General features: G+C 39.2%; 2 protein-coding genes and 2 pseudogenes across 5 annotated transcripts; 3 read left to right on the plus strand and 1 right to left on the minus strand.

Annotated features, from left to right (window-relative positions):
• The first annotated feature begins 35,216 nt into the window (after positions 1-35,216).
• Positions 35,217-54,777, plus strand: CHST7 (carbohydrate sulfotransferase 7). 2 transcript variants are annotated; one of them, XM_028523074.2, is made up of 2 exons: positions 35,217-36,932; positions 54,360-54,777. In XM_028523074.2, the coding sequence occupies exon 1, from the start codon at positions 35,441-35,443 to the stop codon at positions 36,899-36,901; it is 1,461 nt and encodes a 486-aa protein (XP_028378875.1). In that variant the 5' UTR covers positions 35,217-35,440; the 3' UTR covers positions 36,902-36,932; positions 54,360-54,777. The 2 variants fall into 2 exon arrangements, with proteins under 2 accessions (XP_028378875.1, XP_035872323.1); XM_036016430.1 differs by lacking the exon at positions 54,360-54,777 and adding an exon at positions 43,171-43,512.
• A 1,516-nt stretch (positions 54,778-56,293) lies between these two features.
• SLC9A7 (solute carrier family 9 member A7) lies at positions 56,294-238,274 on the minus strand. 3 transcript variants are annotated; one of them, XM_028522564.2, is made up of 17 exons: positions 237,816-238,260; positions 150,707-150,906; positions 148,698-148,775; positions 138,749-138,825; positions 136,679-136,791; positions 124,482-124,587; positions 124,003-124,144; positions 122,153-122,258; positions 120,828-120,916; positions 120,634-120,747; positions 118,322-118,433; positions 114,937-115,090; positions 96,000-96,059; positions 88,440-88,503; positions 74,112-74,194; positions 64,735-64,840; positions 58,693-61,202 (listed from the first exon to the last, which is right to left on the minus strand). In XM_028522564.2, exons 1-17 carry the CDS (start codon positions 238,138-238,140, stop codon positions 60,951-60,953), a joined length of 2,181 nt encoding a protein of 726 aa, XP_028378365.1. In that variant the 5' UTR covers positions 238,141-238,260; the 3' UTR covers positions 58,693-60,950. The 3 variants fall into 3 exon arrangements, with proteins under 3 accessions (XP_028378367.1, XP_028378365.1, XP_035872510.1); XM_036016617.1 differs by lacking the exon at positions 237,816-238,260 and adding an exon at positions 154,241-154,293; XM_028522566.2 differs by lacking the exon at positions 96,000-96,059 and having other exon boundaries at positions 56,294-61,202; positions 237,816-238,274.
• On the plus strand, positions 198,202-199,118 carry LOC114504837 (annotated as a pseudogene).
• LOC114504723 lies at positions 223,195-224,051 on the plus strand (annotated as a pseudogene).
• Positions 238,275-288,358: the final 50,084 nt, after the last annotated feature.

A 288,358-nucleotide genomic window follows, 5' to 3' on the forward strand; every position in this document is an offset into this window, starting at 1 on the left:
CTCCTCTTTCATTTCTGATTGTGTTTATTTGGGTCCTCTCTCTTTTTTCTTAATGAACCTTGTTAAAGGCTTGTCAATTTTGTTTATCTTTTCAAAGAACAACTCCTGGATTCATTGATCCTTAGAATTGTGCTTTTAGTCTCTATGTCATTTAATTCTGCTCTGATCTTGGTTATTTCCTTCCTCCTACTTGCTTGGGGCTGTCTTTGTTGTTGTTTCTCAAGTTCTTGTAGGCATAGGGTTAAGTTGTTAATTTGATATGATACATTTCTATCTTTTTTAGGTAGGCCTGTATAGCTATGAATTTCCCTCTTAGGACTGCCTTTGCTCTAACCCATAAGGTTTGGGTTGTTGTGAGTTCATTTTCATTTGTTTCCAGGAACTTTTTGATTTCCTCCTTGATCTCCTTCTTGACCCATTCATTCTTTGTTTAATAGCATGCTGTTCAATCTCCATGACTTTGAGTGTTTTTGAGATTTTTCCTTGAGGTTGGTTTCTAGTTTCAGTCCCTTGTGGTCAGAGAAAATACTTTCTATGATTTCACTTTTTTTGAATTTGTTAAGGCTTGTTGTGTGACCTATCATGTGGTCTGTCTTTGAAAATGTTCCATGTGCATTTGAAAAGAATGTGTATTTTGCTTCTTTGGGATGAAAAGCTCTATATACATCAGTTTAGTCTATTTTATCTACGGCATTGTTCAATGCCACAATATCTTGGTTGATATTTTGTTTGGAAGATTTATCCATTTTTGACAGTGGGATATTAAAATTGCCTACTATAATTGTGTTGCCATCAATATCTTTCTTGAATTCCTCCAAGATTTTCTTTATGTATTTGAGTGTTCCTACGTTGGGTGCATATATGTTTACAATATTTATATCTTCTTCATGGATTCTTCTCTTGAGTATTATGAAGTCACTTTCTGGGTCTCTTTCTATGGCTCTTTCTTTGAAGTCTATTTTGTCTGATATGAGTATTGCTACCCCAGCTTTTTTTCACTGTCTGTTTGCTTGGAATATTTGTTTCCAGCCTTTCACTTTCAGATTGTTTAGGTCTTTTGTTCTGAGGTGGGTCTCTTGTAGGAAGCATATGTGTGGGTCATGGTTTCTTACCCATTTGGCTACTCTGTGTCTTTTGATTGGAGCATTTAATCCATTTATGTTTAAGGTTATTATTGATAGGCATTTATTCATTGCCATTTTTTGTACCTGTGTTCCTGTGTCTCTCACTCTCTTCCTTCCTTTTCTTAAAGCAGTCCCTTTAGCATCTCTTGCAGAGCTGGTTTGGTGGAGGTGTATTCTTTTAGACTTCTCTTGTCTGGGAAGCTCCTCCTTTGGCCTTCCATTTTAATTGAGAGCCTTGCTGGATAGAATCATCTTGATTGCAGGCCACTGGCTTTCATTACTTGGAGTATTTCTTGCCATTCTCTTCTGGCTGGGAGCATTTCCATTGAGAAATCAGCTGCTAGCCTTATCAGAACTCCCTTGTATGTTATTTCCTTTTTCTCCCTTGCTGCCTTTAAGATTCTCTCTTTGTCTTGGAATTTTGCCATTCTCATTATGATGTGTCTTGAAGTGGGCCTCTTTGGGTCTCTCTTGATTGGAACTCTCTGTGTTTCCTGGATTTGTGTGGCTTTTTCTCTCATTAAATTGGGGAAGTTTTCCATTACTACTTTTTCAAACACATTTTCTACCCCTTGCCCTTCTCCTTCTCCTTCTCCTTCTCCTTCTGGTATCCCTATTACATGGATATTGTTATGTTTCATGCTGTCTTGCAGTTCCATTACCACCAGTTGGTTCTTTCTGAGTCTCCTTTCTTTTTCTTGCTCTATCTGGGATTTTTTTTCTACCTTGTCCTCCAACTCACTGATTTGATCCTCTGCTTTATCCAGACTGCTTGTAATTTCTTCTAATGTGTTTCTTATTTCTGAGATTTTACTGTTCATTTCTTCTTGGTTTTTGTTTATAGTTTTTATTTCTTTTTTCATGCTGATGTAGTTCTCACTCAGTTCTTTGTAGTTGTTTGTGAGGTCTTTGAGCATCTTTATAACCATTAATTTGAATTCTGTATCTGATAGTTTGGTTACCACCATTTCTTTTATATCCTTAAGTTAGGAGTCTTCCATTCTTTTTGATTGCATGTTATTTTTTTTGTCTCATCATTTTAGATGACTTCTTTTGTTTGTTTCTGTGCTTCCTGATGTTTCACTTTGTTAGCTGTCTTTGTAGGGTGAACTTCTATGATAGGAATTCTATTAGGTTCAGTGGTATGGTCTCTGATCTTGATGGGTGGCTCTAGGTTTTCCCTTTCTTCTGTTTTTGTGGGCTCTCTTGTTGTATTTGGGTTTGTACTTTTTGGTGGTTCCTTTATTCGTGGTTTTTGTTCTCCAGCAGTATACTGATGTTTGCAACATCACCTATTCTTGTATTTCCACCTATTCTTGTATTTTCTCAGCAGCAGTGTAGGAGGGTGCAGCCAGAGGGTCCCCAAAATAAGGATTTGTAATGGGGTTCAGAACTCAAGGTGTCCAGGAAATATTAGAAAGATATATAGGATGTCCTCACCCTCCACCACAGGTGTGAGTTGGGGGAAGGGACACATGGAGCAGGGCCATTCAGAGCTGTTTTGCATAGCAACTAACCTTTGCAGCTAACCTCTGGCATGGTCATTTAACCTATCTATAACCTTTAACTTGTTGCATAGATATGTTAAATAGCTGTGGCCATGCTCTGAGCCAGGGGGATGGAAGGAACTTCCCCCCAAGATGTAACTGGGTGGCAATTCCCCCTAGTTACAGCACCTGCATGAGAGCTTGGAGATGATTGGCTCCACGACATGGGGCCACCCCTGTGTAGACTCATGATGGAGCCCAGTAAAGCTGGAAGGATATTTAAACCCAGACTCGCAGCCATTAAAGACTCATGCAGCTGTGGCTGTGGCAGTGAGGAGAACCAAGTGCTTCGGCCAGAGCTATTTGGCCAAATAGCCGCCCCCCCCCCCCACCGCAGCCATGAGAAGAATCACCATGCGGCTTTAGCAGAGAACCACCACGCAGCTTTAGCAGAGAACCACTACGCAGCTTCAGCAGAGAACCACCACTTGGTTTTAGCTGGAGATCCTGGCAACACAGCCAGACGATGGTGCTGGGAACCAAGGGAGGCCTACCAGCCGAGCATGGATTGCTGGGAAGAACTGGGAGCTGCCTGAGCCATGGACTTCTATTTCTTTCCCTGAGATACAGTACCCAAGACTGGGCAAAGGGGGAAGGTAGGATTGTGTGTGTTTGTGGGTGTTTTAAGGGACTTTGGAATTTTGATGAAGACATTAAGTCATTACTCTTAAGTCTGTATAACTTGAATAAATAATTCCTTTCCTTTTCACCAATCTCTAACATGTAGAGCTATAATTCTCTGGCATAGGGAAAGGTGAACGTAGTACAGGAGGACCTCAGGAGAAACGAGGATCCATTCAGTAGCAATGTGGGACCCTCTTCCCTGGTAGCCAATCAGGGAAAATCATGGGAGACCACATGTGCAGTAGCTTTAAAGTAATTCAACTACTTGTACATGCTCAGTAAAAGCCCATCAAAAGTAACCAGGAAGGACCTGCCCTATAAGAATAGAGTACCTCCAGCCATGAGGTCAATCTCTGCTTGGAGTTGGCCTGCTCTCATGTTCTCTGCTATAAACGCTGGATGTTCGGTTCAATTCTTTGTCCTGATCACTAAGAACCTGGTTACCTGTGCCCACTTGTGATAGCAGGGTTTAGGCAAAATGGATTAAAACAGCAAGAGAGTATTTTATGGGGTTTAAAGTATCAGCAAGTAGAGAAGAGATAGGAAATTCTTTGGATAAGTACAGCATTAACTGTGATATTTCACTCAATTAGTCACTTTTTATAAAAGTTGAAAGAGAAATAAGACTCTTATTAGAGGGGAAGATGGTTGTGAGCTGAATCCAGAAAACAGAGTGCTTGTGCAAGGTTAGATGATGAGATATAGTGAGACTAAAGTATAGAAAGTAGATGTAGTGTGAGAGAGAATAGAGTTAACCACAACAATACTAATGCTCAGCATTAAAGTGAAGTGGGCTAAGATCCTGGAGGGTTGCTGTGTAGTATGTACAAGTGTATGGGACAACAATTATTTACAATAGTACTGGAATAATAATAATATGACAAGAAATAAATGACTTGGATAACCAGAATAGAAAGTACCCAATCAAGTGTTGGGTGTTATTTGAACATGGGTGAAGTGAAAGAAGGAAAATTAAAATACAATACAGAGAGAGAATAGGAAAAACAGCCAAGCAGTGCGATTAAACAGGAAAATAAATCGAAGAAAACTAAACATATGGGAGTAGGGGGGAGAAAACTGTACTTGAACAATGATTAAAATAAAAAAAAATAAAAAAAGAAAGAAAACTAAACATAAGGAAGAGAAATAAAAAATACTAATAAAATAAAAGTAGCAAAAATTATTGCACACTAATAATAAAACACATATACAATAAAATGCCAGCTCTGTGGGATAGCAAAGTGACATTTGTCTTAGTTTCTTGGTTTTTGGGGTTAGCCTTGTGTTCCCCCTTTTGATCTGTCTCTGGACCCTTTGTAACTCGTGTCTTCTCATCTCACTTAGATGAAAAAAAAAAAGGCAAGGACCAGGAAGAGAGAGGATCCAAAAATTTTAAAAAAAAGATAATAATAAGCTTCCTGCTGATTTGTTTCTCTAGTGCCAGCATCCACAGTCCCAGCGAGTGTGTACCACCTCTGTGTGTCTCCCACTGTGTCTCTACTTCCCCCAATGACTTTCGGCATCCAGGTCCATCCTAATGCCATGCCGCCCTCCCTGCTCTAGTAGGGGAGGGAGCTGGTGCTCTAACTCTCTTCCCCATATCCTGTAGCAGGCACCCTTGATCTCAGTGCAGATCCCAGGGACCTTACAATCCCAGTACAATCTCCTCACTGTCTGTTTTTCAATGTCTTCTGCAATGTTTTGCCTCCAAACTTCATGTAAGCTGGGATTCCACTGATTGTTCACTCTGTTCCTCAGAAGATTGGCTGGGTGTTCCAGCTGGGCACAAGGAGGACTGGACTCCACTCCCACTAACTTCACCACCATTTTCCAAAGCCTATTTACTTATTTTTAGAGAGAGGGTAAGGGAGGGAGAAAGAGGAAGAGAAACATTGATGTGAGACAGAAACCCTTTGGTTGCCTCTCCCATGCACCCTGACAAGGGACTGAACCTGCAATCCAGGCATGTGACCTGATGAGAATCAAACTGGCAACCTTTTGCCTCACTGGATGATGCCCAACCAACTGAACCAGCTTGGTCAGGGCTCATCTTTGTCTTTAACATATGACATCATTCTCTTAAAAATGACTTCATTTTCATATATGTATGGAGAGAGCTATCTATATCTATATCTATCATCTCTTATTCATTTTCCATGTGATTGTCTGAGTCTATGGTTTTAAGTATGTACTTTGCATCTTGGGGATAGGTTTCCTATGATTTTAATATGTGAGTGTTACTTACTTGATAAAAATGAAAGCATCTCCATAGTTGCTTTGGTCACATCTCTGTAACCACCAAATCCTGTAACTTAAGTTATCAGTTGACAAATTTTATGGGTGAAGAGAGATGTAGTGAATGGTCTAAAGTACCACAAAGTAGTGAAACAGAACTGACTTCTGACACCAAATAGAAAGCTCATCTCACTGTGATATTTGTGAATGCTTATATTCCCCTCTTCTCCTTGTCCTGTTGTCAGCAGTTGTATCAGGCACACCCTAGTTGACCCCAATAATTTATGTCTTATATAATCCTATCCCTTTGAGTGTGGGCAGAGCTGAGACTTGCTCCTAGCCAAAATGGATTATGGCAAAGGTGATGGGATATGCTTCCAATGACTATGTTACATTCTGTGACTCCATTATATCAGACTGGAGAGAAAATTTCCTTGCTTGTCCTGATGAAGAAATCTTCCATGTTGAAGAAGCCTATGTGGCAAGAAACTGCAGATGGCTTCTAGAACCCAAGGGAACCATGAGCTAAGACAGTGGGACTTGAGTGGAAAGATTGTGGAGACAAGAGAATGGAAGAGAAATAAGCCCAATAGATTGAGCTACTTTTTCCCACAAGGAGCTCACTTATTTATAAAAGGCATGGGATGGATTCAGAGACGCACAACAGCCATGTACTTAAACCACTAAGCAGAGCTTTGAAAAGAATTATGTGTCAAGGAGATCAAAGTTAAAGTTCAGATCTCACCAGTGATGATAGGCCCTGGTAAATACCACAGACTTTCAACTAGAACCTGTGAAGAACTTTACTTAGGAATTGGGGGAAGTAAATCTTTAAAAGAGTGATATCCCATTTTGAATTAGCTCATTAGCTAACTGAGCTAAGGTAATTTCTCCATACTATAATTGCCTGTCAGAAACTAGAAGTCATCTAGAGCCTTAACAATTTCTCATGCACAGTGGTATTCAATCAAAAATTACCAGGCACACCCAAAGTCAAAACTAAGGAAAAAGTGGATGGTAAAAGCAGACCACAGGTAATTCATACATAGAAGTTAAAAGTCAAGGTCTTTAAAATAACTGAATAATATGAACAAGACAACTTATAAAATGAGAAAATTCATAAGGAAGCAAATAATTTCCAATAATTATTTACTTTCTTATTTAGTTTTTTATTTTCCCAAGGTTTTTTGTTTTTTTTTTCTTGTTTGTTTTTCCATGGTCACAAACATACCATCTAATCTATGGATGTAATCTAATACCTCTCTGGTATTAGAATCTAGGATGGGTGGGTGGGCTGTATTGGGAGTAAAGGGCAGAAATCTGTACTTGAACAATGATTAAAATAAAATATAAAAAAAGAATTCAGGATAGCTATTAACTTTGAGGGAGAAGACTCAGAAAAGGCAAAGGGAGGACCCTTAATTAGAGTCAATAACAAGCTAGAAACTCTCTCCAAAGACTAGTTATCTGCAGAAGGTGGTATAGTTATACTCCAAAATCCTCACGGACTATGTACTATGACCCACAGACAGGGACTTTCCAAAGGCTCCATGCATCATTTCTGTCTGCTAAAGAGACTTCAAGCATCATTATACACTATTTCCCTGGGCAAAAACTGATAATTGGCAGTTTTGTTGGCTATTCAGTAATGGTCTGGAGCAGCATGTCAAAATGATGTCTATGGTGCCTAACAGGGTCCTGTAACTCACCAGTAGTGGTTTGTTTTTAAAGTAATATGATTCTGTCTCAGATTCCATGGCCTTATCCTCAAATCTCAGAGACCTGATTCTCATACTGCATCCTTTCCCACCACTGACACTTTGGATGCCATAGATGAGGCAGATCATATGGTCCAAGCAACAAGGCTGCTCACACAATAGCCTGGTATTGCTGCAGAGCCTTTCCTGTCCTAGGCCTCATTCAAAGCTTGTAGCCTTTTCTGTCACCCTGTATATGGGACAGAGAACTATTTCTAGATGTGGAATATGTTACCTCCAGATCCCTAAGAGGTTCACAAGATGCTGTGTTTCTTTCATGTGAAGTTAAATTTTGTGTGGTTTAACTTTTGTGATGTAAACTCATTCTCCAGGAACCAGCTGGTTTCTGCAGGGCCAGAATAATGAATTAAACAGAAATATGATGAGGACCACCACTTCTTATCCCTGCATTTTTTTAAGTCTTTAATGATGCACTAACTCCATCATCCTCTGGGGTACTATTTGACTTTCATAACAGACATCCTAGTGGGTATGAATTGATATTCCATTGGGCTTTATTTCCCTGAGGGATAATAGTGTTGAGCATATTTTCATGTGCTTATTGGATGTTTTTATATCTTCTTTGGATAAACAGCTATTCACATCCTTTATTCATTGCCTTTATTTTTTAGATAGTTTTGCTAAATATAGAATTGTTGTTGACCTATTTTTTTCTTCTGGCACTTTGCATATATTCTTGGCACTCCCTACTCCTATAACACTGTTTTCTGGCCTCCATTGTTTCTGATGAGAAGTCATTGTGATCCCTTTGTATATAATGTGGTTCCCTTATACCTGGTGAGTCATTTTTCTTTTGTGGTTTTTAGTATTTTCTTTGTGGCTTTCAATAGTTTGAATATGATATGTTTAGAGATCTTTGTGTTTATCCTAGAGGGAATTCATTAAAGTTATTGTACATGTAGATTAATGTTTTTCATTAAGTTTGTGATTGTTTTAGCCACTATTTTTAAAATGTTTTCTTTTTCTTTCTCATTTCTCTCTTTCTTCCTGGTCAATATCCAGAGTCCCAAAGTAATTGTTTTCTGCAATTTTGTCGGTTTTACCATTGCTTTTTTGAGGGAGGTATTTCTGGAGCTTCTCACTAAGCCATTTTGGGAGTCCTACCTGTACAGTACCTACTTTTAATACCTAATACTTCCATATCAAGGACTAACTTCAAATAGCTTAAAACAGGGGCAAGTAGTCCTGAGAAGTAGCTGCTTGTTAAAACAATTTAAAGAATAGTTGATCTGAATTGCACATTGGAAAAAGCATACCCTCAGACAAAGCAGAGTGGTGAGTAATATTTGCCTATGATCTGGTAATTCTTCACTGGCTGAACTAGTATGATCAACTTGCTAAAAGAACAATTCTGTAGTTCTAAGTAGTTAATCATGTTGACTAGAAAATATGTTGACTTCACACAAGTTGCATTGTGCATATTGTCTTCCTCCAGCAGGTGGTGACATTTTATACAATATGGGTAAATTGTTCAGATGGACTGGTGAGCTAAGTGACTAAAATAGAAGAGTCTCTAGTTTGTTTTTTATTTACATCCTTTTAAAATATTTTTATTTATCAATTTTAGAGAAAGAAAGGAAGGAAGGGGGAGAGAGAGAGAGAGACAAGAAGAGAAGAGAAAGAGATTGATTTGTTGTTCCACTTATTTATGCATTCCTTGGTTGATTCTTGTTTGTGCCCTGACCAGGGATCAAATCTGAAACCTTGGTGAATCAGGGCGATCTTATAACCAGCTGAGCTACCCAGCCAGGGATCCTCTACATCTTGAATTCATTTACAAAAAGGCATTCATTAAGAAGTTACATTTATAAAAGAAGACTAATAACAAAAAGTCATGACTAATATAGACAATAAAACTTTTCATTTTCTTCAATGCCTGGTTGCACAGTATTTTTACCAGATATTTTCTTATTTAGCATCAAGTGACATCAGCCTGCCTATATACAAAAACAGAACAAAGACAAAATGCTAAGTGGTCAAATCTGTCCTTACATAATGTTCACCTCTGATATATTTTCATTTTTTTCTTCCATGCAGGCTTCTCATTCCTCTCTGTTTCCCAAATTAGTTGTTTAGAATTACTTCTCCCCTCCTTTAAGCTCAACATACTAAAGTTTGCCTCCTGCGTTTCTAACCTAGAATGCAGCATCTAATTAAAATTCATTCTTACGTGTGTATAATCAGTAGTTTCAGTTTAATGTGTGAACTATACTAAGGGCATTAAATTCACTAGTTCTGCCCTTGCTGGTATGGCTCAGTGGATTGAGTGCTGTCCTGTGGACCAATGGGTCGCTGGTTCATTTCCTTCTCTGGACACATGCCTGGATTGTAGGCCAGGTCCCCAGTAGGGGGTGTGCAAGAGGCAACCACACATTGATGTTTCTCTCCCTCTCTTTCTCCCTCCCTTCCCCTCTCTAAAAATAAATAAATAAAATATTAAAAAATTGTTAATAAACATTAAAAAATAAATTCACTCGTTCAAACATAAAACATCTATTATACTTCAAGTTTTCTCATTGAGCTCAGAGTCCATCTGGTAAGGGAAACAAATTCAAACAGTATGTAAACATTATTTTAATACAGGTGTGCACAAGATATCATGGGAAACTAGGAAATGAATCATTACTTCTGTTGAAGAAACTTTATATGTGAGTTTCAAATCTGAGTGGGATTTTAGAGACTGAGATGTGGGCAAAGGGCATTTCAGGCAGAAGGAACAACTTAAGCTCAGATTTAGAAGTATTGAACTATTTGGCATTTTTGCCAGGCCCAGAGCAGTCTGGCTACAACACACAGCATAAAACACACAGTGTGCCAACTGGAGTGGAGGATAGAAAAGGAAGAGGAAGGAAGTGGTGTGAAGTGAGACTGTAGAGATAGGTTGGGGAAAGACTGTGAAGCCCTCAGAAGGCATGTTAAGGAGTAAGGAAAACACTATGAAAAACCTTATGAGGTGTGCTAAGGAGTGTGGCATTGACCTTGTGGGCCACAGAGAGCTGTTTTATAAAGGTATGAACACAGTAAAACATGGAAGCAGAGATACCAATTAAAAGATGATGGATCACACAATGCCGGAGAAGAAAAACAGTGCAGATAGATGAATGGTGACATTTCGCATGGAAAAGGGTTGATAATGGAGGCATATTTAAGAGGCATTCATATGTAGACTTTATGAGCAAGGCAAATGGCTGGATGTGATACCTGAGAAAAGGGGAGGCATGCATGAAGATGACTGTGAGGTTCCCAATTCTGGCATGTTGTTGTATAATAATAGCATCATGCAAAACAAGAAATTCATGAGGAATATGAGATTCATAGTGTTGTAAAAGATTTTGTTCAGAATGAAATGAATTTGAGGTGTCTGGGGGCATCCAGGTGGAGTTGCTGGGACAGAAGTGGAATTATGAAACTAATTGGAATTTAAGAGAAAAATCTGGAAATGATATTTGAGTGAACAATCTAAACTTGTCAGGAAAGGCCATGGTAATTGAGTCTCAGGTAGTTGAGTAAAATGAGAAGAGGGCTCAAAGATGGAACTTTGGGATTTCCAATACTTTAGGTTAGGCAGAGACTATAAAGATTAAGAAGGAGCAGCTTCAAAGGTAGTAAGGGAACCACAGGGAATGGGGTCATGTTTGAAGAGGAAAGATTGTAACTTTTGTCTCACAGTTCAAACTTTACATTCATGGGAGATGGAGTGGAATATGGTGATATTCTAACAATCTTCCTAGAATAATCCCTGCCTCACTTTAGCCAGAGCTTGGAAGCCTCTCCAGTACTCAGCATGCTGGCAAGCCAACCTCTGAAGGATGTGAAGAAGTGGCAGTATTATGAAAGATGCCCTGATCTACAACATGTAATTAATTAATTAACTTTTGCTTTAGGATGGGAAAAAATTAAAATGAACAAACAACTAATTTCCATTATAATTTATACTTTCCTTCTCACAAATAAATTATACATATTGTAACAATGATGGAAAATGTGTAAAATTGGAAAAATTCCCATGAGAAGACCCTCTGCTCAGAAAATATGTTTGCTAATTTATGTTTCTATCAGAAAATACAAGGGACCTGGTAAATGAGTTGTAATTGGATTTTGACAGGAAATCACCATTTGCACCCTTTTGGGAGGTAGTAAAGAGGATTGAAACATCTCTTCCTCTGAAGATGTCAGAGAGTTTGGTGGATACTGTCCAGATTCTCTCAGGAATAAAGGAAATGTTCCCCTCCCTGCAGGAGCAGGGCCTGCAGAAAGCCATCAGCTGTCAGCCTCTTCAATGTTGCCTTGGGTGAAGAGAAAGTCACATCTTTCTATGAGTCACCCTACATCTATTAATTGAATGACATGAGACCTGTTCTCTCAACTTGGAACAATTCAGAATAGCCATCCCATCTTCAAAGGTCACTATTTGGTAGACCAAAAGGCCACCTAGTGCAACCCATCTTCTCCCTTTACCAATCCTGCATCATTCCCTTCCCTTCAACAAATGTTGATCCCAAGGGCTCTCTCTAATAAATCTGCATGCTAATCTCCATTTCACAGTCTGCTTTAACAGAGAATTCAACTGAACAGGGCTGAACCCACAGAGCTTAGACATGGGTTTCAGGCAAAGCCTATATCCACCTTTTCATCCATTTGCGCTCAGGAACTCAGGACAGCTTGGTCATTGGAAGAAAGCAAGGCCAGGAATATCTGGAATTTTTAATTTTTACTTTTTAATTAACCTACAGTAAAACTCACACTTTTTTGTATACAGTTTTATGAGTTTTGACAAATCTACCAAGTCATGTAACTACCACCACAGTCAAGATATAGAATAGTTATAATTACTCCTCCCAACTCCCTCATTCTTTCCTTTGTAGTCCATTCCTCTACTGTATCCTCAATCCCTGGTGATGAGTAATCTGTTTTCTGTCAACATATTTATGCACATTCCAGAGTATCATAGAAGTAGAATGAAATATAATATTGACTTTGGAGCCCGCTTTCTTTCATACAGAATACATGCATTTGAGATTCATCCATGTTGTGTATATCAATAGCGTGTTCCTTTTTATTGCAGAGTAGTATTTCATTTTATTGATCACTAAAGTTGTTTCTCCATCCACCAGTTGAATGACATTTAGGTTGTCTCCAATTTTTAGCAATTATAATAAAGCTGCTACAAACATTCACATATAGGATTTTTAACATAAGTTTTCATTTCTTTTTGATAAATATGTAGGCATGGAATTGATGGGTCATGTGGTAAGTGTATTTTTAAGTTTATAAGAAACTGCCAAACAGTTTTTCCAAAGTGACTGAACTATTTTTACATTCCCACCAGTAATATATTACTGTTTTATTGTGCTACAATCTTGCCAGCAGTTGATATTGTCAGATTTTTTTAAGCCATAGTAATAGGTGTTCAGTGGTATCTCATGGTTTTAATTTGCATTTTACTATTGATGTTGAGCATCTTTTCTATAGGCAGTGAAGTCACATATCTTCTTTGGTGCAGTTTCTGTTCAAATCTTTTGCCAATTTTCACATTGGGTCATGTGTTTCCTTATTGTTGAGTTTTGAGAGTTCTTTGTACTCTTTGAGAGTTCTTTTCTCCAAGTATATAGCATGTGTTTTTATCCTCTTAACAGCATCTTTTGCTGAGCAAAATCATTTACTTTTCATGAACTCCAACTGATCAATGTTTTCTTTTATAGATAGTGTTTTTGGTGTCATGTGTAAGAATCATTTTCCTAACCCCAGCACACAGAGATTTTATTTTGTTTTCTTCCAAAAGTTTTACATCTTACATTTAGGTCCATGATTAATATTGAGGGCATTTTTGTCAAAAGTGTCAAATATTGGTCAAGGGTCATTTTTTTCTACCTGTGGATGCCCAGTTGTTTCAGTACCATTTGTTGAGGAAATTACATTTTCTTCATTAAATTACCTTTGTCTCCTAGTCAAAAATCTGTTGATAATATTTGTGTTGGTCAATTTCTGGACTCTCTATTCTATTCATGCTTATCCTGTTACCAAAACCATACTGTCTTAATTATTTTTAGCATTATAATAAGTTTCGAAATAAAGTTGTGTAAATCTCCCAATTTTGTTCTTTTTGAAAATTGTTTTAAAGATTCCAATTCTTTTTTTTTTTTCAAATAAATTTTAGAATCACCTTGCTGATACCTACAAAGAATCCTGCTGGGACTTGGATTGGGATTAGGATGAGTCTATAAATAAATTTGCAGAACATTTGCATTTTAACAATACTCAGTTATGGATGGACCTAAGTGAAATAAGCCAGTCAAAGAAAGACAAGTAACATATGATTTCACTCATATGTGGAATCAAATTAACAAAATAAACTAATAAAGTGGAAACAGACATGAATACAGAGAACAGAGTGACAGCTGTCAGAGGGAAGGGGGTTGGGGGCTGGGCAATAAAGGTGAAAGGATTAAGCAAAGAAAAAAATAAAGATTCATGGCTCATGGACACAGACAATAATGTGGTGATTACCAGAGAGAAGGGGGATAGGGGGAGGTATATGGGCATAAAGGGGGGATAAATGGTGATGGAAGGAGACTTGACCTGGGGTGGTAAAACACACAATACAATACAATATACAGATGATGCCGTATTGTATATCTGAAACCTATATAATTTTATTGACCAATGTCACCCCAATAAATTCCGTTTTAAAATTAAAAAAATAAAAATAAATAAAATAACATGGTAATTTGGAAAATACTGGGTTAAACAATATCACATACATTTCTTCACTGCACAATTTCTTCGTTTATCTGTCTTTTATACGTTCATATTTGTTTGAATGTCCAAGAAGGGAGTAAATAGGCATTTCCCCTCCCCAAAAAAACAATATTCAGTCTTTCAACCTATGAACACAGGCAATCTCTCCATTCACTCAGATCTTTTGATTTCTTTGTATTTTTCAGCACACAGATCCAGTACATACTTGTTAAATTTACACCTAAGTATTTCATATTTGGTATTATTTTAAATGGTATTTGTGGTAAGCTCCTAAAGATATTCATGTCCTGATCCCTGAAACCTATGAATGTTACTTTATGTGGTACAGTGCTTGCAGGTATAATTAAGTTAAGGATCTTGAGATGAGGAGATTATCCTGGATTATCTGGGTGGTCCCTAAATGATGTCACATGAATCTCTATAGGAACACACACACAGAGGAAGAGGGAGAAATGTAATCACAAGCCAAGGAAGGCCAATAGCCACCCAAAGCTCGAAGAGATGAAGATTCCCCCTAGAGCGGCGTTATCTAACTCATTTTCACTGGGGGCCACATCAGTTTCACAGTTGCCTTCAAAGGGCTGAATGCAGAGCTCCTTGCCCCTAGTTAAGGAGTAGTTACACTTATACACTCCTAAAGTTACATTCAGCCCTTTGAAGGCAACTGTGAGGTTGATGTGGCCCCCAGTGAAAATGAGTTTGACACCCCTGCCCTAGAGCATACAGACACAGTGTGTCTTGCCTTTTGCAGGTGGTAGCTCCACTCAGTTCAGTTTTCAAAGCCTTTGTCATGCTTTTTTGGTGTGTTCCATGTGTGTGCAGCTTGGGGGTAAACCTAGGACTGTATACAGTTTATAAACAGCATTAGGAGATTCCTCTCCCTGGATCTCTTCAAATTGGGAATTTTCCCAAATTCTCTGGCTCTCATGGGCCCCCAAAAGGATGTGCTTATCTCAGAATTTTTTCTCCTTCATTGTCCAGCAGTTCCTCATGCTTGGGATTTTGTTCTCTCTTTGGTGTAAGAAAAAAAGTAAGGGGGGTTCCTTCACCATCTTCAGGCAACAAGATATGTAGGAGGAAAAAAATATCTTCTGTAGACCCAAGCAAGACACAGTGCAAATAGCCAGTCTCTGCTATGGTCTTTGACAATAGTAACCTGATTTGCTTGGGACAACTGCCCCAAGTGTTAAACATTGGCTTGAGAATTTACTTTCTAAAAGTAGTGATATGGGGCCAATGCTATAATAATAATATGCATTAGTAGTCCTTTCAACTCTTCACTGCACATTGTCATCTGGCAGACTTGAAATGGACATTACCTCGCAGGAGTTTTATGAAGTAGCCTTCCAAGACCTGTGGAAGGATTGGGCCACAAGACAGGTGGAGCTATGACACAGTCTCATTGGTGTCTAGGCTGATCCTTCAGGGAGGCATGAAGATGGCATGGGCATTTAGAGCTGTCTAAAGTTGAGATAGGAAGGTTTGAGGTCTTATAATCCTGCATTGATCTGGCATTTTATGTGTGCCACCCCTGGTGGAACCATGGCTTTAGGCAAGGCCAAGTCTGTTCAGTTCAGGCAACCTCAAAGGATGCTAATACCTGAGGGCCGTTTGCCAAAGATATTCCTAGCAGATGAAGTAAAAAGAATCCTGAAGAGGATATAAGTGTGGTTCTTATTATATCCACCATACTCTGTAAAAGGTGAGTAACCACAGTATTCCCCTCTATGAAGCAAAAATTGCAGGACATACAAGGAGAAATCAATATAAACTCACTAATGATAGCAAGCTTTTAACATAGCACTTTCAATACAAGACAGATCAAATGGACAGAAAGTAAATACGAATATAAAAGACCTGAGGTTCAAGATGGCAGCTGAATAGGTAAAAGCTGATTCCACTTGCTCTTGCCCCCAACTCAGATTTTTGGCTGATGTTCTGACAATTAACCCCAATAATCAACAGAATCTTAGCTGATAGTAATTTTTGAAGCCAAGGAGTACAGAAGACACTTCATACTATCTGGTAAGGAGACTCTGTAAGTTAAAGGGGATCACCTGTGTGGTGCCTGCAGCAGAGGAGAGAGCAGACAGAAATCACGGTTTAGGAACTCCCTCCCATCTCAGAGCAGAGGACCCTAATCCCACACAGAGATCCTTTACCCTAACAGGGAGAGACTTGGGAGGATATACGGAGTCTGGGAGACCCAGGCTACATACACATCTATAATACACCAACCTGAAGAATTCCAAATAGGGACTCAATCTCCTAAAAAGATCAGGTTGCTGCACCTGGGTCTGTCAGAGACACCAGCAGGCTGAAGCTGGCCAGGGCTGTGAGAGACATTTTGCATGTTGGGGGCGGGTATGCACAGAGAACCAGACAGCCACTCAGTACTGCAGTATGGGTACCGCATAGTCTTTTTAAAGAGGAGCTGAAAAGTGGCTGGGCAAAGGCCCCACACACAGCTGCTCTTTCAGCAAAGACACCCAATTGAAAGTGCAGTTCATTCCTACTGAATCCAGCTGGGCAGGGAATTCAGAGTTGCACAGCAGAAAGTTTGCTAGACCCTGCCCAGCTCAGAAGGATGGGGGCTTTGCAGAACACAGAGCTCTGCACTGCATCTCCTGTAAAGGCAGTGGGCTAGGAGTTAGAAAGACAAGAGTAGAACATCAGATTTTTTTTTTTTTTGCAGCCAGGCAGACCACCTCCTCTTCCAATGCAGAGTAAAAACATCTAGAATTGGAAAGGTGTATCCATCCCTCCCCTGGGGAACATTCTAGCTAGGCTCAGGAGCCCCCTGCTGGGTGCATATTAGCAGGGGTGGTGGAGAAAAACACCAAGGGAAGCCTTTCTGAATTTTTCTCAGCCACAACACCCTGGTTACTCGGGCCCTATTCCACTGAAACCAGCTGGGCAGAGATTACAGAAATTAGCACAGCAAGGGGAATTCATGGCCCCACCCAGCCTCAGATCTTATACAGAGCTGACATCAGCATCAGGCAGGAAAAAGCTGATCCTTTTCCACACATTGGCCCCTCACATGTAACTGACAGCTAACTCATCAGAAACTATACATTATTGGAAATAATCTGGGACAGACCAAGACGTGTGGCACTAGGGCAGGGAAACATACCCACCATCTTCCCTGAAGTCTGAACAACACCTCCAAGGGGATATCCAGGGGCCCCATCCTCCTGATTGCATAAGAAGCCCTCTCAAAAACAGATAGGTCAGAGCAGTGAGGCTAAGACTAACAGCAGGACGGCAGATAGAGGCAAGTGCAGGTGGTACCTGCAGTGCTTTCAGATGTTGGATAATCCACCCCTGGGCTTTGTACTGATGAAAAGCCAGCAGGACACAGAAGCATGGACCATCCCAGACACAGCCATGCCTGAAGGAGACAGCCACAGACTGTGGATTGCTTGTAGCCTCAAAGAAGCTGCTTAGAGCTAGGCAGGAACAACATCTGACATTACCAGAGTCAGATTTAGAAGGAGAGGCCTGCAGCCAAGCACTGGACTCTACTGAGACAAATCAACCTCATTTTTTTGTTCGCATGGTTTTTTATTTCACATAACTTTTTAACATTTTTCTTCAATTTTGTTCCTATTAGTTCACTTTCTTTATTTCAAAACTCATATTTTACTCTTCCATTTTCTTACTCCAATTTGCCTTCTTTCTTCCCTTTCTTGTGTTATTTTAATTTTAAAATTTATTTTCCCTTTTTTGCTTCATTCCTGTTCTTTATTCTTATTATTTCTTTTTTCTGAGTCTTTTATTTTTTAATATATTTTATTGATTATACTATTATAACTGTCCCATTTCTCCCCTTTATTCCCCTCATCCCTGCACTACCCCTCCCACCCCCATTCCCCTGCCTTAGTAAATGTTCATGGGTTGTACGTATAAGTTCTTTGGCTTCTCCATTTCTGACACTATTCTTAACCTCCCCCTGTTTATTTTGTACCTACTATTTATGTTTCTTATTCCCTGCACCTTTTCCCCTATTCACCCCCCTCTACCTCCCTGCTGATAACCCTCTATGTGATCTCCATTATTCTGGTTCACTTCATATAGTAGTCGTTTGCTTAGTTTGCTTTTGTTTGTTTGTTTGTTTGTTTGTTTTTTAGGTTCAATTGTTGATAGTTGTGATGTTATAATTTTACTGTTCATGTTTTTTATCTTCTTTTTCTTAGAAAAGTCCCTTTAACATTTCATATAATAAAGGCTTGGTGATGAAGAACTCCTTTAACCTGACCGTATCTGGAAAGCATTTTATCTCCCCTTCCATTCTAAATGAAAGCTTTGCTGGATAAAGTACTCTTGGATATAAGTCCTTGCCTTTCATGACTTCAAATACTTCTTTCCAGCCCCTTCTTGCCTGCAAGGTTTCTCTTGAGAAATCAGCTGAGAGTCTTATGGGAACTCCTTTGTAGGTAACTGTCTCCTTTTCTCTTGATGCTTTGAAAATTCTCTGCTTATCTTTCATCTTGGGTAATGTAATTATGATGTGCCTTGGTGTGTGCCTTGGGTCCAACTTCTTTGGGACTCTCTGAGCTTCCTGGACTTCCAGGAAGACTATTTCCTTTGCCATATCGGGGAAGTTTTCCTTCATTATTTGTTCAAATAAGTTTTCAATTTCTTGCTCTTCCTCTTCTCCTTCTGGTACCCCTTGATTCAGATGTCAGAACATTTAAAATTGTCCCGGAGATGTCTCATTTTTTTGAATTCTCATTTCTTTTTCCATTCTGTTCTGGTTGAATGTTTATTTCTTCATTCTGGTCCAAATCATTGATTTAGTCCCAATTGCCTTCCCTTCACTGTTGGTTCCCTGTACATTTTCCTTTCTTTCACTTTGCATAGTCTGCACTTCTTCCTCTATTTTATGACCATACTCAACCATTACTTTGGGCATCCTGATTACCAATGTTTTGAACTCTGCATCTAATAGGCTGGCTATCTCTTCACCACTTAGTTGTATTTTTTTCCTGGAGTTTTAGTCTGTTCTTTCATTTGGGGTATTTTTTGTTTCAGTGCACCTGTTACATAGTAAGGGGCTGAGCCTTAGGTATTTGTCAGGGAGGGGCAACTCACATCATAGCATTGTGGTACTATGTGTGGGGGAGGGGTCTGAGAGGGAACAGTGCTGCTTGCTTGGCTCTCGGTGGGCTTTCAGTCACTTCCTCTGCTACCCACAACCAAATCGGGCCCTTCTGGTGCTGATTCCCTGCTGGGTGGGTTTGTGTACATTCTAGGACCCTGTTAGTCTTTCCAATGAACTCTCCTGTGAGCCTATGAGGTCCTCTCATTGCCATAACCCCCGCAGGGATTTTCAGTCAGAGGTTTTGAGACTTTATTTCCCTGTGCAGGAACCATGGGTTAAGTGCTCTCACTCCCCAGTTTTTCCTCCCAGTTTATCCATACACACATGGGGCCACCCCATCCTCCAGCCACCTCCTTGCCACATGTCCTCTGTACCCCAGCTGCCCATCTCTGTCCCTCCTACCAGTCTGAATGAATGTTTCTTTAACTCCTTGGTTGTGGGACTTATGTACAGTTCAATTTTCTGTGAGTTCTGGTTGTTTTTTATTTTTAAATTTGTTGTCCTTCTTTTGGTTGTGCGAGGAGGCACAGTGTATCTACGTAGGCCTCCATCTTGGCCAGAAGTTTCCACTCTTATTATTTCTATCCCTCTATCTTCTCAACATCATTTTTCCTTCCTTTAGTCATCTCATATTCTTTTTCTCTTTCTTATAATAATCATATTCTCTCTTCTCCTTTATTAATCTTTCATCATTTGTCAGCGATATTGCTGTTGTAGTTAATTGTCCTTTATATTATTTCCTGTTTGATCAGTATTTCTTTTTTATCAAATCTTATATTTTACTCTTCTCTTGTCTTACTCCATTTGACCTTCTATCTTCCCTTTCTTACTTTTGCTTTAAATTTTATTTTTTCCCTTTCTTTGCCTTGTTTCTATTCCTTTATTCCTTGTTTCTATTTCTTCTATTCCTTGTTTCTTTTCACTTTATCCTCTCAAAATCATTTTCCTTGCCTTTGGTCACCTCATATTCTTTTTTCTGTCTTATAATATTCCTATGCTCTTTCCACCTTTATGGATATTTGTTTGTTTGTCGTTGCTTTGTTGTGACTGTTGTTTTTCCTCAATTTTGTTCCTATTTTTCATGATTTTCTTTATTTTTTATTATCACTTCAAACCTCATATTTCACTCTTTCTTTTTCTTGCTCCATTTTGCTTTCTATCTTCCTTTTCTGTACATTTCAGATTTTATTTTCCCTTTCTTCACCTTGTTTCTATTCCCTATTCTTATTATTGCTCCTCCTTCTACCCTTTCAAAATCATTTTTCTTTCTTTTAGTCACCTCATATTCTTTTTTACTTTTCTTATAATATTCTTATTCACTTTCCACATTTATTAATCTCTGCTTATTTTTCATCAACATTGATGTTCTTTCAGGAGGTGGTATTTCAACTGGTATGTGTTTTGACTTCTGTGTTGCTTTGTTTTGTTCTATCAGCACCTGTAAAAAAGCATAAGAGATCAAGGAGACTGCACCACTGAGTCCCACAGGTCTTCTACCACAGAAGGCCACCCCATGAAGACAAGAAGTCAAAGAAGATCAATCTAATAGGTAGAAATAAACAGAAACAATCTGATAGGTAGAAACAAACCTAAAATGGGGAGACAAAGAACCAACCCCCAATCAAAAGCAAAGGAGGGATCCCCAGAAAAAAAACAGCTAAATGAAATTGAGGCAAGCAATTTATCATGTATAGAATTCAAAGTAATGGTTATAAGGATGCTCAAGGAACTTGGAACTATATCAGCTTGAAAAGGACATAGAAACTATGAATAAGAAACAGGTGGAAATGGATAATATAATGTCTAAAATGAATACATTACAAGGAATTAAAAGTAGTCTAGATGAAGCAGAGGATTGAATCAGTGAATTTGAACACAAGGTAGGAAAAAAAGTACCCAACAGAGCAACAAAACAAAAAAAGACTCACAAAGAACAAAAGTAGTTTAAGGGAGCTACAGGACAATATGAAATGTAACAATGCTCACATCATAGGGATGTGAGATCAGGAGAAGAAAATGAGCAAGGGATAGAAAATCTGTTTGAGCCCTGGCTGCTGTGGGTCAGTGGATTGAGTGCTGACATGAGAACTAAAGGGTCAATGGTTCAACTTCCAGTTGTGGCACATGCCTGGGTTGTAGGCCAGTGCAGGGGGCATGTGAGAGGCAAGTACACATTGACATTTCTCTCCCTCTTTTTCTCCTTCCTTTTCCCTCTCTCTAAAAGTAAGGGAATAAAATCTTTGTAAAGATCTGTTTGAAAAAATAATCACAGAAAACTTCCATAACTCATTGAGGGAAATTGTCACACAACTTCAGGAAGCACAGAGGACCCCATTCAAGATGAACCTAAAGAGGCCAGTAAAAATGCAAAATTTAAAGACATCACAGTAAAAATGCAAAATTTAAAGAAAAAGGGAGAATCTTAAAGGCAGCAAGGGAGAAACAGCTAGTAACATACAAGGGAGCTCTGATATGACTATTAGCTGATTTGACAACAGAAACGCTAAAAGCCAGGAAGGACTAGCACAAAATAATCCAAGTAATGAAAAGCAAGAATCTGCAATGAAGACTACTCTACCCAGCAAGGTTTGTATTCAAAATGGAAGAAGAAATAAAGAGCTCTCCAGACCAACAAAAATAAAAGGCCTAAAGAGTACATCTCCACCAAACCAGCATTGCAAGAGATGCTAAAGGGACTGCCTTAAGAAAATGAAGAAAAAAGTGGGGGGAACACAGGCACAAAGGGTAAAAAATGACAATGGACAAACACCTATCAATAATAACCTTAAATGTAAATGAATTAAATGTTCCAGTCAAAAGACATAGGGTAGCTGAACAGATAAGAAAACATAACTCACATATACACTGTCTACAAGAGATCCACCTCAGAACAAAAGATTCACACAGGCTAAAAGTGAAGGAATGGAGAAAAATATTCTGTGCAAATGGAAATGATAAAAGAGCTGAGGAAACACTTATATCAGACAAAATAGACATCAAAATGAAGGTCATAACAAGAGATAAAGAAGGTCTCTATATAATACTTAAGGGAGTAGTCCAACGGGAGGACATAACCCTTGTAAACATTTATGTATCCAATATAGGATCACCAAAATATATAAAGAAAACTCTGGATGATTTTAATAAAGGGATTGACAGCACTGCATTTATTGTAGGGGATTTTAACACTCTACTGTCAACAATGGATAGCTCTTCCAAACAAACAAACAAAAATCAACAAGGATATTGCGGCAATTAATGACATTGTAGATCAAATAGACCTAATTGATATTTACAAAACATTTCATCCCCAAAAAGCAAAATATACATTTCTTTCAAATGCACATGGATCATTTTCAAAGATAGACTACATGGCCAGACACAAAACAAAACTTTAAAAAATCAAGAAAATTGAAATCATATCAAGCATCTTCTAGGATCACAATAACTTGAAACTAGAAACCAACCTCAAGGAAAAAACTCAAAAACATTCAAATTCATGGAGACTAAATAACATGTTATTAAACAATGAATGGGTTAACAATGAGATCAAGGAAGAAATCAAAAAGTTTCTGTAAACAAATGAAAATGAACACATAACAACCCAAATCCTATGTGACAGAGCAAAGGCAGTCCTGAGAGGGTAGTTCATAGCAATACAGTCCTACCTAAAGATAGAAAAATCTCAAATAAACAATCTAAGTCTGCATCTAAAAGACCTAGAGGGACAACAACAAACAAAGCCCAGCAGTTTACTCTGCTTTGATCTTGAGAGGAAATACTCAAGATCAGAGCAGAGTAAAATGGCATAGAGACCAAGAAAAACAATATAAAGGATCAATGTATCCAGGAGCTGGTTCTTTGAAAAGATAAACAAAATTGACCAGCCTTTAAGAAGGTTCATTGAGAGAGAGAGAGAGAGAGAGAGAGAGAGAGAGAGAGAATCCAAATAAATAAAATCAGAAATGAAAGAGAAGTGACAACTGATACCACAGAAATACAAAGGGTTATAAGAAATTACTACGAACAATTAATTATATACCAAGAAATTGGACAACCTGGGTGAAATGGATAAATTTCTAGAAACATACAATCTTCCAAAACTGGATCAAGAAGAAGAAGGAAACCTGAATAGACTGAAAACAACCAGTGAAATTGAAGCAACCATCAAAAAACTCCCAACACACAAAAGCCCTGGACCAGATGGCATCACAGGTGAATTTTACCAATCATTCAAAGAAGAACTAACACCTTTCCTTCTCAAAATGTTCCAAGAAATTCAAAAAGAGGAAAGACTCCCAAACTCTTTTTATAGGCCAGTATTAAGCCAAATTCCAAAACCAGGTAAAGACACATCAAAGAAAGAAAATTATAGGCCAATATTTCTGATTAACATAGATGCTAAAATCTTCAACAAAATATTGACAAACTGGATCCAGCAATACTGTAAAAAGATCATACACGATAATCAAGTGAGTTTTTCCAGGATGCAAGGATGGAACAATATGGGTGGGATGGAATGGGAGTAAAGGACAGAAAACTGTACTTGAACAATGATTAAAATTAAATTTTAAAAAAGGATGGAAAAATATTTGCAAATCAATACACATAATACATCGCATAAACAAAATGAAGGACAAAAATCAAACTATCATATCAATAGATACTGAAAAAACATTTGATAAAGTGTAGCACCCATTTATGATAAAAAAAATACTCAACAAAGTGGGAATAGAAAGAGCACACCTCAACATAAAAAAGGCCATACACAAAAATCCTTCTGCCAACATCATACCCAATGGGAAAAAAACTCAAAGTGTGTACATTAAGATCAGGAAGAAGAAAAGGGGGTACACTTTTGCCACTGTTTTCAACATAGTACTGAAACTTCCAACCACAGCAATTGGACAAAAAGAAGAAATAAAAGGCATTCAAATCAGAAAGGAGAAAATAAAACTGTCATTAGTTGCAGACATGATAGTGTACATAGAAAACCCTATAACTCCACCAAAAAACTACTCAACCTAATAAATGAATTCAGCAAAGGAGCAGGCTATGAAGCAAATATTCAGAATTTGATGGCATTTTTGTACACCAACAATGAACTATCAGAAAAAGAAACCCAGAAAAAATCCCATTTACCACAGCAACAACAACAACAACAAAAATTAAGTATCAAGAATAAATTTAATCAATGAGGTAAAAGACCTGTACTTGGAAAACTACACAACACTGAAGAAAGAAATAAGGAAGACACAAACAAATGGAAGCATACACCATGTTCATGGATTGAAAGAATTAATATTATTCATCATTAAAATGTCCATACTACTCAAAACTATGTATACATTCAATGCAATTCCTATTAAAATACCAATGGCATATATCACAGATCTAGAACAAATACTCTGAAAATTTATACGGAACAACAACAACAACAACAAAATTGAATAGCCTCAGCAATCATGAGAAAGAAGAACAAAATTGGAGGGATCACATTACCTGATATCAAACTATACTACAAGGCCACTGTAATCAAAACGGTCTGGTACTGGCATAAGAACAAACACAGAGATCAATGGAAGAGAATAGAGAGCCCAGAAATAAACCCATGTCTCTGTGGTCAATTAATATTTGACAAAGGCAGCATAAGCATACAATGGAGTAAAAATAGTCTCTTCAATAAATGCTGTTAGGAGAACTGGACTGGTACATGTAAAAAAAAATGTGAGACTGTCAACTCACATCATATACCAATAAACTCAAAATGGATAAGAGACTTAAATATACATCATTATACCACAAAAATTCTAGTAGAAAACATAGGCTGTAAAATCTCAGATATCTCATGTAGCAATATTTTTGCCAAGATATCTCTCAGAGCAAGGGGAATAAAGAAAAGAATAAATAAATGGGAATACATCAAATTAAAAAGCTCTGCATGACTAAAGAAACCATCATCAAAATAAAAAGGGAACAGACTGTATGGGAGAACATATTTGCCAAAGGTCATCAGACAACGGCTTAATCTCCAAAATACATAAAAAACTCATATTACTCAACACCAGGAAGTCAAACAATCCAATTAAAAATGGTCAAAGGATCTGAATAGACAGTTCTCCAAGTAGGACATACTGATGACCCATACGCACATGAAAAGATGCTCAATATTACTAGCCATCAGAGAGATGCAAATTAAAACCACAATGAGAAACCACTACACATTGGCCAAAATGTCTATTATTAATAAATCAATATACCCTGGCTGGTGTAGCTGAGTGGACTGAGTGCCAGCTTGTGAATTAACAGGTTTCTGGTTTGATTCCCAGTCAGGGCACATGCCTGGGTTGTGGGCCAGGTATCCAGTAGGGGGTGTGCAAGAGGCAATGACACATTGATACTTCTCTCCTTCTCTTTCTCCTTCCTTTCCACGCTCTCTAAAAATAAATAAATAAAATTTTTAAGAAAATAAATCAACAAACAAGTAGTGCTGGAGAGGCTGTGGGGAAAAGGGAACCCTAGTGCACTGTTGGTGGGAATGCAGACTGGTGCAGCCACTGTGGAAAACAGTATGGAATTTCCTCAAAAATTGAAAATAGAACTACCTTTTGACTCAGTGATTCCACTCTTGGGAATATACACTAAGAATCCGGAAACATCAATTCAAAAAAACTTATGCACTGCTATGTTCATAGCAGTGTTATTTATAATAGCCAAGAGTTGGAAACAGCCTAAGTGCCCATCAATAGATGAGTGGGTTAAAAAACTGTGGGACATTTACACAATGGAATACTACACAGCAGAAAGAAAGAAGGAATTTCTGCCTTTTGTGACAGCATGGATGGAACTGAAGAGCATTATGCTAAGTGAAATATACTATATGATCTCACTTATTAGAGGAATCTGATAAACAAAACAAACTAATCAGCAAAATAGAACCAGATGCTTAGAATCCAGAATAGACTCACAGGGGTAAGGGTGGAGACAGGGGGCGGGGGGACTGTTTGAAAGAGGCGAAGTCAATTAACATACATGAAGGGTGCATGGACATTGATAATGGGGTAGGGAATGACTGTGGGAATGAGGGCAGGCTGGGTGGTGGGACAAAGGAGGAAATCATTTGAACAAGTATAAAATATAAAAATAAAAAATTTCAAAAAGGAATATAGAAGACCTAAATGACAAATTAATAAGGTAGATAATTATGGATATATCAAGCTTTATACCATGATAATTGAGAATACACTTTCTTCTCAAGTGCACATGACACGTACTCATAGACATTGTCCATAATACTCAAAGCTATCTGTAGATTCAATGCAATTCCTATTAAAATACCAATGGCATATATCACAGATCTAGAACAAGTACTCTGAAAATGTATATGGAACAGCAACAAAAAAACCCCAATGATACTACATCAGTAAGTGCCATAAAATAGAACTATTATAAACAACATTCTCTAATCACAATGCAATAAAACCAGAAATTCTACTTGGATATTTAAAAATCTTGTATTAAATAATTCTTGGAGAAAGGGAAAAAATGAAATTATAGAATTTTTAAAAAATATTGCTAATGAAAACACTGCATGTCAGAAATTATTGGATATAATTAAATAAGTGATCAAAGGAAACTTCATACCCTTAATGTCAACAAATGAATATCATTAATATCAATAAATGAAAAGTAAAAATGTGTGAATTAAATTCCCTATTCAGAAAATTTTAAAAAGAATAAAGAAAATAAAAGCACAAGGAGGAAAGTGTACAGATAAATGCAGAAATTAATGAGATAAAAAATAGAAAAACAGTGTATTTTTACACCTAATCAAATTAAAATCCTATCATCTTGAAAAATTAATAAAATATACAAACCACTATTTACTGATTAATACAACAAGTATAAAGTTAAACACTTGTGGAAATAATGGGTTTCTTTACCTTGTTCCTGATCTTAGCAGAAATTCCTGTAGTGTTTTAAGAAAAAAAGGAGTGGCAGACATATACAAAATTCAAAATGACATGAGGGAAATAACTGTTGAAGCAAGAATTTTTTTTTTAAATTATGAGACCTTTTGTAGACCACTATGCATGTAAATTTAAAAACATACATGTAATGAATAATTTCCTAGGAAAATAGATTTGCTAAAATTGACCCCTGTAGAGAGACAAAGCTTAAATAAATCAATTTCTCTAAAGCTTTAAAATTATTATCCCAGAAAAACAGTTAGCTCAGATGGTTTCACAGGAAAAACTTGTCAAACATTTACAGAAAACATTGTCTAAATGCTACAAAATTATCCCATAACATAGAAACTGAAGGAAAATATTTACTTTGTATTTATAAATTAAGTATAATCTTGATACCCAAACTTTATAAAGACAGCACAAAAGTTGAAATTACAAATTAAATCACTTATGAATATTGATGTCAAAATAGTAAATGAAAAGCAGCCCTGGCTGGTGTGACTCAGTGGATTGAATGCCAGCCTGCAAACCAGAGGGTCACCAGTTCAATTCCCAATCGGGGCATACACCTGAGTAGCGGGCCAGATCTCTAGTGAGGGGCGTGTGAGAAGAAACCACACATTGATGTTTCTCTCCCTCTCTCCATCCCTCCCCTCTGTCTAAAAATAAAATAAAATCTTTTTTTAAAAAAAGCAAAGAGTATCTAACATGACATTAGGTAAATCATGGTCCATATCTAATTGGGATTTAATCCTAACATGGAAGATTCATTCAATATTATAAAGTTAATATAATTAGTTATATTAAAACACCTGAGGAGAAGAATCATATGATGATTTCAACTGATGCCAAAAAAGCCTTTAACAAAATTTAACTTCCTTTCCTAATTTTAAAAACACTCAAGAAAATATAAATTGATGGATACTTGCTTTACATGATAACACATGGGTAGCTACATTTATGAGTGTTCACACCTTAATCTTCAACCAAGCATCTTACTTAATGGGAAACTTGGCAGAATTCATCTAAGATCAAGAACAAAATAAGGACAATCATTATCTCCACAAGTATTTAACATTATACTGGAGGTATTAGCCAATAGAATTAGATAAGAAAAATTAATTCAGCCCTGGCTGGCGTAGCTCAGTGGATTGAGTGCAGGCTGCGAACCAAAGTGTCGCAGGTTCGATTCCCAGTCAGGGCATATGCCTGGGTTGCAGGCCACGGCCCCCAGCAACCGCACATTGATGTTTCTCTCTCTCTCTCTTTCTCCCTCCCTTCCCTCTCTAAAAATAAATAAATAAATCTTTTAAAAAAAGGAAAGAAAAATTAATTAGAGGTATAAGAGTTTGAAAAACAGAAGTAAAACTATTTCTCCTTGCAGATGACATGATAATAAATCTGGAGGCTCCTACAGAATCAATAATAAAAACTAACTTAAACAACCAAAGAATTCATTAAGTTATTAAGATATAAAATTAACATACAGGAATCAACCGCTTTGAGTACACAGTAACCAGTTAGCACATATAATCTTAGAGAAAAATCCACTTACAATAGCAACAAAGAATATGAAATACTTAAGAACAAATTGAAGAAATATGCTACTTTATGCAATGAAATATTTAAAACCCTCTTAAAAGACATAGGAGTTTCGGACAAACAGAAAGACATTTCTTTATCTTGGATAGGACAAGACAATATCATAAGGAAAATTCTCCTTCCTAAGTTATATTTAAAATGTACTACACTTCTCAATAAAAATACCAATGAGTTTTTATTCTAGGCCTAGATAAATTGATACTAAAGTTTATATGGAAAAATTAATTTGCAAGAAAAGCTAAACAGCTTCTCTAAGTTTCTTGAAGTGGCCATGTTTTCTTCTGTTATTCTATTGCCATATCATTTAATTGGGTTCTTCTCCACCTTCAGATCTCAGCTCAAGTGTCCCTTCTAGGAAGTCTTTGCCACTCCCCACAACACACACACAGAGGCTAAGATAGGCCTTTTATTATACTCTCTCAGAGAACTGTGTTCCTCTCCACAGCATTTGGCTCAGTTTGGGGTTCGTCGCACACTGTGGGGGCTTTATTTGGTTAATGTTGATCTTTCCTCTTAGCCTGGAAAAGGCATAAGAGGAGGGACAGGGACTGTTTTTCTCACCATGTACCCCCTCAGCTTAGTATAATCCCAGGCACACAATGGCACTTGAGAAATATTTTTTATTAAATATTTTATATTTGTTCTACTACAGTTGTCCCAAAATTTCCCCCTTTTCTCTCCTCCACCCAGCCCACCACCCACTCCCACAGTCAATCCCCACCTTGTTGTTCATGTCTAGTAAATGAGTGGATGAAAAAACTGTGGTGCATTTGAGAAATATTTTACAGTAAATATAAAGATATGAAAATATTACAAAGGGAAACACTACCAGCTATTTTTGAGGAAGTTTGGTCTCCAGATCCAAGGTTTTTAAAGTATCAAAGATGTGATTTTAGTACCCTTGTTTATTATGTTTTAAACCTCATGAAAAAGAGAAGGTACAAGAACAGATTAATAAAAAGCAATATTTTTTCTATTTCCAAGCCCAAACCCTTGGTCTCATTTTTCCATACACCAAGCCTGCAGATTCTGTTCTCCCAGTCTCTACCCATCCCTTCCATTCCTATAGCCATCTACTTCAAATTGTCCTCTCCTCCTTTCACAGTAGATCTTTCTGCTTCAATCTCAATCCACTGGATCTTAGCAAGACTATTCTTTAAAAGTTATTACTTACTCCCTCAATAAAAATGGTAGTTTACTTTCAAAAACTAAATGTAAAAGTGCTTCCCCCCATTAGTCAATCAGGCAATAGAGACTTATTGAGCATCTACTATGTGCTTGATACCATGATAAGCTCTGGCATTCAAGACCCTGTTAAAAAATTCAACTGAGTAAATTTGAAAATCCAATTTGCTTAATTAGGCCATTTATTAATTGGGCGGCATCCTGTGTAGCAACTAGAAGGCACCCAGAGGAATTGTACAAAATGAAAGCTTTTCACAGGAAAAAGGGCAGAGCAAGGGTGCTATTAACAAAAGAAGAAATTATTTCTAGACCAGAACATCTTTTGGGGGGAACTCATGGCAAACAGTTTTATCATACAGACTGCCTGTTTTCTCTATGGGGAATGGAGAGGGCCCACATGACAAATTACCTCATTAGTGCTGACTAGAAACTTACAGACTTGTTGATTAAGACTATATTTCTTGGAAAGATCAAAAGAGCACTTGGGTCAGATGTTAAATCTAGGTTTGGTATCATAGGCTTTAGCACAAGCGACACTATTTTGGATCTGTAGTTATCTCTTTAACAACCCCTAACAACACAATTTACAAGCCTTAATGAGTTGAGTCATTATCCAAAGACCAGTTGAGAGCCATGATGAATTACAAGCAGAGGAATGGCATGACTGGAATAAACCACTGATTCAAAATCAGAGGAAGGTAGGCAAACAGTAGGCAAAGCAGTTTTTACAGTGTTCCAGGAGACAAAGGGTAGTCACCTCAGCTAGTGTGGTAGTAGTGGCAATGAAGAGAATGGATGGATTAAAAGGATATGAGAAGGTAAAACCAATCTGACTTGGCAATGGGCTGGATTGAGGAAGGGGTGGGGCTGAAGAAGAGAGAGGTGCCAAGACTAATTCCTTAATTTCTAATTGCATAATAGACTACAGGGTTTTCCCAATAATATTAAAATTAAGATGACCTTGAGGCAACCAAGATGAGTGTCAAGTAGGCAACTGGATTTCTAGATCTGGAGCACCAAGGAGAAATCTGGGCTGGAAATGTGAACCTGGGGTTATTGAAGAAACCTTAGAGTGAGAAGAAAAAGAGCCTATGGCTGAGCCTGAAGGAATTCTAACATTCCACCATCGAATGACCATGTAGAGGAAGATAAGCCTCCCAGAGCAATGACAGTAATTCATAATACTTGAAGCTTATTCGATATCATATATTGTTGCTCTATCTATCTCCCTATATCTATCTATCTATCTATCTATCTATCTATTCATCTTACAAAATTTAATTCTTACAATGACACTGCAAGGTAGATACCATTAGGATTACTGTTTTACAGAGTCCAGTCTCTGAAATATTGTGCTCTTGAAGGTGCAGCTCTGAAATGGAAGGAGAACTGGTGAGTGTGATGTCATAAATGTTTAAGGAAGGGTTTGAAGTCAGAAGCTGTCAACAGTGTTAAATGTTATTGAAAGGTCAAATAAGGCAAGACATTAAATGTCTTCCAGAAACCATTGATAAGCTTAGAAAGAACTGCTTACGTAGCAACATGAGGGTGGGATCCACATGGAGTTTGCTAAGGAATAAGTAGGAGATGAGATCAGAGAGAGAACAAGTATAGACAACTCCACCAAGAAGCTCAGCTGTGAGGAGTGGGCAGAGAAACCAGTGGCAGTAGGACAAGGGAGTGGCAAGGGTTCCTGGCAGAAGGATTCAAACACAAGTTGGAATCTAGCCAAGCTGTGCACTCAAGCTGTAAACTAGCCTGGAGCTGTGGCCTAAAGGAAGGAGTACTGTTTTCATTGTGGTCAGTCCACTTTCTGCAATTTATCTGTCTAGTGGTGGCACTTTCTTATTTCTATGAAAGTTCTGTATGTGTAAGCACAAGCTGTGCCAGAGGAGGATGTGAATCAATGGGGCTTTTTGATAGAAAGAGAGAAAAACTATGTTCAATTCTCACACTGGTGAAAATAATCTGGTTAAGAGGGTGTGGTTGGATTCACATGAGGGAGAAGTAGGGAACAGTAGAAAGAACTGGTCTACTCTACTGTACCAGAAAGAAAAAGCGGGGGATAGCAGGTCCACTAACTTTTAAGTGGATAAAAATCACTTTTATAGAAAACAACTTATATCTGATTAAGCTCTCTTTCTGCTGGGGTGACAATTTACCCTAAAGATTCCTTGGGTGTCTGTACTCCCAGGGCTATGCAGTTGATCTAAAGTCTTCAGATCACTGGGTTTTAGTCCATATAGTTGCCCCTGAAATGACACCACCTCTGTCTCTTTGACCCTTCTGCTGCCTCCAAGCTGTGCCTGGGGCCCAGGAAGTTTTGGGACAGTGTCTCTGCTTTGATCACCTCTGTTAAGATGAATCATATTGCCACTCCCCCTTGAGTCCTACTCTTCCCTGATGCATTGCAAGGAAGAAGAGCTTAGCTGGTCTGTGTTGTGGAGCCCATAGAATTTTTTTCTCTTCTTCCCCCAACCACCACCACTTAGGGGAGGGGCCAACAGAAAGCTGCTCTTCCCCTGCTTTTCTGAGACATTTCCCCTAAGCCCTCACACCTTGCCTCTACCTGCTAGCTTTTGCTGCATAACACCCCTCCACTCAGTATCTCACAACCCGCATTTTTTATTTTTCATAATCCTGTGGGTCAGCTAGGTGGTTCTTTTGGTTTGGGTCAACTTGATTGGGGTGGAGCAAGTAGCATCTTTCTATTCAAAGTGTGGTCCTCAGACCAGCAGCACCCAGAAACTTATTAGAAATGTAGACTCTCTGGCCCCACCCCAGGCCTAATGAGCCAACTTCTCCATTTTGACAAGATCCCCAGCAGGCGTATGTATACATTAAAGTTTGAGACACACTGGTCTAGGATATCTCTTCTCACCTGTCTGGTGGTTGTGAGGCTAGTTGGGCTGAGAAGCCTCAGCTGGAAAGGCTTATTCTCTGATTCATGTGGCTAGCCCAGGTTTCCTCACACAGTGACTTCAGGGTTCCCAAGAGCAGTAAGGGGGCAAACCCCACAGTGGAAGACTGCTTTCAAGCCTCTGCCTTTGTCATATTTGCTACTGTCCCATTAGTTGATGCAAGTCACAAGGCCATTTCAATATCACTGTGGGTAGGTATTGCCAAAGGGCATGAAGAGAAGAGGAAAAAACTTGAGGTTATTTTTCCTTTTTATTGGATTTTTTTCCATTATTATTTATCCTCCTTATACACTCCTCCCCCCTGCAATCACCACACTGTTATCCATGTCCATGAGTCCTTTTTTCTTTTTGCTCAATCCCTCCACCTCCTAACCACCCCACCAGAGCTGTCAGCCTGCTCTCCATCTATGAATCTGTCTATATTTTTCTTGTTAGTTTAGTTTATTCATTAGATTCCACATATGAGTGGAATCATATGGTATTTGTTTTTCTCTGACTGGCTTGTTTCACTTAGTGTAATGTTCTCCAGGTGCAAGATGTGGTTATTTTTTAAAACCTACCATACTCTACTGGAGTTTAGGCTTTTAGAATAAAACACTAATGACATTTTGCATTCTACCCAGCCATAATCCTCCACTTCGGGTGAGCACAGTCACCTACCTGCCTAAAAAAGGAGGGTGGGGTGAAAGTAAAAACATAGGGAAACAAGTTATAGATTAATATTGGAAAATAATATTCTTGCCACAAAGGAGAAGATAGGTACAGATATAAGTGGATATATGGGCCTGGTAGTGGAAACGTGAGACATTGTCTAACATAGTTTCATTTTCTCTATGAAATAAAAGGTAAGGTCAACTGTTGAGATGGGGAGGGTTAGTGAAGGGCAAAGAAGGGTATCAAAGGTCTAAATAGAGTAGACCTTTCCTCATAGAAGGTTTGAAATACCATAAATGAATTTGAGCCTGGAAGCTGACTTAGAAAGTATAAGACCTTAGGGAGCACTTGAGGTTGATGATTATGACTTTATCTTGATGCCAATCTGTCCTGTGGGGAAACTTTTTGCTACTGTGTTTTCAGGCACAGAGAAAGCCAAAGGCAGGGCTTGAGAGATTTAGCTAAATAAGTAATGAAAAGGCAGAGGGCCAGCAGAGTTTAGGTTATTGGTAGAAGTGTTACTAAAATATGAAAATGAGAAGAAAGTGGTGGTAGTGGTCACTGAGGCTGGGGAGCAGAGAGAATTTGAGCAAGTGATTGAAATGAGAGAAGCTTGTGGATGGAAAGTGAATGTTTGAGCTAGTGATTTCATAGGTGGAGTAGTTTCTATGATGAAAAAGACCAGAGACAATCTTTGGAGACATTCTGACATTTCCAATTTGAATACCATCCCCTGGTGATGAGATTTGCTTTATATCTTCCATTAACCTTACAACAACTTTTCCAAAGGGGTGTTCATATTTCTTGTTCATTATCCTGCTAAAACAGAGCAAAAAATATTCTTTTTAGTTTTCTTTTGGATTTCAGGAACTCTGAGCTTAATTTGCGTCTTGGACTTCCTGTCACTTTTTCATCCATCCTTGAGTACATGTCCCTCCTCATGGGTTCCTTGTAAACACTGAGCTCCTGAGAAACTCCACCATCTTCCCACTCTGATTATATAAATGATTTTGTTCACGTGTGTATGAACAGACTAGGTTATGCTGTAGTAACAAATGACCCCCAAATCTCACAACACCAGGAAGTACAGGGGCCCTATGAAAATCATGGCATTTTAAAAATGAGTAAACAGATCCTCAGGATATCTGTAAATGTGCATGCCCCTCAGGGGCAAAACCCTAAGGAACACAACACTTGAAATTTCACGAAGGCTACACCTTAATCACTAAATGCACCACATAAATGCAGTAGTGCCTCTGATTCTTCTGGGCCACCATGCAATGTGCAATTGTGTTTATCTCAGTGAAGAAGTCTCCATCCAGAACTCATTAACACTCATCCTGGGACTGATGGGGGCACTGGATGTAGGTACTGACCAGGACCCCAATCTAAATAGTGTGGAGGCAAGTCTGTCTATGATAGAGATGGCCAGGCTGGGGACACGTAACAAGAGAGGCAGTGAAAATCTCCGGGTGGAGTCCACATCTCGTCACTGGGTACATTCTGTACACACGAGCCCCTTGCCTGAAGTTAATTCATGAAGACTTGACTTCATTACGGAGTGGCTGGTAAAAGGTGGGGTCTAGCTTGGCGCGCCCCAGCCGGCGTCACCACCCCGCTGCAACTCCGCCCATATCTGGCGGATTTGTGGGCGAACCCCGCGGGTAGGGAGGCGGGAAGAAACCGAGGTTGAAGGCGGGGCAGGCGGCCTTTTAGGCAGCCAATGAGCGACTCTCCAGCCGTAGAGTCGAGAGGGCAGGGGCGCCGCCTCTAGCACCACCGCCTCCCAAGTCCGTGTAGATGCACTGCCCTAACGGCTCTGCCCCTCCCGGCGCAGAGGGGCCCACAGGGGCCCGAGGGGCAGACTCGGGAGGGGATTTCTAAGGAAGGGGAGAAGACTGGAGCCGCACCCTCTCTAAGGGGCTTGGTAAACGATGAAGGGCCGGCGGCGGCGGCGCCGGGAGTACTGCAAATTCGCGCTACTCTTGGTGCTGTACACGCTGGTGCTGCTGCTCGTCCCTTCCATACTGGACAGCAGCCACGAGAGGGACAAGGGCGCTGGGCACTGCCCGGGCCTGCAGCGCAGCCTAGGAGTATGGAGCCTGGAGGCGGCGGCAGCGGGAGAGCGGGAGCAGGGCGCGGAGACGCGGCCCGCTGCTGAGGGGCACGCAAGCCAATCCCCTGGACCCCCGGGCAACCTTAGCAGCGCCATCCGAGAGAAGGTGTCTGGTGAGAAGCAGCATATATATGTGCACGCCACCTGGCGCACCGGTTCGTCGTTCCTTGGCGAGCTCTTTAACCAGCACCCAGACGTGTTCTACTTGTACGAGCCCATGTGGCATCTCTGGCAGGCGCTGTATCCAGGAGATGCTGAGAGCCTGCAAGGCGCGCTGCGTGACATGCTGCGCTCGCTTTTCCGCTGTGACTTTTCCGTGCTGCGGCTGTACACGCCTCCAGGAGACCCCGCCGCGCGCACCACAGACTCAGCCAATCTCACCACGGCCACTCTCTTTCGCTGGCGGACCAACAAGGTCATCTGCTCGCCGCCTTTGTGCCCTGGCGCGTCCCAGGCCCGGGCAGAGGTTGGCCTCGTCGAGGACGCGGCTTGCGAGCGCACCTGCCCACCGGTAGCTCTGCGCGCCCTGGAAGCCGAGTGCCGCAAGTATCCGGTGGTGGTCATCAAGGACGTGCGCCTCCTCGATCTGGGAGTCTTGGTGCCTCTGCTGCGTGATCCGGGCCTCAACCTGAAGGTGGTGCAGCTTTTCCGAGACCCGCGGGCCGTTCACAACTCTCGTCTTAAATCCAGGCAGGGGCTGCTGCGCGAAAGCATCCAGGTGCTGCGCACCCGCCAAAGAGGAGACCGTTTTCACCGTGTGCTGCTGGCGCACGGCGTGGGTGCTCGCCCTGGGGGCCAGTCCCATGCGCTGCCCGCAGCACCACGCACTGACTTCTTCCTGACCGGTGCGCTGGAGGTGATCTGTGAAGCCTGGCTGCGCGACCTGCTCTTCGCGCGTGGGGCGCCTGCCTGGCTGCGGCGCCGCTACCTGAGGCTTCGCTATGAGGACCTGGTGAGGCAGCCGCGGGCCCAGCTGCGCCGCCTGCTGCGCTTCGCCGGGCTGCGCGCAGTGGCCGCGCTGGATACCTTCGCGCTCAACATGACGCGCGGCACAGCATATGGCGCTGACAGGCCCTTCCACCTGTCGGCGCGCGACGCCCGCGAGGCAGTGCACGCCTGGCGCGAGCGCCTGAGCCAAGAGCAGGTGCGCCAGGTGGAGGCCGCCTGTGCTCCAGCCATGCGTCTGCTGGCTTACCCTCGCAGCGGAGAAGAGGGTGACGCAGAGCTGACCCTGGAGGAGGAGACACCGCTGGAAATGGATGCCGATGGCGCCACGTAGCCATCCACTTGCGTCCTGGGGACAGATCTGGGTAAGGTGACCTGGGGCAGGGAGAGGCAAGGAAGGGTCTTTGGGGATCTTGGACCAGCCTACAGGGAGAGCGGTGGGAAAGCGTTGCCGGCAGAATTTGGGAGAGTCATTGGGATTGCCAGCTTAGCCACCTGCCTCCTCAGGTCAGGATCCTGAGATGAGAGAGGTTAAGTATGGCTGAACCCAGATCTCTATACCCCCAGTCTCCTCTATGAAGTAGGAAGTAAGGTCATCTGTTGAGAATTGGTAGAGGGGAGGGAAGAGGGATATCAGGTCTGGGGAGAGTAGAGAAGATTTGAAAGTCGTAATGGAACTTGAAACTAGGAATTGACATGAAAAACATAGGATTTCGGGGGCCATTTGAGTTTGAGGATTATGACTTTATCTTGGTGCCAGTCTGTCTTGTGAGGAAAAACTCTTTGCAACAGTGTCTGCATGAACAGAGAAAGCCCAAAGCGGACTTTGGTGGAAAGTTATTGACTCTTACCTCACTTCCCCCTAATCTGTTTCATTTCTTCTATGTTTCTCTCTCTGATGTGCAAACTCCAGGACTTTCCTTATGAGTTCCCAAGCTCACAGGCATAGTCAAGCCTTTCTTGCAACAGTTTAGCATGCGTGTGTCTCAGGCTCTGCTACAATGGTGTAGAATGGCCTTAGCTGTCCTCCTGGCTCATGTGGAGCCTCCCCCACCCCCATGACTGATGTTTGTAGGGTATTTGACCATATCCCATTTACATCAGTTCCTGAAAGCTGCCTGGTCAGCTTCCTCTAGTATCGACCAGACCTCAGGGCTGGGCTTCTCCCCACTTTGCCCCACCTGTTTGAGAGATGGAACCTTAAGATTGGCAATAGCAGCTTTGGCTGTAACTACAGAAGAAGCGCTTTGAAAGGATCAGCCCCCATACTTTTTGTTCTTCCTCTGTAAAGCATGTATCCTGAGATGCTAAAATGGGGCTTAAATGATCTCAAAATGTGTTCAGTGTCTAGATCAGTGTACGGCTTGTATGTTGGCTGAGGGGAAGAGTTTGCTCTGCATGACACTGACCGTAACAGTCTAGTTAGTAGCATGGGGGTAGGTTTACCCAAACTCTATGTAAGTTGGAAGGGTGCAAGCTTTCTGCACTGTGCAGTCCAGCAGAAGAGGAAAAGCAGTGTCCAGTGAGCGGAAGTGACTTAAGTTTCCATTCATTATTTTATAGTGTAACTCATTATTCCCCTGGGATGAAGCTCTGAGGACAAAGTTGAAGATGTTCATGAAGTGGATTTTGTTGTTAATAGAGCCAGGGTTTCAGAGAGATTTTGGAAGTTGGCTGATTTTTCTCCCAGTGATCAAGTGGTTTTCTTGGTCAGTTTCTGTAATTGCTAGGAAGTCTGCATTCTCTCCTAATTTCCAGAGTAAAGGAAGACAAGGCATATGATGATTTGTCACATTCAACAAAAACATCCTCTCATCTGTTAACTTTGTATTTACAGATATAAGTTAACGTAACCTAACTCTCCTTCACAGGCCAGAGGGAACACCTCTCTAGGGAAATGCTACAGCATTTTATGGCTTTAAGAACAGCCTCCCAGAAACTTCCACATTTTTCTCATTTTTATTGATGTTTACTGAGTACTGACTGGGGTGGGGTAAGAGGAAGAATAGAGAGGAGGGTTAGAAGACAAGGCTTTGTCCTCTAGGAAGTTAGAGTCTGTGAGGGTGATTATGGGGGAAGACACTAGTGCTGCTGTTTGGAAGGCCAATAGGGTTTTTTCTGAAGGACTTCAGGAACATCTGGCAGGCACTTTTAGGCTCTTCCATACTTTGTTGACTAATCCCTCCCTTCCATATTTCTGTTGGAATTATTGGGGCACTTACCATGTCACCACCAACCAGTGGGTTTATTAAAAGGTTGTATTCATGATTCCTAGAAAGAAAACATTGACTCACTGATGACTTTCTAAAAGTCTATCACATTCTTCTCTAGGAAAGGGAAGAGATCCTTATGTGCCATGTGTTGAGTTGAGTTAAGCATTGTACATGTATCATTATTTTGACATACTATCAATTTTACAAATGAGGAATCTGAGACTTAGAGAAGTCACATAATTTGCCCAAATTTACACCTGGGCTGGTGACGGTGGAACAGCTATGGTGTTTGACCCCAGAACTCAGAATCTCTCCAATATGACACACCCTTACATGGCCCCCTTACCCACTTAGCATGCCCTGGAACCACCTTTGGCACTCCACCCAGGTTTACAGACTACTCTGGGGTGGGAAATACATACAACTTTATTAACTAATATGCTCTAACCACTGAACAAATCAATAAAATATCCCTGAACTGCCAACAACATCCTACATAGGAAAGCTGGTAACTCTACAGCCATCCTCTCCATGGCTGTCTTCCTCACGGGGCATCTGAGCATGGCCTGAGCTCATCAGTAAAGAAGGGCTACACCCAAATTGACCTGAGTAACTTCTGGATGGTCCATACCTGACAACCAGGATCTGCCAGGGAATCAGTATGATTTTTTTAAGGCTGTGTGGGGACCTCAGCACCCTGAACCAAGTCACCAAGGACCCAGGTACTTCCATCTTTTACATCTTTTTGGATTCCACTCACTGTCACAAGATGGTAGCCTCAGCAACAAGCATCACTTTCTCACACAACTACTCAGGGTTGTTAAAATGCAGAAAAGAAGGAAACTGGTTAGCAAATAAGGAGTGAAGGATTTTTCCCTTATGTGTTTCTCTTTCCTTCAATCTCACTATAGAAATCTTTCCCAAAACTCCCTGACCCAGCCTACTTCTTTTATGTTTCCCTGGGTCACATGGCCTGCCCTACCCCAAAAATTGGTGAAAGGGACTACGATTGTCATGCTTGGCTCAGACATTATATTCAGCTGAGGAGCTTTTATTTTTAATGTCAGTGCCTGAGCTGCACCCCTACAAATACTGATGTAATTGGTCTGGGGCGGGGTCCAGGCACTGGGATGTTTTAAAAGGTTTCCCAGGTGACTGTACTATACAGATAAGTTGAGAACCACTGACTTGGACCAGTCATGATTCATCCCCTGACCTAGGTTGTTGCCACTGGAACAAGATCAGGATGGGGGCTGTTAATGAGCAGTGAACTGTCTGCTACAGTAATTTATGTGAAAGAACTTGGAACTGTGAAATTCCAAGGAGCTGTAGGGTGTAAGGTGTTAATATGGAAAGGGAAAATGTCTTAAATTATTCATGGATCCAATTATCACCCTCTTACATTTCTTCAAATGCTTTGTTGTCTGTACTCCTTATCTAATAATCCACTATTGTACACTATCTACTGCAGTTCTGAGCACACTGATATGCTGTCCTGTCCTTTTCAGCATGCCTCCCTTTGACCTCTATCCTTGGTAGGACCGACCCAGGGTTTCATTCCCATAGGCATGTAAGACACCTTGGCCTTTTTTTCTGACAAGACAAATGTACTCTTTGAATAAAATTAGGAAAGGAGTTACGTGAACTATAACCTAAACCCCAACAGTCAGAAAGCTTTCTTTTTAAGGAAATCATGCAAACAGAAAAATAAAGACCAGCCACCACCAAGTCCCTAACAAAGCATTTTGAAGGTCATTCCACTTTAATCTGGTTATTACACTCCAAATGGCTTACGTATAAATAGCAATGGAAGGAGAAACTCTTGTTTAAACACAGACTGCCTATGAATAGACATGTGTTATATGTTTTTACATAGAAATTCTATGTAGTTTCCCCATTTTATGGATGGTGAAACAAACTCAGAGAGGTTGGGTAATTGCCAAGGATAACACAGCCAGAGGATGAAAATCAGGTGCTATTTTGAAACTAGTGTTTTACACATTTTTTAAAATTATACATGCATGTGGTGAAAAAAAAGTTCAACAGAATGTTAAGATATAAAATACCTGCCAATCTCACATCCTAGAAGGATCCACTACATTTCTTGTAATAAATGTCTAGAAATGTTTTATGCAAATTGAAACAGAAAAGTATAGCCTTTTAGGTAATTAAATCTTTTTGTTTTTAATTCCTTAAACTTTTAAAGTTGAGATATAAGTAGGGTCACCTTATGGAGAAAGGCTGTATGCTTTGTACATTTTGAAGAAGTAAAGTTCTTCGAAGGTACACAAACTTTCACTCCTACAAGCTGTTTTTTGGAGTGTCTGTTTGCTACACTTTCAGCAACATGAATTTTATCTAATTTTTTTGTGTGTTGGCTAATCTGATGGGTGGAAATGTTTGTGGGAACCAGGGTGCAGAGATGTCATCAACTTCTTAGTCCTTCTGCTGTCCACGTGTACTCAGAAAGTGTCATTTCTGTGATTCTTTTGAAGGACTGAATACAGTTTGAAATAAAAACAATCATCCCTTTTTAAAGCCACACTTATATATGCCATTAGGTTTTAGCAAGGCTCTTGTTAAATATCCTTCTGGTACTGTTGCACTGGATTCTACCTATTCACTTGAACTTCAACAATTTCAGGACACTATCACTAGGAAAATTAGGCTGATTTTAAATAAGGTTTAACTCTTCATACATTTTCTCTATTCTCCTGAGAGCTCTCCTTGTAGTCTGGGGGAGGGCAGAAGTGCCCATTTACAGTTGCTGAGGCAAGATTCACAGAGTTTTCAAAGAGTTTTTTTTTTTTTGTCTGAGCAGAGATTTTCTTCCCCTGAATACAAACATAATATAAATAGTTGGGCAAGATGCTCTTAAAAACACTTATAAGCAGCTGGCTTAAAATTCTGCAGTATGCCTTTCCTCAGCCTTCTCTCAGCATGAGCAACACAGAAAAGAATGAAACTTAAAACTGCTAAACTGGTCTTGCTTTTTTGTGTCTGACATTCTAGTCAACAAGGTGAGCTAATAAATGAACCTCTCTCTGTTGTGAGTGCTTCCTGGCTCCTCATTCCATTGCTTCATAGTGGAACTGAAGGAACTTGACCTACTGAAAGAAACATTTCTACTTAAGTGCACTATAGAGGAAAAACAGTAAAGACTAAGAAACAACCCTGGCCCAAGTTCAAGAACACAAGGAAGTGAACTGTTTTGGAACTGAATAGGAAGCAGTTTCAACTGAAGAAAAATTGCAGAGCTCAGTGATGTCTTCGTGAGAATTGGAGTTCTTCAGTTTTGCTCCCTGCCCCCTTGGCCCACAGGTTTGGCAGGCTGGCTTGACATTTCTGCAGCTGGCCTTGTTCACATTAAAGACCATCATACTGGATACTGAGAAGAAATTGGAGCATCAGCTGATAGTGAATATTTTGAAATAGGGAATTAAGAGGCAGTGAAAAACAACCATTGTGTTTAACTTCCATGTTTGGAATGAAAAGATTATTCTCCTCTGAAGAGTCACATGCCAAAAATAACCACTGAATAAGACTTGTTTTTACTTATGGAATGGAAGCCCTTTCTGTTAACACTCCTGTCACGGGAGTGTTAAAATGAGCCCTAGAAGGCACAGGGAGAGATGTGAGGGCCCAAGGCAGTCTCTGGGCCCTGCCATCAGGAAGTTTCATATCTGGCCTGATATCCAAATGCTCACAGGGATGGTTTAGAGACATTAATATTCAGCATACTGAAAGCAGAGAAGGCAGACTAAGTGAGGGTGACACCAAACATTACAGAAACTTGCAAGGGATGGGAGTCGGTAGGGGTGGGAGACTGTGAGTTCTTTTGTAAAGATGATGATCTGAAGAGACTTTTTGAAAGCCCCAATGTAAACTGGGAAGCCAACTAAAGCAGTCTCTATATACATACAAATAAGGTGACCATTAGGGAAAAATGTCCCAGAGCTTAAAAGTTACTTTCCCCATGATTAAGACCAGACTTTACCAAAAAAGATATATTACTGCCTAAGAGAAATTATGGGAACAGTAAGCCAAAAATACTAAGATGAAGATAATGTTTTAAAAATAGGACATCCTTTCAAACAGCATGGAGTTTGGCATATGTTAAATAGACAGATTTTAGAAGCAATGAAAGCAGATTCTGTTTCTTGCTCTAATAAAAGAGATCACCAACACAGATGTAATAAAGGAAAACAATCCATTTTTCAGGTTCTGCAAACTACAAAAAAGTTACATGTTCTTGCCTAAGGATAGCAGAGGGGGCTATTTTGCAAAAACCAGATGGTTAGCTGAAAATACCCCCCCCCCAAAAAAAAAACAACAAAACTCTTAACATGATTGAATGCCTTTTAAAATTAATTCTATTTTTATTTTTCAGTAGTCAAAGGGTAACAGAAGTACTTTTAACCTCAGGAAAGATCCATATCCTGCTCCTAAGAATGGCAGTCTCTGGCAATCCTACAGGCCTTGAGGAGGACTGGTTTACATGCTTCACTGTCCTGTGCCAACATAAACCTTCTCTCAGCCATGGGACCATTTTATCCACACCATCCTGTGGGCAGGTCTAGGAAAGGGTGGAACAGACACAGCATCTCACTCTGCAGGGAGAGCTACCTGAAGTGACTTGCCTAGACTTGGGCTGATGGACAGACTCTGTCTAGGAGTGTCCAACCTTTTGGCATGTCTGGGCCACACTGGAAGAAGAAGAAGAGTTGTCTTGGGCCACACATTAAATACATGATTGCAACATGTAATCACAAAAAAATCTCATGATGTTTTAAGTAAATTAATGATTTTGTGTTGGGCCGCATTCACAGGCATTTTGGGCTACATGCACCCTGCAGGCCACAGGTTGGACACCTCTGCTAGGGTATGCTGGCTGACCAACCATCCTGAACTGTGTATCCTAAAGCTGATGAGGGCAGCAGCCACAGTGCCCCCACCCCACCTTCAGCCATTCCATTGGCTGGTAGCTTCAGTGGAGGCCAAAGGACTGCTTGAGTGGCAGGTGCAAACTCTGGTCACTTCCCAGTCCCACACTCTTGTCACACAGGATAAGTAGTAAACTAAGGCAGGGAAGCGGAGGGACACGTGTCTGACCCATTGACTCAGCAGTCCTGAGCCTGGTCCGATAAGATTGCCAGGTGTTCTGAATATCACAAGCAGGGATAGTGCAGAAGGAGACTCTGTGCTGGGAAAGGAGCCTCTGTAGTAATTCCACTAAGACGAAGAACCTTTACTAGCTGAGAAAGAAAGCTTTTGTAGCTGTCTATTGTTCCCAAGGTTTAGAAGGGGAAGAAGGAGGGGGGAAGCTAGAAGCTGTCTAAGGTATATAACCCCTGAACCTCAATAGTCAGGATACACACATTAATTGAGTACCTACTTTTAGCCTCAGCTCAAGTGTAGAGAACAAACTTACTAACAACTTTATTTCCTCTATAGGTGGGGCATTCAGACTAGCTGGGAGCCTGCTTGCAGCTTTGTGCTTGTACACATTTCACAAATAAACTTGCTATCTCATTTCCATGATAGGTGTTTGCCTCTCACTTGAATTTGTCTTGCCAGCAAGGCAAGAACCAAAAAACAAGCTGGCAGGGGGAGGGCCCTAATTCAGGCGTCTCCCCAATAACACCCTTCCTAACCCCTGCCACTCCCACTTGATAGATGACAAACGTGTAGGTGGGTGATGAAATATATATGACAAAATACTGACTCAGTTCCTTTATTTGACTTGGGAATGACCTTACTCACAAAAGCAATTATGTATGCCAATTAAAATTATATTTCAGAGCAGTTCAATGAAAGGAAAAACCAAAAGTCAACTAGGCAAACTCTGATATTTGCAAGTTTATTAATACTGGTTTGGAGCATTTTCATTTAATTTATTCTCAAGTAAACTCAAGAACTTGGGAAATTTTTAGTTAGAGATGGGTATGATAAAATTGAAAACATTAGCCCTGGCTGGTGTGGCTCAGTGGACTGAGTGCTAGCCTACAAACCAAAGGGTTGCTGGTTCTATTCCCAGTCAGGGCACACACCTGGGTTGCAGGCTGGGTCTCCAGTAGGAGGCGTGCAATAGGTAACCACACATTGATGTTTCTCTCCCTTGGTTTCTCTCTCCCTTCTCCTCTGTTTAAAAATAAATAAAATTTTTTAATAAGTGGAAAACATTATTTAATTCTATTGGGGAAATATAATGGCCATTTAATTTTTGCATTGGCCAGTCCAAGGGCTTGACTAATGATTTCCATGGATTGAGGTTTTACTCTGATTTCTGGAGCAGAAAAAGGTATTTTCTTCCCACTGTGGGCAGGGAAGAGGATAGAGAGGCAGCTCAGCTCTTAACATGGGCTGCCTAGGTCCAATCAAGTGATTTCTCCCCGAAGTCCTCAGGCAATAAGTTTTGTTTGTTTGTGTCTTTTTGTGTATGTTTTACTCAACCCTATTTTCAACTGAAGCAAGGGTTGTTTCAGGTATTAAATACAACTGAAACTATTATAGACTAGTGTGATTATCCTAGCACCCTCTGCCACTTAATTTTTCAGATTGAAAGACTAAAAATGATTTATCACATTTATGCTGTTTAAAGTGCATTTCTAGGCTATTGGGGGAGGGAATGCAGTTAGATTAGCAAACTAAATATTTCCTATTATATTTTGCTTTAGAGTCACAATAAAGTATTGCTTACACTTTGATATTTCTGGTATTTCAAGTATTATTTTACCATCATTTCTAAGCAGCTCCCATTTTAAAAAATCAATAATTAAATGGCTCTATTGTTGTAAACATTGTCAGTCATTTCCGTTTTCCTTGGCACTGGGTTCCACTGATTGGAGATGGAAACAGGAAGGTTAAGGAAGCTTAACTCAGGTTAACAGATAAGCTTAGAAGGTAACATATCCACAGAGGGTGGTTCCAGGGTCAGATGCTTATAGAAGACACTACAAGAACACTTTGCCATTGAAAAGGAGGCCAACAACGTCCTCAGCCCGTTTGTTCTGGAGTGGGTCCAGGAGGAAGGCTACTACAATGGGCTGGAAAATAATTCACCAGTGATAATGGGATCTGCTGAATACCCGGAAGTCTCAGATCCCTCAGCCCAAGTGCCAAGTCCTAGCACCAACTTTTAGCATCTGTCAAGTCACTTTTGGTGATAAACCCAGGACGCTGTACCTGGCACAAGTGAGTGGGCAAGGACAGGTGACTACTTTCTTAGGCAAAACCTCGAAAAACTTGAAGTGTGGGTAAAATCCATAAGTGTGGTTTAATGAGGGAAGTGAGTTGCCCATGCAAATTCCCAGATCCAATTGGGAGGCCTAGGGCTCAGTTCCTGACTTGAAAGGGGACAGGAAGGCCACAGAGAGAGAGGTAGAGCTATGCTTGAATCTTCTGTTCTCAAACTTTAAAGCAAGCAGGAAGTTGATTCTTCCTCCTCCCCCATCCCAGCTGAAAAAGTATGATTAAAATGCTAAGAGTGTGTCTGTCTTTCCTGAGTTGCTCTACTGTAGTCCCCAGGAGGTCCAGCACAGCCAACTGCTTGCAATTGCAGTCCAGGCTCCTTAACCCAGAAAGAAGTTTCCCTTTGACTGCAGTGAGGCTATTAGTAAGTCAACCAGCTGCATTTAGGGCCTCACTGGTCATTTAAATACTCAGGGGAACTGTAGCAAAGGTGACAAAATGCACCCAACTCACTGGAGTATGACCATGAATCTTCAAGTAAACAATCCATTTTTTAAAAAGTGCAAGTGAATTTGTGAATTTAGTATTAAGGAATGACTTCACATTTCAATGCCACATATTTAAAAACCCTTTTATACATGCTTCACAAAACAATGATATACGGAAATTGTTACAGATCTCAGGGTGTTCACAGCTTGGGGTACTCTGTTAAAAAAATGAGACAGATTGTTGCAAGGTGGTTTTATTTACTTCCAGCAAGTAAAGGAGACAGGAGATTCATATACAAAGCCCAGCCTTGCTGAAGCAAGGTTTAGCCATTGCTTATGTATACTGTTTGGTCAATTACATGTTTATTTCTCTGCAGTTGGCTACTTTCATAGTGAGTTCCTGTCAGCTCATCCTGTTTACAGCTGTAGCTGCAAAATACTGTGCTATGTTGTAACATTTAGTAAGAAATAACATTTTGAGCCACCTGGACCTTCAGATCCTTCCTTGTTTTAACAAAATTTCTATAAATCTGGAAATTAATTGTATTAAGACAATTTTTGAGTTATCTATTTTTATTATCATACAAGATAGGTTCTTAAATACTTTTAACTTATGAATGACCAGAAGTTTCTACACTTGGTTCAGGTGGTTCAGGTAGTAACAAACATTTTCATTCTCCCCAAACTCTATGTAAGTGGAAATAGTTTGAACCAAGTTCAGTAGTCTAACAGTTAATTTTTCATTGTCAAACATCTAGTAGTTAGAAGAAAGGGCAAGGCTAGCTCCTCCGTCACTGCAGCTGGCTGATAAACTGAGTATTTGGTTTTTAAATATGTACCCTAAGTTGAATATTTAATAGCTCCAACTTAATAGGGCCCCATAGTGTTAAGAAGAGTGATGTCTGGAATGAATTTCATTCTTAATCCTATGTCTAAAGCCCCGAGGGCTTAAGAATTTGGGGGATCATCACACTAAGAATTCATGGGCATGTTTATATTTTACTTATTCTTAAAATGTATTTTTATTGATTATGCTATTACAGTTGTCCCATGTTTTTCTCCTCTTAATTCCCCTCCGCACTGTACTCCCACTACTATCATTCCCCCACCTTAGTTCATGTCCATGGATCATTCGTATAAGTTACTTGGCTTCTCCATTTCCTATGATATCCTTAACCTCCCTTTGTCTATTTTGTACCTACCAAATTATGTTCCTTATTCACTGTACCTTTCTCCTCCATTCTCCCCCCTCCACCTCCCCACCGATAAACCTCCATGTGATTTCCATTTCTGTGAGTCTGTTCCTGTTCTGTTTAGTTTGTTTTTGATTTTTTTTTTTAGGTGTGGTTGTTAATAACTGAGTTTGTTGTCATTTTATTGTTCATAGTTTTTATCTTCTTTTTCTTAGATAAGTCCCTTTAACATTTCATGTAATAAGGGTTTGGTGATGATGAACTCCTTTAACTTGACCCTATCTGGGAAGCACTTTATCTGCCCTTCCATTCTAAATGATAGCTTGGATGGATAGAGTAATATTGGATGGAGGTCCTTGCCTTTCATGGCTTTGAATACTTCTTTCTAGCCCCCTTTTGCCTGCAAGGTTTCTTTTAAGAAATCAACTGCTAGTCTTATGGGCACTCCTTTGTAGGTAACTGTCTCCTTTTCTCTTGCTGCTTTTAAGATTCTCTGCTTAATCTTGGGTAATGTAATTATGATGTGTCTTGGTGTGTGCTTCCTTGGGTCCAACTTATTGGGACTCTTTTGGGCTTCCTGGACCTCCTGGATATCTATTTCTTTTGCTAGATTGGGGAAGTTCTCCTTCATTAGTTTCTCAAATAAGTTTTCAATCGCTTGCTCTTCCTTCTCTCCTTCTGGCATCTCTATGATTCGGATGTTGGAAAGTTTAACGTTGTCCCAGAGGTTCCTAAGCCTCTTCTAATTTTTTTGAATTCTTGTTTCTTCATTCTGTTCTGATCAAATATTTATTTCTTTGTTCTGTTCCAAATCATTCATTTGAACCCCAGTTTCCTCGCCTTCACTGTAGGTTCCCTGTATATTTTTCTTTATTTCACTTTGCATAGCCTTCACTTTTTCCTCTATTTTGCAACCATACTCAACAAGTTCTATGAGCATCCTGATTACCAGTGTTTTGAACTCTGTATCTGATAGGTTGGCTATCTCTTCATCGCTTAGTCGTATTTTTTATGGAGCTTTGATCTTTTCTTTCATTTGGGTCATTTTTTTTTGTCTCAGCATGCCTGTTACATAGTAAGGGGAGGAGCCTTAGGTATTCACCAAGGCAGGGCAACTGACTTCAGGGTGTTGTGGTGCTGTCTGTGGGGCATGGGCCCCAGAGGGAACAATGCCACTTGCTTGGTTCTCCGCTTGCTTTCAGTCACTTCCTCTGCTATGCACAAGCAAATTGGACCCTTCTGGTGCTTATTCCCAGGTGGGTGGGTTTGTGTGCATTCTAGGACCCTGTGAGTCTCTCCAGTGAACTCTCCTGTGAGGCTGGAAGTTTCTGCTGTGCCTCAGCCCCCAAAGGTTAGTCAACCAGAGGTTCTAAGGTTTTATTTCCCTGCACTGGAGCCCTGGATTGTTCAGTCTCTCTCCCCAGTTGTTCTTCCTGGTTTATCTGCATGCTAATGTGGGAATGCCCACTCTGCCAGGTGCTGTCTTGCCTGCCCCAGTCCTCCAGCTGCCACCTTACTGTGAGTCCTCTCCACCCTGGTCGCCCATCTCTGCCTCCCCTACTGGTCTGGATGAATGTTTTTTCTTTTACTTGATTGTCAGACTTCCATATGGTTCAATTTTCTGTCAGTTCTGGTTGTTTTTTTTTGTATTGTTATTGTTCTTTTGGTTGTGCGAGGAGACAAAGTGTATCTTCCTATGCTTACATCTTGTCCAGAAGTCTCTCTCTTTTTCTTGATGAACATGGTTAAAAGCTTGTGGATTTTGTTTATCTTTTTAGAGAACCAGCTTCCGGATTTATTGATCCTTTGAATTGCTCTTTTAGTCTCTATGTCATTTAATTCTGCTCTGATCTTGGTTATTCCCTTCCTTCTGTTTGCTCTGAGCTTTGTTTGTTATTGTTCCTCCAGTTCTTGCAGATATAGGGTTAGGTTGTTTATTTGAAATGTTTCTGTTTTTTTAAGGTAGGTTTGTATAGCTATGAATTTCCCTCTCAAGATTGCCTTTGCTGTGTACCATAAGTTTTGGATTGTTGTGAGTTCTTTTCATTTGTTTCTGGAAACTTTTTGATTTCTCTTTGATCTCATTCTTAACCCATTCATTGTTTAATAGCATGCTATTTAATCTTCATGAATTTGAATAATTTATAGTTTTTTCCTTGAGGGTGGTTCCTAGTTTCAGGCCCCTGTGGTCTGAGAAAATGCTTCATATGATTTCAATGTTCTTGCATTTGTTGAGACTGGTTTGTGTCTTATCATGTGGTGTACCTTTAAAAATGTGCCATGTGCATTTGAAAAAAATGTGTACTTTCCTTCTTTGGGATGAGAAATTTTATATATATATATATATATATATATATATATATATATATATATATATATATATCAATTAAGTCAGTTTGATCTAGTGTGTCACTCAGTGCCACAATATACTTGTTGATATTTTGTTTGGAAGATCTATCCATTGTGGAGAGTGGCAAGTTAAAATCCCCTACTATAAGTGTGTTGCTGACTGTGTCTTCCTTGAAGTCTTCAAAGGTTTCTTTTATATATTTGGGTGCTCCTATTTTGGGTGCATATATGTTTCTAATGTTTATGTCTTCTTGATGGATTCTTTCTTTGAGTATTATGAAGTGTCCTTCTGCACCTCTTTTTATGGCCGTTGTTTTGTAATCTATTTTGTCTGATATAAGTATTGCTACCTAAGCTTTTATTTTCCTATCCATTGGCTTGGAATATTTTTTCCAACCATTCACTTAGTTCTGTGTAGGTCTTTTGTTCTGAGGTGGGTTTCTTGAAGGCATCATATGTGCAGGTCATGTTTTCTTATCCATTGAGCTACCCTATGTCTTTTGATTGGAGCATTCAATCAATTCACATTAAGGTTATTAGTAATAGCTACTCATTCATTGCCATTTTACCCCCTTTGTACCTGTGTCCCTCTCTCTCTCACACACACTCTTTTTCTTCCTCTTGTTAAAGCAGTCCCTTTAGCATATCTTGCAATGCTGATTTGGTGGAGGTATATTCTGTCAGTCTTCTTTTGTCTGGGAAACTCCTTATTTCTCTTTCCTTTTTCGATTGAGAGCCTTGCTGGGTAGAGTAGTCTTGGTTGCATGCCCTTGCTTTTCATTACTTGGTATATTTCTTTCCATTACCTTCTGGCTTGTAATGTTTCCATTGAGAAATCAGCTGCTAGCCTTATGGGGCTCCCTGGTATGTTACTTCCTGTTTCTCCCTTGCTGCTTTTAAGATTCTCATTTGTCTTGGAATTTCGCTGTTTTCATTATGATGAGTCTTGGAGCAGGCTTCTTTGTGGTCCTCTTGATTGGGATCCTCTGTGCTTCCTGTATTTGTGTGGCTTTTTCTCTCATGAAATTAGGGAAGTTTTCCATCATTACTTTTTCAAACAGATTTTCTATCTCTTGCTCTTCTTCTTCTTCTGGTTACCCTATTATACAGATATTATTCTGTTTCATGTTGTCATGCAGTTCCCTTTATCCCTCTTTGTTCTCTTTGAGGATTTTTTCTCTTTCTTTTTTGGAGGTTTTTCTACCTCGTCCTCCAGCTCGCTGATTTGATCCTCTGCTTCATCTAGCCTGCTTTTGATTTCTTCTACTGTGTTCTTCAATTCAGAAATTGTATTCTTCATTTCCTCTTGGCTCTTGTTGATAGTCTCTATTTCGTTTTTCATGTTGATTTACTTTGCCGGAAGCTCCTTGTAGTTTCCCTGTAGTTTTTGGTAATTCTCAGTGAGCTCATCGAGCTTCCTTATAACCATTGTTTTGAACTCACTATCTGATAGTTGACTTGCCTCTATTTCATTTAGCATTCTTTCTGAGGCTTCCTCCTTTCCTTTTGCTTGGGGTTTGTTTCTTTGTCTTCCCATTGTTTGTGAGACTCTTCTTGTTAGCCTCTGTTTCTTAAATTGATCTGTTCCGACTCCCTGAGTTTGTGGTGTGAACTTCTATGGTAAGAGACTTGTGAGAATCAGTGGTGCAGTCTCCTTGATCTCCTGAACTTGATGCTCCTAGGATGCCCTTTATGCTATTTATGTTGGCTCTCTGGATGTCTTTGGGGTTTGATTGTTGTTGGGTCTTTCTTTGGTGGTTCCTTCCTTCCAGCTGGTTGACTGAGGGCCACTCCACCATCCACATCTTGTATGCTGTTGTGCAGGTGCTGCCAGAACAAAACCACAAAGTCCAGGGAACAAACCCACATCTGCAATAATATCTCCCCTCCGCAATCCCACTATCAGCAGCTAATTAACCAGTATTAATGAGGGTGTAAAGAAATTAAGACTATTATAAGAAAGGAGAGAAATAAACTATAGTAGAAATTCTAGTGAGTTAATATGCACACACTTGCTGGAAAAGCAATGAATATTAAAAAGCTATGCAGGAGAGAAAATATTGCTAATCATGGAGAAGACCAGAGTGGTTTTTGTCTCGGTATCCTCTAGTATTTACCACTGTTTTTTCTTTCTGGATCTGCCTCTGGTGACGTCACACATTGACCCCATCTGACACTACGCAGCCTGCTCTGAGATTGCCAGAGATAAACTGTGGCTGTCTCCTTCAGTTGTCAATCTAGTCACTCTACACTCAGCAGTGAGGCTTAAACCCCATAGGGTGGGGCAGAATCCCTCCTGGGATTGGAGGTGTTGTTTCTCCTCAAGCTGCTGCAGCTTGAAGGGGAGTGGTCTGCCTGAGCAGGATGGCTGCTGCTAATGGAGTATGACTCAGCACGGGGATCCCAGAGTCTGTTCTCTTAGCTCTCTCCCTAAAGTGTCCATCTCCAGTCTCTCCTCAGGGGTCTTTAGCTACTCTGCTCCCACTTTTACCAGAGATCTGGGTAAGTGGTAGCAAATGAAAATTTGTGTGTTGGCCCTGTAAAACAGCTCTTTGTGTGGCCAGCCGCTCGTCTTGGCAGAGAGCAGCCCTGCTGCTTTTCATCACTGGTTGTTATCTGTGTACTTTTTTGGCTCTGGTGGTCTAGGCTGGGGATCCCAGCTTAGGGTTTAGATCCCACTCTTCTCAGGGGGATCCTACCAGCCACTTAATTATCCCTCAGGTGCTGCCACCTGTGAGCACCCAGACAGCACTTTTGAGGCTCCACTGTACTACTCCTTACCAGTCAGTTAGTGGTGAAGATGATTCTTCTGTTTGTCCGAGGTCATAAGCCTTCTCTCACTATTGTTTAGTTGTTTGTTCCTGGTGATTTCTCCACAATTTAGTTGTAATTCCAGATTGGCCCTGGGAGGAAGTTAATGTGGCTTACACTCACTCTACCATCTTGCCAACTGACAGGTAATTTTTTTCATTGTATCCTAAACATTTGACCATATGAATCTCTGAATTGTAAGTTACATGTTCAAATTAGGAGGCCTCCACCTACACTTAACTGGAGGAGGAAGGGGTGCATCATCTGATTACTGCCAGGTGGGAATGCTAATCCAGAAGTCCTGGCTTCCCACTAAGCCTCTGCTGACAGGAGGAGGGATAATTTTTGTGGTGCTTGGTTTCTGTCTTTCTAGACTAGTCCTTTCCCTGCCTTTTGGCTATCGATATAGATAATTTGGCTATAGAGGCTTTTTGATCTTTTAGCATTGGCATTTGTGGTCTGCTGGCTTCTTTAGCACCCATTCCAGGATATAGAAGAGGCAAAAGGAAAGCTCAGGGAACTCACAACTATGTTTTTCCTCATTACCCAATACCTCTAGTCAGTCCACCTTCCTTTCCTCACCCTTCAGAGTCTTATGTTGTGTTACATACTGTATTTGGTGATTTCAGTTACTTTGTGGGAAGAATTAGCAGAAATGTATTTTATTAAACTAAATTATACTGAAATTTAGCATGGTGGCTCTTTTATGCAAATAACCTGTACTCAGAATATTAAAGTTTCATAGAAGGGGTTTGATGAAATAACCTTTTCCTTAATGTTTAATTTGAATCTTTATTGTACCTTTTTAATCATGTTGAAAGTGCTTCCTTCCCCCACTCTGCTTCAGTAGTTATACTGAAGGGATGAACAGTTTCAACACATGAGAAAATAATGTCAAAGTTGGTACACATCCAGGATCGGAGGAAGGATCACAAGAAACTGATAGCAGAATTTATACAAACATATCCAGAGGCAGCCCACTCTGCTGCTCCCATACAGTCACACAAGCAATGTGTTTTAACGAAAGAAGAAAAAAGTTCAGAGGAAGCTGGATTCATTGCTTATATACAGCCTTGGTTCTATATAACAGCCAATTATTGTTAGTATTTATTTTGCACATGTGATCCAGTATACAACTGAAGGATGGATAGTTACATGGTTGGTGCCTAAAGGTACAGCTTCAATCCCAGCTCTTTCTCCCACTCTAACCAGCTGGTCTCAGAAAATTCTGTTCTCAACAGGTGTCCCACAGTAGTAGCTGCAGAAAGCACAGTCATATTGACAGAGGTGCCCCCATCTTTTTCCTGCCTTCATTTCTCACCAAACACCTCTTGGGTCACATTTATGTCTGGCCTGTCTTCACAACGTACAAATGATAAGATACTGGTTCAGTGATGGATTTCCAGCATTGGATAGTGCAGTTTAAATAAGGAAGATGTAAGAAGTTCCACATTTAAGAGGCCTTACATCACCTGGGTTCAGCAGGCATTCTGTTTGTGGATTTCTATATTCTAAAGTTCAAATGCACTTTGTTCCTTTCCTTCCAGGTCAGTCATCAAGAACTGGAACACTTAGCATGTTGCCCCAGCACTGGAGAAGCCACACTATGGAGGCAATCTATCATGCTGACAGAGACTGGGACTTGATTTGGTACCAACTGCTGTGCAATTCTGCAGAGCAGGAATATCATGAGCTTATTAAATAACAACCAACACATTGGTTGAAACAACATTTCCAGTGGGGAAGTGACAGTGCAATGTGGATAATTATGGCAATAAAATAAGAAGAGCCTTAGTTCCCAGCTTGAACCTGCCTTAGCTGGAGTCATTTCAACAAAGCATGCTCACAACAAAGAAGAGACGTGACTTGGTACCATTTCTCATCAGCAGATGTCTGGACAAAACATTAATGTAAATAAGAGCCACGTGCAGTCCCGTGTATCTTGATTAAATTACTTGATATTAAGTGAAAGGACTGGGTGGTATGTTTTAAACCTGACTCATCCGGCTCTTCTGATTTAAATTTTTTTTATTGTTGTACATTTATAGTTGTCTCCATTTTCCCCCTACTGCTCTACCCATCCCCGCCTCCCACCCTCAAACCCACCCCCTTTGGCTTTCTCCATGTGTCCTTTATATATGTTCCTTGATGCCCTTCCTCTATTTTCCCCTATTATCCCTCTCCCCCCTCCTCTCTGGTTACCGTCAGTTTGTTCTTTATTTCAATGTCTCTGGTTATATTTCACTTGCTTCTTTTGTTGATTAGGTTCCACTTATAAATGAGATCATATGGTATTTGTCTTTCACTGCCTGGCTTATTTCGCTTAGCATAATGCTTTCCAGCTCCATCCATGCTGTTGCAAAGGGTAGGAGCTCCTTCTTTCTTTCTGCTGTATAGTATCCCATTGTGTAAATGTACGATAGGTTTCTTATCTACTCATTTACTGCTGGGCACTTAGGTTGCTTCCAGCACTTGGCTATTGTAAATTGCTTTTTAAAAAGCAGTTTCTCTCTGTAGGGCAGGGGTGTCAAACTCACTTTCACTGGGGGCCACATCAGCCTTGTGGTTCCCTGCAAAGGGTCGAATGTAGAGCTCCTTGCTCCTAGTTAAGGAGTAGTTACATTTGTACAGTCCTAAAATTACATTTGGCCCTTTGAAGACAACCACGAGGTTGATGGGACCCCTGGTGAAAATGAGTTTGACACCCCTGCTGTAGGGTGAGAAAATTTTAATGAGCTGGGGAAAAAATTTACTTTTAAATTGTTCTATCTGATGTTTTTCTAATTATACTATTAAATGACTGGAGTCATGCTAATGACAGAACTTGTTTTGCTAGGAAGCTTCAGATTTTACAATGTAGTTCAATTGCATTGTTCTGGGAAGCACTAGTCTACATACAAAGAAATATAAAGACTATAAAGAAAACTGTATGATGGTTTCAATATTCTTAGCATTATCCCACACTCAAAGCCTGTTAAAGGCTGTTGCAGGCCAGGAGAATCACAGACAGAGATCAAGTTTAAAGTGGCTCTTTTAACCCTACAGCACATAAAAAAAAAAAAAAACCTGTTGCTATGATTTTTAGACCCTATTTTGAAACTAAAGTTTTTCCAGCATCTAAATCATGGATCAGCAAAAACATTTTCTGTAAAGAGCCAGAGAGTAAATAGTTCAGGCTTGATAAGCAAATAGTTGCTCACTTCTGTCACAACTCCTCAGTTCTTCATGAAAACAGTCACAGAGAATATGCAAATGATGAACACAGTGTATGCCAATAAAAATTTTATTTACAAAACTGGCAGCGGCCCAGATTTGATCCAAAAGCCAGCTGTAATTTGTCAACTCCTGGCCTTACTGAAGCCAGAGAGGAATAGCTTCCACCCAAAAAACAACCTCTAAGTGAGGGAGAGAGACAAAGAACAGGATCATATTGTTCCCTTCTACTAACAGACAATACTTTTAAAATACAAAACAAGATTAGTTCAGCCAGTTAATCTTTTTATTTTAAGTTTTATAAAAAATACAGAAAAAGCTTTGAGAAAAATGTGTTAGATATCAGCAAAGGCAGGAAAACGTGGCTAGCTTTACAATATCAATCTAAACATATATACAAAGGCAAACATTAAGTAGGATGCTAGGGAAAGATAGCACTTTGGGGTCTAACTTCAGTTTTCCTTATTGCACATAAAAGTTGCTGATAATTCCAAGTCTTCACTTTTTCACAGTTAAACATATTTTAATGTTATTTTGTATAACATACTATAATGTTAATTTTATAAAACCACCAGTTTGCCACTGCTGAATGGAAGTAGAAGACAAAATTCTCCTCAATTATGGTATGTAATCTGTACAAAAAGAGGTCACATCATCTATGTTAAATTCATTTTATTCTATTTTAAAAATTGCTTTTCAGCTATTAAATGAATATCAGTGGCCTTCCCATTTAATAATTTTAACAAATGTAAGACTTGTAAGTAAGAAGTACCAGATGTATTTTATGTAAAAAAGAAAAAGACAACCTAGAAGGAAGTGACCCTACTATGAAGTCACACTTTGAACGACTGATTTCAGTGATGAATTCTAAATCCATAAACTTAACACCCACACAGCTGAAAAATTATTCATCTCTTTCTCCAAAGCCTACAACTGGAATAATCACAACAAAACTCAGTCCCTAAATGTCCATGTAATTAGACAGTCATCCAGTAGCAGTGGGATGTTAACTTTTTTTAAGTGCTTCAGACAGAGATGCAGCGTTCTTCATGCTATTTACATGTCCTTTTCTATTGAGTTCCCCTAACATACAGGCCCAGATCATTTTCCACTGGCCAAGATTCTAGCTGATCATGATATCTGGCAATTCTCTTAACCCTTTTTAAAAGGCAGACATCAGAATGACAAGGTGGCCTCTCCCAAGCTCTCGCGTCTGTTTCAGACCTTTTCAAAAGGCAGCAGAACAGGCAGACCTTCTCATCTCCAAGGCTCAAGTAGCAGAAAACTGGCTGCCTATGTGTTTGTTGCATGTAGGCCATGGTTATAGTATACCCTGCTTACAAAAAGAAAACCTACATCAAAAACTTTGGTTTTACTCTTTACAATTTCTGCTAGCACTGGGTAACAATACAAGATGTGTTTGTTAGTTTTTAAAAAAATTCTACTTATGAAAATTGAAACTGGAAAATACGGTTTACTTCTAAATCTTATTTTGAAAAGATTGTCAAAGATCCTACTTGATTTTTCTGGTTAGACACATTGGTTTCTAGAGTATTTCTCTGTATATTGTATTTACCAGCTTTTAGAAAGGGGTACGGTCTTTTCAGGTATCAAGGTATCAGTGTAAAAGCAGCATTCAAATGGGTTGTTTCTAAATTCTAACTCTTGACCACTGGATTCCTTCAACTTACTGTGTCAGAACGTAGCAAATTACACTGGCAAGTCAGATTCCCACTTTATAAACAACAGAAGAGATCAGAACTCAATTGATATCCGTCTAAAACTTCTGACAGACTAGCTCCTACACTAACTCATCTACAGAATCAACACCAAAGGCAGGCACAAAGCTTGTCGAGTTCCCCATTTCTGAAGTGGAATAAAAAGTCCCTTTATTGAATCAGCAAGGTAAGTTTACAGCAACACTCATTCCAGATTACGTTTGACAGCATGGTAAAATCAGCTTTCTGATTCACCTCTTAGAACTCACAATGGGTACCAAGGTAAATTCCCAAGCAGATGATTTCCTCTCTGAGTTGCTCAGCTGCCCTGTCACCAATGTCTAAGTGTATCAGTAGTGTTTCTACATTCAGAAATGATTGTTCACATTAAATATCTGACATGATTACAGTAACTTCAACTATGGGCAGAGAAAGGAAGTGATATGATGGAAGTAGGGGAAGGACATGAAACAGACTGAAATGTTCATAGATAGCTAAGATAGCATTTTTGTTTTTTTCTAAAATTTCATTTGTCAACCAAACCACAGAGTACATTTTCAGGTGTAGAGATCACAGCCTAAAGACCTCCTTGCTGTTTATTTGGTGAAACATGTGATGTCACAGTGTGATTTTTGGCTGCACGGCATCAATGCTTATTTGTCCAGTCACCCCACTCAGTTAAGCTCAGTTAAGACAAAACTCCCCTTTTCCCACAAACGGAAGGAAAGATGACAGGTTTTTAATCCTCTCCTTATACATACACTGAAGTCATCCTTCTCTCCCTCTCATGCTCTAAGGTTTTCAAATGGGAGCTTTATTTCAGCTGTGCTTTATGGAGTACATTCTTGGGTTCTGCAAATATTAGCACGAAACTCCCTCACAGCTACCCAGTCTGTATTACTGATGAACACTCAGTTTGTTCCACATAACTAATGATTTTTTAACTTAATTTGCTAGGCCATTCTTTAACATTTCAAGTAGGGTCCACTGCAAGTTCTAGACTAAAAGTTCTTAACCCTAGCTCCAGATTAGAATCCCTGAGGATACAAAACAGCATGGAAGCCAGGCCCCACTCTAAACCTACTGAATCTGGATCTCTGAGGGTAGGCTCTTATACTGATATTTTTTTAAATGGGCCAAAAAATCCTAATGTGCAGCCAACATTGAGAACAGCTCTACAACATTTGACTCTGCTGAACTGTAACCACCCCACCCCAACCCAACACAAATATGTTCACAAGATGACTTGGGATTACCCTCTGAGAGGAACTTTGTTTACTTGGATATACCATTACTCAGCAGTGTCAATCTTGTTTATGCCAGATTGACAGCAGATAGTCTTCAGTTAGATAGTTTCTGGGCCTGGTGGCACCCTACTTTTCACCACCCAGAATAGGCATAATGCTTCTATAGGGGGAAACATAGCATTAGGCATGTTTAGATTTTTTTATCCAAACTTACAAAGCCCATGGATGACCATCAAATAAAAGTGGATGTTAGTGTAGATAGAAAGGGGAATAAAAATTATTCAGTTCTATTATATTGAACCACATTAAGTCATTTCTCTTAAAATGAATAACAGAAATTTCATATGACTAATAAATTTTTCTTGGCTTACACAAACTATCAACTGAAAAACAGTGTGAAACACTGTCTTATTTAAAATTAACCATTAGAAATATGAGTTAAAAGGTTAAATGGCTGATTCATGATGGGAGCATTAAGACCTGGCCACTATTTTGTCTGCTGTAGTAAGAGAAATGCCTACATTTAGTGAAAGCACTTTTTAGAAACTGGGTTTTCAAATGTAATAGCACTGAAGCACAAAGACAAAGGGGAGAATCTCCAACTTGGTTTCCAAGAGTTCTCTCAGTATTTTCACTTACTACAGGTGTGGGCAGGTAGAATATCTCACCCACAAGAGAACTCAAACTGAAATCCTAAATTTGGAACCACACTCACACATGAAGTTGGTGCAAGCCTCCCCAAATACCAAGAAAATTACCTTTCTCTACATGGCACTCAGTGTCAAGACATCTATATTCTTAATCTTAAGAGTAGACAGAACCTTCTACTGGACTGAAGAAAGCTTAACTTTCCACTGGTTCACCTCTGATTCTTCAGGTGGCCACTGAAATCTCATGCATTTATTAGCCTGAAGTTTGGAATTCTATCCAGTCTTTAGAACACTACCTTGTATTTTCTTTATATTTATTTATTTTTCACAGTGAGTTCTTCCCTCTGAATACTAACCTATTGCTTTTAGAGTTCTTACTGCCTTTTCTTCCCCAGATCAAAGCACTCCACAAATTTTGCTGTCTTCCAAACCCACAGTAGATATCTCAGTCCCATTCATCATGTTCCAAGCAGTCAGCTCATATAGCATCCCTGAAGAATTGACTGATTTTTGTAGTGATATCATCATCAGTTTCTAAACGTTTTCTCCTGCCTTCAGGTTAATTACAAAACAACAGTATAACACTATTTTGCCTTTGGTTTCAAACATTTCAGTAACTTCTTCTTTATGGAAATTTCCAAAGAAGGAATTACAATTCTTTCCCCCATGTTGAAATGTTGGTGGATATATTTTCCAATCTTCAGTCTAGAGGAAACACAGGTAGCAAAAGAAGTCAAAAATCCTGAGATGAGGTTGGTATCACACAGCCCTCGTGGCCACAGCCTGCACTCAAATTGCCTTCTCATGTTTTCTGCCCCATTCAACACCAGCTTCCCCTAAATCCTTGGAGGTCCAATCTCACTTGCCTTCCTTCGAGATCTTTCTTCTAGCCTGTTCTCCCCTCTCTTGATATTTCTACATCCAGCTGGATTTTCACTGCTATGTGTAGATATGAAGCCTCTCCTGGGAGGGATTCCCAGCACCTACCACACCTTGTTCAGGTACCGCAGGTGAATGAATTAAGAGACCAGTAAAGCATGCGATTGTTTTTTGTTTGTTTAACTCAGAACAGCACACTACTATGTGAAGAAGTGGGAATAGGTCTGCATTTGTGTTGATTTAAGATACACTTGAGCCCCACCATCTGTATCTTGGTTAAATTTTAAATGTTAAGATATCTTCAGACCTCAATAAAAACAGAAGCATTAGTTCCACTCAGTCACTGCCCCACCTCAAACAACACTGGAGCATGCAGCCAGCCCCACACCACTGAAGGGTCTACCCCATTGCTTCAGGGTTTGGGGGGAAAGTCATGCATTATCCTCCAGGGGAAAAACTAGGCGGGTGCCCCAGCTTGAGACCTTCTGGTCTCCCATTCCTAGGTCTCGTTCCAACACCTCCTCAGAGCTGCTCTTTGTTCTTCGACTGCCCTCTAGGCTCATGGAGGCTGTGTGGGAGCCTGAGGAACCATTGGCAGTCACTGTGCTGTCCCCATAAGTCAAGGTGAGGTCACCCTCAGTCAGGATGAAATCAGAGTCTTCCTCTCTCAGTGGCTCTTGGTTCTGAAAAGTGCAACAAACAACAATAACAACAAATTTAAGACTGGAATCTTCCAGAGCTCCAGCCAACTCCAACCTCAACTCCAAATCTGAAACTGAGGATCTTGAAACTTGTCTGCCTTGAGCCTCTGGCATGATAACTGAATGTAAACTATAGAGTGCTATTCAATGTATAGCACTGTTGCCTGAACTAGGACTTGAAAAATCAGAAAGCAGCTATGATTTTAAATGCCTGACAGTTTGTGACAAAAAAGGAAGAAAGGGAAACCAGCCTGGAGTTTTAGCTTCCCAGCCCACAAAGAAAGGAAGGACTAAGTTCACTGGGCAAACTTGAAAATAGGTTTCAGTTCCTCTCTTCTCTGAGAAGGTCTTCTGGGCGGGGTTCCTGCTCCACACAAACCATCCTAAACCCATCTGGTTTACATTTGAAATACTATTTGCCCTCATCAGCAATGGAAGAAAGAGGACAAACCATTATTAGGATTTCTTTCCTATCCCCACAGAAAAACCCTGATGGGAAATTCTCAAGTAGATGAAGCAAGTGACACAGAGGGAGGGTACATTTTCTTGAGCATCTATTATATGCCTGCCAGGAATGTCACATAAGCTCTCATTTGGTCCTTACCCCTCTTCTGTGAAGGGTGCAAACACTTGTGTCACAAAGCAGAAAATCTGAGCTAAGAGAACCTATGAAACTTGCTCAAGGTTGTCTAGCTGGTAGGAAGCAGGGTTTGGGTTTATGCTGCCTCCAGACTGCTTATAACCACATAAAGGATATGAAAAGTCACCCAATTAGCAAGAGTACTGGCATGGTATCTCATACTAAACAGCAGTTGTAGCAAAACAGACCAAGCTGAGCAAGGCAGGTGTGAGCCAAGTGGCAGCCACTTGAAACAAAGATGGCAGGGAGAGTGTCAGGAAGCAGCGTGAGGCCAAACACAACTTTTCACTCCCCAATGTGTTCAACAAGCCAAAAAACAAGGGGTGGTGTGCTCCCCTACCCCCACTGCACAGCTGCCAAAGACTGTAGACTTCCTTCTTAAATGGCAAACAGTTTTAAAAACTGCCCTTTTCTCTCCTATTTCCTATCTACCCTTCAAAGCATATCTGAAGTCCTGCATCCTGTCCTCTACACAAAATGGTCTCCTTGGTGTAGGACCTGAACTTGCCTCTCTGGCAGCCTCATGGCCCTCACTCAGTCATGCTGCCCAAGTCCACAGGCAGATTCTTCTATGTCCATGCCTGGATTCCCCATCTAGATAAGGAATCACCAAAGGGCAGTGACCTCCTTCTCCTTCTCTCAGCACCCTTCCTTGGGGTGCTTAACTTGTAGTAGTTGCTAGATGAATGTCTGTTAAAGGCAGTGACCTAGGGAGGACTCCTGGGTTCTCATTACCTCACTTCTCCTGTCCTAGCCCATCTCTGTGCACTTACTGGTGACAAGCACATTTCTGTTCTCTGCTGTGTTTCTCAGTGATGTTGATTTCTCCAAACTCCACAGTCTGACTCCACTTAACCAATGCTCCATCTTTTTTAACAGGCAAGCATGCAAACTCCTCTTGCTTGCTGCCTCAGTTCCTTACTGGATTGAGGCAGGATGCAAATGTGTAATTAACTAAGAGTCTTCTAGTCAAGCAAAGGGAAATTGTAAAACTCGCTCCAAACTCCCCCAATTTCCTCCTGTCTGTTACTGTTTAAAATGTTCTGAAACTCATGTCTTCCCTGATAGTTTTCTTAACAACAAATGACATCATGTTCCCTATTTTAGCACGTTCCATTTCTCCAATTCATACTTGTGCTAAATATTTTTGTTCATCTCTGTCAAAACACCTCTCCCAGGACTCTTAGCACCCAAATTTCAGGAGGAGACTCTTCAGCACATATTTCATGCTAAGTTTGAAGCCTCACAGGGAAAGAGGAATCTGAGAAAACTGCATTTGAGGGTAATTCTGCACAGAGGAAACACAGTTGGAGCCCTGTATGGCCTCCTTTGACCCCTTGCAGTGGGAAGCAGGGGAGAAATTCACCAAAAGGACAAAAGAGAAGGTTGATCCATTCCATTATGAAATTCACAAGCCCATACAAATGGTACCCAAGGAAAGGTCATTCAGAAACAAGGACATAGTAAAACCCAGGGGAGAGGGATCTTCAAGAGCTTAATGAAAGTTGTATGCAGATGATGAAGTCAGTCTACTCCCTTGAATTCTAGATAACAGGATCAACAAAAGTTTGATTAAGCTGTAGGTCTGTATAATTATATAACTAGCTGTCCACTGCAGGGTGCTATGAAAATGCAGCCTACAAACAAGTGTATTGTGGGAACATAAACATTTTAAATAACCAGAGTTTGTTTTTGTAAGTGGATTACATTTTCTATGCAGATAATAAATTTAAGCAGTTTGGAATTAGTGGAAATGGTGAATAATGAACATTTTAGATATCTCCCAAATAAACGTGATGTACAAACACCATATAGATAAGTGAGGACCACACAACAGCATGTCAAATAGCCATGACAGTGGCCCAGTCCAAGACCATCACCCATCTGTGGGTAGGCCCTCCAGTATCTCCCATTTGGGTTCCTCAGTTAAGTTTTCAAAGACTCTTTGTTCCCACTCTCTCTCTCTCTGGAGCTCACTGAGTCTCTGGAGCTCACTGAGACTCTGGTCAGGACTCCAGTCACAAAACAGCAGCAGAAGGATAGAGGGTAATTCTTCCTTGTAGCGTAAGTCACCCCATCTTGGGCTGATTGTGGGGAGTCATAGCCCAAACATTACCCAAGAAAGCAAACCTTGAGTAGGCTGTCAAATTGGTAACGGAAGTACTACAGTTTAAGTTTCTGAAAGCTTACCGAGCTTATGCTGAATTCAAACTAGGTCAGATGCCCATAATCAATGAGCAAGGAAATAGCTGGTAAGCATCAAATTAGATAAGGTTTTCATAAAGTTTTAATAGTGGGTTAGTTCTCATACTATTACATAGACATGAAAAGTGACCATTATAAAACCTAATTAAGATGAAAGGCTTTAGAAACTGTTTAAAAGAGACTAGAGCCTGGAGACAAAGAAACCTGCAAAGCCAACGAAACATAAGATTGAAGGGTGTAATCAGTTGGAGCTTCAATAGTGTGATATATGGTGATTCCAGGCAGTGCCTGCCCTGTTTCTGAAGATTAAAAAAATTCAAATGACCCACACTGTCACTTTAGACACAGGTCCAAACTGAGCAAACTATTCATATTCAGGGGGAAAAAAGCAGCGTTATTAAATAAGCTATCAGCAGGATTAGAAATAATAATACTAACTTTTCAACCTACTGATCTAGTTGTTCAATCAGATCAACCAAATCCAGTGTTCTTTCTACCACATAATAGCTGCTGATGTTCAGGAGTCCCATAACCCTGGTAAAAGTTTTCTCTGTTGCTGTGCAAAATGTATTAAGCATATGTAAGCTGGCCATTTGTAATTATCTTATTGGAGAAGCAAAATCTGTGAATTTGGAGGCTGAAAAGGAATGCAGCCCTAAATGTACTTACATCATACACCTGGGGACTGGTCAGACATCGAGCCAGCAAGCCACACCAGGCTGGGAGAGTGTTGGTTAATGGGGGGCCACTGTGTGTGAGGATGGGCTTCAAGTAACTTTAAAAAGAGAGTTAAGGAAAAATGTCTGCAAAGAAAATACACACCCAACAAAATGTGTTTGGAATTCCCAACAACTAAATCATCTGACATTCTACCCACAAAAAGCCTCTTTCCCCCATTGTACCAGTACAATACAGAAAATACAGGCATACCTTGATCTACTGTGCTTCTCTTTATTGCACTTCACAGATGTTGCAACTTTTTACAAGCTGAAGGCAAGATCCTCCACCAGCAAAAATATTATGACTCCTTTCTTGTGGTGGTCTAGAACTGAACCTGTAATATCTCTGAAGTATGACAATACTTGTAGTACACAACAATTTGAATCAATTATCATTTTATTTATTAGTTTTTTTAGAGAGAAAGAAACAGAGGAACAGTAACATGAATGTGAGAAAGAAACATTGATCAGCTGCCTCTTGTACATGCCCCAGGAACAAACCTGCAACCTAAGCATGTGCCCTGACCTGGAATTGAACCCACAACCTTTCGCTTTCCTGGCCGACACCCAACCAACTGAGCCACATGGGTCTCAACCTGAATCACAGATTAAATTATGCTCCATCAGCCTTTAGAGTTAACTTAATTCTCTCAGGTTGGTGGTTACCAATTTTAAGTTAAAAAGATTATTTGGTTAATTAGAATACCCTTCTCCCTTCTTTTATGTTCAATGAGAATTTTGTTTTCAATCAGCATTCCAGCTTTTGACATACAACCAGCTCACATCTTAGAAACAGGAGATAGTTCACCTGGAATGAAGGAAGATGTTACAGCCCCTGTGTCCCTCTGCCCAGGGTTCTCTGTAAGGACTCTTGTTAAACCACTCTGCTCCGAGGTCACATGATGGAAATGGTCAAGGTGGAAAGGACCTTAGATGTAACCTGGAGCTATACTACAAAGGAGGAAACTCAGACTTAGCAAAGTGAAATGATTTCACTAAGGTTGCTCAGATTTAAATCTCCCAACTTCCCATATAGGACTATTCACCATCGACATTTTGGGCCAGATCATTCTTTGTTATCAGGGGCTGTTCTGCATTGTAGGATGTCTGGCAGCATCCCTGGTCTCTACCCACAAGATGCCAGTACCACCACCACCACCACCCCAGGTGTGACAATAAAAATGACCCCAGACATTCCCAAATGTCCCCTGAGAAGCACACTCACCCTTGGTTGAGACTACTATTCTAACATAAAGGTTAGCTATTATGTAGAGAGATCAGGGTTTGTCAGTGTGTAGATATTTGTGCTGCCAAATGTATGACACTGTGTTGGAAGCATGATGAAGCACATGTTATATTAATGATAGACCCATGACCTGATACCCACAGCCTAAGCACTATACAGAAAAGGTGAAGACTCAACATGGCTACTTCAAAAGCAGAAATAGCCAAAAGGGACTTTAAAGGAAGGTGAGAATGTGTCACAACCACCTGTACCCAAATGAATGACTACTTCAAGCATCATCAATTCCTGTCTTCATTTAGCACAGCACAAGAAAGAAAAGGCTTCTTTATAGGAGAAGGCACAAGGGAGACCCAGAGGCACACTTCTAGTTGGAAATTATTCAACAAAGAAGAATGTGTGGGCTCTGGTGAAATTCTTTTTTTTTTAATCCTCACCTGAGGATATGTTTATTGATTTTGGAGAGAGAAGGTTAGGAGGGAGGAGGAGAGAGGTAAAGGGGGAGGGAGGGAGAAAGGGGAGAGAGAGAGACAGAGAGAAAGATATTAGTTGCCTTCCATACGTGCCCTGACTGGAGATTGAACCCGCAACCTTTTGGTGTACAGGAAGATGCTCCAACGAACTGAACCACCCAGCCAGACTGCTGAAATTCTTTACAAACTGAACAAACTCCCTTTGACACCTATCCTCTAACTGCATTCCTAGGAACAGCCTCTACAGGCCTATCAGTTCTCCTGTACCTTTAATTCAGAAGCTGAAAGCAATTGGATTTCCAGAATGACTAATATAAGAGTCACAGGGGAACTCAGAGGCTACCTCTCCGTTTCCTGCCTCAGGCAGTTAAAGACAACTGCCCCTCTTCCCCAAATACAGAAAAGCCTCTAATAACATCTTTAAAAGAGAAAAAATCACATAGAAAATTTTAAAAATTCAGATTGTTGGAAGGGAAAAAATGAAATATCAAGTCTCTCCCACTCTGTGGTTTAGTTAATTACCATTACAACTGTATAGAATACATTTTTCTCCTATTTCTTGATTTATAAACTTTAGTCAGGTGCTTTTAACTGCTTCCTATGAAGGGTGGCAAATTTAATTCATTTACACTCCTGCCTCAACTTTTTTCCTTTCTAATTTTTATTATAATTAATTTTATAATGCAGATATATAAAATTTGCATTTTATTTTATAATTAATAAGTAAATCTCCTATGCTTTGTCTATGGATTGAATCTAAATGTTAAAAAACAATGAGCAGCATTTGTAATAAGGTGGTTAGAACACTATTAAAGGAAGGGTAATACAATGTCATTTAAACTTTGTTAGAGTAGAATATTTGAGTGTCTTACTAAATAAAGGATCTTCTTTAAATTTCTTTTTGATCTTGCTCACTTCTTCTGGGTTATAACAAATCACTGCTTCTTCAACATTGTCCCATTAGTTGGATTTTGTTTTGTTTGATCCTTATGTTGTTTTTTACCCCTTCTTACACTGTCTGCATGGTGCTGAACTTTATGAATTCTTCCGTGCCAAAAAACCACACTCACTTTTTTTTGCTCAATTTTGATTAGTTTGGGTATAGAATTCCAGACTCAGACTTTCTCTTTTCATCCTAGAACTCTGATAATGCACAACAGTATGCTAACATTCAATTTTGTTATCCCAAATGGCCGAATTTCCTTCATTTTTAAACCTGAATAATACCCCATTGTATTCATACACATTTTCTTTATTCATTCATGCATTGACTGACACTTAAGTTGTTTCCCTATTTTGACTACTGTGAATAATGTTGCTATGAACATACAAGTACAGGTAACAAAAGCGATTATCCATTTTTTCTAGGTTGTCAGATTTTTGGTGTATAATTATTTATAGCAGTCTCTTTTGACCCCTTGTATTTCTGTGGTATTAGTTGTAATGCCTACTTTTTCATTTATTATTTGTTTAAAATATTTTATTGATTATGTTAGTATGGTTGTTCCAATTTTCCCCCTTTGCCCCTCTCCACTTGGTATCCCCCATTACCTCCAGCAGTCCCCACCTTAGTTCATGTCCATGGGTTGTACATATAAGTTCTTTGGCTTCTCCATTTCCTATGTTATTCTTAGCACCCTCCTGTCTATTCTGTACGTACTAATTTGTACTTCTTAATCCCTGCACCTTTCCCCCCATTTTCCCTTTCACCCTCTCAACTTACAATCTTCCAAATGATCTCCATATCTACAAGTCTGTTTTTGTTATGCTGGGTTTTCTCGGCTTGTTTTTTAGATTCAATTGTTGGTAGTTAAGAATTTACTGCCATTTTAATGTTCATAGTTTTGATCTTCTTTTCCTTAAATCCTTTTAACATTTAATGTAATAAGGGCTTGGTAATGATGAACTCCTTTAGCTTTACCTTCTCTGGGGATCACTTTATATGCCCTCCCATTCTAAATGAAAGCTTTGCTGGATAGAGTCATCTTGGATGTAGGTCCTTGCCTTTCATGACTTCAAATACTTCTTGCCAGCCCTTTCTTGCCTACAAGGTTTCTTTTGAGAAATCAGCTGAGAGTCTTATGGGTACTCCTTTATAGATAACTGTCTCCTTTTCTCTTGCTGCTTTTAAGATTCTCTGCTTATCTTTCATCTTGGGTAACGTAATTATGATGTGCCTTGGTGTGCATGTTTTGTTATGTAGTATCTTCATTTGTCTCAAGATATTGTTTTGATTTCCCTTCTGATTTCTTCATTCTTCCATTGGTTATTGAAGAGTGTATTGCTTAGTGTCCACCCACTGATTGTTCTGTTCAGGAATGTGTTATTTAATGTATATATATATATATATATATATATATATATATATTTGTAAAGTTTCCAATTTTCCTCCTGTTAATCAATTTGAGCTTCATACCATTGTGGTCAGAAAAGATACTTGATATGATTTCACTCTTCTTAAATTTTCTAAGACTTGTTTTGTGATTTTGTTTTACTTTTTTTAAAATTTTAATCATGGCTGAAGTACAGTTTTCTCCCTTTTACTCCCAATTCAGCCCACTGTTTTGTGATCTGATATATAGATCTATCCTGGAGAATATTCCATGAACACTTGAGAAGAATATACATTTTGTTGCTATTAGATGGAATGTTATGTGCATGTCTATTAGGTTAATTTGATCTAAAATGTACTTCAAGTCCAATGTTTCCTTATTGATTTTCTATCTGGATATTCTCTCACTGTTGAAAGTAGAGTATTAAATGCTGACAAGAATCAACTTCTTAGCCCTGGCTGGCGTAGCTCAGTGGATTGAGCGCGGGCTGGGAACCAAAGTGTCCCAGGTTTGATTCCCAGCCAGGGTACATTCCTGGGTTGCAGGCCATAACCCCCAGCAACCGCACATTGATGTTTCTCTCTCTCTCTCTCCCTCTCTCCCTCTCTCTCTCTCTCTCTCCCCCCTCCCTTCCCTCCCTAAAAATAAATAAATAAAATCTTAAAAAGAAAAAACACAGCAAGTTTAAAAAAAAAAGAATCAACTTCTTATCACTTTAGCATTTTGTCACCCTCCTGTGAACTCTCTCCAATTTTCTCTATATCCTTTCTAAGCCCAGTGAGTAACATGCATTATGGACTACAATGTAGATGAAGTTCTTATGGCTTTGAGATTCCCTGGGGGGGTCTATTTCAGTTAACAGCAAACAATAGCAAACAGTACTTTAAACCATCTTTTTAACTGAGAACAAATAGAAAAGCTGGGCAAAATAACACAAGAAAGGACACAATAAAATCTTCTGCTTAATGGCATCAGAAAGCTACCATGGCAATGAAGAGAGACAGAATCTGGGAGAAGAAACCCAAGAGGTGAGCCTGGAACTTGTTAAGCCACATTTTCCCTACAGGCACCTCAGCAACTGAACAGAGCATCTGGATGACTCAAAAAGATAGTACATCTAACAAAAACTGTTGTCCAAGGCCTTCTGAGGACAACTACATAAACACCCTAGGCTCTAGGGCAGAACTCTAGAAAAAAGGCTAAACAGAAAACAGACTAACCCTTCCCAGTAACTGAAGCCCAGCTTCAAATCACCTTCATTCCTGATTGGACTAAAGTGATCCGCAATTGCTAATGCAGCAAACCTACTCACTGATGTCAGTAAGTTAAATTATCTCTGAAAAATGATAATCCCATCTAGAGCATCTCAAATTATATCTATACTTTTTCATTGCCCATGTCTGTCACTAAAAAAAAGATGCAAAAAAGAAAAAATAACACAGGAAAAAGATAACACAGGAAATTGGCTTCATGACTTTGGGGTAGACAAAGGCTTCTCAAACAGGACACAAAAAGTACTAACCAGAATAGAAAAGATCAATAAATTGGATGAAGACCTTTTGTACATCAAGATTCTGTTTAAAAGTGAAAATCAAGTCACAAGTAGAAAAGTTATTTTTATCACATATAATTAGCAAAATACTAAGCCCAGCAAGTGATATGATTATATATATATATATATATTCTCCAGAATATATGAGGAACGCTTACAAATTAGTGAGAGAAAGGCAGACAACCCAAAAGAAAAATTTTTGGGAGACTGGAATAGATGCTTCATAAAGGAACATACCAAGTACTCAGTAAATCTATCCAAAAGTGCTCAAACTTATTAGTCATCAGACAAATGCAAATTAAAACCATCATGAAATGCCACTATAAACCCACTGGAATGGCTAAAATTAACAACGCTGACAAACCCAATTGTCAGTAAGGATATGAAGCAACTAGAACTCTCATACACTACAGGTACTTGTGTACAGAGGTACCATCATCTTGTAAAACTGTTTAGCACTTTTCTCTAAAATTGAACCAGTTCATGTCCTATGATCCAGCAATTTCATTCCTGGGTATATTCCCAACAAAAATGCATGTAAACATGAACCAAAAATCATGTATAGGAATGTTCATAGCACTATTCTTCAGCAGCTCCAAACCAGAAGCAATCTACATGTTCATCAACAGTAGATAAATAAATTATGACATATTCATACAATGAAATACCATATAACAATGAAAGTAGATGAACTAGAGGTACATGTGGCAACACGGATGAATCATACAAATGATGTCAAGTCAAATAAACCAGACACTAACATACATTATACACACATACATACATTCTATAATCCCATTTATGCAAAACTAAAAAACAGGTAAAACTATTAAGTATTGCTAGAAGTCAGGAGAGTAGGTACATTTAGGGAAGAGAAAGGGATAGTAACTGGGTTATGGCATGAGGAGACCTGGTAATTGCATGTTTCTTAACCTGTTTGGGTTAAATAAGTGTGTATATTTTGTGATAATTTACTGACTTATGACTTGTGTACTTTTCTACATGTATCTTATACTTCAATAAAAAATATGAAACATTTTTCAACTCTCCAAAGACCATATATAAGCTAGCTACATGCCTATTTGATCGCTATGTCAACTTAAGAAACCATAAAAGTTTAACTTTTTTGGTTGTTAATTCTCACTTGGGATCAAGTAAATCTACTATAACATAGTCTATTCTGCATGTCGCCCAGTTAAGGCCTGTATCAGATTTGGCTAGAGTTGATTCAGTTTTTAGAAATTAGCCTTCCAACTTCTGACCAAGATGGAGGCATAGGTAGATACATTTTGCCTTCTTGCACAACCAAAAGAAGGAAAACAACAAATTTAAAAACAATAAACAACCAGATCTGCCAGAAAATCGAACAGTATGGAAGTTCAAAAATCAAGGAGTTAAAGAAGAAACACTCATTCAGACTGGTAGAAGGGGTGGAGACCTGCAGCTGAAGTGCAGAGGATGCACAGCAAGGTGGTGGCTGGCAGACCAGTTGGCCCCACATTTGCATGTGGATAAACCGGGAGGAACAACCAGGAAGCAAGACAGACCATGCAACCCAGGGTTTCAGCATGGGAAAAGAAAGCCTCAGAACCTCTGGCTGTAAAATCCTGTAGGGGTTCTGGTGGTGGAAAAGACTGCCAGCCTCACAGGAGACCTCATTGAAGAGAACCACAGGATCCTGGAACATACACAAAACCACTCACCTGGGAATCAGCACCAGGAGGGTCCAATTTGCTTGTGGGTAGTGGGGGAAGTGACTGAGAGGCTGTCAAGAGCCAAGTGAGCACTGTTCCCTCTCTGACCCCTCCCCACATAGAGGGCACAATCCAGTGAAGTGAGTTACCCAGCCCTGACAAATACTTAACGATCTGCCTCTTAGTATGTAACAGGTGCACCAAGACAGAGAAATACAGCCCAAATGAAAGAACAGATCAAAGCTCCAAAAATAGAACTAAGTGATAAAGAGATAGCCAACCTATCAGATGCAGATTCAAAACATTAATAATCAGGATGCTCACAGAATTGGTTGAGCATGGTCGCAAAATAGAGGAAGAAGTGCAGACTATGCAAAGTGAAATAAATGAAAATGTACAGGGAACCAACAGGGAAGGGAAGGAAACCAGGACTCAGATCAATGGTTAAGACCAGAAGGAAGAAATAAACATTCAATCAGAACAGAATGAAGAAACAATTCAAAAAACTGAGGAGAGTCTTAGGAACCTCCAGAAGAACTTTAAACATTCCAACATCTGAATCATAGTGGTGCCTGAAGGAGAAGAGGAAGAGCAAGAAATTGAAAACTTATTTGAAAACACAACGAAGGAAAACTTCCCCAATCTGGCAAAGGAAATAGACTTCCAGGAAGTCCAGGAAGCTCAGAGAGCCCCAAAGAAGTTGGACCCAAGGAAGAACACACCAAGGCACATCATAATTACATTACCCAAGATGGAAGATAAGCAGAGAATCTTTTTTTTTTAACATGTAAAATTTTTTAAAGATTTTATTTATTTACTTTTAGAGAGGGAAGAGAGGGAGAGAGAGAGAGAGAGAGAGAGAGAGGGACAGAAACATCAATGTGCGGTTGCTGGGGGTTCTGGCCTGCAACCCAGGAATGCACCCTGGCTGGGAATCGAACCTGGGACACTTTGGTTCCCAGCCTGCACTCAATCCACTGAGCTATGCCAGCCAGGGCTGATAAGCAGAGAATCTTAAAAGCAGCAAGAGAAAAGGAGACAGTTACCTACAAAGGAGTTCCCTTAGGCTATCAGCTGATTTCTCAAAAGAAATCTTGCAGGCAAGAAGGGGCTGGAAAGAAGTATTCCAAGTCCTGAAAAGCAAGGACCTACATCCAAGATTACTCTCTCCAACAAAGCTCTCATTTAGAATGGAAGGGCAGATAAAGTGCTTCCCAGATAAGGTGAAGTTAAAGGAGTTCATCATCACCAAGCTGTTATTATATGAAATGTTAAAGGGACTTTTCTAAGAAATAGAAGAAGATCAAAGCTATGAAGAGTAAAATGACAACAAACTCAACTTTCAACAACTGAACCTAAAAACAAAAACAAGCTAAGCAAACAACTAGAACAGAAACAGAATCACAGAAATGGAGTTCACATGGAGGGTTATCTGTGGGGAGGGGCCAGGGGGAGAATAGGGGAAAAGGTACAGGGAATAAGAATAATTGGTATGTACAGAATAGACAGGGGGAAGTTAAGGACAGTATAGGAAATGAAGAAGCCAAAGAACTTATATATGTGACCCATGGACATGAACTAAGGGGGGGAATGCTGGTAGGATGCAGGTACAGGGTGGAGGGGAATAAAGGGGAGAAAAAAATGGGACAACTGTAATAGCATAATCAATAAAATATACTTATAAAAAAGAAAGGAAATTAGCCTCCCCACACTCCCCAAGCTCCACTTTCCTTCTTGACTACACCAATTCACCTACAAACATATACTTCCCTTGTACACAAACCTCTAAAGAACCACATGAGTCTACCAGGCTATGAGTGGACTAACATAATGATGTACAGATGTTCCTCTTGGCCAGAGAGATGCTCACCAGGACTACCTGTGGTTGAATGGTCACTGCCAGAGTCCCAAGAGAGGACTGATTACATTGTAGCAAGCACACATCTTGCCTTACTTATCAGAAGTCATTCACTGGCAACTCAACAAGAGGATTTCATCATCAATGTTTCAGGGAAACCAGGTAAAAGGATACTTGTGGTCAAAGCTGTACCACAGCCTGAATAGCCATGCACTCTCCTGCTTTGTCTGGTTTCCTCCAGTGGAATCTGGACCATCCTAGGAACAAATAAAACATGCTTAGTTGTAAAACAGGATTGAAATAAAGGGGAAAAGCTTTTTTAACCATAGTTTTAAATTATTTTGATATATATGAATCTAACATCCTGTACCACCAGAGTATCAAAGTTACGAGGACCAAAAAACCAGAATTTATTTATAAAGAAATATGTATTTGTTCTTACATATTTAAACTTAAGTCACCTTCAAAGTACTCTCCATTTGATACAATGCACTGATTGCAATGTTTTTCCCACTGCTCAAAATCATTTTTGAAGTTGTCAATTTTGATACCTTTTAGTGCTTCTGCTATTTTATGTTTCACTTCTTTTACATCTGTAAACGTTTCTGTTTTAGAGCTTTTTTCATCCGGGGAAACAAAAAAAAAAGTCATTTGGGGCAAGATGGGGTGTGTAGGGAGGGTGGGGCATGGGGGTCATGCAATTTTTGGCCAAAAACCACTGAACACTCAGCATGTGTGGGCAGGTATGCTCATAAATCACCCATCATGAAATGAGCAAACACATTGAGTCTTCAAAAAAATTCACTGAAGCCATGAGTTTCAACCAAGATGGAGGCATAGGTGGAAATGCTTCACTTCCTCTCACAATTAAAAGAAGGATAACAACCAATCTAAAGCAAATAAACAACCAGAAGTGCCAGAAAACCAAACTGCATGGAACTCTGACAACCAAAGTGTTCAAGAAACATTCACCCAGACCAGTAGGAGTGGCAGAGTCAGGCAGCCCAGCAGAGAGGACAGGTAACAAGGCAGTGGACCATGTGGGTGAGGCAGGGCTAGCTGAATGGGAAACTAAAGACTCAAAGCTAGCTGTAAACTACTGCAGGGGTTGCCATGGCAGGAGAAACTCCCAGTCCCACAGGAGAGTTCATTGGAAAGTGGGGCTAGAATGGAGAAGTGAGCTAGCAGCATTGTTCCCTCTCTGACCACTCCCCCACAGACAGCACCAGCTTGCAGCAACTAGGGTTGTCATGCCCTGGTGAACACCTAAGGCCCTGCCCCCTTACAACATAACAGGTGTGCTGAGAGAAAGAAATATGGCCCAAATGAAAGAACAGATCAAAGCTCCAGAAAAAGAGCTAAGCAACAAGGAGATAGCCAACCTATCTGATGCAGAGTTCAAAACACTGGTAATCAGGATGCTCACCAAGATGATTGAGCTCAGTCACAAAATGAAGGCTATACAAAGCGAAATAAAGGAAAATATATAGGGAACCAACAGTGAACAGAAAGAATCTGAGGTTCAAATGAACAGTTTGGAACAGAGCAAAGAAATAAATATTCAACCAGAATACAATGAAGAAACAAGAATTCAAAAAAATGAGGAGAGGCTTAGGAACCTATGGGACAACTTTAAGTGCTCTAACATCTGAATTATAGGGGTACTAGAAGGAAAAGAACAAGAAGTTGAAAACTTATTTGAACAAATAACGAAGGAAAACTTCCCCAATCTGGGAAAGGAAATAGACTTCCAGGAAGTCCAGGAAGCCCACAGAGTACCAAAGAAATCGGACCCAAAGAGGAACACACCGAGACACATCATCAAGTTACCCAAGATTAAAAATAAACAGAGAATATTAAAAGCCACAAGAGAAAAGGAGAGAGTGACCTACAAAGGAGTTCCCATAAGATTCTCAACAGAAACCTTACAGGCAAGAAGGGGCTGGAAAGAAGTATTCCAAGTCCTGAAAGGCAAGGAACTCCATCTAGGATTACTCTATCCAGCAAAGCTATCATTTAGAATGGAAGGGCAGATTCAATGCTTCCCAGATAAGGTCAAGTTAAAGGAGTTCATCATCACCTAGCCCTTATTGCATGAAATGTTAAAGGGACTTATCTAAGAAACAGAAGATCAAAACTATGAACAGTAAAATGACAACAAACTCACAACTATCAACAACTGAACCTAAAAACAAAAACAGACTAAGCAAACAACTAGAACAGGAGCAGAATCACAGAAATAGAGATCACATGGAGGGTTATCAGTAGGGAGGGTCCATGGGGAGAATGGTGAGAGAAGGGTACAGGGAATAAAAAACATAATTGGTAGGCATGAAATAGATGGGGAGAGGTTAAGAATGGTGCAGAAAACAGAGAAGTCAAAGAACTTATATGTATAACCCACAGACATGAAGTAAGGTAGGGAAGGCTGGAGGGCTGGGGGGTACAGGGTGGAGGAAGGATAAAGGGGGAAAAAAACTGGGAAAACTGTAATAGCATAATAAATAAAATATACTTAAAAATTTACTGAAGCCAATTGCAGCCTCTCAGAGCAATGCCAGCCAGTGCACCGATACAGATGGGTTCCTATAACACTCACATAGAAGAGGGAGCCCGTACTACAAGGGATCTGCCCTCCAGAAGATAATTCTGTTTTGGGGGGTCCCTCTTTGTATATTGGGAGGATATATATATATATATATATATATATATATATATATATATTAAAAGATTTTATTTATTTATTTTTAGAGAGGGAAGGGAGGGAGAAAGAGAGAGAGAGAGAGACAGACAGACAGACAGACAGACATCAATGTGCGGTTGCTGGGGGTCATGGCCTGCAACCCAGGCATGTACCCTGACTGGGAATCGAACCCGTGACACTTTGGTTCACAGCCTGCACTCAATCCACTGAGCTATGCCAGCCAGGGCGGGAGGTAATATTTTTAAAGGAAATTGAATAAATCCAAAAGGCAGGCACATCAATCCCCAAAGTGAAACAACTTGGTTATACCTGTAGGTAGATCAACTCAAAGTAATACAAAATTTCTTTTGGCATTCTTATTGTAATTTTCCCTGAAGTGCCTTTCAGCAGATTATTTATTGTAAGGTATTCTAGACCCTAACAGGCCAAAATTGATTTACAGAGAATATTAAAGAAAGATTCTGTAAAACCAACTTTCTAGGTCCCCCAAAACTGGTCTGGGTAATCTGCAGTTTGTTGAATTTCCTGACAAACCAGCCAAAGACTCTTGCTGGTCCTGACCCAGGCACCTGCATTATGTTCCAGATCGTGCAGTAACTTTCCCTACCCAAGGTACATTAGGAAGATGGGGGTGTTGGGCAGGGGAAATGGAGCCAGAACTACAATTTCTGTTCTTTTATCTATCCTCACATGGTAAGTTCCTTTACTATTCCTCTCATGCCTCTTCAATTCAAACATCCCCATCGCTTAATTTTGAAAATAACTGGCAAAATCAAACATTCATTTGAGATTTAAGAAATCTGTTCTGTGCAAGTATTATGAGCAGGACAATTAATTTAAAAAGTGGATTGATTGCAGCAATTTCAGGGCGCAGCTAGGGTTCTATGTTGCTGGATGACAAGCTGAGAGGACAGACTGCTTGGGAAGCTCAGCCATTTTATCATAATTCTCTTGAATGTTATATGGAGAGGCAACTCTGCAAATGAGAGATAATCAGCAATCATCAAATAAAAGTTTAGCTACAATTACAAGTAGTTCTAAATCATAGTGGGTATAAATTCTACCCGTAATAGAAATACAGGTTCTAGGACTACTTTGAGACCTCTGAGAAGCTAAGCATATAGGCAAGTAGAGGGAGGTACATCAGCACGCATTATTTAATTTCCTAATATTTCCAATGGTGAAGATTATTTTTTAAAATGAAGTCCTCATGGTATTTAAGGAATGTTTAGTGACAAATACAGGATGAGGCAAAATAGGTTTAAAGTTGTTCATATGAAACATACTACAATAAATAATAATACAAGAATAAACTCTGTGTTTCACATACTCACAACTATAAACCTACTTTTGCTCCACCCTGTGTGGAAATGGCTTAGTTAAATGGGCCCTCCTATGGATGAGGAAATAAAAATGACATATTCTAGGAACTAACTTTATTTTACATTTTTATAACTCATGTGAAAGAAAGAGGGCACAGAAATATCTCCATTTGCAGACAACAATCATTCCGTTCAGGTAATTAACTGCTAGCCTAATGACAGCACTAGGGAAAGTGATAGGTTCTAAGCCCTCAGTTCTAAGTGTCTGCAGAATCTTACTGAAGAAAAATGAAAAAGGTAGTAAACATCATCAGGGAGGATACTCTAAACCATCAGGCACAAAACAAGTCCCCCAAAGCCAGTTTCATCTGCTCCTCTAAAACAACAATAAAAGTGATGAACCCCTACTCTGTCATCCTCACCTCTGCAAACCAAAATTCATTGTCATCAACTGGAACACTTAAGTTCTTGCCATCTCATGTCAAGGAAGTGACAGAACACTTACATAAGCCCCAAGAGGGACAATTAAAATAAGTAAAGCAAAGTAAATGCTGCTTTTTTAAAACAAACTAACAAAAGTTCTCAGCTGCAAAGAGATATGCCTGCAGTCCACAAATAAGATTAAGTAACTTCAGAAATGTAAGAAACCAAGAGATAGCCCTGAACAGGTTACATGAGGTAAATTCGGGGCAAATAAAAAGTGCAACATTATAAAAGGGGTGTTAAACAATTTCTTATTCCAAGAGATGGTGCCAGAAGCATGATTAAGTACAGGAGCAGCTTATATAAATCTATATAGGGTGGGGTTTGGGGAAATCAGGGAGGGTCTGTGGAACAGGGGTGATTTTGTAAGCTGACCCAGAAGATAACCAACTGCTTCACAACTTGATTTAGGCTGTTATTTATCACAAACAAGCCAGTGGAATCCTTCCTGTGGGATCTGAGCAGCACAGGACTGAGCAGGTGTCAGTGTGGGTGCAGGCTGACCATACAATGGTCAGGGCCCCCCTTCCCTGCTCCATTTGCAGATTCTTAGATTTCCATTCAAGTGCTACACCCATAGAAAAAGCAGGAACTTGCTCTGTCACCACACCCCTTCTCAAAACCTGCATTCCCACCAGGAGGGTTCACACCCCCATATCTTTAGCTCAGGCTGCTTGTAGCACCTGGAACACCCTGTTTACCCCTCACCTTCTGCTGCCCATGACACCTACCTGGCTAATTCCTATTCCCTTTTCAAGGCTGTGCACAAGGTTGTCTTTTCAGAGAAATGTTTCAAAGGCAAAAGAGCACTCCAAGAGGTCTAAGTGTAAACATCACAGTCTTTCTTAATAGACTGCCTGGTTCTAAATGCTAGCTCTATCCATGACTGTGTCATTGCCTTGCTGTGTGACTCTGGACAAGTTTAAACTGAAATATAATTGAAAGGCAAATACTATATAGTTTCACTTATAAGAGGAATCTAGTGAACAAAATAAACTAATGAGCAAAATAGAACCAGAGGCATAGAATCATGGAACAGACTGACAGCTGTAAGAAGGGAGGTGGGAAGGGAAACTGATTAAAAGAAGCTGAAGAGATCAGTTATAGAACATACATGTGTGACCCATGGACATGGATAATGGTGAGTGGACTTATTATGGAAGTTGGGGGCAGGCTGGGTGGAGGGAGGCAAAGGGGGAAAATTGAGACAATAGTAATAGCATAAACAATAAAATATTTTTAAGTAAATTAAATCAAAATAAAGAAAGAAATATAATTGATATATATCACCAGGCAAATTTAAGGTATACAATGAATTGATTTCACACATTTGTATAATGCAGTATAATTACCACAGTAGTGTTAACACCTCTATCAACTTAGTATTAACATTTATTTTTTGTGGTGAAAACAATTAATACCTAGGCTCTTAGCAACTGTGTATTTTATAATACAGCATTGTTGATATTTACTATGCTGCACATTAGATCTCCAAATGTTACTCATATTTTAGTTACAAGTTTAAACCCTTACACATCTCCCCAACTCCTCCAGACCCTGGTAACCACCATTCTATTCTCTGTTCTTGTGAGTTACATAAGGGATTTGTTTTTACTTTTTATTGACAATACCCCATCCTGAATTGGAACTCAGTTGCATTAATTCTGTCAAATCAATGATAGCTTAATTAGAAGATCTCTTAATATACATCCAGACTGATTGTTACTATTTTTCCATTTACTGAAATCTCACCAAACTCTTTCCAGGATCTGTTACCCACAAAGATGAAGTCAAAAGCCCCTTCTGAAAAAATACCACCAACTCTGCTTATTACCATTTTGTGGAGCATATAACAGTATCTATTTCTTCTACATTGACTAAGCACTGACTGTGTCTGCCAGGCACCATGCTGGGTTCTAGAAACACAAAGAGGAGTGAGACCCAGCACCTGCCCCTTGAGCACATTTCCAGAGGGAGAGACAGAGAGATACATATATGATGATATATGTGATGAAGAAAAACAAAGCAGATTAAAGAACTGAGTGATGGCAAAAGGTTCTATTTTGAAAATAATTTTTCTAGAAGTAGTAAATTTCTGAATAGAACTGAATCTTATTCTATTCTTATTGTTGAAAGTTTTTTTTAAGTTAAGGTCATTGCATTACTGAGAATGGCTTATGTGTTTTTCAGAGATGGAGCAAATAGCAGTTCCCCAAAGATTTCTATATCCTAATCACCGGAGCCTGTGAATATGTTACATTACATGGCAAAAAGGGCTTTGTAGATGGACTGAAGATTTTACAGATGGGTCCAATGTAATCACATGGACCCTTAAAAGTGGACAAGGTGGGCAAAAGAGTCAGAGATGCAATGGAAGAAGATGCAGGAGAGATCCAAAGCATGACAGGGACTTGCTTCACTATTGCTGGCTTTGAACATGGAGGAGACTATGAGCCAGAAAATGCAGGTGCTTCTAGGAGCTGACCTTGACGCCCCAGCCAACAGCCAGGGAGGAAACAGGGCCTCAGTCCTACAAGGGCATAAAACTGAATTCTACCAATGACCTGAATGACCCTGCCCAGAAGATAACTTGATTTCAGCTTTGAAAGACCTGAAACAGAGAAATCAGTGGAGTCCACTAGACATGTGACCTACAGGACTATAAGATAGTGTTGCTTTAAGCTGCTAAGTTTATGCTAATTTGTTACAGCAGGAATACAAAACTAATGCAAAACAAAAGAGTAAATAAATGATGCAACCAGATCTGGGCCTTTTTCATGTCCTTGGGATGATGGGGCCAAGATTTCTCAAAAGTGAGATAAAAGGGCATGAAATAGGGAACAGAGAGCTCCCCAGTACTTACTGTAGAGTGTACACAACCCTCCTGGGAGCCTTGTTAAAATGAAGATTCTGATTCAGTGGGTCAAAGTGCGGCCTGAGAGTCTGCATTTCTAACAATCTTTGGTCATGCCCAGGTTGCTGGTCTGTGGGGGCAATTGGAGCAGCAGAAAGACAGGTCTATGGTCCCTAGAAGAAAAGCAGATGAGGCCCTCCAGAAGCTCACCTCTGCCACTCTCTACCCTTACCCTTCCATCATCACACTGTCCCCAAATTCTGAAGGACAAAGATTCTTCTAGCTTGTTTGCAGATGTATTCACAGAGCCTGAAAGAATGTCTGAAATATATAACAGATGCTCAGTAACAGGACAAAAGCTACTTTCTGAGGCCCTTTTTCCCAGAGTTGGCTAGACCCCCAAACATGACTGACCTTAATTGTTTTATGAGCCCTTATCCTCAGGATTAGAAAATTACTGGAAGCTCCCTGAAGGCACTGAGGCTCCTGGAACTTATAGAACAGGACATACCAGACCACTAGACCCTGCACCCAAAGATAACATTGAAACAATTTGCAGCCCAACTGAAACATCCTGCTCTACAACTGCTCCATTACCTGGAAAAATCTCAAAGCCCTCACCTCTCAAGGCTGGTGCTGGTGCTTGTGCTGGTACCTATCTCTATCAGTACCTAGACTTTTCCTTCCCTTGGGAAAGTAAAATAACTTTCTTCTGCACTTTCTTCTCTTTGTGAATTCTTTCACAGCCTGCACTCAATAAGTATTTGTCAAATGAAATAAATTAATGTTAATTTTGAACTTTAAGGGGGGAAAAGAATAGTAGAAAGGAGAAACAGGGGGCCCAAGGGAAGGAATCAGAAGAACAAAAAGAAAAGCGTGGTGGGAGGGGAGTGAGAAAGCTTTTGAGGAAAGGCACTTCAGCAAGTGAAGTTAAAGATATGTGACTGGGTATCAGATTTCAGCCTGGAGGAACACTGGAGGAAAACCCAGAAACAAACAAATCTAATTTGCCCAGAAAGTTATATGCCAATTCAACTATGAACAGCTGATTTTCTGCAGTTTTCACACTTGTGTACACACACACACATACAAACACACAGGTACTGTAAGCACAGTGGTTTCCTTTCCTCCACTTTTCACTAATATCCTGCTTGTGACCTTGTCCTGCTGAGATGATAAAGCCAGGATAAATTCAGATTCGGGTTCCTAGCTAAGGCTCATCAATGAGTGCTCTTCTGTAAACTTGCGGAAGGAAGTGAATGATATGTCTGCATGTCCAGCCAACACAAATCTCAGCTGGGTTTGGCATGAAACATCCCCACTTGAATGGGGTGTGAGGCCACCTCCAGGCCTGGGCAGTTTGCCTCCAGCTGTGCTTGTTTTTGTTTTGGTTGCAAAGTCACCAAGACCTCTGAGAAACAAAGCAACCAAGGTTTTTGTTTTGTTTTGTTCTAATGAGTCAAACCTGCCAGGAACATGAAGCTAAAGTCTACCCACAATATTCTTATGCTTCTGTCAAAGAATATTGAAGGAAATATAAGAAAGTTCAAGCCAATAGTTCCTTTCCTTTGCCCACATAAGCTAATATTCTATAGCCCTGTAGCCATGACTATGTTTATAACCTTGATCTTCTAAAAACCTGTGAGGAAAATTGTGCTCTCTATAAAAAATGCTTTCCCATCAAATATCACTTATTTGTTTTTAGAAAGATGATTTAGAAAATGAGGTAAAGAGAACTGCCCTTTCTTTTCTAATGGAGAACAAACATCTGGACTTTTTCCACCTCTGATTTCACTTTTATGACAACACTGTGTGTAATTTGGATCCATTTCAGGGGAAACTGCAAGAACCCAGGGTTTCACCCAAAAATGAGGAGCCCATTTATTTCTGTTTTACTGTTTCTCATGACCATTCAGTACTCACAGCACTGCTGTTAGTGGCTCACTGTACCAAAAAGGTCAGGCCAAGTAGATTTAGAGAAATAAGAAATTTTCTAGAAGGTGTCCTGGGGAACCAAACTTAAAGTTCTTTTTTTCCCCAGTCTGACAGCAATCTTGAAATGCCAATGGAACTGACTTTGGGGGCCCTTTGCATGACTGTGTGTGAGACTTGGAAGAAGTGAAGTTAAAGGGAAGCTGTGACACAATTCCTAGCTAGGCCTGGCCAATTGGTAGTGCAGCAAAAGTGACTGTGCCCTTTTATACTTGGCCCAAAGGGTCCTCCAGGGAGCTGCCAGGAACACTGAATCACTGAGCTGACCCATTCAGAAAGGTCTACCCACCTAGAGCAGGAGGCACTATCTTAGCTGTTACTACATGAACTAAATGCACTGCCAGAACCCTCAGCACTTAGGACCCACTACTGTCTAAAATATTTCCATGGAAAAGTGACAGCAAGTATATTACTGAGATTGGTTACAAGCCAACTGTCTCCACACACAGTTCCTATGAAATGTATAATAACTTCAGCTGCATAAAACCTACCAAACCATTTCCCTATTCCCTGTTATAGATGCTTGGGACCAAAGGCAAGAGCAATGGCAAACAGCAAAAGGGCTGGGAGGTGTGTGACTGGTATGAACTGTCAAAATGAAATCTCTCTAAACCCTGGCTATCTAGCTGGAATTGGCCTGTTTTTCTTATAAAATTAATATTGACTAGCCATAGGTCTGTGGAAAATACATTGGAATAGGGCAGTCATATCCTACCAGAACCATTGTTTTCCTTTCAGTGAAACAAAGACATCCATCACACTTTTTACCCAGGTTTTCTTGGGGATGAGTCTCAGGATCTCCCAAACTGTTAAACTCTAAATTAGTTCCCTAGTGCACAATTCCTGAATCCTATTTACTAAGGTCCTTAATCAAAGCTAGAATCAAAGAGCAACTTTTCAAAAAAGAGTTCATTGATACCATGTGTTCCCGACTGACATAATAGCTAATTCTATTATAATCACAAAAGTCTTCTGAAGCAACACTGAAGTGGGTACCAAATCTCCAATGTAACTCATTGAAAGCTCTTCCCAAAATGCCCAGAACTTTCAGAGGTCATGGCTTTATGTCCCCTAAGGGGCCTCCACACCAAGAATGCCTTATCAGGCTGTGACCAGCCTCAAAGGCAAGGAAACCAGAAAAGTACCCCCTGAGTCCCATACAATACCATATTTTGCAATATTTGTTACACATAATTTGGTAGAGGGACTCATTTAGAAGATCCTATGGAATGTGAAATATGTAAACTGGATTTAGGATGAAGTGCAATGACAAGTGTAATTCAAAGCTGGCTGGAAGATGATAGTGTACATAGAGAATCCTATAGACTCCACCAAAACAACTATTCAACCTAATAAATGAATTTGGCAAAACAGCAGGATACAAAGTCAATATTCAGAAATCAAAGGCATTTTTATACACCAACAATGAAGTATCAGAAACAGAAACCAGGAAAAAAATCCCATTTGATATAGCAACAAGAAAAATAAAGTACCTAGGAATAAACCTAACCAAGGAGGTAAAAGACCTGTACTCAGAAAACTACACAACACTGAATAAATTGAGGAAGACACAAACAAATGGAAACATGCACCATGTTCATGGATTGGAAGAATTAACATCATCAAAATGTCTATATTACCCAAAGCAATTCATAGACTCAATGCAATCCCTATTAAAGTACCAATGGCATATTTCATAGATATAGAACAAACACTTCAAATATGTATACGGAACCATAAACGACCCTGAATAGCTGCAGCAATTTTGAGAAAGAAGAACAAAGCAGAAGGGATCACAATACCTGATATCAAACTGTATTACAAGGCCACTGTAATCAAAACAGCCTGGTACTGGCATAAGAACAGACACATGGACCAGTGAAACAAAATAGAGAGCCCAGAAATAAACCCAAATCTCTATGGTCAATTAATATTTGACAAAGGGGGCAGCAACATAAAATGGAGTAAAAAGAGCCTCTTCATCAAACGGTGATGGAAGAACTGGACAGCTATGTGCAAAAAAATGAAACTCGAGCACCGACTTACACCATACACAAGAATAAATTCAAGGAGGATAAAAGACTTAAATATAAGTCGTGACACCATAAAAGTCCCAGACAAAATCACAGGAAGAGAAATCTCAGACATTCCACGCAGCAATGTTTTCACCTTAGAGCAAGGGACATAAAGGAAAGAATAAACAAATGGGACCTCATCAAATTAAAAAGTTTCTGCATGGCAGAAACTTTTAATGCTGCAAAACAGCATTAAAATGAAAAGAGAACCAACTATATGGGAAAGCATATTTGCCAATGATGCCTCAGACAAGGGTTTGATCTCCAAAATTAACTCACATGACTCCAGTCTAAGAAGACGAGCAACCCAATAAAAATGGGCAAAGGATTTGAACAGATACTTCTCCAAAGAGGACATACAGAGGGTCCAGAGACATATGAAAGATATTCAGCATTGCTAGCCATAAGAGAGAGGCAAAATAAAACCACAATGAGATACCACTTCACACCGGCCAGAATGGCCATCATAAACATAGCAACAAACAAGTGTTGGAGAGGGTGTGGAGAAAAGGCAACCCTAGTGCACTGTTGGTGGGAATGCAGACTGGTGCAGCCGCTGTAGAAAACAGCATGGAATTTCCTCAGAAAACTAAAAATGGAAATGTCTTTTGACCCAGCAATTCCACTGCTAGGATTATATCCTAAGAACTCTGAAACACCAATCCAAAAGAACCAATGCACCCCAATGTCCATAGCAGCACAATTTATAGCAGCCAAGTGCCGGAAGCAATTTAAGTGCCCATCAGCAAATAAATGAATGGATCAAAAAACTGTGGTACATGCACACAATGGAATTCTACACAGCAGAAGGAAAGAAGGTGCTCCTACCCTTTGCAACAGCATGGATAGAACTGGAGAGCATTATGCTAATGAAAGAAGCCAGGCGGTGAGGGACAAATACCATATGATCTCACCTTTAACTGGAATCTAATCAACAAGACAAACAAGCAAGCAAAATATAACCAGAGACATAGAAATTAAGAACAATTTGACAGTAATCAGAAAAGAGGTGGGAGGGGATAATGGGGCAAAGGGGAGAAGAGTTTTCAGGAACAACTGTAAAGGACACATGGACAAAACCAAGAAGGTGTGAAAGCAGGGGAGGCAGATGGGGATGGCTGGGGTGAGGAGGGAGTGGTGGGGGGTAAATGTGGACAACTGTAATTGAACAACAATAAAATAATTAAAAAAAAAAACAAAGCTGGCTGGAAGAAAAAGAAACAATCGACATGGTTTCACAGGTAACATATGTATGTGGTCAGTGAAGCTTCCTACTGCATTGGTCCGTCATGTTTGCATCTGCCTATCAAACACCTATCGAGCTCCCCAGGTGCCAAGCTCAGCACTGTGCTCAGCACTGGGTTTTTGATGCTGATCAGAATTGTTCTTGACTCCCAAGGGCAAATAATAATATTTTGGAAAAAAATTTCTGCTCTCATCATAACTCTCATTTCTACCACTTGGCCTGCCCAGGAAATGCCAGCCTGGGAAAGGAGCAAAACCTAGAGACAAAATCATCCTGCCAGCCCTACAACAGGGATGATACCACAGCATAAAAACGCATCTATCACTTTGTTGACACTCTTGCCACTCAGAGGTTATGGTCTCTATCCCTTCCTCTTGAATCTGGGCTAGCCCTAGCAACTCGTTGTAACCAACAGAAAGTCACAAAAGTGATGCTGTGAGACTTGCAAGGTTAGGTCAGAAAAGGCTATGTAGCTTCCCCCTTGCTTGCTGGGACACTGGCTTTTGGAACCGTAAGTCATCATATAAGGGGTCCAGTTCCCTGAGGTCACCTGGAGAAGCCACAATTCAGTATTCTAGTTGGCTGTCCTCATGTGCATCCTCCCAGCCCAGGAGCCAGGTATGGGAGCAAATCAACCTTGGGATGATTCCAGCCCCAGCTTCACCCAGGTAACCCCTGGCCTCCTTCATGGAGCAAAGGCAAGCCATCTGTACTAGGCCCTTTCCAAATACCTGACCTAGAGAATCCATGAGTAGGAGAAATTGTTCATTCTCCTACACTTGGGGCAGTTTATTAAGCAGCAATAGTAAGTGTTGCAGATGGCCAAGCCAAGGGCCATCAACATTCTCTGCTGCAACAGCCACTCTTCCCTGTGGTCACACTAAATGCTGCCATAAGGGCTCTTCCATTCACTGTCTCTACAGCTTCCCTCCCCCATGCTCTGTTCCATGCTGTCACTGCTGCTACTGCCCTGTGCAAGCCTTAACTGTTAGTCTTGCTGTGACCTTCAGCCCACATAGGGGTGAGGGCTGCTGCTCTGCCATTGGTGGGTTGAAGGGAAACTCGGAGAGCTTGGAGGATCCCAGGCACTAGAAGACCAGGACAGCCTGCAATCACATCCCTTTCCTTCCTTTGCCTGGGTACCACTGAGAGACTCAGAATAAGTTGCAGTGAACCAATCACCAATCTACCCAATATATCCATTTGTGGAAGATAGGGAGTTGGGGACTTAGCTTAAACACTCTTTCTGGCCAGCCCACCCCCTTAATATGTTGCTTAAGAACACTGTCTCAGCCCTGGCTGGCGTAGCTCAGTGGATTGAGCACGGGCTGGGAACCAAAGTGTCCCAGGTTCGATTCCCAGCCAGGGTACATTCCTGGGTTGCAGGCCATAACCACCAGCAACCGCACATTGATGTTTCTCCCTCTCTCTCTCTCCCTCTCTCTCTCCCTCTCTCTCTCTCTCTCTCTCTCTCTCTCTCTCTCTCTCTCTCTCTCTCTCTCTCTCTCTCTCTCCCTCCCTCCCTCCCTTCCCTATCTAGAAATAAATAAATAAAATCTTTAAAAAAAAAAAAAAAGAACACTGTCTCTGGGATCAAATCCTGGCTCCACCACTTTCTAATTCTCTGGCCTTATATAATTCACTGACACTCCCAAACTTCAGTTTCTAATCCATAAAATGGGATAATAGTACATACCTCATGAAGTTCTTATCAAGATCACAATGAGGGAATTCATGTAAAGTGCCTGGTGTGTAGTAAATGCTAAATAAATTTTAGCTATTTTTAATAATGTCTTCCCTGGGAAAAAGCATGTCTTGTGACTTACCCCTTGTAAGACTTGAAAGCTGTCATTGTTGGGTGGTGGGTCTTGATCTGGGTCAACACCAACTCTATCAGTCACCAGGGAGAAAGACAAGGAGAAAAATGGAGAGTATTAGCTTGGACCAGGGCAAGCTTTCTGGCTGAAAGTTGGCAAGAGGCTGACCATCTTCCTGAAGCAGAGGAAAGGGTATCTAAAAGAAGAGAGAGGCTATCATTCAAACAATGAGAAAGATTATATATCACATCAGATCTCAGAGGGTAGGAGAAGCAATAAATCCTGTGTGCTTACACCCTAAGCAAGGCCTCTAGGGAACAGCACCAGCTGGCAACTGTCAATCTGTTTTCCTGCACCAGACTGTCCATTATAAAAATGTGGGTCCCACTGCACCAGGCCTTTTCCTCTCTACTGCTTCTTACTGTTGTCCTGACCTCCTTTTATTTCCCTGACCTTTTGTTATGAAACTTTTCACATATCCAAGGAAGTGCTGAAAGAATTTATAGTGAACACCTACATACCCACCACCTAGATTCTACCATTAAAATTTTGCTGTATTTTATTATATGTCTATGCATCTCTCCCCCCTTCTTATTTTTTTGGATGAATTAAAATAAAGTTGCAGGAATCAGTATACTTCCTCTAAATAATCCAGCATGTGTGTATCTCAAAATTTTTATCCTGGTGCCCCCACATCCTCCTATAGCAGAGATGACCTGAGGAGTCACATATGTGAGATGAACAACTAAACACAAAAGCAAAAAGCAAAGTGGCAAAATCAGCTTATAACTAATTCCATAAAAGTGTGTTCTTGGCTCAGTAACATACCAACTGTTGCCCTATGCATATGCTAATTCTTTATTCCTGTGCCTTCCTAATTCTGACATAGATGACATAGATAATATGGGGAAATGCGGGGAAAAACAAAAATGCCAGGAGAATTCTCTTTTTCCCTCACTCCTTCCAGTATCACAAAGAACATATGGTATTACACAAGGTAAACTGAGAACAATGTTTAGCAGGCTTGATTTGAACTTGAAGAGAGGTGCTGAATGGCCTTCTCTTCAAGCTCAAGTGTCCTTCACCAGGGTATTATCTGCAGTCAGTACCAGGGTTCTTACTCCAATGAGCAGAGCTGCAGGAGCACAAAGCTCTGTGTGTGTATGCCTTACTTTTCCTCCTCTCCTTTCCTCTTCCCCATCTGTGATGCCCAGCATATTTTTTGAGAGAAGATAGTAATGTAAAAGGGGAATAGAAGACAACATAGATGTACCCCCACCTCCAAAGCCAACCTCTCCCCTCTCATTCCAGGCTTGTCAAGCACTAACCAAAGGTGCATGCCCTTGGACAGGGTAGGGTTATAGAAGGAAAGGGAAGAGTTACCCCATATTTTTCACACTGTTATGAGCACTTAGTTAAAACCCATAGTGTGCCCAGTGCCTGATTTCTTCCCCATGGGCCTAAGGTTTAATGGGACCTTTCATGGTAAATTAGGTAGACTGTGCTATGTGTCTATAAGCTGCTTCTAGGCAGGAACTTCTCAGGGCTGGAGGCTTGTCCTCACAACTGGACATTATCCAGGGACTTTTAAGCAACAAATCTCACAGATATTTTTTGACACGAAATCCATCTACTTCAGGGGTCCCAGGACTGCCCACAAAAGTCATACCAGAGCATCAGTGCGCCCAAAGTGTCTAATGTACCAAAGTGGTAGAGGAGAGGTCACAACTTAAATTCCTAGCTGTTGATTCTGAACACTCACATACTTTGAGTCTCTTAATGTGTATTACACAGAGAAAAGTCTTCTATAGGGCAGTTTTGTCAGCATTTATAAAACCAACAGCTAGGAATCCAATAATGGGCCTTGTTCTGTGGATTCTGTAAGCCACTTCATGATGGACTAAGTGACTCAGATGTGCTCCCACTGCACATTTAGAGGGATATGGTGCCAGTTACCCCAGGGTCTCCCAGATAGCTTACCAGAATGTCAGGTGACCCAACAGCCCTTAGCCTAACCACAGAGAGGCTATTGTAGGGAAGCAGCAACAAGTTTATGAGATCTGAATGGCCTGAAGTATATTATGCCCAAGAGTATGGCCATTCAGATCTGGCACTAATAATCTCTCTTTTTTGTACCATGAATTTTGAAACAGGTGTATTAGCCTTCATATAGGGCTTTCATGTCAATACAGATAAAACCAATTGACTTTATCAGCCGAGGTGAAATAGCAAGCCTATGGGTAGGAAAAAAGGCTGAAGAGTACCCTGTACTACAATGAAGAAAATAAAGTAAAATACAATAAAACCTGCCAAAGGAAATTTATCCCCTCTATTCTTTTAACTGATCTCTACCAGGAGGGAAAAATATTGTTGAGCAGAAAATTAAAATAAATTCCATTCAACAAGAACTGCTTATAAAGACTAGGTTTTGACTATTTTCATTCAAGCCCTGGAAACATCAGTGGAACTCCTGTTCACCCTGGGCCCATGTGACCAGGATAGAATTAAAACAACAAAACAGAAAACAATGAAATAATTGGATAAACTCACAAAATTAGAGCCACCCAAATCTCATCCCAAACTCAGGAAGTTCAACATTTTGTTTGGAAGAACTTAAGAGTGATTCTAGATCCACCCTGTCCAATAGAACTTGTCTGCAATGATGGTAGTATTCTAGATCTGCGCTGTCCAGCATGGTAGCCACTAGCCACATATGGCTGCTCAGCACTAGAAATGTCGTTAATATGACTAAGGAACTGCATTGTGTATGTATGTGTGTGCGTGTGTGTGTGTGAATGAGTAAAATAAAATCCTTTTTATTTGCAGAAAGTCAATTCTATTGGCCACGTTACCAAATTTATACATATCCCTACATCAAGGACTACAGGGGTTTTTTTTAAGTACTTTTTATTGATTATGCTATTATAGTTTCCCCAATTTTCCCCCTTTATTCCCCCTCCACCCTGCACCCTCCAACCCTCCAGCATTCCCCCCACCCCTTAGTTCATGTTCATGGGTTGGACATATAAGTTCTGACTTCTCTGTTTCCTATACCATTTTTATCTCTTCCCATCCATTTTATGCCTACTAATTATGCTTCTTCCCTGTACCTTTCCTCCCATTCCTCCCTTCCCCCTCCCCACTTAAATCCCTCCATGTGATGTCCATTTCTCTGATTCTGAGGAACTGCATTTTAAATTTTATTTAGTTTTAATAAATTAAAAATCAAATTTAAATAGCTACATGTGGCTAGTGGCTACAAAATTGGACAGTGAGGTTTCTAGACAGTACTAATTCCAGCCACATCTCTCTAGCATCATTCTTTTCTAGACTAAAAAAGTGACAACTGTCTCCTACCTTTTACATTCTCAGTGATAACACCCAAGATGCTTGCTGAGATCCTGCAGAGACACAATCCCTAGTGCCAGAAATATGAAGTAAAACTTTGCTCAAACTGATTAGACAATGGGGAGACTCCTCATTTCATCAGTATATAAAATAAACTTGAAAACTCTCCAAAAGCTCTTCTTTGTAGATAAATGTAATTTTATAAACATTAAAGGAATGACAGAATTAGAAAATCACTATTTTCCACGCCCTAGTATAATAACTATTTCAATCAAGGGTCATCAATGGATGATGTACAACAGGTAAAGGGTTGTTTGGAGTCTGGCTATTCATATGATATCAAAGGATCACTCTACAGATTGCTTTTTGAAAAACTGCTGTTCTATGTGAAATAAGCCAGGATGTGAAAGACAAATACCATGTGATCTCATCTATAAGAGGAACCTAATGAACAAAACAAACAAACAAGCAAAATAGAACCAGAGACATGGAAACAAGGAACAGACTGACAGCAACCAGAGGGGAGCGGGGTAAGGGGAGAAAGAAGGGGAAGAGTTTAGTCAAGGGACAGGTATACAGATTACTTCTTAGTTACATAGGAAAAATGACACCTTTACACGGGAGAAATCTAGGGTGGAAAGTGATCAAGTTTAGCATCACTAATAAAGATCAGACTGGCAATATGCACCACATGATAACATGCAACAAGAAATGTATAACATCAGCCCTGGCTAGTGTGGCTCAGTGGACTAAGTGCCGGTCTGTGAACCAAAGGGTCACTGGTTTGATTCCCAGTCAGCATGCATGCCTGGGTTGTGGGCCAGGTGCCCAGTAGGGGACAAGTGAGGGGGAACCACACATTGGTATTTCTCTCCCTCTCTTTTTCCCTCTCTTCTCCCTTTCTAAAAGTAAATGCATAACATCTTTTAAAAAAGAAATGCAAGCCCTGGCTGGCGTAGCTCAGTGGATTGAGCACGGGCTGCGAACCAAAGTGTCGCAGGTTCGATTCCCAGTCAGGGTACATGCCTGGGTTGCAGGCCATGACCCCCAGCAACCACACATTGATGTTTCTCTCTCTCTCTCTCTCTTTATCTCCTTCCCTTCCCTCTCTAAAAATAAATGAATAGAATCTTTAAAAAAAAGAAATGCATAATATCACCTTTACAGTTTGTTTTTTTGTTTTTGCAAAAATGATTATCTCTAGTCATTAGGAAACAAATAATAAAAATCCAGATTGTGGGAATTCTGTGGAGACAATTGTCCTGAATAGTTAAAAAACACAATGTTCTAAGACACACAAAAATGGGGTTGAGTATTGTTGCAGACTAAAGGAGATTAAAAAGACATGACAATGAAAGTAAACTTTGATTGGATCCTGTATCCAGTGTGTGTGTAAAATTCATATTACTTTTTCTCAGGTATGATAAAGGTATTGTAATCATGTAGGGAGACTGGATTCCTAGGAGATACATGCTGAAGTATTTAGGGTTAGAAAGTCATGATATCTGCTATGTACTATGAAGTACTCTGAAATGGTTGAGAGAGAGCAAGAGCGTGAAAATGACCAAAAATATGATAAAATGTTAAGAATTCACACATTCAGGTTAGAACTTGGGTATTCGTCATTCCATTCTTTCAATTTTTTTTACAGATTTAAATTGTTTCACAACTAAAAAAGAAGGCTGTTTAATTATATCCTTGGTGAAAATAAAAGAGGAATATTTAATTATATCCTTCTTGAAAATGTTTCAAAAACACATCAGTATTTTTCTTGGCTCTCCAATCTACTAATATTGATGATTAAGGATCTTGTATTATTTTGGGGTGTGAAAACCACAAACTGTGAGGATTCATGGGTGCTATAATAGATAAATACAGGCAATAGATAAATAGGTAGATATAGATTCTAGTAATTATGTAGTTTTCCTCTACAGATAAATCCTGGAATATTTTGCTAAGATTCTCCTAACATGAAAAGGCAAGGAGAAAAATTATAGTTAATTGAAACATAGTTAATCAAATTCCAACAAATTAAGCCATCTTCTGATCTTGTTGAACCCATCCCCAGGCAGTCCTCAGTTCTAAGGACACTGCTACCCAGCATCCACTTTTCTTGCTTTTACCTACCTCTGCCATGGAAGTTCTGACCCTTGCTGTTACCACTTGCCATCAACTATTGTTTGAGATGCAGTTCAAGCTCCTGACAGCATGGAGCTGAAAAGGAGCCTAAGAGGACCTCCTGGGCCTTCCCACAGGCAGAGAAACATGGGAGGCCTCTGCTCCTGGTAAAAATGCTGATAGATTTCTGAGGAAGGAAACAAAGACCTACTTCTCAGACTGCTATTGCCTTTTTAAATAACGGGAAAAAAAAAACAGACAAGGGGCCATGAGACTCAAATGGTGCTGTGTGATTTCTTTCTCCATTGAAGGCTGTTTACTTTATAACAATTTAATAATTACTTTTCTGACAGGGTTGAGGACCCCTCAGACTAATCTCCAAGAATGACAGTGGACCACCACAAGGAGCCTTGCCCTTGGGGCAGAGCTCAAAATTAACCTGGTCTCTGGAGACAGGAGATTAAACAATGGGCCAGGGTGTTTAAGACCAACGGGGGTGCTCTGGGCAGCAAGAAAGTCCAGGCACAGTATTTTGGTATAATGCCACAGAAGACTTGGGGGTTCTCTGACTTTCTGAAATTCCTAGTTTCAGGCAACTGTCCACAATATACACTTCTCTTCTGACCCACTGTAATGCTTTGAACTTTGTGTGCTGTTTTACTATATCATATTTTAGCATTCCCCTGATACATCAGGGTTGAGCTCATCAGAGCACATATGACACTCTTTTCTTTTAGACTAAACTGAATTATCCTTATTTTCATTAAGAATGAAACAAATGTGAAAATCCCATACCAAATGAGGAAGTAAAGCAATCAAACAGATGTGCTCATTCTAGAATAATTAAATACAAAAAATAAATAATTTCCCTTCTGGTATAATATGTACGTTCTCATTAACTGCTGTATAAAAAGCCATTAAACTGAAGAAATTTTAGAACTTCTGAAATTTATAAATTTAGAACTATCTACTTTAATTGATAGTTTTTTTTTATTTGAATGGCAGAGATCCTAAATAATTTGAGGATTATTAGACACATAACTTCATACAAAACCTTGAACGACAGATCAGAATCTGAATCCTCTCATGTCCCAAGTGTAATACTTGGCACTTTGCCTGAAGAAACTTCCTTCTTAAAGGTGGAATATTTCAAAGGAGAGGGTTTCCTCTGCAACTTAATCAATATCTAAAGTCAGATTTCCAAAAATGAATGTGTATGTGTGTGTTTTAAACAGTAGAAAAAAGTTAAAACCCAGAAAGTTTAAATGCTTCAATTAATTTTCTATATGTCATTATGGAATACATCCAGGACCTAGATCCATGTATAGCTGCTTTCATCACTGTGCTTAAAGCGTGAAACACTTTCACAATGCCAAGAACAAAGTTCAAGCCTACTTTGCACTTGAATTATTGACCAGGACACAAAACCAGATCAGGAAGAAAGCATGCAAGTTAGAGATACAGAAGGGAAAGAATATTAAAGTTTTTATTCTGATTGCCCAACATCACCACCATTAAGCATAATCAAATCAAAAACTTGGATGCACACTGAGAAACAAATTGCATTAGAAGATCCTTTAATTATCTTCTGGCTTAAAAATGCCTGTTTTTCATATCTTCTGATTCACTGTGATAATGTACAAATACACAAAAACACATTTTAAAAACTAAAATAGTACTTAATTAAGATGGTGTAAGCCATATCCCAACCATGGCTGAGATATAAAATTCTAGTTCTCTTCATGAGTTAGAAGCCTTGTTTACTAGGAAATTAGCAGAATTTTGTGGGGAAAGTATTTGTGGCTCTGCATATGTGGTGCTCTTAACATTAAGCTCAGTTGTACAAAGAGACACATGCCAGCATTGTCCAAAATGCAGGGTATTGGGACATAATCTCAGAAACATTGATACATCAAGCAGCCCAGAGAAAGAGTGGAAGAGTTATTAGAGTTGACCTGACCTCTTTCCCCTTTGCTAAAGGGGGCAAGGGGTTGGTACACACAGGAAGAAAGAGACAAACAGCATAAAGAGAAACATCTCAGATTAGAAAGACGAGAAAAGCCAGGCCCGGTTAATTTGTTTCAGAGGATGCCCTTGTGTCACCTGAAGTACTGCCAGCGGTGTTCATTCTGGTCCTCCTCGAAGGGCTCCTCGACGCCAACTCTGGGCAGCAGAAGAAGGGAATGTGAGTGTGACAGGGACAATAGGGGAGCCAGGGGCTCTGGAAATATGACCTGGACCACGTCCATCAAAGAACAAACTGTCATTTTAAACATAAATCCATATTCTCTCTTAAACTATTCGTACTCTCTAAAATTCAGGCAGAGAGGCCACTAAATTCACATTTAAAGCAACAATGTCATATGCCAGATCAAAATTAGGACCAATTAGGAATGAAGATAAGCCTTTCAAATATATAATAAAATGAAATCTGAGGAATAAATGCAACTCACAGGAAATGAAGTTATACAATTTTTTCAAGAATACATGTGCTTCATAAAGCAAGACACAGGCATACAAAAATAGAAAACAAAGTTGTTACTGAACACATATTTGAAGTGTTCACACATATTTTTTACACATATTTGACAGAAAGAGTAAAAAGCACTACATTATTAAAAACAGCAACAATAGTTAAAAAGCAAAGATGGCCTTTTTTTCTAAACAAGTATATCACATTGTCCATGTGTTCAACCTGAAAGTCAGGAGCCTAACTTCTGCTACTGTCTTTACCTTGTGACCTTAGAGTTCACATAGTCCATTTTTTATCTTCCTTAATAATTGCAGAGGCAAACTTAACATTTTGAGTGCTGACCTCTATCCACATGATACCAGTAAGCACCCACCAACCCCAGTGCAATCACAAATGTCTTCAGACATTGTCAAATGCCCACTGGGAGGCAAAATTGCCCTCAGTTGGGAACTACTGGATTAAATCATGTATTCTCAATGTGGGGGGGGTGTGTGATATTGCCCCCAGAGGTGTGAAAATTGGTTTTTGTAGGACAAAATAATGTGTTCAGGCATTACAATAGTTTGTAGCTTTTAAAACACCATAGTACATAAATAGATACATAGTAGATCTGTGATGGAATTTCTTAAAAAGAAAAATAATTGTGGTATTAAAATTTTACTGTGGTATTAAAAATGGGGAAAACATTTTTGAAGGCTCTTTAGGGGGACAATAATAAAAAAAATGGTTGAGAAACACTGTGGTAGACATGCCAAAATTCTCATGCTACTAATATCCTCTGAAATATGCAAGTGAGAAGGTAATGCTTCTTAAAGTGGTACTTATAATTAGTCACACATTCAGACTGTGACTTATTCAGACTCTATATTACCATAGTATTAAAAAATTATAACAAATTCCAAAAAAGCAAGCTACATTCCATTAATGTAAGATTCACTAGTAATAATAACAGTAGTTGTAGTAGTAGTGATACTATGATTAGTAATGATAATATCATAGCTAAAATATAATAAATGTTTACAATGTGCCAGATGATACATTTAATGTAAGAAAATTCTTTATCATATTTATTAATTGTCACATTTTGTTCTCACACTATTGTCATCCCCATTTAACCAGTGAGGAAACTGGGAGTTACAGAGGTTAAATAAGTTGCCCAAGATCACAAAGTTAGAAAATGGTGGAACCAAGATTGTAACTGAGTCTGTTAGACACCAGAGCCCCAGCTCTTCACATTCTAGGACAGTGCCTTTGATTACAAGTTGTCATTTTGAACTTCTTTAAAAATATTGGTTACAAATGAAATTACCTAAAGTGCTCAGAACTTCTCCCAGCCCTTATTCCTTATGTTATCTTACAAAGATCTTTATCATAAATTCTCAGTCTAATGGGATTATATAGCACAGAGTATCATAAATTTTCAGTCTAATAGGATTATACAGCACAGAGTATCCTAACTTGTCCTTGCATGATCGTATTACTGCACTCCAGGATAGGAAGGTTATCTGTTCATTAGCTGCCTGGGTGTGAGCCATTCCACCCTCCAACACACCCACCACATCATCTGTGTGTCACTTAATCTGGGGACTCCAAGAGGACAGCTACCATGCCATCAGTTGCACTCAGGACATACATAAGGTTTATCTTCTGAAATACTCCTGTGATCATATCTTCAAGTTGCCAAAATTTGTCCTTTGTGAATAACAACACTTGCCCAAGAGACTAAGGAAGATAGTATATAGTTTGTGCATTAGCAGAAAACAATACAGCCATTTTGCAATCCTGTCTTAAAATATCAATCAGAAAATATCAAATTAAAAAAGTTAAATTGGATTTCTGGAAAGCAGTGACCTGGCTTTGGATTTGTGGTTATATATATTTTTATTTTATACACAGACCAGAAATCAACCATGGTTAAAAATTGCAGATTTATTTATGGTGGAATTACTCCCAATTATTTATGGTGGAACTGTGAGTCCTACTTTGGGCTTCTGACTTCTGAGTAGGGCCTCTGTCAACAGCCTGGAGAAGTAAACACTAAGTAGGTATTGATCTTACTAAGGTCACAGAAGTCAAAATACTATGCTGAATTTTAGGGGATTTCTGAATCAATTTAGAATAAAAACCTGATTTATATAAATGATTTGTGGTCCTTAAGTAACACAACAAGCCACAAGCCAGAAAAGCCAGTCAGTTTCATTACCTTATGTAGGAAGGAACTTCTTTTGATGTAATCTCTGTAAATGTCAGTTTCTACACTGAATACATACAATGTATAATATAATTAATAATATATATTTATATTGTAATAATGAATGTTTTATATACATGCAGTGAACTGACACCATATATATTTTTCACCAATGGCAACTTTGCTTCATTATATTATCTGGATAGAGTTGCACAGAGAGAAGAAAATAATAAAGATAGGAGCAGAAATCAATGCAGTTGAGAATAAAAATAACACAGAAAATCAATGAAATGAAAAGCTAGTTCTTTGAAAAGATCAATAAAATTGACAAACCTCTAGCATGACAAAGAATCAGAGAGAAGATACAAATTAACAATATCAGAAATTACCAATTACCAATTACCAAATTACCTCTATCAGTGGTATCACTATAGCTCTCATAGACATCAAAAGGATAATAAGGTAATGCTATGAACAACAGCATTGTAACATGTAACAGACATGTTACAACTTAAATGAAACAGACCAATCTCACAAAGTACCATAACTTACCCAATATGAATAATCTTAATAGCCATATTAAAGATATTGGGTTCATAATTTTAAAATCCCTGTCAAAGAAGTCTCTAGGACCAGATGGTTTTACTGAAGAATTCCATAAAACTTTCAAAAAGAATTAACACCACTTCTATACAATCTCTTCCAGAAAGCAAAAGAGTAGGAAACATGCCCCAGCCCATTTTGTGATGCCAGATATCCTGATTCCGAAAAAAGATACAGGCAGTATGACAAAAGAAAACTACAGACCAATATCCCTCATGAACACAGACAGAAAAAATCCCTAAGAAAATATTAGCTAATACAGTTCAGCAATATGTATAAAATTTATACACAACAAAAAAATGGGGTTTGTTTTGGACAAGTGAGGCTGGTTTGATATTTGAAAAGTAATCAGTGTAACCCACCATATTAACATAGTAAATGAGAAAAATATTATATGATCATATAAATTTACACAGAAAAAGCATTTGATAAAATTCAACATGTTTGTGCCCAGGCTGGCGTAGCTCAGTGGATTGAGCGTGGGCTGGGAACCAAAGTGTCCCAGGTTCGATTCCCAGCAAGGGTACATTCCTGGGTTGCAGGCCATAACCCCCAGCAACCCCACATTGATGTTTCTCTCTCTCTCTCTCTCTCCCTCTCTCTCTCCCTCTCTCTCTCTCTCCCTCCCTCCCTTCCCTCCCTCTCTAAAAATAAATAAATAAATTCAACATGTTTGTTATTTTAAAAAATAACAGAAACCTACTAATATAAACTTCCTCAATTTGATGATGAACATCTACAAAAACCCTACAGATAATATCATACTTTTTTTTTTATTTCAATCATTGTTCAAGTACAGTTTTCTCCCCCCTACTACCATTCCAGCCCCTCCACCCAACCCTCCCCCCTTCCCCCATTACCCCCCACCCCTAGTTTTTGTCCATGTGTCCTCCAAATTTGTTCCTGTAATCCCTACCCATTCCCCCCTGAAATTCCCTCTTCTCTCCCCTCTGGCCACTGTCAGACTATCCCCTATTTCAGTGTCTTTGGTTATATTTTGCTAGTTTATTGTTTTGTTTTGTTTTGTTGTTTAGATTCCTGTTAAAGGTGATATCATGTGGTATTTGTCTTTCACTGCCTGGCTTGTTTCACTTAGCATAATGCTTTCCAGCTCCATCCATGCTGTTGCAAAGGGTAGGAGCTCCTTCTTTCTTTCTGCTGCATAGAATTCCATTGTGTAAATGTACCATAGTTTTTTGATCCATTCATTTACTGATGGGCATCTAGGTTGCTTCCAGCACCTAGCTATTGTAAATTGTGCTGCTATGACATCGGGGTGCAAAGGTTCTTTTGTATTGGTGTTTTAGTGTTCTTAGGATAGAGTCCCAGCAATGGAATTGCTGGGTCAAAAGGCAGATCCATTTTTAGTTTTCTGAGGAAGTTCCAAACTGCTTTCCATAATGGTTGTACCAGTCTGCAGTCCCACCAACAGTGCACTAGGGACCCCGTTTCTCCACATCCTCTCCAACACTTGTTGTTTGTTGCTTTGTTTATGATGGCCATTCTCACTGGTGTGAAGTGGTATCTCATTGTGGTTTTAATCTGCATCTCTCTGATGGCTAGCGATATTGAGCATCGCTTCATGTGTCTTTGGATTTTCTGTATGTCCTCCTTGGAGAAGTGTCTGTTCAAGTCCTTTGCCCATTTTTTAATTGGGTTACTTGTCTTCTTAGAGTGGAGTCGTGTAAATTCTTTATATATTTTGGAGATTAAACCCTTGTCTGAGGTATCATTAGCAAATATGTTTTCCCATACAGTTGGTTCTCTTTTTATTTTGATACTGTTTTCCTTAGCTGTGCAAAAGCTTTTAATTTTGATGAGGTCCCATTTGTTTATTCTTTCCTTTATGTCCCTTGCTCTAGGAGACAAGTCAGTAAAAAAGTTTCTGCGTGAAATATCTGAGATTTTCCTACCTACGTTCTCTTCTAGGACTTTAATGGTGTCACGCTTTATATTTAAGTCTTTTATCCACCTTGAATCTATTTTTGTATAAGGTGTAAGTTGGTGCTCGAGTTTCATTTTTTTGCACGTAGCTGTCCAGTTCTCCCAACACCATTTGTTGAAGAGGCTATTTTTATTCCATTTTATGTTGCTGCTTCCTTTCTCAAATATTAATTGACTATAGAGGCTTGGGTTTATTTCTGGGCTCTCTGTTCTGTTCCATTGGTCTATGTGCCTGTTTTTATGCCAGTACCAGGCTGTTTTGATTACAGTGGCCTTGTAGTATAGTTTAGTGTCAGGTATTGTGATTCCTCCTACTTTACTCTTCTTTCTCAAAATTGCAGCAGCTATTCGGGGTCGTTTATGGTTCCATATAAATTGTTGAAGTGTTTGTTCTATGTCTGTGAAATATGCCATTGGTACTTTAATAGGTATTGCATTGAATGTGTAAATTGCTTTTGGTAGTATGGACATTTTAATGATATTAATTCTTCCAATCCATGAACACGGTATATGTTTCCATTTGTTTGTGTCTTCCTTGATTTCTCTCCTCAGTGTTATGTAGTTTTCTGAATACAGGTCTTTTACCTCTTTGGTTAGGTTTATTCCTAGGTATTTTATTTTCCTTTTTACTATTTCAAATGGGATTTTTTTCTTCATTTCTGCTTCTGCTGTTTCATTGTTGGTGTACAGAAATGCCTTTGATTTCTGGATATTGACTTTGTATCCCGCTGTTTTACCAAATTCATTTATTAGGTCAAGCAGTTTTTTGGTGGAGTCTATAGGATTTTCTATGTACACTATCATGTCATCTGCAAACAGTGACAGTTTTGTTTCCTCCTTTCCGATTTGGATTCCTTTTATTTCTTTTTCTTGTCTGATTGCTGTGGCTAGAACTTCCAGTACTATATTGAATAGAAGTGGTGAAAGTGGACATCCTTGTCTTGTTCCTGTTCTTACTGGAAAAGATTTTAATTTTTGCCCATTGAGTATAATGTTGGCTGTAGGTTTCTCATATATGGTCTTTATTATGTTGAGGAATGCTCCCTCTATTCCCACTTTACTGAGTGTTTTTATCATAAATGGGTGCTGTACCTTATCAAATGCTTTTTCTTCATCTATTGATATGATCATGTGGTTTTTGTCTTTGCTTTTGTTTATGTGATGTATTACATTTACTGATTTGCGTATATTGTACCATCCTTGCATACCTGGAATGAATCCAACTTGGTCATGGTGTATGATCTTCTTAATGTACTGTTGGATGCGGTTTGCCAGTATCTTGTTGAGGATTTTAGCGTCAATGTTCATCAGCGATATTGGCCTGTAGTTTTCTTTCTTTGTTGTGTCTTTATCTGGTATTGGGATTAAGATGATGTTGTCCTCATAAGAAGAGTTTGGTAGTCTTCCATCTTTTTGGATTTTTTGAAATAGTCTGTGAAGGATAGGTGTTAGTTCTTCCTTAAATGCTTTGTAGAATTCTCCTGTGAAACCATCTGGTCCAGGGCTTTTGTGTGTTGGGAGTTTTTGGATTACTGCTTCAATTTCTTTTGCTGTTATTGGTTTGTTGAGGCTTTCTGCTTCCATTTTATTGAGTTTTGGAAGGTTATATTTTTCTAGAAATTTGTCCATTTCATCTAGGTTTTCAAATTTCTTAGCATACAGCTCTTTGTAGTAATTTGTTACAATCCTTTGTATTTCTGTGGTATCTGTTGTAATCTCTCCTCTTTCATTTTTGATTGTGTTTATTTGGGTTTTCTCTCTTTTTTTCTTGATGAGTCTGCTTAAAGGCTTGTCGATTTTGTTTATCTTTTCAAAGAACCAACTCTTGGATTCATTGATCTTTAGAATTGTACTTTTAGTCTCTATGTCATTTAATTCTGCTCTGATCTTGGTTATTTCCTTCCTTCTGCTTGCTCTGGGCTGTCTTTGTTGTTGTTCCTCGAGTTCTTGTAGACGTAGGGTTAGGTTGTTTGTTTGAAATGTTTCTAACTTTTTTAGGTGGGCCTGTATCGCTATGATCTTCCCTCTCAGGACTGCCTTGGCTGTGTCCCATAAGTTTTGGGTTGTTGTGAGTTCGTTTTCATTTGTTTCCAAAAACCGTTTGATTTCTTCCCTAATATCATTCTTGACCCATTCATTGTTTAATAGCATGCTGTTTAATCTCCATGAATTTGAGTGTTTTGGGTTTTTTTCCTTGTGGTTGGTTTCTAGTTTCAGTCCCTTGTGATCCGAGAAATTGCTTGGTATGATTTCAATTTTTTTGAAATTGTTGAGGCTTGTTTTGTGTCCTATCATGTGGTCAGTCTTTGAAAATGTTCCATGTACATTTGAAAAAAATGTGTATTTAGCTTCTTTGGGATGGAGGGTTCTGTAAATATCAGTAAAGCCCAGGTCGTCTAGGGTATTGTTCAATGCCACAATGTCTTTGTTGATGTTTTGTTTGGAAGATCTGTCCATTTTTGATAGAGGGGTGTTAAAATCCCCCACAATAATTGTGTTGCTGTCCATATCTTTCTTGAAGTCCTCTAAGATTTTCTTTATGTATTTAGGTGCTCCTATGTTGGGTGCATATATATTTACTATGTTTATGTCTTCTTGGTGAATTCTTCCCTTGAGTATTATGAAATGACCTTCTGGGTCTCTCTTTATGGATCTTCTTTGGAAGTCTATTTTCTCAGATATGAGTATTGCTACCCCGGCTTTTTTCTCCTGTCCATTTGCTTGGAAAATTTGTTTCCAGCCCTTCACTTTCAACCTGTGCAGATCTTTTATCCTGAGGTGGGTCTCTTGTAGACAGCATATGTGTGGGTCATGTTTTCTTATCCAATCAGCTATTCTATGTCTTTTGATTGGAGCGTTTAATCCATTTACGTTTAAGGTTATTATTGATAGGTACTTATTCATTGCCTTTTATGTACGTGTGATCCTCTCTCACTCTCTCTTTTCCTTTCTTTCCTTAAAGCAGTCCCTTCAGCATCTCTTGCAGAGCTGGTTTAGTGGAGGTGTATTCTTTTAGACTTCTTTTGTCTGAGAAGCTTCTTATTTGGCCTTCTATCTTAATTGAGAGCCTTGGTGGGTCAAGTAGTCGTGGTTGCAGGCCTCTGGTTCTCATTACTTGGATTATTTCTTGCCATTCTCTTCTGGCTTGGAGTGTTTCCATTGAGAAGCCAGCTGTTAGCCTTATTGGGGCCCCCTTGTATGTTACTTCCTTCTTCTCCCTTGCTGCCTTTAAGATTCTCTCTTTGTCTTGAAATTTTGCCACTTTAATTATGATGTGTCTTGAGGTGGGCCTCCTTGGGTTCCTCTTGATTGGGACTCTCTGTGTTTCCTGGATTTGTGTGACTTTTTGTCTCATCAAATTAGGGAAGTTTTCCATCATCACTTGTTCAACTAGGTTTTCTATCCCTTGTTCTTCTTCTTCTCCTTCTGGTATCCCTATTATACGGATATTATTACGTTTCATATTGTCTTGCATTTCTCTTAATCCCTCTTCAGTCTTTCTGAGCCTCTTTTCCCTTTCTTGCTCTTTCTGGGTGTTTTCTTCTATTTTGTCCTCTAGCTTGCTGATCCGATCTTCTGCTTCATCGATCCTGCTTTTCATTCCTTCTACTGTGTTCTTCATTTCAGAGATTGTATTCTTCATTTCCTCTTGGCCCTTGTTGAGAGTTTCTATTTCCTTTTTTATGCTGATGTAGTTTTCATTGAGTTCATTGTAGCTTCCCTGTAGTTTCTCGTAGCTCATTGTGAGCTCATTGAGCTTCCTGACAATCACTGCTTTGAATTCAATATCTGATAGTTGAATTGCCTCTGTTTCATTTAGCATTCTTTTTGAGGCTTCCTCCTTTCCTTTCATTTGGGGAGTATTTCTTTGTCTTCCCATTGTTTGTGAGACTCTTCTTGTTCACCTCAGCTTCTTATATTGATCTGTTCTGGCTCCCTCGGTTTATGATGTGAACTTCTTTAGTAGGGTAGCAGTGAGTTTCAGTGGTGCTGTTTCCTTGACCCCCCAAGCTCGCTGGTCTTGGGCTGTTGTTTAAGTTGGCTTTGTGTTTGTCTTTGGGTTTTGATTGTTGTTGAGTCTTTCTTTGGTGGTTCTTTTCCGCCAGCTGGTTAAATGTGGGTCACTCTGTCCACCACCTTCTGTATTTTGTTGTGCTGGTGAGGGCAGGTTGTGTTGAGGCTGGTTCTTCTGTGTGTACAAGGTTTAAAGAAATCTTGTTCAGTTGTTTGTATTGGGTACTGTCTCTACTGTTTAGTTGTATTTCCAGATAAGCCCTGGATTGAGGTTTGTGTGGTTACTACTCCCTCCTTCACCTTCTTCTGCTGTTATCTGTTAGTGGTTCCTTAGTTGTTGGGTTTCCTCTTCCAGTGGGTATCCTGGTGTTCACCTCCTCCACCTATTCTTTTTTGTCATCAGATGGAGGGGAAGGCAAAATGGTTTAGGACAGCAACCGAGAATTCTATTCTATTTACAGTAGTAGCAAGTAGGGAAGATATAGGAGATCCTTTCACTATGTATAGTGTTAACTGTGGTCTTCCACCCAGCTAGCTGATTTTTAGAAAGGATGGAAAGAAGATAATACTCTTGTTGGGGGAGGAAGGATTGTGAGTTGGATCTATAAAGCAGAGAGGTTGTGGGCGGTCAGATTCTAGGGTAAGGTGAGAGTAAAGGATAGTAAATAGGTGTAGTGTGTGAGAGAATATAGTTAACCACTACAGTAATAGAGTTCAGGAAACTTTGAAATGGGCTAAGATCTGGGGGAGGGTGTTGTGAAGTAATTACAATTGCATGGAACAGCAGTTATTTACAATAATATTATGGCAACATTCATATGGCAGAGTCTATGAAATCTAGGTAATAAGGATATGGAGTACAGAACATTGAGTAGTATGCTGATAGGACACAGGTGAGTTAATGGACAGTAGATTAGTAATACGGTATAGAAAGAGATATCAGGGGAAAGCTGTCAGGTCATACAATAAAACCAGCCTAGCAAAGCAGGCTATACAAAAATAAGAGGGATATAAAAATATTGTTAAAAAAAACAAGATGTAGGAACACTGGAAAAATAATAATAATACAAATATGCAATAACTTGCAGGTTCTCTGTAATAGCAGAGTGACATTTATCTCACTGTCCCAGCTGTTGTGATGCCCCTTCTTTGGGTTCAACTTTGGTCTTTTCACCGATCCAGGATTTTGTCTCACTTGTAGGTATTTAGGAAAAATGTTAAAAAAGAAAAAAATAGAAAAGGCAGACGAAGGCAGGAAGAAGAGATAAAATTGGAGGACAGGAAGGAGGAAGGAATAAAACAAGAAATCAGTAAGAGAGGAAAAAGAAATCAAAAGAGAATAAAAACAATAAAACTTAAAAAATTAAAAATTGTTAAAAAAAAATAGAATCAAATTAAAAAGTCTCTTGATTTCAAAGTGGCCAAACCGGTTTTTCTGCTCTTGCTGGCTGAGGCAGGCTGAAGGATGACTTGTTTGGCTTTTCTTCCTAGGCCCGTGGGGTTCGCACTGGCTCCGCGGCCCGTCCGCCGCCCCGCGCGACCCGAGCTCCCGTGAGTGGCCGTCTGCTGCTTGCACGGCCGTCTGCCACACCCGGTGCCCCCGCGGGCGGGCGCGGCCCGTCCGCAGCCTGCGTGCTCACAGCTGGGGAGCAGACAGGCCAGAGCCACTGATCACTTCAGGAGAATTCCCCAAACAGTGTCTGTGTCCATTCACTCCTTCCTCTTGGGAAATTCCTTCCGATCCAGCCCGCCGCTCTCCACAGTGGCCCGGCTTCTCTCACCGCCAAAGCTCCAGCCAGAACGGTGACCCTGGGAGTCCGGGTCCGCAGCGCGACTCGGCTTTGGCGTTCACCGCCTCCAAAGCTGCTCGCCACCCGGTGTGCCCGCCAGCACCTGGACTCCTCCCAGAGCCGCCCAGACCTCGCTCGGCTGGGGAGGGAGCAGCCGACCTGGCTCTCTCCCACTAACCCTACGGCAAACCCAGCCGCGGCCCCGGGCCTGGGGCTGCAGCCCCGGGACCACATGCCTGTCCCGGGAGCCTACCTTGATGCAGCACTCCGCCTAGGATCCGTTCTTTGTTCTTTTGGTTTTGCCACAATCTTTGGTCCTCCGTTCTCAAAAATGCTGAAATATGTTGGTTGCTTGCCTTTCCACTCCAAAGATCGGTCAGGACTCTCTCCCCTGAGCAGAGGAAAGCCAAATCTGCTCCTTCCTACTCCGACACCATCTTAGATCTCATAAAAATCAATATCATACTTTTTAGTGAAAGACAGAATGCTTTACCCTTAAGATCAGGAACAAGGCAAGTATGTCCACTCACATCACTCTTATTCAACATAGTACTGAAAGTCCTAGCCAGAGCAATAAATCAACAAAAGAAAATAAAAGGCACACTGGTTAGAAAAAAAATGAAAGTGTCTCTATTTGCAAATGAAATGATGGTCTACATAGAAAATCCCAAAGAATCTATAAAAAATAAAAATAAAAACCCAAGAAAAAAACAAACCCTCCTAGAACTAATACGTAAATTTGGCAAGGTCACAGGATATCATATCAACACACAAAAACCAATTGTATTTCTATATCTTAGCAATGAGCACATGGAAACTGAAATTAAAAATAGGATAACCTTTACAGTTACTCAGAAAGGAGAAAAAATACTTAAACATAAATCTAACAAAACATGTACAGGCTGAAATTTTGTATACTGAAAACTATAAAATACAAATGAAAGAAATAAACGAAGATCTAAATAGAGAAAAATGCCATGTTCATAGATTTGAAGACTCAACAGAGTAAAGATGTCCGTTCTTCTAAAATTGATATACAGGTTTAATACAATTCCTATGAAAATCCCAACAAGTTTCTTAAAAAGATGCATACAAACTTAGTCTAAAATGGAAATGGAAAGGAACTAGAAGAACTATAACAGTTTAAAAATAAATAAATAAAGTGGAAGGACTCACTCTACCTGATACTAAGGGTTATTATGTAATGATAGTTATCAGGATGAGGTGGATGGATAGACACAGGATTCAATGAACCAGAATAGAAGCAGACTCACATGCATATAGCCAACTGATTTTTGGCAAAGGAGTAATAGTAATTCTTCAGAGTAAGGACAGTTTTTTTAACAAATTGTGCTGACAACTAGATAGCTGTAGTAACATAGAATAAAATAAAATATGCCTTAGTTCTTATATAAAAATTAAGTAAAAATGGATCATAAACTTGAATGTAAAGCTTAAAACTAAAACACTTTTAGAAGATAACACAAAAAGAAATCTTGGAGACCTAGAGCTTGATGAAGAGTCCTTAGACATGACATAAAAAGTACAACACATGTAAGAACTTAAATGATAAATTGCACTTCATCAAAATTAACTTCTGCTCTACGCCAACACTTTTAAAAGGATAAAAAGACAAGTTACAGACTAGGTGAAAACATTTACAAACCACATACCTGACAAGAGACTAGTATCTAGAACAAATAAAAAACTCTCAAATCTCAATTAAAAAACCTCAATAATTAATAAAAAATCCAATTAGAAAATGGATAAAAGATCCAGAGACAAGATGGTGGAGGAGTGAATGGAAGCCACATCAACCTCCTCCCAGAGCCAACCTGGAATTACAACTACATTGTGGAGAAATCACTGAGGTCAAACAATTGAACAATAGTAAGAGATAACCCTAAAAGCCTTGGGCAGACAGAAGAATCAGTTTTGGCACTAACTGACTGGTAAGGAGTGCACTGCTCCAGATGGCTGGCTGGGTGCCCACAGGCAGCAGCACCTGAGGGATAATTAAGCAACTGGTTGGGTCCCCTTGAGAATTGTGGGGTCTAAACCCTAAGCTGCAATCCTCAGCCTAGAACACCAGAGCCCAAAAAGTATACATAACAACCAATGGCAAAAAGCAGAAGGGTTTCTCTCTGCCAGAGATAGTTGTCTAGAGACACAAAAAGCCATTTAAAGGGTCAACACACAAATTTTCATTTGCATCCACTTACCCATGGCTCTGGCAAAGATGGGGGCAGAGTGGACTAGAGACGCCTGAGGAGAGACTAGAGACAAAAGCTCTAGAGAGAGCTGAGAGAGCTGAGAGAGTAGTCCCAGGGATCCTAGTGCTGAGTCATCCCCCATACATCAGCAGCCATTGTGCTCAGGCAGATGACTCCCCTCTGAGCAGCAGCAGCCTGAGGGGAAACAATGGCCCCAACCCCAGGAGGGACTCTGCCCTGGCCCTGTGGTGCTTAACCATGACTGCTGAGTGCAGAATGATGAAACTAACAACTGAAGGAGTCAGCCAGTGATAGTAGATCCCTAGCAAAGGGTGGGGGCACAGAGTGGACTTGACATGCTTAAGGACAGACTGGGGACAGAGGCTTCAGGGAAGAACTGAGAGAGTGGCCACTGGAATCCCAGTGCTGAGTCACCCCCTATTAGTATCACCCATCTTCCTCAGGCAGACCACTCCCCTCCAAGCTGCAGCAGCCTGAGGGGAAACAATAGCCCCAATCCCAGGAGGGATTCTGCCCCACCCTATGGGGTTTAAGCCTCACTGCTGAGTGTACAGTGACTAGATTGACAACTGAGGGAAATAGCCACAGACAGTAGACCTCTGGCACTCTCAGAGCAGGCTGCCTAGTGTCAGATGGGGTCAATGCGTGACATCACCAGAGGCAGATCCAGAAAGAAAAAACAGTGGTAAATACTAGAGGATACCGAGACAAAAACCACTCTGGTCTTCTCCATGATTAGCAATATTTTCTCTCCTGCATAGCTTTTTAATATTCATTGCTTTTCCAGCAAGTGTGTGCATATTAACTCACTAGAATTTCTACTATAGTTTATTTCTCTCCTTTCTTATAATAGTCTTAATTTCTTTACACCCTCATTAATACTGGTTAATTAGCTGCTGATAGTGGGATTGTGGAGGGGAGATATTATTGCAGATGTGGGTTTGTTCCCTGGACTTTGTGGTTTTGTTCTGGCAGCACCTGCACAACAGCATACAAGATGTGGATGGTGGAGTGGCCCTCAGTCAACCAGCTGGAAGGAAGGAACCACCAAAGAAAGACCCAACAACAATCAAACCCCAAAGACATCCAGAGAGCCAACATAAATAGCATAAAGGGCATCCTAGGAGCATCAAGTTCAGGAGATCAAGGAGACTGCACCACTGATTCTCACAAGTCTCTTACCATAGAAGTTCACACCACAAACTCAGGGAGTCGGAACAGATCAATTTAAGAAACAGAGGCTAACAAGAAGAGTCTCACAAACAATGGGAAGACAAAGAAACAAACCCCAAGCAAAAGGAAAGGAGGAAGCCTCAGAAAGAATGCTAAATGAAATAGAGGCAAGTCAACTATCAGATAGTGAGTTCAAAACAATGGTTATAAGGAAGCTCGATGAGCTCACTGAGAATTACCAAAAACTACAGGGAAACTACAAGGAGCTTCCGGCAAAGTAAATCAACATGAAAAACGAAATAGAGACTATCAACAAGAGCCAAGAGGAAATGAAGAATACAATTTCTGAATTGAAGAACACAGTAGAAGAAATCAAAAGCAGGCTAGATGAAGCAGAGGATCAAATCAGCGAGCTGGAGGACGAGGTAGAAAAACCTCCAAAAAAGAAAGAGAAAAAATCCTCAAAGAGAACAAAGAGGGATAAAGGGAACTGCATGACAACATGAAACAGAATAATATCTGTATAATAGGGTAACCAGAAGAAGAAGAAGAGCAAGAGATAGAAAATCTGTTTGAAAAAGTAATGATGGAAAACTTCCCTAATTTCATGAGAGAAAAAGCCACACAAATACAGGAAGCACAGAGGATCCCAATCAAGAGGACCACAAAGAAGCCTGCTCCAAGACTCATCATAATGAAAACAGCGAAATTCCAAGACAAATGAGAATCTTAAAAGCAGCAAGGGAGAAACAGGAAGTAACATACCAGGGAGCCCCATAAGGCTAGCAGCTGATTTCTCAATGGAAACATTACAAGCCAGAAGGTAATGGAAAGAAATATACCAAGTAATGAAAAGCAAGGGCATGCAACCAAGACTACTCTACCCAGCAAGGCTCTCAATCGAAAAAGGAAAGAGAAATAAGGAGTTTCCCAGACAAAAGAAGACTGACAGAATATACCTCCACCAAATCAGCATTGCAAGATATGCTAAAGGGACTGCTTTAACAAGAGGAAGAAAAAGAGTGTGTGAGAGAGAGAGAGGAACACAGGTACAAAGGGGGTAAAATGGCAATGAATGAGTACCTATTACTAATAACCTTAATGTGAACTGATTGAATGCTCCAATCAAAAGACATAGGGTAGCTCAATGGATAAGAAAACATGACCCGCACATATGCTGCCTACAGGAGACCCACCTCAGAATAAAAGACCTACACAGACTGAAAGTGAAGTGTTGGAAAAAAACATTCCAAGAAAATGGACAGTAAAACAAACAAACAAACAAACAAACAAACAAACAAACAAAAACTGGGGTAGCAATACTTATATCAAACGAAATAGTCTTCAAAACAAAGGCTATAAAAAGGGACACAGAAGGACACTTCATAATACCAAGGGAAGAATCTTTCAAGAAGACATAAACATTATAAACATATATGCACCCAACATAAGAGCACCCAAATATATAAGGAAAACCTTAGAAGACTTCAAGAAAGATATAGACAACAACGCACTTATATAGAGGATTTTAATACCCACCTATCAAAATGGATAGATCTTCCAAACAAAATGTCAACAAGAATATTGCAGCACTGAACAATGCCCTAGATGAAATTGACTTAACTGACATATATAGAACCTTTCATCCCAAAGAAACAAAGTACATATTGTTTCCAAATGCACATGGAACATTTTAAAAGATAGACCACATGACAGGACACAAAACAAGCCTCAACAAATTCAAGAACAATGAAATCATATCAAGCATTTTCTTGGACCACAAGGGCCTAAAACTTGAAACCAACCTGAAGAAAAAAAAGTCAGAAACACTCAAATTCATGGAGATTGAATAGCATGCTATTAAGCAATGAAAGGGCTAAGAATGAGATCAAGGGAGAAATCAAAAAGTTTCTGGAAACAAATGAAAATGAACTCACAACAGTCCAAAACTTATGGGACACAGCAAAGGCAGTCTTGAGAAGGAAGTTTGTACTGATACAAGCCTACCTAAAAAAGATAGAAACATTTCAAATAAACAACGTAACCCTACACCAAAAGAACTGGAGGAACAACAAAGACAGCCCAGAGGTAGTAGAATGAAAGAAATAATGAAGATCAGAGCAGAATTAAATGACATAGAGACTAAAAGAACTATTCCAAGGATCAATAAATCCAGGAGGTGGGAGGGGATTATGAGTGGAAAAGGAGGAAGTGTCATCAAGGAACATGTATAAAGGACACTTGAACAAAACCAAAGGTGGGTAGGATAGAGGTGGGAGGTGGGGTTGGCTGGGGAGAGAGGGAGTGATAAAGGAAAATTGGAGGCAACTGTACTTGAACATCAGTAAAAATGATTAAAAAAGAAAATGGATAAAAGACTGAAACAGATATTTTAGCATAAAAGATGTATCAGTAGAAAATAAACACACAAAGAGATGTTCAATATTATTGTCCCTGAGAGAAATGCATATTAGGACCACAATTGAGGTATGCTACAGACCTATTAAAACCGCTGAACTGAAAAAATTTGATAACACTAAATGCTGGCAAGGATGTAGAGAAACTGAGTCTCTCATACACAGTCATGCACATAGTCATTTCTAACCCCTCACTGTGTGGTAGCTGCTATGTTCTAAATGCTATCTATACATTACATTAATATTTCACAGACATTCAATTATTATATTATATTCATACACATACAGCTTGTGTGTCTCAGAGTAAGCTGCCCATGCTCTCAGCTCTGGGTAGCTCTGTTTTAGTGGCCCACTTCTTGAAAAGGGTTATGAGAAATGCAAAATGTCATAAGTCTACTGTCTATTCCCAGTGAGAAATCATTTGATCCTGTGTATGTTGAGGGGGGCAATAAAGGACCTATAAAATAGCATTCAACACAAACATGAGTTAATCAGCTTCTGAGCATCCAGGGTACCTACTGAGTGACCAAATAGAAGCAGGAAGTAATCTCAGAGGTCACTGAATGCAGACTCTCAACTGTGCAGTTCTTATTCTGCTATACAAAACAAAGATAGTACATCTTATGTCTCAAGTTTCAAGCCAAAAATCTGTAAATTTTCTTCTTCAGGTTTATATTGCCACACATGAATAGTTTTCCTTAGCATAACTCTCAAGATTCATGCCAAGAAATTGAAATTCAAATCATCCCACATTTTACAACATAAAAAAGACCCTACCACAGCAAGCCTTCTTACAGACAGTATAGCACAGTAGTTATTAAATGAGTGTGGACTCTGTGGCAAGACTGTCTGGATTCATATACCAACCTGTCCACTTAAGGCTTTGTGACCTTGGGCAAGTTCTTTCTCTGTGTGTCAGCTTTCCCAACTCTAAAATAAAGACAATAGTGGTAGCTCCCTTATAGGAATGTTATGAGAATTAGCTTAATATACATGTGGCATCTTAAATACCACCTGCAGCATAAGTGTTAGCTATTATATGACCATCACTGATAAGCCCCACATAGATTCTGCAGACCCACCCACCCTGAGGCTGAGTCATGTCAGCCCAGAAATGGGAGAGCTGGCAGTGGCCAAACCCAGGAATCCCTGCTTGCTATCAATATAAAAGTTTTGAGACTATTCTCTCCAACTCTAGTTTTATCTCTGACTCCAAGGATGACTGTGAGATCCCTGTTCATTTTTCTCTCCTCTAAGCTAGGTATGCTTTGCAGCTGTTATTCCCATGTATCCTACATTCTAGAGAAGAAAATACAAACTAAAAGCCAACAGAGAATGAAAAAAAAAAACATTGCCACCCTGTGGCTTTTCAGAGAATTCTTCACACCTCTTGCACTATTGAATTATCTTCTCCTGATCACTTTCACCCTCTGCAGACCCAAAACTGATGCAGGTGGTGAGAGCACCTCCAAGATTCAGGGTACTCACTCAGAACTGAAGGTTACCTGGAGAAAATCTGACAATGTGCTTTTATTTATTAATAAGAGAAAATGAGGCCCAAAGACATGAGGGGCTTGCATTAAACCAGGGCCAGAGTTGGGCTGTGGGTCTTGACTCCTGTTCCAAAGTCCTTTTTGCCATAGGATGTGGGAGCTCACAAGCCCAGTTCAGAATTTAAGTGCTCTTTAAAACACGAAAATTAGGTCAGTGCCCCTTCAGACACAACTGCAAAACCACAGGCAGGGGACATCCATGAGGCTGCAACAAATGAGGGTTATGCAGGAAATGTCACCTCTTTTGTGCACTCAAGCAAGAAAAGACACAGCAGTTTCCTCCTAAAACAAAACTGTAATTGTGAAAAACAAAACTTGATTGTGAAATAGCAGACATTGCAAACAGCTATGTTTACCCTCTCTCCTTCGGCTTTAAGACTTTTTGGATTCTTGCCCTAATGTCACTGTGCCAGCAAGGTGCAGGTGTTTCTAATCCCTTGTGATTTTGTAGCAACAAAAACTTTAATGGCAACAGTTTTTTTCTCCTGGAAATTTCAACACTCTGAATTTTTATTGTTTTTTAGTTTTGATCTCTCCCCAGAACAACAACAACAACAAACAGTAAAAACCTTCCATGCACTAAGCTATAGCACACCCAGCATGGGTATAGTGGTATAGACACAAAACTAGCCTCAGTTTCAAACCGACCTTATATTAAGCCATGACAACATGGGTGTTGTGCCTCCACCAACAATCCAGACAGTGAAGAAGACAATGAGGAGCGTGGTCGTGAACATCATCTGGCGAGCATAGGATGCTGTGTCTCGGATGGCGAGTGCAAATGCCATTGCTCCCCTGAGGCCTGCAAGGACCAAAGAGGAAGTTGTCCTGGTTATAATGACAAATGGCAATGTGTCCTCAAATGCACTGCTACCTCTGGGGGCTCATAAACCATATCCACTTATGCTTCTGGAGTCAAGTTGTTTTATTCAGAAAGAAGAACTATAAAGGAATATAATTTTTTCCTGTTTGAAGTTTTCTTTTGCAAAGTGTCCAAATACAATGCTAAAAACACTGTATAACTTTGTAAAGGATATTTTTATTAATATTAATAACTCTTTTATTGCTGAAATAATTATCCTGCTAGTAATATGAAACAAAAAGAAATATAAATAAGGAATAATTTTAGCTCTCCAAGTCTGTGATCCAAGCACAGCCCATTCCCTACATAGTCACTATAAACTTAAGAAACAGGTTATGTATGAATATATCAAATTTATATTTGTGGTTCATATATTATAAACCACAAAATAGTTCAACATTTCCTTAGCAAGGCCACACAGAGAAGTAACAATATAACCTGATCTACATCAGGGGTTGGCAACATTTTCTGTAAAAGATGACAAATAGTTTATGCTTTGTGGACCATGAGGAAAAATCAAGGCTATCATGTAGGTACTTATATTAAAAAAACAAATTTTCACAAAATTTCATTAACAAAAACAAGAATATAATAATAATGAGTACAATTATTGTAACACAGGCCTACTATTGAAAAGAAAGGAATTCTTTGAGTGTGGCAATGCTTATCTGGCTTGCAAAGTTAATGTTCCTGATTATCGAATAGATTATAAATATTCATCTGTAAAAGCCATTTTGAGCCCTCAGGGTATATGAACACAGGCAGCACCCAGATTTGGCTCAGGCACCACAGTTTGCTGGCCCTGATAATCTACAATAACATGTGTTAAGATTAAGCATGAACATTTTAATATTTATGTTTCTAAGCTTTTTTGTTCCTTCCCATGCCATGCTCATAATTTATTGCATACTGAAGACTGAATCCATGGTCTTTAATACATATGTAGTTTAAATTCCTATTCACCATGAGCAAGATTGTGTGTATAAGAATTAAAGTTATGCCCACTATATCTGTTTATATTTTTCCCACCTTTCCCAATAATTTCACAATTAATCTAAGAACTTCATTATGATTTACTAAAGAAGAATTATTCAACAAAAGTCACATTAAAAAACAGAGTGAAGTTAATGTTTTCTATTAATCTGTCCTAGGAAAATATTTATACATATCTAGATTACCCTATAGGCCAGTTATGTCATTGACCAATCAATCAATATTTAAGCCTCTAAAGAGATGTTATCTCAAATAGGATAACTTGGGGGTCAGAAAAAGACAATGCTTGCTATATATTTCTTCATTTTATTAGGTAAACATTGTAAACAATATGAAAGTAAAACCTCAGATAGTTCATGGCCTTCAAGAATGAGTTCTCCCAGCAGAAAATAATTTTTATAAGAGATATCTTTAAACAGCACTATGTACTTCTCAGTCTTTTAGTACAAAAGATAATAAACATATTTTAAGTTTATCTAGGTGACTGAGTTATGTCCAATTCATCTCTTTTTTCTGCTATCACTTTCCTAATACATGAGGAGGATCTTACCATTGTCCTCACAAATCCCTAATGCTTCCAAACTGCTTCTAAGTAAAACCCAAACTGGTACAGCACTGGAGCTTCTCTGTGGTCTAGACTCCAGCAGTAGTCCTCAAAGTGTAATCCTCAAATCAGTAACAGCACAGAACATGTTAGAAATTCATATTCTCGAGGCTTCCCTGTACCCACTGCTTTAACCAGACCAACAGGTGATTCCAGTGCAATCTGAAGGTTCACACCACTTTACATGTAATTTTCCATTCCAACCTTACCATCTTTCACCATTACCCCATGTGTCTTACATGTGAACCAGACTGCTTACCTTTTCTTGCAAAAGGCACATGAGGCAATCCTTCCCAGACTTTCTAACCTGCTGCCTCCTGAAATCCATTTCTTCCAAGCTCAGTTCAAAAGTTACCCCTTTGCAAAGATGGCCCTGGCTCCTCCTCTCCTCTGCATTTATTCTATACTTCTTTTGTGCAATTCACCCCACTCTCTTCAGAGAAAGCACTTTGTACACCTGTCTCCCACCAGTATACTGTGAACTCCTTGAAGGAGGCTGGTTTCTGTGTCCTCTACAACCTAGAACTGTGGCTTATAAAAGAGAATGCTCAATAAATGTTTGTAAGAGTGAAAGGCAATCATTATGGCAAGTTGTACATTTAAGGACAGATGCAAGTAAGACAATGACTACTCTGCTGAATAGTACCAGTTGGTGTGGTTTCAGTATGACTCTCTAAGGCCCCCAAGAATTACTGCATGGCAGTAAAGAGCAGTTACTCACTTTGCCTCTTGTATAGCCCCTCCCCATCCCCCAAACAGGACAGAAGTAACTTTAAGAATTACAGTAGCCTTTTGTGCCACCATTTATTTCCTCCCTCTTCTCTGCAGAGATGCTGTAACTTGGGTCTTATTTATCAAATCTGATGCTTACCACCTTTTACTGCACTATCTATTCACGCAGATTGTTCTCTCCCTTCTTTATCTGCACATATTTCCTTATTTTCCTTTATTTTCTCAGTGGCTTCTACACACTTTCTAGCTTTATAGTGGAGAGGGGGCATCTGGGAGACAGTGTAAATCAAGTGTAAATCAGCAGAACTATGACAGCTGTTGTTTTCCAGTTTGGGGTCATCTTCCTTAGGAGTGTATTTTATTTCTTTTGCTCCATACCAAGTTAGAGCTAGGAGAGACCTCAACTAATTAGCTCAATGTCACTATTTTACAAGAAGATACTGCAGCTGGGGGAGGGGTGTTGAGTGACACGGCCTATGTTCTTTCTCATTGAAGACCAATTATTTTACTTAATTTAGTTCTGGAGCCCTTCTTGAAAATTAAGAGTTATGAACAATCTAGAGAAAAATTAGGCACTTTCATATACCTCCAGGCCCCTTGAGTGGTAGGAATGAAATAAAGATGCAAATATTTTAGGTGAGAATGTTCACATTTGGTAGTAGAGTTTGCAAAATCAATATAAAGTAAGTTTACCATGTACATCTGTCTACTCAGCACTGCAGCGGATAAAACAGAACCAGAAAGCTGAATTTTTCTCTTTTTATGAATGTTATCAATACTTTAATCATATTAACACTGCCTGCTGAAAAACACTCATTTTGTATACATTTATACTGTTTTACCTGAAAACATCATCATATGTTGAAAATTCCAGCCAATCTTATGCCTTCTGCCCAAGTTGAGGAAGAAGGAGAGCGGGTAGATATGTGCAGCTCTGCCCAGGAAGATGGCAACCTGAGCACCAAATGGAGGTTAAGGGCCCAAAGTTTTCCAGAATGCCACTGTCACACAACCTCTGGTTAAACAGAGAATTTTAGGAATGCCACAACATCTCATATGATCAGGAGAGCTGCACCAAAAAAGCAATGCTGTCTAGTTTCCCTCTAAACAAGTCTCAACAACAAGTACTATTCAATTGACCAACTTTCCCAACCTGCTGGCCCACAGAGGTCACATCTAGCTCATTATGTGCACCATTATAGCTTCATGATTTAATTAAACTGGTATGACCCATCCAACATATCTTAAAATAAGTCTGGAAATAAGGTAAGGTACCATATCAGGAGAGGGGAGCTGAGAGAAGCAAACTGTGTGTTGGGGTCTTTTGGAAGAAAAAACACAAGAAGAAAAGATTACTAACCTCTGAGACAAACTACGAGGAGAAAATTTGCTGGGTCAGAAGCTAGTAAGCTTTGATTGAAAGTAAACACCAGGGGCTTGAATGACCAGCAAGAGTCTACAAATAAGAGGTAGGGAAACTTAAAGTACTCATAATACTAAAACACATTTATGTTCCTCACAAGAATCAATCTGGAAAGATTTCTCTACCTAAGTGGCTAAAATGTCTTTCAGAGATATAAGAAATGGAAAATTAAAAGTGTGGAAGAGGAACTCTACTGTGGAAACCAAAGAATTCAGGGAAACCAGTCATTCGTCACCTGCTGAATTTAGAACAGAGCCCAACAGAGAGCCACACATGCCCTGCTTACAGGAGGAAAGCCCAGTGGGAACCAGAGGAACAGGGAGCTTCCGTTCCAGCAAAGCACCAGCTGCCAGAGCTGCAGCTGTTTCGGATACAAGTGAGGGCAAAAGTATCTTCTGTCTTCTCCAGGGCAAAGCTCTGGCTAAAATTTTCTTTTTTTATCTTCGTTTTTTGTTTTGTGTTTAGCAAAAGGAAACAGGTAGTGTGTATAAAGCCCATTCTACCCCAGTAGCCATGCAGAGATCCTCCATGTAAGCAGCCTTCAGGATTCTCAGAGGATCTGACTGGCCCCACTCCAGGGTCCTCATTTGTAAACAAGGGCTGCGTTCTCACTCTCACAGGATACCATGCCAGGAATACAAATCAAAATGACATGCAAGGTCTTTCCTAATCAAGAATAAAAACACTGATCCTGCAGACTTTCAGCTATTAGTTTGTCAATCCAAGAAATGAACCCCAGTTGAAGCAGATAAGTGGAAGGATTGTGACATGGCATTAGACCATTGTCACTATCTAGCTGTTTGGTGAATATCATTTATTCCTGCACAAGACATGAAAACACCAGAAGAGAAAAATGCTCCTTTCTTTTTGCCAGCATCCCAAGACCTAAGGATATCCATGAGCCTTGGAAAAGGCAAAAGTGAATGCCCGGCAATATAGAACTCCTGCTTGGGATTTTGAAATCCAGGCTGAGCTGTAGAACTACAGTTCCAAGCCTCAGAAAAATTCACTTAAATGAAAACAATAGGATCTGAGGCCAAGTGAGCAAAACCCTCAGCTGTTGATCCACTGCTAGGTATTCACATCCCTCCTCACTTGAAAGAATCCAACCCTTAAAATTGTGTCTCTCTTCCAGAAACTACGCTCCCAGTGGGACTAAATCAAGAAACCAACTGTTTTTCCATTCGATATTTTCTATGTTTCCTTCTTCATTTCTAGGGGGAAAAAAAAGAGTCTTTTCCACCTCAATATGTTAAGCTTGGGTGAAAGCATGCTTATTACCTGCAAGCTTCCCTGGGAGGTCAGGGAGGGCTGCCCATATCAGTATGCAGTCAAGAACAGGAGTAATAGAACCTTCTAGTCTTTCAAATGGGGAACCTCCTTGATCGAATTCATGTAACAATGAAATAAGAATAGTTCCAGGAACTGACATGGTTGCTCACTCTTAGATATGCTAAGAAGGGCTCTTTAGAAAACAAACAGCCACCTGCCAGCACTGGCATAACAGAAAGGCCATCTTACACAGGAAATGCAGAAAGGACAACCTCAGAATCAATGGCAGTCCTTTAAATCAAATACATTTAAATGAACCACTTAAGCCTTCTTTTTCTCATAAAAATACCATGAACTCATGCTGGCTCAGTCATGCACCCAAAACAAAAATTATTACTATAGCTTCCTTGGCAACAGTCACCTCTCCATGTAGAAAATAATGGAACCAAAAAAGGATACAAAAGCTCCAATGATGAAAATTGGGCTGAAAACGTGCTTCTGGAAGGTAAACAGAGCCAGGCCCATGTAGGAGAAGATGAAGTTCTCTGCCAGGAAATGTAACACCTCAAAGAGCTGCAGGGAAAGGAAAAAAGGAAGCATGAAGCCCAGCGTCAGTCACAGGTAACTCATGAGGATGGAGGGCTCTTGCTCACCTGCTTCGTTCGACCTCTTGACTCTACCGACAGATTGTTGTAGGTATAATGAGCTTGTGTGATTCCACAGAAAAGTACAGCTACAACACCTGGCAATGAGAGGTTGTTTTTTATAATCAATGGAATAAAAAACAGCAGGAAAAATCCCTGTGAGACAAAAACTTAAGGTAGGCAAGCCCAGCATATCCAAGTTCCTGAATATCTTTGAGTTTCCTATTGCTGAAAGTTCTCCCTGCCCCCATCACTCATATTAACCTCTCTTTGTTCCAACCCTGCTTTCCTTCAAACCCAAGGTCCCGGACCTCGTCTCTTACTCCAGAATTAAGAGTATCCTCTCTCAACCTCTAAACTCCTACTGTATTACCATCTGTATATTGCATTTAGCATTCAGAGAGACTGTGAAGGCCTATCATACACTTTTATCATATTCCTCTCTGTTCTTAGAACAAAGGAGTTTAATTTCAAACCAAGGCTTTATATTTTTGCATGGTCTAGAGATTCAGACAAAATGGATCCAGAATACTATTCCATTTATTCAAGTCTTGATGATCTAGACTTCTGGTTAATGATAACCAGTTTGTTATGTAAGACATTTGATGCACTTGGGACTTTGCCTATAAATTTACAGATAATGGTTGAGTTTTAAGGAAGTGGGGCATTTTATAATGCTGCATATTAAGACAAGTTGCAATTTTGAAAAGGTTATAAAAGAACTTCCTCACTACCTGTGTTATGTGTGGTATTTAAGTTTTTTAATGGAAAAATCAGTGATTTGGTTTTTTGTTTGGTTTTGTAATGAGAGAATGTGAGGAACTAAAACTACACGATCACTCACAATAATAACATGAAACTGGCACCATAAAAATATGGTATTGAAAAACAATGATTAAACAGACCTGAGGAAAAGACAAGGAATACCTGTGTTCCCACTTATCTGAGTAGATACAAAATTACCTTTAAAAGTTTACATATTTTGCTTATTATTCCTGCTGTTCGTAAACTAACATAGCAATCTAAGGGAGGATACAAATAAGATGTTAATATGTTCAGTAACCCTTGCAACTAAACATACAGTTAGAATGAATACTCAAAGATATAACTGAGTTTGAAACAATAAACTTTATCCTTTAAATTTATGCAGCTTTGGGAAATAATTATTCATAAGTTAGAACATCAGCCTTGCTCAGTAATCCACCACATGGACTTTCAATGAGCTGTTAATCAACTCCATGCAGCTGCTATTTAAGAATTCTTCCCTCCCCTCAATCTCCCACAGCCCCCTATACAGTGAGGGAAAGAGTGGGCCAAGGGTAGAGAAAACCCACCTGTAAACCCACAGGCTTCTGCCAAGAGGAACGTGCTCCAGGACATCAGGAAGAAGAGTGCTGTCTCCAGCAGTGGGAAGCAGTGCAGCTTTGTAAACTTGGTCACGTCAGCCCCTGTCAAGGAACTCATCTCCAGGAACTACCAGAGTCACTAAGAACCACATTTTATTAGCCCAGGATTCCCTCCCTAAGGACCATCCCTTCCCCTCAACTCTTCCTTTGGGGTCCCAAAGGTGCTGCTTGCTTTTTAAAGTAATAAAAAATTAAGCTTTCCAGTAGAATAGAGATTATCAAGGGCTGGGAAAGGGGGATATTGTTTAATGAGTACACAGTTCTGTTTGAAATGATGAAAAAGTTCTGGAAACAGATAGTAGGGAGTTATACAACACTGTGGTTGTACTGAATGCCACTGAAATGTACACTTAAAATGGTTATAAGGGAAAATTTTATATACATTTTACTATAATTCTAAAAAATGAATGTCAAATACCAAAACCATCAAATTGTACACTTCAAAAGGTTGAATTGTACAGTGTGAATTTTATCTCAATAAAACTGAGATAAAATTTACCTGCTCATTGCACTGGAAATGGGTTTTCTGTGCTCCTTGCAATGCCCATGGGTCTGAAAGGCACAGTCTTGGCATGTGGTGTGACTGTCAGGTTAGTCCTGACAGTGCTAGGAATGCTTAGAGCTGGCCTGGGAAGATGATGCTGTGAGACCGTGTCCTCTGCAGGCCACTGAGGCCTGAGCCCATAGTAGGTGTCTAATGAAGGCATGAAGAAGAAAGAAATGTGCCACACCAGGGGCAAATACAAGGTGCGGGTATCACCTTTTGGGACCAGAGATTTTTCTTCTAACACTGTCATTCCATGGAAGACCAGCATGGAAACATCTCATGGGTGGTTTTACTGAACAATATAAATCTCTGGTGCATCAAAAGGGGCTTTGTGAAGAAAGCAATATAAATCTGTGCTGTCTAGTATAGTAGTCCCTAGCCACATGTGCTTACTGAACACTGAAAATGTGCCTAGTCTGAATTGAGATGTACTATATGAACAAAATCTGCACCATATTCCAAAGATTGCATATAAAAATTGAATGCACAAAAATCTCATTAATAATGTGTGTGTATTGTTAATTTGTATATTGATTACAGGCTGAAATCTGGCTCACATATGTGGCTCCCATTACATTTGTATTTATTGGGCAGCAGTGATCTAAATGCCACTGAAAGAAGATATGATGAAGGACTCAGCACACCTGTGGAGGGGCTACCTGCTCATTGCACACTTTTATGTGTGTTTGTGGGGTGGTTGGCTGGTTAGTTGGTTTTAAACTAAATATTGTGCAGCCTACTTAAGGAAGACTACCTCACAGTAATTCCCACTAATGGCCCCCAGCTAGTTATGGCCATGTTAGCCCTATATGGCACAGAATGCTAACAGAAGCAACAAGCTTGGGGCTAAAGCACTTCCCAGCCTACTTCTTCCTGGCCTTCTGTGAGGTGATCTCTGATTCCCAGCCTCCTCCTGGTTCTTCAGCTCTTTTCATCCCCCTAAAACTAACCTCCTTATTTCCCATCTCCAACTGGTTCATAGGAGGGAAAGAAAAATGCAAAGGTGAGGAGAGAGCTAAACCCAGAGTTACACCCCAAACATTTTCTCAGACTCTTAGCTAGGCACTCAACTGTCATGTTATACCAAAGGGGCATGTCAGAAGACCCCAAACCCCAGTGGAACAATAAATTTAAGCTTCACTTTGAAAAGAAAAAAATATAACTTTCTTTTTGCATTTATAATGTCATATAATCATACCCATGCAGGGCCAGAAAACTACAAAAAGGATATTAGAGCAGTCACAACACCAGTCACAGCTCCCATGGTAAAAGAACCACTAAATATACCTAGAAAAATGCCAACTGACTTAAAAAACGCAGCAGCATCAAACGCATGAGTGTTCAGCCCTGCTGGCTGGTAGGCAACAATAGACCTGGAATTTAAAAAGAAGAGAAAATTAAAAAGACTGTGCTGGTTTTTACACCATGGTACCAAAAACTATCCAACAAACATATGTATCTGTAATTCACCAGGCACTTCCCATGGTGTATTCACTTAACTTAGTCTCCAGTCACCATGTTATGCTAGTATAGCATTCTGATTGCTGCTGACTGGACAAAGCAATATAACATAATCAATAAAGTTGAGAAACCTCATTTAGAAAAACACCCAATTTAATATTTAACACTGTAAGATGGATCTCTGAATTTAGCCCAGAGCATTTAGGAAGCCAGAGTCTCTCTTCCCTGGGCAGAAATATTGTTACTTACGAGGATAGCACAATGGCAACAGCATCATTTAGGACACTTTCTCCAAATAGAAGTGCATAAAGGTCCACATCTGCATGTAACTCATTAAATATTGCCAGTACAGTCACTAAAAAGTAAGTAAAAAGCACATAAATTAGTTTGTTTCTGGCCTTAAGCCATGGATGACAAGTTTATAGAAGCAATTCTTATCTTCAGTGGGACTGGGTAGTTTGGGAGACAGGGAGTCAAAGGTGGATTGTCTGTCTGTGGCAGAAACAAAAATGGCAGTCTTCTTAATCAGAATGAGTTGTGAGATGATGCTTGATTCTAATAACACTGCACCAAAACACTGCCCTTCCCTCTGTAATCCCATCACAATTTCTAAAAAAACTCTTTTAAAAGATTTAACTAATTAGCTTTGGCTGGTGTGGCTCGGTGGATTGAGCACTGGCCTTCGAACCAAAGGGTCACTGGTTCGATTTCCAGACAGGACACATGCATGGGTTGTGGGCCAGGTCCCCAGAAGGGAGCACGCAAGAGGCAACCACACATTGATATTACTCTTCCTTTCTTTCTCCCTCCTTTTCCCTCTGTCTAAAAATAAATAAATAGATAGATAGATAGATAGATAGATAGATACAATCTTTTAAAAAGATATAATTAATTTATTTATTTTTATAGAGAGGGGAAGGAAGGGAGAAAGACAGGGAGAGAAACATCGATTGGTTGTCTCTTACGCACCCCAACTAGGGATTGAATTCACAATCTCAGTATGTGCCCTAACTGGGAATTGAATCCACAACCTCTTGGTGTATGGGAGGACACCCAACCAACTGAGCCACACTGGCCAGGGCTATTATGAAACTTTAAAAAATAATACTAATTAATGTGATTCAGCTCTACTATTGGGCAGAAACCCTATTCTATTGACCACTGTGTTCCCAGAACACAGCAAAACCACAGGGCACAGAAAAGGCTTTAATAACGCTTCATGAAATAAGTCTTTGTTAAGACTATACATAATTACACTTCACATAGTCTCCATATTTCTTAAGCATTTAAAAATCTGCTAGTCTCCAGACCAGTGCTTCTCAAATTTTTGTCTTCAGGACTCCTTTTATACTCTAAAAAATTATTGAGGCCCCAAAAGAGCTTTAGTTTTGTGGGCTATAGCTATCTATATTTACTGGATTGAGAAAAACAGGAAAAAATAAATATTTGATTTTAAATTGCTAATAAACCCATTTATATGATAACATATTTTAATGGAAAATAGTATTTTCTAACAAAAAATAGTGAGGAGAGAGACATTCTTATACATTTTCTCAAATCTTTTAAAATCTTGATTAATGTAAGACATGTTTCATATTTCTGTTTCATTTGATCAACAGTCAATATCACACATTATGCAGGCAGTGGAAAAGCCCACTCCACTGTATACTTGTTAAAGAATGAAAGTAAAAATGACAAATAATGTATTATTATTGTTATTGAATCAGTTTTGGCCTTATGGACCCCCTGAAACATTTTTGGAGTTTCCCAACTTTGGCTCCATTGCAATTTGGGACCAGGAAATTCTTTGATGTGAGGGACTATCCTGTGCATGGTAGGATATTTAACAGCATCCCTGGTCTCTCCCCACAGGATACCAGTAGCACTGCACACTGAGCATCTGGATGCCTGATTGTAGCAGGAGCTGTGGCATCAGCTAAGGACTGCTAGCCAGGATAAACAGCTATTTGTTTAAGCTGGTATTGCCAGATTTTTCTGTTATTTGCAGCCAAATGCATTATAAACTGATACAATTAGAAAAAATAAACCAAACAAATGTTTAGCTTAGTGAGTTATAAGCCAACCACTCTTGTAATCATCATTCAGTTCAACAAATCAGACTTGGCTAGCCTACACAGAACTCCTTCCATATGTTCCATCCTAATCTCAAACCCCTTCCTTCACTCAAAAATAATCACTAATCTGATTTTATAATAATTGCTTCCTTTCATTCTCTTGTAGTTTGACCACCCAATATATATTCCCTGACACTATCATTTGGTTTTGCATATATTAACATTTATTTTTAAATGCTTTTTTACATCTCTTTTACTTCACAATTACCCTTTCCACTCCTGTCAGTTCCCTGTTCATAAGCCCTATTGTTTAGTCCTCTCATTTCTCAATTTTCTAATACTGATATATATAGTTCTTTTATAATTTCTATCATTTAAAAATTTCCTTTAGGTTCTGATGCAATATTAATAAAGTTTGATCTGACTTTGGGACCCTATTTTTTGTATGACTTCATTATTTGTAACTTTATTATTCAGAAGGATTAACTTCATTTTTCTTACAAAATGTTTGCAAGTTCAATATCAATCCATTTCTGCTCCTCATACTAAATCAGGGGTAGAAGGCCTAGAATACACTTCCTATTTTCATGGCTCTAGGGCTCCCTCTTCTGGTTTTACATTGAAGTATTAAAAATGTGGCCTCTGGGTGTACCCACCTCCCCAGCACTCTGAGATCTATATTCTCTGGTCTCTTCCTCCACAATATCTGAGGTTTCTTTCTCCTTTAAAAAAAGATTTGATGTATTTATTTTTAGAGAGAGGTGAAGGGAGGGAGAACGAGAGGGAAAGAAGCATCAATGTGTGGTTGCCTCTCGAGCGACCCCTACTGGGGACCTGGTCTACAACCCAGGCATGTGTCCTGACTTGGAATCGAACCTATGACCCTTTGGTTCACAGGCTGGCACTCAATCCACTGAGCCACACCAGCCAGGGCTATTTTCTGGATTATTTATTATATAAACAATATCTGTGGCGCCTTACATAAAACCTATAATGGTTAATTTTATGTGTCAACTTGATTGGGCCATAAGGTACCCAGATATTTGATTAAACATTATTGCAGATGTGTCTGTGAGGTTCTGGATAAGATTGACATTTGAATCAGGAGACTGGATAAAGCTGATGGCCCTTCCCAATGTGGGTGGGACTCATCCAGTCTGTTTAAGGTTTGACTTAGAACAAAGACAGAGTAGAGGAGAACTATCTCTGCCTGGCTGTCTTTGAACTGGGTTGTCAGTCTCCTCCTACCTTTGGACTTGGACTGAAACCACACCATTGGCTTTCCTGGTTCTTAGGATTTTGGACTGCCAATCTTGGGACTTCTCAGCTTCCATAACTGCATGAGTTAATGCCTTATAATACCTCTCTCTCTCTCTCTCTCTCTCTCTCTCTCTCTCTCTCTCTCTCTCCCTCTCCCCCTCTCTCTCTCCCCCCCTTCTCCCTTTCTCCCTCCCTCCTCTCTGTCTCTACACACATACACACATACACATGCATCTCCTATTCTGTTTCTCTGAAGAACCCCAACTAATACAAAACCTTTACTCTAGTAGTTTATCATTATGGTTGACCTTAAATGACATGAAAGTTAGGGGTGCTGACTGCCTTGCACATTTGAAAATCCACATATAATTTTTGTCTCCCCTAAACTTCATTGCTCCTCTGCATCCACAGGGGATTGGTTCAAGGATCCCCCTGCAGATACCAGAATCTGCAGATGCTCAAGCCCCCTCTATGAAGTGGAGTAAATCAATGCATACATTTGACCCTCCACATCCACAGACTCCCAACTATGGACTGAAAACTGTACAAGTATTTATTGAAAAAAAAATCCGCATATAAGTGGACCCCTGCAGTTCAAACCCTTGCTCAAGGGTCAACTGTATATGACAAGAATTATCTTGTTTTTAACCCAATGTTGATGAAAAATTAACATTCATAACAACTGTGCTAAACATTTTACAATCTCATCTAGTCCTCATAAAAGCCTATGGGTAGCACTATCATTTCTCCCAATTTAGAGAAAAGAAATCAGGTCCTTTATGATGGGCTACTTTCTACTGCAGTATTGAAATTCCTAAAATCTTGGTGGTTGAACCCAAGAATAGTTTTATCTGTTACTCATATAATATGTCCACTGGGGGTTGGCACCAGAGGCCTCTGTTCACATCACTCACTCAGGGACTCAAGACTGATGGAGATTAATCTCCACAAACATAGCACAAGGCTGGCAGCCCAGGGTGTCTGGGTCTCAGGACTTTATCAGTCAGGGTCCCAGGAGGAAACAGATGACATCCTCAAATTAAGCAATGGGAGGAGTGTTTAAGAAGGGATTATTTATAGAAGTGTGGTGAGAGTACAGGAAAGCCACAAGGGAGAGGGCAGTACTTGAGGCTGAAACAGGGTGCTTTATACCATCCCTAGGCTCAAAGGGACCAGTGAAGGAGTGATAGTCGGAACCAGGAACTATATAGAGAGGGTCACCTGACAAGAGCTGTAACTTTTGATCAAGGGACACAACCAGCCCTCAGGGGCCCTGCATCCCCACCTTCCTTCTTTTGATTCCACTCAAACAAATCCAATGGGAAACTAGAAGGCAAAGGAACCTCTGAAATCTTCCATACAAATCAGCCTCTTGGCATGGAGAGAGTGGAGAAGGGTGACAAGTAAGTCTGGAGGGGCACATAGAAGTATACAACATAGCCACCAACTATGAGAACTTAGTACACAGCAAAGATAAAGATTTCAGTAAAGCATTTGAGCTACCTGATTTTTAAAGTTCTTCTGAGTTTTAAATACTGTTTTCCTAAAATGTTACAATTATCAGTGGTAAAAAAAAATGTACAGTTAACTCATATATCCACAACAATGAAGGATAGGTTACATAATTAATCATAATAATTAGCATTTCTTCTACTTTAATATAAATAAAAATTTATTTTCTACTGTTTATACTGATGTTCCTGCTAAGGGCCCTGGAGATTTCTAAGCAGGGAGACAGTGTAAACTGATCAACATTTTATTTTATTTATTTTTATTTATTTATTTTAAAGATTTTATGTATTTATTTTATTTAATATATTTAATTTTTAATATATTTTATTCATTATGCTATTACAGTTGTCCTATTTTTCTCCTCTCATTTATTCCCCTCTGCCCTGCACCACCCCTCCCACTAGCACTCCCCCCACCTTAGTTCATGTCCATGAGTCATACATATAAGACCTTTGGCTTCTCCATTTCCTATCCTATTCTTAACCTCACCCTGTGTATTTCCTACCTACCATTTATGCTTCTTATTTCCTATACCTTTCCCCCACATTCTCTCCAATCCCCCTCCCCCTCCCTGCTGATAACCCTACCTGTGATCTCTATTTCTGTGAATCTGTTCCTGTTCTAGCTGTTTGCTTAGTTCATTTTTGCTTCTTTTTCTTTAGGGTCAGTTGTTGATAGTTGTGACTTTGTTGTCATTTTACTATTCATATTTTTCATTTTCTTTTTCTTAGCTAAGTCCCTTTAATATTTCATATAATAAGGGCTCGGTGATGATGAACTCCTTTAACTTGTCTTTATTTGGGAAACACTTTCTCTGCCTTTCCATTCTAAATGATAGCTTTGCTGGATAGAGTCATCTTGGATATAGGTCCTTGCCTTTCATAACTTTGAATACTTCTTTCCAGCCCCTTCTTTTTTTATTTTATTTTAATTGTTGTTAAAATACAGTTTTCTGCCTTTACCCCCATCCCAGCCCACCCAACCCTAGCCCTCCTTACCTCCTTCCTGTTTCCACCCCACCTTGTTATTGTCCGTGTTTCCTTTATACTTCTTCCTTCAAACCCTTCCCCTTTTCCCCTGAAATTCCCTCTTCTCTCCCCTCTGGTCACTGTCAGCCTGTTCTCAATTTCAGTGTCTTTGGTTATATTTTGCTTGTTTGTTTGTTTTGTTGATTAGGGTTCTTGTTAAAGGCGAGATCATAGGTATTCGTCTTTCACTGCCTGGCTTATTTTGCTTAGCATAGTGCTTTCCAGTTCCATCCATGCTGTGGCAAAGGATAGGAGCTCCTTCTTTCTTTCTGCTGCATAGAATTCCATTGTGTAAATGTACCACAGTTTTTTGATCCATTCATTTACTGATGGGCACTTGGGTTGCTTCCAGCATTTGACTATTGTAAATTGTGCTTCTATGAACATTGGGATGCATAGGTTCTTTTGGATTGGTGTTTCAGGGTTCTTAGGATATAATTCTAGTAGTGGAATTGCTGAGTCAAAAGGTGGATCCATTTTTAGTTGAACTCCTTCAGTTAGTTGCTCCCATAGTTCTTGAGTCATTTATTTTGTGCATGATATTTACTGCTTTGTACTGAGTGTTCACAAGTGCTAAGTGCTCTTTAATACACTGATGAAATATTCAGGAAAAGTTAGTTGAATTAACAAATTAAGGTTCTTTGTCTTTCTTTCTTCTCCTATCTGCTATTCTTTTATTTTTTTCCACTGCTTTTTAGAAACCTATACCAGCACTCCTCAGTCAGTTCACTGCAATTTCTCTGTTCATAAATACAGTTGGAAACAGCTGTTGTGACCCTGTTCTCTTTGATTCAAAGGTTCTGCTGTGGGTGGGACAATTTGTTTACTCCCAACTTTTAGAAGCCACTCAACTAGTCTGTCATCCCCCATCATCTCCCTGGTGTCAGCACCTGTATTCCTCATCATGGATCGGCACAGCCTTCCTCAGGAGGGGAATGGCAGAGCTCCTGCCTTGCTTTATAAGATGATAGACAGGAAGAATGAGAAACTAAAACTCAGAGCAGTCAAATTCAGACCACTGCTGTATAAATGCTACTTGTGGACTTCTGGCCAAGATGGAGGTATAGGTAGATACACTTTGCCTCCTCACACAACCAAAGAAGGACAACAACAAATTTAAAATTAAAAAAATAACCAGAACTGCCAGAAAATCAAATTATATGGAAGTCTGACAACCAAGGAGTTCAAGAAGAAACATTCATCCAGACTGGCAGGAGGGACAGAGATAGGTAGCCAGGCAAGGAAGTGGCTGGAGGACCAGGGTGGTCCCACATTTGCATGTGGATAAACTGGGCAGAAGAACTGTGGAGCAAGACAGACTGTGCAACCCAGGGTTTCAGTGCGAGAAAATAAAGCCTCAAAACCTCTGTCTCTAAAAACCTGTGGGGGTTAAGGTGGCAGGAGAAACTCCCAGCCTCACAGGAGAGTTTGTTGGAGAGACTCACAGGGTCCTAGAACATACACAAACCCACCCACCTGGGAATCAGCACCAGAAGAGCCCAGTGTGCTTGTGGTTAACAGGAGGAGTGACTGAAAGCCAGCTGAGAGCTGAGAAAGCAACATTGTTCCCTCTCAGCCACCTTCCCTACAGACAGTGCCTTGGGGTACCCTGCCTTGGTGAATACCTAAAGCTTTGTTCCTCAACAAGCACACCAAGACAAAAAATATGTCCCAAGTGAAAAAACCACATCAAAACTCCAAAAATAGAACTAAGCAATAAAGAGATAGCCAACCTATCAGATGCAGAGTTTAAAACACTGGTATTCAGGATGCTCACAGAAACGACTGAGTATGGTTACAAAATAGAGGAAAAAATGAAGGCTAAGCAAAGTGAAATAAAGGAAAATTTACAGAGAACCAACAGTGACAGGAAGGAAACCAGGACTCAAATCAACGGTTTGGACCAAAAGGAAGTAATAAACGTTCAAGCAGAACAGATTGAAGCAAAAATTCAAAAAAATGAGGAGAGGCTTAGGACCCTCTGGGAAAACTTTAAACATTCCAACATCTGAATCATAGGGGTGCCAGAAGGAGAAGAGGAAGAGCAAGAAATTGAAAACTTATTTGAAAACACAGTGAAGGAAAACTTCCCTAATCTGGCAAAGGAAATAGACTTCCAGGAAGTCCAGGAAGCTCACAGTCCCAAAGGAGTTGGACCCAAAGAAGCTCACACCAAGGCATTACATTACCCAAGATGAAAGATAAGGAGAGAATCTTAAAAGCATCAGGAGAAAAGGAGACACTTACCTACAAAGGAGTTCCCATAAGACTAGCAGCTGATTTCTTAAAAGAAACCTTTCAGGCAAGAAGGGGCTGGAAAGAAGTATTCCAAGTCATGAAAGGCAAGGACCTACATCCAAGATTACTCTAATGATAGCAAAGATATCATTTAGAATGGGAGGGCAGATAAAGTACTTCCCAGACAAGGTGACGTTAAAGGAATTCATCATCACCAAGCCCTTATTATATGAACTGTTAAAGGAACTTATCCAAGAAAAAGAAGAAGATCAAAAGTAAGAACTGTAAAATGACAACAAACTCACAACTATCAACAACTCAACCTAAAAAAAATAAAAAGAAACTAAGCAAACAACTAGAACAGTAACAGAATCACAGAAATGGAGATCACATGGAGGGTTATCAGTGGGGAGGGGGAGGGGAGAGAATGGGGGAAAAGATTCAGGGAATAAGGATAATTGGTAGGTACAAAATAGACAGGGGGAGGTTAATACTAGTATGGGAAATAAAGAAACCAAAGAACTTATATGTATGACCCATGGATATGAACTAAGGTGGGGGAATGATGGTGGGTGGGGTGTTACAAGGCAGAAGGGAATAAAGGGAAGAAAAATAAGGGACAACTATAATAATCAATAAAATATATTTTAAAAATAAAAGAAGAAAAACCATGCTGGGGTTATGTGATTACCTGTTATTTATTTTTAAAAATACTAGGAAAACAGAGAAATCTATGCCTGTGTCAGATGCTATGTTCAATGCTTGACATGTGTTATTTCATTTAATCTTCATAATAGTCCTAGAAAATAGGTACCATTATTCCTACTTCATAATTGAGTAAACTGACACCAGCTCAGTGACTAGCAAGGCTCAAATGAAAACCTTTGCCTGCAACTAACTCCATATTCCACAGTCTTTTCACAAAGCAGGGTGCTTTAACCAACCAAGTCTTCAATATCAACTAACTTAGGGCATTTGGAGTAAATTAGGGGATTCAAAAGGTCAATGATATGGGTGCCACTGAGATTTTTTTGTATTACATAACTGTCTGGAGTGGTGCTATTCACATGTGGCCACTTAAATTTAAATTACTTAACATAAAATAAAATTTAAAATTGTTATTCAGTTGCACTATCCCACATTTGAAAAATCCACATGTGACTATTGGCTACCATAATGGACTGGGAAGGTTACAGAACATTTCTAGCATCACACAAAGGTTTATGGGATATCTCTGATCTAGAGGATCCCCAAGAGGTATGGTGAAGTTGTAGGGAATCTTATTATCTTTAAGATCATTACTGTCCAAAGATGAAGGAATAGGTGGACGCACCGTACCTCCTCACACAACCAAGAATAGAACAACAATAATTTACAGACATAATATCACTCAGAACTGACAGAGGATTTATCTGAATGGAAGTCAGACAGCCAAGAAGTTGAAGTAGACCCGTACATCCAGACTGGTAGGGGACGACGAGCCGGGCGGGCGCGGGGCTGAAGCGGGTCGGCGTCATGCGGAGGTCGGGGAAAATTTGGCACAAAATCAGCACGACAGCCATCTGGGGCACAAGAACACAGCAGTGATCCCTGAATATGCAAGCTGCGGCTGGGGGACCCAGTGAGGCAGCAATTGTGGACCAGGGCAGAGCTCGCAGCCCAGGATCCCAAAGAAGTGTCTGGGCTCAGGAGAATGGAACTACCGCCATTGTTCCCTCCCGTCCCCGCTCCCGCCCCTGCCCCCACATATAACGTCACAATCTAGCAACTGGGGTGCCCAGCCCCAGTGAACACCTAAGGCTCCGCCCCCCACCATAACAAGAGCGACCAGACCGAAAAAAAAAAAATAAGGAGAGACAGGGAAAGACATAAGACATGTTTCCAGCAGAACAGATCAGTCCCCCAGGACTCATCCTTTTGAGCGACCAAGAAATAGCCAATCTATCAGATGCACAGTTCAAAACACTGGTGATCAGAAAGCTCATGGGAATTGATTGACTTTGGGCGCAATTTAGATGAAAGGATGCAGGTTACCATAAAAGAGATACAGGAAGATATACGGAGGAGAGCCAATAGTGAAAGGAAGGAATCTGAGTCTCAAAACAATACAGTGGACCAGAAGGAAGACAGAGTCAACCAAACAGAAAAGCATGATGAAATAAGAATTCAAAAAAATGAGGAAAAGCTTAAGAGCATCCAGGACACCTTTAAACGTTCCAACATCTGAATTATAGGGGTACCAGAAGGGGAGGAGCAACAAGTGGAAAAGTTATTTGAACAAATAATAAAGGAGAACTTCCCCAATCTGGCAAAGGGAACAGTCTTCCAAGAAATCCAAGAAGCTCAGAGAGCCCCAAAGAAGTTGGACCCAAGAAGAAACACACCAAGGCACATCATAATTACATTAGCCAAGGTAAAAACGAAGGAGAGAATCCTAGAAGCAGCAAGGGATAAGGGGACAGTAACCTACAAAGGAGTTCCCATCAGACTGTCAGCTGATTTCTCAAAAGGGACCTTACAGGCAAGAAGGGGCTGGAAAGAAATATTCCAAGTCATGAAAGACAAGGACCTACATCCCAGATTGCTCTATCCAGCAAAGCTCTCATTTAGAATGGAAGGGAAGATAAAGTGCTTTTCAGATAAGGTCAAGTTAAAGGAGTTCATCATCACCAAGCCCTTATTTTAGGAAATGCTAAAGGGACTTATCTAAGAAAAGAAGATAAAGAAAAGACATGTATAGTAAAAGGACAGCAAACTCACAATTATTAACAACCACACCTAAAGCAAAACCAAAAGAAACTAAGTAAACAACTAGAACAGGAACAGAACCACAGAAATGGAGGGCACAAGGAGGGTTAGCAGCAGGGGGGTGGGAGGAGGAGAGAGGGGGAAAAGGTATAGAGAATAAGTAGCATAGAATGTAGGTTGAAAATAGATAGGGGGAGGGCAAGAATAGTATGGGAAATGTAGAAGCTAAAGAACTCACAAGTATGACACATGGACATGAACTAAAGGGGGGGAACGGGGGTGGGAGAGGGGGTACAGGGTGGAGGGGAGAGAAGGGGGAAATGGGACAACTGTAATAGCATAATCAATAAAATATATTTTTAAAAATCAATCAACAAATAAAAAATTATAAGCAAGAAAAAAAAAAGATCATTACTGTCCAGGATGTTAAAGGACACTGTAGACCTTTCTATCTCCACTATTAAGACAGGATCAGATTTTTCTCTGTAAACTCTTTTCCTAAGGTGTACCCTCAATAGATGACATTAGAGGAAGGAATAGCTGTAGCTACTTCACACAAACTTTTTAAATTATGGGTTCCAACTTGGAGAAGAGAGATTTTTGTTTTGTTTTGCTTGTTTGCTTTTGAACTGTAGGGGAGGAAAGACATATAATAAGAATTGGTTTAAATTTTAAGAATTGGTTCAACTAACACTTGAAAAATATAAGGTAAGAAATTTATGTTTAAGAACCGCATCATAATGTGCAGTCATGTAGAAACACTGAAGAAAAGGAGTCTACAAATTAAATTATACTCACTACAAGTACCAGTGTGCACTTCCACTAAGATAAAGTATTATTTATACCAAATGGTATGTTTCATGAAAGAAGTCAAAAGCACAACACTGAAAAATAAGACAGTCTATGTGTAAAAATTATGAACAAATTAGACATTCTCAAATGAAAGACAAAAAGAAAATATAGGTGGGAACAACCCAAGTGTCCACTGGTAGATGGAAGGATAAACAGAAATACAGTATCTACATATAATGGAATATTAGGCTTAAAATGGAAGGAAATTTTGACACATGCTATAACATGGATGAACCTTCAGGATATTATATGAAGTGAAATAAGCCCATCACAAAAAGACATATACTATATTCTTGATTCTACTTATATGAGGTATCTAGAATAGTAAAACTCAGATACAGAAAATAGAACAGTGGTTGCTAGGGGCAGGGAGAAGAGGATATGGGGGTTGTTTAATGGGTACAGAGTTTCAGTTTTGCAAAATGAGAAACTTCTGGGGGTTGGTTTAACAACAATATGAATATACTTAACACTACTGAACTGTACACTTAAAAGTGGTTAAAATGGTAAATTTTGTTATGTGTTTTGCCACAGCTAATAATAATAATAGGGAAATGAATGCATAATTTTCTTAGAAAAGCCATCTAAGTCTATTAGACTTACTGGTCTCTTCCTCTACCATTCCATGTTAATCCTACATTCTCTCTAATGCAACAAAAGTTCATGATTGCTCTGAAATTTTTAAGATTTAAATAATGAAATATCATCATGATAGTGCAAAATATACAAATACCTGGGTCAGTGGCAGAGATAATTGCTCCAAAAAAGAGACAATCTGTGTAGTAAAATTTATCTGTGAGCTGTCCCACCATCTTCATGAGCTTCACCACACCATACATGAGATTTCTATAAGGAGGGAAGATAAACTATGTCAGAAGAGAAAAAAAATAAAAGAAAACTCTCCTAACTGAGTAAACTAGCAAATGTGCAAGCAGAGTAGTACTAGAATACTGTACTTCAAGACAGAGTCATGAAAGCATCAGGTAGATGCTGTGGTTGAACACTTACCAGGAACATGTGCAATAAGACTTTGGCATCAAGTAATAGTTTGCAATTAATGTAACTTGCTGAAACCTCTGAATATTCCATTTTTTATAGTTGTGCTTACTTGTAACTATAAAGAATGGTCCTCAATTAGCAATAAAGATATCTTAAGCAGCTGGGTAATAGAAAAGAAAGAAAGAGAAGGAACCCTGCATAATGTATAACAGATTTCTATAACACCCACAGGATTCTAAGAAAGTATGTTTAAAGTCATGGACATGAGTGAACTGGATGAAGTTGGGGAGGAAAACAAATGGGTTAGCCACAAAGTTCAAGTGAGCAACATTTCCTGCCAAGAGTTATTTGAAAAAAGGGAAAAGGCAAAATTCTCTAAACATCCAATTAAAAATTAGTGTACTCATCAACATATCTGGCTTCTTCTTCTTTGCATGGATTTGACAGGCCAGCAGCCATCCTCCTTATGCTATGCAGAGTATGATGTGGTACAAGAGGGATCATGAAGTTTAATATTTGAACTTCATCTGGAGCACATTTCCTCAACTAACAAATTGGGAGGAGTGAGGGGTGTTAAAAGACCTAGTGACTTTTACTAAGGTTACTGTTACTAAGGTTGTATGTGTGTATATGTGCATGTGTGTGTATGTCTGTGTGTGTACTGGCAGTAACTCCAGGGGTTAAGGGAATAAAAATAACCACAAAATAGACTCTTTGCACCCTAAAGTCAATCCCCTGATAGTAACATTCTTGATAGTCAGAACAATGTCTTGCACACCTTTATATCCTGGGTGCCTAGAACAAGTAGACTGACTAAGATAGGAGCTCAAGAACTATTTGCAGAATTTAATCCTTTTGAGAATAAATAACTGTAGGTTAATGCTTGTTTACTGTGTGCCAGACACTGTTCCAGGCACCTGAGAAGTTCTATTTCAATTTATAGTAACCCCATGATACAGATTTGATTTGCCCTTTGTTGCTTATTTCATCTACCTTTTAAATATTTTCTAAAAGCACACCTTCCTCTTCATTTCCTTCTACCACAAACTTAGACATGGTTACCAGACTTCTTTCTGGCAGCTTTTCCCCCACCTTGCTTCCATTATCACCAATGTTTGTTTTCTGAGCACTTCCTTACTTTTTGGCATTTTAAGGTTCTCCATTCTCATCTTGTATATATGCTGCCCCAGCCCTAGAATCAGTCACACATGCAAAGGGACATGATTCTTTTTATTGGATAATGATATTAGAAACCAAGGCCTGGGGACCAGGTATAATTTTATTTCATTTTAATTAATATTAATTTAATTTAAATAACCACAAATGGCTAATTGCTACCACACTGGACAATGTAGCTATAGATATTACCTGCTGTTACCATAAATACTTGACTCTGGTGATTGCCAGGGGGTAGGGGGTGGGGAAATGGGGAACCATTGCTCAGAGAGTACAACTTCCAGTAATAAGATTAACAAGTTTTTGAGACCTATAGCATGGTGATTATAGCTAATAATGCTATGTCATATTCTTGAAATTTGATGAGAGTAGGTCTCAGATGTTCTCACCACAAAAAAAGAAATAGTAACTATGTGACACAATGGAGGTGTTAGCTAAGCTATGGTGGAAATCATTTTGCAATTTATAAATGTATCAAATCAATACAGTGTACATCTTAAACTTACACAATGTTATGTGTCAATTATATCTCAATAAAGCTGGGGAAATACTATACTCTGTGGACCCATGTGGATCTCATCTCTTTGGAAAATGTGTTAATTAAGTTATATGATAAAGATTCCCTTACCCGATAATGAAGCAGGAAACGGCAGTCCCCAAAAAGGCATAGGCCAGAATAGACCCAAGATTTCTGAAAAAGTGTCTCTGAATTTAAAAAAAAGCAAGAATCACATTGTGATTTTTGAGTGAGCATTAGAAACACATTAAAAGTCTCTAAAAAGTAAAACTACTTACTGCTTCTATGATATCAAGTCATAACTGAAGTTACTCCTGAATAATGCTATTTAGCCTTAAACATCATGTTTTTAAAATGTCCTTTGTCTTACCAATCACTGAGGAAGCAAGCAAGGGCTCAGTAAATTTCAGGCAAAACTACTGCAGCTACTTTTATTAAATTAAGTGTTTGTGTTTGTGTGCACGCATGCACATGTGTAAATACAGCAATCATTTCCATAGATTGAACCCAGAACATTTTACTCTAGTGATTCAGCTCGTCAATTCCAGTTCTGGTGGAACCTTAGAAGATCATTAGAGATATAAGTTTCAAACTAATAAAATATAAAAATGCTATCTAAGGAAACTTCTGCTTAATTTAGTTTCAGAAAACAGAATGTTCTAAGTATCTGCTCATGGCATCTATGGTGTCTCCTGATATTCATCTGGATTAATCTTCAGATCCTGGGAAATATAGATGAGAAGAAATGGGAAACAACTAGTTCCACTTAAGATGGGCATTTTTTAAGTATCTATATGTATATAAGTATGTAAATTCATATACTTACACCGATACAAGATGTAGTAATTATTCAGAAAGAGGTGGCAAAACTGTAATCCTCTAAATGCCTCTGTACATTTATTGGCTACCTTAAAATGCACACACACAAATATACACACATGCACGGATTTACTTCTCATAAATCATTGTGCTGGTGGGATATTCTGATGGGGGAAAATCCCTGTTCTTGGGATTCTGAGCCATGGTTCTTACTCCTCAAGGCATTAGCTGTCCAATTTTCATTGGACAATCAGAACTATTTACCAAAAACAAACCAGCAAAATCCCCCAAGCATCCTAATTAAACAGGGGCCAGGAAAACTTTATCTTAAAATTTAAAAAGGCAGGAGAGCCCTAGCATGCCAGCTGAGCAACATCAGGGACACACAAAGCACAAGAAGAACTCAGCCTGGAGCGAGTAGCCACCATGAAGTATGACCAGACAAAGGACTGTGGGTGTCTTCTGGCCTGCATTCCAGACAGAGGATCTGAGTAGTTTCTTTTGTCTTTCCCCAATGTTTGCCTCTCTCTGAGGCTGAAGAAGGTATCAAGGAATGCCTGCTGTCTCTAAGCCACCTGCTCAGAAGAGAAGCCTTCAAGGGCTTGCTACATCACAGTCACCAAAGGAGGGTGCTGCTTGTATATATTATGGACTCACTATGTTTGCCTCTTAAACCAGTCATTTTTTAAGCTAATGCATGTTATACACCAATGTTTTGAAAAAATTAGATTTCAAAAAAAATCAACAACTATGATCTTGTTTCCTCTAAAAGCCCCATGAAGGGCTTAAATCAGGGAGGGCTTGGAGTGCACCAAGGATGAAACATGAGACCAATGAAACTTATGGGAAGTATTCAGGAACATATGCTTTCCCTTGCCACTCAGCTTTCTTTTGGATAACTATTCATATGGTTACTTTGAATGTATTAAGTAAATTCATATTAAATATATTAGTCAAAGCCAAAATTAGGAGTGTGAATCTGCCACCAAAATACATTTATAATATATTCTAAAACCACATATACACATAATTGGGAATCCCCATTTATATCTGCTGATATAAACTGAAATTTTATTATACCTGGAAAAGGTATAACACGCCTCTTATTTATGTATTATTACACTAGTATTTAACTGTGTATTCCGTGGTTTACAAAAGTACAGTTGTTCCTTAAACAATTTAGACATTAGGAGCACCCACCTACCCATTAAAAATCCACATATAATTTTTTACTCCCCCAAAACGTAACTACTAATAGCCTACTGTTGACCAGCCTTACTGACAACATAAACAGTCAATTAACATATTTTGTATGTCGTATGCATTATATACTATATTCTTACAATAAAGTAAGCTATAGAAAATAAAATGTTATTAAGAAAATCATAAGGAAGAGAAATACATTTACAATATTTACTGAAAAAAAAATCCACATATTAAGTGGGCACATGCAGTTCAAACCTGTGTTGTTCAACAGTCAACTGTAAAGTGTACTTTCACATATATTAGCCCTTCCGGTTCTCACAACAACCCCATCAGAAAGGTGTTATTCAAACCATTTATATAAAAGACATCTAGGCTCAAGGGTTCATGTGATGAGAGCTGCCTGAAGTCATACAGAAGTCAAACTGAAGCACCAAAACTGGGAAGCAGGTACTCTGACTTCAGGGTACTGCATTCTCACCACATAAGCTACCCTTCTCAATTCCCACCACATCATTTTAGGGAAGAAAAGCAGATGTCTACTGGAATCTTATATCTTTTGTCTTCTTCTTTGGCCATGACAGTACATACAGTCAGGTGCAGTTTAAATGGCCATGACTGGTTCAGAGTGTCCCCTGCTTTAGCCTCTCCTTTATAGAATGGAACAAAGAGACAAAAGGAAATGACATACCTTGGTACAGCCTTCAAGAATATAAGCCTAAGACAGATCAGTGCAAAAAAGTTTGCTTACCATGAAAACACACCTGACCTACCAATTCCTACCATTCTAAGCCTTATATTCCTACTCCTTGGGAAACCTCATCTGCCACTGACAAATTTTAATGTGTATGTGTGTGTGTGTGTGTTTTCATTCATAAGCATTGATTTGGTTTTATATGAAAGCAACTTTGACCATGGTTATTATACATTAAGATTGGTTATTTAAAATATCGAGTTATTCATGACACAATTTGATCTTTTTATGAAAATAAAATTTATTTATTTATTATTTTTCTTTTTTATTGTTGTTCAAGTACAATTGTCTCCATTTTCACCTCATCATGCCCCACCACCCACCCCCTCCACCTCTCACCCTCAAACTCACCCCCTTCGGCTTTGTCCATGTGTCCTTCATACACGTTCCTTGATGTCCTTTCCCCTATTATCCCTCTCCCTCTTCCTCTCTGGTTACTGTCAGATTGTTCTTTATTTCAATGTCTCTGGTTGTATTTTGCTTGCTTGTTTGTTTTGTTGATTAGGTTCCACTTATAGGTGAGATGATATGGTATTTCTCTTTCACCTCCTGGGCTTACTTCACTTAGCATAATGCCCTCCAGTTCCATCCATGCTGTCTCGAAGGGTAGGAGCTCCTTATTTCTTTGTGCTATGTAGTATTCCACTGTGTAAATGTACCATTGATTTTTATTTTTATTAAATATATTTTATTGATTATGTAATCATGGTACATTTTCCCAATTTTTCCCTTTGTCACCCTCAACCTGGTACCCCATATTTCCTCCAGCAATCCCCCCTTAGTTCATGTCTATGAGTTATGAGTATAAGTTCTTTGGCTTCTTCATTTCCTATACTGTTCTTAACATCCCCCTGTCTATCCTATAACTACTAATTTGTACATTTTAATCCCTGTACCTTTTCCCCTATTCTCTCCCTTCCCCCTCCCAGCTGATAACCCTCCAAATGATCTCCATATCTATGATTCTGTTTCTGTTCTGCTGTTTGCTTAGTTTAAGATTCAATTGTTGATGGTTGTGAATTTATTGCTATTTTAATGTTCATCATTTTGATCTTCTTTTAGGGCAAGGGATATAAAAGAAAGAATAAATAAATGGGACTAAATCAAATTTAGAAAGTTTCTGTGCAGCTAAAGAAAACAGCAACAAAATGAAAAGGAAACCAACTGTATGAGAAAATATATTTGCAAATGATACCTTGGACAAGGGTTTGATCTCCAAAATATATAAAGAACACACACAACTCCACACCAGGAAGACAAACAATCCAATCAGAAAATGGGCAAAGGACCTGAACAGACACTTCTCTAAGGAGGACATACTAGAGCCCAAAGACAAATGAAAGGATGCTCAACATCATTATCCATCAGAGAGATGCACATGAAAACCACAAGGAGATACCACTTCACACTGGTCAGAATGGCCATCATCATTGAATCAATAAACAAGTGCTGGTGAGGATGTGGGGAAAAGGGAACCCTTGGTGCACCTTTGGTGAGAATGCAGACTGGTGTAGCCACTGTGGAAAACAGTATGGAATTTCCTTTGAAAAGTAAAAACGGAACTGCCTTTAGACCCAGTGATTCCACTGCTGGGATTATACCCTAAGAAGTCTAAAACACCAATTCAAAAAAACCTATGCACCCCAAATTGGTTCATAGCAGCGTTATTTACAATAGCCAAGTGTTGAAAACAGCCTAAGTGCCCATCAGTAAATGAGTGCATCAAAAAAACTGTGGTACATTTACACAATAGAATGCTACACAGCAGAAAGAAAGAACTTCTACCACAGCATGGCCGGAACTGGAGAGTATTGTGCTTCACCACAGCATGGGCAGAACTGGAGAATATTGTGCCAAGTGAAATAAGCCAGGAAGTGAAAGACAATACCATATGATCTCACCTATAAGAAGAACTTAATCAACAAGACAAACAAATAAGCAAAATAGAACCAGAGGCATAGCAATAAAGAATAAACTGACAGTGACTAGAGAGTGGGGGGAGAGGAGAAAGAAGGGGAAAGACCTAGTCAAGGAACATGTATAAAGGATCCATGGTAATGGACAACAGGGTGGGGATTGACTGTGGGAGCAGTGGGTGGGCAGGGCAGGGGAGGGCAATGGGAAAATTGGGACAATTCTAATAGAAAAACAATAAAAAATGAGAAAAATACCATTTAACATTTTATATAATAATAGCTTGGTGATGATGAATTCCTTTAGCTTTATCTTGTCTGGGAAGCACTTTATCTGCCCTTCCATTCTAAATGATAGCTTTGCTGGACAGAGTAGCCTAGTTGTAGGTCTTTGCCTTTCATCACCTTGAATATTTCTTGCTTATCTCTTCTAGACTGCAAAATTTCTTTTGAGAAATCACTGACAGTCTTATGGAAACTCCTTTGTAGGTCACTCTCTACTTTTCTCTTGCTGCTTGTAAGATTTTCTCTTTATCTTTAACCTTTGGCATTTTAATTATGATGTGTCTGGCTGTGGTCCTCTATGAGTCCATCCTGTTTGGGACTCTCTGTGCTTCCTGGACTTGTATGCCTTTTTCCTTCATTAAATTAGGGAAGGTTTTTTTTTTTCATTATTTTTTTCAAATAAGTTTTCAACTTCTTGCTCTTCCTCTTCTCCTTCTGGCACCCCTATGATTTGGATATTGGTACATTTAGAGATGACCCAAAAGCTCCTTAGCCTATCCTCTTTTTTTACATCCTTTTTTCTTCTTGCTGTTCTGATAGAATGCTTTTTCCTTCCTTATGTTTCAAATCATTGATTTGATTCTTGGCTTCGCCTCCTCCACTGTTGGTTCCCTGTAAAGTTTTCTGTATTTCATTTAGTGTAAACTTCATTTCTGCCTGGGTCTTTTTTATGCTGTTGAAGAACCTAGTGAGTTACTTGAACATCCTAATAACCAGTATTTTAAACTCTGCATCTGATAGATTGCTTATCTCCATTTTGTTTAGTTCTTTTCCTGGAGTTCTGTTCTTTCATTTGGGCCATATTTTTTGTCTCCTCATTTTGGCATCCTCCCTGTATTTGTTTCTATATATTAGGTAGAGCTGCTTTGAGTCCCTGTCTTAGTAGTTGTAGCCTATTGTGGAAAAGAGCACCTGTAAGTTGGATGGGGTAGAACACTAGGTAATCACCAGGGTAGAGCAACCTGTGTGACCTAAATTGATGGAATCTCAGATATGGTGTCATTGCTCTGTGGCTGTGTGTAGGGGAGAGCTCAGCAAAGTTACAATGGCCAGTGCCTGGCCTCTGGAGTTTTTTTCCTGGGAGGGTACTGTTCCCCAGCACATGCCTTGATACCAGACACTTAAGTTACTCCCTGTATGCTACTAGTGCCCTTCAAGCTGCTGTGCTGGTGTTGAAGCCAATAGGGGGTGAGTTTATATAAGTCATAAGTCTGTTGTGGGCTCTTTAAGAGGAGTCTCTTGAGAATCCCACAGTTTCTTCTGCTGCCCCAACGCCCACTGGTTTTTACAGCCAGAAGTCACAGGGACTTATCTTCCTGGAGGTGGTACCCTGGGCTGGGTGGTCTGGTGTGGAGCTGGGATCCCTCAGTCTTGAGATATCCCTCTCAATTTTTATCCATTACATGTGGGTGTGGGTCCACCTATTCTTTGTCTCCTCACCTCCCCACCTTTCTGTGCATCTCCATGTCTTTGCCCATCCTACCCATCTAAATGAATGTGGCTTCTTTAATTCCTTGGTTGTCGGACTTCCATACAGCTCAATTTTCTGATGATTTTGGGTGATATTTGTTTTGTAGTCTACTTGTAATATTTGCTGTGGTTGTGTGTGGAGGCAAGCCATGTTTACCTACGCCTCCATCTTGACCAGAAGTCCACCCATTTGATCTTAAGAGGAGTTCCCAAATTCTTCATTTAGATAAAGAATAACATTATTCATATCTATAAAATCATCTCTTATCTGTTATCTGTCAATAGACATAGATTCAGATGACTTTGGCAACTCAATGGATTAGTCAGAGAAAATAATTTTTTATATATAAAACATAAATCCAGAGGGAGTGTAGCAAAGATGAATACCCTTTGCTCTGGCATCAGACAAAGAGACTATAATCTTGTCTCAGTCATGCTATGTAACCTCATAGATGTCACTTAATAATTCTGAGTTTAGGTTGATTTTCAGTAAAATGCAAGCCACTCTCTACATGTCTGGAAAACAAAATGTATGTGGGGCTTGTGTGCAGAAATGCAGCCTCCTGATCCTCAAGCATCCATCATGCAGAAGGGACTTATGTTTCATTGCCCCTCCCCCAAAGGTGATACAGTAAGGAAGAGTCATTTGATCTCTGAAGGGGGAGACTGGCTTGACCCTGACTTGCAGTCTTGAACATCTTGTGCAAGGTGGAAAATTGTTCTTGCCATTCTAGTCTCCATTCTGTGAGCAAAAGAGACTGCCTTTAGTGGGTCCCGCAGTTTCTAGGATCTCTCAATTTCAGCCTCCATATCTGTGACTGTGACTGACCTGGAAGCTAAAAGGCATCTGTCTTCAATTCATGATGTGTAGCAAGGAGCCCCAAAACTAAGGGCTAAACTACATCATCCAACATGTGTTACCAGGGACTTTGGGTCATAAATGGACCATTCAATTGCCAGTTAGCTTCCTGTGTCTGTTTATCAATGAGTTGGAAACCTGAGGGAGAAGGGGCGGAAGCTAATCTATTACCTTCACATTCTTAATAGAGTTTGTGTCAGGTGGTCCATAAAGAATAACTGTATTTATGTTGGTTGGAAATAGTTTAAAAGCCTCTGACAACCGCAGAGTTGTTTTGACAAAAGAACCAGCCTCATAGGCAGGCATCCTCTCATAAAATGAGTTGGAAATGTTCCCTCCTCTACCTCTGAAACAGTTTGTATAAAACTAGTATTATTTCTTCCTTAATTGCTAGAAAAAAATCACCAGTGAAGCCATCTGGGTGTGTGGAAGGGTTTTAGATCATGACCTCAATTTCTTTAATTAATATAGGACTATTCAGGTTTTCCATTTCTTCAGTCAGTTTTGGTAATTTGTATCACTCAAGGAATTTGTCCATTTCACCTGTGTTGTCACATTTAATTATACAAAGTTGTTTGTAGTATTCCACTACTGTCCTTTTAATGTCTAAAGGGCCTGTAGTGATGTCCCACCTTTCATTCCTCATATAGGTAGTTTGTTTCTTTTTTTCTGGATTGATGTATCTAGAGGTTTATCAATTTAAAAGGCATACTCTAGTTCCTCAGGATGTTACTGAGTTTTACTGGCAGCGAAAATTTCCCTTCTCTAGGTTCACCAAAAAAGTTTCCTTTAGTCCCTATTTAGAAAGACAGCTGAAACAAGTTCCTCCCTTGAGGGAGGAAGGCCTTTTAGGAGGCTATATTTTCACAGAATACCTCCACAATGGGGGAGGAAGGGAGCCACTAACACTATTTGTAAAGGTATTCAGTATTTTAAATAATTAGGGGCTTAGGCCCCCACCTTGCTGCTAAGCACAATGATTCTCAATAATCAGGATGAATTTCTTTAAACTTTTTATTTTGGAGTAATTATAGATTCACAGAAGTTGCAAAGCTAGTACAGAGAGGTCCCGTGTACCTTTACCCAGTTTTCTCCCCTGGTTATCTCTGTAGTACAACATCAAAACCAGGAAAATGACATTGGTACAATGCACATGTGTAGTTCTATGTCCTTTTTTTGCATGTGTAGATTCATGTAAGCTCCACTACAATCAAGATATAGAAGAGTTTGCCTTGGCCAGTGTGAATCAGTTGGTTGCAGCATTGTCCCATAAACCAAAAAGTCACTGGTTCAACTCCCATTAGGGCACATGCCTGGGTTATGGGCTCAGTCCCCAGTCAGGGTACATGTGAGAGACAGGTGACTGATGTTTCTCTCGTACATCGATGTTTTTCTCCCATTCTCTCTTCCCCCTCCCCATCTCTCTAGAATTAGTGAACATCCTTGGGTGAGAATAAAAAAAAAGATACAGAAAAGTTCTAACGACACAAAAACTCCTTCACGCTACCCCTTTGTGGTCATACTCATCCCCCTCTCACTCCTGAATTCTTTTTTTTTTAGACATTTTATTTATTTATTTTTAGAGAGAGGGAAAGGGAAGGAGAAAGAGAGGGAGAGAAACATCAATATGTGGTTGCCTCTCGCTCATCCCCCACTGGGGACCTGGGCTGCAACCCAGGCATGTGCCCTGACTGGGAATCAAACCAGTGACCCTTTGGTTCACAGGCCAGCACTCAATCCATTGAGCCACAACAGCCAGGGTTCACTCCTGCAGTCTTAATCCCTGGAAACCACCAATCTATTCTCCATTCCTATAATTTTGTAATTTCTAGAATGCTATATAAATGATATAATATAGTATGTGACCTTTTGTGATTAGATTTTTTCACTCAGCATAATGTCTTTGCGATTCATCCGGACTGTTGTGTGTATCAATAGTTCATTGCATTTTATTGGTGAGTAGTATTCCATGGTATGGATATTCATTTAGTCATTCACCTATTGTAGAACATTTTAGTTGTTTCCAGTTTTGGGCTATTATAAATAAAGTTACCATGAACAATCATGTACAAGTTTTTGTGTGAACCTAAGTTTTCATTTCTCTGGATAAATGCTCAGGAATAAAACTGCTGGGGCATATGGGAATTCAACTTTAGTTTTATAAGAAACTGCAAAACTTTTTTGGAGTGGCTGTGCTATTTTATATTCCCAATGGCAATGTATGAGAGTCCCAGATTTTAAAACAGAAATGAATCACTGATGATAAGTCAACTATAGTGTCTGAGTGGGTACATAACACAGTAATAAGCAATCTTGGAGATGGAAAAAATAGACAATTATGCAGGTAAATTAACACAGAGCTTCCCATGCTTTAAGAAATATTGGTCAAAAATATCATACTGCTTACATAATTTAAAGCCTTTCTACCTCTCAAGAGAAAATAAAACTTTAAACCAAGCAATAACACTATTAAAAGGTCAACCAGCAGGAAATCTGTTTGCCATGGGAATTCCTTCCATAGTTTCCATGAAGTTATTGGTAAAGGTAGACCCACTTATGGCATTAGCTGTATACACCACACACACATACTATCATGAACACTATTTTGGAATGTGTTTATATTTCTTTTTTCAACTATACAAAGTTTTTGTTTTATGATAATTCACCCCAGGAATGTCATTATGTTGTTATTATCTGTGGATAAATTTTTTATTATTTTAAGCTTGAAGAAAAGGAAATACTTGCAAATTTTCTTACCTTCTTTAAACTATATCCAGCATGGAAAATAATTGGAGGCAGCAGAATGTTGAAAAAGACCTCTGGATCGAATGTTACCTAAAAGTTTAAAGAGAAAAAAAAGCCCATTATTAGTTTAATACCAATTGGTGCTATAATATTTGCTTAATATTTGAAGCCATTGGCTAAAGTTTGAATATTAAAGCATGTAATATAAATATGAAAAATCATGAGCGCATCACAAAAGAGAAGTCACAGCTCCCCTGTGGAATGACAAATTTCCACATAGCACTTATGAGTTCTGCTCTTGGGGTACCATTTAATACATATTAAGACACAACAGTGCAATGCAATTTTGAGACCTCACAGGAAGTTTCTGGTCAATGTTTTTAAACAAGAAATCAAAACATCTTGATCTTTATCACAGCTTTATGAAAACTCAACTGCAATAAAGATGCAGTCATAATTCTTTATTAATTGTCTAGATCTTCCCACAGAATCATTTATAGACATAATTCTACTAAATTTAAGTCTCTTTTGAGTGGTCAGCCTTTTGTGATACATGATGTGACCTAGATCAAAGTCTCCAGTGACGGTAATGGCATCACTTCCTCAACACCAAAATAAATTCAGCAGCTCTAATGGGACTTAAATCACCTGTAGTTTTAATACAGGGAAATCACTGTGAAACTATTAGACAGCAAAAGTCGTATCACATCCAGAAAACACAACCATTCTATAAACCTCCTAGAATTTGAGGTTTAAAAGAATTTGTTCATGTTAGTAGATTAGTTGGCTCTTATTTCAATTAATTATTTTAAATTTTCACTCTAATTATTAATAGTGTAGTTAGCATTTCTCTTTAGAAACTAGAAATGTTAACTAGTCTATTTAAAAGTCGAATGGTTCTTGCCAAATTATCCGTTATCCTATCTTCTTGCTGAAGGTAAGAGTGGTCTGAAAAGCAGGGACTGTCAGAATGAGAAGGGAAATTGGACAATACCTACATAGATGAGGACACTGGGGCCAAAGAGAGTGCGACTTGCTGGAAGTCACCAAACCCAGTAATGTATGAAGCAGCACAAGAGTTTCCTAATACCCACTTCATCCCATGCATGCTTATGAAGTATTTGAAAGCAAAGAGCTCAGTAGAACTGCCATTCAGGACATGGAGAAAATGGGCATGTTGAATGCTCCAGATTGAGAATAATTTTCTTTAAGAATTAGGATAGATCTTGAGATTAATAATAATTTAATTTTTGGAGTAAGGACTACATTGTATCTTTGACTACAAACCTTCACACACATTAATCTTGTTCCATATTAAAAGGGTCTTCTACAACTTGGATCGCTCAGACTTTATCCAGAAGCCTTCCTGCTGATAACACCAGGTCTATAAGGTAATAGAATATATGAGGATAAATACAAATCTCTTGCTTATGCTGGAAATTACCCAAGTAAGGGGACATAATCCTTTTTCCTGTGGAGTATTTTAGCTACTTCCAACATCAAATGAAAACCAATAGTTGGACTCAAATTCTAAGACAAGAATACATCTTTCCTCTGAAGAATAAGCCTTTGTTATCAATCACCAACGAGAGGGTACACTCAACAAGTATTTATAGAATATGGCAAAAGAACTATGAAGAACCAAGAATTAGTTCTGAATATTGAATAAACAACCTGAAAGTGAAACCAATGTTAAGAAAGAAACAACCTCATCCCTAAATTAGAACAAAAGACACAGTAAAGAAAAGACAGGGGTTAGAGATATGAGCTGAATGGGGATGTACAAACCTACTGCACCATCAGTGGCCCAAGTCAGCTACTGATCCCAGCAAAACTGAAAGGCTGAAATTGAAATCTTGTTCCTTCTTTTCCACATCATAGCCCAAAAGTCTCCTAGCAAAACTGAGAAGCAAAAATGCTATCTATGCTCCAGGAGTTTGAAATAATTTCTCTCCATAAGGTTGAGACCAAATAGGAAATCAAATACCACATCAGGACAACCACTCAGTGTCCCAGCTCACCTTCCTCAGCATGTCATTCTGCTCTACACTGTTGATCTTGCCAGGGCTGATTTCTCCTTTCAAGGTGTATTCAAAGAACTTTCCACTGACATTGACTAATAATGTGCTGAAGGCCCTGTCTTCCTGAGTGCAGCTGAGTGACTTGTCATGGCCACTGGTAGCAGGGGTGCCATACCTCAGGATCACCCCGACGATGAGCCCTGAAACAAAGTAGAAAAAAAAAAACATCAGGCCTGTGGAAGGACAGAGAAAGCATGGGCATAAAGGCATGGGTGATTTGCAACAGTAAGAAACTCAGAAGTTATCTTAGAGCCCAGGTACAGGGTGTGTACTTTAGGAGCAACTCCACAGTCTCTCAAAAGGGTTATGCATCCATCTACTTGTAAGTCCCTCAGCCATTAGGAGGACAAGAAAGGACAGTATATTTCATGGTTATTATGGCATTGAGTACTTTCAACAACTGATTACATCTTGTTTTTCATGCTTTTGGTGAAAGAAAATGGGATGATAAGAAACAATTTTGTTCCTGCCAAGGACAGAACCTTTGAGCTCTTTGATTTGCACCAGCAGCAGCCCTGAGGCCAGTCCTGCTGCTATCTGCCAACAAGGACCTGGGCTGCATAAATTTCTAGCTGCAACAAACACAATTTGCTTTGCCATATACCAGAGGAAGAAGATAAAAACAAATGCTATTGTTTAGTTCATTTCAAGGACTGGGTCTCATGGAGAAAGTACCTGCATCCCTTGGGGAGCTAAACACCACAGTGCACATTTTTGCAGTCATGATTTAAGGACTGTAGAGCCAACTTCTTGTGCCTGTGGCTATGATATGACTAAAATAATTATCTGCCAGTCTTTAAGTCTCATTTCTTCTTAGTAGGCTTTTCCCATTAACGACCACCTCCCCCCCCCACCAAAAAAAAAGTTGTGTATAAGCTTTCAATTCCATGAGTGAGGAAGGAGTCCTAGATGAGTCACACATGCTCAAAGAAAAGTGAGTGAAATATGAAAAATACATAAATCACTACCACTTTCTATACTCCCTTAGGAGGGAAAATTCAGATGTCTCTCTACATTCAGTTCTTTGCTAACAATAGCAAAAGATGGAAGGGTAAAATGTTCCCCCATGTCATTTTGCCATTGAAGAAGAAATTTGCATGAGAAGAAGAATGAACAGTACTTAGTATATTCTATGTCTATGTTCTATAATGTCTCTTATCACCAAGACATATGAGAACTCACAAGACATTGTCAAAAGACAAATAATATATAAAATCTAAGGAAAAGCTGGAATTCTTTAAGCCAAACTCTGTTTCTGTTTTGCTGTATTATTATTATTATTAGACTTGTAATATTAGATACTTGCAGTTTGCTGCCTTTTGTGGAAAAAATCAAGCTATAAAATTTTATTACAAATTAAAAATCAGGCTCTTAATAACATCAAATTGACCAGATATGAAACAATTTTCAAACCTTTAAAGGTATATGAAAAACACCAGACTTTAAAAAAAACATGTTGGTCATTACCAAAAAGAGGTATCTTTAGAGAAAAATAATAAAAACCCCATAATGCAGATAGTTCTACTTGTCTGATTAATGGATACGAAGCAAACACTTAAGGTCTTCAGCACCAATCGTCTGTTCAGGTCTTATTGCTGAAATTTCATATTCATTTTCTTTTTTGGGCATCTAACCCAGATGATAATACAGATTGAAAGTCCTCACTTACCCTCCTCCTGCTCAGCCTCAGAGCTGAGTTTCCAACTGTGGTCTCTTGCCATCTTGCAGTTTAGGTTTTTTTGGGTGTCTCTGTTGGTAACTGAAGTTTTGGGGGCACCTATGTTGAGGTGTCTGCTGATCTTGGGTCTCTTATTGATTTTCCTGCTCCTCTTCAATTGTTGTTCTAAGAGAGGAGGGGCTCTGAGCCATGGTCTATATTCCCAATAGGTGATCTCTCTCCCCGGTCTACTTTGTTCTCCTTCACCCTAATTATTAGCACCCCCATCATTCCTCCTTATAGGATTGGAATACTCTCAACAACACCCATAGTGGGGAAAGGTGTGCATGCAGTTGGGCCTGGCATTTAGGGCACTCTCTACAATCTCTCCTTTTCTCCACTCTCTTTATCCAAGTAATTTTACTGGTAAACACACAGAGGACCCCCATAATGTTTATAATGTTTATAATGGTTACATTTTGCTGTTTGTTTACTGCCTGGCACTGGAAATCCACCATGGCCTACAACATTTGCTGCCTCTGCACCCTTTTCTCCATCAAATTCTATAGTTTCTCTACCTCCTATACTGGGGTGGTGCTTCCTGGAGGTAACTCTTCTTTATGGCAGGCTGGTATACAAATGCATATTGTTTGGTGTCATTCCTGTGGATGAAACCATTCCTGTTTCTGACACTGAACAATTTTACTTTTCCCCAAACCTTCATTGTAATGACCAGTGGGCTGCCACTGCCTCCACCTCTGTCCATGGAATCACACTGATTGGTGGCAGGGCTGAGGAAGTGTATCAGATAGCTGCTGGGTCTCAGCCCCACTGCTCATGGTTATAATAATGAGGGTGGTGACTAGAGCTGACTGTGGCAGCCATGGTTCCTTCCCAGTTGTGATAGTAATGGATGCTGGTGGCAGGAGGGCTGCTAAGGGGTCTCTGGGTTCACTCTCCACTCTAGATCAAACTTAATATTATTTTTTATTCTTATTTCACTCTGTAGTTAGGCATGTGGATGAAAAATGAGTTCTACAGAAAGCAACCTCATGGGGGATATAATCACAAATTCCTAATGGGTCGAGTCATGATAGGTAGTCAGACCTCAGGCATATAACTTCTTTAGTAAAAGCTTTATCTTGCCTTAAGCAAACACAGATACTTCCAATCTGGTGAACAAGTAGAGGTGCTATTCTGGGAGAGCAGTACACTCAGAGACCATAGAAACTCAGTATCCTCATGTACCTTGCCCTATGCTTCTCTTCTATATGGTTGTTCCTGAGTTACATCTTTTTATAATAAGTTAGTAAACTGTTTTTCTGAGGTCTTTGAGATACTCTGGCAAGTGATCAAACCCAAGAAGGGGATTTTGGGAAATCTCTGATTTATACCTATTGGTCAGAAGCACAGGTGACAACCTGGACTTGCGACTTGCCACTGAAATGGGAGGGGCAGCAGTCTTGTAGGACTCAGCCCTTAACTATAGGATCTGATACTATTTCTAGGTAGATAGTGTTAGAAATGAGTAAAATTGTGGAACACTCAGTCAGTATCCAGCACAGAGTTTGAGAATTGCTTGGTGTGGGAAAACTCCCACACATTGTATCACAAAAGTGTCCACTGTGAGTACTGAGAGCAAAGGAGAAACAGGAGGTTTTTTTCCTTATAGGAGGTTCATATTTGCAGACAAATTTCTCAATTACAGAAAATGCCTTCACACTCTCCCCTATTAACCATCACCATCATATCTGTAAGCATTATTAAGTGATAGATATTGTTTTTATATAGTACTTTTAAAACCTTTCCCTCCTTACCTGGGCCCAATGCATCCATGTTAAAGATTAAATGGACACAATGAAGGTGATGATGCTGCCCCTTGTGACAAAACATGGCAAAAAAAAAAAAAAAAAAAAAAAAAAAAAAAAAAAAACCAGCCCTGGCTGGCATAGCTCAGTGGATTGAGAGCGGGCTGTGAACCAAAGTGTCGCAGGTTCGATTCCCAGTCAGGGTACATGCCTGGGTTGCAGGCCATGACCCCCAGCAACCACACATTGATGCCTCTCTCTCTCTCTCTCTCTCTCTCTCTCTCTCTCTCTCTCTCTCTCTCTCTCTCTCTCTCTCTCTCTCTCCCTCTCTCTCTCTCCCTCCCTCCCTCCCTCCGTTCCCTCTCTAAAAATAAATAAATAAATAAAATTTTTTTAAAAATCTCAACAAACATAACAAAGTTAACACTGGTCCTGATAGTTTTGACCAAAAATATATTCTGCTGCTCCTATACCAACCAACAGGATATATACTGCTAATTCAAGGTAGAGTTTAAGTACCACCTCAAACATTTTAGATTCTTATTTATTACCACTGTAGTCCATAGAGCAAATGAACAATCATTGCTATGATTAAGTTCATGTTTAGCATCTTCCAGTTCTACAAAGAATAAGATATTAGGACAAAGGCATGGAGCAAACATGAATGGCATATTTTCATCTGCCAAACTGTAAAGAGATCATTACTACCAGGAATTAAAGCATGACACTAGATTTTTTTCAAAGCTCAGAATGCTCAGTATTCAGAGGAAAAAAAAAAACAATGGAAAACAACAGAGGCACGAATGATTTTCCTGGATCAACATCATAGAGTTCCAGATAACAAAGAGATATAATCTACTATGTATGTAAGCCAGAAAAATAGCACATAGGTATCAGCTAATAAATAGAGGATCACTGATTTCACAGGTGTGTGACTAATGTCAGGGGAGAATTTAGTTTTGACCATTTACAAAAAGCAAATATGGATGAAATTACTTTGACATTTGATGTGGCTTAAAACAAGATGGTGACATTTGATATAGCTTAAAACAAAGCTTCAAAAATTCAAGAATTTTTCAGTTTAAAATTGAAGACTTTCAACTTGTGGGTACAAAAAAACTCACTTTATAACTGTATTGGCATAATGTGCTGATGATATACAATATCAACTTTTCTAATTTTTAAGAGACATAACAAAAATCCCTTCATACAGTTTATGTATATGCCCATCTAAAAATTGGTGGTATAAGGAAGGAATTTAATTATGGACAAAGTGTGGCTCAGAAATCCCATGAAGTCATTAAAGAAGCCAGCCCCCATTACTCCAGTGCCAATTTCCACTTTTGTGACTGAAGTTGTTGCAAGAACAGCTGAACAAGTGGATTCTCTGTTACCTGTTATCTTACAAAAAACATCTACCAGGGGCAATATATAGATGTCTCTATTAATAAGCCTTTGTTAAGGAATTGGGGAACAGGTGCATGAAGGCACTGTTCCCCTCTACTAAGACCTCACCTTCCCTTAGAGGAGCTACTGGGAGTTGATAATCATCACTTTGGTTTGGCCACTACTGGAGGTTTATTTACAGCACCGTTGGGGTTGCTCTGAGTTCTAAAGCTTCATCTGAAAGCATCCCATTCCAGATCCAGTTATATACTGTTTGAAGATAGTGATAGTGATTTCTAATTCAGTGAATAAAGAGAATGCAATAGATCCATACCAGCAGTGACAATGACTTTTAAGGTCTGGGGGTGATTTAAGTGACTCTGTTTTTGAGAATGAGTGTTATAGTCTTTTCAGTATTTTTTACTTGTTCTGCTATTTATTATGCATCTGAGCTATTCATGGATATATTAGTTTCAAGGAGAATTTATTCAAATATTTTTGTTACTTGTTTAAATATGCAGTAAAATATTTTTTTTAAAATTATTGAAGTACAATTTGCATACTATAAAATTCATGAAGTTTAAGTGTGCAATTTAATGATTTTTAGTATATTCACAGAATTGTACAACTATCACTACCATCTAATTTTGGAAAATTTCCATTTGTAATCACTCCCTGTTTCCTACTCCCAGCCCCAGGCAACTACTGACCGACTTTCTGTCTATACAGATTTATCTTTTCTGGACTTTTCATATAAAAATGGAATCATACAATACAAGTAGTATTTTGTGTCTGGAAGATTCGCCAAGCATAATGTTTTCAAGGTTCATCCATGTGGAAGGAAGGTATCAGTACTTCATTATTCTGTTGCCAAATAGTATTCTATTTTATGGATATACTATATTTTGTTTATACATTCACCAGTTGATAAGCATTTAGATTGTTTCCAGTTTTTGCTATTATGAATAATGCTGTTACAAACATTGATATACAAGTATACACTGACCTATGTTTTCATTTCTCTAGGATAGACACCCAGGAGTGGAACTGCTGTGTCATATGTAAATCTATGTTTACTACTTTTTCCTTTTTATTGAATTTATTGATGTGACTGAACTGTTTTCCATTTGGGAAAGAGTACCATTTTATATCCCCACCAGCAATGTATGAGACTTATAGTTTATACACATGCTCGACAACACTTGTTATTTTTTTATTATACCTATTTTAGAGAGTGTTAAGTGGTATGTCAGTGTGGTTTTAATTTGCATTTCCCCAGTCCCTAATGATGTTGAGCATCTTTTTATGTGCTTAAGAGCCATTTGTATATTTTATTTGATGAAATGCCCATTGATTCAAATCTCTTGCCCTGCTTAAACTGGGTCATCTTATTGAATTTTAAGATATCTTTATATGTTCTTATACAAGTTCTTTATTGAATATATGATTATAGGTGGAACCTAATCAACAAAATAAACAAGCAAGTAAAATATAACCAGAGACACTGAAATAAAGAACAAACTGACAGTAACCAGGGGGGATGAGGGAGGGGGGTAATGGGGAAAAGAAGGGGAAGGGTTGTCAATGAACATGCATAAAGGACCCATGGACAAAGCCAAAGGGAGGAAGGATCAAGGGTGGGAGTTGGGGGTGGGAGGGAGTGGTGGTGGGAAAATGGAGACAACAGTACTTGAACAACAATAAAAAATGCAAAACAAATATTTCCTCCTGGTCTGTGGCTTATTTTTTTCTTTCTTTTTTTAAACTTCCTTGATACTGTCTTTTTATTTTTTACTTTTTAAATTATCTTACAATAAAATTGATTATTTTCTTTTGTTGTACAGTTCTATGAATTTTAACTACTTATAGATTCATGTAAGCACTACCACAATCACAATACTGAACAGTTCTATAACTCCCAAGAAAATTCCCTCATACTATGCCTTAACATTTACACCTTCACCTTATCTAACCCCAGAAACCACTGATTTGTTTCCAATTACTAGAGTTTTGTATTTTCAAAGTTAAATAAATGGAGCCATGCAGTATATATATGACCCTTTCAGACTGGTTTCTCTCACTTAGCATAATGTCTTTGAGATTCACTCAAGTAATATGTGAGTTAACAATCCATTACTTTTTACTATTGAGTAGTACTTTATTGTATGACTGACTGTACCAAAGGTGGTTTATTCATTTACCTGTTGATGGACATTTGGCTTGTTTCCAGATTTTAGCTATCACAAATAAAGCTGCTATGAACACTCATTAACAAGTTTGTATGTGAAGAACATGTTTCCATTTCTCTAGGGTAAATACCCAGACTATAACATGACAAATGCATGTTTAACTTTGTAAGAATCCACCAAACCATTTCTTAGAGTTACTACACCATTTTGAGTCAACCACCCCAACCACAAGCAATGTATGAAAGTTCAAGTTGCTCCAAACCTGATAACTCTCAATAATAAAACAGAAACATGTGAATCACCAGAAAGCCAGCCCTGATAAATGGTGACTTTAATTAAAGAAATAAACTGATTTCCTAGCTCTTCAAGACAAAAGTTCTATCATGTATGAGAAATGAAAATAATGAAAATCAAGCCCATTAGCCAAGAGTTCAACCTCCAACCCAATGCTCTTCTTCTTCAACAGTTGAAATTCCAAGGATGTTATTAAAACCAATATGGAATAAGTTTATGTGAATCAAAAACACCACAAATTCTAAGTAGTTTCCCCAAATACAGAATGTAACAGGAATAAGAGAAATAAAATTATTCTAGGTCTTAGATAACTATTTGGGAAAACCAGACATGGAAAAATCATTTTACTATCCCATGAAACTTTTGGATGAGACACCAGGATAAACTTCCCATCACTGCTGTGCTGTACTGCATTTCTCTGTGGGTAACTACAAACCACATACCATCTGATAGTCTTTACAAGATCAAGATGTCCATTCTAGTGTATTATAGAATGAAAAAGCAGAAATCTTTCATTGAAAACTAGAACCAAGGAGGCAGACATGGGCTCAATGACTAAACTTTTTACTAGAGGTGTCCTGTGATACCAAAGTGTAGATTGATTACACTTGCCTTATTCTAAGTGTGGGCCTGTCCTGGTTCAACATCTCCAGGGCTTAGAGGGATTATTTCTACCTCATCTAGGGCTACAGTCTCAAAAAGCCCACTATTGCCACACACATAAACCACACTCTCCAAGCCCTGCCACTGATAAAAAAAAAAAAGACTTTTTGATCTCTATCTACCAGGCTCCTTTATCTGCCAACTGGTTCCAAATTTTACTAGGGAACAGAAGAATATCACTAATTTAACTCCTTGAAACTAAAAAAAAAAAAAATGAAAGCCTAACCACCCATGTTCTTAAACATATTTTCTTTTAAATGTTTTAAAACTAAAATTCACAGATACACTTAATCAGAAGATAATGGGAAGCCAGTAGATTCCCAGACTAGTCTAAGGGCCCTTAAAAATATAGCACTGGTTTTCTATTTTAGATCAGGTATATGACTTATTTGTTTCTGCCTCACATTCTGACATCTCCCAGAATCAATGACAGTGTACCTGTGGCTGAGTCATCATTTACAACATTTTAATTGTTGTTTTATGTATTTCCCCTTTAATTAAACACAATCAAATTCAAGTCAATTGCCAAAGGACTAGATTACAAAGTTACTACAGAAGACTGTCCCACACTTTCTTAACCTGTTTCCCACTATTTAAAGGCACAGGCAAAGACTTTCCACTAAACACCAGTTACTCTTTGGAATAAATTAATCAGTCTTTCCTCTGAGCCTCTTCCTGAAACTCTCTTCCCACTCTCTCCTCCTTAACCACCTTCACTGGATTAACACCTACTCATCCATTAAATCACAAAATACATATTATTTCTTATAGGCAGGGAAGTCCTTCCTAATCCCTCAGGATTGGATTGGATTCTCCATAATCAGGGTGGTCCTCACCGACTTCAACATGAAAGATGCTCCCTGGAATTGTTCTAGGCACAACCTATACAACCTTATGTGGCAGCCCTGCTCATCATTCATCTCCAGAACATAGTCTCTAATAGTGACTATGTTTATCAGAACAACAATTGCACTGCACTATGACTGCCTTTTAACTGCCTATTCCTCACCACCAAGGCTAATATTCCTGAGGGCAATGCTCAAGGTACCTGCCAGCCAGTCCTGCATCTGACCCACCATAGTCACTCCATAAACAACAGTAAACTATAAAGAAATTAGCCAGTAGTCATCTGTTACAAGGAATTATCTCATTTGAGTTCTGGGAAAAGAGCCTTAGTTCTGACCCATAAGGGAGCAATTATATATTTTTAAACTTTTATCTGCTATAAAAATCCAAGGATACTTGCATTTATCAGCCTTTAGAATTTGGCCCAAATTAATGAATAAAATTCAAATACTCTTAGAGATTAAAAACCTTCCAATGGTTTTATGAGGTATACTACAGAATCTACCTTCCTAGAAGCTCTGAAGTTAAATGGCAAATAAACAAATACACCAATCACAGTTATCTTAGAGCACTATGAAACTGGAACATACAACAGCAACTACATTTGCTGCTCTATTAACTTGAATTACTAAGGGATGGTTAAGTCTTAAACTGAAATAAATGCAAATATATAGATACACACAAGTGAAAAGGAAGGGACTTGAGAACATGTAAGAAAATAAATGAGTAAAGCAGCTTATAGTACTTTAACTTTAATTTATGGGTATATTTTTTCAAAAATAAAATAAAATAAAATGTATTTTAACTCACCAGAATTTAAAGATTATCAGCCAAAATAGACCATCTACTATATACTGAATTGTGTTCTCTCAATCTTTATATGTTGAAATCCTAACTCCCACTATGACTGCATTTGGAGACAGGGCTCTTAGGAGGCAATCAATGTTAAATGAGGTCATAAGGGTGGGCTCTAATCCAATAAAAATGGTGGCCTTAAAAGAAGAGGAAGAGAGATTTTTCTCTTTTTCTCCATGCACACTCATGCACAGAAATGTCATGTGAGTACATAGTGAGAAGGCAGCCATCTACAAACCAGTAAGATAGAACTCACCAGAACTCAACCCTGCTGGCACCCTGATCTCAGATTTCCATCCTCCAGAACTATGAGGAGATAAATTTATGTCCATAACACACCCAGTCTGTGGTATTTTCTTATGATAGCTCCAACTGACTAATATACTATCTTTTTGAGAAACTGTAGGTGGCTTCTCTAGACTATCAACAATATCTCTACAGCTAACTCACATCCCACCTCCCAACTATGAAATATTTCTTTCACAAATGAGAAGTTGTAAAGGGTCCCACCACTCTAACACAGGGTCCCACTCTAACTCCAGAGATGTTCCCGTTTATTTGTTTTCCTTTCTCGTACCACCATATTCCAAAAGAGACTTTCACCATATTGACCTTGTAGCATGAACTCCTACTTCGGAGAAAGTATGGCACTAACCAAGAAACTATCATAACTCTCTTCTCCCTGATCAAACATAATGAGGCCAGATCAAAGAATAACTTTCATTAATGCGTTTAAAACATCACATACTTAGGAAGATGTCAAAAACGTGTTGTGTTTAGAAAATTAGCCATAGGCACACAATACATATTTTTTTTACTTAGATGACCAATGCAACAAATCTTAAAAAGGGGGACAAAGATTTAAATTCAAATTGATTATTATATATACTAGGAAGACAATTATAAGAAGGCTATAAAGCATCCCTTTTAAAAATTTAATTATGAAATATGCCAGATACCTAAAAGTACAGGCATAGTACAGATAAGGGACAAAGAAAAACATAATTGAGAAGGAATATACAGGGGATTTCAAAGGTACTGGTAATTTTTTGTTTCTTAAGCTGGACAGTGAATACAGAGGTGTTTATTCCATTTTTATCTGTACATAAATTACATATACTATTTTATATACAGACATAATTTATTTTATTGTGCTTCATTTTATTGTGCTTAACAGGTGTTGCAATTTTTTATAAATTGAAGGCAAGACCCTCCACCAGCAAAAGATTATGACTCACTTCATTGCAATACTCATTTTATGGTGGTCTGGAACTGAACCTGCAATATCTCCAAGGTATGCCTGTGGTATTTAATATATTTTGCAAGAATTAATCAAGATAAGAATGGTTTACCAGACATCTATGTGGCTATCACTCAAGTTAATCAACAGCATCTTCCCAAGAAAGCTAAGCATGCTTTGTATCATTCCCAATCAAGGCCCCCACTGTCCCCCACTCTACCCCTGGAATCCACTAGCCTGAATTTGGTGTTTATTATTCCCTTAGAGCTTAATTGCAGATATATGGCAGGGCCTGTCCAGAAAGTATCCAGCCATCTCATATGAAAAATAGAGACATTTACTGAAGAAGGTACAAGGTACAAGAAACATTGTACATAGGACAATGACATCTCAGTCTCCTTCAAAGTAGGCACCTTGGAAACTCACACTGTTCTCCCAGCGTCATTAGCAACTGCAGCACTATGTTCCTTCTGCTCTAGTAGCAGAAGCCACAGAACAAATTTTGCCGCAACACGTTTCATGCCAAGATCCTGCATAAAAATCCTGGACACAATAGTTTTTGGAATCCCCAGATCAGCTTCTAGTTCTCACACTGTCAGTTGCCAATCTTTGTAGATTGCAGCCCATACACATTCAACGTTCTCAGATGTTCTGCTTGTTTCAGGCCTTCCAGAATGTGGATCACTTTCAACAGATTTTGGACCATTTTTAAGCATTTGTGCCACACTTTTATTTGTGCTATTGCATCACCCCTGAAAGCCTTCTGAATCATCCAAATAGTTTCCACAGAGGAATGTTCAAGCTTAATGCAAAATTTTATGCAGATTCATTGCTCTACTTGCTCAGGCATATTGAATGTGACAGCCACACAGTATGCATGCTCACTCAATGGCATCTACTGCTCCCACCGACTAGTACAGTGAAGTCGTCATTGTTCACACATGTGCATTCCAGTCCACTCTCCTTGGCTGCCAGGTCACATCGATGTTGTACAAACTGTTCTCATTGTATTAACAATTGCTGGACTTTTTCTGGAGAGACCTTGTACATTAATTTTGTATGACTTTGGATTATATATGCTGTGAATTACTCTGTAACTTGCTTTTTTTCACTCTACAATATGCTTGGGAGGATCATTCATATTGACATGTGGATCTGGTTCCTGCTGTCTCAATGCTGCATTGCACTTCAGCATGTAGATATACTTTCCTTCTGCTTCTCTGTGCCACTTCCTGAATAATTGCTTCATATTCATCATTTGGTTTGCCAATTCTCTCTTCAGTCCTTTACCCTATCCATTGAGTTTGTAATTTCAGTGACTATTTTTAATTTCTTGAAATTCTATTTGGTTATTTTCTAAATGTTTGACTTTTTGTTTGTTAACAGAACCTGAAGTAAGGGTTGAATATATTTACAACCCTCAGCTCTGCTCTCTATGGCTGCAGCTCACTTATCCCCATGTACTTCATGGGATGGATAACAATGCATTATTATAAAAGGCCTAAATGTCTCTTCCAAAGGGTGCTGGCTAAAAAAAAAATTATGGTCTCCTCACATAACAGAATCTGTAGCCATTATACTAAAAGAGATGCAGCAATACTACCTGCCCAATGCTTTATGTTGAAAAAGAAAGCAAGGTGCAGAATAAGTCATATAGTGTGTTACCTTTTGCATGGAGATAAAAAGAAAATCTATCTGAGGTTTATAAATTCAGCAAAACTCTGTGGAGAGTTTTTACACAAGAAAGTGTAACAATGGCTGTCTCTAAGGAGGGGACTTTCATGACTTAGGGTTGAGAGGAAAGATAGAACTTAATTTTCATTGTTGAGCCACTTAGATTTTACAACATGTGTAATATATATTTATTAAAAATTAAAACTATAGCTAAAAGCCCATTTCCTACCTCTCTGCTCTTGGCACTGTCTTTGCTCTGAGGTTTGTCACCTAGTCCCTCATGGCCCTCCCAGCCCCCCTGCCTCTATCCCCTACAATCTACCTGGTCAGTTCGTATTCACCTGCAGTATGCCACTGAAGCAACACCACCTTTGTCACAAAGTTAACCACTCCTTCCTCTGCACTATCAGTGCCCACATAACTATTATTTTGTATCTGTCCCCCCCATGAGAGAGCAAGCTCCACTGAACCCAGCACAACGTCTGGAACATGTTATCACTCAATTAATGGTTGCTGAAAGAATGAAAATAAAAAACTATAACTTGACTACAAATCATATTAACAGATTACACACAGATGGAAGCGTCAGTTCCCTATTATGAACATAATGCCTTCCCCTCCCAATTTATGTCTGGGTTTTGGCAGGCAACAAAGCAGTATTTGGAAAGATTAGAGTTTTGTGCTTTTGTTGCAATGCTGGGGGTCATGAAACTGGTGTCTGGGAAATATCCCAAGTCAACAATCAGAGTCAACATTAATGACATAAAAAGAAATCCTTTACACCATATACCCAGCAAAATCTTTTATGTATTTATGAGGGCAGAATAAAACAATTACTCACTGGTTTTAACTCAGCTCAGCTTAAAACTAAATTATATTTAACAGCTTACTTGATACAACATACAGTGGAGAAGCTATAATAGCCAGTCAGTGAAAGACAAATACCATATGATCTCATTTACAAAAAGAATGTGATTAACAAAAGAAACTAATGAGAAAAATGGAACCAGAGATATGGAAACATGGAACAGACTGACAGCAGCCAGAGGAAAGGGGGATAAAGGCAGAAAGAAGGGGAAGGGATTAGTCAAAGAACATGTATGAATGACCCATGGACATGGGATCAAATACATGACTATAAAATTAAAAACAGAAAATCTGTTGTTCATCCTTCTAAGAGTTGGTACCAAACATATATACTCTGCATTCCAGGAGGGAGGGCTTTGAGCTGGGTGCTAAGGAGACACAGTACTGGCCAGGCCACAGCACTTGTCCTCCTGAGCTTCCACACACACACCCTTGCCCACCCAGAGAACATATAACAAAAAAGCCAGTCAAATTGTGACAAGCACCACAAAACAGAGGCATACAAAGGTGGCACAATGAAGAACAGACTGAGTAAATCTTTACGGTGAAAGGTAGCTGAGGAACACTTCACAGAAAAGGTGACTCCTCAGTTGTGCCTTTCTTTCAAGATGAGTCAGACTTTTATGGATAAAAGAAGAGGGGGTGTGAACTATATACAGATAAAGCTGTCAGCATGAGGTGGGAAAGGGAACATTAACCACAGCAGCATGGCTGAAGCATAGCCCATTTTGGGAGAAAGAGGGAGGGTGTCAAGGAGTGAGGCTGGTACAAGGATGACGAGCTGCTTCTTTAAGCCACACTTAAAGCAGGCATTTCCCATAGGAATGGAGGCCACAGAGACTTCTGGGCTAAGAAGGCACATAATCAGGCCTGACATTTAGAAGATACTACAGCAGCAGTACAGAGAATTAACTGCAGGAGAGAGAGGCTACAAGAATGTTATCAAGCTTTCCTAAAAGCATCATGCCTCTCAGGAGAAAAAGAAATCACAATTATTCCTCCAGTTAACAGGATCCCTACATTATCCTACTGTGGATGAAAAAAGGGTTCTAGCAAGTAACCTCACAGAGTGATCTGATCATAAAGTCCTATCTGGGCAGATCATGGTGGCTAGCCACACCCTAGGCATATAATTTTTTTAGTAAAATGTTTATCTTTGCCATAAGCAAGGCCTGTCCATAGTTTCTGTGCATCAAGGTTAACACACCTTTGAAATTCCACTTTTTAGAAGCTAAACACCCTCCAGAGAAGTATAATTTTGTTAACTATCCTGTAATCCAATTCCCACCTTGCTTTCTCCTACTTCTCTCTATATAATCTTCCTTATGTTCTCTCCTTAACTTTAATGCCTAAAAGAAATTGCAAAACTGTCATTCTTGGGAGCATTGGAGATCTTGCTTCCTGGCAGTGTTGTAAGTTTGACTCAAATAAATTCTTCTAAAAATTCTCTACAGGTTTGTATGTTTCTTACATCAACACTATCTTCCTCCACCTAGTTCTTTTGTTCAAGTACTGGTTATCATTCAGGTTCACACAAATAAGACCCAGAATGCTCTGAAAAGTTACCCATCCAAACCTACAGATTAAGAGAGATTTATAAGATATAGAGACATATCAACCAAATGCAGTTGTAGGGACCTTATTCATATCTTAAAGCAAACAAAAAAGTCAGCTGGAGAAATGTGAACTCACTGGATATTTGACAAATGTTACAAAATTATTGTTATTTTCAAGGAGTTATCATGTATTGTGGCTATGTTTTTTAAAGATTCCTGATCTTCTGCAGACGAATACTGAAATATTTACAAATAAAATTTGGGATTTTTTGTCATGGAATGGGGTAGCTTTGAAAAGTATAGATAAAACAAGATTGACATTAAGCTGGCAATTAACAAAGCTGGGTAATGGGTACATGAAATTTGGTTTATTACACTTGTGTGTGTTTATGTGTGTGTGTGTGTGTGTGTGTCACACTGCAAAGTAATTCCCTACAACACCAGCTAGGTGTCCTATAATTCAACTCAATTCTCACACTATCTACCTGGAGATGGTATCAGATTCCACAGGTTAAAGGCTTAGTCCCAACCTCACCTGTAACTTCATATGCTAGTCATAAATCCAGAATTGTCACCTGTGTTTCTGACCAACCAGCTATAGATCAGAGGTCCCTACAACCCCCTCCTTGGTTCAATTAATTTGCTAGAGCAGCTCACCCAACTTAGAAACATTTTACTTACTAGATCACCAGTTTATTATAAAAGGATAAAACTCAGGAACAGCCAGATGGAAGAGACGCTTAGGGCAAGGTAAGGAGAAGGGTGTGAAGCTTCCATGTACTTTCTGAGCATGACACTCCCCCAGCACCTCCATGTGTTCACCAACTTGGCAACTTTACCACATCATTTTGAGTTTTTATGGAGGCTTTATTACATAGGCACAATTGATTAAATCATTGGCCATTGGTGACTTTACTAAATTTCCAGCCTCTCTTTTCTCTCCCCATCCTTGGGGTGCTTTCCCAAAGTCACCTCATTAACATGAACTCAGGTGTGGTTTAAAGGGGATTATTATAAATATTAATATACATTTACTGTTCTTATCACTTAGGAAATGCCCAGCCTTTTAGGAGCTCTGTGACCAAATACATATTTCTTAGATAAATCACAATATCATAATACTATTGCCTTGACACTTGTCTCTGAAATTTTCCATAATAAAAATTTTTCTTTCCAGCAGTGAATGAGGGTTTCCTTTTTTCTACAACATCTGGGCAGGGGGTGCAGGCAGGTGTGGAGGTGGCCTAATGTATGGTAACAGAAGATGGTTTGACTTTGAGTGATGGGTACACAATGCAATACACAGATCATGTATCATAGAAACATACACTTGAAGCCTGTATGATCCTATTGACCAATGTCACCCTAATAAATCTAATACAATTATTTTTTAATTTCTTAAAAATCACCCACCAAACATGAAGCTTTAAAGCAGTGATTCCAGCACAGTCTTCTTCCCCATGATCCAGAAACCCACATCCAAATTTCCACTTGACACCTCCCTTACACTTCTAAGTCAACAGGTCCAAGAGGTAGGTAACTCTCAGTGCCCCCTATGAACATTGTTTCTCTTCCCCATTTCCTGTCCCTTTGAGAATAACACACTTGTGAAGGCAGTCATCTAGTTCTGCACAGGGGAAACAATTTTTCTCACATGAACTTCTTAACAGCCTCTTAGCTTCACTACACATATCTCACCTCCTCAGCAGTATATCTCAATGCCACTGAAAGGGTAGTAATTCTAAAATAAACATTTCTGCCTAGCTTAAAATCTTCCAGTGACTCTTCACAATAGGACAAGAGCCTCCACCCCTTAGCAAAGCAAAATCTGTTGATCTCTTCATGTTTATAAGGTCCTGAGGATTTCCTAACACCATTTTAGTGAATGGAGCTCTCATAAAGGACATGAAACCCATTTAGAGTTGGTTATCTGACTAGTGAGCAGTGTGCCCAGCTCACATCTGTTGTCCACAATCACAGAAGGGAATCACCTCCTGAGGCAGCATGGCTAGGTAGCCCTTACTGGAAAGTGCAGGTCACTGGTCAGCCAGCACCCTCTCAATTCCAGATAAACACCAAGGCCTACCTGACTGCACCCACAGGAGAAGAGACCCAAGGCTCATATATTCACAGCTGCTAGCTGAATGGATGGGCAAAATGTGGCCACAAACAGAATTTGTGTCTGTGAGACTAAATGATCTATTTAAGACTCAAACTCAAAACCAATCAATGGTTGCCTCCTTAAAAACACAATGACAGCACCTAAGCAAAGGAGTCCAAAGAGATATTAACCATGAAAGGAGAAGAAATTAAGACATGAGAAAGGACATACTTTCTGTTAAGAATAACAAAGAGGAACATATCACCTTTATTAAAGGTATTCAACATAGGTTAGCAAAATACAAGGGCAGTGTTTGAAGAATATGCCAGCCACTGGAAAGCACAACCCAAGATGTCTTTTGCCAGCACCATCAACTAGGTTGTCTGTTTCTTCCTTCCACATTTCTCTCAGTCACTCAGTCTCAAACTATAGCTTTTGTTTTCAGGGAGATGAAAAATGTGTCCCTGACCTCGAAGCACTGATACTAAGTAGCAATGAACGGAACAAATAGCGTAGTATCCTAAGATTGGTAAGAGTAATCAATTTAATGACAACACACACAATTTGTACCTCACCAGGTTGTGACACAGAGAGATCTGATAAGATCACTGGGGAGGAGTAAGAAGGGGCTGTAGGAGGAGGTTACCCAAGGCAATGGTAAACAGCCTAGGACAAGATTGGCTGAGAAGCTGAATGCTCCTGAGTGCATGCAATTATGGAGGAGAAAATTTGAAATAAAAGAAGCAATCTTGGGTTCTCAGAGTGTGTTGGCTGGCACTGGTGCTGTCTCTAGCTCTCAGGCTCTCTTCTTCCTCAAGGATGCCTGGGTGATTGTGCTGCAGCTGCCTGCATTTCCCAACAGAGAAATGTATTTTGGATTGGAAGAAACTCCAAGCACAGCTTAGGATCTAGCTGGCCTACACAGAGTCCCAGGTTTATTCTTTTGGTGTTCTGGAGGGGACAACCTCTGAGGCAGAAGCCTGCCATTCTTCCAAAATTGTGTAGCTTCTATATCTTATGTTGTTTTAGTTTGTAAACTAACCCTATAGAAATAAGATAATTAAAACTAACAGGGAATGATAGGAGGACTCAAGTGTTAGAGTTTAGCCTTAATTGATAGGCTTAAGTGACCAATGCATGTGAAAAGCTGTTATTCCAAAATTGTGAACTTTTTGCATAAAGACTCCTTTATCACCAAACATTTGCCTCTGGAATTTTGCCTAGAGGGCAGCAGCAGGCAGCAGGACCCCAATTGCTGTTCGGTAACAATTATACATTCAACAAATATTTATTGAGCAGTTTAACACATTCCAGGCACTGGGAATACAGTGGTCAACAGAATGACAAAAATCCTAATCTTATACAGCTTATTTGCTAGTAGGAGAAATAACATTTTAAAAAAAAGATACATAAAGTACATAGTAGTTTATAAATACTAAGGAGGAAAAAAAAGAAGGGAAGGAGCACAGGTAGCATGTGGAATGTCCTAGAGTATAATATTACAGAGCAAGAAAAGAGAAGGTTTTGACGAAAAGAAACTGGTAAACCATCATAAATATAGCAACTTATCTGCTCATCTTCTTGCAGTTATATTCTCTGCCAGTTATTTTGTCCATATTTTTAAAAGCAAAATGTCCACATTTTGATTGCTTAAAACAGCGGTACCCAATGTTTTTGGCACCGCTGGACAGTTTTAATGAAGACAATTTTTCCAAGGTTGGGGTTGAGGGGAGGGAGAGGGTATGGTTTTGGGATGATTCAAGCACATTACATGCAAACTCACCTTCTGCTGTGCAGTCCAGTTCCCTAATAGGCCCTGACCAGTACAAGTCTATGGCCTGAGGTTGGGGACCCCTGATTTAAACTAACAAAAAAACAAAAACAAAAAACACTGTTCATCTCATCATGTGACAAATACATTGAGAACCCACTCTATGTATAAAGACTATGTAAACCACTAAAGGGCATATACCACATAATAGTGCACAGTGATTTCTGTGCCCTGAGAGTCCATAATCCAATTGAAGGTTAATTGTAGAAAAGAAAACAAAAACGTTGGATACAGAATTCATCAACCATCCTCCTAGTTATATTACAGCACTGGGGGGGCGGTTATAGATATCAGTGAGTAATCAGGCAGTTGAATGCTGTGAGGGCAGAAAGGTCACCTCACCATCTAGCTGGGTGCTGACAGCAATCTAGTGTAACAGGAAGGAAAGTACACCATGAATAAATTCATGGAATATGGCAAATAAGATATGAACGAGGAAAAAAACAAAGAGAAGTAAAAGAAAACACCAAGGCTTTGAGGTTAGGTGGCTAGTAACATATGGATGCCATTTACGGAAGTGAGAATGTCCAGTAGCAAAAGCTGGCATTAAAAACGGAAGATGCTATGTCATCACATACACTCATTCCACAGCATAAGACCTTCAAGGGGAAATGGTCCAAATGATGACACCATTTGCTTCCAAGGAAGAGAATAGGACACATTTCTGTCCAGGGATGAAGGGAGGCCTCTTTTTCAGTTGTCTTCTCCTGGAACTTTTAAATTTTGTATTATGGTGTACCATCTTATTAAAAAATAATTTTCAAAAGTAGTGAGTTTCAAAACTGTGTTGTAGAAATTACATATAGGACTTAAAATAAAAACCTGTAAGCCAGCTATGTAAAAATGATATCTGAAACCATAGACAAGAGAGTAAAAGAAAGTTATCAGGACAAGGATTGGCCCTTTGGTAACTCCATGTTTAAGCAAATTGAGTGAAAGAAGGGATGACAAATGGGCAGACAGAAAACCCTTGTATGTGATGGGAAGAGCCTCATTCAAAAATACTACTAAAAGTATCATGGAATGTACCTGGAATAAGGGAGCAGTAGTGAGGATCTCCATAGATTTAGAGGTAATAGAATGAAGGTTTTCTTCAGAGTTGGCCAGAAAATTTGCCATATGTAGATGTGATTGTCAAATTGTGGGAGTAAACCAGAGGATTAGCTATTTGTGTGCCCAGAAGAGCCTGGGAATCCCCAAACTGCAAGTGATCCACCTGGAATGCACCTGAGATTCATTTAGGGGAAATCTAGTCCATTCTATGGTACCAGCCCAGAAAAAATCCTGTGAAAAAAGAAGAAGAAAAGCAAATCTCCAAAAGTCAGATGGTGAAACCATCCATGCGACCACTAGCTGACTGAAAGGATATAGTGCCTTACCTGGGCCAACAGTGGAGAAGGGACAAGCCTATCCCTGCCAAGGAGATGGACCCATCAGCTTTTTCCAGTCTACATGTGAGCATATCATAACCAATTGCCTCTGTTTGTATTGTCCTCTCTAAGCAACCTTCTGATAACAACCCAGGGTTCCCTGCTCCTTGTCTACACAGAGAAAATGCTCTGCTCTGCCTAAATATACATTCTACTATGTTCAACAATAAACTCTCTTATCCTACACTAATAAACTGGCATTCAGGTTTAGGTTTGGGTTCTCTGAGCCTCATTAACATGAGCATAGCCCTGAGAGAGTCCCTCAGGCTGCTGACAATTTCAGCTAAGGGGCCAGCAATGTCATTGCTAGAGTCTGGGCCAAAGTACATGCTAACTGTGTGGGTCTTGCAGCCTGCAAGCCTTCTCTGGCAACATCTGTGCCACAGGTCTTAACATCAAACTACAAAAGCATCTGTTTTCCCCATTCTATTTCCCAGTTCTGTGACCCCATCTGGTCACATGGTCATATCTGGCTGCAAGAAAGGAAGAAAGTCTTCTTTGTAGCAAAACATTTCTCCTAAAATTTCATTAATGTGGAAAAAATACAAAGCAGATACTGGGGGGCAAGTAGCATTGTCTGCCATGTTTACTGAATGGATTTTGCTTCATCTCCCTTTTTTCAATATTATGTTTTTGAGAATTACTCATGTTCAAAACATAGAAGTTCATGCATTTTCATTGCTGTTCACTTGTGTGTTGTACATCTTATAAGAGCTCATGTGACAGGTATGGTTTAGAATTCAGAATCTAAATTCTTAATGTGGTATATGTAAAAATAGTATATATTTACAAAATGTTGGGAAATGTGAAATTAGTTACATGCTAAAACTGTATAGATCAGCCTCAGGTACAGTCTGGTTGTTTTATAAAACCTTTACAGTACCCTACAGCAAGCAAGCCAATTAAAGTAGAAACCAACAATGCTAAACTATAAATAGGAGGAATTAAATGGGTCTCCTCAAATTTTTCTTATTGTCTTTAAGCATGAAATGGTGTTCTCAGTTTCCTGACAACTGAAACGGAAAGAAAACATTGTGTGCCATTTGATTTGCATCATTTTGATAAAAGGAAATAAACCAGTTAAGAGAAATAAATGTTTGCTTAATCCTAATTCTAAAACAAATCTGTCACATGAGCCCTTACCAAGGTTCAATTAGCAAGAAAGGATAATATCTTTAACAACCAGTTATACAGAAAATGTGCAAGGCTTCCCCAGGAGAATGTTTCCTTGGTTGATCCTTAACAAGTAGGGAATTTAATATTAAAAATTTATTTGCATTCCTGGCTGGTGTGGCTCAATGGATTGAGCGTCGGCCTGCAAACTGAAAGGTTGCAGGTTCGATTCCCAGTCAGAGCACATGCCTGGGTTGCGGGTTTGATCCCCAGTCAGGGCACATACAAGAGGCAACTGCTCAATGTTTCTCTCATACATCAATGTTTCCCTCCTCTTTTTCTCCCTCCCTTACCCTCTCTCTAAAAATAAATAAAATCTTTTTAAAAATTATGTTTAGAGGGTCATGTTAGTGTTCCATGTTCATGTCAACATGGGATTCCTCCCCAGAAGGGAACATCAATGAGGACCTGACCACTCAGGAAAGGCCAATTCTCCCCCAGACCCCAGTGGCTTCCCTTTGGTGTGGTACTTTTGGAAGCCCTATTATTACTGACACTGTCATAATAAGGGAATTTTTCTCTTTCCTGTAATTAACTCAAGTTTTTAAACCATTTTGAAGAAGTGAAAACTTACTGGTTATTTCTGTGGGTATTTTTCATGACTGTGAAACATCCAAATATAGTATCTTCCTTTTCATTTTTACTCATATTCAGTAGCTATTTTTTCTAAAACACAGCTTAAATACATTAACCCAATGTTCTTTGCTTCTTCCTATTATTCTAAGTAATTTTCCCCAAACAGAAAAAGTGCATTTTAGTATGTTTATTTGCTTCTTCCTATTATTCTAAGTAATTTTCCCCAAACAGAAAAAGTGCATTTTAGTATGTTTAGAGATAATAGTTTCAAATCAATCAGTGCAGGATAAGAAATACTTATTGACTATCAACTTTGTACCAAGGATTTTACTTACAACAGTATCTCTTCAACATTATGAGGCAGGGATTATTAACACCACCCTACAGTTAAGAACACTAGATCTTCTAATAACTTGCCCAAGGTCACAAAACTGGTCTGGTCACATAAACTGAGAACTAGGATTCAAACTAATATACTGTATTTTTCAGACCATAAAGACGCATCTAGGTTTTAGAGGAGGAAAATAAAAAAAAAAAAATTGAAGCAGAAAAATGTGGTAAAATATTTAATAACATAAATAACATAATATTTCACCAATGTAAATGTAAACAGAACTCAACAGCAGCATTAACAACCATTATTCCTCCCAAATGAGGGGAGGGGCATCTTATAGTCTGAAAAAATATGGACTTCAATTCCAAAACCAGAGTTCTTTCTGCTATTTCCTAATGCCTCCCAGATGACAAATGAATTGTAGGTAAAATTTTTCTCATCTTTATAAATAGTGTATGTTCCAATTGTGTAGAACCCCTAAAACTCACCTCAACATAGTCTACTCTCTATAATCTGGCCATAATGGATGCCCTCCAATCTTATTTCATATTATGCTCTACAAGGTCCTCCCTCCTGAATCTGATCTGGCAGGTTTCATCATTGCCTCTACCCTTATGGACCACATACTCATTCAACAAATATTTTTTGAGCTCCTACTATATCCCAGGCACTGTTCTAATCTTTGGAGATACAGATCAGTGAATAAAACAAATGGAAATTCCTACTTTCATGGAACTCTTTTACATTCTTGTAGGAGGATAAAAGCAAGAAAGAAAATAAATAAATAACATATATAAAGAATGTGGTAAGTATTATGGCAAAAAATAAAGCACAGCCTTGGCCAGTGTAGCTCAATGGGTTGAGCCTGGGCTATGAACCAAAGCATCACAGGTTCAATTCCCAGTCAGGGCACATGCCTGGGTTGCAGGCCAGTTCCCTAGTGGGGGCCACATGAGAGGCAACCACACATTGCTGTTTAAAAAAAAATAAAGCACAGAAGAGGGTTAAGGAGAGTATTGCAGGGGTATAAGACTGTAATTTTAAAAAGAATTAAAAGAAACACTTGAACAGAAAAACATTATCTAAGATGGAGGTGTAGGTAGATACACTTTCCTTCTTTTCACAACCCAAAGAAGGATAACAACAAATTTAAAAACAAAAACCAATCAGAACTGCCAGAAAAATCGAACTATATGCAAGTCTGACAACCAAGGAGTTAAAGAAGAAACATTTATCCAGACTGGTAGGAGGACTAGAGATGAGCAGCCGGGGTGCAGAGATGTTTGACAAGGTGGCAGACTAGGTGGGTGAGGCAGTGGCTGATGTACCAGGCAGACCCACATTTGCCTGTGGATAAGCTGGGAGGAGCAAATGGGGAGTGAGACAGACCATGCAAAGCAGGGTTCCAGCGCAAGAAAAGAAAGCCTCAAAACCTTTGGCAGTAAAGACCTGTAGGGGTTGCAGCAGCAGGAGAGACGCCAAGCTCCACAGGAGAGTTTGCTGGAGAGACCCACAGGGTCCTAGAATGCACGCACACCCACCCACCCATGAATCAGCCTAACAAGAGCACAATTTACTTGGGGGCAGTGGGACAAGTGACTAAAAGCCAGCTGAGAGATGAGAAAGTGGCACTGTACTCTCTCTGACCCCTCCCCTACAGCCAGTGCCACAATGCAGAAATGTGCTGGTGAATAGCTAAGGCTCTACCCCTTACAGTGTAAAAGGTGCGCCAAGACAAAGAAACATTGCCCAAATGAAAAAACAGATCAAAGCTCCAAAAACAGAACTAAGCAATGAAGAGATTACCAATCTATCAGATGCACAGTTCAAAACACTGGTAATCAGGATGCTCACAGACATGGTTGCGTATGGTTGCAAAACAGAGGAAGAAGTGAAGACTATGAAAAGTGAAATAAAGGAAAATGTACAAGGAACCAATAGTGAAAGGAAGAAAATCAACGATTTGGACCAGAAAGAAGAAATAAACATTCAACCAGAATAGAATGAAGAAATAAGAATTCAGAAAAATGAGGACAGGCTTAGGAACCTATGGGACAACCTTAAATGTTCCAACATCCGAATCATAGGGGTGCCAGAAGGAGAAAACAAAGAGCAAGAAATTGAAAACTTATTTGAACAAATAATGAAGGAATATTTCTCCAATCTGGTAAAGGAAATAGACTTCCAGGAAGTCCAGGAAACCCAGTGAGTGCCAAAGATACTGGACCCAAAGAGGAACTCACCAAGGCACATCATCATTAAGTTACCTAAGATAAAGATAAAAAGAGAATCTTAAAAGCAGCAAGAGGCCCTGGCTGGCGTAGCTCAGTGGATTGAGCTCGGGCTGCGAACCAAGGCATCGCAGGTTCGATTCCCAGTCGGGGCACATGCCTGGGTTGTAGGCCACAGCCCCCAGCAACCGCACATTGATGTTTCTCTCTCTCTCTCTTTCTCCCTCCCTTCCCTTTCTGAAAATAAATAAATAAAATCTTTAAAAAAAGCAGCAAGAGGAAAGGAGACAGTTATCTATAAAGGAGTGTTCATAAGACTAGCAGCTGATTTCAAAAAAAAAAACCTTATAGGCAAGAATGGGTTGGGAAGAAGTATTTGAAGTCATGAAAGGCAAGGACCTCTATCCAAGACGATTCTATTCAGCAAAACTACCATTTAGAATGGAAGGGCATAGAAAGTGCTTCCCAGATAAGATCAAGTTAAAGGAGTTCATCCTCACCAAGCCCTTATTATATGAAATGTTAAAGGGATTTTTCTAAGAAATAGAAGAAGATCAAGGCTATGAACAGTAAAATGACAACAAACTGACAACTATCAACAACTGAACCTAAAAAAAGAGACCAAAAACAAACTAAGCAAACAACTAGAACAGGAACAGAATCACAGAAATGGAGATCACATGGATAGTTATCAGTGGGGACAGGTGGAGGGAGAATAAGGAAAAGGTAAAAGAATAAGAATCATAAATGGTAGGTAGAAAATAGACAGGGGGAAGTTAAGAATAGTATAGGAAAGGGAGAGAAGCCAAGGAACTTATATGTACAATCCATGGATATGAACTAAGTGGGGGAATGCTGGTGGGAGGATGGGATGCAGGGTGGAGGGGAATACAGGGGAGAAAAAAATAGGACAACTGTAATAGCATAATCAATAAAACATACTTTAAAAATAAAATAAAATGGATCTAAGATGGCGTCGGAGTAGGAAGGAGCAGATTTGGCTTTCCTCTGCTCAGGGGAGAGAGTCCTGACCGATCTTTGGAGTGGAAAGGCAAGCAACCAACATATTTCAGCATTTTTGAGAACGGAGGACCAAGGATTGTGGCAGAACTGAAAGAACAAAGAACAGATCGCTGCATCAAGAAGAACCAGCCTCAACACAACCTGCCCTCACCAGCACAACAAAATATAGAAGGTGGTGGACAGAGTGACCCACATTTAACCAGCTGGCGGGAAGGAACCACCAAAGAAAGACTCAACAACAATCAGAACCCAAAGGCAAACACAAAGCCAACTTAAACAACAGCCCAAGACCAGCGAGCTTGGGGGGTCAAGGAAACAGTACCACTGAAACTCACTGCTACTCTACTAAAGAAGTTCACATCATAAACCGAGGGAGCCAGAACAGATCAATATAAGAAGCTGAGGTGAACAAGAAGAGTCTCACAAACAATGGGAAGACAAAGAAATACTCCCCAAATGAAAGGAAAGGAGGAAGCCTCAAAAAGAATGCTAAATGAAACAGAGGCAATTCAACTATCAGATATTGAATTCAAAGCAGTGATTGTCAGGAAGCTCAATGAGCTCACAATGAGCTACGAGAAACTACAGGGAAGCTACAATGAACTCAATGAAAACTACATCAGCATAAAAAAGGAAATAGAAACTCTCAACAAGGGCCAAGAGGAAATGAAGAATACAATCTCTGAAATGAAGAACACAGTAGAAGGAATGAAAAGCAGGATCAATGAAGCAGAAGATCGGATCAGCAAGCTAGAGGACAAAATAGAAGAAAACACCCAGAAAGAGCAAGAAAGGGAAAAGAGGCTCAGAAAGAATGAAGAGGGATTAAGAGAAATGCAAGACAATATGAAACGTAATAATATCCGTATAATAGGGATACCAGAAGGAGAAGAAGAAGAACAAGGGATAGAAAACCTAGTTGAACAAGTGATGATGGAAAACTTCCCTAATTTGATGAGACAAAAAGTCACACAAATACAGGAAACACAGAGAGTCCCAATCAAGAGGAACCCAAGGAGGCCCACCTCAAGACACATCATAATTAAAATGGCAAAATTTCAAGACAAAGAGAGAATCTTAAAGGCAGCAAGGGAGAAGAAGGAAGTAACATACAAGGGGGCCCCAATAAGGCTAACAGCTGACTTCTCAATGGAAACACTCCAAGCCAGAAGAGAATGGAAAGAAATAATCCAAGTAATGAGAACCAGAGGCCTGCAACCACGACTACTTGACCCAGCAAGGCTCTCAATTAAGATAGAAGGCCAAATAAGAAGCTTCTCAGACAAAAGAAGTCTAAAAGAATACACCTCCACTAAACCAGCTCTGCAAGAGATGCTGAAGGGACTGCTTTAAGGAAAGAAAGGAAAAGAGAGAGTGAGAGAGGATCACACGTACATAAAAGGCAATGAATAAGTACTTATCAATAATAACCTTAAACGTAAATGGACTAAACGCTCCAATCAAAAGACATAGAATAGCTGATTGGATAAGAAAACACGACCCACACATATGCTGTCTACAAGAGACCCACCTCAGGATAAAAGATCTGCACAGGTTGAAAGTGAAGGGCTGGAAACAAATTTTCCAAGCAAATGGACAGGAGAAAAAAGCCGGGGTAGCAATACTCATATCTGAGAAAATAGACTTCCAAAGAAGATCCATAAAGAGAGACCCAGAAGGTCATTTCATAATACTCAAGGGAAGAATTCACCAAGAAGACATAAACATAGTAAATATATATGCACCCAACATAGGAGCACCTAAATACATAAAGAAAATCTTAGAGGACTTCAAGAAAGATATGGACAGCAACACAATTATTGTGGGGGATTTTAACACCCCTCTATCAAAAATGGACAGATCTTCCAAACAAAACATCAACAAAGATATTGTGGCATTGAACAATACCCTAGACGAGCTGGGCTTTACTGATATTTACAGAACCCTCCATCCCAAAGAAGCTAAATACACATTTTTTTCAAATGTACATGGAACATTTTCAAAGATTGACCACATGATAGGACACAAAACAAGCCTCAACAATTTCAAAAAAATTGAAATCATACCAAGCAATTTCTCGGATCACAAGGGACTGAAACTAGAAACCAACCACAAGGAAAAAAACCCAAAACACTCAAATTCATGGAGATTAAACAGCATGCTATTAAACAATGAATGGGTCAAGAATGATATTAGGGAAGAAATCAAACGGTTTTTGGAAACAAATGAAAACGAACTCACAACAACCCAAAACTTATGGGACACAGCCAAGGCAGTCCTGAGAGGGAAGATCATAGCGATACAGGCCCACCTAAAAAAGTTAGAAACATTTCAAACAAACAACCTAACCCTACGTCTACAAGAACTCGAGGAACAACAACAAAGACAGCCCAGAGCAAGCAGAAGGAAGGAAATAACCAAGATCAGAGCAGAATTAAATGACATAGAGACTAAAAGCACAATTCTAAAGATCAATGAATCCAAGAGTTGGTTCTTTGAAAAGATAAACAAAATCGACAAGCCTTTAAGCAGACTCATCAAGAAAAAAAGAGAGAAAACCCAAATAAACACAATCAGAAATGAAAGAGGAGAGATTACAACAGATACCACAGAAATACAAAGGATTGTAACAAATTACTACAAAGAACTGTATGCCAAGAAATTTGAAAACCTAGATGAAATGGACAAATTTCTAGAAAAATATAACCTTCCAAAACTCAATAAAATGGAAGCAGAAAGCCTCAACAAACCAATAACAGCAAAAGAAATCAAAGCAGTAATCCAAAAACTCCCAATACACAAAAGCCCTGGACCAGATGGTTTCACAGGAGAATTCTACAAAGCATTTAAGGAAGAACTAACACCTATCCTTCACAGACTATTTCAAAAAATCCAAAAAGATGGAAGACTACCAAACTCTTTTTATGAGGCCAACATCATCTTAATCCCAAAACCAGATAAAGACACAACAAAGAAAGAAAACTACAGGCCAATATCACTGATGAACATTGACGCTAAAATCCTCAACAAGATACTGGCAAACCGCATCCAACAGTACATTAAGAAGATCATACACCATGACCAAGTTGGATTCATTCCAGGTATGCAAGGATGGTACAATATACGCAAATCAGTAAATGTAATACATCACATAAACAAAAGCAAAGACAAAAACCACATGATCATATCGATAGATGCAGAAAAAGCATTTGATAAGGTACAGCACCCATTTATGATAAAAACACTCAGTAAAGTGGGAATAGAGGGAGCATTCCTCAACATAATAAAGGCCATATATGAGAAACCTACAGCCAACATTATACTCAATGGGCAAAAATTAAAATCTTTTCCAGTAAGAACAGGAACAAGACAAGGATGTCCACTTTCACCACTTCTATTCAATATAGTACTGGAGGTTCTAGCCACAGCAATCAGACAAGAAAAAGAAATAAAAGGAATCCAAGTCGGAAAGGAGGAAACAAAACTGTCACTGTTTGCAGATGACATGATAGTGTACATAGAAAATCCTATAGACTCCACCAAAAAACTGCTTGACCTAATAAATGAATTTGGTAAAACAGCGGGATACAAAGTCAATATCCAGAAATCAAAGGCATTTCTGTACACCAACAATGAAACAGCAGAAGCAGAAATCAAGAAAAAAATCCCATTTGAAATAGCAAAAAGGAAAATAAAATACCTAGGAATAAACCTAACCAAAGAGGTAAAAGACGTGTATTCAGAAAACTACATAACACTGAGGAGAGAAATCAAGGAAGACACAAACAAATGGAAACATATACCATGTTCATGGATTGGAAGAATTAATATCATTAAAATGTCCATACTACCAAAAGCAATCTACACATTCAATGCAATACCTATTAAAGTACCAATGGCATATTTCACAGACATAGAACAAACACTTCAACAATTTATATGGAACCATAAACGACCCCGAATAGCTGCTGCAATTTTGAGAAAGAAGAGTAAAGTAGGAGGAATCACAATACCTGACACTAAACTATACTACAAGGCCACTGTAATCAAAACAGCCTGGTACTGGCATAAAAACAGGCACATGGACCAATGGAACAGAACAGAGAGCCCAGAAATAAACCCAAGCCTCTACGGTCAATTAATATTTGACAAAGGAAGCAGCAACATAAAATGGAATAAAAATAGCCTCTTCAACAAATGGTGTTGGGAGAACTGGACAGCTACGTGCAAAAAAATGAAACTCGAGCACCAACTTACACCTTATACAAAAATAGATTCAAGGTGGATAAAAGACTTAAATATAAAGCGTGACACCATTAAAGTCCTAGAAGAGAACGTAGGTAGGAAAATCTCAGATATTTCACGCAGAAACTTTTTTACTGACTTGTCTCCCAGAGCAAGGGACATAAAGGAAAGAATAAACAAATGGGACCTCATCAAAATTAAAAGCTTTTGCACAGCTAAGGAAAACAGTATCAAAATAAAAAGAGAACCAACTGTATGGGAAAACATATTTGCTAATGATACCTCAGACAAGGGTTTAATCTCCAAAATATATAAAGAACTTACACGACTCCACTCTAAGAAGACAAGTAACCCAATTAAAAAATGGGCAAAGGACTTGAACAGACAATTCTCCAAGGAGGACATACAGAAAATCCAAAGACACATGAAGCGATGTTCAATATCGCTAGCTATCAGAGAGATGCAGATTAAAACCACAATGAGATACCACTTCACACCAGTCAGAATGGCCATCATAAACAAAGCAACAAACAACAAGTGTTGGAGAGGATGTGGAGAAACGGGGTCCCTAGTGCACTGTTGGTGGGACTGCAGACTGGTACAACCATTATGGAAAGCAGTTTGGAACTTCCTCAGAAAACTAAAAATGGATCTGCCTTTTGACCCAGCAATTCCATTGCTGGGACTCTATCCTAAGAACACTAAAACACCAATACAAAAGAACCTTTGCACCCCGATGTTCATAGCAGCACAATTTACAATAGCTAGGTGCTGGAAGCAACCTAGATGCCCATCAGTAAATGAATGGATCAAAAAACTATGGTACATTTACACAATGGAATTCTATGCAGCAGAAAGAAAGAAGGAGCTCATACCCTTTGCAACAGCATGGATAGAGCTGGAAAGCATTATGCTAAGTGAAACAAGCCAGGCAGTGAAAGACAAATACCACATGATATCACCTTTAACAGGAATCTAAACAACAAAACAAAACAAAACAAAAAACTAGCAAAATATAACCAAAGACACTGAAATAGGGGATAGTCTGACAGTGGCCAGAGGGGAGAGAAGAGGGAATTTCAGGGGGGAATGGGTAGGGATTACAGGAACAAATTTGGAGGACACATGGACAAAAACTAGGGGTGGGGGGTAATGGGGGGAAGGGTGGAGGGTTGGGTGGAGGGGCTGGAATGGGAGTAGGGGGGAGAAAACTGTACTTGAACAATGATTGAAATAAAAAAAATAAAGTAATGGCGTTTTTCTTTTAAAAAAAATAAATAAAATAAAATAAAATAAAATAAAATAAAATAAAATAAAATAATGTAAAATATAAAGTTCTTGGCAAATAAACAAAAAGGATGACAAATGTGTCCTGACTAGTGTGGCTCAGTTGGTTGGCCATCGCCTGCAAAGTAAATGGTCACCAGTTTGATTTCCAGTCAGAGTACATGTCTGGGTTATAAGTTTGGTCCCTGGACAGGGTACGCAGGAGAGGTAACTGATCAATGTTTTTCACATTGATGTTTCTCTCCCCTCTTTCTCACTCCCTTCCCCTCTCTCTAACAATAAATAAGTAAAACCTTTTAAAAATAAAACTTAAAAGAAAGAATGACTAATGTCACATATACTGTATTTTTCAGCCTTGAGAAGTCTTTTTTTTTTTTTTTAGAGAGAGAAGGAAGGGAGAAGGGAGAGAAAGAGAGAGAGAGACATCAATGTGCAGTTGATGGGGGTCATGGCCTGCAACCCAGGCATGTACCCTGACTGGGAATTGAACCTGCAACACTTTGGTTCAAAGCCTGATCTCAATCCACTGAGCTACGCCAGCCAGGGAGAAGTTTTTATACACACTACTTAATTTTATTCCTGGCGAAAACCCTCTATGGTAGGCAATGCACATATGAATCTTCTTTTATACATCAGGATGCTGGAATCTACAGATAGTAAATGATCTGCTTACATACAAATAGGTACTGAAAGAATCAAGCAGTGACTCAGACCTGAGACTTCGGACTCCTAAAAGAGTGTTCATATGTATAGAACCGAATGTGCAACACATCTATAAGTGGCTAACTGGCAAAGTGAATGTTTGCAGAACCTTAGAGGGCTCTCTGCCTTTCAATAATATCTGGTGAAGATATGCTTAGGTTTAGAGTCCCTAAGCTTATAACAAATGAAAATCAACCAAGAAAGGACTCCCTGTTGCCTGCATTACTTGATCACTAGATTCTGAGATGATTAAGACAGGATCCTACCCTGTAAGATAAGCAGCTCTGGCAGAGCACAAGTGCTGCACTAGAGGCAAGTGCTAAGGAAGCACAGAGAAGTAATTACCTTGCCCAAATATGCTTTCAAACTCCCCACTGACTCATTCAAAAAACACTTGAAATATACAACTGTGAGGAATTTAAGCCTATATATCATGAAGGTATTCACTCTTCTGGTTCAAAATATCCAGAAGCAAATTGTTGGTCTTACTGACTGACACCCAAACTGGAAGAGGTGATTCAGATAATCAACAGGCAAATAATTCCCAAGTGTCTTTACAGACTATTTGGAGCTACTTTGATAATAATTTCTTTTTTCTTCATTTCCTTTTCTTTTTTTTTTTCTGTGTAATTCCAGTTCCTTGCTGTTTTACAAAGGGGAAACTACTCTGTCCTAAAGTCAGTTGGATTCCAGATAAAGGCAGAAGTCTGACCAAAAGGATAAGGGCTTCCCAGGACAAATCAAAACAAAAATACTAGGCCTGGTCCTCCATCCTGTTCACCTAGTCACATGAGTTACACCAACATGCAGTCACCAGAATAATCTAATTGCATTTCCCCAAAGAAATAATAAAATAATTGGGTAGGGGGAGTGTCATATTCTTGAACTTTGCAGACAGGACCTATGTCATAAAAAGCAAAGCTGCAAGTTCAGTCTATACTCCGGGAAAATACTCAAATGGTACTCCAACTCCTATAAATGGACATACATGTTATAGACTTTAATTATATAAGAGGCCAAGTGAATAGAAATCCCACTTAGTACTACAAAAATTGCCCTAAAGAGACAGAAGATGGCAGCAAGATAGGTAGGAGCAGAGTCCACTTCCCCCTGTGCATCTGCAGAACACCTAGCTGATCTTCTGAGGAACAGAGTGAACAGCCAATGGTATCTCGGCATATATAAAGATTGGAGGCCAAAACTGTAGAGGACATTGAAAGTTCAGATGGAAATGAGACTGCTTTGGGACAATAAGGTCCCTGGGACCAGTGCAGGGACTAGGGCAGCTGCAGCCCCAGGCCCATTGCCCGAGGGGTCTGCTGCAAGATTACTGGGAGAGAGCCAGGTCAACAGCTCCCTCCCCTGCCAAACAAGGTCTGAACATCACCAGGAGGGACCTGTATGCTTGAAGTCACGGGAGAGAATAAGGATGAAGTGGCAAACACACACGGGCAGTGTGCACGCTGAGACTGTGGATGCAGGCTGAAAAGAGTTGGGCCGTGACGGGCCCTGACCGGGACCTGGTTGGGCCTGGTTGGAGAGTTGGGCTATGTGAAAGGCCAGGCCCTTGTATGGAATGGCAGGCTTGAGCAGGAGGAATTTTTCAAAAAGAAAAAAAAAAGAGGCATTCAGCAGCTGTTTGGGTAATTCTTCTGAGGCAACCACCCCTGCCTCCCCCGGCTGCTCCCGAGCAGCCTCCACAGCCTCAACCACAGGCCCACCTCTGCTGTCAGGACCGCAACTGTGCCCCTAACCCTGGCCCCAGCAGTGAAGGGTGCCCAGCTGCACCCGCTACCCCAGAGGTGCACCACAGACCCAGCTGCCCCCCAACTGGTTCCTGTTGCTGCCCCTGCAGCTGTGCGCTTACACCAAAACCCCAGGGACATTGGCAACCAAACCCATGGCCCAGTACCAGTCCCACTCCAGCAGCAGATGCCGAATGCCCATGCCTGCAGCCCTGAGGGTGGAGCATTGCTGACTCCGCTGCCCCAGTGGCAGAGACCACATGGTCACATCTGAGGCCTGGAGGAAAGTGCACACCCAAACCCCCGGTCCAGAGGCTGCCAGTCCCACCTCAGCAGCAGAGACCAAGAGCTCCTATGCGCAGCCACCAGGGCCCGGGAAGAGCGCGCCTGACCCCACCACCCAGATGCACCTCACATGCAACCCCACCAATCCCCCCTTAGCTGGCTGTAGGCAGGCAGATGACCAGAACTGGTTTGGCTTGTTCAAAGCCAGCAGGAGGCTTCCTTTTTTTCTTTTTTTCTTTAAATTCCTTCTTCCTTTCTTTCCTACTTTCCTTTTTTATCCCTTCTTCCTTCCTCCCTTCCTTTCTTTTTTTAATTCCTTCTTCCTTCCTTCCCTTTTTTTTTAAATTCCCACAAGTGGAATGATAAAACCTGGAACTGTGAAAGGACCACAGTAAGACCCAAAGAGGGGTCATCCCAACAACTGAGACAGTGAGACAAATTTGACTTTGCTACTCCAGAGAACTTGCAAGTTATTGTATATTTGTACTATCATTATTTTTTCATTATTTTTACATCTTCTATTTTATTAGTATTTTTTGTATTTCTCTTCTTTCTGTTTAGTCTTCTTTGCTTGGTTTGTTCAATTGCATTGTTTGACTGGTTTCCCTTGTTCTCTCTTACATGGTGTAATTTTAATTTTCCGCCTTTCACTTCACTTGTGGTCCAATAGCACACTACTCTAGGTTCTGTACTTCCTATTCTTGTTATTCAGACCACATAGACTCTATCATATAATTGTTGCTCCATTACTATTGTAAATAATTGCAGTTCCATACTATTGTAAATACTACACAGCACCCCTCTCAGACCTCATTCCACTTCACAGCTTCTGGAACTTCAATACTGCTGTGGTTAAATCTATTCTCTACCACATGACACCTATTTTTTATCCTTTACTCACACTTTATCTCATAATCTGACCTCCCACAAGCTCACTGCTTTCAGGATCCAACTCACAATCCCTCCCACTCCCCAACAAGAGGCTTATCTATTTTCCACCCTTTTTAAAAAGTGGCTACTGGGGTGAAATATCATGGTTATCACTATACATACCCAAAGGATTTCCTAACTCTTCTCTATGGGTTGGTACTTTAAATACCATAGAATACATTCCCACTGTATTAAACCATTTTGCCTTCCACCTCCAACTGAACACAAACAAACAATGGGAAGACAAAGAAACAATCCCCAAATGAAAGGGAAGGAGGAAGCCTCAGAAAGAATGCTAAATGAAATAGAGGCAAGTCAACTATTACATATGGAGTTCAAAGCAATGGTTATCAGGAAGCTCAATGAGCTCACAGAGAATTACTAAAAATTACAGGGAAACTATAATGAACTCACTGCAAACTATATCAACATGAGAAAGGAAATAGAAACTATCAACAAGGGCCAAGACAAAATAAAGAATACAATTTTTGAACTGAAGAACACAGTAGAAGAAATCAAAAGCAGGCTCGATTAAGCAGAGGATTGGATCAGCAAGCTGGAGAACAAGGTAGAAACACCCAGAAAAAGAAAAAAAAAAAGGGAAGGGACTCAGAAAGAATGAGGAGGGGTTAAGAGAAATGCAGTATAACATGAAACATAGTAGTATCTGTATAATAGGATACAAGAAGGAGAAGAAAAAGAGCAAGGGATAGAAAACCTGTTTGAAAAAGTAATGATAGAAAACTTCCCTAATTTGATGAGAGAAAGTCACACAAATCCAGGAAATACAGAGTCCCAATCAAGAGGAAAACAAAGAGGTTCACATTAAGACACATCATAATTAAAATGGCAAAATTCTAAGACAAAGAGAGAATCCTAAAGGCAGCAAGGAAAAAACAGGAAGTAACATACAAGGGAGTCCTGATAAGGCTAGCAGCTGACTTCTCAATGGAAACACTCCGAGCCAGAAGAGAATGGCAAGAAATATTCCAAGTAATGAAAACCAGAGGCCTGCAACCAAGACTACTTTATCCAGCAAGGCTCTCAATTAAAATAGAAGGCCAAATAAGCAGCTTCCTGGACAAAAGAAGCCCCAAAGAATATATCTCCTCCAAACCACTTCAGCAAGACATGCTAAAGGATCTGCTTTAAGAACAGGAGGAAAAACAGTGAGAGAGACAGGAACACAGGTATGAAAAATGGCAATGAATAAGTACCTATCAATAATAACATTGAATGTAAATGGATTAAATGCCCCAATCAAAAGATGTAGAATAGCAGAAATGATAAGAAACCATGACCAACACATATGCTGCCTACAAGAGACGCACCTCAGAACAAAAGACTTAACACAGACCTAAAGTGAAGGACTGGAAACAAATATTCCAGGCAAATGGACAACCAAAAAAAAAAAAAGCTGGACTATCAATACTCATATCATAAAAAAAGACTTCAATTAAAAAAGAACCATAAAAAGGGACCCAGAAGGTAATTTCATAATACGCAAGGGAAGAATGCATCAAGAAGACATCAACATTGTAAATATATATGCACCCACAATAGGAGCACCTAAATACATAAAGAAAATCTTGGAGGACTTCAAAAAAGATACTGACAGCAACACAATAATATTAGGTGACTTTAACACCCAGTTGTCAAAAATGGATAGATCTTCCAAACAAACTATCAACAAAGATATTGTGGCATTGAACAATGCCCTAGATCAAATGGACTTAACTGATTGTGTGTGTGTGTGTGTGTGTGCATGTGTGTGTGTGTGTGTAGAGAGAGAGAGAGAGCACCTTTCATTCCAAAGAAGCAAAATACAAATTCTTTTCAACTGCACACAGAACATTTTCAAAGACAGACCACATGACAGGACACAAAACAAGCCTCAACAAATTCAAGAAAATTGAAATCATATCAAGCATTTTCTCTGACCACAAGGGACTGAAACTAGAAACCAACCTCAGGAAAAAAAACCAAAAAACATTCAAACTCATGAAGATTGAATAGCATGTTATTAAAAAATGAATGGGAGACTTCTGGCCAATATGGAGGCGTAGGCAGACACACTGTGCCTCCTCGTACAACCAAAATAAGCACAAAAACAATCTAGAAACAAAATAGCAACCAGAACTGACAGAAAATTGAACTGTATGGAAGTCCGACAACCAAGTTAAAATAGGCACATTCATCCAGACAGGAAGGAGGGGCAGAGTCGGCTGCCAGGCAAAGCAGGATCACGGCAAAAAAAAGCAGTGGCACCAAGCACACAAGGCAGCACCTGAAAAACCCCGGGCGTGCAAGACCTCAGCAGTTGGACCCTGAGTGTGGGGTGGCAACGGGCAGACCCAGTGAGGTGGTGATTATGAAGCAGGGCACGGCATACAAGGCGGCTGGCTGACCAGGTGGTACCACATTTGCACGCACAGATAAGTCAGGTGAAACTGGGGAGCAAGAAAGACCACGCAACGCAGGGTCCCAGAATGGGAAGATAGAGCCTCAAAACACCTATTGAAAACACCTGTGGGGGCTGACGTGCTGGAGAGACTCTCAGTCTCACCAGAGAGTTTGTTGCAGAGACCAACAGGGTTCTAGATTGTAAACAAGCCCACCCACACAGGAATCAGCACCAGAAGGGCCCAGTTTCCTTGGGAAAAACAGTGGAAGGGACTGAAATCTGACAGAGTGGAGCAAGTGTCATTGTTCCCTCTTGGACCCCACCAGCAAATAAAATGTCACAACCCAGTGACTGGGTTGCCCACCCTGGTGAATACTTAAGGCTCCACCACTCATACGTAATACCGCAAAATAAATAAATAAATAAATAAATAAATAAATGGCCCAAACAGAAGAAAAGATCAAAGCTCCAGAGCAGATAAAACTAAGTGACAAAAAGACAGCCAACCTATCAGATGCACAGTTCAAAGCAGTGGTGATCCGGATGCTCACAGAATTGGTTGAATTTGGTCACAAATTAGATGAAAAATGAAGGCTACACTAAGTGAAATGAAAGAAAATGCACAGGGAACCAATAGTGATGGGAAGGAAACTGGGACTCAAATCAATGGAGTGCACCAGAAGGAAGAAAGAAACAACCAATCAGAAAAGAATGAAGAAACAAGAATTCAAAAAATGAGGAGAGGCTTAGGAACCTCCAGGACATCTTTAAACATTCCAACATCCGAATTATAGGGGTACCATAAGGGGAAGAGGAAGAGCAACAAGTGCAAAAATTATTTGAACAAATAATAAAGGAGAATTTCCCCAATCTGACAAAGGAAATAGACTTCCAGGAAATCCAGGAAGCTCACAGAGTCCCAAAGAAGCTAGACCCAAGCAGGAACACACCAAGGCACATCATAATTACATTACCAAAGATTAAAATGAAGGAGAGCATCCTAGAAGTAGCAAGAGATAAGGAGACAGCTACAAAGCAGTTCCCATCAGACTGTCAGCTGATTCCTCAAAAGAGATCTTGCAGGCAAAAAGGGGCTGCAAAGAAGTATTTGAAGTCATGAAAGGCAAGGACCTACATCCAAGATTACTCTATCCAGAAAAGCCTTCATTTAGAATGGAAGGGCAGATAAAGAGCTTCCCAGATAAGGTAAAGTTGAAGAAGTTCACCATCAGTAAGCCCTTATTATATGAAATGTTAAAGGGACTTATCTAAGAAAAAGAAGATAAAAAACATGTATAGTAAAATAGCAAACTCACAATTACTAACAACCACACCTAAAACAAAAACAAAAACAAACTAAGCAATCAACTAGAACAGGGACAGAATCACACAAATGGAGATCACAGGGAGGGTTAGCAACAGAGGTGTGGGAGAAGGAGAGAGGGGGAAAAGGTACAGAGAATAAGTGGCATAGATGGTAGGTAGAAAATAGACAGGGGGAAGGCAAGAATAGTATGGGAAATGTAGAGGCTAAAGAACTTATGACACATGGACATGAACTAAAAGGGGAGAATGTGGGTGGGAGAGGTGTGCAGAGTGGAGGGGAATGAAGGGAGGGAAATGAGAAAACTGTAATAACATAATCAATAAAATATATTAAAAAAAGAAAAAATACATGGAACAAGAATGAAATTAGGGAAGAAATTTAAAAGTTTCTGGAACCAAACGAAAATGAATTCACAACAACCCAAAACTTGTGGCACACAAAAAAAGCAGTCCTAAGACGGAAGTTCACAGCAATACAGGCCTACCTAAATAAGACAGAAACATTTCAAACAACCTAACCCTATGCCTACAAGAACTCAAGGAACAACAAAGACAGCCAAGAGCAAGTAGAAGGAATGAAATAACCAAGATCAGAGCAGAAATAAATGACATAGAGACTAAAAGCACAATTCTAAATATCAATGAATCCAGGAGCTGGTTCTTTGAAAAGATAAACAAAATCCACAAGCCTTTAAGCAGGCTCATCAAGAAAAAAAGAGAGATGACCCAAATAATCACAATCAGAAATGAAAGAGGAAAGATTATAACGGATACCACAGAAATACAAAGGATTGTAACTACAAAGAACTGTATGGCAAGGAATTTGAAAACCTAGGTGAAATAGACAAATTTCTAGAAAAATATAATCTTCCAAAACTCAATGAAGAAGAAGCAGACAGCCTGAACAGACCAATAACAGCAGATGAAATGGAAGCAGTAATCAAAAAACTCCTGGCACACAAAACCCTGGACTGTATGGTTTCACAGGAGAATTCTACAAAGCATTTAAGGAAGAGCAAACTCCTATCCTTCACAGACAATTCCAAAATATCAAAAATGATGTAAGATTCTCAAACTCTTTTTATGAAGCTAGCATCATCCTAAACCCAAAACCTGATAAAGACACAACAAAGGAAGAAAACTTCAGGCCAATATCGCTGATGAACATAGATGCTAAAACCCTCAACAAGACATTGGCAAACTGCATCCTACAATACATTAAAAACATCATATACCATCACCAAGTGGTATTCATCCCAGAAATGCAAGGACAGTTCAATATTTGCAAATCAATAAATGTAATACATCACATAAATGAAACAAAAGACAAAAATTGCACGATCATATCAATTGATACAGAAAAAGCATTTGATAAGGTACAGCACCCATTTATGATAAAAACACTCAGCAAAGTGGGCATAGAGGGAGCTTTCCTCAAAATAATAAAGGCCATATATGAGAGACCTACAGCCAACATCATACTCAATGGGAAAAAACTAAAATCTTTTCCACTAAGATCAGGAATAAGACAATGTTGTCCACTTTCACCACTTCTATTCAACATAGTATTGGAAGTTTTAGCCACAGTGATGAGATAAGAAAAGGAAATAAAAGGCATCCAAGTTGGAGAGGCAACAAAACTGTTATTGTTTGCAAATGACATGACAGTGTACATAGAAAATCCTATAGACTCCACAAAAAAACTGTTTGGCCTAATAAATGAATTTGGCAAAACAGTGGGATACAAAGTCAATATCCAAAAATCAAAGGCATTTTTGTATACCAACAATGAAACAGCAGAAGCAGAAATTAAGAAAAAAATCTCATTGGATATAGCAAAAAGAAAAATAAAATACCTAGGAATAAACATAACCAAGGAGGTAAAAGACCTGTACTCAGAAAACTACACAACACTGAAGAAAGAAATCAAGGAAGACACAAACAAATGGAAACATACACTGTGTTCATGGATCAGAAGAACTAACATCATGAAAATGTCCATACTACACAAAGCAATTTACAGATTCAATGTAATCACTATTAAAGTACCCGTGGCATAATTCACAGACATAGAACAAACACTTCAAAAAATGTATATGGAACCATAAACGACCCTGAATAGCTGCTGCAATTTGGACAAAGAAGAGCAAAGAAGGAGGGATCACAATACCTGATACCAAACTGTATGAAAAGGCCACTGTAATCAAAAGAGCCTGGTACTGCTACAAAAGCAGGCATATAGACCAATGGAACAGAACAGAGAGCCCAGAAATAAACCCATGTCTCTATGGTCAATTAATATTCAACAAAGGGAGCAGCAACATAAAATGGAGTAAAAATAGCCTCTTCAACAAATGGTGTTGGGGGAACTGGACAGCTACATGCAAAAAAATGAAACTCGAGCACCAACTTACACCATACACAAAAATAAATTCAAGGTGTATAAAATAATTAAATACAAGTCGTGACACCATTAAAGTCCTAGAGGAGAACATAGGCAGGAAAATCTCAGATATTACATGCAGCAACATTTTCACTAATATGTCCCCTAGAGCAAGGGACATAAAGAAAAGAATAAACAAATGGGATCTCATCAAAATAAAAAGCTTCTGCAATGGCTAAACAAAATAGTATTAAAATAAAAAGAGGTGGGAGGGCGGACTGGATTGGGAGTAAAAAGGAGAAAACTGTATTTGAACAATGATTAAAATAAAAAAAAATAAATAAATAAAAATAAAAAGAGAACCAACCGTATGGGAAAACATATTTGTCAATAATACCTCAGACAAGGGTTTCATCTCCAAAATATATTAAAAAACTCACACAACTCCACTCTAAGAAAACAAGGAACCCAATTAAAAAATGTGCAAAGGGCCCTGGCTGGCATAGCTCAGTGGACTGAGCGCGGGCTGTGAACCAAAGTGTCGCAGGTTCGATTCCAGTCACAGTACATGCCTGGGTTGCAGGCCATGACCCCCAGCAACCGCACATTGATGTTTCTCTCTCTCCCTCTCTCTCTCTCTCTCTCTCTCTCTCTCTCTCTCTCTCTTTCTACCTCCCTTCCCTCTCTAAAAATAAATAAATAAATAAATAATCTTTTTTTAAAAATGGGCAAAGGACTGGGACACTTCTCAAAGGAGGACATACAGAGTTTGTTGATTTGTTTACATCATAAAGAAATGATGTAAACAAAATCTCATCATAAAGAAATCATGTAAACAAATCAACAAACAACGAACGTTAGAGAGGATGTGGAGAAAAGGGAACCCTAGTGCACTGTTGGTGGGTGCAGAAAATACAGACTGTTGCCGCCACTGTGGAAAACAGTATGGAATTTCCTCCGAAAACTAAAAATGGAACTGCCTTTTGACCTGGCAATTCCACTGCTAGGATTATATCCTAAGAACCCTGAAACAGTAATCCAAAAGAACCTGTGCACCCCAATGTTCATAGCAGCACAATTTACAATAGCCAAGTGTTGGAAGCAGCCTAAATGCCCATCAGCAAATGAGTGTATCAAAAAACTATGGTACATTTACACAATGGAATTGTATGCAGCAGAGAGAAAGAAGGGGCTCCTACCCTTTTTGACAGCATGGATGAAACTGGAGAACACTATGCTAAGTGAAATAAGCCAGGCAGTGAGGGACAAATACCATATGACCTCAACTTTAACTGGAACATAATCAACAAAAGAAAATAGCACAGAAAATATAACCAGAGACATAGAAATTAAGAACAATTTGACAGTAACCAGAGGGGAGGTGGGAGGGGATAATGAGGGGAAGTGTTTTCAGAAAGTACTATGAGGGACACATAGACAAAACTGGGGGGAGAATGGAAGCAAGGGGGGAAGGTGGGTTTGTCTGGGGTGGGGGAGGGAGTGGTTGTGGGGAAATGCAGACAACTGTAATTGAACAACAATAAAATAATTATTAAAAATAATAATAATTTTTAAAAATTGCCCTAATATTTCTTTTGGCAATTTCTATTCTGTTTGGGTAATAAAGTATTAAAGTCATTAAGGAAAAAATACTGTTCAAGGAGGTCTAAGCAGTCCTTCTCTTAAATATCCTAACAAACAGTGAAGTAGGGTCATCCAAAATCTTCATTCTCCTTAGAAACATACTTTATTTATCCAACTGATTAAAATGACTTAAAGTAAAAATATAAATCCAGGTAGAACATCAGTGAACACAGTAATAAAAAGGACAGAAAAAAAAGCCATAATCAACCAAAGAAATTACCTGAAGAAAACCACACAAAATTAACTTAAAATTGTGCACTTTTGAAGCACAAAACAAGAGCAAAAATGAGAAACATGAGACTAAACATGAGTTTCCTATTCTAGCTTAAGGCTTGATAAATTAAAAACCTATTTTTTATGTGCTCTAAGAATCAGTGGCAGGGTTTTATGGAAATTAGGAGGGGAACCACTCAGATCAACAATAACCCTAACATTTTCTACAAAATACCAAGGCATTCCACATATAAGTAGCCCTCAGAGAATACTATAAACATAATGTTAGTTTGATTCTATAAGGACAATTCTGGGGGTGGAATATTGGAGGGCAAAATAATATGGTCCATTTACCATTACCAGATTTTTCTGACTGAAATTACTTTCTTTTTACTTTTTCGAGTATATTTTATTGATTATGCTATAACAGTCATCCCATTTTCTTTCTCCCATTTATTCCCCTCTTCCCTGCAACACCCTACCCACCAGCATTTGCCCACCTTAGTTCATGCCCATGGATCGTACATATAAGTTATTTGACCTCTCCATTTCCTATACTGTTCTTAACCTCCCCCTATCTATTTTGTACACACCAATCATTCTTATTCCCTGTACCTTTTCCCCCATTTTCCACCCACCACCTCCCCGCTGACAACCCTCCATGGGGTCTCCATTTCTCCATGGGATCTCCATTTCTTCGATACTGTTCCAGTTCTCATTGTTTGCTTAGTTTTTGCTTTTGTTTTTTAGGTTCAGAGGTTGATAGTTGTCAATTTGTTGTCATTTTACTGTTCATAGCTTTGATCTTCTTCTATTTCTTAGAAAAGTCCCTTTAACATTTCATATAATAAGGGCTTGTGGAGGATGAACTCCTTTAACTTGATCTTATCTGGGAAGCACTTTCTCTGCCCTTCCATTCTAAATGATAGCCTTGCTGGATAGAGTAATCTTGGATGGAGGTCTTTGCCTTTCATGACTTCGAATACTTCTTGCCAGCCCCTTCTTGCTTGTAAAGTTTCTTTTGAGAAATCAGCTGATAGTCTTATGGGAACTCCTTTGTAGGTAACTGTCTCCTTTTCCCTTGCTGATTTCAAGATTCTCTCCTTATCTTTAATCTTGGCCACTGTAATTATGATGCACCTTGTGTGCTTCCTTGGGACTTTTGGAGCTTCCTGGATTCCCTGGAAGTCTACTGCCTTTGCCAGATTGGGTAAGTTCTCCTTCACTATTTTTTTCAAATAAGTTTTCAATTTCTTGCTCTTTGTCTTCTTCTGGCACCACTATGATTCAGATGTTGTAATGTGTAAAGTTGTCCTGGAGGTTCCTAAGCCTCTCCTTATTCTTCTGAATTCTTGTTTCTTCATTCTATTCTGGTTGAATGTTTATTTCTTCCTTCTGGTCTAAATCATTGATTTGAGTCCCGGTTTCCTTCCCTTCCCTGTTGGTTCCCTATACGTTTTCCTTTATTTCACTTTGCATAGCCTTCACTTTTTCCTCTATTTTGCAACCATACGCAACCATTTCTGTGAGCACCCTGATTACCAGTGTTTTGAACTCTGCATCTGATAGGTTGGCTCTTTGTCACTTAATTGTTTCTCTGGAGTTTTGATCTGTTCTTTCATTTGGGCCATATTTCTTTGTCTCAGCATGCCTGTTATGTTGTAAGAGATGGAGCCTTAGGTATTAGCCAGAGTGGAGCACACCACATTGCTGTTCTGTGGCACTGTCTGTAGAGGAGGAGGGTCAGAGGGGAACAATGCCACTTGCTCAGCAATCATCCCACTTTCAGTCATTTACCCCACTACCAACAAGGAAATTGAGCCTTTCTGGTGCTGATTCCCAGGTCAATGGGTTTGTGTATGTTCTAGGACCCAGTGGGTCTCTCCAATTAACTCTCCTGTGAGGCTGGGAGTTTCTTCCACTGCTGCAACCCCCACAGGTTTTTACCACCAGAGGTTTTGAGGCTTTCTTTTCCTGTGCTGGAACCCTGGGTTGCATGCTCTGTCTTGCTCCCCAGTTATTCTTCCCAATTTATCTGCACACAAATGTGGGACTATCAGCTTCTGTCTCCCCAGCCCAGTTTGTACACTGCCACCTTGTTGCAAATCCTCTCTGCCCAGGCTGCCCGTCTCTGCCCCTTCTGCCAGTCTGGGTGATTGTTTCTTTAACTCCTTGATTTTCAAACTTCCATCCAATTCAATTTTCTGAAAGTTCTGGTTGCTTTTGTTTTTAAATTTGTTGTTGTCCTTCTTTTAGTTGTGCAAGGAGGCAAAGTGTATCTACCTACACCTATATCTTGGCTGGAAGCCTGACTGAAATTATATTTGAAGAATTAATAATATATTCTTTAAGAACATTTCTCAAATACCAAAAATTTTAGCCAGGTTTCTAACAGGAACCAGATAAATGACCAATGTGACTAAGGTCATTAACGAGGACCTCAGTGAGCTGGCAATTTAATAACTCTGTAAACTACAGCTCCAGGTGTGTTCATTACAAAGATATTTGTTATAAACAATCAAAGATTCTGATATGTAAATTCTTGCCTTCCAAAGAGAAGTTCTAAAATCACAAACAAGTGTTTTCTCAGAAAGCACATGAGAAATTACTTGATTCAAGCACAAAAATGTGGTACCACTAAGTGGGCATCTCATCACCCTCATATCTTGTCTTTTCCCAGTGCTACCAACTGTGTTGATTATCTTAGTGATCCAATTTGAAGATAAAATTTAACTTTGAGTTGACTGTACAAAATTCTAGGAAATAATTTTTGTCCCTACTAGAATTTAATATAATAGCCTGCTTAGATTCAACAGCTCTAATAGATAAGGTTTTTTCTACTTCTAAAATTGAGTCATTAATGAGATTTGCCAGAAACTTTATTAACAGTTTCTTTCTTTATTTGAGATGTGTCTCTCAAATGGTAGAAGACACATCTTGTGTGTTCTACCAGCTAATCATCCAGGAGAAGAGTGTAATTTTCAAAGATGCAATAGTTCCTTTTGGTCATGCTAACCTATATAGAAATAAAAACTTCAAGAGAATAAGAGCCGAGGGAAATGGCACACCCCTCAGCCTCTAGTTTTTCTAGCTTCCAAAGCTAGGAGCAAATGGTTCTCTTTTTAAAAATTCATCCAGCCCTGGATGGTGTAGTACAGTGGATTCAGCACAAGCCTGTGAACCAAAGGGTTGCTGGTTAGATTCCCAGTTAGGGCATATGCCTGGGTTGTGAGCCAAGTCCCCAGTAGGAGGTGCACAAGAGGCAACCACACATTGATGTTTCTCTCCCTCTCTTTCTCCCTCCCTTTCCCTCTGTCTAAAAATAAATAAATAAAATCTTTAAAAACATTCATCCATTAAGTTTCCAAGACATAAATAAATTTGCTTTGAAATTCAGTTTCCATAGAGACATCTTCAGATGCTGCACAGTTTTAAATTAGTATAATTATCACGACACAGCCTAGCTTCTGAAGTTAAGGCCAAGAACTGAGAAATGACCTTCCCTCCATGCTTCCCCACCAGCACACCAAAGACTATGGAAACTCTCATGCAACCTATCTTTGAGCAATCATGACCCAAGCAATCAAAGATCATGCCTTTATGGATATTACAGTCCAGTGCAGGTAGGGAAGAGTAGCTATAAATAAGTAAACAAAAAGAAGAGATGATTATACTCATATATTGTTGTAAATGCAGTTAATGAAAGCAGTTGGTAACATTCATCAGCAAGAAGCAATTTTTTACACCTGCTTCCCACATCCTCAATCAACATATAACTTCATAGTCTGAACTATTCATCAAATAAACACTAGAATAAATATGGGTTTCCTATTGTAGTCTAAGTGTTAATAAACCAAAAATCTATTTTGATGATCCTGTGCTTTAAAAAAAACTTGTCTTTATTTTTTTGTTGTTCATGGTGGTGTGGACTAGATACCAGTGACAACAATAGCTTTAATTTTACTTTGCCTCAAAATGCAAAAGCGTTCCACACATAAGTAGCCTATGAATATGGGTTTGAAAATAAACATAAAGCCTTCACTTAGAGTTTCATTATGTTTTAGAATTGTCACTGCCTTAATTTCTAACCATTTGTCCTCCTAATAAGGGGAAAATACCTATTTGTTCATAGCTTTTATAAATATAAATGCAGTGATATATGGCTTTTTGAAAAAACACTTTGTCTCTGTGACAATGTTTGTTAACCTAACTAATAGTTATTTGCAGAAAAATGGAGCACAATGGAGTTTTTCCTGTACAAGAACTATTTCCTCCCCAAACCATACTTACTTGAATTATTCTAAGATTTATAAAAACTAAACTTCAAGCCCTGGCTGGCATAGTTCAGTGGATTGAGCGTGGGCTGCGAACCAAAGTGTCGCAGGTTCGATTCCCAGTCAGGGTACATGCCTGGGTTGCAGGCCATGACCCCCAGCAACCGCACATTGATGTTTCTCTCTCTCTCTATCTCCCTCCCTTCCCTCTCTGCAAATAAATAAATAAAATCTTAAAAAAAAAAAAAAACTAAACTTCAGTGAAGCAAGAAAAGAGTTTTATCAACCCCATTTATGATGTTTAATTTAAGTAATACACATAAAGAATTGCACTATTAAGGAAAGTAATCAAATAAGATATGAATGATGGTGAGAGGGTTCAGGTGCTGTGGCTCCCAATGTGCCCACAGCTGAACCTGCTCCAGAGAGTCCTAAAGGCATGCCGGCCATGCTGCTGGGGCTGCCCAAGGGTACCCAGGCACCCAAATTGGCCAAACACTTATACATGCCATCTGGCTATTGGGGAAACCCTGAGGGCCATGGTGGCTTCTGGCTCAGAGCTGTGGAAAAAAGCTGACAACAATTATGGATACCAGAAAACTGGTGAGCAATGAAGTGGTAGTGGAACTTATGGAGAAAAATTTGGACAGCCCTTCATGCAAAGATGTTTTTCTTCTAGATAGCTTCCCTTAGACTGTGAGCCAGGCAGAAATGCTTGACAACTTCATGGAGAAGAAGATAGAGAGGCTTGATCCTGTGATTAAATTCTGCATCCCAGACTCTGCTAAACCAGAGAATCACAGGAAGGCTTATTCACCACCTAAGGGCTGTTCCTACCATGAGAAGTTCAACCCCTCAAAGGAATCCATCAAAGATGACATCACTGGGGAACTCTTGGGCCACCTATCAGATGATAATGAGAAGGCCTTGAAAATCTGCCTGGAGACTTACCATACTCAGACTACCCTGCTGGTAGAGTACTACAGGAAAAAGAAGATTCATTCTGCCACTGACGCATCCCAGACCACTGATGTTGTGTTTGCAAGCATCCTACCAATATTCTACAAAGTGAAATCCTAGAAACAGAAGGTCAGATAAGACTATGCCACTGTTCATGACCCCATGGTATGACCCCTGCTCTTAGGTGCTGGGTAGAGGGGAGGGGTAGTCAAGGTAACGATAGAGAGTGAAGGGTGTTGAGAGGCTCAAGAAAAATATTGGAATAACCCTGGCTGGCGTAGCTCAGTGGATTGAGCATGGGCTGCGAACCAAAATGTCGCAGGTTCGATTCCCAGTCAGGGTACATGCCTGGGTTGCAGGCCATGACCCCCAGCAACCGCACATTGATGTTTCTCTCTCTCCCTCTTTCTCCGTCCCTTCCCTCTCTAAAAATAAATAAATAAAATCTTTTTTAAAATATTGGGATAACAATAGTGTTGTAATGAAGCAATTTCTTTTACATACAGGAATGTTAAAAAAGTATGAATAATTAATTTTTTAAAAACTGATTGAAGGGTATACGTAGAAATATGGAGGTGCAGTACTATTTCTAAGAAATCAAGTTTTCATTTACTCTGGATTAGTAATCATAATTTTTTAATTTTTTAATGTTGTTCAATGACAGTTGTTCCTCCCTCTCCCATATTTAACCCTCCCCCTGCTATTTTCCTTGTCCATGGTCTTTTATACATGTTCCTTGACTTCATCTTTCACCCTTTCCCCTCCATTATCCCCTCCCATCTCCCCTCTGGTTACTGTCACCTTGTTCTTAATTTCAGTGTTTCTGGTTATATGTTGCTTGCTTGTTTGTTTGTTGAGTAGGTTCCACTTATAGGTGAGATCATATATTTGTCTTTCACCACCTGGCTTATTTCACTTAGCATAATACTCTCCAGTTCCATCCATGCTGTTGCCAAGGGTAGGAGCTCCTTCTTTTTTTCTGCTACATAGTTAAAGCCAGCTCCCTGAATCCTCAGCTTTATCTCAGAACCTCATAGGTTGCCAGGCCAGGAATGCAGGGAATCAAACTATTGTGCTATAGTTTGGGACTGTGAGAGTTTTGATTACTGACCCATACCATGAAATACATAAATCAACTCCACATTTGAAAGAGATACAGTGTATGCTCATGGGGGCAGTGGCTCAGCACATCAAGTTTACAGGAGTCATAGGGAGGATGAGGCAGGCTGGTCTCACTCCCTTCCTGACTTACTACTGATTTACTACTCCACCTGTTCTCATGGGTAAGCACTTAGCAACCACCCAGTGTGTGCCACAGTCCTATGCTCATGCCTTCTTTCATCAATGATGTGTGAAGGGACCCTTTAAATAAATGAGCAGGTGGCCTAAGCAACATCATCCAAAGATTGTCCTTCCTGTCATCAAATCAAGTGACTGGTATCACTTGACAGCACTGTGATGCATTTTCAATGAGGTGCTTTCAACTGACCAAATGCTACTTTGTTTGGCCCTTAAAGCAACAAAGTATGTAAAAGCTTGGAGAGAGAGAGGGGAGGACAGGGGAGGGAGGGGAGCAGAGGAGAAGATAGATATGAATACTGATTCACAACTATGTATACCAATGAAACCATTAAAAATGATGTTAAGTAGGTGGTTTGAGAGCTCCAAAACTTTGGCAAAATTATTCCTTCTTTGTGCATACAGGTCATCATAACAATGAGGATGCAATTTACTAGATGCCATACAAGGATTCTGCTGTGAGCTCAAAGCAGAGTTGTAGGGGAAAGCTCCAGAAGATTCTTCCTTCATAAGCAGGTATTCTTCTGTTGTGTTAGGCCACTGCATGGAAACAACTGTCACTGACAGCTTCAGTCACAGAATGCTTCATTCAGTACAAAATATGGCAATGAAAATACCAACAACTTGATTGATATATTTCAGCAACCTCTGCTCAGCCAGCAGTGTGAGGAAGCTGGAGTACTGTTATAAAATGTCAGACTGCTTGCTGACAGTGTCAACCTAGAAACCAAGTCACTGCTTTCTGGCAAAGACTAAAAATCATAATGAAAAAGCTACCTTTTCTCTATGCACCAAGCAAAAACAAAGCAGAATAAATATATAAATCACCACCACACATAACTGGTGGACTTGATGATGTAAGAAGTAATGTAATAATTCATTTTTTATAATACAATTTGCTTTCTTTGTTATGATTAAAAGGCCAGGGTAGGAAGCCCATGTTTTAACAATGAGTTTTTTACAAGAGAAGGCAAAAGAAAAAAACTACAACAAAAGCAATGTCCAAATCCCTAAGCAAGCATCAAGTGCACACCTATTGCTCAGGCCTTGCTTGGGTTTTCTCCCAAAGTAAACTCATTCCCTCCCTTATGAAGAGGCAAAGCAGGAGACTGCTGGAGTATCAAAGCTGCAAACCCTGCAATGGATGCTAAGAGGAAGGGAAGATACACCTTCTGATCCTAGGAATTTTGAGGAAGAGGCTGTCTCAGTATAAAAGGGGTCAAATAGATGTTCAGTGAGGTCCTACAACTGTAGCACAGGCCTTTCCTGGTAGTAGGACATGGGTACAAGCCATCCTCACTTACATACTGTGTAAGGAGTCTGTGCTCTCTAGAAATTGCTCAATGACATAACCCTGTGCAGGTCTAACCTGCATAAGCATTCTGACTCAGTTATCAACAATGGCATTTCAAAAAACTATTAATTCCACTCATTTCCTATGAGGAAGAATGTGGAAAAGAAGCTAGAGGAATTGGAAGGGTTCATGGCAGGGATTCTGGAGTCAGATTGCCTAGGTTCAAGCTAGATGACCTCAAACAAGTTATTTTACTTTTTTGTGCCACTATTTTCTTATCAATAAAGTATAAAAGGCATTCAGTTATTAGGAATTAAATGAATTAATATGTATAAAGTGTCCAGAATAGTGTTTGGCAAATATCACATTCTGTTTATTAAATTATTTTTAAATTAAAAAAATAAAAATGTTTACACCCTAGAAAGAGCCCATGACACCATTCAGACCTCTGACAAGAGCTATAGTTAGAGTGTTATTCTCCCTCCTGCCCCAGACCATTTGCCTGAACTTCTAACAGAAGTCTCAGCTCTTGTCATGGGTGTAGATGTTCACCATTCTCACCTTCTCATTGCTGCAACCCCAATTCAGGTCCCCATCATCTTCCATATGACTGCTCTAAAGATATCTCCCCACCTCTTACTGCTAACCTTTTTTTAAAAAGATTTTATTTATTTGCTTTTAGAGAGAGGAGAAGGGAGGGAGGGAGAAAGAGGAGAGAAGCACCAGTGTGTAGGAGATATCAGTTGCCTCACGAGGCCCTGTACTGGGGACCTGGCCGGCAACCCCGGCATATGCCCTGACTGGAAATTGAACTAGCAGCCTTTCAGTTCACAGGCCAGTGCTCAATCCACTGAGCCACACCAGCCAGGGCTCATACTGCTAACCTTTCATTCAAGGCATCAGTGCGGCAGCACAGCTGCAGTGATGGATTCAAGCCAACAAACAGATTTCCAGGATCTAAACAGGTTTTCAGTTAGTAGATTTGCTTAGCTTTAGAGAATAATATAGGACAGGAAATACATAAGGGATAGGAGCTCCATGTCCATGGGAGACCCAGTAGCCACCCAAGTACACAGCTTCTTCTGTCTCCTCACCCACACAAATTCTGTATGACTGCTACAGTGAGAGCCAAGATGTTTGTGGGTCTTACTGATACAGAGAATCCACAGTTCCTTTTGCCACCAACCTTTTATGCCACCCTCATGCAGGCCAATGGTCCACATGCCAAGCTAGGTGCAGCTCCACACTACAACTGAAGCAGACACTATATACTCCAATTATCTTTACTGCTTTCAAAGATACAGAATATAGGGGACAAACATCATTCTTAGGCAGCCCTAAATCAACCCAAGCCTTTAGTCACAAATGCCAACACATACTTTAATAGAATGGAGCCTCAAAGCACCAAAAGAGCAATTGAGGCCCACAATTTGTTCCCTGAATATGTTTCCTGTATTACATCTACAATCGATCCCATGTGCCCTAACCCCAGCCACACAGCCTGACTTGGTTTTTGGTTCAGTGTACACAGTTGTGCTCTACTCAGAGTGTCAACTCATTGGAGGCAGAAACCTTTTCTTTGTTTCCTTTTTCCACCACCTGACACCCCAGCATAGTTCCTTAAACACTAAAAACTCAGCAAAACATTAACTACATTTAAGAAACTAAGAAAGGTAGGTCGACAATTAATCTGAAAGTTATGTAATTTTAAAGGTCGAAATGTCTGGATGACAATGAGGACGCTCTTGAAATGTTAAAGACCACAAGCCTCATCCATACCTGAAGAGAAAAAGAAGCCCCAGAGGAATCATAAAGCTCATCTATTAACAACCCCTTCTATATAGTGTTCCCATAGAAGTCCTTGTGAGTGGGGTCTGTGTCTCTGTACGATAGTCACAAATGCTTGGGTATTCAACACATGACTTTGCTTTGTGAAAACCATGATTGGGCTTACTAGGGTCTCTTTATACAAAGATTGAAATCTGTAATTAATAGACAATACCAAAATAAATACAAGAAATCAACCTATATAAATTAGGAATATCCTAAAGTTTGACTTAGGAAAAATCAAATTCAGTCTTCAAAAGTAACGGAATGTCTCATGCAGTGTCATTTTTGGTATTCCTTAACTGTTTGTGAGCGATAACCATGTGATGGTAGAGTTTGTTATCACATGTGACCAGCATACCAACATGATAACATAAACAAAGCATGCCATTTGTATTTGTTATTAAGTCTATTTGTAACTTGGAAAACAAATAGCCTTATGTGTTTTATATGTAGAAATTAGTCTGTTCAGCAATATATTCACCTTTATTATCTTAAGAGTCAAGTGCTGACTAATGACTGTAAGAGCTGTTAAGTTTATACACAAAACAGTTAACCTACTAAGGATGTATTAAGATGGAAACAAAAAGTGCAAACCATGAAGGAAAAAACTGATAAATTGGACTTTATCAACATCTAAAAGTTCTACCCTTCAAAAGACACCATTAAGGAAATGAAAAGACAAGCCACAGACAGGGAGAAAATATTTCAAACTACTTATCTGATAAAGGATTTATACTCAAAAAATATTAAAATACAACTCAAGAACACACAAAAAAAAGATTAAAATAGGCCAAAACTATGAACAGTGCCAAAGAATATATGTAGATGGCATAAGAAAAGATGCTTTACAACATTAGCCATTAGGAAAATGTAAATTAAAACAAGATACACCCTGGCTGGTATGGCTCAGTAGATTGACTAACAGCCTGTGAACCAAAGGGTCACCAATTCAATTCCTATTCAGGGCACATGCCTGGGTTGTGGGCTAGGTCCCCAGTAGGAGGTGCACAAGAGGCAACCACATATTGATGTTTCTCTCCCTCTCTTTCTCCCTCCCTTCCCTCTCTCTAAAAATAAATAAATAAAATCTTAAACAAAAAATAAGATGCTACTTCACACTAGAATGTCTAAAATTTAAAATTCTTAAATAACAAAAGTTACTAGAAATCTTACACACTGCTACTGAGAATACAACTGTTCAGTCCTTTTGAAAAATGTTGCCAGGTTTTCATAAAATTAAAATACACTTACCACACAACTCAGAAAGCTCACTCTTGGTATTTATCCAACAGAAATGAAAACACATGCCCACACAAAGACATATAGGCAAATGTTCACAGTAGCTTTATTTATAATACCCAAAAACTGAAAACAACTAAAATGTTCAAGAATGGTGAATGTGTAAGTAAACTGTGATACAGTCATACAATGGACTACTGCTCAGCAGTAAAAAGGAAAAAACTATTGACACACACAACATGGGGTGAATTGCAAAAGTAATGTACTAAGTGAGAGAAACTACATACCAAAGGTTACTTAATATGTGATTTAATTCACATGAAGTTCTAGAAAAGACAAATGTGTAAGGAGAGAAAACTGATTAGTAGTTTCCAGGTAGGATGAGGAGATGATCTGCAAAGGTACATGAGGACTTTGCGGGGCAGGGGCAGGGAGACCAGCAATGTTCTATATCTTGATTTTGGTGGTTGTCACACAAGTATATACTTAAAAGAAATGAATTTTATTATCTGTAAATTATACCTCAATAAACCCGACACTTAAAAAGAAATATATTAAGAAATTAAAAGGTAAACAGACAATGAATATTTATTGGTTGAATTAATGAATGAAGAGTACTATCACTAACAAGAAAAAACAACATATCTGGTTAAGTCAAGAAATAACTAAAATTTTAAGTAATGCTACAAGATAGAATAATAGATATTAAATTATAACATAATTCTGATCTTTATAGACTTGTTTGGTGTAAAATCATTCGTAGCATTACAAAACAATGTTTTAAAGTTGTATTTAATTTCTAATTATCTCTTTGGTATCACACACATACAATGTAATGAATTCCCATGCAACCTAGCAGCTGTCAGTGTTGGGAAATTACAATTTGCAATGTCAAACTTTGAAAAATACGACTTCCAACATTTTTTAAAATTTTTATTTATTTATTTTTTAGAGAGGGAAGGGAGGGAGAAAGAGAGAGAGAGAGAGAAACACCAATGTGCAGTTGCTGGGAGCCGTGGCCTACAACCCAGGCATGTGCCCTGACTGGGAATCAAACCTGCGATGCTTTGGTTCACAGCCCACGCTCAATCCACTGAGCTATACCAGCCAGGGCTGACTAATAACATTTTTAATAAAATTGCAATAATTATCTATTCCTGGATAAAATTTCAGATTTATTTAACTCAGAGGTTAATTCTAAGTTAGTCATATTGTGGTTTAGTCTTCACCTAACATTGATTTTTAACATTTGCCATTCAGCAGTCAGCCAAAATAGTTATTCAGTGTATCCTTAATACATGTGACCAATCTGTTAACTTTCAGGATTTCAAGTTGTGGTTCATGATTAGCCAAGCCTCCACTAAACCAATACCCTCTGTATTCTGCCTTCTCTGCCTTCAAGCATTTATGATGAATCCAGCATTACCAACATTTACACTAGAAACTCTAATCCATTGTCATTACTTTGATTTTTTTTACATTAATTTTCAAGATACTTCATTACAAGACAAAAATATAGTAAAAAGCATTTCATAATTTCCAGGAAGTATTCTTGGCTATTAAAATGAGAGTAAAAAATGAAAAATAATGTGGCTAAGCCAATTTAAAAGAAAGGAAATCCAGAACAACAATACAGTTTAAAGATATACTATACAAGATGTCATATATAATGGTAACAAAAATATAAAATGTGTAGGAATAAGGTTAAGAAGAAACATGCTAAACACAAAAGTCTTGAAATGACAAGGTCATTGTATAGGAAGAATCAACATAGTAAAAATGATTCTTCCCACAAGGATTCATAAATTTGATGCTATCCCAACAACAATACCAGTAGGCATTTGGACAGGAACTAGGCAAACTGATTCTAGAGTCATATGCAAAACTAAACAAATAAGAAGAACCATGAAAACTCAGGGGGAAAATAGGCCAATGAGGGGACAGTAGTCCACCAGATTTTAAAATACTCTAAGGGCTTCAAGCATTGGTACTAATTAATACTGGCACAATATTAACATTGGTGGCATGAATTTATTAATGGAGACATACCAATGTATCAGAAGAGAAAGTTCAGAAATACACACAGGTATTCAGTATGTGAGAGAATTGGCATAAAAAATCAGCAAGGTCAATATGGACTTTATTGCAATGGTGTTGGGACAACTGGGTAAACATTTAGGGAACACCATTCTAATGATGAAGTCCATACATCTTTAAAAAAGTGAAAACTTCAACTACTTGATAGAAACAGTAACAAAATTCTAAGAGGGGAAACACATAATCGAAGTTTATAAAAGACAAACAGAAAATTAATTTGCAACTTATCACAGATAAAGGGATAATCTCCCTAATGTATAAAAAGCTCCTAGAATTAAGATAAAGACAAGTCTATAGAAAAACAGGCAAAGAATATAAATAGACAATTCACAGAAAAGATACAAATGGTTCTGAAGTTTTTAAATATTTTTAATGATTTTGAGAGGGAAGGAGAAGGACAGGGAGACAGAGAGGGAGAGAGGAAGGGAGGAAGAGAGAGACATTAATTTGATGTTCCACTTTTTTCTGTTGCTTCTTGTATGTGCCCTTACTAGGGATCAAACCTGCAACCTTGGTGCAATGGGAAGATGCCCTAATTAACTGAACTCCAGGAAAGGGTGGCTCTGAAGACTTTAAAAAGATATTCATCATTATTTATGAAATAAATATAAATTTAAATGACACTGAGACACCACTCTTATCTCTCACATTGATGAAAATCCAAGTCTGTTGGCAAGACTAAAGGAAAACAGGCATTTTTATACATTGCTGGTAAGAGTGAAAATTTCTAACAAGAATAATCTGACAATATCATCCAAAATTGCAAATGTATTTATCTTTTCTTAATTAATTTTGGGGCTGACACTGGTTTATAAAATCAAACAGGTTGCAACTGTACAATTCAACAAAATATCAAATGCATACTGCCCCAAGCAGTCTCTTTTTGTCCCATTCCTCCTCTACTTTGCTCCCCTCAACCTACCACCCACCCAATTTCCATCTGGCTTTCACCACACTGTTGTCTGTGTCTATATGTTATATATTTTTTTTCACTTAATTCCTTCACCTGTTTTCATCCAGTCCCTCAGACCCCCTCTCCTCTGATAGCTGTCAGTCTATTCCATGTATCCATACCTCTGTTTCTATTCTGTATGTCATTTTATTTTGTTCACTAGATTCCACATATAAGTGATATACTATGATATTTGTCTTTCTCTGTCTTATTTCACTTAGTATAATAATCTCCAGGTCCATCCATGCTATTGCTAAAGGTAAGATTTCCTTTCTTATGGCCATTGTGTAAATGTACCACAGTTTTTTAATCAACTCATCTACTGATGGGCACTTGGGCTGTTTCCAGATCTTGGCTATTGTAAACAATGCTGCAGTGAACATGGGGTGTACATATACTTTCGAATTAGTGTTTCAGTTTTCTTCAGATATATTTCTAGAAGTGAAATTGCTAGGTCAAAAGGCAGTTCCACTTTTAATTCTTTCAGTAAACTCCATATTGTTTTCCACAGGGGCTGTACCAATCTTTATTCCCACCAACAGTGCAAAAGGATTCTTCTCCACATCCTCACCAACACTTGTTGTTTGTTGATTTATTGATGATACCCATTTTGACAGGTGTGAGATGATATCTCATTCTGGTTTTAATTTGCATTTTTCTGATGCAAATCAGTGACATTGAGCATTTTTTCATTTATCTATTGGCCATATGTATGTCCTCTTTGGAGAAGTGTTTATTCATGTCTTTGCCCAATTTTAATTGGCTTATCTTCTTGGTATTGAGTAGAATAAGTTCTTTTTTTAAAAGTATATTTTACTGATTGTGCTATTACAGTTGTTCACAAATTTTTTCTGCCTTTTATGCCTCTCCTCAATGCATCCCCACCACCCTACAGCATTCTCCTGGCCTTACTTCATGGGTGGTACATATAAGTTCTTGGGCTTCTCCATTTCCTATGCTATTCTTAACCTCCCTCTGTCTATTTTGTGCCTACCAATTATGTTACTTATTCCCCGTACCTTTTCCCGCATCTTCCCCCCTCCCCCTCCCCACTGATAACCCTCTGTGGGATCTCTGTTTCTTTGATACTGTTTCAGTTCTCATTGTTTGCTTAGTTTTTGTTTTTGTTTTTTAGGTTCAGGTGTTGATAGTTGTGAGTCGGTTGTCATTTTACTGTCATAGTTTTGATCATCTTCTTTTTCTTAGATATGTCCCTTTAACATTTCATATAATAAGGGCTTGGTGATGATGAACTCCTTTAACTTGACCTTATCTGAGAAGCACTTTATCTGCCCTTCCATTCTAAATGAGAGCTTTGCTGGATAGAGTAATCTTGGGTGGAGGTCCTTGCCTTTCATGACTTCAAATACTTCTTTTCAGCCCCTTCTTGCCTGCAAGGTTTCTTTTCAGAAATCAGCTGATAGCTTTATAGGAACTCCTTTGTAGGTGACTGTCTCCTTTCCTCTTGCTGGTTTTAAGATTCTCTCCTTATCTTTAACCTTGGGTAACTTGTGTCTTGGTGTGTTCTTCCTTGGGTTCAATTTCTTTAGGACTCTCCAGGCTTCCTGGACTTCCTGGAAGTCCATTTCCTTCACCAGATTAGGGGATTTTTCCTTCATTATTTGTTCAAATAAGTTTTCAATTTCTTGCACTTCCTCTTCTTCTGGCACACCTATGATTCAGATGTTAGGGTGTTTGAAGTTTTCCCACAGGTTCCTAAGCCTCTCCTCATTTTTTTTTAAATCCTTGTTTCTTCATTATGTTCCAGTTGGACTTTCATTTGTTCCTTTTGTTCCAAATCATTGATCTGAGTCCTGGTCTCCTTCCCTTCACTGTTGGTTCCCTGTACATTTTCCTTTATTTCACTTTGTGTAGCCTTCATTTCTTCCTTCATTTGGCAACTGAGCTCAATCAATTCTGTGAGCATACTGAATACCAGTGTTTTGAACTCTGCATCAGATAGGTTTTCTCTCTCCTCGTCACTTAGTTGTTTTTCTAGAGTTTTGATCTGTTCTTTCATTTGGGCCATACTTATTTGTCTTGGTGCACCTGTTACATTGTAAGGGGCAGAGCCTTAGGTGTTCACCAGGGTGTGACAGGCCTCTGCTGCATTGTGGTGCTGTGTTGTGGTTCAATGGGGGAGAGGTCAGAGAGGGAGCAATGAGGCTTGCTCAGCTCTCATCCCACATTCTGTCACTTCTCTCGCTTTCTATAAATGGATTGTACCCTTTCAGGTGCTGATTTACAGGTGGGTGCGTTTGTGTACATTTTAGGACCCTGTGGGCCTCTCCAATGAACCCTCTTGTAAGACTAGGAGTTTCCCTGCCCCATCACAGCCCCCATATTTTTTACAGCCAGGGGATTTGACTCTTTAGTTTTTGGTGCTGAACCCTGGGTTTCATGATCTGTTTTGCTCCCTCATTGTTCCTCCTGGTTTATTTGCCTACATTTGTGGGATTGCCCTCGTGGTCCACTACCTTGCCTTGCTGCATGTCCTCTCCATCCCAGCTGCCGGTCTCCACCCATCCTACCAGTCTGGATGAATGTTTCTTTAACTCCTTGGTTGTTGGACTGCCATGCAAATGATTTTCTGGCAGTTCTGGTTGTTCTCTGTTATCTTTCTTTTGGTTGTGCCAGGAAGAGAAGCATTTCTGCCTATGCCTCCATCATCACCAGAACATCTAACACTGAGTAGTATAAATTCTTTATGTATTTTAGAAATTAACCCCTTATGAGATATATCATTGGCAAATATCTTCTTCCATTCAGTGGATTCCCTTTTCATGTTGTTGATGGTTTCTTTTGCTGTGCAAAAGCTTTTTAGTTTGATGTAGTCTGTTTATCTTTTCCTTTGTTTCCCTTGTCCAAGGAGATATGCCTGATTGTTGATAGATGTGTATTTTTTGCCATTTTATTGTTCACAGTTTTGATCTTTTTCTTAAATAAGTCCCTTTAACATTTCATATAATAATGGCTTAGTCATGATGAACTCCTTTCATTTTTTCTTATCCATGAAGCTCTTTGTCTGCCCCTTGATTTTAAATGATAGCTTTGTTAGGTAGAGCAATCTTGGCTGTGGGTCTCTGCATTTCATGACTTTAAATATTTACTTATTATCTCTTTTTTAATTTACTACTGTTCAGTTACAATTGTCCTGCTTTTTTCCCCATTGCTTACCCCTACCCCACCTCTCCCCACTCCCACTGTCAATTGCCCCCATTGTCAATGTCCATGAGCCCTCTATTCATGTTCCTTTGCTTGCCCCTTCCCCATATTTCCCCCATTATGCCCCTTCCCACTCCCCTCTGATCACCTTCAATCTGTTCTTTCTTTCCTAGTCTCTGGTTCTTTTTTGCTCATTTGTTTGTTTTGTTGCTTAGGCTCCACTTATAGGTGAGATCATAAGATATTTGTCTTTCACTGCCTGGCTTATTTCACTTAGCATGCTCTCCAGTTCCATCCATGCTATTGCAAAGGGTAGGAGCTCCTTCTTTCTTTCTGCTGCGTAGTATTCCATTGTGTAAATGTACCAGAGTTTTTGATCCACTCATATACTGATGGGCACTTAGGCTGTTTCCAGCACTTGCCTATTGTAAATAACACTGCTATGAACATTGGGGTACATAGGTTCTTCTGAATTGTTATTTGGGGATGCTTAGGGTATAATACTATCAGTGGAATCAAAAGCCAGTCCCATTTTTGTTTTTTTGAGGAAATTGCATACTGTTTTCCACAGTGGCTGCACCAATCTGCATTCCCACCAACAGTGTACTGGGGTTCCCTTTTCTCCACACCCTCTCCAACATTTGTTGTTTGTTAATTTGTTTATGATGGCCATCCTGACCAGTGTAAACTGGTATCTCGTTGTGGTTTTAATTTTCATCTCTCTGATAGTTAGTGATACTGAGCATCCTTTCATAGGACTCTGGGACTTCTGTACGTCCTCCTTGGAGAAGTGTCTGTTCAGATCCCTTGCCCATTTTTTAATTGGATTGTTTGTTTTCCTGGTGTAGGGTCGTGTGAGTTCTTTATATATTTTGGAGATCAAACCCTTGTCCAAGGAATCATTGGCAAATACATTTTCCTATACTTTGTTGCCTTTCCAGTTTGTTGATATTTTTAGCCATGCAGAAGATTTTTAGTTTGATGTAGTCCCATTTGTTTATTCTTTCATTTACATCCCTTGCCCTAGGGGATGTATCAGTGAAAATATTGCTAAGTGGGACATCGGATATTTTCCTGCCTCTGTTTTTCTCTAGGTCTTTTATGGTGTCATACCTTATATTTAAGTCTTTTATCCATCCTCAGTTTATTTTTGTGTACGGTGTAAATTGGTGGTCTTTCCTATCCCTTCTAGCTTGCAGAGTTTCTTTTGAGAAATCGGCTGACAGTCTGATGGGGATGCCCCTGTAAGTAACTAACTGCATTTCTCTTGTTGCATTTAAGATTTTTTTCTTTATCTGTAACTGCTGGCATTTTAATTATTATGTGTCTTGGAGTGGGCTTATTTGCATACATCTTGTTCAGGACTCTCTGTGCTTCTTGCACTTGCACTTGCATTTCCTTTACCAAATTAGGAAAGTTTTCTTTCATTATTCTTTAAAATGCATTTCCAACTTCTTGCTCTTTCTCTTCCCCTTCTGGCACCCCTTTTATGCAAATGTTGGCATGCTTGAAGTTGTCCTACAGGCTGCTTATAGTATCCTCATCTCTCCTCTCCTCCTCCTCCTCCTCCTCCTTCTTCTGGATTCTTTTTTCTTCTTGCTGTTCTGATGGATTGTTTTTGCTTCCTTATATTCCAAATTATTGATTTGATTCTTGGCTCCACTCTACTGTTGTTTCCCTGTAAGTTGTTCTTTATTTCAATTAGGTGTATACTTTGTTTCTGACTGGATCTTTTTTATGCTGTTGAGGTCCTCATTAGTTCCTAGAGCATCCTTATAACCTGTGTTTTGAACTCTGTATTTGATAGATTGCTTATCTCCATGTTGTTTAGCTCTCTTTCCAGAGTTTTGATCTGTTCTTTCATTTGGGCCATGTTTCTTTGTCTCCTCATTTTGGCAGCCTCACTGATGTGTTTCTATGTATTAGGTAGAGCTGCTATGACTCCCTGTTTTGCTAGTGTGGCCTAGTGTAGTAGGTGTCCTGTAGGATCCAATGGCACAGCCTCCCCTATCACCCAAGCTGGGTACTCCAGGTGCACCCTTTGTGTGGCCTGAATACCTCCTCTTCTTGCCTTGATTGCCATTGGCAGGTCAATGGGAGGGATTTACCCAGGCCGGTCAGCTGCAAAAACTGGCTGTGACCACTAACCACCAACCTCCACCATCCATGGAGGATCAGCTGTTCAGGGGCAGGGTGGTAGTACTTCAACATGGTCTGTAGTTGTACTGGGTGTGAAGGCTCTAGGATTTCTCAAGTGGTGCAGGCCCCCACCATGTCAGTTCCCACCTGTGTTCTGCTCTGGCCACCCTGCATGAGCTATAAAGCAGTCTGAGAAATATGCTACTTGTGCTGGGCTTAGAGATTCCCAGGAGAAGCCAAACTGAATCTAGGCTGGCTGCTGTTAGTGCTGTGCTTGGAGCCACTTAACAAGAGGTATGGTGGCTGGGGAATCACTGAGACAGGTTGTTGCTTGTTTGATAGGATTTAGGAAACTGTGAAGCATGAGCCAAGACCAGACATTCATATGGAAAAATCACAGTTAACAGTTTGGGTGAACCTGTAAGTTGGGTGGGGTGGAGTCTCAGGTGATCTCCAGGGTGGGGCAAACAGTGTTAGCCAGGTTGATGAAGTCTCAGACATGGCACTGCCCTCCTGCCTCTGTGGTTCTGGTGTGGGGGCAGGCCCAGAAGGAGTCAATAGCCTCTATCCATCCTTCTGAGTGAAAACTGTCCTCCAGCTCTAGCCTTCATGCTATACACCTCAGTTTCTCCCTTTATGCCACTGGTGCCTTTCAAGCTGCTACCACAGTGCTGGAGCTCAGAGAAAGTGAATCTGGGTAAGTCTATGTGTGTGTTCTTTACAGGGAACTGCTTGGGACTCCAGAAGTTTCTTCCACCAAATAAATCCCCACTGGTTTTTGCAGTCAGAAGTTATGGGGACTTATCTTCCTGGCACTGGAACTCTGGGCTGGGAACCTGGTATGGAGCTGGGCTTCCTCGCTCCCAAGATATACCTCCTGAATTTTTATCCAACACACATGGATGTGGGACAAGCCCATTCTGTGCTTTTGTCCCTTCTACCACTCTGGATGTACGTGGTTTCTAATTCTGTAGTTGTCAGACTTCTATTCAGCTCGATTTCTGATGGTCTGAGTGATGGCTGTCCTACATTTTAGTTGTAATTTGTGGTTGTGCAAGGAGACAAGCAGTGTTTACCTATGCTGTCATCCTGACCAGAAGTTCATTTTTCTTTCCCCATATATATTTTTGGATTGGCGGGACCACTTCACAAATTACATAAATGTCTAACCACTATGGTTTACTCCTGAAACTAATATAAAATAACATTGAATGTCAACTGCACTTGAAAAATTAAATATGTCTAAATAAACAAATAAACATATCTCTTTTTTGTTTGTTCAGTTTAGTTTAGTTTGTTCCTATCACCATTTATCCCCCCATACCCTCTTCTTAGCATACAGTTGAATCTCAGGATTTTCTTGTTAGTGTGATAATTTCTGCCTTTTGATTGCAGTTTTAGTCCAGTCACATTTGTGGGCCTGGCTCTTATGTGCTGCCTCACACCTGTCAGTTTTCTGAACCAGGGCTGAGCTATATTTACCACTGCCATGCAGACTGGTTCCTATATTTATGATTGCTATATTTGCTATTTATTTACCATGTTCCATGTCATTTTGGCTCTTTGTTACTTTTCCACTGTTTTCTTGTGTGTATATGCATACCTATGCACTCACACACTCTGTATGTGTGTGTGTGTGTAATTTTAATTATTTCATTTTCCTCACTATAATTTTTTAGTTTTTTTAAAAGTTTCATAGTGGTTACTATAGTCATCAGTCATCTTCATCACAATCTACTTCAGTGTGGTGCTAATTTAATTCCAGTAAAATATTGAAACTTTCTTTGATTCTAGCTCCATATCCACATATCTCCTTCATACTAGTACCTTAAAATATATGTCATCTGTATATGGTACAAACCCAACAATACAGCATTATTATTTAATTCAATTTTGTGTTTTTAAAAGTTTAGCAAGCAAAAGAGGAAAATGTATATATTTAAATGGTTTTTTCATAGTTGCTTATATTTACATTTTCATTAGTCTTTATTTCCTTGTGTGGATTTGTGTTATTGTTCAGTGTCATTTCCTATTAGCCTAAAAGACTTCCTTTAGTATTTTTGTAAGATTCACCTGATAGAAACAAATTCTTTTAGCCTTTATTCATCTGAGAATATCATTATTTAATCTTCATTTTTTAAAGATTTTATTTGCTTGTTTGTTTGTTTGTTTATTTGTTTGTTTGTTTTAGAGAGGGGAAAAGAGGGAGAAAGAAAGGGAGAGAAACATCAATGTGTGGTTGCCTCTTGCACACTACCCACTGGGGACCTGGCCTGCAACCCAGGCATGTGCACTGACTTGGAATTGAACCTATGACCCTTTGGTTCACAGGCTGGCACTCAATCCACTGAGCCACACGAGCCAAGGGCTCACCTTCATTTTTAAGAAAAAGACAACTTCATTGAGATATAATATACATTCCATAAAATCCACCTAATTTAAGTGTATAATTAAATAGTTTTTTGTAAATTTACCAAGTTATGCAACTATTATTGCCATCCTCTTAATAAGATCCCTGGTACCTGTTTACATTAATACCTGTTTCCACCCCCAGCTCCAGGCAACCACTAATATAATTTTTATTACATTTGCCTTTTCTAAACATTTCCTATAAATGGAATCCCATAGGAGGTGGGATTTTTTTTCATTTAGCATGTTTTTTTTTTCATTTAGCATAGTGTTTTAGAGGTTTGTCTAAAGAGGCCAAAGAATCCTACACCAAAACACATGATAATTAAAATGACAAGGCTTAAAGACAAGGAGAGAATCCTAAAAACTGCAAGAGAAAAGCAGGTAGTTATGAAAAGTGGAGCTCCAATTAGACTTTTATCTCATTTCTCAACAGAAACATTTCAGGCAGAAGAGAGTGACATGAAATATTTAAGGTGATGAAAACCAAGGACCTACTACCCAGGGTAATTTACCCGGCAAGGCTATCATTTAAAATTCAAGGGACTTAAAGGCTTTTTCCATTAAAGAATAAAACAATATTTTGGACAATGCCAACAAATGTATGAAATTAGTGTACATATCATAAATTCTAAGTGTGATGTTTAGCCAGTAAATCAATATGAATGTCAAAAAAAAAAAAATCCAAGGGAAGTAAGGAGCTTCCCATAAGAGAAAAAGCTAAAGGAGTTTGTTAACACCAAACCAGTACTGCAACAAATGTTAAAGGGCTTGCTTTAAGAAGAAGAAAAAGTGGGAAAAAAACAGAGGAAAATAATCTAACAATAAAATGGCACTAAATACATATCTATCAATAATCACCTTAAATGTAAATGGCTTAAATGCTTCAACCAAAAGATACTGGGTAGCTAAATGGGTAAGAGAACAAGACCTGTATATATGCTGCCTCCAAGAGACCCATATCAGATCGAAACATACATACACTAAAAGTGAAGAGATGAGGAAAGATATCTCATGCAAATGGAAAGGAAAAAAAGATGGGGTGTCAATACTTACATCCAACAAAATTCTTTAAAACAGAAGCTTAATATATAATTAAAAATAACAAAGGCTAAGAGAGAAAGGAGGACACTATCTAATGATAAATGGAACCATCCAACAACTGGATATGGCCCTAGTGAACATTTACACACCCAACTTAGGAACACCTAACTATGTAAAGGAAATCTTGATGCACATAAAGGGAGAGACCGACAGAAATACAATCATGGTTAGGGATTTTAACACCCCACTGACTTCAATGGATAGATCTTCCAGACAGAAAATCAATAAGGAGACAGCAGCCTTAAATGACACACCAGATCAAATGGATTTAACTGATATTTTCAGAGCATTTCACCCCAAAGCAATAGAATATACATACTTTTCAAGTGAATGTGGAATGTTTTCTAGGATACACCACATGCTAGGACACAAAACAAGTCTCGATAAATTTAAGAAGATCATATCAAGCATCTTCTCTGACCACAAGGCTATGAAACTAGAAATCAATCACAAGAATAACACTGAAAACCATGCAAAGAATAGAAGCTAAATAACATGTTATTAAACAATGAATGTGACAACGAGATCAAGGAAGAAATCAAAAGATACATTGAAACAAATGAAAATGAGGATACAACAATCCAAAATCTGTGGGACACTGTGAAAGCAATCCTAAAAGGGAAATTGACAGCATTACAGGCCTATCTCAAGAAACAACAGAAATCTCAAATAAACAATCTCACTTAACTCTTAAAGGAACTTGAAAAAGAGCAACAAACAAAGCCCAAAAGGAGTACGATGAACGAAATAATAAAGATCAGAGCAGAAATAAATGAAATAGAGTCTAAAAAAGGTATAAAACATCAATGATCCAAGAGCTGGTTCTAGGAAAAACATAAACAAGATGGATAAATCATTACCCAGACTCATCAAGAAAAAAAGAGAGATGACCCAAATAAATAAAATAAAAAATGAAAGAGGAGAAATAACAAATGACACCAAAGAAGTACAAAGGATTATAAGAAAATATTATGACCTACTATATGCCAACAAACTGGACAACCTCAACGAAATGGATGAATTCCTAGAACATACAACCTTCCAAAACAAAATAAGGAAGAATCAGAGAATCTGAATAGACAGATTACACTTAGTGAAGTTTAAGCAGAAATAAAAAGACTCCCAATAAACAGAAGCCCAGCACCATATGGCCTCACAGGTGAATTTTACCAAACATTCTGAGAAGAACTAACACCTCTCCTTCTCAAACTACTTCATAAAATTCAAGAGGAGCGAAGGCTCCCAAACTCATTTTACAAGACCAGCATTATCCTAAATCCAAAACCAGATAAAGACACAGCAATGAAAAGTATAGGTCAACACACCAGATGAACATAGATGGTAAAACCCTCAACAAAATATTAGCAAATTGAATACAATAATTCATCAAACCATCATACACCATGATCAAGTGGGATTTATTCCAAGAATGCAAGGTTGGTACAACATTCACAAATCAATAAATGTAATACAACACATAATCAAAATGAAGGATAAAAACTAAATGATCATATCAATAAATGCTGAAAAAGCATTTGATAAAATCCAGCACCCATTTATGATAAAAACTCTCAGCAACATGGGATTAGAGAAACATACCTAAACATAATAAAGGTCATATATGACAAACTCATTGCCAGTGTCATAGTCAATGGGCAAAAACTACAAGCATTCCACTTAAGATCAGGAACAAGACAGGGATGTCCACTTTCACCTATCTTATTCAACATAGTACTGGAAGTCCTAGCCGCAGCAATCAGACAAGAAGAAGAAATAAAAGGCACCCAAATTGGAAAGGAAGAAGTAAAACTGTCATTATTTCCAGAAACAAGATATGGTACACATAAAACACCAAAGAATCCACCAAGAAACTACTAGAACTGACAAATGAATTCAGCCAAGTAGCAGGCTACAAAATTAATACCCAGAAATCAGTTGCATTTTTACATGCCAATAATGAACTAACAGAAAGGGAAATTAAAAAAAAAAAAAACCCAATTCACAATTGCTACAAAAAGGATAAAATACCTAGGAATAAACCTAACCAAGGATGTAAAAGACCTATACTCATAAAATAAGACATTGAAGAAAGAAATTGAAGAAGATATAAATAAGTAGAAGCATGTACCATGTTCATGGATAGGAAGAATTAACATCATTAAAATGTCCATACTACACAAAGCAATCTACAGATTTGATGCAATTCCTATTAAGATTCCAAATATGTATTTCACAGAACTAGAACAAATATTGTAAATATTGGTATGGAACCAGCCTTCCCTGGCATGACTCAGTGGATTGAGTGCCCCTGAGAACCAAAGTTAGATTCCCAGGCTAAGGCACATGCCTGGGTTGCAGGCCAGGTACTCAGTAGGGAGCACACAAGAGGCAACCACATACTGATGTTTCTCTCCCTCTCTTTCCCTCCCTTCCCCTCTCTAAAATAAATAAATAAAATATTTTTATTTTTTTAATTGGTATGGAACCACGAAGGCCCCACATAGGAACAGCGATCCTGAGAAAGAAGAACAAAGTTGGAGGAATCACGCTACCTGATATCAAACTATACAATAAGGCCATAGTAATAAAAAAGTATGGTACTGGCATGAAAACAGACACACAGATCAATGAAACAGAATACAGGGCCCAGAAATAAACCCACACCTTTATTGTCAATTAATATTCGACAAAAGAAGCAAGCCCATTCAATGGACTAATGATATTTCATTAAGTAAATGGTGTTGGGAAATTGGAAAGATAAATGCAGAAAAATGAAACTAGACCATTTTCTTATACCACATACAAGAATAAATTCAAAATGGATCAAATGTTAAATGTTAAACCTGAAACCATAAAAATCATAGAAAAGTAACAAGCAGCAAAATCTCGGACATTGCTCATAGCAACATTTTATCAGATATAACTCTCCAAGCAAGGGAAACAAAAGAAAAAAGTAACAAATGGGACTTCATCAAAACTAAAATGTTTTTGCACAGCAAAGGAAATCATGAAAACATAAAAAGACAACTCACTGAATGAAAGAATATATTCTCCAATAGATCTGATAAGGGGTTAATATCCAAAATTTATAAAGAACTTACAACACTCAACACCAAAAAACAAACAACCCAATTAAAAAATGGGCAAAGGACCTGAACAGACAGTTCTCCAATGAGGACATACAGATGGCCAATAGAGATGTGAAAAGATGCTCAATGTTACTAATCATTAGAGAAATGCAAATTAAAACCACAATGAGATATCACCTCACACCAGTCAGAATGGTATCATCAATAAATCAACCAAAATCAAGTGCTGGCGAGAATGTAGAGAAAGGGGAGCACTTTTGCACTTTCAGTGTGAATGCAGATTGGTGCAGCCACTATGGAAGCAGTATGGAGATACCTCAAAAAATTAAAAATAGATCTGCCTTTCAACCCAGCCATCCCACTTCTGGGAATATATCACAAGGAACCCAAACACTAATTTGAAAAAACATAAGCACCCCCTACATTCATTGCAGCATTATTTACAATTACCAAGATATGGAAGAAGCCCAAGTGTCCACCAGTAGATGAGCAGATAAAACAACTATATGACATTTACACAATGGAATACTACTCAGCTGTAAAAAAGAAGAAATTTTTACCCTTTGCGACAGTATGTATGGACCTTGAGAACATTATACTAAGTGAAATGGGCCAGTCAGAGAAAGACAAATACCATATGATTTCACTCATATGTGGAATCTAATGAACACACTGAATTATCAAGGAAACTGGGGATAGACTCATAGATGCAGAGCAGGATGATAGCTGGGGGTGGGGGAGGTTCAGAGATGGTGGGATTGAGCAAAAAGGAAAAAGGACTCAGGGACATGGACAACAGTGTGGTGATTGCTGTAGGGAGGAGGGTGTAAGGGGATGAAATGGTAATGGAAAAAATACAATAAAGATTAAATAAAAATAATATTTAAAAATTTTAGTAAAAAAACTTACCAAGTTGGTGAATTTTTGTGTAGCCATTTTAACATAGAAGATGGAAAAATATGCAAAGTTTTTGGCATATTATGCTTTATTATTTCAAGAAAGGTAGAAACCAACTGAAGTGCATTGTATGGAGAAGGTGCTGTGACTGATCTAATGTGTCAAAAGTGGTTTGCAAAGTTTTGTACTGGAGATTTCTCACTGGACAATGCTCCATGGTAGGGCAGACAACTCGAAGTTAACAGCAATTAAATCAAGACATTAATTGAGAACACTCAATGTTATACCACACGGGAGATAGCCAACATACTCAAAATATCCAAATCAATAAAGTTATTAGTGAAAATGAAAAATTTATTTTATAGAAAACACTAAAAGGACTGTTGGCCAACCCAATATATATGTCTTTACCTTTAAAGTCAGTTTCTCATTAACATTATGCAGTTGTGTTTTCTATTTTTATCCAATCCAACTATCTGTCTTTTAGACCATTTATATTTCACATTTAAAGTGATAACTGATATGGTGGGATTAAAATCTACTCTCTTGTTAGCTGTTTTTTAATTGTTCCATTTGTTCTTTGTTTCTTTTTTTCTCTTATGCTTTCTCTAGGCTTTATTGAGCATTTTTATTATTTCATTTTATCACTTCTATTTCTATTTTTATTTGATGCTTGTTAGCTTGGTAGTGGGGAGGTGGGAGATGGAGGTATTCTTTGTGTTCCAATTAGTACCCAATATTAGGTAGTCACTGTGACCCTTGATCCTGTGATTGTGGTCTTCATAAGCATTCCTGATTCTCCTCCCACATAATTCTGGGCCTAGCAGGTATTCATGACCTCCCCCAAAAGTAGAGCTTCTTTGTTTTCCTGTTTCCCTTCCCCAGCTGCAATGGGTTTTGACCAGTGCCCTCAATTGTTAACCTTTTTCTTGAAGATTAAGACTTTTCTTCCTTAGGGAGATGGGGAGAAATTTCTGGGTAGATTTTTGGGAGTGGCTATTATTCACATAGCCCAGCCAGCACATGGTAGAAACTTTCTTAGAACTCTTCCTGATCTTCCCTGTGAGTACCTGGTGCGGTCCTGAAGGAAAAATCTACAAGAGGGTGAGAACCTCCTGTATCCTTGGTCCCCAACCTTTAGCAATTCTTTAAAAATTTCTAGTTTAATCTTATGGGCTTATATGACATTCAGTAGTGTTCGTTCCAGGCAAGCATAAGGTCAGGTCTGTTTTTCCCTGCAGTGGCACCTGTATCTCTCCTGATTTTGGGTTAGCGATTTGCCCTTAATCTCAGTTTTCTGTTGGGTTGATGAAAAGTCATTAATTTGCAATTTGTCCAGCTTTTTTCTTGTTGTAAGGACAAGAGTTCTACAGTGTACATCTCTGAGCTAAAATCAGAAGGCAATTTTTCAGTTTTTCAAGTGTACTGAGAAATCAGTGAAAAAAACAAGATGAAGTCAGTATAGCTAAGCAGACTTAAAATGGAGTCCATATAGTCAAGCTGACAAAACTAATTTGGACTAAAGGGGATAATGCATAAGGAATATATTTTATTTTACTTTAGCCTAATGACTTAAACTTTTGAACTTTTTGGTTGTGCATCAATGCCTGGAGACATACATAAATTACACAGATAACCCTCTGAAGAACTTAAGAAATAATGTTCACATGTGCAGACCACCTTATATCCATTATCCAGACCACCAGACATCTGGAAGATTACCATCTCGGACCAATCCAGAGGCTAAGAATGCAGGACTCGTTTTTCTTAAGATTGTGTTTTTTACTGTAAGAACACTCAGCTTTTCTTTCTTCTTTTGAACACTCTTGGGTATTGCCTAGTTGTATTTTTGATTTGCAAATCCTAAAACCCTCAAATAAATCTTTATCATGTATTCCTAGACAAAGCCTCCTAATTCATTTATACTCAGTCAATAATACGTGTATATTATATGCAGCCTTTTTCCACAAAGAAGAGATATTTGAAATATTAAAAGACTGTCGCCCTGGCCAGGTCCTCTGTTGGTTAGAGTACTGTCCCAATACCCCAAGGTTGCAGGTTCGATTCCCAGTCAGGGCACATGCCTGGGTTGCCAGCCAGGTCCCCAGTTGGGGGAGTGCAAGAGGCAACCAATTTATGTTTCTCACACATCGATGTTTCTTTCCCTCTTTCTACTCCCTTACCCACTCTCTAAAAATAAATAAATAAAATCTTTTAAAAAAGAAAAGAACAACCAATAAATGTATAATTAGGTGGAACAAGAAATTGATGTTTCTTCCTTCCCCCCCTCCCCCCCGCTTCCTCTCTGTGTCTAAAATCAATTTAAAAAATTTTAAAACACTGTGCCAATCAAATTACAATTTACTAAGTAACAGTTCATTGAACATTTTGTTAGAAAAAGATGGAAAGATAGGAAATTCCTATACTTTAGTACCTAATCAAAGTTTCTGATCGGTTTGAAATAACTAATATTCTTATCTGAGTAGCTATAATTCCAATTAAATAAAGAACTTGTTTTCACTAACTTTTTGTTCTTATAACACATAAATGCTTGATATCCATTTGGCCTTTTGAGTTGAACAAACTGTTCAAATCTGTGTCATACCTTTGACCTGATATCATTGGCCCAACCAGGTCCTCCACCCCGGTGCAGGAGATGGAGAACACAGCAAGTGCTTAACTGACATACACCCCTGCAGATGTCCTCTTTTATAGATTCCCCAACTCTAATTAGGAATTTTCCAAACAATAGCTGAATTGTAGAAATTGAATAAATATTGCCATAAAACTAAGTAACATGGATTCAGAGAGATTGGTATCCTCTACAGGCAGAGTTTCCCTGACTGAACTCATCAAAAAAGCCCTAGAGATGTTAGGGTATCATTGCTATGGTGGGACTATAAAAACAAAAGACATCGTTATGGAAATTTGTACCATTTTTCTGGTAAAGTAATTATTGTGCACATCAAATTATGTTAGTTACACTATATAAAAGAGTCCTTCCCTTTCAGCTTTTAGCTAGCAGTGGGTGAAGGTGCAACTTTCTTTGGTCACCCCGAATCCAGATTCATCTGACATCAGCTGCCTCCACCATGCTGCCAAAGTTCAACCCCACTGAAATCAAAGTCATATACCTGAGGTGAACTGGTGTGGAAGTTTGGTGCCAGGTCTGCCCTGGCCTCCAAGATCAGCCCCCTTGGCCTGTCTCCAAAAAAGATTGGTGATGACATCACCAAAGCAACCAGTGATTGGAAGGGTCTGAGGATTACAGTGAAACTAACCATTCAGAACAAGACAGGCTCAGATGGAAGTAGTGCCTTCTGCCTCTGCCCTGATCATCAAAGCCCTCAAAGAACCACAAGATAGAAAGAAGCAAAAAAATTACACACAGTGGAAATACCACTTTTGATGGCATTGTCAACATTGCCCAACAGATGCAGCACTGATCTTTAGCTAGAGAACTCTCGAAAACCATTAAAGGGATCCTGCAGACTTCCCAGTCTGTGGGCTGCAATGTCAATGGCCACCACCCACATGACATCATGGATGACATCAACAGTGGTGCAGCAGAATGCCCAGCTAGTTAAGAACTACAGAGGAAAATATTTCAATTGAAGATCATTTGACAACCCCTCAAAACAAGAGTCCTTCCTTCTCTCCTCATATCTACCACCACTTCCTCTGCCTTAATAATATATAATAAAAAACAGCATTGATACAATCTTACAAAATAGTTGGTGTGGGGTTTTCATGTATATACTTAACATTTCAAATGTGAACAACTGTTCATCATAGATACCTCAGCTCATCTTTTAGGCATACATTACCACAGTAAATCCAGCTTTTGCCTCAACACCTAGCTTCCTTTCTCTCAGAGTCTGCTGATAGAGATACTCGTTCTTTTTTTTTTTATTTTTTTTAAAGATTTTATTTATTTATTTTTAGAGAGGGAAGGGAGAGAGGGGGAGAGAGAGAGAGAGAGAGAGAGAGAGAGAAACAACAATGTCCGGTTGCTGGGGGTTATGGCCTGCAACCCAGGAATGTACCCTGGCTGGGAATCGAACCTGGGACACTTTGGTTCCCAGCCCGCGCTCAATCCACTGAGCTACGCCAGCCAGGGCTGAGATACTCGTTCTTTTTATCCTAACCACACAGCTTTTTTCCTCACTTCCGGGCCATATATAGGTATTGGGAACACTGCACACCAAAATAGGTATTCAATTTGAGGAAAGGTCCTCATGCCATTCCTAAGCTAATGTGCCTTCAGATCCATTTTCTGTCTTGTATGGCTCTGCTACATGTTGTGGGGAGGCAGGGAATGAAGAGGAGAGGTGTGACTCCTGTAAAATACATTTCCAGGCCTCCTTCCAAGTGACTTCCAGTTAGATATATCAGTGGGTGGCACTGGTGAGAAACTAGAGGGTAAGAAGAAAGAAGCAGCCAGGGTCTCTCTACTTCTCAGCTGTGTGTGCACACACTCATACTCTCTCCCTTTTTCCCCTTCTTCTGTCCCTCTCTTTCTCTCAGGCAATGGCTCTGTGATCTATATGACTGAAGCTCCCACCAGATATCCCTCCTTCTAGCTCCTACATCTCACTAGGCAGCCCCACAGTGGTTCCAGTTCCTTCCAGGAGACCTCATTCTTGGTCTCTGGCAATGCCACCTTCTCCCATGTCATCCCTAGAGGTGACAGTGGCTTCCTACCGTTGCTTATCACTAAGTTGCTTCAGTGCACACTGTTTGGCTTCTCAGCTTTTCCAATGCCTTGTTTCACAGTTGCCTCCTATTGAACTATTTGCCTCTTTTTTCCTGAGTGGACTGGGAGGACTTCATCTGACATTTCAGAGTTTTACCCTTTACTACATTTCCCCACAATAGATAAAAATCACTACAGTATTACCATCTTGTCTGTATCTCTCTTCAGTGCCATCATAAACACTCTGCACAACACTGCCATTGAAAATAGACAATTCCCTCATTCATACAACTGAAGAGAATCACTCTGGCTCATTCATAGCCTACTCCATTAATGAACACAACTTTCCCCAGTTCCCTCAGCAGCAAAAATGTACAGTAGCCAACAGATTCCTAGACTAGAATAAGATAGTCCATGATAGGCTTGTTTTAAACGTGTGTCTGTGTGTATGTAAACATGTATAACTGCATAAACATACACCTAAAGTCAACAGCTCAAGAAAAATAAATACCAAAAAACAATGTGTGTGTATGGGGGTTACAATGACAAGAAAAGAAGACCAAAACTCCTTTATGGAATTAAGGCTTCCAATTCCAGACAAGACAGATAAACAGGGACTGGACTTATCCTCATGACTGAAACAAAAACAAAATAATACATGAGATAATGAATTTCAAGATCTTGGACATCAGGCAATGAAGAACAGTAATCCTTGTGAGATGGGGGGTAGGGTAGGGAAAATGAGGTGAGCCTTATGATTGCTCCAGCTTACTGCCTTAAGAGAGTCTCCAAGCTACAAAACTTGGAGGAGAAACTCTAGCAGACTCTTTAAATTGACAAAGCTTAGAGTCTGGATATAAAAGCAGCTGAAGTCAGCCCTGGCTAATGTGGCTCAGTGGACTGCCAACCTGCAAACCGAAGGGTCACTGGTTCAATTCTCAGTCAGAGCACATGCCTGGGTTGCAGGCCAAGTCCCCAGCAGGGGGCACTCGAGAAGCAACCATATATTGATGTTTCTCTCTTTTTCTCCTTGCCCTCCCTCTCTGAAAATAAATAAATAAAATGTTTTTTAAAAATAAATAAAAGCAGCTGAAGTCATAGGACAGAATACTAGAGAGGAGACATGCACAGAAAGAGAATCCTGATGATCCACAGGGGGTCTCTTCCTTGGGTATTCAACAGAGATCAGCATACACACATAAGGGAAAGAATAATCTGAAAATATGGGGGAGAACAGTACCTGGCTATTGGAATAGTACCTGTCCCCATGAGCCAGAGTGGAAAACCTCACAATTTATAGGGCATTGGGTAAAACAGTCAGGATTGTCTTGCCTCAATAGTGGGAATAACTAGACCTAGAATGAGTACTGCTCCAGTCATACCTAACAAATCATAAAAGCAGAACCCCTAAGGATAAAACTATTTCCAAGTAAATTAGCAGTATCTAGGAACAAACCTCAAGAAGATTAATAGTAAAATATACAAAAACATCTAGTACCTAAGAAGGCAAAATTCACAATGTCTGCCATCCAACTAAAGATTAGCAGGCATACAAAAAGGTAGGAAAATGAAGCCAATAAGGAGGATAATCAATCAAGTAAAACAGACTCAAAATTTTTAAGTACCAGAGAAAGGTTTTAAAACAATTGTAACATATATATGTTCATAAAGTTAAGAAGAGACATGGAAAATATTTTTAAAAGACCCAAATGCAACTTCTGAGTATAAAAACTATAATGTCTGAGATGAAAAATACACTAGATAGAATTAATGACAGATTAGATATTATGGAAGAAAAGGTGGGTTAAGAAGGGCACAGGAAAAAAATTCCAAGATAAGGCACAAAGAAAAAACATGAAAATGCTGTAGAGCTGTAGAACAGTAAGCTGCAGAACAACTTGAAATGGTCTAATGTACAGGAAACTGGTGCCCATAAATATGGAAAAGATAGAAATAATATATGAAGAAATAATTGCCCAAATTTTTCCAAACTTAATAAAAACTATAAAACCACAGACCCGGGAAACCAAATGAATCCAAAGGAAAGAAATATGAAGAAAAATACACCAAGGTAAGCTACGTTTAAATTGCTCAAAACCAGTAATAAACAAAAAAATCTTAAAAGCAGCTGGAGGAGAAAGACATGTTATATACAGAGGAACAAAGACAAGGATGAGAAACAATATAAGCAAAAAGATGATGGAGCAAGAAATAGAGAAAGGGGAAAAAACAGCCTAGAATTCTAAACCCCACAAAAACATCTTTCAAAATGAAGGTGAAAATAAAGATATATTCACACACACAAAAACTGAAAGAATTGATCATCAGCTATCCACACTACAAGAAATGTTAAAGCATATCCTCCTAGCAGAAGGAAACTCGCACCAGATGGAAATAAGAAACAATGGACCAAAGAGCACTGGAAATAGAATATAGATATCAATAATATATTACCCTTTAACATTTACTTCTTATTATTTAAATGCCTTTTATTGTTTAAATTTTATTTTAATTGTTGTTGCAGTACAATTTTCTATCTTTTACTCCCATCCCAACCCACCCACCCAGACCTCCCCTCCTCCCTCCCATTTCCACCTGCCCCTAGTTTTTATCCATGTGTCCTTTATACTTGTTCCTGTAAACCCTTCTCCTTTTCCCCTGAAATTCCCCTGAAATTCCCTCTCTTCTCCCCTCCCCTCTGAGCACTGTCAGTCTGTTCTCTATTTCAGTGTCTTTGGTTATAATTTGCTTGTTTCTTTTTGTTGTTGTTTAGGTTCCTGTTAAAAGTGAAATCATATGGTATTTGTCTTTCACTGCCTGGCTTATTTTGCTTAGCATAATGCTTTCCAGTTGCACCCATGCTGTTGCAAAGAGTAGGAGCTCCTTCTTTCTTTCTGCTGCATAGAATTCCATTGTGTAAATGTACCATAGTTTTTTGATCCATTCATTTACTGATGGGCATCTAGGTTGCTTCCAACACTTGGCTATTGTAAATTGTGCTAAAAATGGATCTGCTTTGTGACCCAGCAATTCCACTGCTAGGATTATATCCTAAGAACCCTGAAACACCAATCCAAAAGAACTTATGTACCCCAATATTTAAATGTCTTTTAAAATAACTGTTTAAACAAAAGTAATAACAATGGATTATGGGGTTTGTACCCTGTGAAAGTAAAATGCACAGAAAAATATCAAAGTTTTAGAGGGAAAAAATGGAAGCATGTTATTGTAACATCCTTATACTAAATCTGAAGTTGCATAATATCACTTCAAGGTAGACTGTGACAAGTTAAACATGTATACTATAAATCTTGAAGTAACAACTAAAATAACAAAACAATGAGTTATGGTTAATAAGCTATAAGGAAATAAAGTGGAATTTTAAAATACTTGAGTAATTAAAAAGAAGGCAGTAAAGTAAGAAAAGAGAAAAAACAAATGGAACAAATTGAAAATGAATAGCAAGATCACAAATTCAAAATAACCATAGCAATACTCACATCAAAGTAAATGGACAAAACATCCCAATAAAAGGCAGAGATTATCACATCAGTTTTTTTTTAAAAAAGCAAGACCCACCTACATGCTATCTACAAGAAACTCACTTTAAATATAAAGACATAAATGTGTCAAACATAAAAATATGCCCAACAATTCTACTTGTAAGTGTATACCCATGAGAAATGGCCACACAAAAACTTGTTCACAAATGTTTGTAGAAACATTATTCATAATGACCAAGAAGTGAAAATAACCCAAATTTTCATCAACTCAAGGGATAAATAAAATATAGTATATTCATACAGTAGAAGAGTAGTCACCTATAAAGTAAAATGAAGTAATGGCATGTGCTACAACATGAATAAACCTTGAAAACAGTACGCTAAGTGAAAGAAACCAGTCACAAAGGACCACATATTGTATAATTCCATTTATATAAAATGTTCAAAATAAGCAACTCCATGGAAACAGAAAGTAAAATGATAGTCGTCTAGGGCTGGAGGTATTGGGAAAAAACAAGATGTGACTACTAACGGGTACAGGGTGTCTTGTGGGGGTGATGAAAATGTTCTAAAATTGATTGTGGTGAAAAATTGATAGAACTTCATAGGAAATCATTAAGAATATAGAATCTTTGGCCTATCTAGTGTGGCTTGGTGAGTTGAGCACTGGCCTGGGAGCCAGGGGGTCACCAGTTTGATTACCAGTCAGGGCACATGCCTGGGTTGCAGACAGAGTCCCCAGTTGGTGGCATGTGGGAAGCAGCCAATCAATGTTTCTCTCCCTCCCTGCCTCTCTCTCTAGAACTTAATAAATTAAATCTTTAAAAGAAAATTAATATACAATATTCAAGCTAGAATAATTTTCACAAAGAATTAAGTTGAAGGGACTCAATTTTAAGATCCACTTGAAAGCTGCAGTAAGCAAGATGGTGTGGTATTGGCAAAAAGCTAGATACAGAGATAAGTGGAACATAATACAAAGTCCATAAATATATCCATATAAATATCAGCAATTGATTTTGGACAAAGTGCAAGAGTAATTTAATAAAGGAAAGATCATCTTTTTAACAAAAATGTTGGAAAAATTAAACACTGATATATTAAGAAATGAACCTCAACCTATACCTTTTACAAAAACTAACTCAAAATAAATCACATATCTAAATGTGATTTATACTTGTTCCTGTAAACCCTTTTAGAAGGGTTTACTGTAACTTTTAGAAGAAAACATATGAGAAAATCTTTTTTTAATTTTTAAAATAATTGTATTTATTGATTTTTAGAGAGAGGAAGGGAGGGATAAAGAGAGTGAGAGAAACACCAGATTCTCACATGCCCCAGCTGGGGGCCTTGGCCTGCAACCCAGGCATGTGCCCTGACTGGAAATCGAACCTGTGACCTTTCAGTTCACAGGCTGGCACTCAATCCACTGAGCCACACCAGGCAGGGCAAGAGAAAACCTTGAGCAATGAGTTTTTAGACATGACAACCCAAAGTATAATCGATAAAAAAGGAGAAGTTAATAAATTGGACTGCATTGAAATTTAAAATGTTTGCTCTGCAAATGACACTGTTAAGATAATGAAAACACAAGCTACAAAATGGGAAAGAATATTTGCAAATTACATATCTAACAAAAGAGTTGCATCCAGAATATATAAAGATCTCTCAAAATTCAAAGAAAATAAATAATACAATTAGAAAATAGGCAAAATACTTGAACAGTCACTTGAAAAAGGATATGTGAATGGCAAATAAGCACATGAAAACATGTTCAACATTAGGGAAACAAAAATTAAAACTGCAATGAGATACCACTACACATCTATTAGAATGACTAAAATAAAAAATACTAACAATACTAAGTGCTGGAGAGAGCATGGAGCAACTGGAACTCTTACACATTGCTAGTTGGAATGTATAGCCACTACAGAAAACAGTTTGGAAGTTTCCTTATAAAGTTAAACTTACACTTACCCTATTACCCAGCATTCCTATTCCTGGTTATTTACCATAGAAAAGTGAAAACATACATTCACACAAAACCCATAAACTAATATTTACAGCAGCTCTATTCATAATCACAAAAACCTGGAAACAACCCAACTGCCCTTCAACTGACAAACAAATAAACAAACTGTTATATCCATAAAATGAAATCTAACTCAGCAATAAAAATGAGCTAACTATAAATACATGCAACAACATGGATAAATCTCAAAGGCATTATGCTGAGTGAAAAAGCTAATCCCAAAAGTTTACATATTGAAAGTTTCCATTTATACACCATATTTGAAAACACAAAACTATAGTGATGGAGAATAGATCAGTGGTTCTCAGAGTGGGGAGGTAGCATGAGAGAGTTTCTTAAAAATACATTTTAAAGAAACCAAATGAAAATTGAAATTAAAAAGGAGTTACTGATTCTCAAGTCATGTAAGCCTAACATCATCACATGTAAACTAATGTCAAATAACATTACTCAGTGTCAGAAAGAGTTTAATAAGAGTAACAAACAGGATGTATACAACCTCACCTGTATAATTTTTCAGGCAGGAAGTTTAACAGGTTACCAGCTAACAGGTTAATAGGGAGGTTAATGTCTTCCCCAATCTTCTACTTTAATGAAAATTTCAAAACATACTAAATAGTTGAAAGAAGCGTATAAAGCACACCTCTTCACTCATCACCTAGATTTAACAATTGCTAGTATTGTGCCATATTTTCCTCTATATTATATGTGGCATGTTTATTTTTAGTGAAATTTTTTAAAGTAAGTTGCATACATTAGGACTCATTCTAATACACTTCACCCCTAAATACTTCAGCCTATGTCTCCAAAGACTTAAGTACATTCTCCTATATAACCTTGATTATCACACCTAAGAAAAATAACAGTAGTTCCCTACTATCATCTAACACCAAGTCCACATTCAAATATTCCTGACTGTCCCCAAAACATTTTTACACCTTTTTCATGAACCAGAAGCCAGTCAAATTTTCTGTGTTACATTTGGTTATGTCTCCTTGTGTCTATTAACTTAGAACACTGTCTTAGTCTTCTTAAACTACTAAAAAAAATACTAGGCTGGATGGCTTAAACAACAAACATTTATTTCTGCTCTGGCTGGATGGGTCAGTTGGTTGGAGCGTGGAACCATGCACCAAAAGTTGCAGTCTGGGTTCCTGGTCAGGGCACATGCTTAAGTTACCAGTTTGATTCCCAGTCAAGACATATATGGAAGACAATCGATCAATGTTTCTCTCTCTCCTTCCCTTTCTAAAATCAATGAATATATTCTCAAGTGAGGACTTAAAAGAAAACATTTATTTCTCACAGTTCTGGACACTGGGAAGTCCAAGATCGAGATGCCAGCAGATTTAGTGTCTGGTTAGAGCACTCTTTTTGGCTTGTAAATGGCTGCCTTCTTGCTGTTATCCTCACACAGCAGAGAAAGGGAAAGCTCTGGTTTCTTCCTCTTCTTATAAAGGCACTAATCTCATCATGGAGACTCACCTTCATGACCTCATCTAACCCAAATCATCTCCCAAAGGCCCCACTTGCAAGTACCATCACACTAGGGATTGTACTTCATTGTACGGATTTGCAGGGGAGGTACAGTTCAGTCCATAACAAACACTTATCTGCCTTTTTGTTTCCCTCGACAAAGACTTTTTGAAGAAACCAGGGTAACTGTCTTAGCTGTCTTGTAAATTGTCCCATATCTCGGATATGTTTGTTTATGCATGGTATTTTATAATTTGTGTCTGTCTCCTATATTTCCTATAAACTGGAAGATATGCCTAAAACCTCAATTAGATTCAGAAGAAACATTTGGAGGGTGAATACTACACAGATAAAGCTGTATGCTTCCTATTACATTACATCAGGAGACACATAATACTAGAGAGTTCCACAAGGAGTTAGAATAAATTTGATAAGTCGGTTTTAAGATTGCCATACATTTCCACCCTTCCTTTGATAGTCAAGTAATCTGTGGGGTGATACTCAACACTATGCAACTACCATGTTCTCCAACAGCATCTCACCTAAAACTCTTGAATTGACTGAAAATCCCTAAATCAATTATCATTGAGGGTTGTAAAATGGTGATTTTTCTAATTATATCATTCTAAAATGGTTAACTTCTGAAAGTTCCAAGAAACACTTTCAAGAAATATTGTTTTTTCTTCTTTAACACACATTTTAGTTCTATTTATAACTTTTAAATAATTAATGCTCCCTTACCACATAACAATAATCAATCTCTAATGTATTTTTACTACATAAAAGTCATTTGCTTTATTTTAGAACAATGTTTCAATTGCAAAAGTATTGTGTCAGTGTTACAGGAATTTCAGACCATTCAGAAGACTATCAAGCAACATCTCCCTCCTTCTCTCCCAACAACTGAACCCACTGCCAAAACATAACCACTGTTAAGTTTGTGTATCTTTCCAGGGAATCATATTATGTCATATATAAATGTCTACACATCATGTTTACATACATATATTACATAATTTTTAAGGAATAAATGAGATAATACTACACATAACTGAATGTGCCTTGTTTTTACCACAACAGTACATGTAGACAGCAGCCTTAAAAGAAGATCCCAAAATACCTCTTTTATCAGCTGCATAGTATTCCTTAGCAGGAATGTGCTATACATTTAAACCAGTCCCTTCTTGATGAGCACTGCAACTTGTTTCTGCTGCAACAAATGCTGCAGTGAAAGTAATGTAACATACTAATGCAAGCATTTCTGAAGAATAAAGTCTAATAGTTGAGATTGCTGGATAAAAGAGTAGAGTAGATCCACTGTACCTTTTTTTCCCAGGTATTAACAAATAGCCCACAAAAAATTGCAGCTCTCCTCACTCCTACTAACTTCATCCTAATGCATTGTCGAATTATATTAGGTCTCTACTGAACCAGCCTCAAGTAGCAAAGAATCACAAAGTCTAGAGTGAGAATGAAAACTAATATTTACCAAGTGTTTTAAGTGCCAGAAACTGCACTTGCTTGACCTTTAGAGTATCTCATTCATGCAATAATCCTGTGAGGTAAGTGACACTGTTTGCATTTTTTAAAAGAGGAAGCTAAGGCTCAGAGAGCTTACCCAATGTTATATACAGCTTTATAAGTAACCTGGCCAGCATTTGAACCCAGGCAATCTGTACCAAAGTGAGACCCTATGGAGTTGCCCAAACTAGGGCCAAAGTACAAGTTCTTTAAAAAATTAGGGCTTTTGATTAACCAGGAAGAAGGTGGTCCCGAAATGTTTGTTCACGGGCTCAAATGTTAATTTCATGCTACTGCAAAAGATCACATTTTCCCCTTTCAAATTTTGCCTGTGAACCCACTCTCAGTCTGTACTTAAGTAATCCAGCTCCAACAAAGCAACAGTGAGCCCACAAGCCACAGAACCTGGAGGGGCTTGGAAAAGTTAATAGGCAGGAAGCAGGAGGGAAACAAGAAGCAGGTGGTAGACTAGCATGGCCAAGTTAGGTATTTTGGACCCATATCAGTTGTCACAAAAATATCATGGGGGAAGTGGAACTACTGTACACATGAGAGAGAACCACAATTAACTGACGCAGTCTGTTTATACCAGCTTTCCCTGCCTCAAACACTTGCTATTTCTGCTGCACAGACATGCTGTGCCCAGTAACTTTAGGATGGCACATAATCACTACAGAACTAGGCAGCTGGGAGCTCCCTTTCCTGACAAAACATGTTTGACTAATGGCCTTGCCTGTTGCCATGAAGCTCCCATCACAGGGTCTGGGGTACTGCTTTCAACTTCCCTGGAGTCTGGTCTGTGGTTACCTTCTCTTGTAGCTGTCTGGGGCTGTTGTCAGGGAGAAGTGCTTATAAATCTCTCTTGGTGGAAGGGGGAGTTACTTTCCATTTAAATGGTAAGGATTCACATTGTATCTGTCTTTTACTGTCTTTGGGTCCTTTGCATCAAAATAAGTGCAGTTGTTGGATCTATTTGTGCACACCACTCCTAATTTAACATCAACTATTTATTGGGAATAATGGGATAAAAAGAAGAAGAGAAAGAGGAAAGAAAATAGCTTCCCCTTTCCCCCTATTGTCTCAATCCCAGCAGCTCCATAAGTACAGACAACAACTGAAAGTTGACAACAGAAATTGACAACATAATGTGATTTAAATAAGGAGAAATGGACATCGAATTGAATGATCTGAGAAGCATCTTCAAATACCATCACAAATGCCACAGAATGAAGGCATGGGCATGCTTTCAAAGGTCAAAATCAAATAGCACAAAAGTGTATAGAGTGATGTCTCCCTCCAGTCCCTATGTCATGGCCACCTAGTTCCTATCCTTCACCTCTACAAGGAAACCAATACATATAATACATATACTAGCAAATATATGTATTATCACAATTTTATTTATTCATTCATTCATTCATTCATTCATTTTTTAGAAGGAGGGAAAGGGAAAGAGAAAGAGAGGGAGAGAAACATCAATGTGTGGTTGCCTATCGAGGGCCCACACTGGGGACCTGGTCCACCACCCAGGCATGTGCCCCGCCTGGGAATCAAACTGGTGGCCCTTTGGTTCCCAGGCCTGTGCTCAATCCACTGAGCTACACCAGCCAGGGACAATTTAATATATTTGTATATAAAAGTCTTCCCTCTCAGATTAAAGTACCATTTAAATATGGCAGAAATCAGATTTTTTTAATTTCAAAGACTTTTAAAATTCACAGTTGGACTCTTTCACTCATAACAATTTGCTCATATTTAAAAGTTAAATTGTTTACCTCCAGAAATGAAGTGGAGCCCCCAGCATGCAGCAGATACTTAAGTATTTCTTGTGTCATTTGTCCTTTATTACTCAGAGGCAACAGGACAATTACTCACTTCCTCTATTGATCTCAACAAATGCAACCTGATTTCTTACTACTAAAAAAGAGAAGTCCTGAAAACCTGCACTGCATTCACTTAAGTGTTCAAAGATTTTCATACTGCATTTTTTATCAGAATTTCGATAGTCTCCAGTATATAATGAATAATTAGCTAATCAAATGACATTAGAATTCAGATTGGGAGGGGGTTCTTGAAATAAAAGAGACTATCTCAGAGAGAAATATTTTCTCACAATTATAAGCAACTCACATCAAAATATTAATATTTGGCATAACCTAGGACATTACATATTGACAAACTAAAATTTTTAATACATTTTAAAGTAATACTAAAACCCAAAGACATAGTACAAAAATTACACAGAATGCTATGAAATGATGCTGCCATTTCTGAACAATCACCAATTAAACCAGATTTCAGTAACACAAAATGAAACACTGTAGTACAACTCCAGTGACTAAAAGCTTGTAATGAATCTAAAAAGTACATATCAGCAAAGGAAAATTCCACTGCTGTTTTTAAGCCTTAAAATAAAGGTGATTGAGAGCCTAAGAACATGGAGTACTCCTCAGAAAATGTATTTTTAAATCCCCCATTAGGTTTCCATGCACTTGAGCATGTATTTATGAGCCTGTCAAAGATACCTTCTAAAATATTTTACATTGTACTTTAATGAAATCAGGTACAAGGGCTATAAAATAAAAATATTTTCAAGGCTATCTATATAATATAAAGGCAATCTTCATTTGCATTATGGCCTAGAATCAATCACCAGAAATGATAACGTGCTTTAACTCCCCACTTTGCTCTCTGCTGAGGAAACCTCCTAACTTACATGCAGCCCTGGCATCAAACATTTGTCACCAACTGACACAACCCACAGAATTCAAGAATGACCAGGTATCAAGGCCAAAGTTTGTATTTACACCTGCAATTTTCAGTAACCATACTCAGTTTTGGACCTGGTCCTGTTTCAATTCAAGATCTGTGGCTACCCTGAAAACCGAGGGCTCCTGACAGCACTTTGTAACATTTGTGGCCATTAGCCTGGGCTGTCAACCACCAATCAAGAACCAAGAGAAGCAAGCCCCAGGGCCAAGGGTAATTTTCACATTAAAGATTCAGGTGTCTTCTTTCCATTCTCTATCAGGGAACCCTGAATGGAAATTGAATGGAGAAATCCCTCCAGTATAAGTGATAAAGTAAAATGCTGCCTCTTGGGACAGGTCATGAGATGGGCTCCTCTATTTCAAATCAGCGTGCCAATGTGGGCCCTAACTCTACAAAAAGAGAACGCTTGGTTCCTGTTTGGAGTGACAGGGTGGGGTTTAGGGGCATAGTGGGAAAGAAAGGATGATTCATATTGTGGCTAAGTGACACATACAATGACAGAAGATTTGTACTGACCACTGTGCATGTGACACACCATGTGCCATTAAATCCAGAAAAGGATGGTGGCAACAGCCCACCCCTCACAACAAAAGAAGGCTGACTCCAGAATTAAAACCATTACTCTTCCTCTTCATACATTCACAAATGTATCTTCAAAGTCACGTCCATGTTACAATCTGAAGAATATAAAAACTCCTCTCCTCTTGGAGTAAGGCAAGTAACTGGGCACAACTTCCCCCCTAGACATAAAGGTGGAAGACGTGCCCATCTCCGGGACTAGTTCCAACATGGCTGTGTACCTCTCTGGGTCCTGAACTACAATCACCTTTCACAGTGCTTCATGCTCTCACATTATTAACTAGAGACCAAGGAACACATCTCTGAAGTGGACCCCCAGACAGGCTGCCCGTGGATGTAGCATCCACCAGTCCACCCCAGCCCATACCAAAGCCAAGAAGCCCTCAGCCCTCGCCCTGACCCTCACCGTGGCCTGCCTCCCAGGATAGCGCAGTCCCCTGTGAAGTCATCCACCTCCCGCCAGGGCACACACATTCTATTGAACTGAACTGGGGCAGGGGTACGGGGGCGAGATGGGGCAAGGGTAAGTCAGAACCCGGTGGACAGAACCAGGCCACCTTTGTGCCTGTCATTTTCCTGGTTCCCCGTTAAGAAACGTCTAAATGGGGTTGAATTCTTTTCAACAGTAATAGAAAACCAGAAAATGCAGACAGTTGACCTTGGAAACCAACACCGTAGCAGCGGGGAAAGAAAAAAGGAAAAAAAAAAAAAAAAAAAAAAAACACGTTGCAAGTGATGGGGGAACACAATGAAGCACAGAGAGGAAAGCAGTGTCCAGGCTGCCCAAAAAGTGTCGGGGTTATGGGCACGAGCGGGGTGCTCACCATAGATCATAGCCAGCCCGGTCTCGTGCAGGAAGCGCACCCGGCGGTGCTTGAAGAGCCAGATGGTGAGGATGGTGAGCGTGAGCAGCAGAATGAAAGTGAGCAGGCTCACGCTGTCTTGCCTGTGGCTCTCCTCCGCTTCCTTCTCAGTAGCGAGCTCCTCCATGGCGCTGCTGTCCTCAGCCGCCGCCCCAGAGGAGGAGGCCGCGGCCACTACACGCAGCCCCCGACCCAGCAACAGCGGCAGCAGCAGCAACCGCGTTGGCAGCACCTGGGCAGCCCGCCCCTGGCCAAAGCGCACTAAGTCACCACCACCAGGCTCCATGGCCTCAGAGCCGCCTGTCTGTCCGGCGTGTGGACCTGCAGCCCGCGCTATCGCTATCGGCGAGTTGTCTCCTACCAGCAGACCTGCTGGAGTGGTGGTGGCAGCCGCAGCTCCTCCTCCCGTTGGCGCCCGATAGGGGGAGGGGCAAGCGCAGTGCGCAAGATCCCCAAGCACCGCCCCCACCCCCACCCCCACCCCCAGCCCGCGCACCTGTTCGGCCTTGAGCCTCGCCCTGCCCACCGTCGGTCGGGCCAAGAAGCAGGTTTGGCTGTCACCCTTCGACTCACGGACTCGGCTGCCAACCCCTGGCCTCTCAGAGCTCCTCCCCGGGTCCTGGCATACCTGGCCAGGTCGTCTGGGGTCGTGGGGTCAGATTCCAGAGCCCTTGCCACCACGTACCCTAAACGGGACGCCAGAGGTCGCCCGCCTGGCAGGAACGTCAGCTTGGATTTGCGCCCTGAGTGGCCTTCAGTCCTTTCTCTGGGGCCACTGAAGAATGTTTCATCTCAGACAGTTTGTGTAGCCACCCTGAGCTCAATAAAGTGGGGGCCCTGGAGGAAGTGAGGAGCCACGAAACCACCCTACCCCTTACAGCTCTCCTTCCACTCATAGTGCCTGCCAGCCTTCAGGGCTTCCCAGAATCTGCCAGGCTTTATTCAAACCTCTGCTCTACTCTGTCCCAAAGCGAGGACCCGCAAGGGGTCGGAATGAGAGGAGAGCAAAGTGTATTCTTCACCACTTGAAAAATAGACTCACTCCTTATTCTGGGAAGAGGGCTGAAGGAGCTGAACACTTGCCATTCCAGGTAGATGAGAGGTGGAATGGGTTGATGGGGGGGGTGGGCATCGTGTATTACTTTTATGTTGACATTATGGTAGCCCAGAAAGTCTTCGGATAATTCTTAGGATCAGGCCCAGCTCTGGAAAAAACTATAAACTGGACTCTGAAGGATAAAACCTCTCAGAACAAATTCTCAGGAACTAGAATTTTCAAGCTACCCTGTTCAAGAAAGAAAAGAGCGCCCTGGCTGGTGTGGTTCAGTGGACTGAGCGTTGGACTGCAAGCAACAGGTCACTGGTTCCATTACCAGTCAGGGCGCATGCCTGGGTTGCAAGCCAGGTCCCCAGTAGTGGGAGCGTGAGAGGCAATCTTACGTTGATGTTTCTCTCCCTCTCTCTCCGTCCCTTCCCCTCTCTCTAAAAACAAATAAATAAAATCTTGAAAGAAAAGAGAGACCAAATTATAGTCACTGAATTCCCAGTGCCTAGCACTGTACTCTTAAAGTGTTTATTGAACCACTCTGAAACGAACTGCTGGGATTTCTCTCCCGTATTTCTCTCCCAGGTGCATTTGCATTTTTTAGAGGATTCATTGAGGAAAGCAAAGCTGAACTAAAAGAGCAATTATGGGATAGAGATGGCATTAGGTAGGAAAGATATTTGGAGTACTGCAGCCTTCCTGATTCCCCTCTAGGTGAACACGCTGGCAAGCCCGTGTAGGCCCTTCTTTAAACAGAAGAATCTCATCTAGATTTTAGGTAGAGTTTCCTATTCCTATTTCCTATTCCAGTCACCCAAACCCTGAAAAATCCATATGCCACTCATACCTCAGTACTCAGCTTCAGAATTCATCAAACCCTGTACTCATCACATTTTGATGAGGAAAAAAAATGTTTCAGATCTTGGTGCTTGCTTGGGACTTGTCGCACTTTCTAGAACTTGTATGAGTCATGACACCACCCCACAAGAGAAAATGCTTCATAGTTTGGTATTGTTGATTTAGGCACTCATCACAAGTTTCAGAACAAATTAATGATGAGTACCAAGGTACAACTGTACCCTATGATTCCATGAAGGTTTGCAATGAAATTGCAAACACTAAAAACCTGGATGGTCACAGAGAAAGTTATACAACAATGGGAAAACTTGATCTAATTTCTGGAAACTCATTAAAATCTATGTTTGCTGAAAACTGACCATATTGATCACAATATTGATCACAATATTTAATATTACACCCCCTTGGGTCCCCAAAAGTAAAAAACAGAACTTCTCCCTATATATAGTTCATTCTGAGGACAATTCAGGAGCTACCTTAAAAGTACAAAATTCTTAGTACTTGTGGCAGATTGTATTTTCCAAAAATGCCCACAAGCATATTTCCAATCCCACGTGCTCTTCCAGAACCATGCCACTCTCCCATCAATAAGGGGCATCTGTGTTCCCACCCCCTTGAATTTCAGTAGACCCTTGCAACTGCCTCAAAGAATAGAATGTGGCAATGAAGACTGGGTAACTTGTGAAGCTAAGTCATAAAAAGCAACCTAGTTTCTACCTGACTCACTCTCACCTTCTTTCTCTCACTTTGGAGTCCTGAGCTTCCATGTAATAAATCTAGACCACAATGAGATATCACCTCATACCTGTTAGAGTGGCTATCATCAAAAAGATAGAAGATTAAAAAATACTGATGAGAATGTGGAGAAAAATGAACTTTTGTGTACTGATGTGGTGGGAATGTAAATTGGTGCAGTGACTATGAAAAACACTATGGAGGTTCCCCCAAAAGTTAAAATTAGAACTACCATATGATCCAGCACTCCCAGTTCTAGATAGATATCCAAAGAAAATTAAAACAGTATCTCAAAGAGATATCTGCACTCCCATGCTTATTGCAGCATTACTCACAATAGCCAAGATACAGAAAGTGCCCATCAATGGATGAATGGATAAAGAACACACACACACACACACACAGAGGAATATTCAGCCATGAGAAAGAAGGCAATCCTGCCATTTCGGACACATGGATAGACCTTGAGGACATCATGCTAAGTGAAATAAGTTAGACACAGAAAGACAAATACTGTATAACCTGACTCATATGTGGAATATAAAGAAGCTTAATTAGTAGAAACAGAGTAGAATGTTGGTTACCAGGGCCCAGAGTGGGAGAAATGGAAAAAAAGTACAAACTTCCAGTTATAAGATGAATAAGTTCTGAGGAACTAATGCACAGCATCGTGATTATAGATAATACTATACCGTATACTTGAAAGTTTCTGAAAGAGAAGATCTTAAATGTTCTCACCACAAAAATTGAAATGCTAATTCGCTGATGTGATGGAGGTGTTAGTTAACATTATGATGGTAACTATATTGTAAAATATAAATGTATCAAATCAACACATTGTATACCTTAAACTTACAATGTTATGCATTAGTTATATCTCAATAAGTGTAGAAAATAAAAAAAGAAATCTATCTACCTTGAAGCTGCCATGCTGGATAAACCACATAGCAATAGAGATAGACACCACAGGAACCCCAGCTTTTTTTAGTGTTCCCAGCCCATATGCCACACACATGAGTGAGTGAGCCCTCAAATTATTTAATTCTCAGCCACCATCTTACCGTAAACATCTGAGACACCCCAAGGAAGAACCATCTAGCTTCTTAATCAATCCCTGTATCTATGCAATAATAAAATGATTTATGTTATTTTAAGGTACTAAGGTTGAGGGTGTCTTCCATAGCAATAGACATCCAGATGAGTATTTACAGTATAAAGTTGTTGCCTCAGATAGTATACGAAAAGGTTAATCCCAACACAAATATACACCAAAGAAAACACTCCATTATCTATACACATTTGTGTATGAAAACTAACCTATACAATACAAGGGTCATGATTCTAGTTAACACAGAATGATAACATTTAACCTACTCTTTCCCACTGAATGCAGCTATAAAATCTGAGTAGAATGCATGGAGCAACTGTTTAAGTATTTTAAAACATAAACTGTATCAGGTAAATTGGGAACGAACACCAGAATTTGAAGTATAAGAACTGGTAACGAGTTTACCAATTTTTTCCTCCACTAGCCACTAGATTGCAGTTAAGACAGCCCAAAACTCAGAAGGGGGCATAGATATGGACAGAGAATACCAGTAAGAGTAGAAAATAGATCTCTTAAAATCCAGAGAAAGTGGGGGAGTACACCATTTTTTCTTTTTTTCAATTCTCTCATACCCTGGCCAATAGGCAATCTTCCTATGACAGTGACAATGGAGGAAGCAGCGCTATCGAGTGCTTAAAATGCTAAGGGAGAGAGGAACCTTCTGATAGGGTTAGAGTAGCTGTGGTTCCAAGACAGTGAGGGGAAAACCTCATTGACATTTTTTATCTTTCTGTGTCCTCCTGATGTTTGGCCCCAGACGTGGGCAAAGTTGCAGGAAGTGCAAAGCAGAGAGGAGTAAACAAAGACTCAGATTTATTGCCAAAGGATCAAAATGGGGAACTCCAAGGAACTGCAAAATATCAGGCAGGGAAACTGTGGAGAGTGAGGATTTTGGAGAAAGAATCCTACAGTCATTATGAACTCCTAGATCCACCTTGATCTTCATGTAGATCTGATCTTAACATACCAAAGACTGTAATAACTGAACTAAGAAACAGATCACCCAGATCCTAAACTAGCCACTGGATAAAACACCTGTAGTACAGATTCAAACACTACAAAAGTTTTGAAAACTGAATTGACTTTGGAGCCATGATCCATAGAAGGCAGTTCAGAACTTGTGATCTGGACCCAGCCATGTTGACTACAAACTAAAACAAATATATGGATATTTCCCTTTAAGATTAAAGCAAGATATAAGATCCAATAGCATAAGATTAAACATGTGCAGGATACAACCCAAAAATTTCAGCACACGAAGAAATATAAAAATTTCAACACCAATGCTGAAGTGATATGGGACACAAATGTTTGAGTTACCTAGAAAGAAAGAATTTAAAGCAGATATTATAGAAGTGTTTCAATAAGCCCTGGCTGGCATAGCTCAGTGGATTGAGCGTGGGCTGCAAACCAAAGTGTCACAGGTTCAATTCCCAGTCAGGGTACATGCCTGGACTGCAGGCCATGACCCCCAGCAACCGCACATTGATGTTTCTCTCTCTCTCTATCTCCCTCCCTTCTCTCTCTAAAAATAAATAAATAAAATCTTTAAAAATGTTTCAATAAGTAAGAACAAACAATCTTGAAATGAATGGAAAGATAAAAAGTCTCAGCAAAGAAGAAACAAATTGAAATGTTATAACTGAAAAATATAATAACTGAAATTTTAAAGGTAACTAGATGAGCTCAATAACAAAATGAAGATGAAAGAGTCAGTAAATTTGGAGATAGATGAGGAGAAATTATCCAACCTTAACAACAAAGATGAAAATTTGAGAAGTAAATGAACATAGCCACAAAGACCGGTACAATAATAACGAAAGGTCTAATGTTCATGCCTTTGGAATCTCAGGACAAGAGAAAAAGTGTGATGGAGAAAAAACCATATGTGACTATATAAACACTGAAAACATTCCAAATTTAACAAACAACATAAACCTGTACCTACAGGTTTATGTAGATACAGCAAACAAGAACCTCAGCAAACTCCAAACAGGATGAATTATGAATTAATGCTTAGGTATATTATATTTAAACTATTGAAAAGAAAGACAAAGAAAATATATTTAAAGCAGAAAGACAAAAATGACACATTACATTCAAGGTAATAATCCAAATGACTATGAATTTCTTATTAGAAACCAAGGAGGTCGTAAAGAAGTGCACAACATTTTTAAAGTGCTGAAAGAATTGTCAACCCAAAATAATACATCCAGCAAAAATAGCTTTCAAGAATGACAGTGAAATAAAGATATTCTCCACAGAAGGAAGAGTGAGAGAATCCATTGCTAACAGACCTGCTAAAAAGGGATGGCTGAGAGAAGTTCTCCTCACCAGTTCTTTAAAATATGCTCTTTGAAAACAAAAATTACAACATGGTCTAATGGGATTTTCAAAGTATACAGATATAATACACAAACAACCACAGCATAAAAGAAGGAAGATAAAGGGTTCTAAAAGTTAGTAGTTTCTATATTCTACTTGAATTGGTAAATATTGATCCTAGGTATACTGTAAAAACTTGAGTATGTATATTGTATTCCATAGAATATACAAAGAAATAAATTAAATGGAATACTAAAAATACTCAGAGAAACAGAAAAAGAGGTGGGAAAGAGCAAATGGAGGGACAAAAAACAGAAGGAACAAAGAGAAAACAAATAATAAAATGGTAGGCCTAAATCCAAACATATCAATAACTACATTAAATATAAATGATCTAAATAAATCAATTAAAAGAGAGATTGTCATAATGGATAAAAACAGGATTCCAAAATGAGTGCCTACAAGAAACTCATTTCATAAGCCAGGTGGTAAAAGATAAATACCATATGATCTCACCTATAAGTGGAACCTAATCAGCAAAACAAACAAGCAAGCAAAATACAATCAGAGACATTGAAATAAAGAACAAACTGACAGTAACCAGAGGGGTGGCAGGAGGGGATAACAGGGGAAAATAGGGAAGGGTTGTCAAGGAAAATGTATAAAGGACACATAGACAAAGCCAAAGGGGGGGGTAGGATCGAGGGTAGGGGCTGAGATGGCTGGGGTGGGTGGGAGTGGTTGGAAAAAAAGAACAAAATGAGGTAATAGATGTTTAACTAGACTTAATTGTGATGATCATTTTGTAATATATACAAATATAGAACCATTATGTTGTATACCTGAAACTTATATAATGTGTTCATTATACCTCAATAAAAATACATTATTTGCCCAGCTGGTGTGGCTCAGTGAACTGAGCACTAGCCTGCAAACCAAGGGTCACTGGTCCAATTCCCAGTCAGAGCACATGCCTGGGTTGCAGGCCATGCCCCCAGTATGGGGCATGCAAGAGACAACCACACACTGATGTTTCTCTCCCTCTCTCTCTCCCTTCCCCTCTAAAATTAAATAAATAAAAATTAAAAAAAAACATTATTTCCCGAGAAAGAAACTCATTTCATATATTCTGATACAGGTAGGTTTAAAGTAAAATTATTGAAACATGCATACTATGTAAATATTAATAATAGAGCGCTACAGTGGCTTTATTAACATCAAACATGTTACATAGACTTCCCAGGAAAGAAAATAGGAAAGACTGAAGAGCAATACTGCATCATAATAACTGATCCATCCACCAAGAAGACATTACAATCTTGTATTAGTTTTCTATCGCTGCATAACAGATCACCACAAGCTGAGTCACTTAAAACAATGTACAATACATTTAGTATCTCACAGTTTCTGTAGGTCAGAAGTCAGGGCACAGCTTAACTGGGTTCTCTGCTTCAGAATGTCTGCAATTCAGGTTTCTGCTAAGGCTGTAGCCTCATCATAAGCTTGACTGGGGAAAGATTCACTTCCAAACTCATTCAGGTTTTTGGCATAATTCATTTCCTTGCAGCAGTATGACTAAGGGCCTTGAATTGTTTCTGGCTGTCCATTGGCAGCTACTCTGAGGCATGAGAGTTCACCTGCTGTTCCTAGGGGCTGACTAAGGTTCCTTGCCACATAGGTTTCCCCAACATGTTGCTTACTTCATCAATTCAACAAAAATAATCTCGTTCCAATTTACTAAGATGGAGCCTTACATAATGTGAAATAATTATGGGAGTGACATTTCATCTTTAACATATAACATAACTTAATTAAGAGAGAGACACCCCATCACCTTTTCCATATTCTACTGGTTAGAAACAAGTTCCAAGTCCTGCCCCCACTCAATGGGAGGGGATTACACAAAGGCATGAACTTCAAGAGGTCATTTCATTGGGACTCTCCTTCTTAGGGACTGCTCATCACACAACCCTAGATATGTATGCATTTAATTCCAGAGCTTTAAAATACCCAAAGCAAAAGCTGACAGAACTGAAAGGAGAAATAAAAAATATCCACAATTAGAGTTGGAGACTTCAATACTGCTGTCTCAGTAATAGAACTGGTAGACCAAAAACCAAAAAGAATACAGAAGATCTGAACAATTCTATCAACCAACTACATCTAATTGATATTTTAGAACACTCCACCCAACAACAGAAGAATACACATTTTCTTTAAGTGCACATGGAACAGAATCTGAAATCGGTGTCACAGGGCTGGAGTCACGGTATCCACAGGGATGGTTTCTTTCGGAGGCTCTAGAGAAGAGTCCATTTCCTTGCCTTTTCCAGCTTATGAAGCTGCATTACTTGTATCATGGCCCCTCCTTCCATCTTCAAAGCCAGCAGTGTACCATCTTGTTTTCATTGTCACACCTTCTACTTCCTCCTTTCACCTCCTTGATTCCCATTTTAGGGCTCTGGTGATCAGACTTGGAGCCATCTTAGACAATCCAGGTAATCTCCCCATCTCAAGATCGTTAATCACTTCGTGTGGATTCTTGATCATCTACTTTGTTTATAATTCATACCTTCTTAGTTATCATTTGCTTTTGTCTAATGTATTTCTGCCCCATTCTCACTTTTGTTGCTCTGGGTCTATGGAATATCAACTGGCAAGATCCACTTACTTACTCTGTGTTAGTAAATACGTATAGTTAAAATTCAGTGCAGTCCTAGAAAACTGAAAGTACTTAAATGCCTTTTATATATTTATGCTATCACACTCCTGTGACATGTTCCAAATTATATGAAAGGTACCTATAAATATAAGAGGTTTGAGGTTTTTTTCACCTATTTTATCATCCCCAAATCATAGCTCTTTATTTTTTGTTCTACTTCCAAAGACCCAAATCCCTCCCTACTCAACTTCAAAATATAATCTCAGTTCAGATTCTTTAGAACAAAAGCAAAGTCATTTCTAGGCACTCATAGTTTTGTTTTATGCTTCTCGTTATGCACATTGTGATTTTTCTACATGTGAGTCATTTAAGCAAGGCCTTGGGAAATCTCCAGATTCTTTTTTAATTATCTTAAAGTAATCTGAAAATATTTAAGCAAATACTGTAGAGAATGTCCTTATTGGCAAGATGTTTTAAAATAAAAAGGAACTTATTATTGACTCAAGATACTCCTTAAAGCTTTTATTAACAATTCAGGTTTGGCCCTTATATCTGCCTGCTCCTATCTCACTACATTAAGCAAAATGTAGGTATTACATGTTTTAGCTCCTTTTAGCATCCTCCAAAGTTGGGCTTTCATCCAGGGCTCCCACTGCAGTGCACCACTCTGTGAGTCGATGACAGCTAAGGTCAAAAGGCCCCTGGGGAACCTTCGTGAATATGTTGACTACCACAGATATAAATAAATGATTTTTTCTTAATGCAAGAGGGGCAGAAAAACACAGGATAACCTCAGAACTGTTACCTTCATGCCTGTGCAAGCCCACACAGACTATATATTTATAATTCAATAGCCATGTTAGGAAAGTGCTGCCTTATATTCTAGTCAGAGGTTAGCCACAACGTACCTTAGGAATCCCTTCCACAGATATTTTTCTTTGCATGGCAGCTGTGAACATCTGCCTCTGACATGTATGGGAAAACCAATCAGTTGCTTATTAGAAAAGTAGCAGAAAGCCTGTCTCTCAATGGCTGAAACAAATAGAAGTTTATCTTGTTCATATAACAAGAGTTTTCTGCATAGGAAGGTGCTAGTACAGGTTCAATGCCTCAGGGATGTAAGGCCTACATCTCCACAAAGCCAAGTCTTTATGATTGGGAGACAAGTACTACAGCTCCAGCCATCAACCCTGGCCTGGGTTTAGAGCAGAAAGATGAGAGAAAGGCCCCTACAATTTTTATCCTCTCCTTTTTTTTTACTTTGTTAACATTTCAATTTACAATTTTTTTCTTTTGTAGCCTCTCCACTTGTATCAAGAAAGCAAAAGATTCTTAGACATATCTCCTTGAGGTCCAGCAGACTTTGGGTCTCATTGCCCAGAGCCACTTCTGGCTGTAAGAAGTGGGAAAATAAGAAACAGGTCTGTCATGGTTGGTTCAGTGCAGTTGTAAGCCTGCTGCTTCAAAAAAAAATCAATGATCCATTAGCTATGAAGAGGATACTTACACCAAAATCTTGGTACTTATACCAATGCTTGCCTCAGCAAGACTGTTTAGGAACATTATACCCAGTTATAAGGCAACCAATTTTTGCTGGGGCCTTTGTTTAAAATGTGGCATGGAGGGCTGGCACTGTATCTGCTAGGATTTTCATCCTGCATTCAGCCATTAAAAAAGGAATGAAATTCAGTTATGTGCCACTTAATGATGGGGATACATCCTGAATGCATCATTAAGCAATTTCATCATTGTGAGAACACCACAGAGTACACTTAAATAAACCTAGATTGTATAACCTACTGCACACCTAGGCTATGTGGTATAGCCAGGGATGTCAAACTCATTTTCACCGGGGGCCACATCAGCCTTGCGGTTGCCTTCAAAGGGCCAATGTAGAGCTCCTTGCCCCTAGTTAAAGAGTAGTTATGTTTATACAGTCCTAAAATTACTTTCAGCCCTTTGAAAGCAACCATGAGGCTGATGTGGCCCCCGGTGAAAATGAGTTTGATACCCCTGCTGTAGCCTATTGCTCCGGGGCTACAAGCCTGTACAGCATGCTACTGTTCAAAACGTGAGATTAAATCAAGCACAAGAGAAAATGATGCAATCAGGATATGCAGTGCATGAAAGATATATGTGACTCCTGCCAGCATGGCACAACATAATGTTTTATAGCAAATATTTTTATAAAGAAAACAAATACACTCTTTTCTATTTATGAAGGAGTAAAACAATGATAAAAAAAAGTATAGGTTGGTAAATGTGTAAACCAGTAACATAGTTATTTATTGTCATTATCAAGTATTATGTACTGTACATACATGTATATGCCATACTTTTATACGACAGGCAGTGCAAGTTTTTTTACACAGGAATCACCACAAACAAGTTTGTAATGAATTGCACTACATTGCAAAAGCTTTGATGTCACTAAGTGATAGGAACTTTTTAAAATATATCTTATTGATTATGCTATTACAGTTGTCTCATATTTCCCCTTTATTCTGCCCTGCACCCCCCTCCCACTTGCATTCACTCCCATTAGTTTATGTCCATGCGTCATACATATAAGTTCTTTGAATTCTCTGTTTCCTATACCATTCTTAACCTCTTCCTGTTGATTTTGTACCTACCATTTATGCTACTTATTCCCTGTACCTTTCCCCCTATTGTACCCTCCCCCTCCCTATGATAATCCTCCATGTGATCTCCATTTCTCTGATTCTGTTCCTGTTCTAGTTTGCTTAGTTCATTTTGGTTTTTGTTTTTAGGTTCAGTGTTGATAGTTGTGAGTTTGTTGTCATTTTCTGTTCATATTTTTCATCTTCTTTTTTTTTAGGTAAGTCCCTTTAACATTTCATATAAGAAGGACTTGGTGATTATGAACTCCTTTAACTTGACCTTGTCTGAGGAGCACTTTATCTGCCCTTCCATTCTAAATGATAGCCTTGCTGGATAGAGTAATTGTGGATGTAGTGTCTTTGCCTTTCATGACTTTGAATACTTCTTTCCAGCCTCTTTTTGTCTGCAAGGTTTCTTTTGAGAAATCAGCTGATAGTCTGATGGGAACTCCTTTGTAGGCAACTGTCTCCTTTTCCCTCACTGCTTTTAAGACTCTCTCCTTCTCTTTAATCTTGGATAATGTAATTACGATGTGCCTTGGTTTGTGCTTCCTTGGGTCCAACTTCTTTGGGACTCTCTGAGCTTCCAGGACTTCCTGGCACTCTATTTCCTTCGCCAGATTGGGGAAGTTCTCCATTATTTTTTCAAAAAAAGTTTTCCATTTCTTGCTCTTCCTCTTCTCCTTATGATACCCCTATGATTTGGATGTTGGAACATTTAAAGTTGTCCCAGAGGTTCCAAAGCCTCTCCTCATTTTTTTGAATTCTTATTTCTTCATTCTGTTCTGGTTGAATGTTTATTTCTCCCTTCTGCTCCCAATCATTGATTTGAGTCTCGGTTGCCTTCCCTTCACTGTTGGTTCCCTGTATGTTTTCTTTATTTCACTTTGCACAGCCTTCACTTTTTCCTCTATTTTGCAACCATACTCAGCCATTTCTGTGAACATCCTGATTATCAGTATTTTGAACTATGCATCTGATAAGTTGGCTTTCTTTTTGTTGCTTACTTCTATTTCTGGAGTTTTGACCTATTCTTTCATTTGGGCCATATTTTTTTGTCTCAGTGCTCCTGTTATATTGTAAGGGGGAGGGGCCTTAGGTATTCACCAGGGCGGGGCAACCCACATCACTGCATTGTGGTACTGTATGTGGGGGAGGGGTCCAAGAGGGAACAATGTGTCTCACTTGCTCTACTCTAGCCCCACTTTCCAACCAACTGTCCTGTGAGACTGGGAGCTTCTCCCACTGTGGCAACCCACACATTATTTTACAGTTAGCTTTGAGTCTTTAGTTTCCATTCAGCCAGCCCTGCCTCATCCATGTGGCCCAGTGCCTTGCTGCAAGTCCTCTCTGCTTGGCTGCCTCTCTCTGCCCCTCCTACCAGTCTGGTTGAATGTTTCTTTAACTCCCTGGTTGTTGGAGTTCCATGAAGTTTTATTTTCTGGCAGTTCTGGCTGTTTATTGATTTTAGATTAGTTGTTATTCTCCTTTTGGTTGTGCAAGGATGTGAAGCATTTCTACCTATGCCTCCATCTTGGCCAGAAGTCCCTTTTTATTTCTTCTTGTCTGATTGCTATGGCTAGAACTTCCAGTGAAATGTTGAAAAAGAGAGGTGAAAGTAGACGTCCCTGTCTTGCTCCCTGTCTAAAAATAAATAAATAAAATCTTATGAGAGGTGAAGGGAGGGAGAAAGGGAAGGAGAAGAGCATCAAAGTATGGTTGCCTCTCTCATGCCCCATACTGGGAACCTGGCCCATAGTCCAGGCACATGCCCTGACTGGGAATCAAATCAGCCAACTTTTGGTTCACAGGCCGGCACTCATCCGCTGAGCTACATCAGTCAGGGTTTCGTTCCTCATCTTGAGGGGGATGTTTGTAGATTGCCCCCTATTGAGTATGATGTTGGCTGCGGGTTTATCATATATGGCCTTTATTATGTTTAGATATGTTCCCTCTATGCCTACTTTGCTGAGGGTTTTTATAAATAGGTGCTGGGTTTTATCAAATGCTTTTTCTGTGTCTATTGATAAGATCATGTGGTTTTTATTCTTTCTTTTTAAATGTAGTTTATTACATTTATTGATTTGTGAATGTTGTACCAACCTTCCATTTCCAAGATAAATCTCATTTGATCATGATGTATGATCTTTCTGATGCATTGCTGTATTCAATTTGCTAATATTTTGTGGAGAATTTCAGCATCTGTTTTCATCATGGATATTGGCCTATAATTTTCTTTTTTGTAGTGTCTTTATATGGTTTTGGAATTAGGATAATGCTGGTCTCATAAAATGAGATTATGAGTCTTCCCTCAAATTGAATTTTTAAAAATAGTTAGAGATGTGTTAGTTCTCAGAATGTTTGGTAAAATTCACCTGTGAAGCCATCCAGTCTAGGGCTTTTGTTTGTTGGGAGATTTTTTTATTATTGCTTCAGTTTCACTATGTGTAATCTGTCTATTCAGATTCTCCGATTCTTCCTGATTTAGCTTTGGAAAATTGTATGTTTCTAGGAATTTATCCATTTCATCCAGGTTGTCCAATTTGGTGGCATATAGTTGTGCATAATATTTTCTTACAATCCTTTGTATTTCTTTGCTGTCCATTGTTATTTCTCCTCTTTTGTTTCAGATATTATTTATTTGGGGCTTCCCTCTTTTTTTCTTGAGGAGTCTACTTAAAAGTTTGATAGTCTTGTTTATCTTTTCAAAGAAACAGTTCTAGGATTCATTAAGTTTTTAATAATTTTTAGACACTATTTCACTTATTTCTGCTCTGATCTTTATTATTTCCTTCCTTCTGCTCACTTTGGGCTTTGTTTGTTGTTCTTTTTCAAGTTCCTTTAAGACTAAAGTGAGATTGTGAGATTCAGTGGTGCAGTTTCCTTGATCTCCTGAACTTGCTGCTCTTGGGATGTTGTTTATGTTGGCTCTCTGGATGCATTTGGGTTTTGACTGTTATTGGGTCTTTCTTTTCTGGGTCCTTTGCTGCAGCTGGTTGACTGAGAGTCATTCCACCCACCACATCTTGTATGCTGTTGTGCAGGTGCAGACAGCTTGCATTGAAGCTGGTTCTTCTGTCTGTCTAAGGTTACAAGACTTCTCTCTCACTATTGTTCAGTTGTTTGTTCTGGGTAATTTCTCCACCATTTAGTTGTAATTCCAGATTGATCCTGGGCGGAGGTTAGTTCTCTCATTCACTCCTCTCCTCTGCTATCTTCCACTCACTCCTCTGCTATCTTCCTTTATTATCTGTTGGTGGTTGCTTTGTTAGTGAGTTCTCTCTTCCAGCAGGTATATTGGTGTTCACAGTTCCCATCTACTCTTTTATGTAATCCTGGTGCTGCTCTGTCCTCCCTGTTTGGCAGGGGAGGGAGCTGTTGATTTGGTTCTCATCCAAGGATCCTGCAGCAGGCACTAGCAGGCACATGGCCAGGGGCCACAGCAGCACTGGTCCTCATGAGTGTCCAAGGGACCTTACCATCCCAACACAATCTCCTTACCATCTATTTTTTAATGTTCTCTACAATTTTGCCCTCCAATCTTCATATATGCTGGGAATCCATTGACTGTTCACTCTGTTCCTCAGGAGATCAGCTAAGCATTTTATCTGTGCACAAGGAGAAGTGGGCTCCACTCCCACCTACCTCACCACCATATTCTTGATTCTGTGGTAAATGAGCTATACTTGGAAAACTATATAACAGAAATCAGCAGTGTGGGTGGTCCTCTCTGAAGAGCCAAGAAGATTGCTGAAGTAGAACAGAAGAAGAAGCAGACCTTCTGCAAGTTCGCCTACCAGGGCATGGATCTCAACCAGCTGCTTGACATGTCGTATAAACAGCTGATGCAAAAAAAAAAAAAAATGAAACTCGATCACTAACTGACACCATACACAAAAATAAATTCAAGGTGGATAAAATACTTAAATATAAGTCATGACACCATTAAACTCCTAGAGGAGAACATAGGCAGGAAAATCTCAGATATTCCATGCAGCAATAGTTTCACTGATATGTCCCCTACAGCAAGGGACATAAAATAAAGAATAAACAAATGGGACTACATCAAAATAAAAAGCTTCTACATGGCTAAAGAAAACAGCACTAAAATGAAAAGAGAACCAACCATATGGGAAAACATATTTGCCAATGATACCTCAGACAAGGGTTTGATCTCCAAAACATATAAAGACTCACACAACTCCACTCCAGGAAGACAAACAACCCAATTAAAAAATGGGCAAAAGACATGAACAGACATTTCTCCAAGGAGGACATACAGAGGATCCAGAGACACATGAAAAGATGCTCAGCATCACTAGCCATCAGAGAGATGCAAATTAAAACCACAATGAGATACCACTTCACACCAGTCAGAATGGACATCATAAACAAATCAACAAAACAAGTGTTGGAGAGGGTGTGGAGAAAAGGGAACCCTAGTGCACTGTTGGTGGGAATGCAGACTGGTGCAGCCACTGTGGAAAAACACTATGGAATTTCCTCAGAAAACTAAAAATGGAACTGCCTTTTGACCTGGCAGTTCCACTGCTGGGATTATATCCTAAGAAGCCTGAAACACCAATCCAAAAGAACCTATGCACTCCAATGTTCATAGCAGCACAATTTATAATAGCCGAGTGCTGGAAGCAACCTAAGTGCCCATCAGTAAATTAATGGATCAAAAAACTATGGCACATTTACACAATTAAATTCTATAAAACAGAAAGAAATAAGGAGCCCCTACCTTTTGCGACAGCATGGATGGATCTGGAGAGCATTATGTTAAGTGAAATAAGCCAGGTGGTGAAAGACAAATACTGTATGATCTCACCTTTAAGTGGAACCTAATCAACAAAACAAACAAGCAAGCAAAATATAACCAGAAACACTGATATTAAGAACAATCTGCCCTGGCTGGAGTGGCTCAGTGGATTTAGCACCAGCCTATGAATCAAAGAGTCATGGGTTCAATACCCAGTCAGGGCACATGCCTGGGTTATGGGAAGGGTCTCCAGTTGGGGCACTCAAGAAGCAACCACACATTGATGTTTCTCTTCCTCTCTCCCTACTTCCTCTCTCTAAAAAATAAATAAATAAAATCTTAAAAAAAAGAACCATCTGACAGTAACCAAAGGGGAGGTGAGAGAGGATAATGAGGGAAAAAGGGGGAAGGATTTTTAGGAACAACTATAAAGGACACTTGGAAAAAACCAAGGGGGGTGGAAGCAGGGGAGGGAGGTGGGGAGGGGGCAAAATGCAGACAACTGTAGTTGAACAGCAGTAAAAAAATTAAAAAAGAAAAAGGAGTAATGTAAGATTGTTTATTTGATCTTTTTCTTGTTTCTTGATATAGGCCTGCAATGCTATGAATTCCTTTCTTATGACTGCTTTCCCTATGCCCCACAAAATTTGGATTGTTTTGTTCTTATTTTCATTTGTTTCAAGGTATCTTTTGATTTTTTCCTTGATCTCATTGTTGACCATTCATTGTTTAATGGCATGTTATTTAGCTTCCATGTTTGTATTTTTCAATGTTCTTCTTGTGATTGATTTCTAGTTTCATAGCATATGCTCAGAGAAGATGCTTGATATGATTTCAATCTTATTAAATTTATTGAGACTTTTTTGTGTCTTAGCATATGATTTATCCTAGAAAACATTCCATGTGCTTTTGAAAAGTATGTATGTTCTGCTGTTATGGGGTGAAATGCTCTGAGGATATCAATTAAATCTATTTTCATTAGTGGGTCACTTAAGGGTGCTATCTCATTGTTGATTTTCTGTCTGGGAGATCTATCCATTCAAGTCAATGGGGTGTTAAAATCCCCAACTCTGACTGTATTTCTGTTCATCTCTTTAGGTATATCAAGATTTGTTTTACATATATAGGTGCTCCTATGTTGGGTACATATTTTTTTTCTTGGGTTATATCTCTTGTTGGATTGTTCCCTTTATCATTAGGTAGTGTCCTTCTTTGTCTCTTACTGTAGCCTTGGATTTAAAGTCTATTTTCTGGGATATATATATTGCTGCCACAGCCTTTTTTCCTTCTTATTTGCATGAAATATCTTTTCCCATCCCTTTATTTTTAGTCTGTGTGTATGTTTTGATCTGAGGTGGACCTCTTAGAGACAGCATATACTGCATATGTGTCTTGTTTTCTTATCTATTCAGCTACCTTACATCTTTTTGATAGAGCATTTAAGCCATTTACATTTACAGTGATTATTTATAGATATGTATGTATTGGCATTTTATTTTTATCTATTTTCTTCTGTTTTTTTTTTTTTTCTTTTTCTTTTTCTTCTTGTTCTTCAAGCAAGCCCTTTAACATTTGTCACAGTACTGGTTTGGTGGTAACAAACTACTTATGTTTTTCTTGTCTGGAAAGCTCCTTATCTTTCCTTCAACTTTAAATGATAGCCTTGGTCATAGGTCTTTGCTTTTCATCACCTCGAATATTTCATGCCAATCCCTTCTGGCCTGAAATGCTTCTGTTGAGAAATCAGATAACAGTCTAATTAGAGCTCCCTTGTAGATAAGTAACTACTTTTCTCTTGTGGCTTTTAGGATTCTCTCCTTGTCTTTAAGCTTTGCCATTTTAATTGTTATGTGTCTTGGTGTAGGCCTCTTTGGATCTGTCTTGTTTGGGACTCTCTGCCCTTCCTGTTTTAGTGTCTTTTTCTTTAATCAAATTAGGAAAGTTTTCAGTCATTATTTCTTCAAATAGTTTCTCAATCCCTTGCTCACTCTCTTCTCCTTCTGTTATTCCCATAATGTGGATGTTGTGGTGCTTACTGTTGTCACAAAGATTCCTTAAGCTTTTCTCATTTTTTAAAATTCTTTTTTTCTTTTTGCTGCTCTGCTTGGGTGTTTTTTTCTACCTTGTCTTCCAAATCACTGATTTGATCTTCTGCTTCATTTAACCTACTATTTATTTCTTCCTGTGTATTATTTATTTTAGATATACAATTCTTTATTTCTGACTGGTCCTTTTTTTGTGGTTTCTGTGTCTTTTTTCATGCTGTTGAATATCCTTATAATCATTACTCTAAACTCTGTTTCTGATAAATTGCTTGCCTCCATTTCATTTAGTTCTTCTTCTGGACAATTCACTTGTTCTTTCATTCTCTTATTTCTTTTTGTTCCCATTTAGGCTGCTTCTTTGTGTTTGTTTCTATGTATCAGGTAGATCTGATAGGACTCTGGTACAGACCTATGCCAGATAGTGCCTGTGATTGGCCCTGAGTATTCTCTTTGGAGCTATCAGTGATCCATAGCTTGTGGTTCCCTCTGCTGAGCCTGAGGGTGTATAGAAAACACCAGGCACCAAGGCTGGCTTTTACCAGCACTGGGCCTGGTGGAGGGTCAGATAAAGTCTCAGAGTTCCCAGGTATATTCACGTTTGCTGTTAGGCTTAATGACTGAAACAGCTTCCAGATGTACTCAGCAGCCTGGCTTAAGCTCCACAGGGTGGGGTGAGAGGGATTCCTGCTGATGGGGCTAGTGCTTCCCCTTGGACTGCTGCCACTTGGAGGGGAGTGGTCTGCCCAAGAAAGATAGGTTCTGCAGTATAGGGAATGACTGAGCACAGGAATCCTGGAGACTGACCCTTCAGCTATCTCCCCAGAGCCACCAATCTGACTCTTCTCACATGTCCCTAGTCTACTCCGTCCTGCTTATGCTGGATTCCAGGGTAAGTGGCTGCTAATGAACTGTTGTGCATTGGCCCTTTAGAGACTCTCTGCATCTCTTGTCTTTTCTCCCTGGTGGACATAAACCCTGTGGCTTTTCACAGTTGTATGTTATCTGTGTTCCTTTCCTGCTCTGGTGCTATAGGCAGTGGAGCCCAGCTTGGGATCTAGACCCCACACTTCTCAGGGGGAACCCCCCAGCCACTGAAATCTGGTACTTCAGCTGTTGCTTGAGGGAGCCCAGCCAGCCCTCTCACACATCCACACTCCCTACCAGTCATGTTGTAGTGATGTGGTTTCTTCCATATATCCTTGGTTATGAGGCCTCTCTCCAGCTAATGTTCAGTTTGTTATTCAGGGTGATTTTTCTTTAGTTTAGTTGTAATTCCAGTTTGGTCCTGGGAGGAGGTTAGTGTAGCTTCCCTTTACTCCTCCACCATATGGGTCCTACATAGAAAATTTGAAAATTAAAAATAAATAAATAAATAAATAAATAAAAACCATATACCAAGGAACTTTCTGGGAGTGACAATAATATTCTGTACCTTTTTTTAATTTTATTTTAATCATTGTTCAAGTACAGTTTTCTGCCATTTACTCTCATTCCAGCCCGCCCATCCATCCCTCCCCACTTCCCTCCCATTACCACCCTCCCCCTAGTTTTTGTCCATGAGTCCTTTAAATTTGTTCCTGTAAACCTTTCCATTCTCCCCTGAAATTCCCTCTTCTCTCCCCTCTGGTCACTGTCAGCCTGTCCTCTATTTCCATGTCTTCGACTATATTTTGCTTCTTTCTTTGTTTTGTTGTTTAGGTTCCTGATATTCTGTATCTTGTACAGAGTTTGGGTTTCACAAGTATATGCATTCATCAAAAGTCATGGAATGATACACTTAAAATTTGTGTATTTTATCTATGAAAATGTTACCTCAAATAAAAAAATTAAGCATAAACAATATTAAACTCTAGTTAATTTTATGTATACATAATTACTTATGGGGAAATGTCACCGATGTATGCAAGTTATGGTGAAATGCATAAAAATAAGATTGATTGATGAATGGATAAAAAGACAGAGACATAATGTGATAAATCAAGTGTAGTAAAATATTAATTATGGAATCTAAGTGGAGAATATATGAGTGTTCTTTAAAATTCTTTCAAATTTTCTGGCTTTGAAATTTTTTCATAATAAAACATTGGGGAGAAAAAAAACTATGCCCCATTGTAACAGGTTGGGTTATTGTCCCTACTCTGTACTTCCTCCCCTTATTAAAATTATATCTCCACACCCTTTGCTATGTGACTTTGCAGGGACTCCCAGTAAATTAGGTAGAGCATTTTCCTTGCTCTATGGGCTTCAGCCTTGTTCACATGACTTGCTCTGGCCAATGAGACAATAGTGGGCATGACATGAGCAGAGGCTCTAAATGTGCTTGCTTGGTTTAGCCTGACATCTTGTACCTCTGCCTTCACCATATAAAAAACTTGAACAAAGTAGCTGCCATTATCATAATTAAAGAGCAGATCTGAACTTGACTATAGCCTGAGGCAGAACTGCCCAAACAAACTGTGAGTCCTGTGAATATATACTTCTGAAATCATGGAACCTTGGGATTAAATAATCCTATTATTTAATATAGTACTATCATAGCAGAAACCTAATTACCCATTATATTAATTCTGCCACAGTAATTAAATATTTTGACTAGAGAAATTGTTGTCCTTATGAAAATTCAGTGTCTGAGAGACCTATGGCTATACTACCATGGTGACAAGTTGTGGTGGTGGAAGAGGATTAAGGATGACTTTGAAGGGTTCTGGCCAGGGGTGATGCTGGGGTACTTGCTTCTACTGAGTCAATGGGAACACCTAGAATAGAAGGACCAACTAGAATGAGTTCCCTCAGAAAATGCTATCTTGTCTCTTTGGTTACACTTCTGAGACAAATTTACACTTTCAGTGAAGCAGGAGTAACCACTCTGCAACTGTGGATGGTGGAGCTAGTTTGAACTATAAAAAACCTTAGGGAAAATCTGTATTTACCTAATTTTACAGATAAGAAAGCTGAGGGATAAAGGTAATTTACCTATGCTTGCACAGGTAATTGGTGGCAGAGTCAAAATCAGAACCCAGGTCTCACTGTGATTCAGGACCCAGGCTGTCCAGGAAAAGCACTCAGTTAAACAATAGATACCACTCAAGGAAACTATAAGTTCTTGATGAAAGCTCAATTACTATTTCTTTACTCACTTGAGCCTGATTTTATATTTTGATCTTTTGGGGGCAGGTCAAGAGCTTTCTTTTACAACCCTCATTATTTATTACATACACACAAATGCAGTGAGGATTGGATTCTGAGTAGTGTGGGGTAGTCAGAAAGACACACCTGACCAGCTTGAGTTTTGAATACTCTTACACTCTTACACTACTGAAAGTGTGGTTCAATGACCAGCAACATTGTTGTCCCCCTATAAAATCTTGGACTCCATCCAAGAACTGAATCCAAATGTGCATTTTATTAGGAACCCTAGGGGATTCAAATACACTTTAAAGTTTGAAAACCACTTCTCTGCATCAGTTTGTGGTGGTTTTAAAACATGCCCCAAAATTATTTGATTCATCCCATTGAGACTTGGGGATGCTATGGTCTGAATGTTTGTGTCCCTCCAAAGTTGATATGGTAAAATCCTAATCCCCCAAAACAATGAAATTAAGAGGTAGGGCCTTTGGGTGGTGCTTAAATCGTGAAGGTGGAGCCCTCATGAATGGGATTAGTGCCTTATAAAAGAGATTCCAGAGAGCTCCCTGAACACTTTCACCATGTGATGATACAACCAGAAGTCACTGGCTATGAACCAGGGAACCGGCCCTTACCAAAATGTGACTATGCTGGTGGCTTAATGTTGAATTTTCCAGCTTCTAGAATTGTGAGAAATAAATCTCTGTTTTAATAGGCTACCCAGTATGTGATATTTTGCTATAGCACTTAGAATGGACTGGGTGAACTGATTGCTTTGACCAATGGAGTATGGCACAAGTGATATTGTGTGATTTCCAAGGCTGAGTTATATTCTACCTTATACACTAGAATATTATCTCGTAGAGCCCCAGGCTACCGTGTAGGAAGTCCAACTGTCTTCAGGCCCAAATGTTGAAGAAGCCACATGTAGATACTCTAGTCAATAGTCCCAACTGAACCCAGTCTCTGAAGAACATTTCTGTCAAGGTGTGAGGCATATGGGTGGGTCCATCTTGGAACCTCCAGACCAGCCCATCTGCTCACTGAATAGCATGGAGTGATTGCTGTCAACACCACATGGAAAAGAAGAATCATCACAGAAAACCATAAGAAAATGGCAGTTATTTAAAGGCACAAAGTCTTGGGGTACTTTGTTATGCAGCAGTAAGTAACCACAACACAGTCTTCAAACTTACCTGCACTCTACCCACCTGCACCCTTGAAAATTGATTTACTGGCCATGGTTGCAGCCTGGCATTAGGAGTTTTAAAACCTCCCCAGGCAATTTCACTCTTCAGCCAAGGTTGAGAACCCCTACTCTTTAAAATATTATCTGTATAGTCTTAAACATAAGATCACAACCTTTCTGAACTTAAATCTCTTGGATTCCATGAAGTAAAAATGGACATAATTCCTTTTACACTGGGATCACCTAGGCAGCTTCTAGCTGTCTTCCTGCCCCATTGCCAGGCAGATACCTAATCACCTATTTTTCTATAAAGCATGTGTTTAGTTTCTTAGTAATCCATGAGGGTCTAATAAGTGTTGGTGTTCAGACAGACATTTTAGATTTGCTGATCCAATCTCTATTTTTGCTTTGCATACCTCTACTACAGAGGCTATAAAAACTAACAGCTACATTTTCCAATCTACAGTACAGCTAAGAGTAGCTCTGTGATATATACACATGATTCCTAGTGTCTTTTTCTCCTTTTCCCTGCTTGAATACAGGTATGATGGTTGGAAGTGTAGTAGTCATTTGCAGCCACAAGGCAATGAACATGAGGATGAAGCATGCTAAAGATACCAGGGCAAGCCCTGGCTGGCATAGCTCAGTGGATTGAGTGTGGGCTGCGAACTGAAGTGTCGCAGGTTCGATTCCCAGTCAGGGTACATCTCTGGGTTGCAGGCCATGACCCCCAGCAACCTCACATTGATGTTTCTCTCTCTCTGTCTGTCTCCTTCCCTTCCCTCTCTAAAAATAAATAAAATCCTTTAAAAAAGATACCAGGGCAAAAATATGAAAAGAAGTGCAACTTCATAATATAACCACATGACTTTATCAGCCCTGGGCCAGCTACTAGTTATATGATATGACAGCCACATGTGGGTATTTAAATTTAAAATTTAATTAAAAGTAGATAAAATTAAAATTTCAGTTCCTCAATCCAAATTTCAAGTCCTCAGTAGCCACATGTAGCTAATGGCTAATGTATTGAACAGCCATGATGTTACAACATTTCTCATTAAGAAAGCTCTATGTGACAGCACTGGTCTAAAAGATTCCTAACTGATACGGCAGATTTTGAAAGGAGCTCAGGGGAAAATAAGAGTGATTTTAAAATTGACTTTCAAAGGCAAAATTATATGTATTTTCCTATAAGAGCTGAATTTGTTTCTGACTAAAATGGAAGCTAGAGAGCTTTATTCTGTTCCCCTTTTTTCCCCCCAAATTTAGCAATGAGAATAAAACCGTGCTGAATTCTACTGAACCAATCATGTTCCATGATCTCTCAAAGCCAGGAAAGAAAAATGTGTCTGCAATTACTTAAAGCATCACCCAGATCTGGAAAAAGAGGGAAGTGCTGCAGGAATGCAAGTGAAAAACAGAAAATAACGAGCCAGAACAAAACAACAATGGTCTCTATTCTATTTTCTAATACTACCATTGAATCTCATATAACTGGCTCTCAGACCCATCTGATTTCAGGTGAAAAGAGGTAATTAGAGAATTTTTATAGTTTAAATGCCTCAGAGAAGTTTCTGCATAATAGGCAGAAGCTAAAACAACTGCTGCAGCTTTGAACTTTTATGGGTGTCCTCTGAATGTATTTTTCTAACTATTACATTATAAAAGTAAATAAGCAAGAAAAATACAGGAAATCTCATGTCTAAGTTATCATTCATGTGAATCATTTCATCTTTTAGTTTTGTATAAAATTGATGGAGATAACTTCTACCACCTGTACATTGAAATCAATGTATATTCTCTGGGTGGGATAAAGCCATTTTTATAAACAAATGCATGCACACAGGTTCACATATAACATCACTTCTATAACATAACTGTGTAGATTTCTACTTGGTTATGCATGCTTGACTTTAAGATTAGCCCTGGAAAGAGTGTGTCTCTGCCCAAGTTTCCTCCTTTTGGCTCACACAGATCATAGAAGAACTGTTATCAGAGTACTTCTCTCAACTCTCCATGTATCAAATAGTGAAATATCTGAGATCAATGGCATATAAGCACAAAAATTCATAGTGGGCCTTATAATTTAATGGAATCAACTTCAGTAATTAAAGTCTTTTCTCTAAATATGGAGTGTGTTGAAAGTATCCATGTATCCAGGAAAATTGATATTGGTGAAAAACACAAAAGGCTAACAAACAAAAAATAAAGCTCTGAATAACTTGTTTACCTATATACAATTATCACTATTTTTTGTCATTGACTCATAAAAGGCAACAAATTTCTCCTGCATAAAAACCTCTGTGATCAAGTTAGTGAATTCACTAAGTCAGAGCCCTGCTGTCAAGGACCTTACCATTCTTTACAAGACAGGGCTCTTTTGCTCCAGCCACAGATGCAAGCTTCTCATAGAATAATTGGCAAGGCTAAAACATCACACTCAGAAAATGGGCCCTGACCAAGGGACACAAGGTAGCCAGAAGAACAGGCCAAACTCCGCCCCAAAACCATTCTGGTGGGAGCACCCTGCTGCTTTCTGTGACTCCCGGAGGCTGCAGTTTAGACTGTGAGCATGGTGTCCTGCATCTCATTGGCACTGATACCTTGGAGAGTGGGTGTTGCTGCTGCTATCATCACCACCACCAGACAAGTTTCTCCTGTTGTTAATTCCTTACCTCTCCAGTGTTCAACACAAAGTAAAAAGCAGATGTGTTTCATTGGGTCAGCATAGATCATGTGCTAACACACTGGCTACAAGGAAGCAAGCAAAGCAAGTACTGGCTTTTCAGATTTTGCAGTGGAAATTAGAATCTGTCAAAAATGTATAGGATGAACAAAAGAGGTAGGGGTTCACATACTTCGCAATGTGACAACCAAAAATCCATTAAGTGAACTACATATTAACTACAATGGGCATTCAAAAGAAAGATTACTTCTAGCTGGTGCAATCAGAGAAAATTTTCTGTGGAAAAAATGATTTTTATGGTGAATTGTATAAGATGGTATAATGTGGACTTGGGAATATGTGGAGAAAAGCATTACAAGTGAAGAGACAGCATGACCAAATGAATACACAAAGTTGAGAACAAGTGGAAGCAGGAAATGATAGGATTTTATTATAAAAAGCATTTATTAAACATATGCTGTGTGCTGGGCACACTCTTTGCCCTTTAGTGTTCAGAGTCTAGGGACAGGGTCCACATCAAACTAAAAATCTTCTGCACAACAAAAGAAACCATCAAGAAAATGAAGAGGAAGTATATAGAATGGGACAAAATATTTGCAAGCCACCAATCTGATAAGTGGTTATTTATTATCCAAGGTAGACAAGATTTTTAAAAATCTATGCCAAACCCCTCCCCCCAAACAATCCAATTTTTAAAACGAGCAGAGGAATGGAAGAGAAATTTTCCCAAACACTACATATAGGTAGCCATCAGGTAAATACAAGGATGCTAAACATCACTAATCATCAGGGTAATGCAATCTAAAACCACAATGAGGTATCGCTACACACCTATTAGAATGATAACATCAAAAATACAAGAAAGGCTTCCAGTCAAGATATTGGGGTAGGTAAATGCAGTACTCGCATCCTCCCACAACCACATCAAAATTACAACTAAACTACAGAACAATCATCATCCAGAACTGCTCTGAAATCTAGCTGAACAGAAATCCTACAACTAAGGATATAAAGAAGAAGCCACACTGAAACTGGTAGGAGGGGTTAAGATGAAGAAGGCTGGACCCAAACCCATGTGTGGTGAATAAAATTGGGAGGACTATCTCGGCAGCAGAGGTCCTCCATGAAGAGTGAGGGGTTTCAGCCCCACACCAGGCCCCCAAGCCCAGAGTTCCAGTGCCGGAAAGAGAATTCCTCATAACTTCTGTCTGTAAAAACCATCATAAATTGTGGCTAAGTGAGACAGAGGGCTTGTGGAGTCCCAGATGTTCCTCTTTAATCGCTCATATATAGACTTGGAACTCGCTCTGAGCTCCACCACTAGGGCAGCAGCTCAAAAGGCACAAGGGACATACAAGAAGGAACTGGATTGTTGGCATCAGGGATAGAGCTAGACAGGCAGCTTTTTCCCAGACAGAGGTGCTGGCAGAGGCCATTGTTCTTTTGCTGAACCCTCCCACTACAGAGCCAGCAGACATGTGCCATATCTGAGACTCCATCAAGCTGGCTTACATTGTTTGCCCCACCATGGTGATTCCCTCAGACCCTACTCCCCCAACTTTCAGGCCCATCCAAAGCATTTTCAGTGGCTTTTCCATACAAATGGCCTGTCTTGGCTCATGCTTCAGATTTTCCTAAGATCCCTCAAAGGTCCACAAACAAAAACAAGCAGCATCTGACCTCAATGTGCACAGTACCTCCCACTAAGCAGACCCAAGTCCAACACTAGCAGTGGCCGGCCTTGGTCCATCCCACCTTGGGATATCCTAGACACCTCCAAGCCCCACCCAAGAGTCAACCATCTGCAGATCACTTTATAGCTCATTCCATGTGGCCCAAGGCACAACACAGGTGGAAGCTGCCCTTGACCTAAGCACACCTCTCAGGAGGCCTCAGAAGCAGCACACCCAGTAGACAGCTCCAGGCCATATCAGACCACCTAACCACCTCCAGAAGTGACACACTCAAGGGGTAACACATCAGGCACTGGAGTCCTGCTAAAGTAAGGGGTTGGCCCCTGCACAGCTGATTCTCTACAGTGGTCAAATCCAGTCCTTGAAGCTGATAAGCCTGGGGTTAATCCCTTCCATTGAGGTGCCCATAGCAATTAAGGCTCAACTACAATAGGAGGGTATACACAGCCCACATGGGGTGGGGTGGTACCTGAAGTGCCCAGGTCAAGTGATCAGAGAGCCCATGCCACTGGACACTACAGGGCTCCTACTACTTAAGGCCACTCTACCAAGCCTGGGAGACACAGCAGCTCTACCTAATGCATAGAAACAAACACAGGGAGGCTGTCAAAATGAGGAGACAAAGAAATATGTTTCCAATGAAAGAACAGAACAAACCTCCAGAAAAAGAACTAAGTGAAACAGAGATAGCCAACCTATAAGATGTAGAGTTCAAAACACTGGTGATAAGGATGCTCAAAAGAACCTATGCACCCAATGTTCATAGCAGCACAATTTATAATAGCCAAGTACTGGAAGCAACCTAAGTGTCCATCAGTAAGTGAATGGATCTAAAAACTATGGTACATTTACACAATGAAATATTACACAGCAGAGAGAAAGAAGGAGCTCCTACCCTTTGCAATGGCATGGATGTAACTGGAGAATATTATGCTAAATGAAATAAGCCAGGGAGTGGAAGACAAATACCATATGATCTCACCTTTAAGTGGAACCTAATCACCAAAAAAACAAGCAAGCAAAATACAACCAGAAGCATTGAAATTAAGAACAATCTGACAGTAACCAGAGGGGAGGTGGAAGGAGATAATGGAGGGAAGAGTTTTCAGGAACAACTATAAAGGGCACATGGACAAAACCAAGGGGGGTGGAAACAATGGAGGGAGGGAGGTTGAGCTGGGATGGGGGGAGTACTGGGGGATAGATCCAGACAACCGTAACTGGACAACAATAAAATAATTTTAAAAAAGAAAAATCATTGAGTATGACAAAAGCATAAGGGAAGAAATGGAAGCTACACTAAGTGAAATAAAGAAAAATCCACAGACAACCAACAGTGAAGGGAAGTAAGCCAGGATTCAAATCAACAAGTTGGAACATGAGGAAGAAATAACCAATCAATCAGAACAGAATGAAAAAAAAATGAGGAGAGAATAAGAAGACTCTGGGACATCTCCAAAAGTGCCAATATCTGAATCACAGATGCCAGAAGGAGAAGAGGAAGAGCAAGAAATTGAAAATTTATTTGAAAAATAATGAAAGAAAACTTCTTTAATTTGGCAAATGAAGTAGACATGGAAATCCAAGAAGCACAGAGTCCCAAACAAGTTGGTCCCAAAGAGGACCACACCAAGACACATCATAATTAAAATGCCAAAGGTTAAATATAAAGAGAGAATCTTAAAAGCAGCAAAAGAAAACAAGGGAGTTACATACAAAGGAGTTCCCATACGACGATCAACTGATTTCTCAAAAGAAATTTTGCAGGCTAGTAGTGACTGGCAAGAAGTATTCAAAGTGATGAAAAGCAAAGACTTACATGTTGGGGACTGCCCTGCCTGGTCTCAGGAAGCTGTAACCCCCTGTGACTTAGGCTGAGTGAAAGACCTCCGGACCAGGAGCCACTGAGGAGACAAAACTTATTTCCCTGGCATGAATGCTGCCTGTTCGAATGCCTGGCTTCCCTTTTGCATGATTGGCAGTCAATGATGGGTAACAATTCTCTAAGAAAGAGAATGAATCTAAGACTGACGTGATCACATGGAATGGCCTGAGGGAAGAAATTCATGGGGCTGTGGAAATGGAGGGGTGATCGACATCAACCCCTGCCCCCTTGGCTTTGTCAAAGCCTGAGTCTTTGTTCTTAGATAGGAGAAATCCAAGTCTCCTGGCTGCCTTTGTCTTCTCTGTTAACCCAGGCCTGCAGGGGCAGCCCAGACCAGAAATGGTGGACTCCGGACTCCGGGGATAATCAGGCCTGAGACATAGAATATGCAAGATCCTGTGAGATCTGTTTGCTGGAGGATGTTATTAACTTGGAATTTAAAAGCACAGGCAGTAAACCTTTAGAACCTGTAGCCCTTTCATATGTTAAAGACCACAAACCTTGCCCAGAATCACAGCAGGAGTTCTGTCCCCACCTTTGTAAGTTGCCTACATCTTTTGATCTTTTCTGCCAGACTGTGAATCCACAAACAAAGTCTGTTTTCTCAATAAAAATCTGCTTGGGTATGGACACAGGACGCTCTCCCGACTTGAGAGAGGGTGGCCGTTCTGTCCCTATTCCCCCGCAGGACCTGGTTGTCTCTGTGTATGTTTTTCTCATGTTTCGATGAACCATCCACAGTGTTCAGTACTCACTGCAGGCAGGCGGGCACGTGTCACTTACATCCAAGATTACTCTATCCAGCAAAGCTATCATTTAGAATAGAAAGGCAGCTAAAGTGCTTCCCAGACAAGGTAAAGCTAAAGGAGCTCATCATCACCAAGTTATTATTATATGAAATGTTGAAGGGAATTATTTAAGAAAAAGAGATCAAAACTATGAACATTAAAATGACAACAAAGTCACAACTATCAACAACTGAATCTAAAAAAAACAAAAACAAAAAATAAACTAAGCAAACAATTACAACAGGAACAGAAATATAGATATGGAAATCATTCGGAGGGTTATCAGGTGGGAAGGGGAAGGGGGAGAAGGTGCAGGGATTAGGAAGCACAATTGGTAGGTACAAAATAGACAAGGGAATGTTAAAATAGTATAGAAAATGGGGAAGCCAAAACTTATTTACAGGCATGACCTATGGATATGAACTAAGGCCTTGCTAGAAGGAAGGAGGGTACCAGGCAGAGGGAGGTAAAAGGGGAAAATTGGGACAACTGTAATAGCATAATCAATAAAATATACTTTAAAAAAGAATAATTACAGGGACTCAACTTTGGAGTAGACAACACAGAGGATCAAATCAGAGATTTAGAAGATAAGGAAGCAGAAAACACCCAATCTTAAGAGCAAAAAAATAAATAAGTAAATAAAAATTTTAATTCCAAAAATAGGGATAGTATAAGGAGCCTCTGAAACAATTTTAGGCTTAACAACATTCACATCATTGGGGTGCCAGAAGAAGAAGAGAGAGAGAGCGAGAATTGAAAACCTATGTAAAAAAAAAATAATGACAGAAGATTTCCCTAACCTGGTGAAAGAAATAGGCATAAGTCCAGAAAGTGCAGAGAGTTCCAAACAAGTTGAGCCCAAAGAGGCCCACACCAAGACACATCATAATTAAAATGCAAATCATTAAAGACAAAGAGAGAATGTTAAAAGCAGCAAGAAAAAAGCAATTAGTTATCTACAAGGGCGCTCCCATAAAACTGTCAGCTGATTTCTTAACAGAAACTTTGCAGGCTAGAAGAGCTTGACAAGAAATATTCAAAGTGAGGAAAAGCAAAGACATACAACCTAGATTACTCTATCCAGCAAAGCAATAATTTAGAATCAAGGTCAGATAGAGTTTCCCAGACAAGAAAAAGCTGAAGGAGTTCATTATGCAAACCAGTATTACATAAAATGTTAAAGGGTCTCATTTAAGAACAAGAAGAAGAAAAAAGTTTATAAATCTAAACAATAAAGTGACAATAAATCCATATCTACCAACAATTTAATCTTTAAAAAAAAAAACAAAATAAACAAGCAGAATGGAAACAGACTCAGACACAGAGAATATTTTGACAGTTACCAGATGAGAGGGGGATTGGAGGGATGAGTGGAAAAGTTGAGAGGATTAAGAAGTATAAACTGTGTCTCTGGATCCTCTGTATGTCCTCCTTGGAGAAGTGTCTGTTCAAGTCCTTTGCCCATTTTTTAATTGGGTTGCTTGTCTTCTTAGAGTGGAATCGTGTGAGTTCTTTATATATTTTGGAGATTAAACCCTCGTCTGAGGTATCATTGGCAAATATGTTTTCCCATATGGTTGGTTCTGTTTTTATTTTAATACTGTTTTCTTTAGCCATGCAGAAGCTTTTTATTTTGATGAGATCCCATTTGTTTATTCTTTCCTTTATGTCCCTTGCTCTAGGGGATATATCAGTGAAAATGTTTCTGCATGAACTATCTGAGATTTTCCTGCCTATGTTCTCCTCTAGGATTTTAATTGTGTCACAATTTACATTTAAATCTTTTATCCACCTTGAATTTATTTTTGTGTATGATGTAAGTTGGTGCTCGAGTTTCATTTTTTTTTGCATGTAGCTATCCAGTTCTCCCAACACCATTTGTTGAAGAGGCTATTTTTACTCCATTTTATGTTGCTTCCCCCTTTGTCAAATATTAATTGACCATATAGATCTCAACTTTAACAGGAACCTAATCAACAAAACAAACAAACAAGCCAAAAAAAAAAAACCCAAAAAACAAAGACACTGAAATAGAGAACAGGCTGACAATGACCAGAGCAGAGAGGGGAGGGAATTTCAGGGGAAAAGGGGAAGGGTTTGCAAGAACAAGTATAAATGACACATGGACAAAAAGAAGGGGGGTGGAAATGGGAGGGAGGTGGGGAGGGCTGGGGGGTGGGCTGGGGTGGGAGTAAAAGGCAGAAAACTGTACTCGAACAACAATTAAAATTAAAAAAAGAAGTATAAATTAGTTATTAGGGAATAGTCATGGGAATGTGAAGTACAACATAGGAAATGTAATCAATAATATTCTAATAATAATGCATGGTATCAGATGGGTGAGATTTATTGGAATAATTACTTAAACTTAATAACATATAATGTCTAATCACTGAGGTGTATACCTGAAGCTAATATAATAATGTATGTCAACTGTAATTTTAAGATAAAAATAAGAAGAAGAAATTAAAAATAAAATAATATAAAATAAAATAAGAAGGGATTGGCAAGAAATATTCAAAGTGATGAAAAGCAAAGGCCTATGTCCAAGATTACCTAACAAAGCTATCATTTAGAATTGAAGGACAAATAAAGGGCTTCACAGGCAAGAAAAAACTAAAGGAGTTCATCACTACCAAACTAGTATTATATGAAATGTTAGAGGGTCTTCTTTAAGAATAAGAATAAAAAAGATTTAAAATATGAATAATAAAATGGCAATAAATACATATCTATCAACAATTGAATCTAAAAATCAAAATAAACAAACAAGCAGAACAGAAACAAATTCAGATACAGAGCACATTTTGATGGTTGCCAGATGGGAGGGGAGTTAGGAAGGATGGGTGGAAAAGTGAAGGGATTAAGAAGTACAAATTGGTAGTTACAGAATAGTCATGAGGATGTAAAGTATAGCATAGGGAATATAGTCAACAATATTATAACTATGTATGATGCCAGCTAGATACCAGATTTCTCAAGATGATTACTTTATAGAATGTCTAATCACTGAGTTGTACACCTGAAACTAATATTATATTGTATGTCAGCTGTAATTGAAAAATAAAAAGTATTTGAAATAAGAAAATAAAAGATAAGAGCTAAGAAGATAAATGCAAAAAAAAAGAAGACAAGAGATATCAACTGTTAGCAAGGATGTGGAGAAAAGGGAACACTTGTGCACTATTGGTGGAATGTAAATTGGTTCAGCCACTATAGAAAACAATATGGAGATTCCTCAAAAAATTAAAAAACAGAACTACCATATGATCCAGCAACCAATCCTACTTCTGGGTATATACCTAGGAAAACTAAACCATTATGCCAAAGTGGCATCTGTACTCCCATGTGCATTGCAGCATTATTCACAATAGCCAAGATATGGAAACAGCCTGTGTTTGTCAATGGGTAAATGAATAAAGAAGATGTGGTGTACAATGGAATATTATTCGGCCATGAAAATACCCTGCCATTTGGGACAATATGATTGGACCTCGAAGGTATTATGCTAAGTGAGATAAATCAGACAGAGAAAGACAAGTAGTGTATGAGGTCACTTAAATGTGGAATCTAAAAAAGTTGAACTCATAAAAACAAAAAGTAGAATGGTGGTTACCAGGGGCTGGGAGTGAGAGAAATGGGGAGATGTTGGTCAAATGGTACAAACTTCCAGTTAGTTATAAGATGAGTAACTTCTGGGAATCTAATGTATGGCATGGTGACTGTAGTTAATAATATTGTACTATATACTTAAATGTTGCTGAGAGAATAGATCTTAAATGTTCTCACAACACACACAAATGATAATTATGTGAGATGATAGAGATATTAACTAACCCTATTGTGGTAATTGTTTTGCAATATGTACATGTATCAAATCATCACATCATATACTTTAAACTTACACAATGTTAAATATCAGTTATATCTCAGTTAAAGCTGGGAGAAAATGATTCCTAATCAAGATGCTATTATACACATCAATTATTTTTAAAAGGAAATATACTACAAACCATCATCAAAATAAGCTGATTTTTTAACTTCCCTGTGTCCATGCCTTCAATAAATAAAGAAAAAGATTTATTCTTTTTGAGAAATAAACCTTGTCAGATGGGCCTGTATCAGTTATCTATTGAGTTGGAACATACTACCTCAAAACGGTGTGGCTTAACATAATTATTTATTCAACATGAATAAACCTTGCTGACATTATGCTAAGTGAAATAAGCCTGTCACAAAAAAATACTGTATGATTCCATTTATATGAGGTATCGTGAGTCATCAAATTCATAGAAACAGAAAATAGAATGGCGATCTCAAGGGCTGAGTAAGAGAGGGAAAATTGTAGGTGCTGTTTAATGGGTACAGAGTTTCAGTTTTGCAAAATGAAAAAAGTTCTGGAGATCAGTTTCACAACAATATGAATATACTTAACACTGCTGAACTCTATAGTTTAAGACGCTAAATTATATGTTTCTGGGGTTTTTTACTATAATTAAAATTATTATTATTATTATCTATTTCTCAAACTTCTGTGGGATGGCTGGAATTAAACTGGCAGTTCTTCTGCTGGTCTTACATATGATTTCTTATGCAACTTTGCTCAGCTGGGATCTTTAATCTCTAAGGAGGCTGGGGCTACCACCTACAAGATAGTGTCTCAGCCTCCAGTCCTGTAATCTATTCAGTAGTCTAGCTTAGGCTTCTTTATGGCATGACAGCTAGGCTCAAAGAGGAAGAAAGCAGGAGCTGCCATTCTCTTTTAAGGCCTGGGCTCAGAAATGCCACAATAACACTTTCACTTTATTCCATTGGTCAAAGCAAGTCACAAGACCAATCCAGGTTCAAGGCATAGAAAGATAGATTTCAGTATTTGATGGAAGAATTGGCAAAGAATTTATGGCCATCTTTTGTATACCATAATGCCCAACCATCAGATTATCTGGGTTCTTGAAAGGGTCATTGTTTCATCCCTTAGTTATGTGGAAAGCACAGACTCCATTCCAAATAATAAAAATATTGACAGAGGGCTCCACTTTCTACATTCTGAAGCCAGGTGTGGGCACAGAAGCATAAGAGGAGGATGCACTGGGACCAGTTACACAAGATCAATTTCATCAATTCTTAAATCTTATGCCTAGTCAAGCTTCAGTGCTTATGTCTGCCCAACATCTCCAACTAAAATACTTAAATCCAAGTACTATTTGGGTCTGAGAGAATTGACTCTGTCAAATCACAGTGGGGCTTTAGCTATCAAAATAATCACTTCATTAATCTGAACTCTTTTGGCTGCAAGTGGCAGAAAATTCTGCTCAAACTAGCTTAGCATAAAATAATAGCAATAATAATGTTTATAGAACCTGGTGGACACAGAGATGCACTCCCGAACATGTCCCCCTTAAAGGATTAACTGTGCAGCTTCAGCGAACACAGTCATCAGATAATTTCCAGTTGTCAGTTCCTTCCTGGGCTTCATGAGGAGAAAATGTAACAGAGTACAACCAATACGGGGGACCCCAAATAGGGATTTGAAATGGGGTCCAGAACTCAAGGTGTTCAGGAAATATTAGGATGTTCTCACCACCCCACACAGGTGTGGGTTGGGGGAAGGAACAAATGGAGCAGGGCCATTGAGAGCTGTTTTGCATAGCAACAGCTTTGCAGCTAACCTCTGGCCTGGTCATTTAACGTATCTGTAACCTTTAACTGGTTACATAGATATGTTAAATAGCTATGGCCATGCTCTGAGCCTAGGGAATGGAAGTAACTTCCCCACCAAGACATAACTGGGGGTGGGGGCAGGTCTCACCGCTGCCTGCGCCAGAGCTTGGAGAAGATTGGCAAGTGTGGGAGGAGTCAGAAATGGGGCTGCAGAGGAGGATTGGTGCAGGGATTTAAATCCAGACTCGGCAGCCATTGAGGGAAGAACCATGCGGTTTTAGCAGAGTGCCCCCCCCACAGCCCTTGGAGAGAGAACCTCATGGCTTTGCCAGAGCGGGGACCCCTGCAGCTTTAGAAGGGGGAACCACCACTCGGCTTTAGCAGAGATCTCGGCAACACAGCTGATAGTGCTGGGAGCCGAGGGAGGCCTACCAGCCGAGATGGATTACTGGGAAGAACCGGGGGCTGCCTGAGTCACAGACTTCTATTTTTTTTTCCTGAGATACGGTACCCCAGACTGGGCAAAGGGGGGAAGAAAGGACTGTGTGTTGGGGGGAGTATTTTAAGGGACTTTGGGATTTTGATGAAGACATTAGGTCACTACTTTAAGTCTTTGTAGCATTGAATAAACATTTCCTTTCCTTTTCATGAATCTCTGGCATTAAGAGATGTCTTTCCTCTGGTGACAGACATAATGAACCTGGGGGGTTTCTTTCGTCCCAGGCCCCACCTTGTTGTTCTGTGACAAAAAGAGCAAACTCCCTCAAGGTCATAACTTTCTGAGCCCACATTCAGTAGAAGAGCAAGACAGAAATTTAAAAGCCCACCCTGAGACTTGAACTCTAACAGGAAATACTTATTCCAGAGATCCCTGCAAGGTTGTCTGAGCCTTTGTCAGACCTGCTTGACTGTCACTCGGCCCAATTCTGCCTCCTCCTCCTTTCACAGGTGTTCATCCCTTATAAACATCTTGCATCCCAAATTGCATCTCAATGTCTGTTTCTGGAGAACTCAATCTGCAATAGTAACTTAACTGACCACTGGTAGATTTGGCTTCAGGCATAGCCACACAGAGGAATACAGAAGCTCAAAGATGTAATCAAGCCCTGTTTTTTGTTGCTCAAATAGCTCTGCTCACATTCTTACAAGTAAGTATCCATTTTATAAAAGGCAACCTCATGACTGGAAAGTGGTTGCCAGGAACACCTGGGGTGATCTTTTGATTTTGCATCCAGCAAAAAGGAACTAGCATCTGTATTTATTCCAGCATTCCCAGAAGTCCTGAAGTTCACACTAAATAGGGCTAGCTGGGTTATGTGCCCAATTCTGAACGAATCACTACGGCTGAGAGGCGGTGCTGATTGGTTTAGGCCCAGATCACATGCTTCATGAAGGAGTTAGGGAAGGAAAGGAATAATTTGCCATAAGAAAGCCAGGGGATGTGGCTAGATATTGAGTAAAAGGATACTCAAAGATGTCCCCCACAATCACTCCTTGAGTCACTCTTAACCTTATTCAGATTAAAGCTTGGTAAAATCTAAACTCTGGTAAAGATAAAACATATCAGTAAAATTGAGTCTGGATTGAAACCGGAAATATCTCAATTGAATTCTCTTCACCAAAAACATTTTGGAGTGCCTACTATGTGTGGTGCAAAATACAAGGTATTGTAGAAGATACTCCCTACCCTCAAAATGATTAAAAATCTAATTGAATATATACTCAGTCAATGACAAAAGATACTTGCAGCATAGTATCAACACCTTTAAGGTAAAAGTAAACTCTCTGGAAATCCCTGGAATGGAGCAGGAAAACCAAGAAATCTGCTGATTAGCTGAAACAGCCATCTCAAAGCTCACATATCTAATTCGAGCTGCAGGCTTTCCTGAAGAGCTCATTCATTGTTATCTTTACCTACAATTCTAATAATCACAGTAAACTTGTTCCCCAGCTTATCAATTAGAAGGGAGGAGGGATGGGCAGTGTGACCCTACAGGCAGTGAGAAAATATGACTAACAGCTAAAAGAGAGAGGAGACAGAACCACTTGTGGAAGCTGTAAGAGACTGCAACTGAGTTGAATAAATAAGCTGTACATAGAAAAATGTCTTAAGAAAGTTAGAAAGAAAACTGGAAGAAAATACACCTAAATGTTTCTAGGTCTGGAAGAGTAAGTTTCTTTCTTTTTTCTGGTTTTCAAATTTTCTGTAATAAAGAGGTGATACATTTATATAAGGGAAAAAGCAAACATTACTTTAAAACCCTAGCTGGTAGAACTATAAAAGCACACTAGTGTGGGCCATACAGCAAATAGTCCTACACATTTTGGTAGCAATGGGACACCAAGGAAAGGTTAAATTATATTTAAAATCACCTTGAAAGAAGGCAGATAATTCAACCATTTACTTTAGTAGTTTCCCATTAAAAATGTTAAATTTAGAAAAAATTGGCACTAAAAGGGGTAAATTGCATTATAATGGAAATTCTCTTATGTAGAACAGCTCCTTCCCCAGGAATCCCATTTACTTGGGTAAAGAAGATGTTACCAGAGCACATGGAAGGACCATGATGAAGGAACAACCCTCATTAGATGTCATCTATCTTTGGCCTTGAGAGTGAGCATCAGCGTGGAGCTGGGGCTAACAGGGGCCACAGCATATGGAGGCTTCAAGGAAGGACCCAGAAGCACCAGATTGGTGTTGGGGCAGTCTGCAGCCAAACCCAAGAGAAGTAGACCTTTGTTTCTGAGCTATCACCTTGCACCCCCAACACATACACACTTCCTAGTTCTCAAACCCTGGAAGGCACAGTTGAGAGACAAGGGTGAGTCCAGGCCTGGCCTGAAAGTGTTAATTAACATGTCTGAATGAATAGTCTTATCAGTGATCTAAAAATGGTGGTTGAGATAATACTCAGCAAGCTTGCTGATTGCATTAAATGTTTTCATTGTTAACACCTTAGGAAGAGAGAGGAGACTAGGAGCACATGTAGAGGGAAAGTATATTTAAGGAAATACTTAATGATATACAATAAGGCCTTTGTGCCATAATGGAGTCCTATCTTTATAACAAGAGGAAATATATTAACAGAAATGTAATGTGAACAAGCCCATATTTACTATATTTGGCTTTGATCAGATACCTTGATTTAAGTGGTACCCAAAATTTTTTTGAGGGAGACAAACATAAAGCATTTAATTATAACATTGGATGTGAGCCACCAGGAGGGGTGTGACCTTCTTCAACTGAAGCCCTCTGTGAGGCCTGACAGGTGAAGGCTGCCTACCAACTAGCAACTGAGCCAACAAGTTCTTCCCTAAGGGTAGTTCTGGGAGACAAATGACAGTGCCCACCATTGACAGCAATTCATAGATCCCAATATTCCTTTAAGAGGGGTAAGTCCCTGCTCCTATAGGTTTACTCAAGTCAATCTTAAACACAGGGCCTCAAAACCCATTATTTAATTGTAATTTTACTGTGTTCTTTTTATTCATCTCTGTGTTAGAGTTTATTTTTGTCATCATTTTTATCCAGTCTGATGTATTCCTTGAAAATCATGATATAGTTATTCAGCGATAAACACATAGAGCTTAACATATTATGGCAACTTTAAAACATGTGTTTGTCAAGGTTCTCCTCAGAAACAGAACCAATAGGATATTAGATAGATAGAGTGATAGATAATAGATAAATTTCTTCAAATAAATATATAAAGACACTATAAGGAACTGGCTCACACAATTCTGCAGGCTAAGAAGTCCCACAATTTGCTGTCTGCAAACTGGAGACCCAGGAAAACCAGTGATGTGATTCAATCTGACTCCAAAGGTCTGAGAACCAGTAGCACTGAGGGAGAAGAGGGTCAATGTCTCAGCTCAAGCAATCAGGCAGCACCAGCTTAAGTCTTCCTTCTTCCACCCTCTTGTTCTATGCAGGCCCTCAAAGGATTGGATGATGTCCACCCACAGGGGAGAAGGCAAGCCACTTTACTGAGTATACCAATTCAAATGCTAATTTCATATGAAGACATCCTCATAGATCCACCCAGAAATAATGTTTAGCCAAATATCTGGGCAACCCATGATCCAGTCAATTTGCCACATAAAACTAACTATCCTACCCCTGGCTGGTGTGGCTCAGTGAAATACATATAAAAGACTCATGGACAAAGACAATGAGGGAAGGGATTGAATGTGGGAGGTGAGGGGTTAGTAGGGCAGGGGACAGTAATGGGGGGTAATGGGGGCAACTGTAATTGAACAACAATTAAAAAATAAAAAGTACCTGGCTGGTGTGGCTCAGTGGATTGAGCACCGGCCTGTGAACCAAAGGGTTGCCGGTTCAATTCTTAGTCAGGGCACATGCCTGGGTTGTGAGCCAGGTCCCCAGTATAGGGGCGTGTGAGAGGCAACCACACATTGATGTTTCTCTCCCTCCCTTCCCCCCTCTCTAAAAATAAACAAATAAAATCATTTAAAAAATTAACCATCCTACATGTTCCCAAATCCTTTGATTCTCCTTCCATTGGAAGTATGGCCTATGTCCTCTTTTTTTGAACCGAGGTAGGTTTGTGATGAACTTGTAACCAATGGAATGAAGCAAAAAGGTTGCTGTGTATTTCTGAAGCTAGGTCAGAAAAAATGTGATGAAGCTTCTCCCTTGTTCCCAAGAATACTAACTTTAAGGCCCTGACTCACTGTGTAAAAATACCTACTATCCTGAGGCCCACCATGCTGTGAAGCAACCCAGGCCAAATAGAAAGAACAAAAACCTCAAGTGGGTATTCCCTATCACTTCAGTCAGTGAGCAATGTTTTCTCCCGAGGTCACTGATCTGAAAAAAATTAAAATAGAAAAGCACTGAAGGCTTAGAAATTACAGGAACTATTATTATCAGACAGAAAAATAAAGTCAAGAGAGATAAGATCACATAATGAGGAAGGGCCAGGGCCAAACTTTGAACACAGGCATCTTTAATTATGAAGTGATACTACTGCTTGGAACAGAGTTTGTGGAAAATGGCACCTAGAAACGGTAGAAAGCATTTGAATATACAAGCCTAGGGTTCTCACCTATCTCATCTGAGGATAAAGAAGAATCAAATAGATCATGGGCCTGTTGCTCTGCTCCTTTCTCTTCCATTTTTCCACCTGTTTCTGACCACCAGTTCAAGCATTTGTTCCTCTACTCTTTCTTAACCTATTCACTCCCTGTTCTTCTACTCACCCTTCATGTAAGCCACCCATTTACTTTTAACACAGAGACCCACACAACTCCATACTTGTTGCTGGGGAGAGTTGACATCATAACATATTTTTGCACTAGAACTATGTAAGTTACCATGTGCCATTCAAATGTGAGGTATTACTATCTTTTATACTAACTTGATGTCACATCCTATACTACCACCATGTCTGGAATAGCCTATGACTCCTTAAGGATCAGAAAAGATGGAACCTTATTTACCATCTTAATCACTTTTAAGTGTACAGTTCAGGAGTGTTAAGTATATTCACTTGTATGCAACCAATGTCCAGAAATTTATCTTGCAAAACCAAAATGCTATACCCATTAAACAACTCCCCATTCTCCCTTCTCCCTTCCTCAGGCAACCACGATTATACTTTTTGTCCCTATGAATTTGGCTGCTCTAGATATTTATATAAGTGGGACCATACAGTATTTGTCATTTTGTGACTGGCCTATTTCACTTAACATTATGTCCTCAAGGCTCATCCACGTGTAGCATGTGTCAGAATTTTCTTTTATGGTTGAGTAATATTCCATTGTACATACATACCACATTTTGTTTATCCATTCATCCATTGATGGCCATTTGGATTGATTCAACTTATTTTTAGAGCTTTCAAAATGAATGCCACCACCAGAAACACAAAAAGAAATGACCTCCACACTTTCTGGCCTGCTTTCTACTCTGCACTCTCATCTATGTGTTAGAAGCTGAATTAGAAGCTGACCCTGCTCCCACTCACTCTCCAATGCCCTCCTCCTTCACTTGAGGATAGTTTCACTCCTGTACTACCCTTCTCCTCTTAGTCTTGTATACACCATGGTCTGTACAGAAAGTATTCATCCATGTAATATGAAAAACAGAGACATTTATTGAAGAAGATATGATACAAGAAACATTGTACATAGGACAATAATGCCTCAGTCCCCTTCAAAGTAGGCACCTTATAACCACAGTTCTCCGATCTTTGTTGATTGCAGCCCGTACATATTCAACATCCTCAAGTGTTCTGCTTGTTTCAGGCCTTCCAGAATGTGGACCACTTTCAACAATTCTTGACTATCTTTGCGGTGTTTGTGTCACACTTTTATTTCTGCTGCATTTCATTGCATCATCCCTGAAAGCCTTCTGAGTCATCTGAATAGTTTCCTCAGAGGAATGTTAAGCTTAACACAAAATTTGTTGCTGATTTGTTGCTATACTCACTCAGTCATTTTGAATGCAATGGCCACACAGCACACATGCTCACTCAAAGGCATCTACCACCCCCACTGACTATACAGTGATGTCGTCATGGTTCACACATGTGCATTCCAGTCCACTCTCCTTGGCTGCCATGTTACATAGATGTCATGCAAACTGTTCTTGTTGTATTGACAATAGCTGGACTTTTTCTGGACAGACCTCATATAGCCCTGTTCCCAAACACCTACAGCTCTGGGCCCTTCATTTATTATTTTTTTAATTTTTAATTTTTGTTGACATATAATTGATATATGACATTGTGTAAGTTTAAGGTATACAATGTGTTGATTCAATAAACTTATATATTGCAATATTATTACCACCATGGCAGTAGCTAACACCTCTGTTAGATTATGTAATTATCATTTATTTTTTCTGGTGAGAAAAATTAAGATCTAGCATCTTAGCATCTTTAAAATTTATAATACAGTATTGTTGGCTATAATCACTATGCTGTGTGGTCCCCTCATTTTACACACTAATTTCTAACCCTGGGCTTCTAAAAGAATTTGTCACCATTTCTTTCTCTGCTAGGAAACACATCATACCCTCTACCAACTTCCAGAAGATATTGGTTCTTAGATCCAAAGGTCCATCCAGGGCCTTTCCAAGTAAATCCTCCTGATGTGATCCCCTGCTGCCACCATCTGGCTATTGTCATCAATGCTTCTATGGAGCATTGATTTTTAAAAATTTTTTTAAAATTATAATTGACATAAAATATCATATGTTTCATGTGTATAACCCAGTGATTAGACATTTATATAACTTATGATGTGATAACCCTGAATAATCTAAAACCCATCTGACATAATATCTACTTACTAAAATATTATCGAATATATTCCCTGTGCTATGCTTTACATCCCCAGGAATATTTTGTAACTACCAATTTGTGCTTCTTAATCCATTCACCTTTTAAACCTGGCCCCATAACTCCCTCTGGCAACCATCAGTTTTTTCTCTGTATCTATGAGTCTTTTTTTCTGTTTGGTTTGTTCATTTTTTTTTGTTCTTTACATTCCACATATAAGTGAAATCATATGGTATTTGTCTTTCTGACTTATTTCACAGCAAAATACCCTCTAGGTCTATTAATATTGTTACAAATGACAATATTTTACTCTTTTTATGGCTGAGTAATATTCCATTGTATATACAGGATGGGGCAAAAGTAGGTTTACAGTTGTTTGTTTGGAAAATAATACAGTAACAAATAATATAAGAATGAACTCTGGCCTTCTGGTCATGATAGAGGCATATGCAAACATGCCTTGCCTCCTCATATGACTACAGCAAAAATTACAACTGGACTACAAAACAAATATCCTCTACATGTCAGAAAATCAAGCTGTATGGAAGTCTAACAAACAGGACTTAAAGGGATTCCCCAAACAGAGATTTAAAGGGATTCCCCAAACAGGGAAGCTGCATTCCTCCAGATGGGTAGAAGGAGTGGAGAAACGGAGATGCATGGAGAGGTGGAGAGGTGGAGAGGTGCGGAGAGGTGTGGAGACACAGAATAGATGGTCCCACATTCATGTATGGTGGATAAAAATTGGGTGAAATACCTCGGGAGCGAGGGATCCCAGCCCCACACCAGACCACCCAGTCCAGAGTTCCACCTCTGGGAAGATAGGTCCCCATAATTTCTGGCTGTAAAAACCAGTGGGGTTGGAACAGGAGAAGAAACTGCAGGATTCTCAGGGCACTCCTCTTAAAGGGCCCACAGTGGATTCAGGACTCACACAGACATACCCCCTCTGAGATTCAACACAAGGGCTACAGCTGGAATGGCACCAGTGACATATAGGGAGAAAGTGAAGTGACTGGCAATAGGGTGAGTGCCAAGAGAGCTTCCACCCAGAAAAAATGGCAGAGGCCAAGCAATGGCATTTCCCCTCTCCAAGCCCTCCCCTACAGAGAGCCACAGAGCAGTGACAGGGGTTTCCACATCCTGCTGATTTCCTAAGGCTCCACCCCATCTAACTTACCAGTGTGCTTTTCTACAAAGGCCATGCAACTAAAACAGGGAGTCAAAGCAGCTCTACCTAATTCATAGAAACAAACACAGGGAGACTACAAAAATGAGGAGACAAAGAAATATGGCCCAAATGAAAGGACAGAACAAAACTCCAGAAAAAAAATAAACAAAATGGAGATAAGCAACCTATCAGATGCAGAGTTCAAAACACTGGTTATTAGGATGCTGCAGGAACTCATTAAGTACTTCAACAGTATAAAAAAGACCCAGACAAAAATGAAGGTTACATTACGTGAAATAAAGAAATATCTACAAGGAACCAACAGTGGAGGGGATGAAGTCAAGAATTAAACCAACAATTTGGAACACAAGGAAGAAAAAAGCATTCAATCAGAACAGCAAGAAGAGAACTTCTGGCCAAGATAGAGGTGTAGATAGATACGCTTTGCCTCCTTGCACAACTAAAAGAAGGACAACAAAATTAAAAACAAACAATAGCAACAAAAAAAAATTTTCACCTGCCAGAAAATTGAACTGCATGGAAGTCTGACAACCAAAAAGTTAAAGAAGAAGCATTCAGACCAGTAGGAGGGATGGAAACTGGCAGGCGGGGCAGAGAGGACGTGCAGCAAGGCAGCAGATGGAGGACCAGGCAGTCCCACATTTGCGTGTGGATAAACCAGGAGAAACAACTGGGGAGCAAGACAGACCATGCAACCCAGGGTTCCAGCATGCAAAAGAAAGTCTCAAAACCTTTGGCTGTAGAAACCTGTGGGGGTTTTTGGCAGTGGAAGAAACTCCCAGCCTCATAGGAGAGTTCATTGGAGAGACCCACAGGGACCTAGAAGGTACACAAGCCCACCCACCTGGGAATCAGCACCAAAAGGGCACAATTTGCTTTTGAGTACTAGGGGAAGTGACTGAAAGCCAATGGAGAGCTGAGGAAGTGGCATTGTTCCCTATCGGATCCCTCCCTGACATTCAACACCAAAACACAGCAACATGGGTTGCCCCACCCAGGTGAATACCTAAGACTCCACTCCTTACAACGTAACAGGAGCACTGAGACAAATAGATGATTAGATATAGATATAGATATAGATATAGATATAGATATATAGATATGACCCAAATGAAAGAACAGGCCAAAGCTCCAAAAATAGAAGTAAGCAACAAAAAGAAAGCCAACTTATCAGATGCACAGTTCAAAACACTGGTAATCAGGGTGCTCACAGAAATGGTTAAGCATGGTTGCAAAATAGAGGAAAAAGTGAAGGCTATACAAAGTGAAATAAAGAAAAAGATACAGGGGACCAACAGTGAAGGGAAGGAAACAGGTTCAAATAAACGGTTTGGAAAGGACAAAGAAATAAATATTCAACCAGAACAGAATAAAGAAACAAGAATTCAAAAAAAATGAAGAGAGGCTTAGGAACCTCCGGAACAACTTTAAATTTTCCAACATCCGAATCATAGGGATGCCAGAAGAAGAGGAAGAGCAACAAATTGAAACTAATGAAGGGAAACTTCCCCTTATTTGAGAAACTAATGAAGGGAAACGTCCCCAATCTGGCAAAGGAAATAGACTTCCAGGAAGTCCCAAAAGCTCAGAAAGTCCCAAAGAAGTTGGACCCAAGGAAGCAAGCACACACCAAGGCACATCTTAACTGCATTACCCAAGATTGAAGATAAGGAGAGAACCTTTAAAAGCAGCAAGAGGAAAGAGACAGCTACCTACAAAGGAGTTCCCATGAGACTATTAGCTGATTTCTCAAAAGAAATCTTGCAGACAAGAAGGGGCTGGAAAGAAGTATTTGAAGTCATGAAAGGCAAAGACCTACATCCAAGATTACTCTATCCAGCAAGGCTATCATTTACAATGGAAGGGCAGAGAAAGTGCTTCCCAGATAAGATCAGATTAAAGGAGTTCATCCTCACCAAGCCCTTATTGTATGAACTGTTAAAGGGACTTATCTAAGAAGTAGAGGAAGATCAAAAACTATGAATAGTAAAATGACAACAAACTCACAACTATCAAAAACTGAACCTAAAAAAAAAAAGAAAATGGAAAACAAACTAAGCAAACGAATACAACAGGAACAGAATCAGAGAAATGGAGATCACATGGAGGGTTTTCAGTGGAGAGGGGGAGGAGGAGAATGAGGGGGGATAGGTACAAGGAATACGAAGCATAATTGATTGGCATAAAATAGATGGGGAAAGGTTAAGAATGGTATAGGAAACAGAGAATTCAAAGAACTTATATGTACAACCCATGAAAATGAACTAAGAGTGGGGGGAATGCTGGAGGGTTGGGGGTTGCAGGGTGGAGGGGGAATAAAGGGGAGAAATTGGGAAAACTGTAATAGCATAATCAATAAAATATACTTTAAAAAAAGTTACATACCCAAGGGGAAAAAAAGAACAAATTGACAGTGACCAGAGGAGAGGGGGAAGAGGGATAACGGGGGAAAGAAGGGGAAGGGTCAATCAAGGAATATGTATAGAGGACCCATGGACAAAGACAACAAAGTGGGGATTGAATGTGGGAGTTGGGGGTGAGTAGGGCAGGGGAGAGTAATGGCAGGGGGGAAATGGGGACAACTGTAACTGAACAAAAATAAAAATAATTAAAAGTACCTGGCTAATGTGGCTCAGTGGATTGAGTGCCAGCCTGTGAACCAAAGGGTTTCTGGTTCCATTCCCAGTAAGGGCACATGCCTGGGTTGAGAACGAGGTCCCCAGTTGGGGGTGCATGAGAGGGAATCATACACTGATATTTCTCTCCCTGCCTTTCTCCTTCTCTTCCCCTCTCTCTAAAAATAAATAAATAAAATGTTTTTAAAAATTAAAATAAAATAAAAAGTAATAGTATAGCTTAAAATCTATTGCTATTATATACTGCATGATATCATTTGTATGTAATTCTAAATATTGCAAGCTAATTTATAAGGATGGACAGTAGGTCAGTGGTTGCTTGGGGAATGGAGATGGAAATATGGGGACATGACATGTGTCAAAATTCACTGAATTATGCAGTTTAGATGGGTGGAGTTTATTGTACCTAAATTAAACCCCAATAAAGTTGCAGTTTAACAAATCTATTGCTATCACAAGTAATATTGTAATAAATAACCTTTACATATGAGTTCATTCCTTCCATCTCTACCTGTTTTCTCAATTATGTATTATGATTTCACACTATTTAATTTTGTTTCCTTTTTAAAAGAACGATTTTGGTACAAAATCACCAAAGATACTCATTTGTTTATTTATTTGTTCATTTTTTTTCCTTGGCTGTCTTCCTTACTTCACTCCCTGCTCCCAGGAGAGAACAGGACCCTTGTCTATTTCATTCACTCCCTCATCCCCAGAGCACAAAATGGTGCCTAGCACAAAATAGGTGTTCAATAAAATGTCTATTGAAAGAAAGAAATTAAAATTTATACTTTCAGACTTTACCCCTAGGGATTCTGACTTAGATTGCCTGTGATAGGTTCTGGGAATTTGTATTTTTAATAAGCTCTCCCAGCTAATTCTGATTGTCAACTGGGTTTAGAACAATGCTTTAATTCAGGTCACCACCCAACTTCTCACCTAGGTATCTGCAGCAGTCTTTTTCCTCCTTTCTACATGTCAAATGCTTCTTAAAACATTTCAATGTTGTGCTAAGTTATTTCTGAAGATCGCCACAACAATCCCTTTCATTCTGGATACCTTTTGCAATGTGATTTTTCAGCTCCTCCTATCAAGAGGTGGAGCCTATTTCTCTCCCCTGAGCCTTGTCTGGTTTTATAATTAGCTTTGACCAATAGAATATGATGGATGTGATGCTGTGCTAGTTCAAAGCCTAGGCCTTAAGAGGACTTGTAGCCTTCATTTTCCTCTTTTGGAAACTATGTGGAGGGGAGCTGAGGCACCCAGCCAAGAGCCTCCACCAAGGCCCCAGACATATGAGTGTGGCCATCTAGTATCATTCAGCCCTCAAGGAGCCATCTTAGCTGATGCCATACAAAGAGGAGTCCAGCTGCCTCTGTTGAGCCTTGTTCCAATTCCTAACCAACAGAATTGTGCTACTGGTTTTAAGTCCCTAGATTTTGGAGTGGATTGTTACAGTTATAGATAATTTAAAAAGGTGTTATTACATTGCTTTCAGGATAAAATCCTAAGTCCTTAAAGAGCTCAAAAGGTCTGTGATGGTCTGGACCCTTGTCATCTTTCTACCCTCACTTCCGGCTTACACCCTTCAGTCCAGCAAACCTTACCTCAGCCCCTGTGCTTTAGATTCTATTTCACTGTGCTCCTGACTTTCAAGTAAGATACCCCTGGGATTGTTCAAATTGTATGACTTTGGTTAAGCGACCAAAACTCTTTCAGTCTCATTTTTTCTCATCTTTGAAATAAGAATAATAGCACTTAACTTCACAAGGCACAGGACTGTTACATGAATTCACCAAGAAAATGCAATGATGAACCTTTAGAATAGCACCAGGCACATAGAGAGCACATAATAAATATTAGTAATAATAATAGTTACATTGTCTTATAACTGTCTGTTTTCCCTCTAGACTATAAGCTTTGTGAGGACAGCAGAGACCATACTTTGCACATGCTTGTATCTCCAGTTCAATAAATAATTGTTGGATATATGAATGAATCAGCAAGAGAGTAAATAAATAAATTCATTCTTGGTATGATATAAATGAACAGAACTTCTAAATATATATAGATCGGTGTTGACCTCTTTTTCCTCAGGAACAGAACTTCAGGTGTTAGCTAACATACAGTAGTAATCATTTTGCAGTATATAAGTATATCATGAACACATTTTCTAGCTTAAATTTACAGAATATTATACATCAATTATACCTGGATAAAGTTGGAAAAAGGGAAAGAAAGAACAGGGCTTTAGGCATTTGTTAGCTCCACTTATAAAAATGTGGTAAAGTCTCAAGGTCCTGATTAGATAGGATCATAAAACAAGTAAGCAAAATAGAACCAGAGACACTGAAATAAGGAACAAACTGACAGTAACCAGAAGGGAGGGGGAGGGGATAATGGAGGGAAATAGGGGAAGGGTTATCAAGGAACATGTATAAAGGACACATGGACAAAGTCAAAGAGGGTAGGTTTGAAGGTGGGAGGCAGGTATGGGTGGTGCGGGGGAGATTGGAAGGAGGAAAATGGAGACAACTGTACTTGAATAATGATTAAGAAAAGAATGTTGAACCTGAATCTTTCATTATGGTTTCTTTCATTTTTACTTTTTTCTTCCAACAGAGATGCTTGTAGTTGGGATCTCACTTAATTCTTTCTCTAAAAGGGCTACATAAATCTCTTAATTTTATTTGTAAGGGCTTTGTCTTTAACATGTATCATTTATCTGTTGACGATAAATTGTAATGTGATCTAAAGAAAGGCATTGTAGTGGAGTTTTGGTTTTGTTTTTGTTTTGTTTGTTTGTTTGTTTGTTTGGTTTGTTTCTTTGCAGAGGAAAGGCAGTTTTCTGTTTACCATTTCCACTGTAAGTTTGTGCAAGGCTCTTCGTTTTTGTTTTTGATGACAAGCATGAACAACTGCTGGTAGTCAAGGAGATGGGATCATTACTGCAGTCTGGGAGCAGAAAACATTCAGGTGTGTCATATTATTAATTAATCTGCTGTGTTATTTTTCCATCCTCTCTTCATGGGCAGTCCCTTGCTACCATGGTTATTAACAAGTAGTATAATTTATCCCTCAGAGACGCTCAGAGTGACACAATTGTATTTTAAAAACAGAATTACAAAACAAGGCAGGAAAATATTGGATATTTTATAACACCAAAGCCTACTTATGAAATTAAATAATCAGGTGTTTTATGGCAAGTTAATGGCGACTCACAACTTATGAAACATGAAAAATCCCTATGAGATAGAAATTATTGAGGTTTTTTTTACAAAAAGAATCTTAACTTTTTCCACACTGTACTCATTGTTCCCACTTTCTCTCCCTCCAATCTCTCTTGAACACTCTCCAGGCAGGCTTTTACACCCACTTCTATACCTAAACTACTCTTGTCTAAGCCCCTAGTGACCTCCATATAATGAAATCCAGGCATCACTTCGCTCTACATGAAAGATTTTCTTCCTTTGGAACTCTTGACTCTTCTCCTACCTCACTGGCTATTCTTCATTAGTTTTCTTAATTTTTTTTCTTTTGAAATAATTTAGGATTCACATGAAATTGGAAAAATACTACAGAAAGGTCCCTTGTACCCTTCACCCAGCTTTTTCCCAAAGATAGAATCTGACATAACCATAGTATATCATCAAAACCAGGAAATTGACATTGGTACAATGAAACTGCAAACTTTATTTGGATTTCACCAATTTTACATGTATTTATTTTGAGGGGGATGTATAGTAGAGATTCATGTACCCAGTATCACAATTAGGATAGAGAACAGTTTCACCACCACAAAGAAACTTCCCATTTATAATCATACCTTATCCCTCGCCCTGGCAACCACTAATCTGTTCTCATCAGTAAAACTTTGCCGTTTCAAAAGTATTATATAAATGGAAACTTTTGAGATTGGCTTTTTCCCCATTCATCATAGTACTCTTATAACATGAGAGAAAGAAAAACATTTCAAGTTGTTATGTATATTAAGAGCAAACTCCTTCTTATGGCTGAGTAGTATTCCATTTTATGGATGTACTAGTTTGTTTATCTATTTGTTCACTAAAGGACATTTGGTCTGTTTAGAGTTTTGGACAATTATAAATAAAGCTTCTGTGACCACTACCTATGGGTAATACATCGTTTCTCTCTGGCTGCTTTCAAGATTTT

This window comes from Phyllostomus discolor, chromosome X, assembly GCF_004126475.2.
Source record: "Phyllostomus discolor isolate MPI-MPIP mPhyDis1 chromosome X, mPhyDis1.pri.v3, whole genome shotgun sequence".
NCBI lineage: Eukaryota > Metazoa > Chordata > Mammalia > Chiroptera > Phyllostomidae > Phyllostomus > Phyllostomus discolor.

Excerpts from the sequence above, each read along its gene's own strand:
- SLC9A7 (XM_028522564.2), bottom strand. The coding sequence starts at position 238,140 with ATGGAGCCTGGTGGTGGTGACTTAGTGCGCTTTGGCCAGGGGCGGGCT. Across the intron at positions 88,504-95,999 it reads CACCGCTGGCAGTACTTCAG|AGTTGGTGTTGACCCAGATC; the intron begins GTGACACAAGGG and ends GGTGACTGATAG. Across the intron at positions 64,841-74,111 it reads TGGTACAGCTTTGACCACAA|TTACTTGAAGCCCATCCTCA; the intron begins GTATCCTTTTAC and ends CTCTTTTTAAAG.
- CHST7 (XM_028523074.2), top strand. The coding sequence starts at position 35,441 with ATGAAGGGCCGGCGGCGGCGGCGCCGGGAGTACTGCAAATTCGCGCTA.